Source organism: Pelodiscus sinensis, chromosome 6 (genome assembly GCF_049634645.1).
Source record: "Pelodiscus sinensis isolate JC-2024 chromosome 6, ASM4963464v1, whole genome shotgun sequence".
NCBI lineage: Eukaryota > Metazoa > Chordata > Testudines > Trionychidae > Pelodiscus > Pelodiscus sinensis.
Window position 1 is genome coordinate 101,134,959 of NC_134716.1, and position 288,358 is coordinate 101,423,316.

At 41.6% G+C, this 288,358-nt stretch overlaps 1 protein-coding gene and 1 long non-coding RNA gene across 3 annotated transcripts; one reads left to right on the plus strand and one right to left on the minus strand.

Moving 5' to 3' along the window:
* Window positions 1-56,795: 56,795 nt before the first annotated feature.
* LOC102449997 (uncharacterized) lies at window positions 56,796-84,160 on the minus strand. Of its 2 annotated transcripts, XR_012904926.1 has the most exons (6): window positions 84,023-84,160; window positions 79,425-79,459; window positions 76,923-78,172; window positions 61,800-62,129; window positions 61,042-61,204; window positions 56,796-59,126 (listed from the first exon to the last, which is right to left on the minus strand). It is a non-coding gene; the product is annotated as an uncharacterized LOC102449997 (long non-coding RNA). The 2 variants fall into 2 exon arrangements; XR_012904925.1 differs by having other exon boundaries at window positions 56,796-61,204.
* Window positions 83,688-171,925, plus strand: FGF10 (fibroblast growth factor 10). The gene is given in 3 exon segments (NM_001286925.1): window positions 83,688-84,305; window positions 163,676-163,779; window positions 171,201-171,925. Coding segments are annotated over 3 exon segments (630 nt in total). The 5' UTR covers window positions 83,688-83,977; the 3' UTR covers window positions 171,399-171,925.
* The last annotated feature ends 116,433 nt before the right edge of the window (window positions 171,926-288,358 follow it).

The window sequence follows — 288,358 nt, forward strand, 5'->3', positions numbered from 1 at the left end:
AAAAGAGAAACAACAACAAATACCTCCTGAAAATGATGTTATCTGCTTAGTTCATTGCTGCTGTTGTGTTGCACCTCCATAAAACAGGTTGAACCTCTATTAAATGGAACTCTCCTTTCTGGACCACAGATGTTCCAGGATCACAGAGTCCTGGAGAGCTGCAGGGAGTGGGGGGCTGGGAGCCCGGTGTACTACATAGAGGTGGGAAATGTGCAGCCCACTTGGGATGCGGAGTGGGGTGAGAATTGGGAAGCCTGCCACACAGTTCAGCTGGGCTGTGGAGGAAGGCAGGAAGCCCAGGAAGTTAAGGCTGGCAGAGAGGGGCAGGGGCAGATTTGGTCTCCCCTGGTCTAGCAAAATTCCTCATCCGGGACCAGTGAGGTTCTAAGGGTGCCAGTTCACAGAGGTCCACCCTGTAGCACTTTAAGACTGATAAGGGAAGATTGTATAATCTCTATATGTATGGCCCTACCAAATTCACCATCCATTAGAGCCAATTTTATAGCCATAAGATTTCAAGATTGGCAAATTTCACTTTTTCAGCTGTTTAAATCTGAAATGTCATGATGTTGTAAACATGGGGTCATGACCCAAAGGGAGACGGGGTCAAAACCTGTTGGGGGGAAGGGTGTCATGGGACTGCTATCTTCACTTCTGTGCTACCTTCAGAGTTGGTCTCTGATGATAGCAACCACAGAGTTTCCTGAAACTGCAGGAATTTCTAAGAGGTAGAGGTGGTTCCAGTCTGGTTCCCCACTACCACCCCCAGAACTGTTTGCAAGGGAGGGTCAACACTTGTGGGCAGGGATCTTGTTTCTCTGATGGCTTTCCTAGCAGAACAATACATTACTTTTGACTCTGCCCTCGAATCTTACTTTCAGGAAATAATATGAGCTCATTGAGAGGTAGAGTGATTTCCTCACTTGTTTGAGACACTACAGAGATATTTTGTCAATTCAAGGATTTCAAACAAATTATAAAAAAAAAAACCCCAAAGAAAGCTCTGATACAAAGAGTCTTGACAAAGGAAGCCAGAAAATAATTAGCTGACATAATACTGTGTTATTTATATGTAATAAAAGTGATTGTTACTTGCTGTTCTTAATTCAGCCCTGATTTAAAAAACCCCACAGGATCCTTTTTAATACTAGCCCAATGAGTTTACAGGTTACCATAGATTTGGCAGAGCCTGTCCTCAGTGAAAGGAATATTCCTTTATTTGTCCTGGCTATGGCACAACCTTTCTGTGTGGAGAGACAGTAGCTCCAAGAATTAGAACAGGAGGAAAGCATTGGTTTCAGCTTTGGTGTCCCACTGCTTCTAGGAAAATTTTGTTAAGTTGGATTCTGCCAAACGTGAAAGCTGAATGTCTAATTACCAATATGGATGTTTTCTTATTCTTATTGTATCTTACTGGTATAAACCAGTCATTAATGATTGTCAATAAAAACTAGCCTTCTAGGGTGTCCAACTGCCAGAGATAATACATGTTTTCTTATGGCTTTAAAATATCTCATTTTCCTTTTCCGTGAATTTTACAGATAGACACACAGGTAAACATTTTCAGATATTCCCCCTATTTCTTGCAAATTCACTACATTTATCAATCTCTTTATATTTTTTAATTTGGAATATGCGCAATTGCAGTATGTATATCTTCTTCACTTGCCGTTGTAACAAGGTAGGGATGCTATACACTCTTCCAGAAGACTATCATTTGAGTTGGAATTCTTGTTAACTTGGTGGGAAAGCAGGTTGCTGATAATGATCAGAACCTAGTTCCACACCTGGGTCTTATTGACAGGTCCTTTCCTTCAGTGGTCCATATTCACACAGTTGTGTCCCAGGATACTCTATTGTGTTGATGAAAAATGTCAAGACTTCAAATTAAATATAACCCACAGAAGTCAGATAAAGGGGAAGACCTTTAGTCTTTCTTGAACAATCCTGCTGCAAATACAAGATTGTTCCATATGGTGTATCTTTGATTGCTTTTCCATTCCTTTTTAAAAGGAATTGCTACCAAGATGTTTCCACCGCTACCCTAGGTGCACTATTCTTCATCCATTAGATCTCCCACTCAGAGAGCTGTTCCTTCTAGTCAGTCTAAATTTTCCTTTGCTCACTTTCATCCCATTACACCAGTACCATTTTATCTAGGTTAAAAAATTCTGATAATATTCTCATATGTTACAAGTATGAAGTCAGAATTAGGACCAACAACACTCTATACTCCTAGGAAAAAGTAAAATAAAAACAGATGCAACTCTACCATTCTTCATCATGTTAGATTGTGCATGGTATTCACTAAATAACAGGCTGCAATGTGGTTTGAATTATTTGTGACTTGGCTCCTTTATATTTCCATGCCGTATTTTGCATTTTATTTATCACCCAATGTGTTATGCAATTTTTACTCAGTTAAAATAATACATTAGGAAATGTGAGTTAATACTAGAAAAAAGTCTGATTCTATACCCACTGAAGCCAATGGCACAATATCCTTTGGCTACAATCTTGGTCCCAGTTTTGTCTAAAGAAAGGCAGACTGCACTTAGGGTTTCAAAATATAGCTCTGTGCACCCTTTTTTACTCCAAGTAAATTGATAGATACTGGAGGAGGGGTCCCATTTGAAACTGCTTTCTAATTTATTAGTTAATCATTCCAAAAGAGTAGAATCCTGAGGAAGCTTTTCAATAAACATGACATTGAACAGGAAATAGTACATGAATTTATGTACTAAACATAACTAAGCATTATGTTTGAGTCCTATAACACCATAAGAGAATCTCAGAAAAATCAGAAAATACTGATCTGGAGACCTACTTCCAATAAAGCCCTTTGATGTGACAGTAATCCAGCCAGAAGGTGTACCTATATATATTTCAAAATGGGAAAAGATTAAATAAAAATAATAATAGAATTTGTGCAAGCAACATGCTTTGATTTATGCTGGACATAATTGAAACCTGTGTTCCATGAAGAACAAATATTACAATTACTATATAAAATAAGAATACCACGTGTTTTCTCATTCTGCCAACCTTCCTTTTTTCTCTTCTCCTCCATTCTGTCCATGTTCTGCTGTGGAAACACTTTACCAATTTAAAAATAGTTTGCAGTATAAGGAAGTAGGAATGGTAGCCTAGAAGAAAAAATAGCAGCTATGAGGTTCTTTTCATTTGAGTTGTTTTGTAATAATCAGCTATAAGGAATCTTGGGTTTGTTCTGAGATGTTTGGGATGAACAGGACATTGGAGCTGTGTCACCTGATATGCTTTACAATTAGGAGAAAAACTCAAAAATATAGGAGTGTTTGCCAGATTAAAATTTGAGACAGGCCCAATACACACTAGAAAAAAATTATAATATGGAGACAGCTTTCTCCACCCCTTTCCACATTGGTGACCATGTCCTGCTTCTACTATCCCCAACCTACTCTAAATTAATAGTCTGATGGCAGGGCCATTTGAAGTGGACAGGCAGGTTAGGCTAGTAGACAATAAGATAAGTTTACCAGGTAGGAGAACAAAAACTAAGATCTATTGTGTGAATCTTCTTAAATCTTGGAAGATGCCAGAGGACCTGCTGATAACTCCTTTTCATTGGAATCTGAATTGAGACCTACCATAAACAGTACCGAAGCCCCACAAAAATTGGGGGATGGGAGTGAGGGGTGGCAAGGAAGCACAAAGGAAGCAGCTCATTCAATTGATTGAGGAGTTTGCATCAGTATTATCCACCTGCCCATGGAGAACACAGCTGGTCCATCATCATCTGGAGATCACCCTGGGCCAGCTAGTCAGAGAAAGCTCTGCATCATTGCTATGGAGAATGCAGGATACAGTCTAAGAGGAAGTTTTAGCAACTCTGAATATGGGGCTAATTGTGGAATTCAAAAGTGAATGGACAAGCTCCATATTTCTCATCCCCAAACTGGTTCATGTGGTTTGGTTGTGCATTGACTTTAGGATGGCTAATTCAATTTCAGGAGTGCCTTGTTGGTGCTGAACAAGGACAGAGGATGCCAATGAAAAAATAATTACTTTAGAGCATCTGGGGTCAGTAAAACACCTGAGCACTATCTGTTTAAGATCCTACCAAAGCATTTTTATCCCTTTCCTTACAGAGTAAAACAGCTTTTTCCACTCCTTTCAGGCACTTCCATTTTTGACCTCCATGAAGCTGCTGTGACTTTCCAACAGTTTATGAACAGGGTTCTCAGCCCCCACCATGAGTATGCTACAGCCTACACAGACAATATCATCATCTATAGTCCTGCCTGGAAAGACCACCTACAACTCTTTAAGGAGATGTTAAAACCCTACAGGATACAGGACCACAGCCAAGCAACCTCCTCTCACTCACCCATATGTTTTGAATAGAACCAAAGTTAAATTGGCCTTGTTTTGTCTGCCTTTCTGTACCAGATCTATATTCTCAGGCTCAGTAATGCATCTTTGTGAACCAGAATCTTACTGTTGTCAGCAAATCACTATGAATAGCAATTTATTAGCTGCTGCTAGAAAGCCAAGAGAGGGAGAGCTCAACATTGTTTCTGTGGGACTTAAAAGACTATAGCTAATATTTATTTTGTTTTGAATTTGAGTTGATGATCGAGTCACACAGATAGAAAATAGAAACTTGATTGAATCCAAAGGACTTCTCCAAGTGATAGTCTAACGTACCAAAATTTAGACTTAAAAATGTGGAGTCTAAGTCATGTAATGTTTTTCATTTCCTTGTAGACCACACGTTTAATCAGAATATGCATGTATTTGCTACTGAAAAGGATAAAAACAAATGTAGAATACTCTGAAATGCATGATGAAAATTTGAATGTAATAGTAAGCTGAGGGTGGGGGTAAATGTGACTTTTTAAAATCTAGAGTATAGGGCAAGTACAATTAATGAAATGAATAAGATCTAATGTGAATAATGCAACATTAAGGCTGAGAAATAAAACACTCAAAAATCAGGAAATTCCAGTTATTAAGCTTTAATTCTCCCACATTGTGTATCCTGCATATTTTATGGTAGCTCATTAATATCACTATTATATATTCAGATTTACATTTAATGATGAAAAAAATGTGTGTGCAACTTGGCCAAGTTAACACTTTTGGAGAAATCTTAAATTTTAATGTTTCCTGAGTATGGATTGATTCAGAATGTTTTAGATACACATCTGGACTCAAATAATGTTATTCAGACCCCCTCTTGGACTTAACTCTACACAATAAACTATTTTTTACACTCACATAACTCAAAATGCTCAACTGATTTTACTCAAACTTCCACCTTTGGGCTGAGATCAGTGATGGCAAATTCAAGCCCCAAAGTAATATTTGATAAAGTTATAATCAGATGAAAGAAGGAATGAGGGACTTAAGAAAGAAGCTGGAACTCAGCCTGAATACAGTGCATACTATGCATGTGCCAGTGGTGTAGCTAGGATAGGGAAAATGGGAAGCACCAGCTTTCAGGCAGGCAGCCAGGCAATGATACAGGCAGAGTAGAGGGATGGACAGCCAGCCAGGGGGGAGGGTGGGGAGGAGGGCAGGAAGCATCAGGTGTGCAGGAGGGATCCAGCACCAGGGGAAGGGGATGAGAGTGATTCGGTGCTCGGGGAGGGACCGGAAAGGAAGGAATCAGGAGCGATCCAGTTCCCTGAGGAGAGCGGCAGGAAAGGAAGGGGACACCGAAGGAATCCAGAGCCCTGGCAAGAGGGGTTAGTAGGTATGGAAGATCTGCCTCTCTTCACCCCTTTCTTACTGGTCAGCAGGCACCCAGGACACACAGGCTGCAGGCAGACCCCACTGGAGCCTGAACTCCATCCACCACTCCCAACTGCAGTTTGTTTTCAACTGTCAATCCTGCCACATTGCTCTCCTGCCAGCATGCCACACTCTGCTACCCTAGTTTCCAGCCCCAGTACTAGCCCCACCCAGACCTTCCCCCATGGCAAGAGGGGGCAGAAGGAAGGAGGAGAGGGGCAGGAAGAGGAGAGATGCAGAACAGATCTGGGGCTTTGTCGAGGCCTTCCTCCACATGCTTAGCGCTGGGTCCGGGGTCAGGGCAGAAGCACCTGGCACTGCCAGAAGAGTGATGCAGCCAGGCTGATGGACACCCAGTGGGGATCAAGAGTGCCAATTTGTGAATCTGGGTTGGCTCCAGTCCTGATTTGGGTAGGTCTGGATGCTAAGTCCTTTAGCCACAGGCCACTCAGGCCCACCCGTAGCTATGCCCCTGCCTTGTGCCTGCTATCATATACATATACACAAAAGGGAAATTGTAGAAGCTTTGTAGCCTTAGTGCCTGATTTTGGTCTCACTTGTATAATGTTACATCAATGTAGTTACATTCACTTCAAGTGAATTACTCCTGATTTTACACTACCCTAATGGAGATCAAAATCAGGCCTTTAGACAATGTTTGGTATGCAAGACCAATCCCTCCAAACATCCCAGCTTGTCTTTTTGACAAGAAACGTCTGCAGTGCTGTTCTCAATAATCACAGCAACAGGCTACTGTAGTAAGCTCCAATTTTCTTTTTATCTATACAAAATGACATTATCTGTTCTGGGGCTTTATTGGTGTTTGTGGAATGTGTACCTCCCATTTGGTTTAGAGCTGTAATTTTGAAATTATCTAGAGTCACACTTAGAGTCACTCCTAGAATTCTGTTGATATGCCCGTGTGTGAATGGATGCCTGTAGACTGACACCTTATCTTTAGATGCCCATGACTGAGATGTTCCAATACGGCGATAAAATCTGTCATGCAATCAACAAAATACCTTTATATTGACCAGGTAAGAAATATGCTGTAAGAGCTGCAGACCTAGAAAATTGAAAAAATCTATTTCCAGCCACAGAATACTTAGTTAGATATTATTGGTGCTGGGTGACTATGACTATGGTCTTGAAAAGAAACAAGTTACCATGCTCATGTCATATTTTTGCCTTTCCTTACTTTTACTAGTGTAAAGTAGTAAAAGTAATTATCCTCAAGAATAATCTATTTCTTCTACATAAGTGGGACCCGAAGGAAAGTCAGCATAACTGTCCATGGCACATTTTTATAATTCGTTGTTCTATGAATTCTGTCAGTGCTGGCTCCCAGCTCAGCACTCTGTACAAAACAGCAGCGGAAGTGAATTGAAAGTCAGAAAATTTAAAATTTCCTTTTCCCTGCTGCACACACAAGTAGTAGAGTAGCCAAGTCTGGAACCAGTTACAAGACAAGGTGGGAGGTTAAATGGGCAAAGTTTCTGCACCCAATCTGCTGTCTCTTAATGTTCTCTTGCATCATTCTAGTGGGGAGGGAAGATGCTGGAGCAGTAGTGGCTGACACACTATATCTTAGCACTGTAGTCTTTCCAATTCCAACAATTTACATATAAAATACCATATCACTCGTGGATGAAAATGTTTCACAAAACAGTTGCTCAATATCTGACCTCTCAATCCTTGTCCTGTAAGTAAACCTGTCACAGTTACGAAGCTTAAATTCATAACTTTTGTTAGGCACTAAAAATCATGGGCACAAAGACACTGGATTTATAGCTCATTACAACAATCTATAGTTCAACTAACTTGCCTTTGTCCTAGACTGCCAAGGTGTTAACTGCCCACTTCAGCTTCAATAGTCTCTAACTTGTTAACTCCTTATACTTAAGAATATGTTTCACCTTGTATTTGAGAAGAAACCTGAATAACCCTGAAAGCTTGTCTCACTCACCAACAAAAATTTGTAAAATAAAAGATACAACCTCACCTATCTTGTCTTTCTAACCTCCTGGGATCCGCACAGCTGTAGCACTGCACTGTTGCATGTGGCAGAACAATTTTAGTATTCATAAAGAAGGAATAACCCTTGAATTCCTTACTGATCAGGGGTAATCCAGGCGTTGTCCTTCCACATCCCAAACCCTAGCAAATATTGAAGTACTTATTGTATCAAAGTCAAATATAAATAAATAATCTTCTCAGTCCCTGGAATCTCCAACTTTTCTCTTTAGCATCATAGCTTTCCATCCCAATTGATTGGCTAACTCTCGGGCTATGTCTACATTGGCGCAATCTTGCGCCACAATGGCCGCTTTTGTACAAAAACATGTTGCCTGTCTACACTGGCAGGGAGTTCTTGCTCAAGAACACTGACGTTCTAATGTGTGAAATCCGTGCTTCTTGCACAAGAACTAAGCTGCTTCCACTCAGGAATAAGCCCTCTTGCGCAACTGTTCTTGCACAAGAGGCCAGTGTAGACAGGCAACATTAATTTCTTGTGCAAGAAAGCCCCGTGGCTAAAATGGCCATCTGAGCTTTCTTGCGCAAGAAAGTGACTACACTGGCACGGATGCTCTTGCGCAAAAGCACATCTCTTGCGCAAAGGCACATGCCAGTGTAGATGCTCTCTTGCGGAAATACTTTAAGGCAAGAACTCTTGCGTTAAAAGGTATTTGCGCAAGATCATGCCAATGTAGACGTAGCCTCAGATTATCCACCAGTAAAATAATATAACTCTCTACTTACCATTGTGCTTATTTTGCCCACAGTTCCTGACCAAAGCCTTTTTTGTTCCCTCTACACAGTAAGGGTGAGTCTAGACCGGCATGATTTTGCGCAAGTAAAATCTTGCCGCTTGTCTACACTGGTCGTGAGTATTTGCGCAAGAACACTGACTTCGTAAGTGGTTCTTACAAAGTGGTTCTTGCGCAAATACTCTGATGCTCCCACTCAGGGATAAGCCCTCTTGCGCAAGTATTCTTGCGCAAGAGGGCCAGTGTAGACAGCCAAGTTAATGTATTGCTCAAGAAAGCCCGATGGCTAAAATGGTCATCGGAGCTTTCTTGAGCAAGAGAGCGTCTATACTGGCATGGATGCTTTTATGCAAAAGCAAATCTTTTGCACAAAGGCACATGCCAGTATAGATGCTCTCTTGTGCAAATACTTTTAACAGAAAAACTTTTCCGTTAAAAGTATTTGCACAAAATCATGCCAGTCTAGAGACAGCCTGAGAGTGATATAATCAAAATCTTGCAACCTTCATACAACAGTCATTATGTAAGGGCCAACAATGTCTTACAAAAAAATCTTTGTTTAACTAAGAGGAAACTCAGATATCAAATGGAAACTGAGTCACTTTCTTTGGTTTCATAGACTGGAGTAGAATTCAGCATAGAATGTATCAATAATTATTAACTTCTCTGTCACTTTTGAGTCCAGAAATCCATAATTAATGAGTCATTACTGAACTTCATGGCTGCTGTTATTGTGTTTTGTTTTCTGTTATTTTCTTTTGTGGGGAAGATAACTTTAATGAACGAATCAAATTAAAAGCTCTGAATTGTTTTTCTTAGCATGTTCTGTTACTATAAATCTTTGGAAAACACCATAAGCTCTTTTACTGTAGGAAACTAATACCATTGATTTAATAGTCTTACATTTTGCATACTACACTTCGGCCTATCCAATCAAGCTGTATCTACACCTGACCATAATTGTTGAGGCGAGGAGAAAAGGTTTCTTTATTCTATTTCCCCAACTCTGAGTAGGCTGATATTAAAATGGTGTCCAGTGGCAGTTGGAGCAGCCATAAGGGCTGCTCTGAGTTATACCAGATTTAATAGTATCTTGGGACCACATCACCAGTCAAGGGTTAGGTGGATGTGATTTGTTCTGCCCGTCTAGCCTTCTAGGATTAATTAGCTACTTTTTTGCTTGGATAATAGGAAATGCTATATAAATGACAAGTAACTTTATTTGATGCCCCACAGAAATAGGCATACTGGTTCATGCCAAGGAGAGGATGCTATATTTTAAAATTCCCAAACTTGGGTGTCTAATTTAAGGCACTTGGCCCTTAATTTGCCCTTCAAACACCTGTGATTGTAAAAGATAAATGATTTTTTTAAGATGTCCTGACCAACTGCTGGTTTAGGTAGCTGCAAGTGTTAGAGTTGCAAAGACCCAAGAGGATTTAGTGTACAGGCTTTTCATCTCAAAGTCCATTTAGAGCTTGTTTTTGTGTAGAAGTGAAATGTTAGAGTGCCCCATTAAAAACCTCTACTAATTAAATGAACAGATTTTACCACATCTGTCCCTCTGAGATAACTCCATTCACATTAGAGGGCCAAAGATGTTCCTCATGAACACATATGCACACACAACTCTCTTCCCACACAATAGCCTCAGAGATTAATGGGAAACTATAAACTTTCATACAACTTTAGCAAATGGGCACATCCACTCTCCTCCCCCTCCCCTTTTTGTAAACAAACTTCTGTATCTTTTCTCTTCTTACTTTTTCCAGTTCTAACCAGATTTCCCTGGCAGCTATTTTCCCCAACTCATACGCACACACATTGTTACAAGTTGCCAACTTGTCCTTTTGTACTTTCCAAGCATTTGCCTGGTTATGGTTTATTGTTATATTTTTATTTAAATTCATTTTGCAGACAGATACTTCCAGGTGTTTTTGTTTTTAAACAGAATAGCCATATGAAAATATTACCATAGTCATGTTACCAAGGCCAGCGAGACTGAATTTGTAAGTGGCCACATAATCTAAGGTTTCTTAAGTGCACCTTTAACATAACCCAACTGCAAACATTTTAACCAAGATTTCATAATGTTTTGGAGAATGAAATATTGCTATTGGATCAATTCACCTATCTTCCCTTACTTTTTTGCCCTTTCTTTGAAAGTGTGTACAGTACCTGTAGTCATCTTCCTCATCTTCTGGCATAGTTCCCAAAATAAAAACAAAAGTAGAAGTGCAAATAAGTGTACCTAGAAATCTAAGCATTTCTTTTTCTTCTTCTTCGAAAAATCTAAATTGCCAGAGTAGAAGCAAAAGTTAAGAGTCCTGGGTTTTCTCTTATTGTTACATGTTGTCATCACATTGTAAATAATATTCTGCTCTAACATAAATTTGTGATAGTACATAATTTAACTCTTTTCTTTTAAAAAAAGTATTTTATGGTAGTGATAAAAACAAGAAGAATTTCATATATTGAAAATGATTTGTTTATTAATATACATACATTCCTGAAACCACTTAACACACAGCTAATTTTTTTAGACTAGGCCATATTGTTGTAGCCACATTAGTCTGAGGGGATTTGAGCGACAAGGTAGGATAACATCTTTTGGTGGAAACAATGAGTAGTCCCTATGGCACATTAGAGATTAACAAATATATTAGTTCATGAGCTTTTGTGAATAAAACCCACTTCATCAGATGAATTTGAGTGGAAAATACAGAATCTAATAATTTTTCACTCCAACTCATCTGATGAAGTGGGTTTTATCCACAAAAGCTCATGATCTAATATATTTGTTAGTCTCTAAGCCCTATTATATGTTAGGAAGTTATTTTGAAATAATTCCTCTTATTTCAAAAAAATGAGAGAAGCAGCCACACTACCAAGACCATTATTTCAAAATAAGGGGTTAGTTATTTTGAAATAATAACTCCTGCTTTCCTTGAGAAATAACCCTTATTTTGAAATAATTATTTCAGCAGCTCCACTGCTGCTATTTTGAAATTACTACTCTCCAGAATCATTCAAAGTAATTACTCTCCAGTACTTCCTGGGGCTCTAAGTCAAAGTAGCATGTCCACATTAAGGGAGCCAGCCTTGGAAGTACTATGTCCACATTAAGGGACCCTGCCTTGGAATAATTTCAAGGATTCCCGGTACTGTGGACACACGATTTCAAAATAGTTATTTTAGGAGTTATTATTTTGAAATAAGTTATTTTGAAATAATTCCCTAGTGTAGACTTGCTCTAAGGTGCCACAGGACTACTCATTAAAGATACAGCCTAACATGGCTACCCCATGACATCTTTTAGCAAGAGTGATAAGCTTTTCAGCTATATACAGCTTTTCTTCAGACCTGAAGAAGAATAATTCTGGTAAGTATATCAATGCAATATATAATTACAATCTCTCTCCTGCCTTTGTCTCAGAAAGAGTCTGAGAATAGAAGGCTCCCTATTCTATTTCTTATAAAAAATATGTAGTTTTCCCACACACTATATGAGGACACACCAATAGGAGTCTGATAACAATTAAGTAGATGCCCTCAAGACCTTCTCAGAACAGATTTTTTGTAAGTAATTTACAGCTTGTTTTAAACTTTCTCTTTCAAACCTAGCAAAATGTAGGTTATATGCAGATTTTACATTTTAAACCAACTGAAAAGTTTGATGTATATATACATTGAATTTTCCTTTCATATATGTATAAATATACATAAGTAAGTATATGTATAAATAAAGGGAAATTGTCCCTCTTCCCACTACCCCAAGGCTACGTCTAGACTGGCCACAAATTCCGGAAAAGGGATGCAAATTAGGTAAGTCAGCATAGGGAAATCCGCGGGGGATTTAAATATCTCCCGCGGATTTAAATAAACATGTCCGCCGCTTTTTTTCCGGCTTGGGGAAAAAAAAGCATCTAGACTGGCGCGATCCTCCGGAATAAAGCCCTTTTCCGGAGGATCTCTTATTCTTACATTTCAAAATGTAACTGATTTCAGTTGACAGCTTGACCTAAAAAGTCATGGCACAATATAGTGTATTCCTATCAGTGCAGCAGTTACCTGAACTAGAAATACTTTAATTAAGAAAAAAGTTACAATAAAAGTTTAAATATATTTTATTTGTGAAACACAAGTGATTGCTAAACCTGATACATTTTGTAATAATTTGATGATTAAACAATGGACTGGAGTTGTTAAACTCAATTTTTATTATCCCTTTGTTTTTTCAGTAACTTATTCCAATGCCTCAAGTATAGATCTAACCAAATCAATGCGTGAAGATCTGTCCAGTATGAGTTTTAGTTCTTTCTACTCACTTTTTGTTCCATTCCTAATCCATCATGATTATGAAGGCAGATACTGAGTTCTATAAAAAAAACAGTTTCATATCTCTTGGGTTCTTTTTTAATTATATATGGTTGATGGCAAATGTAGTAGTTGGCATTTTCCCAAAAATGTCACTATTCACTCAACTGTCCATCCTCAATGAATAGAACAAAAGTTTCCAGTTTTTAATATTTGCATTACTTTCAAGATAAACAGTTCAGTGTTTTCATGGTAACAAAGACTATATGCAGTTAAGATTGGACCAGGAAACCCTGAAGGACTTATCTAGTAATCAAGTAATAATGAAGAATATAAAAAACACACCTAATTCTTACTTAGCAGATTTTCAATTTGAGATGTGGTTGTGAGAAGAGATATAGCTACTAGTGTCAGGAAAGGTTGTAAATATTGTTTATGAATTACAAATTCTTATGATGTGGATTCTGCTTTGGCTCTTCTCTAAGGGTATGTCTACACTACAGCATTATTTCAAAATGTCTAATTTTGAAATAGTTATTTCAAAATAGTTGAAATAGTTATTTCAAAATAAGATATTTCAAAATAACATGTCTACATACAAAATACATTTCAAAATAGCGTTTGGCTATTTCAAAATAGCGCATCCATACTGAGTGGATGCTGAATCACATTTAAGGGCAGCCTGAACCCGGTCCAGCAGGACTTCAGGTCAGGAGTTACTTTGTGTGGCTGCTGCCTGAGGTTATTTGAGGCTTGTGCTTAAAGGGACCGCCCACCCCACCGGACAGCTGGTTCTCAGGTTTCCCTGCTTGCTTGCCTACCTTGTTGAGGGACAGTAAAGCATTTTGATTCTGCATGCTATGGTTGCCCTCACTCAGGACACCACAGCACTCTGCAACATGGAGCCAGAGCTGCCCCTGGGTACTCTGGTGCTTCTCATGGATGCATGGCTGTGAGCCTGGCTGCACTTTCTTCAGGCTGCCATCCAGGAGGTCAATTGGGGGTGGGGGGGTGGGGGGGGTTATCAGTATCCAGGAGGCCCTGTGGGAGAGCTTCCACCCTGAAGATTACTAAGAGCCTCCCTGGTCTTCCCCACTGGGGGCTTCTGCCTCATTCCTCTCTCACATCCTTCCATTTACCCCTTCCTAACCCTCCTTCCTGATGTCAAATAAAATACATGTATTTTCATGAACACAAACTCTCTTTATTTAACAAAACTGGGGGGGGGGGAATGAAACTCTGGTGAGACTAGGGAAAGGAGGCGGGAGAGGGGAAGAGAGAGGGTGGGAGAGAGGAGTGGGAAACCTGGGAGGAAGTAACTGGAAGGGGGAAACAAGGAAAAGAAGGGGAAGGGGAAGCTCAGGGTTCAGGGTTGGGGGGTCTCGCCAGACCAACTTGATTGTCATGCAAACCTGCTTCTGGGTTCACATGTGGCCTTTGGTGGCCAGGCTGGCAGCTATCCTACCATAGACAGTCATGTTCCCCCATCTAGTGTGGAAATCATGGACATTGGGGGGCGTCCCTCCCATACCTGAATAAGGTCCATGATCTCCGCCCCGGACCAGGAATGTGCCCACCTTCTCTGGGCCTTGGCAGACTCCTGGGAGATGGCAGACTGCTCCCGAGGAGCAGTGGCAGAATGGCTGCCAGTGGCTTGCTGGCTCATGTTTTGGGGCCACTGGGTCAGGGGCAGTGACTGCTGGCTCTGGGGTGGCAGTCTTGGAGCTGGCACAGACACTGTGGCCAGAGTCTACCCCTTTAAGGGCTCTGGGGGGAGGGAGGGAGAGAAGTGTTCTTGGTTGAGGCTGGAGTGGCCACCAGGGCTCCCTGGGAAGAGCTGGAGGTCCCCTATTTCGAAATAAGTGTCTACACAGCACTTATTTCAAAATAGCAATTTTGAAAATGGTGTTAGGAAGGAGGTTTACCAATTCTGAAATAAGCCCTCTGCTATTTCAATTTAAATAGAGGTTGGCTTGTGTAGATGCTAGGAAAGTTATTTCGAAATAACAGCTGTTATTTCAAAATAAGTTTGATGTGTAAACATTCCCTAAGTAAAAGTTGATGAACTTTAAAAAAAAAAAAAAAGTCTGGTAGCACTTCAAAGTCTAAGAAAACATATTAGTCTTTAAATTTCATCATATAACCTACATGTTTTTTTAGTCTTTAAAGTGCTACCAGACAGCTTGTTGGTTTTTTTAAGTTTATCCTGTACAGACTAACTCGGCTATCTCCTAAAGCTTCTAAAAGTTGATGCACAGATGTACTGTCCTGGGGAGGAGAGTGGCAGGTCTGTGGCATCATGAGGTAATTGTAACATAGGACGGGTCTACATTTTAAAAATCTGTATTACTGTTGTGCTTCAGCGAAGATGCTACAACACTGACGGGAGAGCTTCTCTGATCAGCATAGTTAATCTATTTTCAGAAGAAGTGGTAGAAATGTTGAGAAGAGACACTCTCTCTTTAACATATCACTGTCTACACCAGGGGGCTAGATCAGTACAGTGGCATCACTCAACCCTGAGTGACATAGATATTCCAATGTAAGTTTGTGGTGTAGACATGACCATTGTCACAATTGCTCTGTTGTTCCCCTTCTTGCTCTGGGGAGAATGGGCAGCACTAAGTTCCTTCCCCTCCTTTTCTGGATATAAGTAACTCCCCTCCAGAGGCACTGACAGGCTCCACAGGCCCCAGGGCAAGGTGCAGCAAGAGGCTCTGCACTTATGGAAGGGGAGCAGCCTCAGGCAGAAGAAGCGGGACAGGGGAAGCCAGCCTGGACTGCAGCCTAGAGTGCAGCGCATTCCGCCCTCAGAGCTGGCCAGAGCATACAGAGTAGTGCTTCAGGTGGCGATTTAAAGGGCCCAGGGCTCTGGCCGCTGCCACAGTAGCAGTGGCAGTGGCTAGGAGCTCTGGTCCCCTTTGAATTGCTGGGCCCCAAGGCAAGAGGCCCCTTTGTCCCCTCTGTCAGCAGGCCTGCTCCCCTTCTCATACCTAGTCAACTGTCCAGGTCAGTATGTTGGGGGAGGAGTTATAACTTTGCCTTTTCTACTTGCCCGTGGGCATCTCTTTCTCTCCCTCTTCCCCTTCTCTTCCCATCCCCACCCCAATTAAGCTGCAATCTAGGCAACCCTAACATGGCCACACAAGGGTTTGGTGTCCTTATATTGTAGCTACAGAAAATCCAGCCCCAATTCGTTTAGGATCTGGCTATATGAGATATCATCTCACTCCTTTTTGAGATATCATTCCAGATGTGATTTGCTGATGTGCTCAAACAAGGATTAAAAATACATGGGCCAGATGATAGGACATTTTCTATGAACGAGCTGCCTATATTTGCTGATTTGCAGAGCACATTGTATATTTAATCTATATTTTTAGGCTTCTCAAGATGTGTGGGAGGGGGATTGAAGGTCACTATTTGAAGGAGTCTTTTTATAGGAGATTGTTAAATGAGGGATTTGCATTTAAACAGGGCTGGTCTTGAATAGGCAAGCAAGTCTTTTGTACTTTGGCTATTAAGCCTGGTATTTTTTAATATTGGTGCTTTCTAAATACATTTACATAACAGGGTTTTGTAAACTGAAAATCATTTTATTTTAACTTTTTAAATTGCTATTGCTTCATAAACTAAACTTTTGGTAGCAATTTACACTTTAAGTCATGATGTGTTTACATGCACTGAAAGTGAACATGTGTTTGCAGTTTTATGGGTGTGAGTTTAATGGATGCCCTTACAGCGCAGTTTGGAATTCATATTTATAAAAAGTGCTCTTTACTGGAACAGCTCTTAATAGGCACAACCACACTTGTTATTCTTTGTAGCATTTACTTAGTGCCACTAACAACATACAGTGGGATACACTGGAATGTAAGCGAATTGTATGTTTCTTTCTTCTCTCTCTGTACTTGTACTACTTTGGAATTTGGAAGCTGGCCTCTGTGTATACTGTTCCATTATCCAAACCATACATTAGACCTTCATAAAATAAGATCTACACTAGACTGAGATTCATTTCTCCAGTGGTTCACATTTCTTTCTGGCGTCTAGAGCTATTCTTTTTGACACAATTAAATAAATAAACCAAATCAGTTTTTGCCTCGAGTGCCTGCTAAAACTTAAAATATATACAGAAGAAAGTCAATGGAGCTGTACCCATTCATACCAGCTCAGGATCTATTCTCCTGAACTTAGCTGCTCAGACTAGTTCAAAAGATAGGGAAGGAGTAAAACTGCTTATAGAAATAAAAAACTTAAACTGATACAGTAAATAGCAATGATCACTCTTGCACAAGAATGAAAGGGGTTGTTCTGATCAGCTCCAGAAGTGAAACAGGCCACTAGCATATCTGTAGGAGTTTCTAGGGTACAAAGATGTTTTTGGATAGCCAAGTTTGTGGATGACACTAAGCTAGAAGGACAAGTAAATATGTTGGAGGTTAGGGGTAGGGTCCAGAGTGACCTAGACAAATTGGAGGATTGGGCCAAAAGAAATCTGATGAGATTAAACAAGGACGAGTGCAAAATCCTGCACTTGGGATGGAAGAATCCTAAGCACTGTTACAAGCTGGGGACTGACTGGCAAAGTAGCAGTTCAGCAGAAAAGGACCCGAGGATTACAGTGGACAAGAACCTGGATATGAGTCAAAAGTGTGCCCTTGTAGCCAAGAAGGCTAATGGAATATTGAGGTGCATTAGGAGGAACATTTCCAGCAGATCTAGAGAAGTTGTTAATCCCTTTTATTCAGCATTGGTGAGGGCACATCTGGAGGACTGCATCCAGTTCTGGGCCCCCCACTTTAGAAAGGATGTGGCTGCATTGGAGAGGGTTCAGCGGAAGGCAAGTAGAAGTACTGGAAAGGGTTACCTAGGGAGGTAGTGGAATCTCCATTCCTAGAGATTTTTAAGTCTCGGCTTGACAAAGCCCTGGCTGGGATGTTTTAGTTGGGGTTGGTCCTGCTTTGGGCAGGGGGCTGGATTTGATGACCTTCTGAGGTCTCCTCCAGCCCTAGGATTCTATGATTCTCATTAGAGCTACTTGTGAATTTTCCATTGGAATGACTTTTTCTGGCAGAAAACCCTCTTTTCACAAAAATCAAACTTTTCCACACAAAAACTTTAATTTTTCTAGAGAATTTTGATTTTCCACTGGAAAATCATTCCCAGTTCTGTAGTTCCCCATGTTCACTATAGTCTGGCTGGTGGGCAGTAGGGATTATATTCCATTTTGAAAACACTAAAAAATAACATATTTGAGCTTGAGCTGGGCTCTGAGAACTACCCTTCTCCCTGGGCTTCAGAACCCAGGCTCTTGTCTGAGCCCAAATGTCTTCATTGTAATTTTTAGCCCTGCAGCCTCAGCTCTACAAGCCTGAGTCAGCTGATCCTGGCCAGCTACAGCTATACTGCAGTGTAGATGCACTCCAATTGTCAAAGATGCTGGTACCTTCATTTAGCGAACTACAGGGCAGTTACAGAATACCTACTAAATAAACCCTGAATGCTGGCTGATGATGCTTTCAGTATTGTATTTCATATGATTTCATAGACAAAGTAGCCCAGCTGTAACTTTCACTCGAACTGACATGTGGGTCAAAATACCTCTCATTTTAAAAAATGGGAAAAACTGGACCAGAGCAATTTCACCCAGTATTACTGTTCTTAGAGTTTTAATTTAAATCCAATCACGGTTTCTATAACAGCTCTTAGAATCACGACAGAAAATAATGATTTAAATGAATAAACAAAAATTTAATATTTGCTTATTTTGTTACTTTCTTGTATTTTGTTTTTTAGACTCTATCTCTAGACCCCTTTGATGAAGTAGTGATACAGTAAATTATCTCAGAACCTAAATTCAACAGCATGCCATGCAAAATGTTACTACTTACCATGTCTAGAAGCAGAGCAAATGTCTAGTTTATTAGTCAAAACTGATTTTATCAGTAGCCCTCAGCATCTTAAGCCATGACAGATAAACTGTCAGGATGTACTTAGCTCATCTGAAGTAGCAATGTAGTTAGCAGCCAAGTTATTTTTAACTTATCTAGATGATATAATATATACGAGCTTTGTCACCAGTAAAAAAAGAAAGCTTATCTAAAAACATCATTAGTGGCAACAGTCCCAGGACTCGTTCTGCTAGCCACTAATCTAATAGTTTGGTATGTGTATTTGTGGCAGTAAAATAATTAAAAGTATCCAGCCTCTTTTCTAGACTTATTGCATGTTCCTGCATTTTAGACAGCAATTCCTGTTTTCTGTCAAAGAATTACCCAGGGGTCATGAACTCCTTATATCTGAAATCAAGTAGTGTAACTGGGATAAAGCAGGTGTCAAGAACACTTGTGTAAAATCTCACTGAAGTTGGCCTGTGAGAATTGTGATTTCCACAAAATAATGTTGTTTACTGAAGTTAAGTCCTTCCAGACTGAAGTTGTGATACATGTTAGGGAAATCTTAGGGAGACAGATGAGTAGTGAGATCAGATTTCTTGATACTCTTTAAAGAAGATGAGTTAAAACGTGGCAAATGTGAAAATGGCAGACTTTGGCTCTGGGAATGTGAAGTAAGCCACTTTCTAAATTAGCCAGGTTACATACAAAAATCATGTACAAAACAAGTTGTCAGATTTTTAGAAAAATTTGAACCATTTAGTGGGACCAATGGAGAAGTAAATGAAAAAACTGACGTTAGGATAGCTGAGAAGATTCCACTAGTAAAACAAAAAATGTGCTGCACAGAAACATTGGATTTAATACAGGGTAGTTCATTGTCTATAAATATTGGACATAAAGAAATGAAGATATAGGCATCAGTTGTGGGGCAACTGCCTACACCTATTTCCCTTTTGTGAGAGGACAGCTGCTAAATAAAGGACATTTTTATGAGAAAGAATGCCGAAGACACATGTCAGAGGAAAAACAGGATCAAATCAAAATGAAAAATTGCAAGTCTTAAAGATTACAATTTGGATTGATGAGATTCTCTTTCCTGAATGACAACATGCAGATTAAAGAGCTTTTAACTGTTCTTGATGCAATCATAAGGTTATGGTCTTTTGCTAAAAACTGAGTTTCAGCCATAGTTTATGCAAGTTGTTCACATTACTCACACTATAATGATGTACTTGGATTCATTGTTTGTGGTCTGGTTCTCATTTGTTTGGCATTACATTCCAAGTTTGCAATGACTCATAAATTTCCTTTAGTTTTACAATAAAAACTAGTATGTATTCCATGAAACATCACAAGTTTAATCACTTGTATGAGGTGCTGTCTTGCAAGCAGGTGTATAAAGGTGAATAGTTCTACATGGAGAGTTAGAGAAATAGAAGCCAACAGATTCATTTCTTACACAATTTCTTTGTGGGGTTACTGAATATAATAATAATATTTAATACACACATTTTCCTGAGTAATAATTTAATCACACACCATTGTTAAAAGTAAAGCTAGAAATATATGAAAATAGATAAGTAAAATTTAATGAACAGCCTGAAATACATTTATTTATTCTTACACTTTATTTTAAAGTGGGAAGGAGGAGAGAAATATCTAGTTACCAATGAAGAAAAACTATATATAATCTATGAGAGAGCTATTTCCAGGTCACCTTAGTTAGTTATTACTCAGGCAAAACACCCACTGAAGTTCACAGGTCTTTTACCTGAGTGAGAACTGTAGTAACTGGCCTTTGTGTGTTACAGTATTTTTCTTTTTTTACTTTAAACAAGTGATTGATACACATTGTACTTGACTTTAAGTCAAACATTTTTTACCCTGTAAGTAGTCCAAAGGACCCTTCAGAACTGTAGTTCTCAAAGTTAAATTGCATCAAAAATTTTAGTAGGTTAGGGCATTGGTCTGTTAGAGGTGGCTACAGACTGAGCTAAATGGCATCACAAGACCCAGAAGGAATTTTGGTTGACTCAGAATTCAGCCTGGAGAGTGTACATTGTAACAGCATCTGACACACTTTGAAAGGGTGCATCCACCATGGGTAGGCCAATTTTCTGGCAATCGGGGCCAAGATTTCTCTCACCTCCCCCCATACCCTGCTGCTTTAGAGAGTGTTAATCTAGTCGGCTTTGCTACTTGTGTTCAGCAATCAGGTTTCATTGTGACTAGTGAGGGTGATTCCTTGTACACCTGTGTAGGCATGTTCACATAGTGGTCCTGAAGCTGTTCTGTAATGATCTTGGGGTTCATTAAACAAATCAGTGAATGAGAAAATAATATTTTTTATTAAAAAAAACAAGATTTTCTGTGGCATACTGTAGTACATGGCTACCATGGGTTCTGCTTCAAAGGCACATCTAAAAATTGCTATATTTATAATACTGTCTCTTATGAAGGAGTCTCTGTAAATTATATTCTTGCACAAACATATCTCTACAGTTCTACAGAAGCCAATTAGTCATTGTTATTGTACTCAAAGTACTAGATAGTTATGACTGTCTGAAGTTCTCAAGTCCACTTTACAGATACAAAATAAAACCCACTGCTAAATGTCTGACAGACATATCAAGATTTTTTCTGGGACTACCGGAGCTATAGCATGCACCACTACAACCAGAGCTAAAGAGTCAACATTCTGTAATAAGACTCAAATCCACTACAGACTGGCTGGAACAAACACTCAGCAGCAAGTTATAAATATACACGCACGCTTCACAAATAATTCTGTTTGGATAATTTGCTAAACTGCTGCTGTTATTTATGGTTACACATGTGGGCATGTTTGTCGTATCTTAACAGCAATGAGTAGATAACAACGTATTAGATCTCCCAGTCCAAAGATGGCAAATTCAAAACAAGAAACTACTTTTTCTCACCCATCTGGCAACTTTGATGGCTTGTGTAAGTGTTTTCTGAATCATTCAAAAAATGGAAGGTGTGTTGTCATTGTTCACCAACCAAACCATTAACTAGAGAAGGATAATTCTCAATATTATTTGAAAGCTTTGCACATGTATATGTAACCCTTCTGCCAGGTGAAGCCAGCAGCAGCCATTACCTAGTTCAATATCTCGGGATTTCTTTCCATTGATCCAAAACAGAACCATCTTGAACCCACATCCGATAATTTAGGAAAATCACACATCACCTTGGGCACCTCCCAGAGACAATACTTCCCCACGTTCAGGCACAGAGTCTGAACACAGAAAAGAAACATTTAATAAAAGGAGGGAAGTAACTTGCTTTTGATTTGGGAAAATACCACAGAGTTCATAAAAAACATGAGTAAATATCCCACCTGCATGTCCAACCCTTCTCTGTACCCCACTCATGGTTGCTGTCCTGCAAGAAACTTTCAAGTAGGAATAAGGGATCCTCTGGAAAAGGGCTTATTTTCCGGAGAATTGCGTCTACACTGGCGCTTTTCTCCGGCAAAAATCCCGAGCCGGAAAAAAGGGGCAGCCATGTAAATGCAAATGCCGCGGGGGATATTTAAATCCCCCGCGGATTTGCAATTCTGACTCATCTCATTAGAATCCCTTTTCCAGAAAGGGATGCCAATGTAGACGTAGCCCTATAGTTTGGCTTTATTTTGTTATCTTTCTTTTGCTTGTTAATAAAGTGCAGTCCAAGCCTTCTTCCTTAGGCTTGCATTATTCTAGAGTTCCAAGCTGCTCAACCCACCCTTTCGGTTAGCTTTGTCTGTTAGCTATTTATTTTCAGAACTATCTTTACAGGAATATTATAGCTTCAGGAAGAGCTATAAAAGTAAAAATGCATATTACATAATGCATTGTAAAGAACTTGTAGAGATTAGCTGGAGATGAAATACACTCAGACTGTCGTGTCTCCGATTCAGAAAGATCACTCTTAAGACTCAGATTTCATTTGATCCAAAGCCTACCCTCCTGTGTAGCGGGTGGCTCTCGTCGCCACGTCGCCCTTTTGGTCACTGCCCTTCGGCAGTGACAACCATAGCCTCTAAGCTGTCCCCTTCTGGGGGATAGTTCGTTGTAGGCCGGCAGGCCTTTAGGAGGCGGGTCCTCCGCCCTGGTACAGTGGATGGCTAGTCCGTCCTATGGCTCCACCGTGCCTTACAGTAGTCCGAGTCCTGGCCCTTTAAAGGTCCGATCCGGATCGTGGCCGGGTGCAAAAACCCTCATACGGACGCCCAGGCCCTCGAGCAGGGCAGGGCAGCAACTGGCGGCCAGGCCCCAATGCAAGGCGGGCCGCAAACAAACCCACAGGTCTGTAGGAGCTCCTAGTTCACGAGCGGGGCAGGCAGTGCAGCTGCAGCAGTGGCAAGGGGGTGGGAGACTGCCACCCGGTTAATGGGTGGCAGGGGGCGCAGGCCCACCCACTCCACTGCGCCCCAGCCCAGGGGCCCTGGATGCAGCCGTTCAGCTGCTACGGGCTCAGCAGGGGCTCCAGCCCGCAACTTGCTGGCCTAGGGCTGTTCTCAGCCCATGCTACACCCTGGGCCGCTTCTTGTCTCCCCCTTTCCCCTTCCCCAGTACCTGTAGCCCCAATGGCCTGTCGGGGAGTTGAAGCCCGCGTCGTCTCCGCAGGGGCCGGCGGCCCAATCCAGGGGTCAAGAGGTCGGGGCTCTGTAGTGTCCCGCGGGGGTTGTCCGACCCGGCGTTCCCGTACCCACCGGGGGTCCAGCTGGTCCAGCGGCTCGGTCCCGTCCTCTGGGTCCGCGAGTGGTTCAGCTGGCGGGCCAGACCAGGCCCTAGTAGCCCGGGCAGGGAGGCCCTGGCCGGCCTCTGAGAAGGTGGCTGAGGGCGGCCTAGCCCGGGTCTTAGCCTCCCCAGGCAGGAGTTCCAGCCGGGCCTCCGGCTCCTTCGGAGGCTGGGCCCTGACTGAGCTCCCAGGCAGCCTTCTTATATTCCTAGTCCCGCCCCTTGACTTCCGGTCAGGTGAGGGGGCGGGGCTAGGCCGGGCCCAAAATGGCCGCCCGAGGGGTTCCTCCGCCTCCGGCTCAGTGGGGGCCATTCCACCCCACTCCACTTGTGAGAAGGAGGAGAGGCAGCAGGGTGCAGGGGCTGCCCTCTTCCTTCTCCCCCCACCCCGCTGGTTCCTGGTTCCTGCTTCTGCACCAGCCGGAGCCCTCCCCACCCAGCTGCCTACCCGCCCGCCCGCTGAGACCTGCTCCCCGGACGTCACTGCACCCCACCACCACCGCTACCACCACCACCACCACCACCACTGCTACCACCACCTGCTGCTGTTGCTGCCTGGGGGGAGAGGGGGGGCCTGCCAGCTGCCCTCCCTCTCCCCTCCACCACTGCTCCAGAGAAGGAGGACCACCCCACCAGCACCTACCACCCGGAGCCCTTCCACTGCCGCCTGCCTGCTGCTGCTGCTGCACCCCGCTGAGGGGGAGAAGAGGAGGTCATCACCACTGAGAACTGTGGAGGGGGTTTGTTCACAAACTGAGCTTTTTCAATCTGCTCCGGGGTGGTGGTGAATTGAACTGTTAAAAGGGGGGCTGGGGGAGAGGCTCGGAGCCCTCCCCCCAGTCCAGCTGCCCCCCCCACCCGCTGCCACCACCCCTAAGGCCCCCTCCACTACCCTTTGCCACCTGGACTGCCTCTTCTCCCCCTGGTGGGGTTTGCTGCCCTGCCTGCCACCTGGGACTCTGCTGCAGCGGTGGGCGAGGTTGAGCCCCACACAGCGCTCGTGGGTGTGCTCCCTCCCCCCTCTTCTGGACTTGGCCCCCCTCCCTCAGCTACATCTGGCTGGGGGGCCACCCTTACCCCCGGTCACCCACCCTACCCCAGCAGCTTGGTTTTTCCCCCACTGCCTGCCCCTCCCTGTTAGCTTAGTTTGGTTCCTTCCCTCCCTTCCCAAATCCACTTACCCACCACACCTGCTCCCAAAGTCATCTGCCACGCCCCTGCCCCAGCCAGCCCAAGAGTGTGTGCCCCGCCCCACCCAGCTGTTGTTTGCCTCCATTTTATCCCTCCCCACCCCCCCAGCCCTTGAGCACCACCTGATTTGCCTCGCCCCCTCCCTGCCCTGAGCGCTTGTGCCCCCCCTTTTTAGTTAGCCCCCTTGTTCACTGCACCTCCCTAACGGCCCCACAACCCCCCCCCCCCCGTATCCCAGTGCAGCCGGAGGAGCCGGCCCCCGCCCTGTACCCGTTACCTTGCCCCCTGCCTGCCCTGCCGGCACCCTCCTCCTCCGCTCCAGCCTTGCGGGGAGGAGTGGTTGCTGGCCCCTCGGTTCCCCTGCTCTATCCGCCCCTTTTGGTTCTCTCCCTCCCAGCAACCAGTCGGCGGGAGGGAGTAGTTGCCCCCCCTTTTTTCCCCTTCTCCCCTTCCCTCCCAATTATACGCCCCCCCCACCCTTCCCTTCCCTTGCGTGCCCCCGCCCCCGTATTAGCGCCCTCCTCCTCTGCTACAGCCTCAGCAGGGAGGTGAGGCTGCTAACTCCCCCCCCCATATCTTCAGTTGCCCTCCCCAAAACCAACACCCTCCCTCTCCATTTCAGACACCCTCCTCCCTCGCCTGCTGTCTGGTAGGGAGGAGCGGTAAACCCCTCCTCCCCTTCCTGCTATCTGTGCCTCCTTCCTACCCCCCCCCCTTCCATGATGGAGGCAGTCCCTACCGCGGCCCCCTCACTACCACCAGGCCCGACAACCGCTGCGGCTGACCTCCCGACCCCAGGCCCGAGCTCCGCCGCCGCCACGGCCACCGCTCCCTCAGACACGGGAGCAACCATCACCTCGGCCGGAAAAAAGGGCGGGGGGAAGAAAAAGGGCAAAAGCCCGGCCCCGAAGGCCAAATCCATCATGGCCAAAGCCGCCCCGCCCTCCGCAGCCCCTCCTTCCCCTGCTATCCCCTCCACCAGCTCTGGGGGTGACACAACTAAGGCCCCCAGAGCGTACGCCCAGGTGGCCGCTGCTACCCCCTCACCTGCCCCGTCATCAGCCCCGACTGCCGCCTCCAGCTCCATCCCTGGCGGCCGCGGCCCCTTTCCCACCATGACCAGGAGGCACGGCGTCCGCTGCCTCCTGGTTGCCGCCTCGCCCCACATGGAAACCTACGTGCGGGCGATGGCGAGGGTGGTGGGGGCCTCGGCCGTGGTGGCGGCCTCCAAAATGTATGGCAAGGCGGTCTTCTTCCTTGCCTCAGAGGCCGCCGCCCAGGAGGCGGTGGAGAGGGGCCTGGCGGTGGGAGGCGTGCACGTGCCCCTCGAACCTTTGGAGGACCTGGGCGTACGGGTGGTGCTCACCTCCGTCCCGCCCTTCCTCCCTAATGCCGCCCTGTTACCTTCCCTCTCCACCCTGGGGAAGCCCATCTCGACCATCAGCCCTCTCCCGCTGGGCTGTAAGGACCCCGCCCTCCGCCACGTTCTATCTTTCCGCCGGCAGGTACAACTGCAGCTGCCGCCGGCGGCGCGTGGCGGGGAGGCGCTCGAGGGGTCCTTCTTGGTGCCCTACCAGGGGGCCCATTATCGGATTCATTACTCCTCGGGGGAGACCCGGTGCTTCCTCTGCCGGGCGATGGGGCACGTCCGGAGGGACTGTCCCTTGGCCCGGTCGGAGGAGGCGTCCGGGCCCCCCGGGGCCCGTAAGGGCGCCGGCCCCACCACCGCCGGCCCCCCTGGTAGTCCGGGATCCGCGGCCGCCCCTCCTCCAACCGACGGCCCTGCTCGGGAGCCAGAGGCGTCCCCCCTGGCGCGCCCGAGCGGGCAGGCGGGCCCCACCTCTAATCGGTCAGTCACCGCGGGGCCCGAGGAGGAGAGGGTGGCGCGGTTGCCGCAGGGCGAGGGAGAGGGCCCTCCCCGGGTGGAGGTATCCCCTTCCTTCCCACCCTTGCCACAACGCCGTCCCCGAACCCCAAAAGTGCCCCCCGGCCTTGCCCTCGCTGACCGGCCCTCCACTTCCACCTTGGAGGGCTGGACGCTCGTCGGGGGCAAGCGCAAAGCCCGCCGGCTGCGGGCTCAATCTCCCCCCTCCGATGAGGAGGGCGGGAAGGCCCCCCTCCGAAAGATCCCGAGGGGGGCCGGCGCTGCCCAGAGCGCCCCCGACGAGCATCAGCGGGAGGCGCCGGCCGAGGAAGCCGCGGCGGCGAGGGGGGACGACGCCGCCCCCCCTGCGGAGCTTCTCCACGAGGAGGCCTCGGGTGGAGCCCCCCCGACCCCGGTTCCAACTGAGCCCCCCTCCGTTCCCGCTGAGGTAATTGTTGCCTCGGCGGCCGGAGGGGAAGGCTCCGGGGCCGAGGGGATGGAGCTTAGCTCCATCTTCGAGGAGATCGAGGCCCTGGGTCTGACCCCGCTCACCCAGGGGGAGGACGACCCTCCGCCAGCGGGCCTCGGTCTGGGCGGCGACTCTATGGCGCCGCCCCCTCCTCTCCCCGATCCCGTGTCCCAGGTGGCTGACCCCGTCCTCACACTTGGGGCGCCCCTGATACTGCCCACTGGCCCGGCCGACTCGAGCGCCGGAACGGATGCCGCCGAGCCCTCCGGGGCGACGGCTGGCGCCGAGCGGCCGGGTCCCGGGGTTGGGGGTGCCCCCTCTCCAGCTACCGAGGCGGGACAGTCATCCCCCTTTCCCGTTGGGGGCCCAGCAGAAAATGCCATCCAGGCCGACGCCGTGGCATTAATACCTGCCTCTCCACCTGAGCCCGGCGTCGGCGCGGGCCCCCTTCCTGTTCCCGACCCCCCACTTTCCATTCGGGAGGCGCCGCAGCCCGGTGGGATTGCCACACGGGACCCTTTCCCAGACCCCGTCCAGGATCCCGATTCCCTCCCACGTCCCGATCCTCCCCCTACTCCCGCTTCCGCCCTTTACGAACCCATCTCCAGCCCCGAGTCCTCCCCTGTTCCCGATCCCTTTCCTACCCCGACCTCTGCCCCATTCCCTGCCCCCGACCCACTGTCCGGCCCTGAACCTACCCCTCCCCCCGGCTCTGCCGTGGAGGTAACCCCTCCCTTGCCGTCCCCCCCTTCTTTTCCCATCCTGGTCCCCGTCATGTTGCCCGATCCGTCCCTACCGCCCCCCCAAACATCCGCCAGTGCCACCCCCGCGAGGGCCGTCTCGTTCCCGCTAGCTGCGGGCGGCCCTTCGGGGGTCGTTTTTGTATCCCCGGTCCCCAACCCGTTGGGGGCTGCCTTGTTCCCTCCGCCGCCTCCTTCCCTGCCGGGGTCGGGGGCGGGCAGCGCGGCGCCAGCAGCAACGGCGCCGCGTCGGGGATCGGATCCCTGTTTGCCCGTCTCCGTGGCCCGTGAGCTTCATCCGGGGGCCCGGACGGAGGAGAATCCTGGTTCCCCCTCGGTGCTGAGGGGCGAGCTGCGCCAATTCCTCGCGGATAACCGCGGGGCGAAGGGAAAGGTGCAGCTCGCCCTCCAGCGCTGGGGGGACTTCCACTCCATCCTCCGGGCCACTAGAGCCTTGTTGCAGGAGGGGAGAGGGACCAGTAGGCAGGACGACGCGGCCTACCGTCAGACCCGCAGGTTTCGGGACGCTCTCCTGACCTTCGGGTCGGGGAGCGGTCTGCTGCGGGGCCTGCGTGAGGCCGCCGACTCGCCTGTCCGCGAGGATCTACCCCAGCCCTCACTATGAATTCTACCATCTTCGCAACATTGAATGCCCGGGGCTGTAGGGCGGGTCTCCGCAGGAGCCGGGTGCTCTCCTTCCTTCGGGAGGGGGGGTACTCGGTGGTTTTCCTGCAGGAGACCCACACGACTCCAGCCGTCGAGGCTGGCTGGCGGCTGGAGTGGGGGGACGGGGTGTATTTTAGCCACCTCGGCGCCCACTCGGCCGGGGTGGCCACCCTGTTCTCCCCTGCCCTACGGCCCGAGGTGCTGGGGACCGCCGAGGTTGTCCCGGGCCGCCTGCTGCACGTCCGGGCCCGCGTGGAGGGGCGGACGTTGAACCTGGTCAACGTCTATGCCCCGAACGCGGGCCCGGACCAGGTCACCTTTTATCGGCAGGCGGCCACCTTCCTCGGCACTCTGGATCCTCGCGAGGGCCTGGTCCTGGGCGGGGACTTCAACACCACCCTCGATGACCGGGACCGTGTAGGACTCGCGAACTGCCAGGCCGCGGCGGACGTCCTCAGGGAGATAGTGGAACATCACTCCCTGGTGGACGTCTGGCGAGACCACCACCCGGACGACAGTACCACCTTCACTTACGTCCGGGTGGGGAAAACACGGTCGAGCCACTCCCGGTTGGATCGCATTTACCTGTCGCGATTCCATCTGGCACGAGCCCACTCCTCCGGCATCCGGCCGGCCCCGTTCACGGACCACCATTTGGTGTCCGTGAAGGCCTCTCTGACTTCGGAGAGGCTGGGGCCGGCCTATTGGCATTTTAACAATAGCTTGCTGGAGGACGTGGGCTTCGTGGCGTCCTTCCGGGAGTTCTGGCAGGCCTGGCGGGGGCAGCGGCCCGCCTTTCCCTCGGCGCGGCGATGGTGGGATGTGGGGAAGGTGCGCGCCCGGCTCTTCTGCCGTGACTACTCCCGGGGCGCCAGCCGGCGGAGGGATGCGGCGATAGGGCAGCTGGAGCGGGAGGTCTTGAAGCTTGAGAGGCGCCTGGCGTCCGCCCCCGAGGATCCACTCCTCCGCGAGGCGTGCCGGGAGAAGCGGGAGGAGCTCCGAGCCCTGGAAGATCACAGGGCCCGGGGCGCTTTTGTTCGATCCCGCATCCACCTCCTTCGGGAGATGGATCGCGGCTCCCGCTTCTTCTATGCCCTGGAGAAAAGGAGGGGGGCAAAAAAGCACGTCACCTGCCTCTTGGCGGAGGACGGCACCCCCCTCACGGATCCGGTGGAGATGCGTGGAAGGGCCAGGGCCTTCTACGCCAGTTTGTTCTCCCCGGATCCGACCGAAGCCGACGCCTGCAGGGCGCTCTGGACCGAGCTCCCGACGGTCAGCGCGGGCGACCGAGACCGGCTGGAGCTGCCTCTCACTCTGGCCGAGTTCTCGGAAGCCCTCCGTCTCATGCCCAACAACAAAACCCCGGGCATGGACGGGCTGACCGTGGAGTTCTACCGCGTGTTCTGGGACGTCCTCGGCCCGGACCTCGTCACCGTCTGGGCCGAGTCCCTGGAGAGCGGGGTCCTCCCTCTGTCGTGCAGGCGAGCGGTGCTCGCCTTACTGCCGAAGAAGGGGGACCTCCGCGACCTACGGAATTGGCGTCCCGTCTCGCTCCTCAGCACGGACTACAAGATCGTAGCGAAAACCATCTCGCTGCGACTGCGGTCCGTGCTGGCGGACGTGATCCATCCCGACCAGACCTACACCGTCCCGGGCCGTAGTATATTTGATAACTTGTATTTGGTCCGGGATCTCTTAGAGCTCGGGTGTAGGGACGGCTTGTCGTTCGCCCTCCTGTCCCTGGACCAGGAGAAGGCGTTCGACAGGATGGACCACGGGTATCTCCTGGGCACCCTGCAGGCCTTCGGCTTCGGGCCCCGGTTTGTGGGTTTTCTCCGGGTGCTGTACGCCCTCGCGGAGTGTTTGGTCAGGCTCAACTGGACCCTGACCGAGCCGGTCAGCTTCGGGCGGGGGGTACGTCAGGGGTGTCCGCTGTCGGGCCAGCTGTACGCTCTGGCGATCGAGCCCTTCCTCTGTCTCCTCCGTAGGAGGTTGACGGGGTTGGTGCTTCGGGAGCCGGAGCTGCGGCTGGTCCTGTCGGCGTACGCCGATGACGTGCTCCTCGTGGTCCAGGACCCGGGCGACCTGGCGCGGGTGGAGGCTTGCCAAGCCGTCTACTCGGCAGCCTCCTCCGCCCGGGTCAACTGGGTCAAGAGCTCTGGCCTGGTGGTCGGGGACGGGTGGCGGGCCGGCTCCCTCCCACCCGCGCTTCAGGCCATCAGGTGGAGCGCGGGTCCGCTGCTCTATCTGGGCGTTTATTTATCCGCCACGCATCCTTCTCCGCCGGAAAACTGGCAAGGTTTGGAGGCCAGGGTGGGTGAGCGGCTGCGGAGATGGACGGGACTGCTCCGGTGTCTCTCCCTTCGCGGGAGAGCGCTGGTACTCAATCAGCTGGTCCTGTCCATGCTCTGGCACCGGCTCAACACCCTGCGCCCGGCCCCGGAGGTCCTGGCCAAGCTCCAGAGGGCAGCTTTGGGGTTCTTTTGGCCAGGACTGCACTGGGTCTCTGCAGGGGTCCTGTCCCTCCCCCTGGAGGAGGGGGGTCAGGGCCTGGTCTGCATACGCAGCCAGGTCCGGACCTTCCGCCTCCAGGCCCTGCAGAGACTCCTCTTCAGTGCAGGTAGTCCGGCATGGAGCACCTTGGTGCGCGCTTTCCTCCGCCGCCTCCGAGGGCTCCGATACGACCGGCAGCTCTTTTTTATCCACCCGAGGGGTCTTCCGCGAGACCTCTCAGAGCTGCCGGAATTCTACCAGGACCTCCTCCAGACCTGGAAGCTGTTCTCGGCGACCAGGTCCGTTGTGGCCTCCGAGGGGGCAGACCTCCTCGCGGAGCCCCTGCTCCACAATCCAGCCTTGTGCGTGCAGGTGGCGGAGTCTCCCTCGGTGCGCCGGAGGCTGATCCTGGCAGAAACCACCACGGTCAGAGACCTCCTGGACTACGACAGGGGGGACTGGGTGGATCCCCGAGCGCTCGCTCGGCGCATGGGGCTCTCCACCCCCCGAACCCCTCTGCGCCTACTCCAGGAGGTGAAGGCGGCTTTGCCGCGGCCCGCTCTCGACTTCCTGCAGCGGTCCTTGCGAGAGGGTACACCCCGCCCCTCCCCTCCTGCAAAGCCTCCGTCCCTGATTATTGGGCCCCTGTTCCACGGGCCCCCCCGGCCTCCCCACCCCTGGACCCCCAGCCGGCTGCAAAATCTGCAGCCGGTCTGTTTCCAAGCCGCGCCAAGGCAACATCTGTACACGCTCGTGCTCCACACCCTGCATTTCCCCACCCTCGTGTCCCGCCCTGATACCAAATGGCGGGACTATCTAAGACCCGTAGAGGGTGGGGAACCCCGGTGGGCCAGCGTCTATTCCGATCTAATTCCGCGGCCCATCGGGGACATCAGTTGGCGGCTCCTTCACGGAGCCGTGAGCACGGGCGTGTACTTGGCGCGGTTTACCCCCATCCCAGACACCTGCCCCTTCTGCGGCGTGAGGGAGAACCTGGCGCACGCCTACCTCGAATGCGCCAGGTTGCAGCCCCTATTCCGGCTCCTCCAGAACCTCTTATTGAGGTTCTGGCTGCACTTTTCCCCCCACCTATTCATTTACGCACACCCTATCCGTGGCCCCACAAAGTCGCGAGACCTCCTCGTCAACCTCCTCCTGGCCCTAGCTAAGAGCACCATCTACAATACCAGGAGGAGGATGCTAGACGAGGGGGTTCTCTGCGACTGTGGGGCCTATTTCCGCTCCTCCCTTGTGTCACGAATCCGGGCAGAGTTCCTCTGGGCGGCGTCCACTGGCTCCATCGACAGCTTTGAGGAGCAGTGGGCGCTGTCATGGGTTCTCTGCTCGGTGTCCCCATCCGGCTCCCTTATTTTGAACCTCTAACCCGCACTCCTTGATCCTTTATTCATTATTTGTCCCAAGGAATTAGTTGGACATGGGTCCAGTGTCCCTCCCATAAGGCTGGGGAGGGGCTTTTAGAAGGTGGGCGGGCTTCGCCCGCCCACCATCCCATGTTTTCAAATAGACCCCACTACACCTGGCTCCCATTAGAAGTCCAAACAGAGCCAGAAACCATGGGGATCAGGAGCTGGTACTCCTGATAAAGCAAGGTGACAAAAAAAGACAAGCTGCTGATTTTCAAATCCTAATCTATTTCTTATCAGAGATGGCCTGAGACCCAGAACTGAGAGCTAGAGTTTGAGGGTATATCTAGACTGCATCCTTCTGTCGGCAGAGGGATGCAGATTAGGGAGGTCAACATTGAAAATGAAGCAGGGATTTAAATATCCCGTGCTTAATTTGCATCAAAAATGGCTGCTATTTTTGACGACTCAGCACTTTGTCGGCAAAAAGCATCAGTTTAGAGGGGGATCTATTGAGAAAGAAAGCCTTTTTTGACAGATCCCTTATGCCTCCTGCAATGAGGTTACAGATCCCTTATGCCTCCTGCAAGAAAGGCTTTCTTTCTCGACAGATCCCCCTCTAGACAAAATACTGAGTCGGCAAAAACGGTGGCCATTTTTTATGCAAATTAAGCACGGGATATTTAAATCCCTGCTTCATTTTCAATGTCAACCTGCATAATCTGCATCCCTCTGCCGACAGAAGGATGCAGTCTAGACATACCCTGAATGCCCCACAGTAATTAAGAGTCCAACTTCGAGCAGCTCTTGGATGGCTGGGGCACGCAAGGAACTTTACCCTTTGTGCTGCTGCCAAAGAGCTATTCACAGGAGCAGTCCCTGCATCCCAGGGGACCTGAATGCTGAAAAGGGAGCAGGGAAGGCCACAGCCAGCTTCACCTTAAAGGATATAGCAGATTGCATGTCCATCAGGACATGCAAGGAACAGCATCAGAAGAGACTGCTAGCCTGAGGAATCAACCCTCTGGTCCTCTTTATGAGTTAGTAAAGCTCTGCAGTCCCCTTTCCTGCCCCAGTCATAGGGTCAAAGCTGTGAGATAAAAGCTGGGCTCTATCCCAGATTATTTATAGGACAGAAGCAACCAGAGGTGGTTCAGGGTCTCGCTGTACTAGGGTAGGCTTTAAGGCCCAAATGAATCTGAATGTTAAGAATGATTTTTCTGAATCAGAGATATTATAGTTGTGAAGGGAAAAAATGACCAGCCTGGGGCATTAGCTGTAATTCCAGCCAGCACCCACATCCACTTCCTTTTGGCTCAGAGGAAGGTCATCAATAGAACCTGGCTAACAAAAGACATCCCCTGTTCAGTGTTTAGCTTGCATTGTCCAGATACTTTTGGTGAACATTTCATATCCCAGAAGAGACTATCGTGATCACCTAGTCTGACCTCCTGTGTCACACAGGCCATAGAACAGGAGTAGGGAAACTTTTTTGTGTCGGGGGCCATTGCCCCTCAGAAAAAACAAAAACAAACCTTTACTGACCCCCAACTGAGAAAGACCCCTCAAACACCAGAGCCTAGACAGGCCCAGGTTAATAGATTGTGTGTGCTCCAGCCCCACAGGAGGATAACAGAGGGAGAGAGGAAGGCTGGAGCACCCTTGTGGGATCCCCAGTGCTGAGCGGGAACCCTGAGCTTTGGAAGCAGTATCCAGGCAAGCTGGGGGGGGGGGCATCTGGCCCCCAGGCCCAGCCCTGCTGTAGAACTTCCCCCAGCATAATTCTTAGCATATTTTATAGAAAAAACATGAAATCTTGATTTAAAAATTGCCTGATGGAGAATCCACCACAATTGTAAACAATGGTTAATTACTCTCACTGTTAAAAACATACAACTTACTTCCATTCTGAACTTGTCTAGCTTCAAGTTCTAGCCATTTGATCATGTTATACCTTTCTCTGCAAGATTGAAGAGCCCATTATTCAATATTTGATCCCAATGTAGATACTTATAGACCAATCAAGCCCACCCCTTCACCTTCTCTTCATTAAGCTAAATATATTGGACTCCTTGAGTCTATCACTCTAAGGCATGTTGCCTACTACTTTAATCACTTTCATAACTCTTCTCTGAACCCTCTCCAACTTATCAGCATCTCTCTTGAATGGTGGACACCAGTATTGAACACTATATTCCAGCAACAGTTACATCAATGCTAAATAGAAAGATTAAATAACCACTTTACTCCTGCTCAAGATTCCCCTGCCCTAATTAGAATCAGAAGTTCACTGTGCTTGGTGGTGTACAAAGCCCAGCCACGATTTCTATTATTTCATAATTTTGACAGGATCTTAACCACACAACTCCCACTAAATTCAGTGGCAATCGTATAACTAAAACACTGTGAAAGGAATTGAACATTTAGCAGAGTATTCAGTAAACAGATCCAGATGAGCCAAACTCAGTTCTGGTATAGATGGGCACAATTCCATTGAAATCAGTTCAATTGCAACATTAGAGCTGAATTTGACCTTATATTTTTTTACATGGTGCCAAATAACTGCAAAAAAAAGTCATTTGTACTGAAGTTCAAACAAATGCAGTGGTTTCAGTCTAGATCCTAGAGGGAATTTAGTTATTCAGAGCACAAACACATCACACAGTTTGGCACAGCTTCCTACCACTGTTCCATAGAATTCCAGAACTAGCGCATTCAGGTCAGGGCAGTCCAGGTCAAGAGTAGAGGTGAAGTGAGACAGCTACAAGAAAAAGGCAGTGTGACACTTTTCTAGATCGCTCACCTCTCGCCAGCACTCAGTTCCTCATTTTCATAATTTATTTTGATGTTTTAACAACAATGATTATGAATGGCGTTTGAAATCCCAATGGCACTGTGTTGACCCTCAGCATGGGCAATGGAAGTCAGTCCTATTACTCTGGATTACACTGATGCAACTTAGAGCAGACTTTATCTTAGCATAACTGCTAACACTTTGGCTGTGTCTACACTGCCATGAATTTCCAGAACTGCTTAAAACGGAATACTATTCCGTTTTCAGTTTTTCCAGAAAAGGAGCGTCTACATTGGCAGGCTGCTTTTCTGGAAAAGCCCTTTTTCCGAAAAAGCGTCTATGGCCAATATAGACGCGCTTTTCCAGAAAAGACTACTGGGCTGTCTACACTGGCCCTTTTCCAGAACAGTGTTCCGGAATAAGGACTTATGCCCGAGCGGGAGCAGAATAGATTTTCCGGAATAGTGGCTGATTTTGTACAGTAGAGCGTCGTTGCTTTTCTGGAAATTCAAGGGCCAGTGTAGACAGCTCGCAGCTTATTCCGGAAAAGCGGCTGATTTTCCGGAATAAGTGGCCCAGTGTAGACACCGTGACACTGATTTTCCGGAATAAGCTGCGAGCTGTCTACACTGGCCCTTGAATTTCCGGAAAAGCAACGACGCTCTACTGTACAAAATCAGCTGCTATTCTGGAAAAACTATTCTGCTCCCGCTCGGGCATAAGTCTTTATTCCGGAACACTGTTCCGGAAAAGGGCCAGTGTAGACAGCCCAGTAGTCTTTTCCGGAAAAAAGCCCCGATCGCAAAAATGGCAATCGGGGCTCTTTTCTGGAAAAGCGCATCTACATTGGCCACAGACGCTTTTCCGGGAAAAGGGCTTTTCCGGAAAAGCAGCCTGCCAATGTAGATGCTCCTTTTCCGGAAAAACTGAAAACGGAATAGTATTCCGTTTTAAGCATTTCCGGAAATTCATGCAAGTGTAGACACAGCCCCTTTGTTTTTAAAGCATCTTTCCTCCCAGGTTCTCAAAGGTACTTACCATATAAGGGAAATACCATTATCAACCTTGTTTTATGTAGGGGCAAATCTGAAGCACAGAAATGATTAAGATCCACATTTTCAGACATGTGCATTTATAACCGTATTTATACACCTTCAGAAAATTGGAGCTAGATCCAGAAAAGGACTTAAATACCAAACTGCCACTTTACATGACTAAGTTAAACATTGAGGCACCACTAAGGCTACATTTTCACGGCAACATTATTTTGAAAGAACTAACGTTATTTCAAAATAACTTAGTCCGCATCTACACAGCAGGCAGTTATTTCAAAAAAATATCAAAATACTATCAAGCTGGAGGACTTCTTACTTCAACTCCTGTAACCCTCATTATACAAGAAGGGAAGTTGGAGGAAGTCTGCTCTATTTTGAAATAGGAGCGACGTAGACACTCCCAATTTTGAAATAAGCTATTTTGAAATAAGCTATGCTATTGATGTAGCTCAATTTGTGTAGCTTACTTTGAGTTAAACCATGCTGTGTAGATGCACCCTGAGACGATAAAGCCCCTGGGTGTCTACATTTCCACTGTTAAAAACCTATAGAAGCCTACAAAAGCCTTCTAGCAGGCATGACACTGTAGTGTTAATGTTAGCATCCAGCCTCCTGTATTCTAGATTCACATGTAATCTTCAGCAGGATCTTCATGCAGTGCGCCCCTGCCTATCTTACCTGTGCTGCCCAATCTGGTAAGCATTCTCAGAGGACACAAAAACAGCTGGAGCAGGAATACAGTATCTCCAGAAAAAGCTTTTCCATTATGTATAAATAATTAAATATTCACAGAAACAGGAATCTGCATCTTCTTCCCAAAGGAGTGCTCTAACCACTAGGTCACATGCCCAAAGCATATTTTAGTGTTTATATCAAGTGGCAACTCTCCCCATCACAAGTTTTTATTGCCCCATCTTGTCTTTTACTCCCATCACTTCCTTCTAACTAATCCCTTTTTTCTTTTCCTCTAATGTATCCTCTTTCATCATGCCTTTGTCAATAGCTTCTCCTCCTTCACTGCTGAAAGAGTCCATTGGCAGGAGTACATGGATGCATACAGCTGCCTTCCGCAAAGCTTTTTAGTGCTCAGCTGATCTCAGCCTGAGAGAGAATTTGTCAGCGAAGACTCAATGTTGCTGAAACAGTCCAACAATTAAAAAATGAATGTAGAAATGGGTGAAGTCAGTCAAGCCACCAATTTAAGTGCCTAAGCTAAGGAACTACAGAGTGCTTATCAAAGGCATGAATAGGAGATGGGCACCTGAATTCTGTGCCTTTGTGCCTTTGAAAATGTTCTCTAAGATTACACACCATTTTGGAAAATGTTGTTCTATTGCTTTTTGGTTGTGCAGTTGGAGATTTTTATTGTTGGTAATAAAAAAGACAATTTTCATAACATTATAAATACTCTGGAAAAGAGTCGCTCTATTCTTCATTAGAGATTCCCATATAATATTATGAACAAATACCTCAACCAACAAGTCATATCACTACAAAGATGTATGTGCATTACATAGATGTATGTAAGTACTTCATACTTATTTAACAGCAGTTGGAGCAGGCATTGACTCTGATCAAGCCCCATTAAACCATGACTGAATTAACCAAAATGCATTTTCAAAAACAGAGCAAACTTTGCTTTTCAACCTCTCCTGAATCCCACCTCTGGCTTATAGCTGGCAGTTCTCCTAGCCTTCTCTACTGTGTACACACCTACAGGCCACATTGGGAGTTAGTCAGAAAATCAGATAGAGATAGGGAGACATTTATTTCTTTATGAATCACAAATCAGATGAGATTTTTAATTTAAAAAGGCATGCAATATAAAATTTGGTTAAAAAAGTTTCAATCATCTTTTTTTTCTAAGCATATTTTTCTTTTTCTTTTTCTTTTTTTTTTAAAGCAGGAACTGGGAAGATTACATTTTCCAGCTAATCAGGTGGTTTGTGAATGTTGGCAAAAGGTTCTAATAAGTGGTTAAAAAATTTCCAGACTCATGAGCTATCAGAACAAATGCAATTAAAGTGTAATTATTACATAATTAGTGAAAGTTAAAATAGAGCCGTTATATATATGTGGGTATCATTTGTGATATTGGTTTGGCACTCACTGCAGACTCCCAATCCCACCCTCCAACCCCCACATTTTTCTTGTCTTGGGGGGATTTCAGCAGAAAATAAATTGTGTCCCCAAAATATGTCAGCCCCCATGGTACCTCCATCTTAAATTGGGATTTTGTCCTCTCACAAGCAAAGTATACCTAAGTCTAATAAAATCTTGGACTGAAGACTTCCAAGGCAAAACTGGGATGCTTCAGAAAGTAGTGCTGCAGATTTGGTAGGCCACACTCTTCCCCCCATCCCCAGTCATCTGGGACTTCTCCCAATCTCCAAGAGTTTTCAAAGATAATGGCCAAAGGCTCTGCAATTACATCTGCCAACTCCCTCAGTACTCTTAGATGCATTAAATCCAGACTCATGGATTTGTGTATGTCTAGCTTTTCTAAATAACCCTTAACCTGTTCTCTCAACTGAAGACTGCCCATCTCCTTCCCATACTGTATTGCCTAGTGCAGTAGTCTGGGAGCTGACCTTGTCCGTGAAGGCAGAGGCAAAGAAAGCATTGGGAACTTCAGCTTTTCCCACATCATCTGTCACTAGGTTACCTCCCTCATCCAGTAAGGGTCCCACTCCCTTCCTGATCACCCTCTTATTGCTAAAATGCCTGTTGAAACCTTTCTTGTTTCCCTTCACATCCCTTGCTAGCTGCAATTCCAATTGCGCTTTCACCTACCTGATTACTGCCCTGCATTCTCAAGCAATATATTTATACTCCTCCTTGGTCATCTGTCCAACTCTAAGGGTGTGTCTAGACTACAGAGTTGTGTCAACAAAAGTGGACTGTAAGTTGACTACATGGCAGTTTTGTTGACGGCGGTAAACCTCATTTTACAAGGAATAAAGCCTTTGTCAACAGAGTTATTTTGACAAAAGGTAAGTGTGGATGTGGGGAAGAATTTATGTCGACAATAAAGGCCTCCAGGAAGAAACCCTGGTGGACACTCCTGCCACAGCTTTCAACTCTATTGTTCCTGCCTGCAGCCATCTTTAAAAGGCACAGGGACCCAGAATTAGCATTCGGGCAGCAAGCCAGCTCCAGCCAGGACCCTGACTGTGCAGCTCTTCCCGGTAGGGCCACTTGGAGCCATGTCCCAGGGACAAGACCCGCAACACCCCCGTGGCCCTTTAGGGATACATCCCTGCAGGAAGACAGGGGCACCAAATGCCGAGCACCCTCCTGGTCTGGGCCCGAGATAAAAGCCCTCTTGGATCTCTGGTCCAAGGAGGAGGCTCTTCAGGCCCCACAGTACAAGCAGAGGAACGCGGACATCTATGCCAGAATGGCTGATGGCCTGGCACGGAAAGACCACCACCCCCTTACCTTAGACCAGGTCAGAGCCAAGGTCAAGGAGCTGCGGCAGGGGTACATTAGGGCCCGTGAGCGTAGCTCCCTCTCTGGGGAAATGGCACACTCCTGTGCCTACTACGAGCACCTGGACCGGATCCTAGGGACAGGGGAACCCCTGCCTCCCAAGAGGGTTGTGGAGTCTGGCTTGGAGACCCCTGTGCAGCAGCGGCTGCAACTCCAGGGTGAGACCCCAGCAGAGGACCAGCAGCTCCAAAAGGAGGAGAAGGAGGAAGACATCACCAGGAGCACAGTGACCCTGACCCAGGAGCCAGACGCTCACACTCAGGAGGCCTCCCAGACAACTTTGGACACTGGGGAGGGAACATCAGGTGAGTACTGTGATGGTCCAACACAAACAGGGCAGGACAGTCGGGAGCAAAGTAGACGGTGCAGTGCTGTGACATGTCATGCTGATCACAGCCTGGGGGGGCACACACATGGCTAACCTCAGGGAGGGCCGTCCTACCCCCGCACCCTCATGGCTGCGAGGTACCACCTGCTCCTGTAGGCAGTGATGCCAAGTGCAGGCATGGGTTGGGGATGCTGGGATTGCCACACAGCTTCAGGCCTCTCAGCAACCTGCAGGAACCCCAACTGTGGCCTGACACTTATCTGTGCTGCTTGGCCATGGGGTGCGTCTGAGGAGGGGCAGGATGGTGGCTTGCACACTTTCTGGGCTCCAGAGAGGCCGTGGCTGCTGGCCAGGCCACACCATGCCTTACTGAGACACACGTGAGCATCCTCTGACCTTAGAGCAGGCACTGACTGCTGAGAAGAAGGAGGGCCTGCCCTCTTGGGGAAAGTGTGAGTATGCATGACTGATGACTTTTCCCTCTTGTCCTCCACAGCCAGACCAGCTGACCAGTAGGGGAGCACCACACCTTCCCCACCACCCAGATAGCTGCAGGGAACCCTCAGCACTGGTGCACATATTTGGACCTGGGGCACCAGCACATCTCGGTCCTGCAAGGGATGCAGGACACAATGAACTGGAGGATGGAGGCAGAAGGGCACAGGCACTTGTTATACAAGTTTGTCCAGCAGCACACTGAGATCTGTGCTGCTATGCAGGAGGCCATGGCCTTGCCCGGTCCTGTGCCTGGTCCTACTCCTCCTGCTCAGCCTCCCCCCGCCAGCCCCAGACATCCCAGACCCAGTTACAGCCCCACCTCCTGCCCAGCCCCCTACTGTCCCAGCACACATGCGTGGCTGTCTGTGAGAAGGCCTCCGCAGCCAAAGTGCCAGGGGCTCGTCGTCAAGGCAGCACCCTCAGCCCTGAGCCTCCCTCCCCCCTTCCAGGTTGACATTCCCCCTTCCAACCTCAGAGTGCCTCCCCTTCACATCAGCCCGTGTCCCCCACACAGGGAGGAAGGCCTCCCCTTTCCTCTCTATTAGTTGTGCAGCACACAGCAACCACATCAGGGATGTTGTGTTCCCCCATGTACAGCCGAGTGAGCAGGCATCTAAATCTGCCCTTCAGATGGCCAAAGTCACACTCCACCTGGAAGTGAGCCCAATTCATTTGGGAGTTAAAGAGTACCCGGCTTGCATCCAAGTGTCCTGTGAAAGGCTTCATGAGCCAGGGCATAAGGGGGTATGCCGCGTCAGCCACGATGCACATAGGCATTTGCACATCCCCGACTGCATAGTTTCTCTCCGGAAAGAATGCCCCAGCCTGCGGTACAGGTATGAGTTCTGGAATATCTGGGCATAGTGTGCATGGCCTGACCACCCGACACAAATGTCTGTGAATTGTCCTCAGTGGTCGACCAGGGCCTGCAGCATCATCAAAAAGTAGCCCTTTCTATTAATATACTGTGCTACTCGATGAGGTGGTGTGCGGATTGGGATGTGAGTCCCGTTGAGTGCTCCACCGCAGTTCAGAAAACCGAGCCCCGCAAATGGTATGCAGGTCTCCGAGGCAGACAGTCCTATGAAGCAGCTCTGAGTTGATGGCTGTCCTAAGTTTTAAAGCTAAAAAAAGCCAAATAAACTTCATTGTGGATAGTTCTCTGAAAACATGGACTCAGTATACAGCGGCAGTCAAAAAAGCAAATTGAATGTTGTGGGTCATTAAAAAAGGGATAGAGAATAAGACAGAAAACATCTTATTGCATCTATAGAAAACCATGGTATGTGCACATCCTGAATACTGCGTACAGATGTGCTCGCCTCATCTGAAAAGTGATATATTGGCATTGAAAAAAGTTTCAGAAAAGGACAACAAAAATGATTAAGGGTTTGGTCCCATATGAAGCGAGATTAAAAAGGCTTGAACTTTTCAGCTTCGGAAGGAGGAGACTAAGGGAGAATATGATAAAGGTCAATAAAATCACGACTGGTATGAGAAAAGTGGATAAGGAAAGTTATTTATTTAGTCCCACAATAAAAAAGCTAGGGGTCACCACATGAAATTAATAGACAGCAGGTTTAAAATAAACAAAAGGAAGTTTTTCTTCACTCAGCGTACAGCCAATCTATGGAACTCCTTGCCAGAGGATGCGGTGAAGGATAGAACTTTAACAGGGTTAAAAAAAAGAGCTAGATAGATTCATGGAGATTAGGTCCATCAATGGCTATTAGCCAGGATAGGTAGGAATGGTGTCCCTAGCCTCTGTTTCACTGGAGGTAGGTGACAGGGGAGGGATCACGTGAGGATTCCCTGTTGTGTTCCCTCTCTCTGGGGTATGCTGTTGGCAGACAGGATACTGGGCTAGATGGACCTTTGGTCTGACCCAGTCTGACCATTCTTATGTTCTGGATATTAAAAATGATACATTCAAAGCACATTTGTAAGCCAGCTAACTAGATGCAAATATAATATGATATTTAGTGAAGAAATGTCCTCAGGTTTGGTGTGTCTTCTTAGTATAATGTTTGCTACAACAGAAAGGTATCAGATTTACCGTGAACATATTTCCTGCAAAGGGCCTCTCTTTTTAATAATACCTGAAATATAACAAAGAGAAAGAGTTCAAAAGCCAGTTTATTATATTATACTCTGCAGGTATTTAACACTCCTCTTAAATTTTTTTCTGTCCTATTCCATTCACTTGAAAAATAATGAGTATAGGTTAGGTAGGCAAGGCAGGCCTTGATATGGTTCAGATAGCAAGAAGGATTACAGGACAATAAGAAACTACAGCCAAGCCTCATCTCAACAACACTGTAGTCTGCAGAACTTTATGCTCCGTTTAAGAGGGCAGGTTATGGCTGGGAGGAGGGGGCATCCCCCAAATGATATATTTTAGCACTTAAGTCAATTTGCAGACATCAAACAGCTCCACAGGATTATTGTACTAACACTATGGCATTTGTTGTACTCTTACACTCTGGAGAAAACTTCTGAGTAGCACTGAGTTTACTTAGTTGAAGAAAGTTTGAGCTGAAATTCACCAGATTGAGGCCTATTAACAGCAGGAAGAGTCCAGCCTACAGCTACAGAGGAGTCAGCGCTGAATGACATTAATAAGATCCAGATCCAAGAGATAGACAGCTGTGATCTCCCATACCTTCTGCCTTGCAGGGTGAGTATGTTAAAGCTTTTCATATCTTTTTATAGTAGTCCCCTTCCCCAGTTCAAAACTCAGGAAAAGGGAAAAATAACAGAAAGAGCAAGCAGTAACTGCTGTTCTAATTTCTCATTAGCAAAAACTTGTAAACAACCACTGGAAAGATAAAAGTTTAGTGGGACTGTTGCAAAGATACCATAATAATTAGCTCACTGATTGTTTAACGGATATATTGACTGGAAATGTAGAAGCAGAAGCTTCAAAAAGAAAATAGGAAAGAAATGTATATGTAAGAAATCTGCCAATTGTTTCTTAGATAAAGTAAGGATTCGGAAAGCACAAAGTATAGCAACAAATGCTAGAGCTGCAGTAAACGTATTTCATTACATATTTCTGTGATGTACTTCATTTTTAGCTTGAAGCATGAATATGTTGAACTGTGTTCCTTAAATATGACATTTAAAATTTACAATAAGAAAGTGATAATGAACCGAGACACATATTGCTGTGATTTTTAATGTTTAGTTTTTAATATAACATTATAAAGTTGCTTAGAAAAGTAGCATTCCTTGATTATTTATTTTCTTTAAAAGTTTTCTCCCAGTCCCAACATCAATGAAACAGTTTGCTGATGGTAAAGTATCATTTACATATGTGCAAGGATTTGAAGGGATTGCATTCCACTGAGCTATTTAAATTAAACTATTCAAATTAAACATTAAACTTTGAGGACTTGATCCTTCAAAGCCTTACTCAGGTGAGTAGTCTCAGTCTACAAGAGAGGTTGTACAAGAGCCGGCCCTAATCATAATCAGTGCACTTGACATTAAGCCTTAAAGGAAAATCCATATATGCAACAGATGTTTATTCTAAACATTAACAATTAAACATATTATCCACATCAGATAAGTTGGAAGAGCCCTTCTGATTTGTATTTCTTATTGTCTGAAAACGTATGCCTTTCATCTCATTTAGCTCTATAATTTTGCTTTCTAAAGCTTGGTTGAACAGGTGAAACAATTCAATCGGCACAGTTATGTCTCCAAAATATGGCAGCTCCCACACCCAAGATAGTGACTTCTGTAACTAACCTTCAGATTCCATTACTCTAGTTTCTTTTTGCTTGGTTTGTTTTTTTAAATGCTGAATATAAGAAATAGGAGCAGGTACTAAAACGAATAAGAAAAAAAGGATTTAAACAATAAACTCTTAGTCCTATCCCATTTTTAAGCAGTATACTTCTCTGGTTTATTATTCAAGTAAAAAATAACAATAACAGCCTTTTTTTATTCAGACATTTATGTTTTCTTCATTTTCATACAAACCTGACTAATGATCTAGTTTCAAAATAAACTCTGTTATTACAAATGAACAGCTGTTAATTCAAAGCTTGATAGATATACAGATTTCAAGGGGACCAAGAGAAATTATTATATAATCTCTGTAATATTTATTTTCCCTTCCCATGATGTTTGTCTTTCTGTAGTTCAGTGTGACTACATGGAAATAACAGCTATATAATTCAAAGTTATTATCCATTTTTTGAGGCACGATAATTACAGGATTGGGCCCTTTAAGGGTTGCTATTCTGTTGATTCTAACTTCAGTAACAATTAATGCTTTCAAAACAAACAATAGATTAGGTTACAATGGTATGAAATATGCAGTAGGAATGAAGTTCAAAGAGTTACAGATGTTTTGTATCAAATGGATGATACTTGGATATAGCTTTATTAGAAAGGTAAATATTTGCAAAAATAATTGCTTTTGGTATTTAAGGTCATTTAATGAAGGGGGGAAACTCTCTCATAAATTAGTAGCAAATGTTTCTAAAAGTTTGATTGTTGTAATTTAGAGTTAGTCAACAGAAAGCTGAATCATGCTTCTCAGATTTTATTCTTAATGCAATAAAAAGTGTCATAAAATAACCTTGGGCCATATCATGGCTCTGAGATTAGGGACAATTTTTATATTAGAGTTAAAAAATAACACCTGGTGAATATCGCTTTAAAATTAGTTTTGAACCATGACTAAATTTGTCCAATTTTAATAAAATAATATAAACAAGGTTATGTTCTAAACTCACTATGTCTTGTATGTATTAATTCAATCACCAGTTGTGTACACCCATAGCTGTTTCATTATTGGTAAGATTTTATATTTTCATCCTGATGGTGAATAGTATCACTATATTTCCCATTAATTTTCATCACAATGTAATTTCGAAACAACTGAAAAATTCTACTCAGATTTACACACTCAGGGATCTCGAATATAGTCAATGAGACTGCATAACGTGGCCCAACACATATCTGTCAAAACACGACATGTTGCAATGTGTCTGTTTGCTATCACGGTACTGCTGTGTTCAACAATAATATTACCGTTATCCCCAAACACCTTTTCAAAGCAAATATTCTTTGAACATTTATGCAGGGGCTACTTCAGAGAAAATGTATTATGAATGTATAGAGTGTTAATTTGATCCCTGTAATTTAGCACCTTTGTAGTACAGCACAGTACAGAACAGATAACTTAGTGGTTTCAGATGTGGACTATAATGAGACAGGATGGGCTTCGTTAGGATGACCCCAGTTAACTTTGTAGTCTATGCTATTTTTATTGTATTGGTTTTGACAAGGATTGTTTTATCTTTATATAATTCTCACTGGATGCTGCTACATAGATGGATGGGCCTACATTGAAATGCTTGTGCATTAGCTAATGTTAGACCCTATATTATTCTATGTGAAATTGAATTAATTAACGTATATGCATAATTACCAGGCTTTCTGCACCAACCTGAGTCGAGTTCTTAGTATTTAGCACTCTACATGGGTGCTTTAGAGCAGTGTTTCTCAGCCAGTGCTATGAGTACCCTTAGGGATACTCGAGAGAAGTCTGGGGGGCTATGTCAACACAACTGAAATGTGGAAAAAACGATTTTTTAAAAAAGTTTCACAGCACTTTATTATTTTTGTCCTTTTTATACCCCAAAATTAAATTTCATCGCCTGCCCAGCTATGATTAAGTTGTTTAAACAAATTGTTGCAATAGTAGAAAAAAAATGTGTGTCTGAAAACTGTAGGTACTGAGGGTACACACACACACATTATATATATATAGGGGTACTTTATAAAAAAAGGTTGAGAAACACTGCTTTAGAGAGTCCAATTAATGAGACCAAAACAAGACTAAATACATCAGTTTCAATCACTGTAGAATCACCTTTGTATCTGTTTATCTGCTGAGATGTGTTTTGGGGGGTATTTTTCAGCTTTCCTTTATAGTGTAATAGTGGAATCTAATATGTGAAGTTTTGCAATTGTTATCTGGAATTTACTGTGCGCATAGGGATCAATCCTGTTCCTGTGAGGTTATCCTTTTGCTACTGCATATATCACAATATCTCCTGAGAATATCCAAATGTAAATATTTCCAGCAACTGAGGCACAATTATCTAGAGACCACTGTACTTTATTTTTTAATATAGTCCATCTATAATAGCATGAAAGCCTTTTGGTCTTCACTTACCACCAAATGTGTCTCATATACTCTTTGTTTGATAGAGAAAGGCCCATTGATATTTAATCAGAAATTATTCATTTATTTTAATCATTGGTAAGATTTAATATGTACCCTGTAGGACTGAAATTACAAGGTAAAGTGGGAGTTTTATCAGTGACTTCAGTAAGGCCAGGATTGCATCCATAGTTCTTAACTCTACTGGCAAGCAAAAGATGCAGCAGTCTCTTAGGCTATGTCCACACAGCAAAGTTATTTCAGAATTACGGCCGTTATTCTGAAATAACTATGTGAGCGTCTACCCATCAATTCCGTTATTTCGAAATAATTTTGAAATAACAAATGGCTTATTCTGACTTCTGTAAACCTCGTTCTATGAAAAATAACACCTATTCCAAAATAGCTATTTCAAAATAAAGCATGTTTCTCATAGAATCACAGAACACTAGAACTGGACCTGAGAAATCATCAAGTCCAGTCCCATGCCCTTATGGCAGGACCCTGTACAATCTAGACCATTCCTGACAGATGTTTATCTAACCTGCTCTTAAATATCTCCAGAGCTGGAGATACCACAACTTCTCTAGGCAATTTATTCCAGTGTTTAACCACCCTGACAGGAAGCTTTTCCTGATGTCCCACCTAAACCTCCCTTGCTGAGGTTTAAGTCCATTGCTTCTTATCCTATCCTCAGGGGCTAAGGAGAACAATTTTTCTCCCTCCTCCTTGTGACACCATTTTAGATACCTGAAAATCACTATCATGTCCCCCTTCAATCTTCTCCTTTCCAAACTAAACAAGCCCAATTTCTTTCAGTCTTCCTTCATAGGTCATGTTCTCTAGATCTTTAATCATTCTAGTTGCTGTTCTCTGGACCTTCTCCAATTTCTCCACATCTGTCTTGAAATGTGGTGCCCAGAACTGGAGAGAATATGCCAACTGAGGCCTAATCAGTGCAGAGTAGAGCGGAAGAATGACTTCTTGTGTCTTGCTCACAGCACACCTGTTAATGCATCCCAGAATCATGTTTGCTTTTTTTGCAACAGTCACACTGCTGACTCATATTCAGCTTGTGGTCCACTATGACCCTGTAAAGGGGTACGCTCACCGTCACAGCACCACCAGACGTCGGTCCTGGGAATTAGGTTGGATGGCTGGTCACAGGGTCCTTTTCGGGACACTGCCCTCCAGCAGTGCCCACAACAGTCGGAGCCCCCCCTCCCTTTTCCAGGGGTTGCTTGTAGGCCGGTAGGCCTCCCAGAGGGGCTCCTCCACCTCTGGGTCAGTGGGCGGTACGCCTGTCCCACTGTGCAGCCCCTGTCATTCGTCCCCCAAGTCTCTAGTCCCACAGTCAGGCCTTGCCCAGGATGGGTAGAAGGGGTCAATAGTTCACGTGCCCGGCCTTGTTTCAGGTCCGGGTCATAGGGAAGGACTCAAGTCTCTCAGCTCACAGTTCCGGGCAGGGGCACAATCCTAGTCCTGCCCCTTTAAGAGGCCTGGCCTGGGTCACAGCTGGGCAGTAACCACCCACAGTAAATAAGCCCGGGCCCTGGAGCAGGGCGGGGCAGCAAACACACAGTTTGAGGAAGCTCCTTGTTCAGGAGCAGGGCAGGTAGTGCACCGGCAGCGAGGGGGAGGGGACTGCCACCCAGTAGGTGGGTGGCAGGGGACACAGGCCCACCCACTCCACTGCGCCCCGGCCCAGGGGCCCTGGATGCAGCAGTGCAGCTGCTACTGGCTCAGCAGGGGCTCCAACCCTCAACGTGTTGGCCTAGGGCTGCTATCAGCCCATGCTACCCCTTGGGCCACTTCCCATCTCCCCCTTTGTGGGTACCTGTGTCTCCAGCAGGTCAGCCAGGGAGTCGAGGGTGGTGTCGTCCCAGCAGGGTTGGGGCAGCCCAATCCAGGCCTCTGCAGCGTCCAGTGGGTTCGCAAGGCCCCAGGGTTCAGGCGGGCATCGGGGTTTAAGCCAGACCCCCAATTCCAGCAAGCTCTCAGGGTCCCTGGGAGTCTGCCGGCATCAGGGCTCGAGCAGGACCTCCGGCTCAGATAGGTCCTCAGAATCGCCAGGCACCAGTAGAGCCCCGGGCTCCTCTGGGTCAGAGGGTAGCTCTGCTGGCCAGCATGGCCAGGACTTGGCGGCCCAGGCAGGGAAGCCTTCGCTGGCCTGAGGGAAGGCGGCTGTGGGAGGCCCGGGTCAGGTCTCAGCCTCATCAGCCAGGAGCTCTGGGCAAGCCTCTGTCTCCCTCCGAGGCTGGGCCCTAATTGAGCTCCCTGGCAGAGTTCTTATAATCCTAGCCACACGCCTTGGCTTCCTGTCAGGTGAGGGGTGGGGCTAGACTGTGCCCAAAATGGCTTCCAGGAGGGTATTTTCTCCCTTGTGGTAGTGGGGGACGTCTCCAACCCATTTCAGACCCCTAGATCCCTTTCTGCAGTACTTCTTCCTATACAGTCGCTTCCCATTCTGTATGTGTTAGACTGATTGCTCCTTCCTAAGTGGAGTACTTTGCATTTGTCCTCATTAAACTTCATCCTATTTACCTCAGACCATTTCAACCTTTTGAAATAAAAAGTTGTCTTCAGTGCAATCCAAGAACTTATGGGATAGTCTGTGCCTCGCTGTGTTAGTTTCCCAACATATGTCTGGATAGTTGAAGTCAATGATACAGTGGACTAGTTCAAGAGTTATCCTGGTGCACTGATTAGAAATAAATAGAGAACAGTAGATTGCTCAGCTTTCTCGCACATGACACTAATCCACACATATATTATTTATTATTGTATACATACATACGCTCCACTTCTGCTATTTCAAAATAGCCCTTCACCAGGGCCATTCTAAGTCATTCCTCCTGGGGCTCTAAATCAAGGTAGCACGTCTACATTTGGGAAGCCTACCTCAAACTAATGTTGAGGCTTCCCTGCAGTGTAGACGTGCTATTTTGAAATAAGCTATTTTGGAATAACTATTCCAGAATAGCTTATTCCAAAATAACTGTGCAGTGTAGACATAGCCTTAGTGCAGTTAATCCCTCTGGCTCTGTTACACTGGAGGAATTTTGAATTCCACTGGCATGAATAGATTTATTCCCAGCATACACTGGTGTGACACAACCAAGTTTGTTCCTTACATTTTGTCCAAGCTCCAACTCCCAGGGATCCCTGTTCTATCCTTATTGAAGTACATTTTACGACTCCTGTTGGGAGTAGGAGCAGATCCCTTCAGCTCTTTAACAGTGGCTAGAGCCTGCTATGTGTCTTTTGGCAGCATAATCACCAGCATCCAGAGACTGGTGATGGGAATTACATGAAAAAAGAGGCCTCTAAGTATGCATAACACTGTACAGTATCCTGAGTAGACCGCTAATATTGTTTTCTTAACCTCTAGCACTTGGCTGTCTTATTCAGTCCCAACAGGCCAGTTGTGTTTTCTTATGGAAAGTCTAACCATCAAGAACATTTCATGGAAAATGCTCACAGAATGTGTGTAAGTGAAACAGGGTCTCTTGTGTGTTCCTTTACCCATCCTGCCATGCACATTTACTTAGCTGTCACCCTTCACTACATGGATTAATAACACAGTCACCCAAGCAGGTAGCATAACACTCATTTTATATCCTCATCAAACTTCTGTACTAGCTGTCCCTTCACTCTAATAAAAATGGCTGAATTCTTCACTTGGACACTTCTTACAAAATGCTAAATCTTGGAATAAAATCATTACTAACACTTTCATATTTAGTTTGAGCTCTGGCTTTGGGGAGAAAAAGGGGAGAGAAAAAGGCTGTATGTTAAATATTGTAAGACTTCCGCAGTTTTATACGTAACATCAGAAAGAGAGAACTGCATAAAGTTGTTCTCATGGTTTTCATTATCACATAGATTTAATCAAAAACACATCAACCTCAGGCAAAGATTACTCTGCAATGAAAGTACTGAAGGTATAAAAACATCATACTCACTTAGGCACTAATTAACCTGGTTAAAAAATGAAACCGTTTTTTTTTTTTAAGCACTGCATATGTCAGGCAGGTCTAGATGTTACCTTGGATTTACTGTGTGCACACATACAAATAAAAACCAACCTGACTCCTATCAAAAATAATGGCAAGATTCCCTTTGACTTCAGCAGAGGCAGGATGCGGCCCACAGCCGGGCTGTGTCTACACTGGGCTACTTATTCCGGAAAATCATCCGCTTTTCCGGAATAAGTTGCGAGCTGTCTACACTGGCCCTTGAATTTCCGGAAAAGCAACGATGCTCTACTGTACAAAATCAGCCGCTATTCCGGAAAAACTATTCTGCTCCCACTCGGGCATAAGTCCTTATTCCGGAACACTGTTCAGGAAAAGGGCCAGTGTAGACAGCCCAGTAGTCTTTTCCGGAAAAAAAGCCCCGATCGCGAAAATGGCAATCTTGGCTCTTTTCCAGAAAAGCGCATCTACATTGGCCACAGACGCTTTTCCAGAAAAAGGGCTTTTCCGGAAAAGCAGCCTGCCAATGTAGATGCTCCTTTTCTGGAAAAACTGAAAACGGAATAGTATTCCGTTTTAACCATTTCCGGAAATTCATGCCAGTGTTGACACAGCCCCGTTGTTTAAGTATAAAGAGAAACAGAATTACTTGTATACAGTTTGCTTTATATTAAAGAAGTCGAAATTGCATGTTGATTCTGAGTTTGACAACCTCAGGAGGGATAACTCAGTGGTTTGAGCATTGGCCTGCTAAACCCATGGTTTGCGAGTTCAAGCCTTGTGGAGGCCATTTGGGGCAAAAATTTGTCAGGGATGATACTTGGTCCTGCTGTGAAGGCAGGGGACTGTACTTGATGACCTTTTAAGGTCCCTTCCAGATCTAGGAGATAGGCAATCTCCAATATTAACCTTATACACTCTGCCCTTAGTTATACAGGCAAACCTCCAATGAATCACAGCATCTTCACTTCAGACTCAGTTGTGTTTTACTGGATGTAGGTGTGGGACTTTTTTTAAAGGGTGGGAGGGGCATAGTTGTATAGAGAAGACAAAGCCCCTAATATTGGGATGATACCAATAATATTGGGGTGGGTGGTCACCCTAATACTGCTAAGCTACAGCCCAGAAGATCCCAGGCCCTCGGAGAGAGAGTAACCCAATGCTACAACTTTTCTGCGATACAACATACTCTCTTTTGCATGCTAGTCCCTTTCCATGAGTCATAACAAAGGTACAGAGAGGCCTTGGCATCTGCCCACCCCTCTTAGTGCAACCTGCATCTACAGGAGAGGCAGCAATCCCTCTGCCCTTCTGAATGCAGAGATTAAACCTCAGTGTGGCCTTTATGTTAGCTATACAAGAGGAGAAGGGCAAAATTCCTTGTGCCCTCTACCTCCACTGTACATCCATGTAAGAATCAGGCCTTGTTTATACTTAGCTGGAATTACGTATCTTAATTCTACCTTCCAGGTATGTTAATTGCGTAGCTGGAGTTGACATACCTTAATTCAACCTTTGGCTCTGTCTCCACAGAGAGAGGTTAAAGGGACCAAACATTCCCATTGACTTCCTTTATTCCACATGAATCAAGGAGTGCCAGCATCAACAAGGGCACCCTCAGCATTTGATTTAGTGGGTCTTTACTAGACCCACTAAATAGAACTACAGAAGATCAAACACTGCAGTGTCGATTTTCCAGGTATCGAAGATGTGGCCACAGTCTTAACCTGGCCCTTTGTAATTTCAGTTGGCCTAGACAAAAGGGGCCAAATGTTGCAGTAGGCAGGCTTCAGGATGAGTTTTTCCTGAAAAAGGAGGAGGTGACATAGTTAGACCTAAGGAGATCAGCTTACAATATGTTCAGTGGTTCCCAATTTAGGCCTCAATCCTATACTGAGAGCAATATGGCTAGACATCAGTGAAATCCCTGAAAAACTGAGAAACTGAACATAGGTGCGGTGAGCTGCCCATGTGATCCCCCATGAAGTGAGGTGACTTAACTTGAAACCTTCCAGTTCTGACAAAGTTAGAACAGTAATATCTGAGTATAGCTAAGTGTACATTTATTAGAGTGTCACACTCACCCTTAATTATTTTTAGACATAAGCTGATTTCAGTGGGCACTTCTCCTTAAAAGCCCAAAGTGCAAATAGTCCTTTAGTTTTTCATTCTTTGTTATTCATGTCCAAGATACAGAGGAATAGTTCGAGAGTTATTCTGTTGCACTGATTAAAAATAAATAGAGAACAGGAGAGTGCTCAGCTTTCTCTCACATGAAACTAATCTACGCATGCATTATTTATTAATAATGTACACCTCTCTAGTTCACAGCACCTAAATTATGCAGAAAAAAGAACTGACAAATTAATTCACAGAAGTATGTTTATCCTAGTGGAGATTACTACATTTGTTGTCGGGGGACTTGACCTACAATTTAGATTAAAGCATAAATTGGTAGATGCTGTTATCACAGCAAAGCTAATGTAATTTTGTTAATTAAAAACTAATATTAAACATCTGTCTCAGCAGAATTCTAACTTTAATCAAATAAACACAAGCCTTAGTAATAAAAATAAATCCTTTGGCTAGATAAAAGGGACCTTTTATTAACTTAAGTATATATGGAAAGTGTAGTTTGAAAGCATAAATGCAATTTAAGTGAGGTTTTTTAGTCAGTCTTGTTAGAAAGTTGAAGGTTTTACATGAGTTTCAGAATAGATATTAACTTGTAGAGCTGTCACAAAATTGCATTATATTGTACATGATTGTTCTGTCCACAATAAACAATATTGTGCTACCATATACACACTCCCCCACTGTTTGTACAAAGCTGTGTTCATTTTAGTGCAGGAATCCCTTAGATAGTGTCAAGGGACATCGGTCTCAACAGTAATTAAATATTTAGTACAATTTTCACCTGAGACAATCACTTAGCGTGGATTTTCTAAGCAATAATCTTTGGGTACATTTGCATTGGATTTCCAATAGAAAGCAAGAGTTTTCCAAATCAAACAACACACCAGTCCAAATTCATCCCATCAGTTTAATGGAGTTATATCTGAAAATATTTTGGCCCATTCTTCACCTAATTGGAAGGAATTAGGTTTATCTACAAATTTATTTGAGATGGAAGCAATTATCTGCAAAAATACACACAAAAGAATGTCCATTGTTAATGCTATAAAATTAAAAAGAAAGATATTTTTGTTGTTTTGCACAGAGTTCATTATACTTTATGCATTCTATCACTCATAATTAAGGTATGCCATTCTTGTGGTCAGCTATTGATGCTTTGCAGTTTTGTTTTGTTTTGGTTTTTTTCGATCACTGTATGAGACTCAAAGCCCTAAAAGCAAGCTATTCTTTGGACACTGAAATCCAAATCCTATTTTATTATGATGCCAATGAACTGCTGAGATTCTCTTCTGCTTGTTAACATGATAGCAGACAGATGAGAAGAAATAAAAAGTAGTGGCCTGTAAAAGCCAAATCAAAAGGGGGGATTGAAGGGATTTCTCGAGTTACTCAGGTGAGTCTTTAAGCCCCCACCAGTGACCCAGCCTATGGTCAGAGTGGATGCAGGTTCCGTTTGGTTGCTCCAAACGCCTAGATATGGTATCCAACTGTCTGCACAAAAGGCTGAGAATTTGCAGTTTCTTTGTAAGCTTACTGCACAATAAACAAGAGAAGGGAATTGGATACTAACTAAACAAAGAATGAACAGTCAATAACATTGTATAAACTTTTTGAAGTCACAAATCTTTGTGTGACAGCAGGGACTTTCCATATTCCTAAAGTCCTTTACTGCAATTTTGTTTTGTTTTTCTTCCCATCTTTAATGTGTACAATTTATTTTTTCTACGTGTTAATCCACACCTAATGATAATAGGATTATGTCATAAATTACTTTGAATTAATGTATTCTGTGGATTCAATTAAATATAAAAGGATGATGAGATAAATTTTATAAAAAGGCCCCCATGAGTAACAAGGCAAAAGAAAATGTTTTGCAAAACTCCTAAAGAATTATGTTCTCTAGTAATATAAGTGGTATTTTTGCAAAACTAAAGATTCCCATAAGAAATGGGTATTATTTTTGTACCATTGGGTCTCAGCTTCCTAAACTGAAACAAAAATGAAGCATTCAAAAATACCTTGATCAAAATGGTCTTTCTATCATAAATCTTGTCATAAGAAATTTGTGTGGAATAATGTGTGCAACTGAAGCACAGGTCTCCAGCATTTATAGGCCTGAACTTGAGTCCTCTTGTAGTAGAAACATTATTATGAGCGCATCAGAATATATTTTTCTCAGAATGCATTAGCTGTCAAGTTTAAATAATATCTTACATGCCCTCTTGTAACTTGGAGAATTAGCTTTATGAAATCCAGCTGTTTAAAATAAAGTCTTGATTAGCAGTGCCATCTAGCATCTTAAAAAAAAATCCACTGCCACCACCATGCAGCTAGGAAATTGGTAGGGTAGTATTTATGAAAACTATCAATCTATGTAACAGATCTGTATAGTACATTGTAGTCAAGTGAACAATAGCACATGTTTTGATAATCAGTGCATTACCAAATATAACATCTGTACACGTCACAAACCATCTGGACAATAAAAGTGTCAGAGTCAGGACTTTGATGTATCCGTTAAGAGAACTGAGATTAGAGAGTGGGAGAAAAGAATTGCATTTAGTTTCATGTTGTGTCATAACAGATTAGTAACAGAACGAAGCTGTGTTAAAAATGGGGAGGAAGGGACAGCAAAAGTTTATCTCCCTAAAGAATTTCTTTACTTTGAATTACAGAAGCATGAATACACATAAAATGCATCAGACTAAAAGAAAAAAATAGAATTTTTGCATGTATAGTCATAGTAAAAATCTGCTTTATATGGCTTGATTATTGAAATTGCCATGCTTTACTTCCCTATTCATACATGTAAGGGGTTTGTGTTCATTTTATGCATTTTCTGTCAAAGATCTAAATTATTAGAAATTACGAAGTATCCCAAAATAGCTACCCCGCATCTTAACAAGCTGCCCATTATTTTGAAATATTTTTAAAAATAATGGGCACACTATTTTAGCATCCCTGTAACTCTCATTCCATGAGAGTTAAGGGATGTCTTGAAATAGTGCATTATTTTTAAATTTGGCACTGTCTAGATGTACTAAATTTCAAAATAATCTATTTTGAGTTTAGGGTGCTATGTAGACGCACCTGTAAAGTGACACCAGATTTATAGGAGTATAAAAACAAGTTGAATTTCATCCATAATATTGTTGTTTGTTAGGCACCAGCAAATCACTTATTGTTTTACAAGACAAAGCGTGAAGACAGTCCCTGCTTGGAAGATCTTACAGTTAATAAGATAGGCACAGAAAAGACATGATGCTCTGGGAAGCCACATGAGATATGTTTACTAATCATCATCATGGTTGGCTCTTTCTTACAGATGTTATGGAAGAAATGAGTCCTTGGGTGGGACCCAAATGCAGACAAGGGTGGTCTGGCAAACCCAAATGGGGGAAAAACAATAAATGGTCTGGTAGCACATTATAGAGTAACATAATGTATAACTCTATAACTCCGGTCATCTGAAGAAGCGGGCTGTTCCCATGAAAGCTCATGATACCATCTACATGTTCTGTTAGTCTATAAAGTGCTACCAGACCATTTGTTGTTTTTTCTGTAACAGACCAACTCGGCTACCCCCTGAAGCTCCCAAATGGGGAAGGTATTCCAAGCATAAGGAGACACATAGAAAAGAGGCAGAGAGATAGAAATGAGAGGAAAATGACATAGCAATTCCCCAAACATCCCTTTGGGTACATCTAGACTGCTTTCCTCTTCTGAAAGAGGAAATGCAAATGAAATGCTGATTAGCATATTCTCATGCTTCATTTGCATATCCTCTTCCAACCCTTTTTGCGGAGGAGGGTTTTACACCAAAAACGCAGTCTAGATGCCGCTGTTTCATGGGGGAAAAAAACCCTTTTTCAAAAGAACCCGTAAATCTCATTTTGAGGAATACGGGTTCTTTTGAAAAAGGGGCAGTTTTTTTCGCAAAACAGCTGTGTCTAGACTGCGTTTTTTGGCAAAAAAAAACTCTTCCACAAGACATGTCAGAAGAGGATATGCAGATGAAGCACGAGAATATGCTAATCAGCGCTTAATTTGCATTGCCTCTTTCAGAAGAGGAAAGCAATCTAAATGTACCCTTTGAGAGTCTCTTGCCCATGCTAAGCTGGGAAGGGTTGCAAGTGCTTTGAATGATAGGATTACAATTCAAAATGATCTGGACAAACTATAGAAATGGTCTGAGGTAAACAGGATGAAAATCAATAAGGACAAATGCAAAGCAATCCATGCAGGGGTCATAGTGGGCCACAAGGTAAATATGAGTCAACAGTGTGATACTGTAGCAAAAAAACCAAACATGATTTTGAGATGTCTTAACAGGACTGTTATAAGCAAAACATGAGAAGTAATTCCTCCACTCTACTTTGTGCTAATTAGGCCTCAACTGGATACTGTGTCCAGTTCTGGGCACTGCATTTCAGAAAAGATGCGGACAAATCAGAGAAGATCCAGAGAAGAGCAAAAAGACTGATTAAAGATCTAGAAAACATGACCTATGAATCAAGATTGAAAAAATTGGATTTGTTTAGTCTGGAAAGGAGAAACTGAGAGGGGACATGATAATAGCTTTCAAGTACCTAAAAGGTTGTTACAAAGAGAAAGGAGAATATTATTCTCCTGAAACTCAAATCATAGGACAAAAGCAGCAATGGGCTTAAATTGCTGGAGGTTTAGTTTGGACATTAGGAAAAATGTCCTAATTGCTAAGGTGTTTGACCACTGGAATAAATTGTGTAGGTTGTGGAATTTCCATCATTGGAGAAGGTTAAGAGAAGATTAGACAAACACTTGTCAGGGACACGATAGATGGTGTTCGGTCCTGCCATGAGCGTAGGGGACTGGACTTGATGACCTCTTAAGGTTCTTTCCAATTCTATGATTCTACAACTATATAGTCATTCAGCCAAAACCTGTTCTGAAGTATGGAGATGGGTTGATCAAGAGAGTGATAATGATCCTTCTGTGTCGCTGCTGGAGTTGGACTAATTTGTTTAAACAATGTTTGCCCCACTTTTCATTCACTTTTGCATTCACTCTTATGAAGGAAAATAGATTCTGGATGGTACATTTTACATAAACACATTAAAATTTCTTTTTCTTAATAAAATAATTTTTCTTGGGGCAGAAGCAGAAATAGTATATGTTTAGGTCAGACAATCAAAGAATGAAATTAATCCCATGTAATTTCAGAGAATAGGCACCAAGTGCCAATATGGACTATTCCCAGGAAACAGTCTGTAAAAATCTGAAGACTGTGACAAATGCAAAGTATTCATCCTAGTTTGAATCTGGCCAAGATCAGGGTTTGGTCTAATTCCCAGTGGCAATTTTGATATGACAAAATTGTTAGCATGCTGGCAGGCTCAGCAAAGAAACAAACAATGATATGGAAGCTATCCTGTTTTCACATACCTAAAGTTTGCCTCCTCAAAGAAATTATCTTTCACAAATATGAAAATCATTTTGTTCTTTTATTTTCTGTTATTGTACTTTGATAATGCCTAGGAGTCCCAGTGCTGGACCAGACCACAACAGTGTACAAACTTTGTCTGATCACTCAGTGTGAATGCTTAGCCCACAGGCCAGTGCATTTCTGTTTCAAACTATCTTTCCCACATGGCAAAAAGCTACTTCCCTAGAGTCTGTATGAATTATTTCAAAAATACTATAAATATGCAGTATTTTCTTGAGTTATGTGTTAACATATAAAAAGGTCACTGTTGAAAAGAGAAACTTATTAGTATTTTATCCTGAGGGTTACGACAAATTTTAGCATCTCTCTACTCATTTTAAAATGTGGCAGTCTCTGTTTCTGAGCTAGAAATGAAGAGATCTTATTAACATCCTCATTCAGGAAAATCTTAAAGAAGATGGTGGGTGGGTATTTTCTACAAAGTTTCTTTTTTTCTAATTATTGCTTACATAACAGTGTGAAAGGGAAACTCCCATCAGATGGATGCACATGTGTCTTTTCATTTCCAGTACTGTAGGGTGCTTAGGTTTTGTACACCTTATATCCCTAGATAAGTGTATAGGTTACTGTTTTCTTTATGTTCCTGTTGATCAATAAATTCCTCTTCTTTTTTCCCTCTTTCATTTTACTGCTATTGGAACAAGTCAGTGGGGATGCAGAACAACACCCAATGAAAGAGACCCAGCCTATAGACAAGGGAAACATGGGTGCCTCTGCAGCACTAACACAGCTATTACCTTTACCGTTAATCCCATTAACCCATTGAATGAGTTTCTTAATACAGTTAAGGTCTTGCCTGCTGTGTTTCTTGTGCCTGATTAGGGAGTTCTCTCATTTGTTGAATGTATCCTCTCCTTTTATGCTTAAAGAATAGGGATGCTCCTGCAGACAGCAAAGGCAGAGTGTAAGATTTCCTACCAAAGGGAGGGGTAAAAATAAAATTCAAACTGCACTCTTTCACACAACAAACCTACTGGCATGAACCTGATTAGCTTCCTAAGGCCAGGGAAAGCACAAGAACAGGATGTTTTCCTTAAGGGAGGAGGGGATAGGCTGACCTTTTAATTTATAAAGGGAAACCACACACCTAGGTGTGTCAGCTTTCCTGACTAGGAGCAATTAGGACAGAACCTAGGTTGTTATTCTGCTGGGCACAGAAGTCTTTGTTGAAAGATGAACAAGGGCTACCAGCCATGCAGAAAGGTTTAATATATTTCATGTATATGCTGTTTTAACTCTTTTGGGGGGTTGATACTATGTATTTTTTTCAGTCTTTGAAAAACTGACTCTAAGAAAGCAAGACAGCTTGGGATAGCCTGCTACCATATAAAATGCTGGCTGCCTCTTCACTCCAGCAGTAGATTTTCAAGGGTCAGGAACTTGAAATGAATCCTGGTCCATATAACAAATTGCACTAATTCAACCCGAGGGGTCTTTCTAGAACTGATTTAGTTTAAACTTGTACAAACTGCTGTGTGAACTCTTAAAATCTATTTTAACCAGTCTTAGTAGGGAATTAAATAAAATTAATCTGATCTAGATAAATTGTTATAAGCCAGGTTTAAATTGATTTAAAGGGGTTGCACTGGTTTAACTAAACCAATTTAAAAACATTTTTATTAAACTAGTGCATCTTATATTACAGACAAAGATTGAAACGCTGGTGGTTACAAGTTGTAATAATACTTTATACCAAATTGTAGTCAGTTTTGGATACCCTCATTCATATTGAAAAAACTTATTGTATGAGTAGCCCTTTCAGTTTTAATTGCTCGTGAAGTTAAGTTGCAGCTAAGCATGAATCTTGCTAAGTATGGCTTGCATCTTAAAGTGATTTACTGTTTATTTAGATTTAAAATGCAATATTTTTAAAAACCTATACTACCGTTCTAGGTGCTCAGTCAGCAGTTAGCTTTGTAATCCCTGGGGCAGAATTAAACATGAAAAGTTAACACACAAATCAGGAAACATAGCAGCAGAGTATACCCTTCCACAGATGGTTTTCATGACGGGTCTGATGGCCTATCATATTCAGTATTGTTGGAGCCCTGTTGGTTCCAGGATATGAGAGACAAGGGTAGAGAAGTAATATCTATAATTGAGCCAACTTCTGTTGGTGGGAGAGAAAAGTTTATGGCTTAAAATTGGTCCAGTAAAATATATTACCCTCACCCTCTTTATCTTTTTGGCCACTGTTGGAAGACAGGATCCTAGGCTAGATGGACCTTTGGACTGACCCAGTATGCTTGTTCTTGTGTTCTTTTTAAATTCAGGGTATTTCGGACCAAAATAAATATGAATTCACAGGCAAGAGGCTTTCATGGAGAACTCTAACCACTTCCCTCTCTTTTATTGAGACCAGGCCTGTGTATCTTTTCATATCTCAACCATGGACACAGGGCAGGGGTAGTATTTCAGGTATACCAGAGCTCTGTTTTAATACCACTGGAAGATGATTATCTCTGTGGTAGAGGAGGGCAGGTAGTGGTGATACAGAGCATCAAAAAGTAGATGGACTTTTTGGCTGAGAGGCCATGACTAGGGTGACTTTATGCACTGGTGATTTTGCACTTCTCCACTGACCCACGAGAGCCATTGCAATAGGGTACAAACTAAGAAAGATCTTAGGGCTGAGCCAAAGGCCAATCCCACCCACAACAATCCTTAATGGGGAACATGCAGGTTTCTCCCTTTATCCCTGATGGTGGTGCAATGATGAATCTGGCATACACATTTTGGTTTCACATTCATTCCAAATGCAGGTGGCACAAAGGAGGTGATTGGAAGAAGAATGTACTTGTAGTGTTATGTCTTTTAGAATGCACACTTGTTCATTTCCCAGCAATCTCCTTTCTGTGGATGCTGTTCAACAGTGGTAGAGGGGACCTCCAGCCAGCAGTAGTCCTGGGGAAGCTGTAGTGTTTCATTGGACCTCTTGAGATCTGTGGATATCTTGAGATCTGTGCAGAAAGTTGTCAGTATGTTAGGTGGATTCATGGAATTCACTATTCCAAGAATACCCCACCCGGGGATAATGAAATCTAAGGTGCCAGTCCTGCAAAGACACGTGTATGTATTTAAGTTTATACTTTGTGAGCTTGATCCAAATACCTCTTAAATTAAAGTAAGTCTTTTCATTGACTTCAGTGAGCTTTGGATAAAACCAAGTGAGCAGACCCATTAACTTCAAAAGATTTATCTGCAGTCTAGAAACCTAATCATGTATGCATGTTGTTGCAGGACTGGAACCTAACATGATAGCAGCACCACAAGATATTTTGGGATCAGGCAGTCAACATACTAAAAGAATGTTAAACTACTAATTGTTTTCAATAGCAATGCAGTCTGTTTTTAAGAATGCTAATTGTTTATTTTATGCCACTAAATTCAAACCACGGTAGACTTCGTGGTGGTTTTGTTTTGAACTTTGGGAATGGCATAGGCATTTTTTAACCTTTCTTTGAAACAGAAAACAAATTTCAAACTTTTGAATGAGATTCTAAAAGTTTTGTAGAACCTACATATTTTTCAGACACTTTTACTTGGAATACTTACGGTGCTTGGAAGATCCATGATTTCACTGATGCGAATAGTCTCACCACCCATGCAGATTGCAACTTTTCCATGCTATCCTGTTTTGTGAGCTTCTCATGTCCATAAAGGATCCACCTAATGGGCTGGAGGCCTTTCTTGTGTTCTTTTTACTTCTCGTGGATACCAATGGAGTATACCAATTGGATACTCTTGTGGATACCAATTGGAGTATACCAATGGAGTGTCCATTTATTGTCTCAATCTCACTACATGACCTGCCCATGTCCATTTCCAATCATACATGACTTGGATGATATCGTTGACACCTCTTTTTGTGCACTAATAACACACCTTTAAGGGAAAAAAATCAAACATTAGAAATTCATTTATTTTCTTTCCAAATGAAACAACGAGTTAATAAATTTGGCACCACAACATCAAATTTACTTCCAGACCAAGTGGAGAAAGGAATATGCTGACTAATCCATAATCCTGTAGAAATGCAAGTCCTTGCTTATACAACATTTAATAAGTTATGCATTTTTTCAAATATTAATCAGTTCTGCCAGTTTAGCCGAAAGGGAGCAAAATTTGTTAACATGAAATAAAATACATGTAAAATAATTTCCTTTTCTTCATAGCTAAGAGTTAATTTGCTGTGAGATAAATTGAATGGGAAAGAAAAGATAATGCTTCATTTTGAATGCATCTGTTTTAAGAACATGAACTAAGCCAATTTATAGGTTTTATCCTATAGTTGGAAGAGTTGTAAGTTCCCCTCCCAAAAATCTAATGAGATTAGCAAATAAAACATGTCTTTGTACAAAAATTGAAATTAGCTAAATATCTTAACTGTAATCCAATATCCTCATTTTAACTTGCTGTAATTGAAATATCTTTATATCATCTAAATTAGGTTCACTGGAGGATAGAGACCTAAGTCCTGAAGTAAATGGAAAAGTGGGATACTGTGAGGAGACACAAAGAAGAGGGTACAATAGGAGAGACTTCCTGATTCATATTAAGAAAGTAAAGCAATCGGCTAGTTATCTTAGGTGTCTGTAGAGAATGGAAAAAGCTTGGGAAACAAGCAGGAAGAATTGGAAGTTCTGGCATAGTTAAGGAACTATGTTGTGATCAGAATAACAGAGACTTGGTGGGGTAACTCACATGACTGCAGCACTGTCATGGTTGGATATAAACTGTTCAGGATGGACAAGCAGAAGAGAACAGGTGGAGCAGTTGCACTGAATGCAAGAGTCTGAAAAACATGTTGAGAGTCTTTGGATTAAGTTTAAAAATGAGACCCACAAAGGTGATGTCATGATAAGCATCTGCTAGAGACCACAAAACCAGGAGGATGAGGTAGATGAGGCTTTTTTCACACAACTAACAGAAGTTTCCAGATCACAGTCCCTAATTATCCTGAGGGTCTTCAGTCACCCTGACATCTGCAGCAGTACTCACACAATCCAAGAAGTTTTTGGAGAGTGTTGGAAACAACTTCTTGGAAAAACAAGTGCTGGAAAAAACCACCATCAAGGGGCCATGCTTCTCTTGAGCGGTTGCTCACAAACAGGTAAGAATTGGTAGTGGAATTAGAAGTGGGTGACAACCAGCGCAGCAGTGGCCATGAGATGGTCAAGTTCAGGATCTTGACAAAAGGAAGAAAAGGAGAGCAGAACAATACAGATTCTGGTCTTCAGAAAAAGCAGATAGCCCCTGAGGAAGTCTATGTCTACACTACGGGGTTTTTCCGGGGGTTTTCCGAGGTATCCCAGAAAAACTCCACCGTGTCCAGGGAATGCATCTGCTCTTCCACTTTTTTTGCAGAAGAGCAGACACACTCTTTCGGAAGCCCTGTCTTCCTCCTTCCACGAGGAAGAAGGGCTCTTCTGAAAGGAGGCTTTTCTGAAATTTGGCCCAGTGTACACTGAGCCAAATTTCAGAAGAGCATCTTCTGACAAAACAATTTGTGTACCTTTTTCCGATAGATCGGTGTAGTCTAGATATAGCCAGGGAAGACTAGTAAGAAAGGGAAAGAAGTACCAGAGATCTGACTGTATTTTAAATTAGTCTTTTTAAGTGGGCAGGAACATACCATCCTGAGGTCCACAAAGAATAGCAAAAATGGCAGGCAACCTGCTTGGTTTAACAGAGAAATTGGTGAACTTAAACACAAAAAGTAAGGTTACAAGAAGTGGAATCTGGGACAGATTACCACGGGGGAGTATAAAAATATTGCTGAAGTATGAATGGGTGTAAATGGGAAGATCAAAGCATAAATTGAGTTGCAGCTAGCAAGGGATGTGACAAGTAACAAGAATGCTAACATACCTATAGAAATCAACAAGATAGTCATGAAAAGTTGGGACCTTTATGGAATGAGAGTGGCAACCTAGTGACAGATTATATGGAAAAAGCTAAAGTACTTTTTTTTCTCTTGTTCTTCACAGACAAGGTCAGCACCCAGACTGATGCACTGGGCAGCACAGTATGGGGAGGAGGTGGGCAGTCCTCAGTGGTGAAAGCTGGGACATGCACAAGTCCATGGGACTGAATGCAATGTGTCTGAGTGGGCTGAAGGAGTTACCTCCATGGAGGAGACCCTCACAAAATCCATATTGAAGCACCTGGAAAAGAGGAAGGTGATCAGGAACAGCCAGCATGGATTCATTCCTGACCAACCTGATTGCCTTCTAGGATGAGATAATCAGCTCTGTGGATATTGGGAAAGCAGTTAAGTATGGCTTTGATGAATGGATGATAAGGTGGAAAGAAAGCTGGCTTAATCATCAGGTTCAACGGGTAGTGATCAGTGGCTTGGGGTGTTTAGTTAGCAACATATGTCAAACAGTGTCCCAGAGTTTGGTCATAGGACCAGTTTTGTTCAACATCTTCATTAATGATGTGGATGATGCACTCTTTGAAAATTTGCAGATGACACTAAACTGGGGGGGGGGGGGAGTAAGGTAGATATCCTGTAGGGTGGGGAAAGGGCCCTGAGTGACCTAGACAATTTGAAGGATTGGGCCAAAATAATTTTTTTTTTTTAACTACAGGCTGGGGACTGACTGGCTTAGCGGAAGTTCTGCAGAAAGGGACCTGAGAATTATAGCAGATAAGAATCTGGATGAGTCAGTGTGCCCTTTTTTCTGAGAAGGCTAATGGCATATTGGGCTACATTAATAGGAGCATTGCCAGCATATCAAGGAAGGTGATTATTCCACTTTGTTTGGCACTGGTGAGGCCACATCTGGAATGTCTCCAGTTTTGGGCTCCCCACTACAGAAAGGATGTGAAGAAATTGAGAGATCAGCTGAATGCAAACAAATTACAGGGCTGGGGCACATGAGTCATGTTGAGATACTGAGGGAACTGATGCATGAGAGAAGAGGGGGAATTTGATAGCAGCCTTCAACTACCTGGAAGGGGATTCCAAAGAGGGTGGAACTAGTTTGCTCTCAGTGGTGACTGATGACAGAAAAATGAGCAATGGTTTCAGGTTGTAATGGGGAGGTCTAGGTTGGATATTAGGGAAATCTATTTTATTGGAAGGGTGGTGAAGCACTGGAATGAGTTACCCAAAGAGGTGGTGGAATTTCCTTCCTTAAAACCATCTAAAGCCCAGCTTGACAAAGCCTTGCCTGGGTTGATTTAGTTGGGGTTGATCCTGCATTAAGCAGGGGGTTGGACTAGGTGATTTTCTGAGGTCTCCTCCTACACTAATCTTTTGATTCTAGTTTTGAATTATTACAGTAAGGCTGTGTCTACACTGGGCCACTTATTCCGGAAAATCAGCCGCTTTTCTGGAATAAGCTGCGAGCTGTCTACACTGGCCCTTGAATTTCTGGAAAAGCAACGACGCTCTACTGTACAAAATCAGCCGCTATTCCAGAAAAACTGTTCCGCTCCCGCTCGGGCATAAGTCCTTATTCCGAAACACTGTTCCGAAAAAGGGCCAGTGTGGACAGCCCAGTAGTCTTTTCCGGAATGTCTTTTGCCAATGTAGACGCTCCTTTTCCAGAAAAACTGAAAACGGAATGGTATTCCATTTTAAGCAGTTCCGGAAATTCTTGCCAGTGTAGACACAGCCCAAGTGTGTTATGAGTTTAGGGCATTTGAGGTTCATAATGAATGTCTTTCTCTGATCTTGTTAGTATCCCTGGTACCTCTGCTTGAAGCCTGAGTTGTGGAAAATGCTGAAAGCTTTTTTTACCACAATTTTTTTGTAGTAGATGTAGGAATCATTAGTTGAAATTCTATAGCCTATTTAACGTGTTCAAGCTAGATCAGCAGTTCTCAAACTGTTGGTTGGGACCTCAAAGTGACTCCATTTTAATGGGCTTGCCAGGGCTGACATTAGTCTTGCTGGGGCCCAGGGTCAAAACCAAAGGGGCCAATAAGCCCACACCCAACTCCCCACCAGTGTCAAAGCCATTGGCCTTTGGCTTTGGTCCCCTGTTCCTTGCGCACCAGGGTTTGGGCAGGCTCAGCCTTCAGTTCTCTTTCCCAGGGTGATGCCACTAATTTTTGTTGTCAGAAAAGGGTTGCAGAGCAATGAAGTTTGGAACGCCTTGGCCTAGATCATAATAATGGTTCCTCTGGCATTAATTATTTCAAAGATTTTGAAGAGGAAACAAAATATTTTCATGTACAGTTGATAGAATTTTGCTTCTTCATCAAAGAAGTTTTGAATATGCATTGAAAAAGAAAACCACACCCACTTTCCTTTCACTACCCATCTGATATTTCAAGAGACAAGTACTTCTCAGCACAAGAATATATTAACATTTTGACTTGTATGTGACCTTTAGCTGCATAAGATAGCAACATTTTGTAAAAAATGTTTTATAGTGTGATGTAAGTGAACATTCCAGTGGGAAATGCTGGCAATATTCTACAAAAGGATATCAGCAAGAAACTGAGAGTTGAACCCATCTTGCCTCATGGACAGAGCACTGGACTGGGACTCAGAAGACATATTTTCTGTTCCCAGCTCTACCACTGGCTGCAGGGTTAGCACCAACAAGTCACTTCACCACTGTAAAATCAGGAAGATGATATACTGCAATTGTGAGACATCATCATCTCTTGACAAAAAGGACTACAGATATCAGACTGACAATTTTCTCCAATATCCTGAATGAACTTTCCTGAATCAAGTTAAACCTATTGAATCAGGCTAATACCTTTGGGGTTCATTGTTTTAAAAACACACTTGTGTGTGTGTTAATGTGGAATGGATGTAATTACATGAGAAGAGTGAATAGGAGATCAACAGCAGTGAGTGGGCATTATTAACTCAGCCCTAGTCTACACTAGGGGGTAATTTTGAATTAAGATACACAACTTCAGTTATGTTAATTGTGTAGCTTAAGTCAAAGTATCTTAACTTGAATTTGGCACCATCCACACTGTGAGAAGTCAAAGGGAACACATTCTCCCGTTGACTTCCCTTACTTCTCATAGAAGCAGGGCTACCGAAATCTACAGGAGCACCCTCTCAGTTTGAATTAGCATATCTTCACTAGACCAGCTAAGTTAAACCCTGGAAGATTGACTGCAGGTGCTTCAATCTTATCTGTAGTGTAGACACGGCCTTGGTTTTAACATCTCCAGAAAAGCCACTGCTCTGGGGAAATGCACTTACACTAAATCAAACTAGATTATCCAGGCTATTCATTGTATTACCTTTAGTTTAAATAGGTAGGGTGTAATTTGGCCATGATATTTGGACAGACAACCACATTGTTAATGTGAAGTGCTGAGGGATCTATAATGCATGGAAAAGATCGATACATTATTTTCATGAATGATCAAAAGACACTACTTACAGGAATCTAGCAACTACTGAGACTGTACTCCTACAGTGACTAAAAAATTACTTCAGCTGGGTACACTGTAACAAATGGATTTTTTTTACTTTTTTATTAATTTTTTTTACAAAAATGCATAAAAAACATTTTCTACATGTAACAAAAAGCAATGCCCAGTAGTCACATAAATGCACAGGCATAGGATATGATTTTCTCAATCCTAGTGAGATAAAGCAACCCAACATTTCCACTTCTGTCTAGTGCCATATTGTTGCTGTCATGGAAACATATTTCTCAAATGTTCAGTTGGGGCACGACAAACTACATCCCTCTTCTGAAAAAGGAATGTATGGCTATGTCTAAACTATATTCCTCTGTTGAAAGAAGGTTGTAAATTAAGCAAATCAAAAGTGCAAATGAAGCAGGGATTTAAATATCCCATGCTTCATTTGCATAATGGCTTCTGAGCACTTTTTCGAAAAAGGGTTTTATGAAAGCAAAATCACCATCTAGGAGTATAGGATCTTTCAAAAAAGGTTTTTTTTCCCTAAAGAACCCCATCTAGACTGCGGTTTCTTTTTCAAAAAACCCTTTTTCGAAAAAGCGCTCTCACACAATTATGCAAATGAAGCGCGAGATTTGTAAATCCGCTCTTCATTTGCATTTTTGATATGGCTCATTTACATTCCTCTTTTGGAAGAGGAATGTAGTTTAGACATAGCCTTGTATAACATCTATTGTCCTCAAGTGGTATTCAGTGAAGGGCTTGTCTAGGAAAAAAATTTTTGTATCCGTATGTGACAGGGTAACCCCACTCCTGGGTCCCAGTACCCTACTCAGTCCCTCCTTGGGTGATCTCAGTCCTGCTCTATTAGCCCTTAGCAGGGTTCCAGCTCTGCTCTCTCAGCCACAAAGGCCTTCGGGCCTGTGCCCCAGGGTTAGCTTGGGCTTCAAAAACCATCCTTTCCAGCTTCCAGCTGGGCTTTCAGGCTGCCAGGAGAAGGGAGGTCTATTGGGGCCAACTGCGCGCGCACGCACACACACACACACACACACACACATCCCCCCCAGCATTCTCTGGCAATGTTGTTGTTGTTGTTGTTACTTTCCCTCATCTCCTCTCCTCGCACTCCACATTCTCTCTCACTCTCCCAATCCTTGCAAGGAGGGCTTTCTTTTAAAAGGTTCCACAGCAGCCTCAGGTGAGATAAGCTAGCTCTGACTGATTTACAGCAGCGCTATCCCCTTTGCTTCTGATTGTCCAGGGCTGTTGCTGCCTTTCTCTCTATCTGCTATAGTCCTCCAGCCTGGCCCTGTCACACCTATAACATGCATACACCACTTAAGGTTTTCTGAATTGTCATCTCTGTTGGCCACTCCCTGTAACACAATCAACATTAGTTACTTTATCTCAACCCCAAGTGTTCTCCTCAAGCATCTCTGGTACAATGTGTTAAGTTTTCTGCAGTGGGATTCTAGAATTTCAGAAGCACATAATGACATTTTATCTTTATCTTGGTTCTGAGTCAATCTTTTCATTTTTCCAAGTATTTTCCCGTCTCCAAAAATCCCATCTTACTTCCTATTTCCATCTCCTGGCCATCAGCACTGATAGGGCTTCCAACATATACAAACTTGTTAACCATACCAAATTCTTCACTATTGATCACCTAGCCATAATCATTGCTGACTCCTCTTTCAACAACCAGGCTTTTCTTTTGGCTGATTCTTAAGCCTATTTTGGCAATTTCATGTTTGATTTTGACAATGATCTTTTAAATGGCAATGTCATCTATGTCCAACAGAACAGAATCATCTACACAGTCAAGATCCTGAAGTTGTCCTCTGCTGCCCAACTCCTGAACTTCCTTTGATTTTACTCTTTGAATCATAAAATCTGTCCCAATGCAGAAAAGATTAGGTGGTAAGATACAGCCTTGCTGCTCTTTAGTTATGATATCAAACTAGTCTCTCCATTTTATCCTTACAAAGCATTTTGATCCTTCTGACAGCAATTTCTAATGACCCCCCATCCTTCCAGGAAACCAAAATTAATACAAATCTTCCATTGTTACTATTCATAGATTTCACCAAGCTTTTCAATTGCATAAAGTTCAAAACTAATCTTTCTGGTAAGTAAGCCTTTTCTCAGTCAACTGTTTCAGAATAAAAAGATGTGGCATACACACAATCCTGTTGGTCTGGAGCCTGCCTGCTCATTACACAGTTTTTCCATATATGACCCATTTGAGTCTAGAAAAACTTTAAAAACAATGAATAGTCTAGCAGCACCTTAAAGACTAATAAAATATGTAGATGGTACTGTGAGCTTTCATGGGAACAACCCACTTCTTCCCATGACATACTGCAGAACACTTTTCCAGGTACTGAAAGTAATTTTATTCCTTGCCAGTTATCACACACCAGCTGGTTGCCTCTATATTAATTTACAGATGGGACTTTTCCTCTAATTCTCTGAGAGGAGTTTTCCCCAAACTGTACTTATGAAGTTATTACGAAGTTAATTATTGAAACAACCCAGATACAAAAGTCTGGCTCAATTAGCCAGCCTGAAGGAAATTACTGAGTTGATAATTACTGAGTTTGAATGGAAATATGATGGTGGTAGACCAAATTCATAAGGGAGTTTATCACCTGAAACTAAATATTCTAATAGCTTGTTATGGAGCATGGCTCCTCACCCCCTGGTCCCTACAGAAACTGCACAAACTCCAGTGGTTGTGCCTTCACCATGTCCTTTTATGTTCTCTTCACCACTTCCAGACAATTCCCACAGCCCTGGGCTGTAGGATTCAGGTTATAAGCCCCCTGCCTAGGTCTTATTTCCTTGAGTTTCAGCTTTGGCTCCCCTGAACATAGTGGTGGGACTCAGGGTATCAGTATATTCAAATCTGTCAAGGAGGATGAACAGAGTCTAGATGAGTCAGGGTCAGACAGTTCAGCTCCTTGCAGAACCAAGACATGTTCTAGTTCAATAGATTTGAGTAGATTAGAGGCACCCGATTCATAGAAAAGATGCTGGCTTGTCTGTTAGGTTATAGTCAACAATATACTTCATAATTAGTGGAATTGACTGGATTATCTTGAATATTTCTTACTACAGGTTGAACCACTCTTGCCTGGCACTTTCTGGTTTGGCAAAATCTGTGGTCTAGCATGATTTTAGTTAGCCGGATATTCACAAATCTTGGGTGAGGCCAAGTTTCCTGTGGTCCCATAAAGTTTATTTACAGCCACCAGTCCTGGCTCTCAGTGTTCTGTACTGTTAGTTAGCTCTAATTTACCCCTAAATGTCTTTTAAGATCCCAGCAAGCAATGGAAGTGTTACTAATGGTGCTAAGTATAAGCATGCTTTTTATGATTTATCTACTTATTTCCTTGTGACAATACAGTAACATTGTGTAACAACACTTACACTTTTTTAAAGAGAGCTGATAAGCCTTGGCTAGGCATAGGCTTATATAGGGCATATCAGCAAAGTCATACATTATGCAGTGATGCAAGCATTGTTCCATTCATTCACCTCAGTGAAATAAAAATAAAGAGATCCACTTGCTACAATATTGACCTCCCATGGTTCAACGAATTCTGTGGTTCGGCATCAGTCAGTTCCAAATGGTGCTGGACTAGAGATATTCAACCTATACTGATCATGCCTATAGTTTCTGCAGTCTCTTTCACTGCCCCCTCCATCTCTTCCAACACAGAGTCCCTGACCTCCCTCTCAGCAAGAGCCCTGTGTGCTCCCATTCTCCCCTCCACCATTCCTGGATCCTGCAATCTTACTCTGCCAACAAAGCATCTGTGTGTTCTACATGTCCTCTCTCTTGCCATACCTGAGTCACCCATTCTCCAACCCCTACCATGCCAGGGTTATGGGCACACTCTTGATCCCACTTTCTTTCCCCACAGAATCTCCCCACATATCCTGCCATAATTGTCTTCTTTCTTTCTGGAAAGAAACTCTGCCCTATTGTGTGTGCGAGAAGGGGGGGGGGGATGACTAGAGATTAAATAGGCTGGGTTTTTTTATGCTAGGAGGTTTTTACAGGTGCCATCAACCACCTGTTTGATCTAAATGAAATTGCATAGGTATTTCAGACTATGCTAATGAGATGGCAAGGGGGTCTATATACTCTCCCACCAATTTTTGGTTTTCTATTTTTCCTCCCAAATCAGGAAAATTCTGGCTATTCATACCTCAAACATTCTCCAAAATTTTGAAATTATTCAGATGCAGCATTCACATTTTATTGCATTACATACAGACAGAAAAATTCTGTTGGGTAGAGTATAAAGCCTTTACAAGTTCAGCCATTTAATAACTGTACTAGAAGAGGCAAATGTTAGCATCTCAGAAAATTCCCTGAGGAATTAATAGAACCATAGAAACATAGGGCAGGAAGAAATCTCAAACAGACATCCAGTCCAGCTCACTGTGCTGAGACATGGCAAATAAACCTAGACTGTCGTTGACTGGTGTTTGCCCAACCCATTCTTAACAGATTCTAATAATGCAAATTCTAGATTCTCCCTTGGAATCTTATTTCAGAGCTTAACTACCTTCATCATTAGAAGTTTTTCCTAATATCTAATCTACATTCCTCTTATTGATTAAGACCATTACTTCTTGTTGTACCTTCAGTGTATGTGGAGAATAATTGATCACCATCTTCTTTTTAATAGGCCTTAAGGTATTTAAAGACTGTTCAAGGTTCTCCCCCTTTCGGTCTTCTTTTCTCAAGTCTAAACATACTTTTTAAAATCCTTTCTTCATAGATCAGGTTTTCTAAACCTTTAATCATTTTTGTTACTCTTCTTTAGAGTCCTTCCAATTTGTCCTAACATGTGGAAACTAGAACTGGCATGGCATGGCATGTCTGGTGAGGCCTCACCAGTGCCGTCTAAAATGGGACAATTGCATACTGTGTCTTATATATGCATACACTGGTAAGACACCACAAAATGTTACTAGAAGGTGTAACTTGATTTAGCTTTTCTACATTCTTCTTTCAGAGTATACTTTTTATAAGTTGTAGGAGTGAATGAAATGATTGCCATTTCTCTGAAGTATCTCTTTGTGTCTGGATGTGACATAGCAGCTCTCTCCCTGTCTAGTAGTTTCTGCCAACTCTGGTCCTCAGCCCTCCAGACAGGCCACAATTTAAATCCATCCTTTCCAGGATGACCAAAAACCCAATACCAAAGCTTTATATTAGTTCTCCAGCCCCAAATCTGGGCCCTGCCTGCTTAGGTAAGACTCCAAGCACTTATACCCTTCTGCTCTGCTTATTCTAGTCTATCAGGACAAACAGCTGCAAAGTTTTGCCATACAGTCCCTTTCTAAGGTGTGTTTCCTCTCTTTCAACTAAACTGATCCTTAGGTAAGCCTGGCTGTCACAGCACATGCAACCAGGTAGCCTTCTTGGCCTTTCAGGGGGGCCCACATTTACCCTTTCAGAGCCAATGCAGGGAATACATCCTGTCACAAATCTATTATCTTTGAATATTCATATGCATAAAACATGAAGGGTCCAATCCTACCAGTCCTTACCCAGGTGAGTCATTGTGTGAATAGAACAATTTAGAGGAGTTAGGTTTGGCAAGATCCTTTATAATGAAAATAATAGACAAATAATAATTAAATGTGACAATGCTGGAGAGCATCACAAGAGCAGGCAGGGAGAAGGAAACTGAGATTTCCGTTTTTCTTTTCTTCTGAGCATGCCTATTTGGATGCGAGCTGCCCTCCAGATTTCTGGAAAATGGTCAGAATTAGCCTGAATTGTAGGAATAGGCCTCAAGTGCTTTTTATGATCAGATACACCACTTGTTGTGTTGCATAGTGGTGGTTGGAAAAATGACTGCAGTGGTTTTATAATATGTAGTGAATACCGAGGGAAGATATTTGTGTCAATTTTTAACATGCAAGAGGTAATGTGGGTTATTTTTGGCATGTAAATTCCCTCTTTTGCAATTGAATGAAGGGTACATCAAATATCAAATGTAGGGAATTTTGCATTCAGATATAATTATCATCAGTGAATTGCAATGTGGATAAATCCTTCAATAATGTAGATCTGTGTGGCCAGTTGTTAGCTGTGCACTATAAAGAAAAAATTATGTCTTTAAGGCTAGCAGGATGGATGACTTCACTTCAGAGAGTTTCCTAAATTTTTAACATGTTGTATACATTTTACATAATCTTAGAAAGAGGATACCATATCATTATCCTTTGCTTATGTATTTTGATCTTAATAGAAACCTAAACAATTTGCTAATAAGCATAAATCATGATTAAATTAAATTTCTAAGAGGTTATTTTAATTTACGTTTAACGAGACATAAGTAACTCACAACTGGAACATACCTTCTAGAAAAACAAAAACATCATAATGAAAGATAATAGTTAAACTATCTGCTTTCTTTGCAGCAGGGACCATGAGTAACTCTGTGCCTTTACAATGGGGAACTGATCAGAGCCTCTGGACACTACCAAAATAGAAGTACTAAATAATAAAAAAAAAATGGTTTATATTTGAGTGGTTGTACTTCAGTTGTGTTTAAGACCCTAGTTGAACCATGGGATGATTGTCAAATAATTGTGGCTTCGTTGCGGATAACACATGGAAAATTGTGGAAAATTAACAATAGATCTTTATTAATTGAGGTAATTTGGAAGAAAAGACCTAATTGTTGTTTAAGAAAATGCACAGGAATAATATAAATCCTCTTATGTTATATTATGCCTGCTAATTCTTTTATAACCAGATATTTTGCTGCATCTATGCTCTTTAAAGGACATATTAAAGTAATAAATTATAATTGTTAATGCACGAGACTACAGTGGGAGCCTGGCTGCCGGCCAGCCATGGCTGACTGTATACAGTAGAGCTCCTGCTATCAGCTGCACAGCTGACAAAATTGTGGAGGAGCCTAATGTTGCAGAATTTGCAATTTCCACACTATCACAAATTAAGTAGGTCCTTAATCTTAGCTTTCTTAATTAAACAGTGGTGCTGTCTTCAGATATACAGAGTAACCAAAACAGAAAACATGTTTCTGAAACCTTGGTGCTGTGCTGGGATGCCAGTGTCCTTCCAAATATAGTAGGTGTGATATACATGATTTCTACCCCAGAAAAAAGATTTGATCAAAAGTTTGAGATGGGGGGATGACTTCAGCCTTGTATGCCGATCCCAGTGGAATCTAACACATCCAGAGCATGTTATGTTTCATATCCTTTAAGGAGTATAGAATCTCTTTAGGGGCCAGATCTGCCTCCACTGAACTCCATATCATAGCACCCTTTGTGAGGAAATAGATGTGCATTGAACTTGGAGCTATCCATTGCTTACCTATTATATTATACGTTTCCCAATTATCATAGGACTCAGTTCTGCAATCCTTCTGCAACCCTTACTCACACCGAGTAGTACAAACTCACTTGAGTTGTCCCATTGACTACTATACATTGCCTTTTCTGGGCAAATTTCTCCTTGCATAGGGATAATTTGGTCCATCAGTGTATAAAATCATATTCATTACTTTGAATCCAAAGAGCTTATACACTGAAGGACCAAATTATCCCTATGCAAAGAAAAATTTCCAGAGGGACCAGGAAATTCCATGGTTCTCATGACACAGAATTTCCATTACAATGTTCCATTTGATGAGTCTGACTTTTGGGAATGATTGGGAGTAAGACCCACCTAACCCCATGGGTATCCCAAGATCTGTGAGAAAATTCCATAGATCTTGAGACATCCATGGAGCGAGTAGAAATTCACACAAAAAATACAGTATCTGAAATGATCAGATTTAGCTATTGTGCGTAAGTATGAGGTTGTGTGTGTGTGTGTGCATGTGTGTGTGTGCGCGCGTGTGGATGATGCTACAAGGTGCAGCCATCACTCACCACTAACATATAGACCCAGACCCTCAGATCTCAAACTCTGCAGACTTGGAGTGGATGGTCTTAAATGAAATTAGATGACAGAAGGGAGCATCTTGCAGAGCCAATACTAGCCTCTTCTACCCATCATATCCAGGATCTGTTAATTTTGCTTCCATTTGTTAGTTTTAGTGGAAGACTTCAGTGGCCTATATTCAAGGGTGGTTGGTTTACAAAGAGGAAAGAAAATACACTCTCTAAGGATGGTAGAAGTCCCTGCAGATTCTTTCTTTTGAAGTAGATTTTGCAGATTGCGGTGTGTAGATCTGGTTGTGGGCATGATTTCTGGAGTCAAAAAGTAGTACAGACATGCTCAGTATTCAACCCATGCGTGTGTCTATTTATGGGACTCTAGTTAACTGTTTTGGGGTCTCCCCTACAGCCTGTTCCCCTGAAACCTACTATAATACATTTCCTACTTGGTACTTCTTTTAAAATAGCATTATTTATTAAGCATGGTTGTCATCTCTATTTGGCATACATATGTTATTCTATAAAGTTTAGCATACTTTCTTTTCCAGATATAAGGTAGCCATAAATTGGGAACATACCAAAATTACCATCTTTTGAAGAATAAACAACCTTTTAAATAATCTGCTTAAAGTGCAGAATCTAAGCATCTTAGACAATACATTTGTGACAAAGAAACATACCAGAAATAGTACATAGGTCAAGTAATTATTACAGTATTATTACATAATGGAATTTGTAACATTAGTAAAGTAAGAGGCTAAACAATGGAGTGACAGCCTCTTCATCATGATCACTAAGTGTGCCACAAAATTCTGCCTTGTGCATACCTCTCACATTTTATTGGAGCATGGCCAGGTGTGGTAGTCATTCCCAGTGAGTAAAACCAGACACGGTAGGGCCAGAGATGGAATTGGAAACCATGAACCAAAGCCAAGGTGCAGGTATAGCACCAAGGTCTGTCATAGCAGCCAGTTCCAGATCCATCTAATTTCCCAGATAAGTCAGGAGGGGATACCAAGAAGTTAAGTAGTCTCCCTTCACCAGTCAGGGACCTTGGAAGCACTACTAGGCCCTCCCTAGGCTGTCACAAATCATGTGGTGTTTGGCCCCACAAGGATCATAACCTATCAATTGCTGCTCTGCTATAGCTGGCAACACAGATCGTGGCTGCTATGCAGGGTCCAGCTGATGCAGGTTCTTGCCCTTTGGCTCTTCATATCTATTCTGCATCATTCTCTAACTCTTGACATCTGGAAGGAATAAAGTGTATGGAATTTAACTCTATTTTGTCTATCACATTTGAAAAACTATTTTTATGGATCAGAACAATCCAGTCACTGATTTTTGCACCAGAAATTTTGAGGGAATTTCACATACCTTCAGAATGCACGCAATGCAGGTGGCTTTATGTCCCACTGGCCTCAAGAGTCAGATAAGTGGCATTTAGCCCAATATCCTTAATAACAATCACCATCATCCCTGGCTCTCAGCATCTCATTCAGATCTCAAAGCACTTTCAAGGGAGGTCAGTTTCATTATCCCCATTTTACTGACAGGAAAATTGAGGAACAGAGCGGTGTAGTCACTTGCCCAAGGTCATCCAGTAGCAGAGTCAGCAATAGAGCTCAGGTATCATGAGTCCCAGTTCAGTGCTTTCGCCACTAGGTAACACCACTTTAAGTGCTATATTTTAAATTTTTCTCTTTTAAAACATGAATAAAACACTAACATAAGCTAGATAATCACTGTATAGGAGGGTCCAGCACTTATTCTCCACTCTCTTCCCCAAGTCCTCTCTAAAACAAAAAATCAGTAATTTTTTCATGCTTTTTGAGAGCTATTACCTTCTCTGTATATACACCCAGCTGGCATCAATGCATGCCTATTGGGATAATAAACCATTTAAAATTGGTTCTATCTCATTCAGTAGCAAAGAAATCTGTTAAGCTTTCTATCCAAACCATTTTCATTTTAGAGAGCGCTTATCACAAATTCAGAAAATCTGTGGTTCAATTAATCTGCACTTTTTGGAAGATGGCATAAAACTAGTGGATGATGATTTAAAGTCAGAGACTGCTATCAGTTCCTGAAATATTTAACAATGCTATCGGAGCCTCTAGCTGAGAATGTAAGGAACAGGAGAAATGGCAATTACAAAATCTAATCTCATAGAACTGTTTTAAAAAACTATTTTTCATTTCAGTAAAGCCGTTTTTGTTTGAATTTAGGCATTCCCTTGCAGTGTTTGCAACTCCCACACTGCAACACTGTGCAAGTGCATGAGAACTGAAAAGCAAATTTGTCACCTGGCCAAACCCTACTCCCACTGAAACTAATGGGAGTTTTACTTTTGACTCTAGTAGGTAAAACCCTGCAAATCCGCAGACATCCACCCGCAGACATCCACTTTATAGCCACGGTATCTGCAGATGTGGATGCGGATATACACGGCTCATTTTTGAGGATGCATAGTTTGTCTTTAGAATCCTGCATATTTGTAGATATCTGCTTTTTATCCACAAGCAACATCTACGGATGTGGATGCGTATATCGGCAGATAATTTTTGCAGATGCAGATGCCAATTTTGTATCCACGCAGGGCTCTACCAGTAAGATCATCACTGGATCTGAGGGATAAATAGAAATAAAAGGAAACCTGAGTCATCTGTTTTCATTATCCTTGCTGAATGAATTGCAAACAGAATCTTGGATTTTTTAAATTCTTTCAGTTTTATCCATCTAAGGTGCTCCTGGCAATACAGATACACAAAATATAAATGATTTTTAAGCTGACAGTCTCCCTTTAATGGTCTGTGTTTTCATTACAATGCCACAGTATGGATCTAGGACAGAGTCCGGCCTGGATTAACTCAATTTTGTTTATTTCAGTCTTGCTGTTTGCGTGTGTTTTCATGACTCAATTAGAAATTCAAGCTCTTTTTGGAAGTTAAATGCAAACACAAGCTGAACTCTGTTAAAACTCTTAATATAGCCCTTGCTCATACACATGGAATTGTGTCAGTTACCCAGTTGAAGATTGAGAGGCCACAACAACTCAAGTATTGCTCAAGTGTTACAAGAGGTAATATTATCCATGCATTCATCTATATTGCAATAGTCAATGTATACGGCAATGAGCCACTACAGTCTACTAGACTGAGAATGAGTCTAGAAATGAAAATACCTATGTTCTTTTCCCATCTCAGTCACTCATTGTCAGGGCTGGCCCGAGCCATTCGTGCGCCCCGGGCCCCAGGAATGTGGTGCATGCGTGGCCCCGCCCCGGGCGCCCAGCACATGCATGGCTCCACCCCCCGGGCACCAGCACATACATGGCCCCACCCTCGCCCGGTCTCGCAACCCCGCGCGGCACCTCCTACAATAAGGCGCCCCAGGGTGGTAGCCTGGTCAGCCCGTAGCTTGGGCTGGCTCTGCTCACTGGATTAGATTGAGGTTCATTATACAGTAGAACCTCAGATTTATGAACAGCAGAGTTACAAACTGATCATCAACCACACAAATCATTTGGACCTGGAAGTTGGCAAGCAAGCAATGACAGAGATACCGCCTCCAAAAAACAGCAAATATAGTACCCTACTGTGTTAAACTGCGAAAAATAAAAGGAAACTTTTAAAATTTAACAAGATATACTGAGCTTGTTTCATTTAAATTAAACAGCATTTTTCTTCTGTATAGTAAAGTTTCAAATCTGTATTGAGCCAGTGTTCAGTTGTAAACTTTTGAAAGAACCACCATAATGTTTTATTCAGAGTGAAGAACATTTCTGAATTACAACCTCAAATCCCAAGGTGTTTATAACTCTGAGTGTCTACTGTACCGCACACTACATGGAAAATGGGAATAATAATGTTTACTCACCTTCTTGCAAAGCACTTGAGATGTACAGAAAAGTGCTATAAAAGGACAGAGAGAATTTTTGTTATACTAAAGCATACCCATAGGAAAACCGTAAAGGTGACATATCATAAACCTTAATTTAACTTACAGAAAATACCACAGCCCACATCTTCCCTAGTTTATGGGACTGCATCCTATGGTGTAAACAATCCAGCATTCAATGCTCTATCTGACAGGCCTGCCTCAGATTAAGACAGAGTATTTATTGCCTACCGGGACTTGGAGATTCTACCTGTCATACCACTTCTGTACAAGCGGAATTGATCATATACCATGCTGCAAAACTCTGCAGCCTCCATTTGGCCTACAGACTGCATTTTTTGCTTCATGACCGTCATACAGCATTCCCTACATCATTTTTGCAGCACTCTAAGAATGACATCGCTGGATCAAATCTTCTTTCCTTGCAGTAGCTGGCAAAATTCCTATCTACTAGAATGGGAGCAGGATTGAATCTAATGATTATAAGGTGAATACACATTTCTAATTATAATGCAGCAAATAGTCTCGATTACTGTCCAGCAGTCCGAAGTCTGCACAAACATCTGGTTGTATTCCAGAGCGACTGGCTAAAATAACTTAAAGATATAAGATAGACAAGGTGGGTGAGGTAGTATCTATTATTGGATCAACTTCTGTTGGTGAAAGAGACAAAATTTCAAACTCCACAGAGCTCTCCCTCTGACAAGTTTATTACCTAAAACAAACTTGAAAGCTTGTTCTTGTCAGCAACTGAAATGGGTCCAGTAAAGACATGGCCTCACCCACTTTGTTTCATATCCTGGGACTCAGATGGTGACAATAACATTGCAGACTTAAAGACAACACCAAGTAAAGATGATAGTTTGAGGGAAATAAAAAATAGGCAAAGCCTGAGTATTCTTTGAATTCAAGAATGAATTTCTGTCTTGCAACAGGAACACTTGCAATTCATATGGTAAAAAAGATCTCTACTGTCAAAAGAAAAATGTGACACAGCCCTCTGAGGCTAGAAAATTGTCATGGATATTTTCAACTTAAATTCCTGCATGTACTTCATTTCTCCCAACATTCTTAGGAAAATTGATCTGCTGAAACAACACCCTGAAAAATGTTTTCTACTATTTTGCTTGTTTCAATGTAGATGAATCGATGTTAATGAATGTTTATAAGAATGCCACAAAATAAACTATGTGAAAATCATAAAGAGCCTGGAGGCAAAAAAAGAAACAGTTTTAGAAGCAGTAGGTACCACTTCTAGTGTAGGACCTGTACTGAAGTTAGTTCCTTTTCAAACTTTGCAGTGGAACAATTAATAAAGGAACCCATTAAGGTCTGATTGTTGCTGCTAAAAAGGAAGGTTGAATTTCAGTCCTTTGAAGTAACTGAGAATGATTCAGGCCTCATTACAGAGATATAATCTACATTCATACATTTATGTTAGTGATTCAAATCTATTGGGACAGATTGAATTCCGTTAAATAGTGCATCTTTCCTGTGGAACTTTTCTCAGGCTTTCTCAGGCTAACCTAAGAGGTGACCTAACAATACAAAGTAGTGGGGTATTTAGGGATTCAACTGTGCTATAAAAGAAAGGCTATACAGAAAGTAGAAAAAGGAATGAGATATAATCTAAAAAGCTATGTCGGCTTTTCATTTGGGCTCTGTTTTGTAAATGCCCTCCCTGTCATCACACAGTATAGAAAAGGACTCTATCTGTTGTAGTGGTTTTAAGTACTGCACTAAGTATTGCACCTGCCAGAACTAGATTAAGTATGAAACTTCTAATGTTTCAATTTTTATTTTTGATTCATGAAACCAAAGAGAAGTTACAAATAGATCTTAGCAGAATTTCTCACATGAGCAAAAAATTCATGTGTGAGGCTTTAAAAATATTTTAAGCTTCTATTGTTACTTTTCTTCCCACTACAGAGAAACTCTTTTTTAAAAAAAAAAATGCTGCTGATTTTGTGATATTTGTTAGAACAAAGTTAATCAAATGTACAATTTATAAGACATGTATTTTAATTACTTGTCATTTTAAATTTTTAGAATCAGCTGAAAATCTGGCTGAAACACAGATCCTTCTGAGGCAACCCAGGTATAAAACTATGAGCTAGAAAACTGAAAATTAACATGGTAGCCACATTTTAATTTGTCAGACATTCATTATAGAATAGAATAGAATAGAATAGAATAGAATAGAGATGTCGCCGTGTTAGTCTTTTTCTTTAAGATTATAAAAAAATCCTAAATCAAAATAAGCCTGAAAATGTTCTGAAGTCTTTATCACAGTAAAATATGAAAAATAAATATTCTGGAGTAACATAAACAACACTATAAAACATATTAATTATAGCATTAAATGGTTCTATTTTAAGGCTGTTTAAATGTCACCCACTAAATCTAACACATAAATTTAAGAACTGACTCTTTTGCAACAGGGTAAACACCATAATTGGAGAAAATCATTTCTAATTTTCTACAGTGATGTTAACAATATACTAAAAAGCCCAGCCTAATTAATCAATCTAATTTTAGAACTATTTGTCTTTTATATATTTTCTGCTGTTCAAGGTAAGATTGATTCCAAATACACAATATAATGGCTGATGCTGTTTTTCCCTTGTAGTCTATTGATCAGCATAATTTCCTTTGCCTATGCCTGTTTCAGCCGAGTTCCATGTTTATGCACAGGATAACCCACTTTGTTTCCACATGTCAGTTCCCGTCTGTAATCTATTCTTTTATTTCATTGTGACTCCTTATCTTGCATTTTATACTAATGATTTTACATCAGTGAATGCTGAGGCACAATTAATATATTGTGCAAGGAATGTTCACGAGCAGAGTTACTCCCTGATCCCCCTTTAAGTAATAAAAATGAGTACATCATAGGGGGTGCCTGTAATTGTTGGTAAAAAGAAACCCACAGAAAACTTTTCAGACAGATTTTATGGGGAAAACTTTGCCATCGCTATAAAAGCCCCCTTTTCTTTGAAGTCCGACGCGTGATCCAGTCAATGACTCATGTTAGTAATTAGAAATGTTAGGTCATTTAGATCCCCGATTTCATTTGAGACAAGGAGGGTGAGCAGAGAAGGAGACACGATAAATCTTGAGAGGCTTTACAGGAAGAGTAGGCTAAAGTGTGAACTTTTTATTTTAGCAACGGAAGCGAGAAATCAGTGATACTTTAAAGCAGGGGAGAGACCTCCCTGGAAGCTGGCAGAGGGGAAGGAAAGGGAGCTAATTATGTCTCTTCCCCTTTACTCTCCTTGACCAGCATAAAATGTAACTTTTCAGGGCTTGCCTCTGCACTATATGCTTCTAACCCGTCTTCCCCCCCCCCCCCCCATCCGTTCTATAGCCCAGAGAGGGAGTGCGGAAAGCAGCAGAGAAACGAGCTCCAGGTGGTTCTTTCAAGCACTTCACTGCCAAAAAAATAAAATAAAATCCCGCGCTAGAAAACAAGTACTTAAAAAAGGAAGGAAAAGAAGGGGGGCTCCCTGGAGGGGATTGGTTCAGCCTGGAAGACAGGGAAATTAGTAAAGCATGAGTCTCCAAGCCATGCTGGTGGCCAGCACTCGGATGAGAACGCTTTCGGAGCAATTAGCGAAGAGCTGAAGGCGGCTGCTGCTGCTGCAGACGGGGAGGAAGCAAGGGCAGTTCCCTCCGGAGGCTCCCTCCACAGCAAGCATTTGCTCACTCCAGCTGCAGAAGGGTTTCAGATGTCCCACCGCTGCTTGACCCCCTGCAAATAAGGGTTGACCACCAGAGGCACATCCCACCTCTTGCTTGTAATCACTGACATGCACTGAGGCTACAGCTTCCAACCTGTTTACAACCAGACGGGGGAAGAGAAGTTAGGAGTTTTCTCTCTGGATTTTTTTTTCTTTTTGGTACTTTCTGGAGGATTCAAAGCAAAACAAAGGAACTGCCTCCTCGGGGCTGTCAGTGAGCAGGGACGAGTTGTACAACTGGCTTGGGCTTTGCCAAGGAAAGGGGGTGGGGAAACCAGAAGGTGCAAAAACCATCAAGTGTGTGGGGAGGGAGGGGGAGAATAGGGGCAAGAAACCCCTTCCAGTGCCCCCCCCCCCGGGTTGTGTTCATGATTTGTTTTTGCTGTCGTTCACTGCTGTCATCTATTTTTCAGACCTTTCTGCATCTAAGATGGTAAAGGAAGGAGGGAGGAAGAGAACGAATTAACCACGGGGAAGCCTCAGACCAGGTTGGGGAGGGGGGTGAGAGAAAAAAGAGAGGATTAACCACCACCACCACCACCAACACACACAAAAACCCCACCAACTTTCTTCTGTGAGGGAGGACTCGGAGGATTAAAAGGCAGCAACTTCTGAGGCGATTTGTCCCCTGAGTTATGGATGTTGGTGTACTCACTTCAGGCCAGATCAGAGCTCAGAGGGCTCTAACCAGAAGCAGCAGCCCCCCGCTCCCCACTTGCCTTTTACCGGGTTTTACCCTTCCAGTATGTTTCTTCTGATGAGACATTTTCCAGCGCCCAGCGTTTCAGTACAATGTGCAAATGGATACTGACAAATGGTGCCTCAGCCTTTTCCCACCTGCCTTGCTGCGGCTGCTGCCTCTTCCTGCTGCTCTTCTTGGTGTCTTCTGGGTCTGTCATCTGCCAGGACATGCGGTCCCCGGAGGCCACCAACGCTTCTTCTTCATCCTCCTCCTCTTCATCCTTCTCCTCTCCTTCCAGCGCGGGGAGGCACGTGCGGAGCTACAATCACCTCCAGGGAGATGTCCGCTGGAGGAAGCTCTACTCTTATAACAAGTACTTTCTCCGGATTGAGAAGAACGGCAAGGTCAGCGGGACCAAGAAGGAGAACTGCCCGTACAGTAAGTACTGACTCCCCACACCCCCTGGGAACTGAACCATCCAGAGGGAGCCAAATCAGTACCCCCTCCTCCCTCCCAAAAAGCCATCCCAGCATCACCTCACTACCAGTGCATCTCGTTTGCTCACATGCCACCCTGCCAGCCAAACCTTTCCTGCTCAAGAGCACTTGCTTGGGAAGGTGACAGAAAGAGGTGGAGTAGAGGTCTCTTTTGACTCTGCTCCCTGCATCCTTCTCATATCGGCACATCTCCTCTCCCTCTAGAAATTTGTTTTGCAAATGGTTTGAGTGAACACAATTGGTTTCCCGGGCTGGCAGAAAAGCAAATTAGAAAGATTTGTAAAGGGGGGCGAGAAGGGGGAGGGAGAGGCTCTTTTCTACTGTGTCTGAAAACAATTATCCCCTGTCATTAGAATGGCTTGATGTAAACTCAAGTTTAAAACAATACATTGATTCCCCACCTCCCTTTAAGCTCCACAAGATTTACTGACACCTCCCCCCTTTCCTCCCGCCATCCTTTCACTCCCCATCCAGTGAAAAGTGTTTTTCTGATTTTGATTTCTGCCCCTACATGTTGTTGGGTTTTGAGCGATTGCAGCCCACGAAGTTAACTTTTAAGGCACCACTGCTGTTATTTTGTGTCTGCCCTGCCTTCTCTCTGGTAATATGATGCTCATGTCTGCGTTGTCAATAGCATATGTGCTGCTTTGTGCTGTCCTGTTGCACTCCTTTCTTTCTTCGGAAAGCTCTCATGTTGCAGCACTGCTATACTGCTATTGCATCGTAAACATCTGGGGCTGGACTAATGCAGACCTCACACTCGTTTCAGTGTCATAGTTTCTTAAAGAAGAAATATTTTCAAAGTAAAAGTCACAAGACTTGTAGTTTACCCCAGACAGTGAACGTTTCTCTAAATGCTAATTAGGCTTCCAATAATAGAACATTCATAACTTTTTGGTAGACTGTCGTGAGAAATGTAATTTTTGTGCAGACAAGGAAATGAATAATCTCAAATTGAAGGGGAGGAACGGTAGTAAAGCATAATATATAGCAGTGTAAGTTTCAATGGCTACATCCCTGTGTTGAAGAAGGTAGGCTCTGCTATACCAATGGTTAAGAAAAGCTACTTTATTTGATCTTACTGGTGAAAAGCAACGGGTTGGGTTTCGGTTGTTTTTGTAAATCCAAATATACCTAGGGATAGAAACGGTGCTAAACTAAAAACAAATGGGTAGATAAATGAGAGCTGCTTGAACAGTAAGTAAAGTACAGAGTGTGGTTTGGCAGGATGAAGTGTTATATATTTAAAAAGATGACAGTTAATCCTCCAGTCCTTGCATTATTTATTTTCACCTCCATAACTGGCATTTTTTTCATTTGCGTTCTTGTATCATTGCTTCCACTTGCTACAGCTAGCAATTTATTTTAATATTTTATATTATCACAGCTGTTAATTCTGTAGTATTAGACCTATGTTAGTAATGCTTTATTTGTCAAAGCAGATTGGCTTTACCATATAGTCTTTTAGTTTTCATAGAAAAGTTTTATTAGATACAATCATATGCTGAAGGCTTCATTTTGTCTGTACCTAGCTGTTACTGTGGACCATGTTTCTTAATAGAAACTACTATGCTTCTAAAGACTACTGTGTTTCTCAGACGTGTTTCTGAATGTTTGTGTACACTTCTATTGTTAAGTAAATAGGTTTTCTCTGAGCATATTGCTTCAGGAAGAACTGGAAGTACTAAGGGACTGTCTGCATACATTTATATATGAAAGTAACTTTTCTTAAGCAGTTCTATTTCAATCACTGCAGCTATTCATTTGAGTAAAGTTACTTATACATGTAAATGCCTGCAAGAAGAGTCCCTGACTGAGGAAAGAACGTAAAGGGAAACACATGTTCAGAGCCCCAATCCTACCCTCCTTAAACCAGAGCAACTCCCCCTTACTCCACTTGGCATTATGCCCAGGTCTTTTTCTTTTTCACCCACCACATAAGAAAATTAAAAGGTAGTTAATATTCTTGTTGACATGACATAGATATTTTCAGAGTTGCAGAATGTTTGTCTGTACTGCCAAAATTAAATAAAACACAGATTTGTTTACCTGTTTTCCCCTCCCTTCCCCGAGCACATAAAATTTCAGAACGACCATACTGGGTTGGACCAAAGGTCTATCTAGCCCAGTAACCTGCCTTCTGACAGTGGCCAATGGCAGGTGCTTCAGAGGGAATGAACAGAACAGGTAATCATCAAGTGATGTAAATCAAGCATTAATTCAGAACTACAAAACTATTATAGTTTGCAGTCAGCTAAGTATACATAAAATAAATGAAGGGCACCGTTTCTTCAAAATTAATAACTTGAGAGTGCTTAAATGAAGTCATTCATTCAAAGTACAGTACTGGATATCTTTAAAAAAGCAAAGTAATCTGGATATATAAGACGTAAGTAACTATTTAAGTCTTTGCTATCAGATCAGAGAGTCAAACATCTACACTGGTGTTAACAGTTTACCAATGCTTATTAAAATGCCTTCATGAAAAAATACAACTGTCTTAAATGATCCCAACCTATTGTTTTGTATTTCAAGACCATCCATATCAAAATATTGTAAGTGAAAAGCATAGGTTCTGTGAATCATAATTTAACCTATGACTATGTAATCAGAACTCCCCCATAATCTCCATATGGATTTACTCAGTGGAAGTATTTCGTATCCTCATTTAGACATTGTCTAAATGTGTAATTAAATGAGACTAAATTCCTGCCATGCCTAAGGGAAAGACAAACAAGCAGCCCATCAAACTGTAGCCTTTTAAATATTATGGTTTTAAAACTCTGAAATAAGTTCCTTATCCAAAATCATATTTCCCTAAACAAATAATTATTACTATTGACATACAAGACTTTATTTTTAAAATATTTTAATTTGTTGATTAATTTATTTCACTCAGATGATAATAGTGTTTAAAATCCAGTTATACTACAATAAAATCTTATCTACAGAGCTGCAAGCTTATGATATGCTGCGTAATTAGACAACAGTTTCAATGTCTTCTTGCTAGTGAAATGCTATCAAGTCAAAGAAAGTCAGGACAAATTGTCAGAAAGTACAATTCAGTTGCCAGTTTCTAAAATGGCTCAAGAAGTATTCATAGCTTTGCTCTATAAATATTATATAGTATGCTCTAAATAAAGATTTACTTTGGCAGATGTTTTCCAACTTGATTATACCAGAACTGTTACCTCAGCCTTTACATACCTTCAGGATAACGGGAACAGGAATGGGTGAATTATGGCTATTCTGTAAGACGTCTGGGGAAACTTGCATAATTTATCATAGCTGGAGTATATCTGTCACTAGATATATAGGATAGTTTAGTTTTTGTTTTATTATTCTTTACATCTAGAACTTTGCCCTTGAAACTCTACCACTCAGCACTAGTTCTTACCTCACTGTTGCAGCTGCAAGGTCCTCTGGCTACAGCTCCTGATAAGTCCATTTCTAGAAGAGAATAAAACAGCTGTGGTGTTCTCCAGTGACTGTGAGCATGTGTGAAACAAAAGCCCTGAGTAATTACAAAAGTATTGCCTATAACTTGACATCTGAAATAGCTAAGAAGAGTTTTGAGCTTTTAGAATATGTAAAGATAGAGGCATTGCTGCGTTTAGCCATATGGCCCAGATTCATCTTTCTGGAACTAGTAAGATTGCACAGGTCTAATGGAGAGTGAATTTTGGCCCAGGTAACTTATGATGACTTGATCGTGTTGTTAACTCTGACTGAAGCTATTCCAGGAGGTTTTTTTCCCCCAGTGTGACACAATGTCATTTTCTTAAAATATCCTGCTAAAAATCTCCAGGGTTGCTTTCAATAGTTTCCAGGAGATTGATGCCAATTTTGGAAGACTCCATGCTAGTCATGAAGATTGGCAACCCTATGAATTGGCTAAAGTAAACATACATTACATTTTTGAGTGTTGCACTGTAAAAAACAATAAAAGGTGACTATACAGGCAACAGTCAAAAGGCCTTGAAATATGCAAAATATGAATGTTCACAGGGGTAGCAGTAATAAGATTACAGGATAAAATATGAACCATATAGCTGTTAAGTTCTGCACCTGACTAAGGATTGCAGATTGGGCCCATTATTTATTAATGTGTTTGATTTATTGACTGAAATTGATGGACCTGACTCAAAGCTCATTGAACTCAACAGAAGAATTGCTATTCATTCCCATGGGCTTTCACTTTCAGTAAGACTCTCTGTGCACAATGCTGTACAAAACACACTGTAGAAGGAGACACAGCTACTACCACAAGGAGCTTGCACTCAAATTAGGAAGGTGTCATAAAGGTAGAATCTGAGCAAGTATGAACGGATGAACCTGTATTTAAATCAATGGAATTACAATGATTTACACCAGATCAGATTGTATCTTGAGCATACCTATTTACTGACTGCAATATAGAGTCCTGCAGATCTGTGGATATCCACTTTATAGTCATGGGTGTCAATGTCCACAGATGTGAATGGTGATATCTGTGCTCATTTTTGTAGATGCAAATTTTGTACCTAGAATGCTTCAAATTCGCAGGTATCTGTGATCATTTTTGTGGATGCAGATACCAATTTTTTATTCATTTAGGGATCTACTTCTGTGGATACTTGTAGTCCTTGCATTGACTTCAGTGAACTCTGGATCAGGTGCATAACTACACACAAAAAATCTACATCTATGTTACCTACATTAACAGTGACATATTAGATACTTTGAACAATTTAAGAAAATCTACTGATTTCCTTGTTTCTTGTAATTATTTACAACCAACAAGCCAATGTTTAAATGTTTCCAGGTGTTGTAAAATAATTTAATTTGATTGTAAATAACAGTGAGATAGCTGCAATACAATCACAAGTACAGCTTTAAATAGAAGACTGGAACATTGAGCAAATTGTGCTATCTTAATACTATTAAAACAGCCTGTATGGGTTCACTTTAATTCTTTCAGAGTTAGTTTTATATATTAAACAATATTTTAAAATGAAATACTATTTTCAGGCTCACGAGTTTTCTTTGTGTCAGTTTTTACAAAGAGTTGTTGACAGCTCTTTTTTTTTTAATTGACCTCAGGACATCATATACTGACTCCTAATAGGTATTTTTGTTTCCTGGGAAGGAAATCTATACATTTTTTTATTACTTAACTGGTATCTCATTTAAGTCTGAGTTGTTCCTGAAGCTCAGTTACATAATTTATAACCAGCAGCCTACAACCTCAGACACCTAGGATTTATGTATATGGAAGGAATTGTATTATTTAATGTCTACTTGACACTCTTCTGTTACTTTGATTGCATTTTCACCATGTGGACCCTCCACAAAGATAGTGTAGCCTTATCATAAAATTCTTAAAATTTACAGTGGTAAGGAGTCTTTTTTTTCCTTGTTGTCTTAATACATCTGATTTATAGCCATTTACAAAAGAAGACTAAGACAGCATTAGGTGGAGATCACCCTGACAACCTAGGAATATGAGGCAAAGGACAAGAAAGCTTACATATCCCACAGTGCTCCTTCAACAAGATGAGTCTGTGGTCTTGATTTGGTAAGGACTATAGAACGTGGCTCAAGACAATATAAAACTTCTCAGGAATGTTCAGCTGTAAGATAAGAACCTCCATCTTGAAATGAGGCATTTAAAATGTTTTTAGATGTTCTTCTTGAGTCTCCAATTTTATGCGCCCCATCCAGCTCCTCTTAAAATCAGTGGGAGTATTGCCACTGTTTTCTGTGCGTGATGGAGAAGGGCCTGTAAAAATAAAGTTTCCTCTTTTCTACAGAGCCTTACATTTAGAAAGAAAGCTTATATTTGCAAGCAATGTCTTTGCTCCCTTTTATCTTCTCAAGATAAAAAGAATTAGGAATGGCCAATGGCTTATCACAGTAAGGATCTGTGAATGTTAAGCACAAATATGGTAGAACCTCCTTCATGTGCATGCTAATGAAAAATTCCTTTCTGAACCACAATACTGTATTTTTGCTCAAAAGTTTTCTATCTGAGGAGGTAGAAATGGTGTCAGCAAAGTCAGCAGAGAGATTAAAGCAGCCACTCTGGGGAGTAATTTCAGGTGCTACCCTTTTTTTTTTCTAAGCTTGACCCAAAGTCTTTAATTACACACAAATCTATCATCAATATTCAGTTGTGCTGCAGTAAGAAGTGTTGAATCATTCCATTTAAGTCTTATTTCTAAAGACTTTTGACCTAATTTGTCTTTAAAATAGTACAAATGTTCCTTACAGTGGTATAATTCCAAAATCTGTCAACATTAATAGGGGATATTAGCTTGTTGGAAATTAAATGAAATATTGGAATCACTCACGCCGAGATATGAAAAAGAAATTCTTTGATGTGCAATGGATGGTGGATTTACAAATGGACTCTGTATAAATCTATTTTAATGTATATGTTGGTGTATCCACTATTGTTACAAGCTAGCAAAGCGATTATCTTTCTCTTACCCCGGAGATTTATTTAAAAGGGTCTCTAGTATTTTAATGTCTGTGCCTCCTTATTATTCAGATGCTTTATTTTTTCTGTTATATCAATGGTATTTATTACTTGGTATTGTGGACTGATAAAATCATTTTCTCACTTCATTAGTTGCCTTTGTTACTAGTGCCAACTCATTGTAATGAGCAAAGATTCTTTACAACATAGAATAAAGAAGAAATCAGACAGAAAAAAATATGCCATCCAAAGCTTTAAAAAGAAATCAACCTGTTTTCTGGAAAGCAGTCTCTGTCTATAAATATCTAAATCGTCAGAGAAAAAGTGTTTACAGTTTAATCATTGAATGGATTAGTTAAACTGATATAATTCTTTGAGGGAGTACAATTTTACACAAATGTGAGTTTCAAATAATTTGTGAGCCAAGTCACATGCAGAACAATAGCTTTAAAGTCACTCTTTGCTTTTAAATCAGGTCACTTTTGTTCTTTCTTTGAACGTTCTGTTCTAATTGGAACAGTAAATCAATGAAAACACTTAAAATATATTCCCATGTAAGGTGGACAACTGGACAATGCCTTTTTACTGCTACTAACACGTGCATCCAATTATTGCTTGATAGATTCATAGTGTAAGCAGTAAAGCATTACCTTATTTTATAGTTACACTAATAACTCTCTAGCTTATCTCCTTGCATGTTTGCCTCTAAATAATCTATCAATATTGTATATCTTCTATGACTGAAGAGGAATTTTCACATAGTGGGGCAAGCATCAAAAAGTTGTTTAATTTCTTCCTAACATTCCACATGGTGTTTCTCTAATTGCTTCTACAATAGATAGTTGTTTGTAGCAACAATCTGTAAAAGCAACTGCTGCTTACCAGCAATATTTCCCCTGCGAACACTTTCCCTAACATGAAGTGTCCACGCAGCAACATAGCCACCACCTAGGAGCAACATTTGTGCATCACGTATTCAGCTTATTTGCATAATTTTGTGTGTGCATTTAAAAATATACAAAATGCCAAAAGTCTCTCACTGAAAGCAAAAATACAGATTATCCAAGTCCGTCCAACTCTGGGGATTAGTCAAACCACATTGCAGTCAAGTTACAATTGAATAGTTCAGTTGCATGTAGAGAATATGGAAGCAGAAAGGTAACTTTTGGCTAAATACAAAGACAGACGGTTGAATAGCTGCCATAAGCACAGGCATGAAGGAAAAGCTCCTTGTTTTGACCAATGAGTGATAGTCTACACTAGACCAGTCTGGTTGATTTTAAGGTATGCAACTCCAACTATGCGAACTGCATAGTTGGATTTGGCTTACCTTAAACCAAGCCATGGCAGTGTCCACACAGTGGGAGGCCAATGGGAATACACACTCCGGTTGATTTCCCTTACCCCTTGCAGAACAAGGAGTACCAGATGCCAACAGAAGCTGCCCTCGGCATTTGATTTTATGGGTCTACATTAGACTTACTAAACTGTACACTAGAAGATCAACCTCCTTAGTGTAGGCATGCCCTTACTGTATATGGTTCAAGAGAGCACAAGGAACACTGCTTGCTGGACCCACAATCAAGGAAAAATCCCTTCATCTTATACCTTTCCTATGATTAAATGATTTTAAGGCAACTAATGGTTTGGAAGAAACAGTTCAATGTGACTTTCAAAAAAGAGCAGGGGGGGGGGATTTAAAAAACAGTCTGCAGACAAACCAACAGGAATGGGAAAAGGTTATTCACATTCTTGAAAAGTTTCCCCCACTGACATCTACATCTGCTGATGAAACAGGACTTTATGTGAAAGGGCTCTGTGACAGAGGATAAGTAGAAAAGCTAAAAAGAAAGTGTCAAAGGACAGAGTAACTGTACTCATCTATGTCAACATCGATGGGAGTGACTAATACCCACTGTTCATGATTGGAAAGGTAAAATGTTGTTGATGCTTTCTGAAGGATTTCTATCAACTGTCCCTCGGTTATGTCAGAACAGCAAATGTGTAGATCACAAGTGAGATTTTCATCAACTGGCTAAAAAAGTGGCATCATCAGCTTTGTTTGCAGACCCCATAAGGGATGCCTCTTACTAGATAAGTACTCTAACCATGCCCAAGAGGTGGTTATTGCTCACAGTCAGCTTGAATTCTTACTCCAAATACTATATCTTTGGTGCAATCTGTGGCTGAAGATGAGATTAAGAACATGAAAGGACATTACTGATCAAAAATTGCAAATTTGTTCTTGATGTAGACACCAATATAAATGTTCAGACAGTACTGAAAATTGTAAATTTGCTTGAGTGCATTAATTTGGCACTGAAGCCTAGCAACATGTTAAAACAATTTTCAGCTGTTTCAGGAAAGGAAAATTTGTTGTGCTAGTGGAAGGTGGAGAAGGATATTGAAGAGTTTGAAGGCTCTGTGAATAGTATTCCACTTCCAGTCAACATGGAAAAAGAAGACTTAATAGTTGCAGTGGTGGTGGATGGGGATTTGCTGATGTTTTGGAGAGCTAACCTATGAAGAATTACTGACTGCTGCTGCTATTGCAAGGCCAGAGTTGCTTGTATTGATATAAACTTATCATAATTGAGAAGATCATCAAAATGTAAGGATGATTTTGATGAAGTACACCTCTGACAAACTCCAAGCTGTTGGAATTCAAACTCTGTAGTCCTGCTTTTCATGAGGAGTAACACTGTTCCCAATCTAGTAAGTCCAAAATAATGTTAGTGCAGATGCTCTGGTGCCACAAATTGGCCTCTGGAAGGTGTCCTGCAGCTCCCCAAAGTGCTTCCTGGGGCTCTGAGTTGGAAGTAAGACATCCACATTAACAGAGCCTGCCTTGGATTAATTTCAATGCTTCCCTGTAGTGAGGACACGGAACTTCACATTTGTAAAATTGGATTCCCAGATGTCGAATTTAGTAAATTCAAAGTAATCTCCTAGTGTAAACATGGCCTAAGATACCACACAACTTCTTGTTTTTGTTATTTAGATTATTACGATATTTTTTGCATAGTAGATGCCTTCATCCAAGGTGACTTAGAGTGCATACAAAGTATTATAGTTAAGTAGAAAAAATGTTTAGAGAGAAAAGCAAGGTGTGGTGTTTATCATCGGTCATGTTTCATCTTAAAACATAAACATAAATCTTGATACTTTGATAAAGTTGTCTCAATTAATACTGCTTTCTTGATGCAATATGGTAGTAGCCGCAAATGCAGAACAGAACATATGGGTAAAATGTACTGAACATATATTACTATAGCATATAATATACATCACATTGTTACCATTATAGATTGTTGATGTATACTGTAGCTGTTTTACATGTTAGAGAGAATAGGCTGCCTTTGATCAGATGACATTCCCCATAACAGCAACAAGCAATATCAAAAGGGCACAGATATCTTGTTATTTACATGTGTCTTGTACTTACATGAGTAACTTTCTCTTTTGCCTTGATGTAGCAGTGTTGAAAATCTGCTGTTGGGTAAAATCCTGTAAAAGGGACTGGAGATGCTTAGTAGGTGCTGGAAAAAAAAGGATGCTGGGGGTGCTACTAGACCCCCTGGTTTGAAGTGGTTTCCATCATGTACAGGGTTTACAGTTTAGTTCAGTGGCTCTCAGCACTTTCACTACACAAGTTGTTTTATCACCCCTGTTGAAATGTATTGTTCCCTACTAATCATCCCACGGAGACTCAGGGGGATGTTGCCATGGAATGATCACACAGTTTCAAGAAGACTGTGGAGAACCAGGGGGGACAATATTTTGGTAGGCCCCCTTGCAAACTTTGAGACTGCAGAGTTTGCATGTATGGAGGGCAAGGGACATATAGCCAGGACAGAGCATGGAATGCTTCATAAGCATTCACAAGGCACGTCTGTTGCAGATAAGGCATGTACCTTTTTTCAACTGCAGAAATACTCAACTCAGTCTGGCCACGTCTAGACTGCAAGCCTCTTTCGAAAGAGGCTTTTTCAAAAGATACTTTTGAAAAAGCCTCTTTCAAAAAAGAGCATCTAGACTACAACCAGTACTTTCAAAAAAGCAAGCCGCTTTTTCTAAAGAAAGCACCCAGGAAGTCTGGATGCTCTCTTTCAAAAAAGCACAGTTTGCATTACATAGCGCCTTTTTTCAAAAGAGCACTTTCGAAAAAAGGTGTTCTTCCTCATAAAACGAGGTTTTCCACGGTCGAAAAACTGCCGAGTCCTTTCGATTTACTTTTGAAAGAATGTGGTGGCAGTCTAGACTCAGGTGAAGTTTTTTTGAAAAAGGCCACTTTTTTCGAAAAAACTCTGTAGTCTAGACACACCCTCTGAGTTTGATGCATACTGGATGTCCTCCAAAGATTAACAGAAACACTAGTATAGTCACTTCTATGCTAAATTAATTGAGCTAAAGCATTATAAGCCAGATGTAAACCAGTGTACGTGTGTTCATATTGGAACTTGGACAGATTTAACTAAATTGATGTAAAAATGATTGTAATTAAACTGGCATATTGTTTGGTTGTAGACAAGGCTGATGTGCTGAAGAGGATTCTGGAGACATTCTAATATTCACTCAGAATGATCTGAGGCTTAACGCAGGAGTTAGTGGAACACCAATAGATGTTGGTTGTTGTTGAGTGGGATCGAACTTGGGATCTCTGGAATCTTAATGCATGAGCTAAGCACTTAGCCAACACTAACAGACTCACCCATCTCTAGCTGATCTAGGTACCCCTAGGGGGGGACAGAGTGTCACACCAAGCAGTAGTTGATTACATAGTTACTCAGACTAATCTAACAGAACTGGTTTCATAAATGTGTGAATTGCTGTGTTAATTAGACACCACCATTACCATGTGAAGTCACAGACCCACAAAGGACATGTGGACAATGTCTTACAGTAAAGGGGCTGAAATTGTTTCACTGCAGCTTCCATATGTGCCACCTGAGTCTAGTCAGTATTTATGTAGCTTCTAGTCCTTCCATACACAGTGGGAAATTGGATTGCTCCCTCCCCAGAATCTGTGACAACATGCACAATTGCCATGCCCTCCACTCTGTAGCTCAGTGTTTCTTAAACTGTGTTCTGGTGTGCCGCGAGGCAGTCGGAGGTGTGCCATGGAGAACAATAGAGTTCAAAATGGCTGCTCTTAAAAGGGCAGATGTCCTTTTTTTCTTTTTGCTCAATAACTCCCCTCCTCCCCTGACCTTTTTTTCTTTTGGTCAATAACTTTTCCCCGCCTCCTCTCCCCCCCCCCCTTTTTTTTGGCTCAACAAAAAAATTCTTGGTGTTCCTCATAAAAATAAATTGGTGTTCCTCGGTCTTAAAAAGTTTAAGGAACACTGCTGTAGCTGATGTCACAACTTCAGTGTCATGAAGAATGGCGAGATAAAGAACTCATACTGAAAGAGAATACTTTATTTTAAACCAGGCATGGGGAACCTATGGCCCAGGACACCCTGTCTTGCCTGGATCTGGCCCCAGATGCTCAGGCCTCCCCTCAGCATTAGGGAGCCCATGCTGGTGCTTTAGTTCCCCCACTGTCCACCTGTGGAGATGGAAAACATAAAATCTACTAGCCTAGTCTCCCCTAGACTCTGGTAGGGGAAGGATATATCTTCCTCCTCAGTCAGGGGCCATGTCAGCAAGGGTGGGGTTTTTTGGTGGTTGTTGTTTTTGTTTTTTTGCTTCTCACTTGTGTGAGGCCCCTGACTGATTTTTCTGTGGGTCAGCAGCTCCTGACACAAAAAAGATTCCCGACCTCAGTACACTGCTCTAGAAGACACCAGCTAGATAGAGCTTTCACAATTAAAAATCTTTGATTGGAGATTTAAGGTTGAATATTTTTCAGTGGAATGAGGCCAGCACACCAAAGATGTTAAACTTTCTTTACAACAATCTACTGATTTTTAGAAAAAATGAACACATTTTGAAATACTGTGTGAAAATGAAGTGTAAATCTTGTTTCCCACAGCCTCAGAACTGATATCCCTCTCTCAACCCAGGCATACAACTTTAACATTGTTCCATTGTTTTTGTCTGTAATGGAAATATTCTGCATACTGTTCAGATTATATAGTGTTTATTAAAGGGTAGTAAAGTTTTCAAGAGAAACACAATCCTTCAGTACACTAACTTATGTCAGAAGTTCCACAAAGTTTCTGACAGGTTAATATGATGGTGGAGTAGAAGAATCTTTTTTATAAACGATCAGTCTAGTGTTTGTTGTATAAGCCTTACTAGTTTCTATATTCTGCTATTTTAACTATAGGTGTACAAATTACGATAAATATATATATACAGAGAGAGGGAGAGAGAGAATGAGTAATGTAGTGGTATGTGCTAGTTTTTTAATGTACGGGAAATTGATAATTTTTAATAGGAAATGGAAGTTTAAGGGGAATTCAGGACTGCTAGAAGTGCCAGAAATAGACTTCAGGACTGAATGCAAGGAGCCTTCCTTTTCTGTGTTTTCAATGACACCCCACTGCCCCTGCCCTACCCTCACTAGGTCTGGGCATCATGAACCAGGTAGCTGTCTGATTCAAATGCAGAGAGCACAGGAGCCAGGTCTGGGGAGAAGGGCCAGCATAGAGTTGGACAAGGAGCTTGGAAGTGGGAGAGGCTGACTGGAAGCCAGCGAAAGAGAGATTTAAACTGGGAACCAGGGGACAGTGGAAAATAAGACTGATTAAGGAAGGGAGACTGGGACTGTGAGCAGGTGGGAGGAGACTTGGACAGGCTGAGTAAAGAGACTAGGGAGGGAAATGGATGGGACTGAAAGTGAGTGGACATGCATGGGAGAAACTGAGATTAGATGGACAAGGAAATTGGGTCTGGACCTACTTAGCTTGGACACTAGCCTATCTCTTTCTGCAAGCTCTATTTCATCCACTACAACCCCTATCAGGTTCTGCACCAAATGAAGCAGTGGGCTTAAAAACCACCAATCTCCTTCACTATACAGCCAGCCTTCATCCTCAGAGTTAGTCCATGTTCTGTTCTGAATGAGGGAGAATCCTGTGGGAAAAGATTGTATATGATGATGTAATTAAAGACTGGGTGATAATGCATGTGCACAAGGGAGTAGAATTAAGATTGCTCAGGGAAACTGAATTTGGGCATTTTCTAACTTCTGAGTGCTTGAATTTGTAACCTAAATTATGTTCTTTTAACATATGTTTTGTGTATGGAATATATAAAGAGAGACCAAAGTAAAGACTTCAATATACTGTTTTATTTCATAATGTGCATTTATTATTTCAGTCCTTCAAACAGTTAATCAAGATTCCCATTTAAGTACACAAACTGCCAAGAGGTTTATTTCTTTCAGATCATTCTAAAGATGAGATGAAGTTAGAGGTCACAAAAGGTGAATAATGGCTTTCAGTGCAATTTCATTTAACTCCAGTCTTCAGTATCATTGACTTCTGAGGAAGTAAACAACAAGGGATTTATTGCCTCATCAAATGACCATTTTTAGGCAATCATGAGCCAAGATTTTCTTTTTTTATGCAACCATAATGTTGATCCTTTAGGTATTTTAGATATAAAAATAATGTTGGGGGAAAGGGAAATAAAGATCTTGGAAAGTGAGGGAAATTGCCATAAAGTACCAAATAAAACTTGGTAACCTCTATAGCTGCTTCTAATTCCGGTGTTCAGCCCAGGGGAAGATTGCAAGCGATTCTTCCTAGAAAATATTGAACTGCTCAGTAATAATCTCTAACACTCTTAAATGCTTTTCATTTAAAACAGCACAAACCCACAGCCCTACAGTTTCACAGCTTCACTCACTCAAATCTTTCAGCACATTGCTATCGCAAACTAACAATACCTGGACTCTCTTTAGTCCAAAGTAATGCAATACGTTGATTTATTGATTATAGGATGTGCATCTTGTAGTAGCTGGACACAAATAACCATATTAAAAATATAATAGCCAGTGACCAAATAGTACAGCTACAATTGGTCTTGTCTTTTTAACAAGCTGAGCCCAAATCTGGTTATATAGTTCAAAGATACTTTCATGACAGACAAGGTGTGCTAAATATCAGAAATGAGTGTACCTTTAAAGACCTGACCTTGGGATGTTTCAAGACTAAATCTTAAATCTATGGGTTGGGCCTTTCTGTAATTATTATAAAACATTTCTATAAAAACAACTTCAGAAACATGTGCTCATGGCATATTTTTCTATTCCCCTCCCCCTACTCCTATATGTTTTAGTCACAGGAAATTGAGCTTGACTTCACTTTTGGCAATGTTGGTCTATTCCAAAGCAATCTGTTCCTCCTTGAAATACTAAAAGTATTTTAGAATTGAGAGAATCCCTTTTTTATATGATCATCATGCCTTTGGCATCCTGGGGCTTTATTTTTATTTCTTTCTTTCTTTATTTTTGGTGAATTTGCCACCATTTAATTTACTTTTACATATACACCTCTGTGTGTGTTCTCATATGGCACTTATGTATAATGGTTCTTTTAAATGCCAATACTCTCATTTATAATCTATTCAACTGCAGTGAAAATATGTACAATGGGATTATTCAGTTTTACACTTGACTAATGTGGCATTAATCTAGTGTACATCACTCTCAGTCATTTCTCCTACTTCTGCTGCAGTCTTCATTAAAATAGACACATCTGCAGCTGGTGAACATGAAAGATCATCTTCTGCTTCTCTTTGGCTTCATGCCTCAGGCCACACACCAGTCCTTCAAAGCATCATCCAGATTTACTCAAAATATACCATGCTTTCTTAATTTCTACAGGCCTGCCACACATTCATTTGTGTTCTCATTTGTTTCTGATTCTTCTTATGAAAAAGGAGATAAGAGGATTCGGAAATAAAGACCTTTGTAAAATGCCTATAATAATCTCCATGAAACTCTCCTCTTTTGACTTCATTGATTTTGTAAGTGCACGCAGTAATAGATCATACAGGTAAGCAGGGGTGTCAGCTTTTTTAATCTGCTATACTATTAGCGTAATAAAATCTGCTTTTGTCTTTTAAGATGTAATTCATCATAGGGGTCCATATGTCCAATAAATCAAGCCACCTTGCATAAGCTTAGAAAGATCTTTAGTGCTGCTTGAAATTAAGTATTACAAAAATCACTGTTTCACTGATTAAGGAAGCATCAGCAGAGATTGTTTATCCCAGAATCCAATCTATATTGCTAGTTTGTGTTATCTGTAGGCTTTCTTCAGGAAAAGGATGAGGACCATGCGCAGATAAAGTCTTGAGTGATATTGACAATCAGGATCAGCTACAAGAACATCCTGTAACTTCCTGTTAGAGTGTAGGCAATATAACGAGTGGTGCCTGGGGTTAAAGTGGCCCAATGATTCAACAAGGCTGGTATTTTCTAAATTTAGAGTGTTTGACTTTGTAACCTAACTGTTCTTCTAATTATTTTTAAAAATTTAACAGATGGAAATGCCCTTAAAACATCACTGCCACTTATTACAATACATTATATCATGAATAGGACTTTGAGCAGTATGTTTTCTGCCTTTCCATAGTCAACCACAGTCAATATACTACGAACTATGTTACTTTTGCTAACTGATGGAAATTGCTTTTTCAGCGAAATTAAGCTAAAGCTTCACAACACAGTGCTTTTCTGTTTATAATACACCTATCATTAGCTAGCCATAGTGTATTCTAAGAAGTCATGTGTGTACCTGTTCACACACAAAAAAGTCAGAAAATGTATACAGCATTTCAAGTTTTTTTCCTTGCAATTTCTTTTCTTTTTTTTTTTCCTGAATTTTTCCTACAAGATGTAATCACATAAACATAGATAGGGATGATTTCTATTCAAGTTATAGTTTATACTGGTAATGAACATTTAACAACAGGTAATACAAGCTACTGTACTTCAGCCTGCTACTATACATTTTATAGGTCTAATCCTGCTTGCCTTACACACACACAATGCCCACTGATCTCCGAGGATGTTTGTATGACTAAGAGAAGCAATATTTGGTTGGAAGCGTGCTTTCCCTGTAATCAGGATGCCACACCCATGCAACAAGATTAATCAAAATGTGTTTAGCTGAACTTGGCAGTATGCAACAATTGACACTAACCACAATCTGCAGCATATTAGCAATGTGGCAAGCATTCTAAAGCAATATGCTTGGGATTTAAAAAATCATAATGTCTAGATGGGGGTTTGAGATAACAATTTGTTATCCTGCTGAGCTAGATCTCAGACTGTATTTGGCTTAGTTCCTTTACATGCTGCCATTTTATGTTATTTCCTAGTATCAAATGCTCAAAAGAGGTTGGAATTTTCCATCACAGAAAGGAAAAAATTATGCTGTATAAGACTAGAGGGATCTCTGTATTATCAGAATAAACTACACCATTGAGCCTTCTAATCTGATCAAGTGTCAAGAATGGTCATCAATGCACAGAAGCGTAGAATGAATAATGGATCAAACCCCAAAGTTGTGCACCTGGGACAAAATGACCCCCACTAACAATATTTTTATGCTCTGAGGCAAGAGAATTGACACATTTGTTTTTCTAGCTTTCCAGTGAAAATTGATCACATTGTAGAATCCCAGTTTGATGAACATCAATTTGGTGCACATCCCGTTATATGAACCATTTTCCTGCTGCCAATGTCTTCTTTCTGTCATGACTTCAGTCCTTCAATGTTCAAACATATAAACAGGTTTGAAAAGACAGAGATTTGTCAGGAAAAAAGGGATGGGGTTACATTTGTTACCATTATACATTATCCTTGAATGAACTTAAACACCATACCTCTTGTTATTCTGAGACTTGTAATGTTATGAACTTTTTGATTTTACGATATAATCAATCTCTGATTAGTTCATAAAATAAAGGTTATACTGTATACTAAATATTATTTGTACAGGAAATGGACTCCCTTGCATGGGAAAGCATGGTGGAGTGAATTTAGCTTTTCTTCTGAAATATATTTATGATAAAAACATTTGAAATATAATATAGTAGTAAAGAAGGAGATAAATTAATGATCTATTAAAGTAATTTATATGTCTGTAATATTTTTCTACCCTATAGAGTAAAATATATTGGCTTCAGTTCTTTTAAATTATAATTTATTTAGTAGATTCCAGAAAGATTTCCTATCACTGCTATGAAGTAGGATTGTTTTCACAGGAAGCTACTTTTCACCTCACTTTTTTGGCTATCGGCAAATCTCCTCTACTTGTATGTAACCAGCAAAAGCCAGAGAGGTGGTCTCAGCATTAGTTTCACATTTCTCAAATTTCTTGGAACTGTAAGTTTTTGTATCTTGTGAAGATCAGTTCAGCCCTTCACACATCCATAGATTATAAGTTCAAAAGGGAACACTGTAATCATCAGGTCTGACATCCTGTGTAACACAGGTCATAGGACTTTCCTGAATTAATTCCCATTTGAAACTAGAGCATATATCTTTAAATAATACATCTTTATCTTCTTGTAGCTACATCAAGTCCCTAGCGGATTTCAGAGAAGAACAAGGTCCAGTCACCTGTGTATGAATTTTCAAGATCTTATGACATTTTTGAGGAAAGTATTGGTGTTTGCCCCAGTGTCCTAGCCAAAAGTATGTCCTTCTCTTCCTCCCACTGGTTGGCTGCAACTCTCCATAAAAGGTGACTAGATCTCAATGGCATCGTATATATTCCAGGTCCAGTGCTACAAGACTTGTGTACATTGAACTCCCATCACATAGTGTCAAATATACAGTGATGTCGCATAGTTAATAGAAGGCATGGGGGATGAGACTTAAGAGAATAGTTATTTAAACATGTTCTTGTATATTTCACAAGTGATCCTTGCACTACTGATATGGGATCAACCTCAAGGCTTTGCAGAATCAGGCTCAGTCTGTAAATCTCAGACTAAAAAGTACAGTATGTTATCTTTCCATTTATTTGAGCCCATGACTGAATTCTTTCAAAGGATGATTTATTGAACATATAGTCTCTTACCATAGGGCACTTCTGCTTTCAGTTGGAACTGCTTGTTGTCAGTTAAAGGCTGACAAATATTTTGGTGATTACAGGATGTCTAATAATATTCCCAGTATTTAGTCAGATAAAGGATTTTCTTCCTTTTTGCATCCCATTAATGAATTCTAGCTAACATGACCTGGTATCAGTGTTTTGGCATTCCTTATACTAAGGCAGATTTGTTTTCTGGTTTTGAAAGAGAACTGATATTCACAAGTCATATGTCACAAGCCACTAAAAATGTCAGAATCCCATAGCAGGCCCTTGGTGGCTTGTTAATCTCTCCTTTTTAAAGGAAACAGACTAATTCACTTAAATATAATGAGTGCCATGCCTGCTATACCCTACTTTCTAAACAGTGTCAGCTATACAAGACCTGCCTTATTTCTTCACCTCTTTTTGGCTCCAGCAATTAAACATTAAGCTAAGAAGTACAGGTTTTCTTTATATCTGAGCTATTACAGATGTCACATATGTGAAAAATGGAGGCTGAAGTTTTTGTAATGGAAAAATATACAAATGTTTTGGGAGGTTTTTCCCACCCTAAATTATTGTCAGCATGGTGTAAAAGATAAACCTGGATGTTAAATGGAGAGACCAGATGTATGTCTAACCTTTTGCCCTCATTATTCTAATTGGCTTCCATTAGGAGAAAAAGAAGTTAAAATAGCTCTAAACAAAAATAACGGATGGTAAAATATACTTTTCAGATGGATTAGAGTCCTTTATAAAAAAAAAGAAAGCATTAGCGTATCCTTCATTAATGGTTCAAAACTCTACATTTTATAATTGTAATACTGTTCTACTTTGATCAATTATGTGAGACTACTCCCTACTTAATTAAACAAGATGGATGGGGCAGCAGGATTCCAAGCAACAGTAAAATAATAATAATAATTAATAATAAAATAAAATAAAAATAAAAGTTCCAATCTTGGTGACTAATTTAAATAAATTGGTACCAAACTATGAATTTAGGAGACTAATTTAGATACTCAGATTGGAAAATATTATAATTCTTTTTACTTTCAAAGTGTCCTGAAAACATTAAAATTAATCCTCACAAGAGCCCTGTATTTCTTTCATTTTAACGGAACGGGGAAACTGAGGCAGAATGTTTAAAGGGATAGATTTTGCCACCCATTTTCCCTACTCTGAAGCACCTTATTTCACAAAAACTCCCAGTGATGAGGATTTGGAAGTGTCTGGATAAAATGTATCACTCCTTTTCCTTTTTTCTAATATCAGAATGAGAGATGATTTCTGGTTACATAAATTCTTACAAATTCTCAACGCTTCATGTAGCACATTTGGTTTGTCTTCCATAATGATATTGTCCTTAACACCTTACAGAGTTAAATATTACTACGCATGGATGGCTGAAATATAGAAACATGAACATACAGGTTGAACCTGGTCTGGCAACATCTATGGTCCAGCATTATTTTAGTTAGCCAGATGTCCACTTATTATGAGTGTGGCCAAGTTTCCTGCAGTCCTATAAAATGTGTTTACAGCCACCAGTCCTGACTGTTCTGTGCTGTTATTTATCTCTAATTTATCACTAAATGTCTTCTAAGAACCTAGTAAGCAGTGGAAGTGATGTAATTCTGCTAGACAGTATTGACCTCCTGGACTAGAGAGGTTCAACTTGTAGAGGGAAAGAGAAATGAGGAGAGAAGGAAACATTTTGAAAACAAATAAAGAGTCAATAAGAGAGAGAAGTATTGGAATTATGGAAGGAGCTGAAGAGAGTGTTTTGAAACTAAATGTGGCAAAGTTATATGAAAAGTACTACAGAGAGTGGACAAGTGCTAGTTGAGAGGAGAACATATCAGTCCATCAGATGTCCTGAGAAAGCCCATAGTAGACCTCAGTTTGTTTTAGCATGAAAGCACAGAATGAGATAAAATAATAAATTAAAATACATTTTAAAGGCTGACAGTGTGCTCAGCACTGGGACAGCCAATGTTCCAGATAATGCACACTCCGGAAGACAAGCATACCTCACACTGGAGTAAGAAGTTTGTTGCCTGCATTGAGGGGGATACCTTGAAAGAAGATTTGAAAATTAAAGATATAAAGTGGGCACTGAGGCAAGGAAAGTAAAGAGCTAGAGGGAAACTTCACATAAGATGATATCCAAGATGTGAATTAAAGAGCATAAGTACAAAGCCTTGAAGATTTTTTTTCCTGACAACTTGAGCTAAGACAATTGTGACATTACTAACATAAGCATTATCTTGGTAGAAGTGTTCACCCATAATCCTTTCTAGTGCTCTTGTCTGAGATCACTTACAGTAGTGGAAGGAGTTGGCTTTGTCTGTGAAATGTCTCTGTGACCCAGAGCTGGAAAAGAGATCAATGGGTAGGAATCTGCTGCTGAGACATTGAAGAAAGCAGGTTTTTATTTTGAACATATGTGTTAATCATATTTCAAAATGAGGACCAGGGAGAAAAATCTTGAGTTGGCATAAATGGGCCAAAAGAAAAAAAGTATTTACATTGTAAACATACTATATGAATTAGTCATGGCTCGAAATGGATGCGGAGTGCATGAGTGCAAGCTTTACATTTGTAAAATTATGCCTAAAAAGCGTGAGATGAGCTTTTCTTTTGAAGAGTAATGTTGAAGGGAAGAGAATGTGTGTGTGTGTGTGTGTGTGTGTGTGTGTGTGTGTTGGGGCTGTTTAGAATGGAGAAAAGATGAATCAGGAGTTCATTATAAAAATACACAAAATAATGAATGGTACAGAGAAATCAAGCATTTCGGTATACTCTGTCTTAATACCAAAACAAAAGGACATGAATTGAAACTGAAAAGTAAAAAATTAAAAACCAATTAAAAATATTCTTTCACAAAATGTACCGTTAGCATGTGGAACTCATTGCCACAAGGTATCACTAGAGTAATACATTTCCTAAGATTTTTTTAAAAGACTGGACATTTACATGGATAATGGGAACATCAAAATTCATAATAAGAAGTTTAAATAAAACTTTGAAGAGATAAAAAAGACTTGTGCATCAGGATGTAAACCAACCTTTAATATATGTGCTTAGGAAGGAACTATCATGATGCAAAGAAAGGATAGGAAGAATAGTAGGAAGTCATTATGGCTCCATGGAGGCTCTTTAAGAAACTAACAATCAAAAAAGGAAGCCTACAAAAAGTGGAAACATGAACACATTTCTAAGGAGAAATGCAAAAGAATAGTACAAGCATGCAAAGAGAAAATTTTAGAAATGCTAAAGTACAAGATGAACTACGCCAGTGATTTTCAACCCATTTATGAACCCCTAAACATTTTAAATGAAGGTGCATAACCCGTTAGCAAATTCAAGCTGTGGTATCTGTACCCCTTGGATAGAAATCTTAGACTGAAAACTGACTGAATAAAAGTCAACTATAAATGTTGCATATGCTTGGTGCCACATTTGACATGAGAACGGGCACTAAAATATGGGCTTCTATGGTAATGACAGCACTTCTGGATTTTGACCTGTACATAGGAATTTGTTGATTGATCTGAAAAACGTAATGCCTTTTCTGGGATCTGAAACTTTATTTTCATAATCATGTTTCTCAGATTCCTTAGGGAGAGAGTCCGTGTACTACAATTTGAAAACTTTTGAATCCTACCTAGCAGGGGACATGGAAGGCAATAAACAGGTGTTATTTAAATATATTAGAAGTAAGAGAAATATAAAGGAAAGCATAGGTCCTCTACTAAGCAGGGAAGGAGAGCTAACATCAAGAAGGCTGAGGTGTTTAATGTCTGTTTGGCTTCAATTTTCAATAGAAAAGGTAATGGTGACCAGAAGAGAAGGAACAAACTCCAAAATATGAAAAGAATAGTTTAAAAAATATATAGATTAATTAGATGTGTACAAACTGGGAGAGCCCGATCAAATTCATACTAGCACGCTTAATGAACAAGCTGAAACCATCTCAGAACTACTAACAACTTTCTTCAAAAACTTCAGAAGGGAAAATAAAATACCTCAGGAGCAAAGAGAACCTCAGGAATTATAGAAAAATCAGACTAAGTTTGATACCTAGAAACCTATTGGGAACAAATTCCTAAGCAATCAATATGAAATCACGTAGGGGATAATATGGTTATGTGGAACAGTCAACATGGATTTGTTAAGAACAACTCAAGTTAATTTCCTTTTTTGCCAGGGTTATTGACTTAATGGTTGGAAGAGTGGTAGACATGCTATGTATTGATTTTAGTAAGGGTTTTGAACCAGACCCACATGATCATCTTACAAATAAACTGCATAAATGTGGTCTAGATGACATTACTCTATGGTGGTTGAAAGATTATATTCAAAGAACAACTGGTTGAAAGATTATACTCAAAGAGCAGTTATCAGTGGCTCACTGTCATACTTGGAGAACATATTTAGTGGGATCCTGCAAGGGTCTGTCCTGGTTCCAGAACTATCCAGTATTTTTATTAATGACTTGGATAACAGAATGGAAGATATGCCTATGAAATTTGTGATTAACACCAAGTTGGAAGCAGTTGAAAATACTTTGGAGGAAAGGATTAGAATGGAAAACAACATTGATAAATTGTCTGAATTTATCTGAAATGAACAAGATGAAATTAAGTTAAAGACAGCTGCAAAGTATTACACAAGGAAGGGGGAAACAAATACACAGCTGCAAAATAGGAAATAATTGGTGAAGTGGTAGTACTGCTGAAAAGGATCTGGGGGATATAATGAATCACAAATTGAAGATAAGTCAACAACATGATGCGATTGTGAAAAAAAGTTAATATATTGTGGTTTGACAACAAGAATTTCATATGTAAGACACAGGAAATAGTTGTACCACGTACTCACTATTGTCCCATGTACTGTTGTCATTTCTGGGCACCATATTTTAGCAAAGATGTGGACAATTGAAGAGAGTTGAGAGACAAGAAATAAAAATGATAACAGATGTAGAAAACTTTAGCTATGAAAAAGGTACATGGTTAATCATGAGAAAAGAAGACTGAGGAGAGAACCTGGTAACAGGCTTCCAAAAAATTAAGATCTGTTCTAAAAAGAATGGTGATCAGTCATTCTCCATGTCTAGTGAAGACACAATAAGAAGTAATGGGCGTAACCTGCAGCAAAGGTTATTTAGGTTCCATAATAAGAAAACTTTATAACAATTATGTTGGCTGTGCTGGGGCCAGACAAAATAATTATAGGTCATCCCAGGCAGCATGTGAAGTATCCCTCTCTTCTCTCCCCCCTGCTCTGAGCATGTGCAGGGGCATGGAAGGCAGGGACCCTGGTTAAGGAACCTGATGGCTGGGAATTACCCAGGTAAGCACCTTCTAGCCAGAGCTTCGCTCTGGAACCCCAGCCTCTTCCTCCCCCCAACCTTCTGCAACTCTTCTCACATCTATACCCTATGTAACCCTCACCCTCCGATCCTCTTCCTGTATCCCTACCCCACATAACCCAAACTCTCTGCATACACACACCCTGCTCCTACACCCATACCCTTCCCAGATCCTGAACTCTTCCTATACCTCTCCTCCAGGTCACAACCTCCTCCCAGACCTTGTTCCCAATCCTCTACTTCTAGTCACAACCCAAATTCCTGCACACCCTCCTCCACTCCTGTACCAGGTCAGAACTCCCTCCCAGACTCTGCACTCCCTCCTGCACCCCTCCTCCAAGACAGAATCCTTTTCTGCACCCATACGCTTTCCCAGGCCCTATACCCCAATTCCCTGTCCCTGGTAACAATCCAAATGCCTGCTGCCCCTCCTGCACCCATGCTCCAGGTCAGACACCTCTCCTGCACCTATACCACCACTCCTGGACCCTGTATTTCCTCCTTTACCCCAGCTCCCTGCCCCAGGCCACAACCCCCTGCTTCAGCCACATTCCCTTCTGGTTCCCCCACCTCCTCCTGCACCCCAATCCCTTACCCCAAGCTCCCTTCTGCACTCAATCTCCATCCTAGATCCCACACCTCCTCCTTTAATATCATGGAAGAGTGTAGCCCTTGACCACTTACCAAATTCTTGGAGTGGCCCCCTATATAAAATTATTGCCAACCGCTGCTTTATTAGAATGACTCACCATTCTTTAAAAATTAACATTGGACCAGATCATCTCCTCTTATGTTAAAATCCATGGAAGGAGGCTTTTGGAGATGCAAACATCCCCACTTATGGAGTGGTGTTTGTCCCCACACTGAAAAGGTTGCAGAACTAGTTCCCAAATCTGGCAGATCCCCAGGTTCCTGATAGCTGTTTGGGACCCTGTCCTCTTTTCCACTGCTAGTCCCCAGGAATCACATAAGACCCCATATAAGTGGCAATGATAGCCATGTGATACATTTCAGAATCATTTAGAAAATTTCATCCCAGAAACCTTTTTTACTGTCTCTGTCCACTAATTCATCTCCTCCAGGACTACATCTAACACTTCCAACTTCTCCAAATTTAGAAAAGGAAAATAATAGAACTTGCTAGGGAAACCATCATCACAGAATTTCCATATAATGACCCTTGTACCTGAATGAGCAGTACTGACGTTTGGACCATTGCAAATCCACAGATACCTGCTTTATATCCTCAAATGTCCACATCTGCACACATGGATGCAAATATCCACAGCTGATTTTTGTGGATACAGATATGGATACAAATTTTGTATTTGTGTGGGGAACTATTTAAAGCTTACTGCCCTGTTACTCTTCTGGGATAGAAACTGAAGCATTATAGTATTGGAAATGGGATTGGGAATTTGATAATTTATGCTTCAAGTACACACCACTTGCTGCTAGCCTGGGAATATCCCACCCCATCAGACCTTACAGTTACAACATTACAATGCATGGAAATAATTTTTCAAAGTTTTTTAAATTTATTTTTGTAGTTTTCTTAACGGTTTAAAACTTGATAAATTGGATGCACTGTGACTATTATAAGATTGCTGCAGAAATGTATTGGTTGAGGTTCTGTTTTGATAATTGGACCTACAAATTCACACCAGGCGTGAGCTCAATAGTAAAAAGTGTGCATAAGTTCAGAAGATGTCACAATTACCTATAACCGTGGTCCCCAACACGGTGCCCACGGGCGCCATGGCGCCCACGGGGGCATTTCTCTGCGCCCGCCAAGTGCTCAGGGCTGGCCTGGCCCCGGGCACGTGGCGCATGCGCGGTGCTGGAGCTGGCCCCGGGCGCATGGCGCACGGTGAGCGCCGGCCCCGGGGGCGCCGCGGATTCACCCCCTGCGGCGCATGGGGGGGGGAGAAAGCGCTAGTGCCGTCCCCGGGCACGCGGCGCTTGGGGGAGAGAGCACCAGCGCCAGCGCCGTCCCCGGGCGCGCGGCGCTTGAGGGGAGAGCGCCGGCCCCGGAATGCGGCTATGGGGGGGCCCCGCACCCCCGGGCGCCCGGCGGGCGAACGGCCACGCCCCCTGGCACCCAGCAACCCCAAATGGTTGGGGACCACCTACCTATAACAACAAATTTTGATGGGAAAAGTTACAAAAGGAAGACAGACTCAGTGAATCTAAACAAAACAGCCTACTCCCAAACTCAAGGCTATGTCAAATTCATGTTTGGTAAAAATAAAAGACATGGAATTGGAAATTAATTAACCAAAATTGTTATGTCAGATTGTAGGAGTATTTGGTGGACAAAATAATGAGGAATTGGGTGATTTCACCCATAAATTCTTTGCGTCCTTCAGGAAAAAATTATTTGGTGGCAAAATAAGAACAGATGGAGGCTACTGAAACAAGCTTCATCATCATTGCTGCCACCCCTGCTACACTGCTCTACAGCCAAAATGCTTCTGAAATAAATGTAGACAAACTTTACTAATTCTGGGTCACTGAGAACGAAAATGATGCTTAAAATTGTTGATTGGCTCTAGTTTTCAAGATATGCTATTGGGTCAGTATGTACGACCCTTGACTTGCAAATGGCAGAGGATAAGTAAATTATAAAGGGAAGGGATCTCAATTTAAATCAGAAATGACTAAAATACATTTTTGACTGGATCTATGAATAAATCTATGACTGGGTTTGGACAGTACTTGCTTTTTAGGCAAAACAATGAATGATGCAATCTGAAGCTGGTATTGCGTCATACATGATATGAATTGCATCATGTTATTCCTAGAAGTCATGGATGATGCAATCATAACGAAGCTTACATCACTCTGCTGAACAAATTGCCCTATATCAGCTCTAGAAATCATACATCTTATTTTTCAGTGTTTGATTTTGCAAAGGGACACATTTCTGTTTAGCCAAAGTGAGCAGAGATGTCTCGTACATGTGTTAACAGGGCAGATAACTTCTGCCATGTTTGTGGTGAAGTGACTTTTGCATCACAAAAGTGCAGTATAACCACTATGGTTAAGAAAGCCTATCATCTTTATTTTGGATGCAAAATTGGATATCAGGAGAAGGGGTGGGCCCCACACATATGCTGCAACACTTGTGCAACAAATCTTCTCCAGTGGTTGAACAGGAAAAGGAAATCTATGCCTTTTGCAGTGATTTGGAGAGAGTCAACAGATCATACCAGCAATTGTTACTTGTGTATGGTGCCTCCAGTTGGGAAAGATGTGTCAAAGAAGAAAAAGTGGACTGTGCATTATCCAAACATTCCATCAGCTATACGCCCAGTACCCCACGGAGAAGGACTGCCAGTTCCTGATGCACCAGAATCATTCTCACTTGAGTCAGATGAGGAAGAGGAACAGGATGAAACTTCTGGTCCTGAACCATCAATGTCACAGGACCCACATTTTCTCCCATCCTCCTCCTCTGAACCACACCTCATAACACAAGGTGAACTGAATGACCTTGTCAGGGATTTGGAACTACCCAAGAGTAAGGCAGAGCTGTTGGGCTCCAGACTACAGCAGAGGAATCTCCTGGCAGGTGATGTTAGGGTTTTCATGTTCCGTGACCATCAAAAGGATCTTGTCCCATTCTTGTTCATGTAGCCTGCAACAACATCGATGGTGTGATGGCAGCCCTCAACATCGTTCACGATCTAGATGAGTGGAGACTGTTCATTGATTCACCAAAGATGAGTCTTAAAGCTGTTTTTCTGCATAATGGCAATGTTTTGCCATCAATTCCAGTTGGTCATGCAGTCCAGATGAAGGAAACCTATGACAACATGAAACAACTTTTGAGGTGCATAAACTATGACCAACATCAGTGGCAGCTTTGTGGCGATTTGAAGGTTGTTGCTCTCTTGCTTGGTCTGCAGACTGGATACACAAAGTACTGCTGTTTTCTCTGCGAATGGGATAGTCGTGCAAGAGATTCCCGCTACATCAAGATAGACTGGCCACTCAGACAGTCATTGGAGCCTGGAAGGAAAAGTGTTCAGCATCCACCACTTGTTGAATCAAGAAAGATTTTGTTACCACCCTTACACATCAAGCTGGGACAAGGCCATGGACAAAACACAAGCAGCTTTCATGTACCTCCGTGGAAAATTTCCAAGGTTAAGTGAAGCTAAGATAAAGGAAGGTGTCTTTGTTGGACCTCAGATTCGTGAACTTCTTTGAGATGATGCATTTGACCATGCACTGCATGGCAAGGAAAAGACGGCATGGAAAGCCTTCCAGTTAGTGGCAATAAATTTTCTCGGAAACAACAAGGCAGACAACTACAGGTTGTTGCTGGAAAACCTCCTCAAGGCATACAAAACATGTCTTGGTTACAACATGTCACTAAAGATACATTTTTTGCACTCTCATCTAGATTTTTTTCCACCGAACTACGGAGCAGTGAGTGACGAGCACAGTGAGCAATTTCACCAGGACATTGCAACAATGGAGAAATGCTATCAGGACAAATAGAGCCCATCAATGCTTGCAGACTATTGCTGGACAGTGACAAAAGATGCTCCATTTAATGAATACAAGAGACAAGCCAAGAAGCACCGAGTAGACACTGAATAGTTTTTTGCCTTTTGTTTCATAATAAATTTTATTTATATAACCCTTTTGCTGATTTTTAAAGTTTTACATAAACAGGACAGGTTAAATATTATCATGTAAAGCAACCATAAACACATGAAAAGACCTAGGTTTACAATTTATGATTAAAACTCTACTATCTATACAATATACATAGACGTAAAATGTAAAAACTTAAATATCTTAGAAACAGTAGCCAATCAGTTGTTTTAATTGTCATATTTGAATTCAGCACGTCAAAATACATAATAAATAGCACATTTTATCTCTGAAGCAGACGACTTCTAAAAAATTGTAGACCAGTGCTATCTCCTGTGACCCTGAATTTAGTCATTCTGATCCTAAGAGATGTCCTGACAACACAGGCCAGAAAGAGAGACTCAGATATTATCACCTCTTCTGGCTCCAGCTGAATCCCAAACACCACCCGGGATGAAATGCATTGAGACAATAACAACAGCAGCAACAGTTACAGTTCATCTTAACTAATTTCTTTTTATACCCAAAAGAACATTTATTGCCATCCTTTTGATACCACCTAAGAGATTGTCAAATAAGGGGTTTTTTTCCTTCTAAAACTCTCTTCACCCTCTCTCGAGCAAAAGGGCAAGGGAACAAGAAATGTTGTTAAAATAAAAGTCTTACCAAATCCTTCACATTTCAAATGCTTTACCTCTTTTCCCTTCTTTTCTGTACCTTTAAGAAAAAGTTAAAAGGATTTTTAGTGATGTGCTTGCTGTGGTGCTAAGCAGGCTGAGGTTTTATATACCAAACCTTGGTCTTTGTTTAATATTGTTTTATGTTGGACAGTGTCTGGGATATGTTAACATCTTTTCTCCATATAAATTAACAATTCTGTGGCCGGTGTTATGCAGGAGTTTGGACTAGATGGTCATAAAGGTGGTTGGTTTGTTTTTGGTTTTTTTTTGCCATACTGCTAAGAGTATGGCTATGTTGCAATAAAAGACATACCATGCTAACTATAATCTAGCTAATGCAGCTAAACTTCCTAAATTTCCCCCTAACATCAATCAGTTAAAGGTTGATTTATATCCTTCAGTTTGAGGATCTAGATACCTTCCAAAACTGTTGGGTTGTTTGTGGTATGGTTATTATTTTTAGTTTCCAAGTTGTATACTAAATCTGGGTATTCTTGGTTTCCATATACATTTTCAATCCATTTTTGAATCCTGCTAAGCCCTTAGTCTTAATAATATCATGTGGACTAGTTCCATGGACTAATTGTGCATTGTGTTAAATCCTGTTTTTGTTATCAATTTTGAATGTGCTACCTTTCTATATGAATGCCCCCTTTGTTGAAGCCATAGGAGAATTATTATTCCAAATGAGTGCCAATAAATAGAACACTCATTTGGAATAACATATATTCATCAAAAATTGTGAGCCATTTAAACTGTAACTTTGTTGATTTCAACAAATGTCTCCTTCCAAAAAAAAAAGTGGAAAAAAAGTTTCAAAATTGATTAAATGGGATGTTTCAATGTTTAACAGGGATGTTTTCTAAAGGAAAGATGCAGTCCTTTTATAAGTTCAAAAATTTAGTTATAGTAAAAACAAGTTGAAATGGAAATGAATTTTTTTTAATTATTTACACAAAATGTTTAAATCATCCAAAATTATATATCTCTTTCCTCTCCCCCTCCCCTGATCATCATTTTGTCAATTTTTTTAAGAATTCAAGTTTTCATCCTGAGATGGATTTTTTTTCAAAATGTCAAAGTTTCCAGGATGGGAAAGCCATTTCCCACACAACTTTGATAATAAGCTTATTCCACAGAAATACCATCATGTATTTTGTATATGCCATGGTGGCTTACACAAAGACTATTTTTAAAGTGCGACAGAGTCTTTACAAATTGCCTTGGAACTATTTTGTAAATCCCTTTTTTAGTAAAGCCAAGCTGTCTCAGTGTGCAGCTGCACAGGAAAAATCTCTTAACGTTATATGGAGTTACTTTTGCTGATAAATAAATAGTGTGATTGTGAAGTCCAGAAAACTTGGGACTATCAAGATATAGAAGCAATTTCTATGTATCCTATTGGCAGATTGGGAATGGGCATCCTAGCTGAAGATATACAGCTGTTATAGTCCTCCTGGCTTACCCCCCTTCCCCTGAAAAAATCCAGGCTTTAACCATATCTCTGGGCAAAAATTGGCTATTACCCAACTCCAATTAATATAATATTGAGGGAGAAGGTGCAATATGTGGGATTTAGAATAATTTTTCCAATAGCTCATGTACAATACTAAATTCATTAATGCATGGGGAAGGGATAATTGCTGATGGTGTTGTAATGGTAGAAGTAGTCCAGGTAAAGATAGTTAGAGGGCAAATGAGTCAGTCAAAGGTGTATAAAAAACTAATTTATCATAGTTCTGCTATGTATCACATAGATAGCTCACATAGTCACACACATCACAAATGTGGCACATACAGTATGTTTATATGCTGTCCCCTAAACTTGAAATCACAGCACTGGAAGACTTTTTGGTTTGGGATTTTAATTTGTTTGTTTGTTTGATTTTTCAGTTCATGAATTAAGTTGTTGGGGAAAATGCTTTCCCCATCATACAGAAATTTGAGAAATTGAAAATTTTCACATCCCAAATGGGAACGAAAATCCAAAATCTCAATTTGGAGAAAAATATTGTTTTATGTCAATTTAAATGTTTAATTTTGGTAATTTTGAAATTGATTCTTACTACAAGATTAAATTTTGAAAAAAAAAGTATTTTGAACCAACAGGCATATTTTTGTGTTTAAAAACTGTTGAAACAAAATATTTGACCAATTTAACAGTGTTTTCCATACAATTTTAGAGTAAAAAAATATTGAAATGGATCCTCTCCTTTAAACACCATTTTCCAATGAAAAAATATTTTGGGGGAATGCCTAGGCAGCTTTATGTGTGGTTTACTAAATTCAAAGTACAAAGGAACCTGGAAATGGAACTCTTGTCAGTGGTATTTGGTATTTGTCCCAAGCATAACCAGGCACCTAGTGGATTACTGTACCCAGTGCAAGGTGACCACCAGAATTGGCATTAATAGACAGTTTGGTGCCCTTGTTGACAGTCTTACTGAAGAATTCAAGGAATGCATTAGTACGGTGATTGAAGTACACTCACTCTTGAGAGCTGTGAAGAGACACATTGGAAGGACATTGTGGGGAAGCTTGCATTACCCTAACTCAGACAGTATAACCTATGCCCTCAAGATTTCAGTTTCCAGGACTGCCCAACCAACACATTTCACAAGCACTCATATTCCATTTCCATTGTGGAGTTGGTTGCATGTTGAGGCTCAAAAATGTTAACATGAATCCATGCAGCAATATCTGCACAAATATAAATCCATAACTTTAGGTTTGCACATTTGGCTTCTTTGTACATACAACTCAGCCATGTGCAAAAGTAAACATGCTTCCTAAAATGTAGGCCTTTATACCTGTTTTGTATATGATCGTTATGCATATGTATATGATTTATATGTATTCTTTCCTTTATTTATAATCTAAAAGAGAGAATCCTTATCATAAAATGTCTGCCTCCTACAATGTGACCATTTTTCTAACCAGTTTAGGGTCAGGTTGCAACACAAGGGGAGAAAAAGGGAGAAAAGGGGCATAAGGCATTTGCTCACCCCTTTTTTTCCCAGTGCATGGGGCAAAAAAGCTCCACAGAGCTGCTACATCCCTAACTCACACATGTAGGTGGAAGGGATGTGGCTTGCTCCAAACCCATACCATACCCAATGGTGAAGTTATATTGGTGCACTGAGGAGTGAATCCACCACCAGGTATAGACTTTACGCATTTATTCACAAACACACAAACCCAGAAGAGCAAGGCAATCCCGGGTTGGTTCAGCAACAGCACAATACTACACTGCCCCTTACTCTGGGCAGATAGCAAATGAGCCTTGCATATTATCAAACTGCATATTTTTTCATGGAGACTGAAGAACCTAACATATTTTCACCAATAGCAACAATGGTTTGAACAAATGTTTTCTCCCTGTTCCCATCTATTTGCATTTGATATGATCTATACATGTATATAATTTCTGTTGGGGGAGAGAGAGGAAGAGAACACCCTGTTAACAAAGCTTTTTTCCTGTTGTGAACAATCTCTTCTTTATAGTATTCCCTGGGGCCAATAGGTGCAATTTAATTTCTTCATGGCTTTTTGCAATAGATATATCAACCAAAGATATTCTGAGCGTGCTGACTTTTAAAGATGTCAGTTAGAGTGTGGGCCATTACAACTGTTGTGTGTAGTTAATAGACACTACATGTTTTTCTTTGGTGGGGAGGAGAAGAAAAGGAGGGTTTCTACTGTCTATACATCTGGCTTTAATCATTAACTTCTTCATGAAATGTTGCAACTATGGTTTGAGATTCAGTATGGGACTGTGGATTATAGGTGAAACTGCAGTGGAAAGCTACAAAGGTGAATTAATCCTGAAAGTTTCCAATACTAGTCACATCAGTAGACATTCCTAGTATTGAACAAATGATCTGAGAGAAGCTATCATTAGCAAAGCAGGAGAGCAGACAGTCATTTGTACCCTGCACTATCTCTTTGGTTTTTTATGCTTATTTCTCACACAGCCTTCTACTACAGAGGAGTTAGAGTGTATTCACATGAGTATGTCAGTCAGCTGTGACTCTCTCTGACACTGTAATAGGATCTCTTTTGTATGTACAGGTAATAAGAATCTCAAACATCCATCAAAACATTTAACACCTTTAAAGTTCTACTCTATCAGTCCCCCAGCCTGAATTAAAAGGACATTGCCAATTTGTAATCTAATGAATTTTTTTAATAGTGCAAAGTGGCTACACTTACACTAGAGCCCTTTTGACAATTGTTGAGGTTAAATAATCACATTTTTCTGTTTTATAAAATAATTTTCTCTCCTTGGCAGCAGTGTATAAGCCACACAAACAGGAAAACTGTCTATATGAGGGGGAATACTTAAAGTGACTATATAAAAACTCTGAGGGTGTCTCTGCACAGGACCCAGATTTCGAAATAAGGTATGCAATTTGAGCTACACAAATTGTGTAGCTTATTTTGAGTTAATTTTGAAATGGCTTATTTCAAAATATGGCACTGTCTACACCGTGACAAATTTCAAAATTGAGCGCTATTCCAAAATGTCCCTTACTCCTCGTGAAACAAGGTTTACAAGGACATTGGAATAGTGGACCCTTTATATTTTGAATTAATGGGCTTGCTCAAAAGACGTGGAATAGCTATTTCGGGATACTTCCGATATCTCAAAATAGCTCCATAGTGTAGATGTAGCATTAGTGTGCACAGTAAATAAATTGATAATTAAAAACTTATAAGTGAAAGATCAGTGAAAACAAAGCTAGAAGTTAGTCAGCCCTAGACGAGCTGCTGGCAACTGGCACCCTATGCGAAACGCACTATCGGCGCCCCCATCTCCAAAGCCCTCAACGGCTGTTTATCTTGGCACCTTAGGCGACTGCCTAGTTCTCCTGTATTGATGGGCCACCACTGAAGTTAGTTGTAACAACAGAAAGTACAACATTTTCAGATAGAAAAGCAGTTTTTAAAATGATGGTGTCCTTTTAAGGCTATTTTAATCCCAAACTCCATTGAAATCCACTATTATCTCTGTTTAACACAGAGATAAATCTGTATTTATCCCCCTTCCACAGATTTTACCCCATCTCTTTTATCACTCATTTTCTTGCAAACTAACAGTTTTCTTTTTTCAATAGAGTGGGGGCAGTTTTACACTTCTGAGAGCAGAAGTACAAGTTGGGGAAGGGCTTGCAAGGTCAGCCAGAGAGTTTAAAGTGTGGCAATTCACTCCTGTCTCACCTCATTCCTGCTCCTTCAGAGCAGCAACCCAATAATCTTTTAAATCTGTTTGATTTGGCTCACATGCTTGAACCAACTTGGATATTGTTTGCATAGAAGCCACTTCGAAATAGCCTACATAAGAGCACAGTGAAAAGAATCATAGAACACTCAACAATTCTCCAGCTTTCGATAATTAACTAATAACATTTCCAAAGAATTCCTTTACAAAAAAAATAATGGATCCATTGAGTTAAAAAAATAGAAATAACAAAATAATGTAAAATGCTCATTATGCTGAGATATGATGTGGGACATTTTTAGCTGTCAAAATGTGCTTAGAAATGTATAACAAATGCCAGCGTGATACTGTGAATTATGAAAAGGAAAAAGACACAAGTTCTGCTGTGCACTGCTGCCAGTAAATGTCTACTTTTGTTTATACATTATTACTACAAAAAACAAGATAAGATAGTCATTAGCCAAATGTTGTTCTGTGCTGTCCAACTTTGGTTCCTGAATTACAATCCACAAATGCCAAAAAATGATGTTTACATCTAATATGCTGTGTAATAAAGAAGTGGTAGGTAGTGCAGCTAATGACATTATTAAACTTAATGATCTGGCAGTATTGTATTAAACCAAGTTTAATACTGATCTCATGGAAAAGGTCCTATTTCATAATAACTAAAACAGACTCAAACCACTGTTGACATTATAATGCTCAGGATTAAGAATTAGAAGTACCCCTTTTTAATTGTTGAATTTGCTGAGACGACCAATTGCTTTATAACAGAGTTGTCCAAAAGTGCAGCTGTCTGAAATACTACTCTTGATCACCTTGTTTTAGTGCAGTGGGGAGAACTGTGGCAAATATTGGTCCCATCATGCAAAAGCAGCTCAAATCCAGAGAGCAGGGATTCATAGATCACACTACATAGTTAAGTTTGAGGGCCAGATGTTCAATGGTGTAAAATGGATAAACTCCACTGAAGTTAGTGGAGCTATGTTGATTCACACCAACAAAGGCTTTGGCCCTGATAGTGTCTGCTGTTTGTTCTAGGTCTGGGCTCTTTGCTTGCTGCCAAGTAATCCCCTCCGTTGAACAGTCTGGACACCCCAATTTTCATGATATATGTGGTGTCTTATTTTCCCATTATCAAGATGGCTAGGCAAATGTTTCATAAGTACTACTAGATTAAGGCTATGTCTACACTGCAGAGCTTTTCCGGGATACATCCCGGAATAGCTATGCCGCATCCAAGAAATGCGCCCGCTTTTTCGGAACGGTTTTGAAAAAGCAGACGTGTTCTTTCGGCATCCCTATATTCCTCATTGTATGAGGAAGAAGGGATGTTCTGAAAGAGGAGTTTTTTTCTGAAATTTGTCCCCGTGTAGACAGGTCACATTTTGGAAAATCCTCTTCCAAAAAAAAGCAGAAAAAGATACACAAATTGTGGTTCGCAATTTGCGTATCTTTTTCTGATATAACTCAGCAGTATAGACATAGCCTAAGAGTGTGGCAAACAAACTCCATTCCTTCTCTTATTGATATGACATCTTATTGGATGTGGCTTCTTATATTTATGTATTTGTTTATTTTATTATCATGATAGAGAATCTGTCTGAACTCAACTTTGTACATGGAGCCATACTTTGTAGGTCAGAATGATCTCTAGAAAAAAAAACTAGATCTGTGTCCAACCTCTCAAAACCAAACTCTCTCAAGGTTTTATGCCCAAACCAGGAATTTGACATGATTTCCAGATAAAAATATCAGCATGGGTTCACCTTAAGTTTTTATGAACTTCTGAAACTTGGTCTGAGAGTTGAGTTTTAATAAAACTAAAAAGTTAGACAAATTTCACAGTTTTTTGTTTTATTCAGAATATCTCCAACAGCTTTAGCTCCAAACAAATGGATTGATTTTTTTTCTGTTATTTACTGTTGCAAGCATTGTCATATCCAAAAGCAAGAAAGCAGATGAAGAACAGCATCCTAACCTTAAATGCATTCCTTGGTTTTGAACAATTCACACCAGATCTTGGTATGAAATCTTATTTCTATGAGTTTTAATACAAAGGACTTGATGGAGAAGACCAACTTTTTTTTTAAATCTTGTATTATTTTTACAGTGTCCAAATGTGAGTGGGTATTTCCAGATTTTAAAAAAGGACATGTTCCCTGCCCCAAAGAACTCAGAATCTAATTTCAGACACAACAAACCAGTAGGGTGTGGATGTGATAGGAAGACTCAGACCAACACAGTACAGTAAGGCATGTGTGCAAACTAGTTATTGTTTAATACCAATAAACAAAATTAAACGTCATGATTAACTCACTTTTCATAGACTAAAGGCCTGGCAGACTAGTTCTGGGAAGATGTTACTGTGTTAAATACATACAGAATGGCACATGTAAGATGACAGCCATGGTGTTGGGAGATGGGTGGTTATGTTCATGAGAAAAATAAGTAAAGTGATAAACATAACCCTCTTAACCAAGGTGGCATTGCTACTGAATATTTTTTATTTTGCCTAATATCCATTTGCCCTCTGTTATCTAGCTGCATGCTTTGCTCCAGTATTAACGGTTGTTTTGCTTATGTATACCCAGACATGCTGCAATAGTTTTGGAACAAAGACTCATAATAATGTACAGAACCTGGCCACATCAAATAAAAGCAAGGACATTCCTGTTAGAAACCTGACTTCAGCAAGTGTCTGCCTAAGCACTGTTGGCGCTAATTGAATAGCAATGGAGACTCTATTCCAAAGTGCAGCAAACCATCAAAGGTAATTGAGATTAAGATTAGACCTAAGCAGCATCTGGGAGTGAAGTTTTAAGTAGCAGACAGGAATGTGTACTAATTACTGGATTTTTAATATGTTACATGTGTTGGATGAGAGGAGATTGGTGTTAGTAAGGGCAGGCAGTAGCAGAGCCAGTAGTCCTGGACTTTATCCATCACAGATTCTGTATTAAATCTCCAACTGCTTTATAACATATTCACATGCAAAACCTGTCTGTGGGACAAACCACAACACTTCTTTCAGATGTCACCAAACTTATGTAAGTGCCTAGAACCATTTGGCTTCCCACTGAGGAGGATGGACAGCTTAAATGAGACAGCTGTACGCTGTTTTCCTGCTCATAAAATATTGGCACATTCTTACACTGTGGGGAACTCGAGTTCCTCTGTGTGTTTTGATAGCCTTGTTCCTATGTAGCCAGGAGGGGTATTTTGTTGAAATGATATGGCATCATTGCCTACTTTTGACCCTGAATAAAACTGTCAGACTGAGCTTCATGTTCTGTGGATACCAAAAGCATCAGGTGCAGTTGGGTAACAGTTGCTTTTTCTAGACAGTTTGCAGTGTCATGTTGTCAGGAGCAATTACATTTGTCTGAAGAAAAAGCACTCTTCACCCTAGACTTTTTTCTCTTTATTACAAATGTATCTTTATTCTAAGCACCCAGCTGTAAGACTAAATGCCATTCTAATGCAGCCTGTTGAACAATATATCATTTTGCACTTGCATTTTATATTGTCTAAAATTGCAAAAACAAACTAATCAATGTTCCAGAAGCAGAGAAAGCAATAAAAGTGTAGTAAGGCTTAGCATGATGTTGAACAATATAATTTTAGTCAGTTTATATTGTAGAAGCAAAGGCCTCACTCAGTTTAGACGGCTTATTGATCAATAAAACAAAGTGAGACAAATGTGGTCCCAGCAGAGCCGGGCCCAGTAAGGTTCACTTTGTTTTATTGATCAAGAAAGCTGTCTGTTTAGCCTCCTAAACTGAGTGAGGCCTTTGCTTCAACAATATGCATGGGCGAGAAATAAAATGGAAGAATAGTTGCACTAATGGTATACTGAGTGAATTGGTCACTTTTTTATGGAAAGTTCCATGACTCAAGTTTCTGCTGACACTAGTAATTTTACTGCCTTTAAAGCACAGAAGAAAATTCAACTAAATAGGGTTATTATCGTATGCTCTATTCTTAGTTCATATTCTGTTCTCCTACTAGGATTGCTTAGCATAAAATAATTTCATTTACTCCATGGAAGTATTTGGGATTACACCTGATAATTGAAAGGAGAATATGCCTTTGGTGCAGTAGTGATCAGTTTAAGGAAAAATTCCTGTGGAACTATAGCATATTCTCTCAGTAAATATGGCAACAGATTTCTAGACTCACTAAAGGAAGCAAAGGAAACACAACACTCAATACTGGCCTATACTGTGTGTGAGGGCAATATGAAAAGTGTTTGTGTATGGAATGGAGAACACATGGGTATTAATTCCACCACCTCCACTACTACCAATAGCAACAAAAATGTCTTGGAATAGAGCTCAGTTGCTTATGGGGATCTAGATTCCCAAGTATCAGTGAAAGGTGTAAGTGTGCTCTTGCTCTCTCTCGCTCTCCCTCTAAGCATTTTAGGGCTGGGATGGTCTTTTTGTTCTGTGTTTGTATGTCTAGTACAATGGCTGGTCCATGACTGCAGCTGCTAGGTGCTACAGTGTTACATACTACATAGATAGTCCTGGGTTTGGGAGGTAGCAATTAAATGCAGCATTCAGATTCAGGTGAGAAATATGCCAGCTATACCTTAAGGAAGAGAAATGTTTGGAGCCTTCCCGTGCTCACTGGTTTTTAGTTTTCATTATTTTTATTTCTCTAATTTAACCTATGGAATTGTTCCATGAAGAGCAGTCACTAAGATGCAGTATCACAGGTTTACTGCTGTCCAAGTAACGTGGGCTTCAACTCTACAATGGCAGTATCCTATGAACCCTACCACTTTAAAAAGAAGCATGGTGGAACTTGTCAGTGATTCACAGGGTTTTCTCATCCTGCTTTCAGTCAGATACAGCATCAGTCTGATATGCTATCACAGATTGGCTCTGATTCATTTTTTACTCCCTTTTGAATGCTACCAGCCTCCAGGAGCATGTAGGCCTAGAAGATAATTAAGAATAAGGAAAAATTATTTACTTTCCCATAATAAAAGAAACTAATAGGTAGCAGGTTTAAAACAAAGAGCAGCTCACAGTCAACCTGTGGAACTCCTTGCCAGAGGAGGTTGTGAAGACCAGGACTTTAACAGGGTTCAAAAAAGAACTAGATACATGCATGGAAGTTAGGTCCATCAATGGCTATTAGCCAGGATTGGTGGGAATGGTGTCCCTTGCCTCTGTTTGTCGCAGGCTAGAAATGGATGACAGGAGAGGTATCATATGATGATTCCCTGTTGTGTTTACTCCCTCTAGGGCATCTGGCATTGACCATTGTTGGAAGACAGGATACTGGGCTGGATGGACCTTTGGTCTGAGCCAGTATGGCCATTCTTATGTTCTTATGTAAGAAAGCCTATTCGCGTGGGGCCAAATCATCCCCTATATGTGGGGTTATATAACATACTTTTATTTGGCTATATATACCCACCCACTGGGTTGGTTCAGCTCCCAGCCTCAATGGAACAACTTCAAAAGGCCATTCTACAAAGTTAGCTACCACCCTCGCTGTGTCATAGACCCTGTCATAGTTGGTGAGGGAACACAAGAAGTCTCCTCCCACTGCCAGAGGCTTGGGTGCTTAGTGGGAAGGGGGGGCAAAGGGGCTCTCCCACCCCCAGACCAATCATGGTCTGGGGTGGGGAAGCCCGGAAGCATGATGACCATGCATTCCTTTTTAAACGTGAGCCCTTAATTGTTTTTTTAAGCCAAACTTTCTTGCCCCTTTATGCTACTTTGACAGACTAGGGTCTGGTCCACAGTGTAGACATACAACTCCAAAGTGAGGCCTTATGCCAGCACTAAAGGCTATGACATTTGTGCCTGAAAATATCGGAGCTGAATTTAGCCTATATGCTGTAATGTGGTGCATACATTGGAATCAAGGAGTCTTAACAGAATTCAGGAGGAAAGCCCCTGTCTCTGAAACTGGCTGTCCCCTACATCCTGGGATGCCTGAGATTTCTCAGAGACCAAAGTGTTATCCACAAAACCTACTGTAACAAAACTATGTTTGAAGCCAACCTTTCCTATATATATCACATACCTACAGACACAGCTGGACCTAGCATCCTAAGAGTTGTATTCAAGAACACAGGCCTTCTGCCAGCTAAAAGAGAGTTCCTATAGCTGCTGTTAGTAGTAGGTCTCATGCCTTCTCTGTGGGTCAGACTGAAGAATGCACATCATTCATTCACACATATACCCAAAGCCAGTATTTAATCACTTTGGATGTGTCTAGACTACAGGGTTGTTGTTTTTTTTAAAAAAAAAAGACTTTTTTTGAAAAAACTTCACCTGTGTCTAGACTACAGCTGAGTTCCTTCGAAAGTAAATCGAAAGAACGCAGCAGGTTTTTCGATCATGGTAAACCTCATTTTACGAGGCATATTGCCTTTTTTCAAAAGTACTCTTTTGAAAAAGGCCACTATTGAACGCAAACTGTGCTTTTTCGAAAGAGTGTTTTTTCGAAAGAGAGCAGCTTGCTTTTTCAAAAAATCTGCTTGTAGTCTAGACACTCTCTTTCAAAAGTAGCTTTTTCGAAAGATTCTTTCTTACTTCCATGCTGCCTTCCAAATCCAACCTCTATCCCCTCCAGCTCCTGAGTGCATCCAAGTCTTGGAGGAACCACTTTAGTTACTGTCAGTGTCCTTTTGTTCCACCATTCTTGAGGGCAAATGGCATACACTGCATAGTAGGCAATGGTGTCTGAATTAATGTTGACCAGGTTAGCAGTAGCATACCTTTGGAATCCCCATATAACTGAGTGGGTGACAATGCCCAGCCCGTAACCATGACAGGAGTTCTCATCAGTGCTGATTCATTCCACTTTCACTTTACAAAATTTTCATTCTTAATCACTACTAAAATTAGGCCTGATATATTTACTTTTCAGACTGAACCTCATAGCTTAGTGTGGGCAAAAGGGCCTCCGTAGGTTGGATGCAGCCCACCAAGTGGGTTGATCTGGCCCGCAGAGGCTCTGCTGCTCCTGGGAGCAGGGGAAAGTGCACAAAGTTTCCTCTGCCCTGCCATGAGCCGTTGCGTGCTCCCGGAAGGGTGGGAGGAGACTTTGTGTGCTCCCCGCCCCTAAACGCTGATTGGCCTTGGCGTGGGAGGAGTGCACAGTTTCCTCCGCCCTACCCCCGCCCTGAGAGGATAATGCGACACTTAGAAGCACCGTGCACTCTTGGCAGGGTGGGAGGAGACTTTGACTGCTCCCCCGCCCCCAGATCCTGATTGGCCTGGGGGTAGGAGAGCATGGGAAGTCTCCTCTTACCACCATGGGCATGGGTGCTTAGTGGGAAGGAAGGGTCAAAGAGGCTTCAAAAAAAAATTTTAAGTGGTCCCTGGGAAAAAATTATTGACCACCCCATCATAGCTCACTGGGTACCATCTATTACTAATTGTTTTGTCAGTTTTATCATCCTGACAAGCCAGATTTGATTGAATGAAACTTGTATTACAAACCCCAACCTTGAGGAAAATTCAGTACATCTCTGAGATTTGCAAACCTCATTCTAGCGGGAGGAAGTGAAGAGTCAGGAAAACCAGGATTGCCCAGATGACTATGTAGAACAGAATGTTGCTGTAGCTCATACCAGTCAACATTTGTCAACTTCACCTGCTAAATCCATCTCTACTGCCCCCAGGAGTTCATGGTCCAAAAGAGTGACAGAAACTGGGTCATGCTGGCCGGTAAATGCAGTCTGAAAATTTTCTGAGATGGTATTTGGCATGTTTGGAAAACACTAAAGGCTGGATTATTCCCTACGCAGCATGGAACTCAGAGCGAGTTGTACAAGAAACTTCACCCCGTCTCATGAAAGGTCAGGGTACAGTTGCAATTCCTATGATTGGGAGCATGAAAAGTGTTTCACCTTTGGTGCATGCTATAGAAAATGAGGTCAGACAGGAGCAGAGATTGAAAAGGACAGTGAGGAGAGCCAGCTGTGCTGTCCAAACAGATAGTGCTATGTGTACACTCCCCTTGTAATCCAAAAATCTTGATGAGGATTGTATCTTCTGAGATTCAATCCCTCCCAGTTGCAATACACACCTTGGGTCATTGCAGCTCCTAACACAGGCCTGAGTGTTAATTGCATGCTTAAAACACAGGCATGTATGTATCTATTCAACAGCCTCAAAATAGCACTGTAGTCTCTCTATATGTTCTGACTCAGCCTGATAAATTCTTTAAACATTGTTAAATGGATTTTTGTTTTAAATATGTAAAAAATAGTCATAGCTGTGGCCAGCACCTTCAGGCGGACCTAAACATTGGGAAGATGCAGAATTGATCCAACCATATATTATGTAAGTCATACCAGTGGCTTTTGTAGTGCATCACTGTAGTGAAAACAAACTGCAGGAAAGATTAAGAGAATCTAGATAGTTCACTCACACTACATGGAATTATTCACCTAGACTACGTCTACACTACAAGCTTCTTGCACAAGAAGCCTTTTGCGCTAGAGTTTTTGCACAAAAACGTCTTGCGCAAGAGCACGTCCACACCTCAAAGCACATCGCAAAAGCTGCTGGACGCTCTTCCACAAGAAAGCTCTGATTACCATTCACAGAATGGCCATCAGAGCACCTGTGCTTTTTCCCATAGGGGTTTCTTGTGCAAGAAACCCCTCTGGAGCATCCACACTGGCCTTTTTGCGCAATAGCTGTAGCGCTAAAAGCTGTTATGCCTCAGAAAAGGAGGTTTACCTACGACGGAAAAAGCCCTCTCTTCTGCCATTTAACTGCCCATTTAATTGCGCAAGAGCTCATTTAAAGTGTGGACGGTCCCCAGGTGCTTGCGCAAAAGCAGCTGGTTTTGCACAAAAACCTTGTAGTGTAGATGTAGCCCTGGTATAGCTGCACTATCAGGGAAAAAACTAATAATAAGGCCAATCACAAAGGAGCAGCAAAATAACTAAACTCACACTTCCTGTTATTTCAGAGTAACACTGTAAAATGGCCACACACAAAAAATTGCAGTGGAATAACAAAGGGTGTAATTAAGACAAAAGTAGCTAGTTCGATGCAAACTTGTGTGTAGACAAGCCCATTTTGCATGAAATTCTTCCTCCACTCAGAAAGCTTCCCTGAAGGCTGCTTGGGTTAGCACTGGTGAAATTGTATGGCAGATTTGTCTCCATATATTTTGTTTTGCTTTTGAAAGTTAAGGGTTTCCCTGATATGTCCTCATATAGCTAACCTGAGGTGGTCAGCTTTAGAAAAACAGCTGATAGGGTGTTAACATCTTGAAGGTTCCATCTACTGTTTACATATATTTTCTTTTGATGATTTGCATTTTAGTCAAGCACAAAAGGCCCCATTAGACTAGGGCAAACACATTAGAAGGCACTGTCCCAGCGCCAAAGAGTTGTACACACACCCTAAAATTACAAAAGGCTGAAATTCACACTAAGACAAAAGTTCTGCAAAAAGTTCTGTGTACTACATATGCCATTAACTTTAATGGGGATTAAGTACTCCATAGGCTCTGGAACAATTTTCATCCAGAGTGTATTTACTGAGTAGGAAGAGGCAGATGACTTTAGTCACAACTCATGGCATTAGACTGCATTGAGCAGCATTTATGATAGCTCTAGAAAGAACTATCTACTTGCCTCTTCAGTTACAAGTATAGCTTAATTATAATGTCTGCCAAAAATAATTCAGAGGGGTCAAAATCTTCAGAGGGGTAGCCGAGAGAGTCTGTAACTGGAAAAACTTAAAAAACAACGAATTTTAAAAAAGCTTAAAAAAACCAACTAACAAAACATGTAGATGGTATCATGGACTTTTGTGGGTACAACCCACTTCTTCAGACGAATACAGTCAGTTAGGAGCTAAAACAAGTACTTCTCCCCATTTTAAAAGGTAAAAACTGTAGGTCTACTTATCTAATCTTTTAAGAGGAAAATTATGAGATCTGTACATTAGTAATGAGAGAGACGTTAGAAAAGTCAATCTTAAAAGAAGAAAAAGAAAAGGTTTCCTTGATGCTACTTCAGACAATCAAATTCTTCTAATGTTTCCTTTTTGCATTGGAAAGCCAGTAAACTGCCCTGCCAAAAACCAGGGTAAATGGGCTTTTAATCCAGTAAATTAACTTTTAACTGTCTGACCTTCCACTAGCACAGAGCATCTTGTCACAATCACTTATCAGTGACAGGTGCATGTTAACAAAATGTTATTTTTCATTTTCTTTCCAGCAATGGGGTAGTGGCTAACGCTAATCTTACTGAGATAAAATCAGCATCATGTGCTCAAGGGATTTTGTGCATTTTTTTTTAGTATGTTACACCATAATAATAAAAGAGGAGCTAAAATTTTAGGAACTAATGTTATCCTTGAAGTCAGTGGTAGTTTTACCATTGATGTCACTGGAATAGGGCCAGGAATATGGTTTGTATTTCATTGGAATATTACCTTTTGTTTTCTAAGCAAAAGGGTCATTTCTAAATAAACCACTGAAGAGTTTTCACAGTCCTTGAGAGTTATAAATGACACACAGATTTAATTCAAATTGTTTCTCCATTAAAAAAAAAAGCTGTTGAAAAAATTATTTACTAGAGTTCACTTAGGCCAGATCATATACTAGAGGGGAAGGTCGGCTTAAGGTACACAATTCCAGCTATCTAAATAACATAACTGGAGTCAATGTATATTAAGCCAAACTTTGGCGCCATTCCCACAGCGGTAGATTGATTGGAGAAACTCTCCTGTCAACTTCTCTTACTCTTCATGACAGTGAGGAGTCCCACAGTCAATGGTGGTACCCTCAACATCCAATTTAGTGGGTCTTTACTATAACGCCCAGCGTTGATCTTCCTGGTAGTATCAACATGGCCTGAGTGCCTCAGGGACTATATCTCCTCCTATTTATGACAATGCAAAGCTCACACTCATATGGATGCTGCAGCAACCACAGTAGCTATATGGGAAAGTATTACTACAGATAAGTCTACATATGGAGCTGTGGATATGGTTCTCGGTTTGAGGAAACATATTCGTGCGATTGCTCATCAAGCTAGCACATTAAAAATAGACTACCACGGCAGCAATATGAGTGGCAGGACTGGCAAGTTGCCTCAAGATTGTACTAGGGTCTCTGGATGTAGTTTGGTGGCTAGCCCATCCCATGGCTTGATATTCTAATTTTAGTGGATGAGAGCTAATGCCAGTAAGTCTCCTCAAGCTGGGAATCACACCCATACCTCCAAGTGTAGACGTACCACTATAAAGTATTAAAGCCAGACCTCAGCTGGTGTAAATTTGAATATCTTCAGTGGATCTAGCTTGTATGTATTTTAGTATCTTTTTAATGCAGTTTCACAGCTGGAAATAAGGAGAAGATGCCAGCAGCATATCACTAGCCATTTCTTTGCAGCCAACCAGCTGCAAGTGATCAATTCTCTGCAGACCACCAGCCACAAGTGGATCCTATTTTGATAACCACTGAACTAACAGAATTCCAGAAAAAAAAAAACTTCAGTTCAAACACCAGGTGATGTTCCTAAGTGGCAACAGGGAATTTACAAAACCCACACACTTAATAATGAAGAAACGAATGAGAAAATTATACCCTACCCAAATAATACATATACATATTGGGCCATGTTATCAGCTGGTGTCAATCAGCATATTTCTACTGACCGTAGCTGAGGATCTGGACCAGCATTCTTAGCAAGTACAAAAAAAACCCCGTAAATCATCACAACACACGTAACTCTGACCCCTGACTTTTGCTTGTCTGTTTTTTGTTCTATGTATTTTTCTTGTCTTCGTTGTGGTATCAAAATAGTTCGAAATATTTCCTTTAAAGAGTTACTGCCAATTGAGAAATATCATCTAAATATATTTATCAATTGAGATTCTTTTGGTAAAATGCTGCTTATCATTACTTTTAGAGAATAATGTTCTATATTAACAGGAAAAGTGAATAAAATTGTTGATTCCCAGTAAAACAATATATGGCATGTAGGTGGCTGATCAATACGAGTGACTAATGTATAATTTTGGCATGTTTTACTTCCCAAAAGATTTTGTGTTTTGTGTGTATAATTTGTGAGTATGATGAAATATTATTATTTATTCTGGGTCAGAGTTGGGGTTGTGCTGTGATGAAATTGAGTTTATTGGAATAAGAACAATTAAAGGAGTTGTCCAAAGTTCATAGAATTTAATATCAATGTTTCCATTGACTTCAATGAGCTTTGAATCAGGCCCAAAAGAAATGGCATATAAGGCACCCTGCTGTCTTACAAGTATTCATGAACCTTAGAATCATGGCTGTAGAGTAACTTCAATTAATTTCAGCTTAAGAGTTTCAATTTCCATATGCAGATTACTCCTTCATAAATTGGGCTCTAAATTGTAATAATGTAGCATCTACAATGGTATATCATAAATATAGGTATTTATATCCAAATGATTGTTATAATGAAATATCCTGCTAAATGATACTAATGACACTCAGCACCATCTCAGTGACTGTGAAGTGGTGTAGCTCTAGTCAAGAAAATGTACACATTTATGTAAAAAAAAACCCCACACCTGAGAACTCAATGGCACAACTGGTTAATTCACTGGCTTCCTCCCTCCACCGCCTCCCCTCAGCTAACGACCTGGGATAAAATCTGGTTTGAAGTAAACCTTGATAGTTTCAGCGTTGAGCTATTCTGGGAGATTTTTTTCCCAACATAATGTAATGTCATTTTCTTATAACAATCTATTGAAATCTCCAGGATTTATTTCAACAGCCACCCTTGGTATGTCTAGAATACAAGCCTTTTTTTAAAGAGGCTTTTTCGAAAGAATTTTGAAAAAACCTCTTTCAAAAGAGAGTGTCTAGACAGCAACCAGTATTTTCGAAAAAAGAGCCGCTGTTTGAAAAGAGAACACACAGGCAGTCTGGATGCTCTCTTTCGAAAAAGCACTGTTTGTGTTCAATAACGCCTTTTTTCGAAAGAGCACTTTCGAAAAAAGGAGTTATTCCTCGTAAAATGAGGTTTTCCGTGGTCAAAAAAACTTCTGTGTTCTTTCGATTTAATTTCAAAAGAACATGGCAGCAGTCTAGATGCAGGTGAAGTTTTTTTTTTAAAAAAAAGGCCACTTTTTTCGAAAAAAACCTTTAGTCTAGATACACCCTGTGAGAGAGATGCCAAATCTGGGAGACTCCAGGCCAATCCTGGAGGGTTGGCAATACTAACGATTTGATTTCCACAGTGCAAAGTACTTCCATATTAATTACATCCAGGAATAGTAAATAACAGTGGAGCAGGTCAATATTGATGAGCATTGGGCAGTGTATATGCTTGGACGACTTCAAAGTTATCCTTGACCACACTGTGCACTGAACACAACTTTGTTTCAAAAGCATATATTGGTGACATGGATGGCATAGATTCAGGTCTCACTGACATATGTACTTGATTTCATTGTGTTGCCTCTTTCCTCTCATCTCCCAACAGTTCCCACTCACAAAACAACTTCTTACTCATCTCTCCCACAGAATCAATAAATCACGTCCAGAATTCATCCATAGGTAACATTTGTTATCTGCTCAGAGAAACACTAGATGGTGCCTGAACACAGTGCTTCTTAGCATGATGCAATGGCTTGTATAAGACAACCCCAGCAACTAGAATGTTGTAAGCACAGGGGCCTGTGCTCTGACAGCAATGTCAGCCTTTATTGCCCATGAGTTCAATATTCTTGAAAATGACTTTGCATCTTCTCTTATTCTGCCTCTTACACATAGGAGTTCTGTGGAAAAAAATCTGCAAAGGCACCATGTTGTCCTCTTTCAATAGCTACTTAAAACTCGCCTATCATGATGCGTACACTGCTGTCTGTGATAGTCACTAATTATACTAGTTGTAATAGCCACATTGTTTACTTTGTGCTGGCTCACACTATTTGCTGTTTTCACCTGTTGCATTTCATCATATGATTATAAATCTTTGGAAAAAAGGTGTGTACACAGATTCCAGCACAATGGAGCTTTAATCTCTGAATGAGGCCTGGAGATGCTACCACAATATACAAATATTATTAATACTTCTAATAAAATATTTTAAAAGAACTCTATTGAACAACTTAGTTTTTAATTTTTCATTTAAAAAAAATAGTGGTGCCCTCAGCTCCCTAACATGCATGCAATTAGCTTTCCAGTGTGGGATGTAGCAGACCATAATGGTAAATCAGAAAAACACATGCCAGAATTTATACAAACATATGAAAACACATACAGATTTATGGAGGCTGTCGGCAAGTATGCATAAATATGCAGCTCAAATCTTGCAGTTATGTTACATTTTTTTCCATACTAATGTCTAGTTTTCTCTCCGATATCACTCACTAGTACCTTTCAGCAGTACTTCAGATTGTTCCTTCCACTATGTGAATTTCACCCCCATAAGTAAAACCCTCTAAGATCTGCCAGCTAAAACCAATTTAAGCTCTATTTTAAATCTATTTCCCAGTTTTCCATAGATTCATTAAGTCTCCCTACTGCTCCATTTCTGCATTCAGTAGAATGTGTAGTAGTGCTTAAAGAGAATGACTGATTTTACTTAGCTGTTGTGACCATGTTCCTTGTATATTTCCTTGCTTTTGTGTGCATGTTTCCGTGCATACCAAAGGATTGATTAAATCAGGAACATCTGTCTGAGCCACTGATTCACAATGTGGCCTTGGCTAAATCTTCTGTGACCTATTTATGCCTTCCATAAAATGTGGCAGGAGAGTGGTGTGTTATTTCCTATGTTTTGCATCATTTGGCATCATTACTAACAGTCACAGCAGGTCATCAACAGAGCTAGAATCTTTGGATCCAGAGAACTTTTCCACAAGAACGAATAGAGAAACTAACAGTTATGGGGTGCCATCCAATCAATCAGCATTAGAAGGGGATGGGACACTTTGCCAATGTGTGTCTCAGATATTTGCTGACAGCAGAGGCATGGTGAAATTCGGGAATTGTCTTCCATTCTTGGCTCTGGAGAGGAATGTGATCTATAGGGCACAGAGGAATGTGATCTATAGGGCAGAGTCTTGCTCTTCATTCCTCTCAAAATTAATTCATTTAGCAAGGTCTGCTCCAACCTGTCCCTGCCACTCAGACTTCCTCCCAAACCTCTATTCACAGCACCAGGCTCCTTGCCCAGTCAGTTCATTTTCCCCCATCCCAGCTCTTATTCAGATCTGTCTTCCTCCTCTGTCCCCCTGCCTCCTTTGCCTCCCTGACCTCCCAGACCTCCCAGACCCAATATTCCCCCAACCAGCTCTCAGTCCCAAGTTTCTCCTCTCTACCACCTGATAAACTTCCTGTACCAGTCTTGTGTGCCTCCCTCCCTTCCATCCCCCGACTCTTTGTCCCTTTCAACTTTTCCTGGTCTGGAATTTGTCCCCTCACTATTTGAATAGGCCAGCAGACAGGCCACTGAGAACACAGGAGAGAGCTCCCCTGATCCCCAGATATCAGTTCTGATACCCAGTCCCAGTACCACACGTACCAGCTCAGAGCTGCAAGTACAATGAAAGTCTTGCTCAGCAGAAGCGTGCTCAGTATAGATGAACGTTTTATGGAAATTAGCTCCAAAGTGCTAGCAAATCTCTAGTGCTTATCTTTGGACTGTGATTTTTTTTCTCAAAAGCTTATAACTTGGCCAAATTTGGGTGGATTTTCAGGGGGAATGTCAAAAATCTCATCTCTGCTACAAAGGCCATGGACACTATGGCTGTGTCTACACTGCACCCCTTTTCCGGAAAAGGGATGCAGATTAGACACTTTGGAATAGCAAAATCCGCAGGGGATTTAAATATCCCCCACGGTATTTGCATTAACATGGCTGCCGCTTTTTTCCGGCTTGGGGATAAGCCGGAGAAAAGCGGCAGTCTAGACGTGATTCTCCGGAAAATAAACCCTTTTCCGGAGGATCTTTTATTCCTTGAAAAGTAGGAATAAAAGATCCTCCGGAAAAGGGTTTATTTTCCGAAGAATCACGTCTAGACTGCCGCTTTTCTCCGGCTTATCCCCAAGCCGGAAAAAAGTGGCAGCCATGTTAATGCAAATACCGTGGGGGATATTTAAATCCCCCGTGGATTTTGCTATTCCAAAGTGTCTAATCTGCATCCCTTTTCCGGAAAAGGGGTGCAGTGTAGACACAGCCTACCAGTAACCACCCTTGGCCAAATCTAAAATCCTTGCTTCAAAGACTCCTTGTGCCAGAGCTTCTCAAATAAAAGCTCAACAGAATTTTTTAACACAAGCAAAACAAAGTATTTTCAATTTGCTTTGTTTGCAGAAATGCCTAAACCATGTTGAATGAGATTTCCCCAGAAATCCAGCCTGAAGCAGACACTTTGCATGGAAAATTCAGCTTAAGTTTGGCAAAGTTGTAAGCAACTGAAAATAGGGTCTTATACTGAGCTGTGTTGGGCAACCTAATATGCAGTGCTACCAGTCCTGCCTTGAATAACATGAGCCTTATTATTATCTGCTGATTTTTTCCCCCGATTTATCATTTTTATTTATCTATAGTAGAATTATTGCACTTTGATTTACACAGTTAACATGGTTCAAAAGACAATATTGGCCTGGTGTACTTGTATACATTTTCTCCTGAAGTCAGTGGGAGATCCAATCACTCTGCCAGGACCAAATCCTCAGTGGGTGCAAATTGGCATAGCTGATGTAAACCCTGGGTATAAATTGGCGTAATCCATGAGTGGGATTCTTAAAAGGAACTCAATGTTGCTTTAACATTTCTTTTAGGCTACATCTAGGCTACAATTCTCTTTCGAAAGAGGCTTTTCTGAAGGAATTTTTTGAAAAAGCCTCTTTCAAAAGAGAGTGTCTAGACTGCAACCCCTTCTTTTGAAAAAGCGATCTGCTTTTTCAAAAGAGAGCACCCAGGCAGTCTGGATGCTCTCTTTCGAAAAAGCCTTCTTTGCATTCAAGAATGCCTTTATTTCAAAAGAGCACTTTCAAAAAAAGGTGTTCTTCCTCGTAAAATGAGGTTTATCGTGGTCGAAAAAACCGCCACATTCTTTCGATTTAATTTCAAAAGAACACAGCGGCAGTCTAGACACAGGGGAAGTTTTTTTGAAAAAAGGCCACTTTTTTTGGAAAAACCTTGTAGTCTAGACACACCCTTATTGAAGTGAATAGTAAAGTTGTTCAGCTTTAGGCCATTATTGATGGCTTTTGAGAGTATGTGTAGCTATGTCTTATTTGCATGCTTTTCTCACACACAAAAGGACGAGACAGTGCTATAGTTTATACTACGAAAACAATCCCCTTATGGAAGAATGTGCTGGAATTTAATTGGCCTTGTATACCATCAACATCCGCTGAGCTCTGATCTTTATTACTCAGGATGGTTAAAGAGAACTGAGCTTGTTTTTCAGATCATTCGTTGTTTGCAGTGCCGTCAATTAAGGAAAAAAACAACTTGTAAACTGAATCCATATGATGTGGAAGACTTGTAGGGGGCCAAACTGAGGCTGAGCATAAAGCTGGCACATTTCCATGGAAGTCAATTAAATCATCCTTACTTTTGCCAGGCCTGAATGTGGCTTTGAGAGAGAATAGTGATGAGAGCCCGTTACTTCACCTTCACAAAGTCACCTTTCAAGCACTTATATCTGAGTAGAATTTATAGTGAACAAATTATCTGACAAATGTATCTCTCTTTCCTGGTTGAGACATATCCCGGAGCAGGCTCTTCCTTATAATGCATCTATCATGTATTTAGTCACTCTATGAGTATGTCTACACTTGCACCCTCTTTCGAGAGAGGGATGCAAATGAAGGCATTCAAAATTGTAAATGAAGCTGGGATTTAAATATCCAACGCTTCATTTACATAATCGCGTGATGGCGCTATTTTGAAATAGCACTCTTTCGAAATAACAGACGCTCTTAATACACGGTTATTTCAAGAGAAAATCCTTCTCTCGAAATAACCCTTATTCCTCATACAACGAGGTTATTTTGAAATAGGTCCATAATACAATTATGCAAATGAAGCATGGGATATTTAAATCCCGGCTTCATTTGCAATTTCGAATGTCTTTATTTGCATCCCTCTCTCAAAAGAGGGTGCAAATGTAGACATACTCTATGAGCATATTTCAAAACAAAAGTTATTTTCAATTTGCTTGCTTCTGCTATGGCCAACTAGTCCTTTTGTTGTTGTTGTTCATTGATTATCTAAATCACATGGTAGTATTTCTGCTTACTGATTGGATGGCTGAAAATTTACAAATGGGAGTGTTGTTGCCAAGTCTTCTGGCATGAATAGTGGTCTGAATACCTTTATTAATGCATGGATACCCTTATGAACAGGTGAGTATGGATAGTCATACAAAGCAGCCATTAGCCAGCGTTCTTGCAAACAAAGCCAGCCTGCAGAGATGTTGGCTAAAAAGTGAAGAAAAAGGGGCGTGAACATAGCTGAATGGAAAATGCATTCATGGTACTGAAAACATGCCAGTAATTTTTCTCACTAGTCACTAACCTCTATTGACAGCACTTATTTGCTTCCCCTGACCTGCTTCTGCTTCCAGTTTAGAAAAAGCTTAAGCTAGATATGTCTGTTAGACAACATGACAGCTGTCTTATGGGCAGAAATATGAAAGGGGAAGATGAGTGGTGCTTCATGTTTATGTTGAATTACACGTAATTTTAGGCATATTCAACCTACATCTCTGAAACACAAGAAATATTTAAAGGAGCCTGTCATTATTCTACCTATATAGCATGATTGTATCATCATAGCTTTTATGTTTCTTGGCACCAAGCAGTACCAGAAGTACAGCACTTCAAATGTCCCCCAGCTGGGGGACAAACACACAGAGAGACAGACAGACAAACTCTCAGAAATATATGATAGATAGCTGTCCCTTTCTCCACCCCTGCCCCTTGCGGGCCCAATGGAATTATTGCTGTCCCACTCTCATCTCCTTTCTGCCTTCTGCCTTCTGCCTTCATGTGGTCATTATAACTCTTTCCCACATTATAACTCTCTCCCTCCCTTTCCATTTTGTGAGAAACAGTTACATTCCAGGCACATCCCATTGTCCTGGCACAACCAAGTCCTGACCTTGCTTTAAGAGGAAGCTGCATACCGAATTTAGTGGTCCTAGCCCTTATCATTTAGGAGGAGTTTTTGAACAAATGGACTCATAAATGGAGTAACAGCCCACTGCACATTTCTAAAATATATAGTAAGATTTAATCCATCCATAACACCTGAGAGTAGTGTTTTCCATGTGGAAATCATGCTGCATATATGGCCATCTCTTTGGTTATATTTCCCAGACATTCTGCAAGTGTCTCTCAACTTTTGTATTTCTGAGCCACTGTGGCATGTCAGGAGATATTCTTCTATTGGCACTGGTGATCCACCTCCCTGAGGGGCAGTAGCTAGTTCAGATGGATTCTTCCATCAACCTAGTACTGTCTATATGGGGATTTAGGCTGTTTTATTTATGTTATTCTGGGGCGTGGATTATTCACACCCTTAAGCAATGTAGCTAGATTGACCAAATTTTCAAGATCAGCTAGAAAGACAGACAGACAGACTGACTGACTGACTGACTGACTGACTGACTGTGAGGGAGAAGTTCCAGGGAGTATTTTGACTTGATTTTCATAATAGCAGCTAAAACTAAGTGAATAAATTCCCAGCCAATGATTTACTCAATTAATTGAGCCTCCTTTTTTGCTTATAAATTGTACACAAACAGATTGTGATTTCCTCAAATTTATTTGCTATGCTAATATAGCTGATCACTAGCTTTTCGGGCTTTTTACTCCATGGCTTCATCTATACTGCAGGGTTTTTGTGGCAAACGCCTTTTGCACAAGAGTTTTTGCACAAAAATGTCTTGCGCAAAAGTGCATCCAGACCTCAAAGCACATCACAAAAGCAGTGTTCTTTTGTGCAGGAAAACATCCACACTGCATGGATGCTCTTGCACAAGAATGGCCATCAGAGCACCTGTGCTTTAACTCCTTTTTTGTGCAAGAGCTATAGCGCAAAAAGGAGCTATTCCTTGTGGGGAGAGGAATAACTCTACTGGCAAAAGCCCTCTGTTTTGTTGATTTTCTTACGCAAAAGCGTGCTTGAGGTTTGGACACTCTGCTGGGTTTTGTGCACAGACCTTGTAGTGTAGACGTAGCCCCAGTGTATTGATCATGAATGTTCAAAATCTGAGCTGTGTTACTTTAGTTGCAACTGATGAGATAAATCACATAAGAAAAGTTTCTCTTCACATGTACGCTGATGAATGCCACTGATTCACTTAATTTACACGTTGGTACTTTTGCTCCTTTTGTTGGATTAGTTTGTAAACACTTCTAGCACCAATACATGCATGTGCATATTTTGTGTGTTTCCTAAAATTGCTAATACATGCAACTTTGAAATACACTTCCTTTGACTATTTGTGCCTGTAAAACACTATCTCTTGTATGTTTGTAGAAAATAAATAGTAAAGTGGCATGATATTGCAAATGTGAATTGTCTGAGCTGGCTTTTCATGATTACTGGGAGAGTTGTGTGTGTGTGTGTGTGTGTGTGTGTGTGTTTCACCCAGCACTAACTGTAATCCAGCTATTTTGCCAGTTTAAAATATAGCACCAATTGACCTTGTAGTCCCAGCCTCTACCACCCAATTGGATCCTATGGGGTGTTTTGTCTAAGCACAGATGACAAAACTGGCTCATTCTCAAGAGTCAAACACATTTGCCAACATAATTAACTGTTTTAAATTAAAGTGAACAAAACAACTAACTATTGTATTGTTAAATTTGGAAAAAAATAGCAATATGAGCCTTCTCTAAAGTAGTCAAGAAAAGCTGTTGAGAGACTTTGTTTAATGTCTTTGTTTCTTGAACTGTGGAAGACATATTCCATATATGACCATCCCTTGGTTATATTTTACAAATATTTTGCAAGTGTCTCTCAATTTTTGTCTTTCTCTTGCTCAAGGGATTGATCTGATGACTTCACTCACATTTAGAAATACCTTCATTCATATCAGAATCTTGTTCTAAATAGCAGAATGATTTTTCTCTTATGACAAAAATTTTTGAAACTGCATCAACAAAAAGGAGAGGTTTGATGGTTTTTCTCATCTCCCAACAGCTAACTTTGCTAGTTTCACTTCACTTACAAAGATACAGCTGAATTTTCCACAGGTATTTTATTATTCTATTAAGCAGCTGAGCACATAGTCTCAGTATATATTGCTCTCTTGTAGACATCAAACTTCCAAGTTAAATATTTCCACCTTCTTTAAAATAAATAACTAAATAAATCCTCATTTATTTTGTCTCTGATAGATGAAACAGAATACTCTAATCAAATTAATAAGGTACTTTTGACCCAGATGTTTGGGCATATTTGATAAATAAAGTTGTACTGAAGCTATGTCTCACAGTTCAAAGCTAGAAGGAAGCTTTTGTTACAATTTAGCCTTTTTGTTATATATGTTTCTTTGAACTCACACCACAATGGGAGAAGATGAGGAAAGGACTCCAGTGATATTTTGAACACATCAAAGGCTTATGAAACTAAACATGCAGGACAGATGCTTTTGTCAACCTGAACTGTATCTGATTTCCCAATCTTTAACACTACATATAGCATTGTCCTTTCTAAAAGTTCATATATCATAGGGAATTCTATGAAGTTTCTCTAGCTTCTCATGCAATTTTTTTATTTCCCTTTCCTTCCACCTTTGATCAATACAATATTTTAAAAGATAAATGTATCTCACAAGTTTATAATCATCTTGTTTGAAAGAAAAATTCAGGAAAAGATACATCTCCCAACCAGATAGTGATGGATTCTTACCATTTCTGTCAGCAAGTTTCTGTCTTGCTCCCTCACTTTTAGGTGTCTGTTGCATTATTTTCACAACTAAAAGAATGTTTCTTTTTTTCCCCAAGGTACAATTCCTATTTGAATCCTGTCCTTTTCAATGTATCCTGTCCTTTTCAATAGGTTTTTGTGTGGGGTTCCCTTCCCCTAATGAAGTCAAATCTCCATTGACTAACATGACTCACCTGGTATTTGAAAGAATGTGGGTTAATTAGACAGAGAGGATAATCTTGCAGTGAAGGCACAATATTAGGTGGTTGGACAGCAGAGTTCCACAATTCTTTCACAAACTCCCAGAGTAACCTTGAGTGATTCACTTACCCTCCCTGGTCTCTGTTATATGATGAGAAGGATACTTACACTCTTGGGGTATGTCTACACTAGTCCCCTAGTTCAAACTAGGGAGGCTAATGTAGGCATTCGAAGTTGCAAATGAAGCCCAGGATTTAAACACCTCGTGGAATGAAGTGTAACAGTTAACTTGAACTAAGGACTTAGTGTGAGTTAACATTTGACTGCTACGTGTAGGTGTAGGCAGTTAGTTCGGACTAAGGGGATTTAAAAATGACACCCAGACAGGAAGATGCAAATGAAGCCCGGGATATTTAAATCCCAGGCTTCATTTGCAACTTCCAATGCCTATATTAGCCTTCCTAGTTCGAACTAGGGGGCTAGTGTAGACATATCCTTGTACAGTGGTTTGGGATCCTCTGATAAAAATTATTTCTAAAGACCTGTGGCTGCATCTACATAATATGATGCTTCCCCTATTACTCTTATTTCCAGTTTTCTGGTCATTACACAGTAAGTCACTGTTGAACTAAATGAAGAGATATGCAGAGCTTGCCATGTGAGCAGAACTAATCTTTCCCTTTTATTGAATCTGTTATTGTACAATGCATAGTTTCCTAACTGGGATACATGAACATTTTCTAATAAATTATCTCCCAAGAGACTGACAGACAGCCAGTGACACACTGTCTGTGCTTGTCACAGATCTAGTCAACAGACTGCTCTGAGGGGATCCAAAACTTGAATCCCTCAGGCCATTAGCTTCTTGTTCCTCCAAAGGACTTCTCCTTTGTTTCTCCTGGGAGTCCCTTTTAAGACCGTTTTTGTCACCTTTGTCCCTGTGTCCGGTTAAAAATTTTTCCCTCTACACTTTACCAGCACCACACCGAAACTTGGCCAAAATGGCTCTCTCATTCAGGCAACCCATTGTTCAGTCTAGAGTACAGTGATTAATTGAGGTTAGTGACCATTGTATCTGGTCTAGGAGAAACATTCTATAACCCCTGTCAGCAAATGGTGGATTCCACATGCTCACAGAAACATCCCATAATATGATAATTTCATTGTAACTTAATTACCTCAGCCACAATTCATAAGCTGTACATCGGCAGATACCCAAACATTATCACAGGCATAGATGTTTCAGACTTATTTTTTCCAATTTTCTTCCTGTTATACTGAAAGTACCTAGCTGTGGTGAATTGACATAAAATGTGACTAGATAACATAAAAGGTAAGACTAGCAATTTTAGCAGAAGGTAACCGGTGTTTGTAAATCCTTCTATAGGGCAGGAGTTGTAGAAAGGGGGCTTGCCACCCCCATGGAATGTCCCTCCTTTCCTCTTCTCCACATAGTGGCTCAGATTTTGAAGGTTGGCAGAGGGTGGATTAGGAGATTAATAGGTTTCCTTTGGGTTTCACCACACTCTCCTACGGCAAATGCTGGCATGTTGCTCTCTGGTGTGGAAAACCTTCCCAAGTAATTTTTGGCCACAATTAGCTATACAGAAAACCTCTGGCAATGTAGCTCATTACAGGGATGAGAAGAGTGAAACCCCTAAGCTGTGTCTAGACTGCATCCCTTTTCCGTAAAAGGGATGCAAATTAGACACATCGCAATTGCAAATGAAGCGGAGATATAAATCCCCCCTGCTTTATTTACATAAAAATGGCTGACGCTTTTTTCCGGCTCGGAGCTTTGCCAGAAAAAAGCGCCAGTCTAGACACGGATCTTTTGGAAAATAAAGCCTTTTCCAAAAGATCCCTTATTCCTTATTTGCAATTGATATGTGTCTAATTTGCATCCCTTTTACGGAAAAGGGACGCAGTTTAGACACAGCCCTGATGTCTTTCATGTCCAAAAAGTGCTTTTGCTGATATAAACTGCATCTACATGAGGAGGTTTTGCTAAAATAGCTATAAAAGCATACCCCTTTTAGCACACACCTATTCATGGTGATGGAAGACTCATTTGTACCTTTGTCTGGAAATACAATTACAAATGGGAATGCACACCAGTCACTAACCAGTATTTCCCTTGAAGAGAAACAATAATGATGGTCATCTGAAGAAGTGGGCTGTGCCCATGAAAGCTCATGATACCATCTACATGTTGTGTTAGTCTATAAAGTGCTACCAGACTTTCGTTGTTATTTTTTAAGTTAATAATGATGGTGTTCATGACCTCATGAATTGTCTAATATGTTCTGCCCTCTATTGTTCAGATTCCAGTGTACACAGAGTTTCTAACCTACTTACACCAAAAGAATATTATCCTTTAATTGGAATATCGGGGGAGGAGGGAGCTCTGCAGGTGGAATAGGAGAATCTAGGGTCTATTCCCACTTTTGCAGTGCAACCACAAATTTGTACAGTACAGATTGAAACTCTCTTAACTGGGACTTTCTGGTCTGGACCACAGATGTTCCTGGACCAGAGAGTCACAGTGGAGGGCCAGTGCCAGGGAGCGCTGCAACATGGCAGGGCAGTGGGAGCGCTATGTACAACAGCAGGAGCCCGGCTGCAGGCCTCCCTGGAGCAGCAGCAGGAGCCAGGCTCTGCAGCAGGAATCCAGGACACAGAGGCAGTGTGGCTGCACAGCCCAGCACTGAGAGCCTGGTGCCCAAAAGCATGGGCTGCCAGCTACTGCAGCAAGAGTCTGGTGTGCTCACAGGCAGCGGGGCTGTCTGACATGGCAATGGGATCCCTGTGAGTAGAGGCAGTGGGGCTGCCTGGCACAGCAGCAGGAGCTGGGCATGAACAGCAGCAGCCAGGTGCACAAAGACGGCAGGGCTGCCCAGTAGGGCAGCAGGGGCTAACAGGGCCTGTGAAAGGGGGGAGCCAGCTGGGAGGGCAGTGGTCAGGCCAGGGCTGTAGGAGGCTGGTGGCAAGAGGGCCAGAAATGACCACCCCTGGTCCAGCAAAATCTCTCATCCAGGCCAGGTCACATCCTGAGGGTGCCGGACCAGAGAGGGCCAACTCATACTTTACACATACTACTTTCTGTTTATAATGCTCATTGAAAATTCTCTTTTCTGAGTATCCCCATCTTTTTTTTTCTCTTTCTCTTTCATTAGAATTTGATATACCCCTTCACATTTCCGTATCTTGTTTTGGCTAAAAAATGGGCAGGGACTAAGACTGTCAACTTTGCGTTATTCTATTATAATAAAAGCAGCAGTCTTTAATCATTACCAACAATATTAGTGGCACACCAGTTTTTACATCTCAAATATGCTTCTAATTTTCCCAGTCAAAGGCAAATTGTTGGTGATATCTTAATTTTATTTTCTCTTAGGCAGTTAATGCCAAAATGCAAGGTTATGATCTTGAACTGAATATTTCCCAGATGTGTGGCAAGGTGAAAGGTGGAACAGCTAACAGAACCTGACTTCCTATTCATGTTAGTCTAACTTAGGTGATTTTTAAGTCAGGCTTAATTAGCCAGTCAAACTCCCCACAAGCCTTCACCTTCCCAACTGCCCGAGATGAAAGCTTAGAACTTGTGTAGATGTAACATATTCCACATGTTGGAAGATAAATCAGAATCAGCTGTTACTGTCTCCTTACACATGGTTTATGGTGCCCCGTTAACCACCTTCTTGCCAAAAGTCAGTGATCTTCTAAGAGTTAACTGCTTCGAATACATTTACAGATTTAGGGTCTGTTCCTGCTTCCACTCATGTCAATTGTACAATTCCCCTGAGCTTCATTTAGAACACGATTGACCCAATGTTTTGAGGTATTGAGCATCCTTAACTTTCATTACCCTCAACACTCACAGAAGTCACTTGGCACCTTGCAGGAGCAGCTTAATGAAAGACAAATGAATATTGGAAAAAATCAAGATCTGGAAATATGGCTTTTAATAAAACCACAGCAACACTGGAATTGTGAAGATGGAAATCAAAGATTAACCTTAGCTGTTTTAAAGTATAAATGAGTGAAGACCACCATTAGTACTAAGCAGCATGATCTAGTAGATAGAATAATAGGTGAGGATGTGGTAAATCTGGCTTGTATCTCTAATTTTGCCCTATCCTTCTTGGTAATGTTAGGTGTGTTCCTTCATCACTCTGTACTTCATTTTCTCCATCAGTAAATAAGGTCAAATATACTGACCTCTTTTGGCAATATTTTGAGATCAATGATGAAAAGTAAAACTTAAGAGCTAGGCCGTAGAAGATGCCACTGTAGAATTCTCAGCTTCTAAAGCTTTGTGATTTATCAGAAGGCAATTTTGCTAAGACCCATACTTCCCAGAATGACACCAGCAGGAGATCCTGCTCCCTTCCAGGCAATATTGTTGTATGTGGTTTGTGGTCAGAGAAAGAAAACACCAGTAAGTTTTCTTTTAACAGTCTTAGAACCTCTTGCAGTGCTAATTGATCAGGTTTGAGGGATTTAGAATGGCATTGCAAGGAGAAGCTATGGTTTACCCAACAATCATCTCCTGTGCAGATGTTTTGTGGACAGAGATTTTAATTTCTATTTCAGGTGCTATGAATCAAGTGCAGTAGTAACCTCCTCAGTTCAGTTATTAGGGTTAGGTGCTATAACGTAGCAATAATCCCTGTAATAAACTTTGTGGGAACTAAAGAATTTCCATATATCACTCAGCAATTGGGAAGGATAATTGAGCCTTAATGTGCTGGGATCAATAGCTGATGGAAGTTGTTACCATTTCCTTTTCTGACAGTAGTATGCCAGATACTTTTTAAGGAGGCTCTGAACAGCAACTCCATCAACAAATCACTTGTTGCTGATAATCTTATCATTAAAGACCAGAATCACATCTCCCATTTGGAGGAATACATTAAAAAGGTAGCAGCCAAACAGAGATGCCAATATGTAAAAGCTTCCAATTTTCTTGAATCTGGTCAATTTCACTTCAAATCTAGGTTTAGAACTGAAATTGCTCTAAGAATGTTATTTTGGGATCTTGCGAGTGTCTTCTCTCCTATTTTTACATTGAAGAGCCTAGACAGTGATTTTGGGTGAATGTATGTCTATCTCTAGGGCAATATTATGATTGATTTTGCAAGATCTCTTCTTCAGTGTATGTAAGAGGCCTCGAGGAGGGCTATGCAAAGGAATTTGCTCCTAACTATTAACGAGTTTTATGGCCTATATTATATAGAGAGAGCTGCCAGAAATGTGCTCTTCACAAGGGTCCCTTCCTGTTCTAGGGAGTGGGGGCAGATTTGTTACTTATTTTTTCATTGGCACTTGACAAGGAAACAGCTGAGTGTAGAGCAGAGTGGCAAGGGAGTTTGTTAACTGTGATATAATGGAGTAGGAGCAACGCACAATTATACAAATGTATTATAGTGGATTTTCACAGTTTGTTGTAATTGTTCATTATTATGTTGTTTTAAATGTTGGAAGGGCATCCCAGAAGAGACACATGTGTCTTAAAAGATCAAAATAAATAAAGTAAATAAAAATAATTTTACTACTTAAAGGCAACCACTGTAATTTTAGTCACATTTTAACTTATACTTTTTCTGTCCAACCTAATTTGTTGACTGATGACTACCACAAGAAAGGAGATTGTGTTGTTGGCTTGAGGGAAAGAAATATTAACTCATTGGTCATTTAGATGACTGCATGGAAAGAACATAACACATCACAAAAATGAGGGTTGGGGGAATATGTGAGCATTGTGGCTCATATTTTAAAAAATGGCTACTGATTTTGGGTGTCTTCGTTTATTGAAGATCACATAACAACCTAGAACATGGTTTTCAGAGGAACTGGACATTTCATAACATCAGTAGGAATTACAAGTTCCCTGACCAGCTGAAAAGCAGACCCCATAGAGTATTGATTAGTTAAGGTTTTTTTTAAGTATCAGCCATTTCTAATTTATAAAACCAGCCCTTCCCTATGATTAATCACATAAGTTGCAATTTATGAGCACAGATACCCCATCTAAGTAAAAGAGTTCTCAGGCGGGAATTCATAATAGTGGAGGAAGGAATATAATTAAATTCACAACATGGAGGCCAAAAGTAGAGCAGCCCCATAGGTTATACACATCTCAAGGCATACCGTGTAGGTCTTGAGGCCTCTGAAGTTACATGACTGCCATTCCAACTGGCATGCCCCAGCTTTAACTTTATCTCCACCATGGTTGCCTATGTCTACAAATCATTTGTCCTGGCTTTAATATACAGAGAAAGGTGTTGCGTCTCTCTGTGTGGTCATTCTACATGGGCCCATTCTTATACAGTGATTCAGTCCTGGAGAGTCTGCCTCAGCCCCAACATCACTGCATGAAGTTGGCCCACTGTAACTATTACTTGGGCTAGGTCTTACACTAGGGGAAAAAAGTCAAGCTACATGAAAAGCTTAGCGGGAGTCAACATACCTTAGTTCAAATTTCTGTGGCATCCCCACTGCAGAAGGTGAATGGGAGAAACTCCAATAGACTTCCCTTACTCCTCACAACCTGGTGGAGTACTGAAGTTGACAAGGACACAATCAGTAGTTCAGTGGTCCCCAAAGCAGTGCCTGCAGGTACCATGGCGCCCCCCCCCCCCCCCCGGGGCATATATGTGCACCCACCTAGTGACCAGGGCCGGCCCGAGCCATTCTCATGCCCCGGGCCCTCGTGCATGCGTGGTCCCCTCCCTGGGCACGCGGCAGCCCCAAAAGGTTGGGGACCACTGCAGTAGTTGATTTAGTGGGTCTAATATGGACCTGCTAAATCGAACACTGGGAGATCAATCTCCGCAATATTGATCTCCCAGTGAGTGGAGACAAGGCCTAGGTTGACTTTTTTGCTATCAGATTCCAGTGAGCAAAGGCCTCACACTGAATGTGGCTGCCAACATTTTTGATAGGTTGAATGAAAGAGATGGAAAGAATTCATGAGGGCTGTGCCCACGAAAGCTCATGATTCCATCTACATGTTTTGTTAGTCTTAAAGTGCTACCAGACTATTTGTTGTTTTTTAAGTTTATCCTATACTGACTAACTCGGCTACCCCTCTGAAGTCCGAGTAGTGTCATTTAACTGGGTTGCAGGCACACTGTAAATATATATGCAGCAGGGTACATATTTGAAGTAAAGAAAAGTGTCTTCATCAGCTTAACTATGGAAATAGAATTGGTATAAATGGAGAAGACATGAGGCACAAGCATGTGCAATTAGATCACGTAGTCCAGTGCACAACACAGAATAACTGGCTGCTATCTGAGAATGTCAGCAAGCAAGATGGGGAAACAATAAAAAAGTAGACTTGAAGATAATGAGAACAGAAGGGTGTGAAGTGATCGTGCTCTTCAGATCAGCCTTTTAAGTTTCAGTGTAAGATTGACGACTTTGTCATCCTGTTTTTTGATGAGGTGTTGAATGAATGTTTAAGATGACAGCATTTATCACTGTTCTTCAGAGTTTAAAAAAAAGTGTTTGTACTAGGAGACGGAAGATACCAGATCTGGCCAGGTTAGGAGGCAGTCAAGTATTAAAGATGAAAATGCTGTGAAAGATATATGTCAGATGTTTGTATTATACCAGGCAATTGTTTGCATATGTGTGAAAGCATGCAAACCTTGTTATTTGCTTTAACATTGCTGCATACCTTTGATGATGAAAAGAGCATATTAAACAAGATACAAATCTCTGTAATTAGTTTTTTATTTTCTAATAAACAGCAATATAATGAAAGCATTCTATTATAGAATGCTGTATTTTTTATTCATTCTAATTTAGGATGAAATAAGTACACAGAATAATTTGTATAAGAGAGGGTTAGGAATGGAGAGAGGGATAGATCTGAACTAATAATGGGATATTCTAATCAAACAACATAAAGAGCTAGTTGAACAATTTACAATTAAATAGTTTATTCAGCTAAATTTGCCTATTTCTCTGTTTTCACATGATCCAATATTCATTTGCTATGTATGATTGTTGGACAACTTGAGTGAACAGATTTGATCCTATAGATCTTTTCAGAAGTGCTCACTGTGGCTGTGACTAGACTGCAGGGTTTTTTCGAAAAAAGTAGCCTTTTTTCGAAAAAACTTCACCTGCGTCTAGACTACAGCTGTGTTCTTTCGAAATTAAATCAAAAGAATGCAAACAGGGCTTTTTCGAAACAGAGCATCCAGACTGCCTGAGTGTTGTCTTTCAAAAAAGCAGCTCACTTTTTTGAAAGAAGAGGTTGCAGTCTAGACGCTCTCTTTCAAAAGAGGCTTGTAGTCTAGACGTACCCTGTGAGTATTAGCTGTTCTCACTTCATGATTAGTCCCGAGTTGGTTTTTTTGTATTGATCCCTTGATGGATAACCCAGCCTTCATAAACAGGAATGTCTCAAAAAAGCATGTGGCTTTGAATCAATCAGGGACTAGGTGGATTGAGAAAGAGGGCATTTTAAGGAAAGAGAACAGCCAGGAAATAAGCAAGAAGATGGAATTTTAGGGTTTACTTAAACAGACATTTTTGTCATTTTCCTTGTAGTATCTCTTAACCAAACAGGACATTCCATTGATTGTCTTACTACAGCACTGATCTGCACCTGGCTCTGGGTTGCAAAATTAATTCTGCCCCTTGTATCTATTATGAAGTTCCCATTAGCCACTAAGTGATCAAGCAATACCAGCAAAATGCTGAAGAAGGTGTAGTATTACCAGAAAAATAATGCTGTGAGTGCTGATGGATAACTGCCAACTAAGATAATGGGCCAACTGAAATAATTATGTGAACAAGAGTAATTATTGTGGGGCTGTAGTGGTAGAAAGTGTTGTGAACATGTGATCCCCAGATTTTAAACTGTCATGGGTTCCTTCTTCCAATGTGAGGTACAGAGAGACTATGAGAAACTATTTCATGTAGTGACTTAGTGCATTTGGATGGTCCCTGAACCACATGGTAAGCAGTGTCACACTTCTTGGAGAGAAATGCAGCAGTAGCAGGGCAGCAGTGGGCGTAAAGTGGCCACAATCCTTTGGAGACAGCCTGTAAAGCAATGGAATTGTGTGAGTTTCCCTGAGCTCCTTGAAATCAGGAATAAGAGATCCTCCGGAAAAGAGCGTATTTTCCGGAGGATCGCGTCCAGACTGGCGCTTTTCTCCGGCTTATCTACAAGCCGGAAAAAAGCAGCAGCCATGAAAATGCAAATCCCGCGGGGTATATTTAAATCCCCAGCGGATTTTCCTATTCCAAAGTGGTACATTAGCATCCCTATTACGGAATAGGGGCCAATATAGACACAACCCATTTGACTTCAGTAAGTTAATTACTATGATTCTCATGGAAACAACTGTTAGAACTGGTCTATATTTTAATTGCAAAGGAATTCAGCAAGCCATCTACAGAGAAAGCATGGTCCCACAATATGCCAACATTTTTATGGCTGACCTCAAACGTTTCTTCAGCTCTCGCCTCCTAGCACCCTTACTCTACTTTACACTCCATTGATGACATCTTCATCATATGGACCTACAGGAAGGAAGCCCTTGAAGAATTCCACAGGGATTTCAACAAATTCCACCCCACCATCAACCTTAACCTGGACCAGTCCACACAAGAGATTCACTTCCTTGACACTACTGTATGACCACATTAAATGACGACCACATTTCCACCCCTTTTATTGGAAACCTACCGACAGTTACCCTTAACGACATGCCTCTGGCTTCCATCCTAGACACATTTCCCACTCAATTATTTACAGGCCCTAAGATACAACCAGATTTGCTCCAATCCTAGCAGGGACACACGTGTGTCTTAAAACATCAAAATAAATAAAGTAAATAAATAGAATTTTACTGCTTAAAGGCAACCACTGTAATTATAGTCACGTGTTGACTTACTCTTTTTCTGTCCAAGCTAATTTGTTGACTAATGACTATCACAAGAAAAGAAAAAAAATTGTGGTGTTTGCTCAAGGGAAAGAAGTAGTAACTCATTGGCCATTTAGATAACTGCATGGAAAGAACATAACACATCACAAAAATGAGGATTTGGGGGAAATGTGAGCATTGTGGCTCATTAAATGTTTTGGGGGGTGGAAGAAATGCATGAGGGGATGGGAGGCTCACAAATTAAGTGATCAAAGTGCTGGGTTAGTTAGTGGCTTTTAGCACTCGGTCATAGCCTGATGAACTCTGGGTTCCCACTGAGTTTGTTACTTTGTGACCATATTGTCTTCTGACATTTTATTTGACTTAATTTTAGATTATTCTTTTAGAATTTCAGTTTGCTAGTGTACCTTGGTACAAAGGTATATTCCAATTTAGTATTTTTAATGATCATTTGTAAAGAGTTTCTAAAACAGTCAATTGAATGCAAAACAGGAGCTGCCACATTTGCTTGACTGGACTGGAAATATTATATGTGGTTGTATACAGTAGAAAAGGCCCTCTTCTTTTGTTCCTATATTATTTTGCTGAGATGGTATCCTAAGTGGGTGTCTCTATCATGATCCTTTGGGATATAAGTACACAAGATTCCTGGCTAGTCTTTGTGAGATTATAGTTTAGAAAGGCTCCTTCGTAAAGGACAGTATTACATACAGGAATTTTTAGATGAGCTGTGGAAGTAGGGTGTATGGATCACAACAGAGGCTCTCAAGGGCAGTGTTTCTTAAACTGTGTTCCGCGGCACACCAGTATTCCGCGAGGCAATCGGAGGTGTGCCATGGAAAACAAAGTTCAAAATGGCCACTCTTAAAGGGGCAGGCGACTTTTTTATTTTTTTTATTTTTTTTAACTCAATAACTTTCCCCTCGACCCTTTCTTTTTGCTCAACAAAAAATCCTTGGTGTTCCTCATTAAAAAAAATTGTTTGGTGTTTCTTGGTCTTAAAAAGTTTAAGAAACACTGCTCTAGGAGAATAACAATTTTATTAATTTCTGATACACTGGTTTGCTATTTACTGAACCCCAAGATCTTTACATGGTGTCAGAAAAGATGAATGAGAAAGAAACTTCAATCATTCTGAGATTAATTTGTGTGTTTGAAACTGAAAGCAGAGGAAAGGGGAGTATGTGAAGCAGCAAGCAAAGTACAAAGGCTTTTGTATATACTTTATCAGCACGATAGTAGTTTGACTATCTTATGAAGCCAGAAGTGGATGTGCTGCAACCTCCATCCAGTTTGCAATTGCCAGGCAATGTTTCAGAGAAGTGCGGAAAAAAATCTGACAGAGATTTGAACTGTATCTAGCAACCAAGTGGGCAGAGAAGAAAAATGATGAAATAAAATCATTAGTCTTTCTGTCATGTTGTTGGAGTGAAAGCAAATTTAAGTTGAAGAAAATGAAAATATGAAGTTAAGTAAAGTGTATCCGTGTATATAAAAATATTTTTCTTGACGGGTGACAGAATAACGTCATCATGCTCTCACACTCGTGCCCAGAGAGAGGAGGGTAGGCAAGTGTAGCAAGCCAGGGATGCAGTCCACGAGTACTAATTAAATTTGAGGAACATTGCACGCCAAAAAGAAATGAAACTTTTGAGAGAGACAAATTTTGACATGCAAGAAAAAATAATTACAGTATTGCTCTACGACTAGTCTGTGGCCTAGTGCTGGTTCCTGAGATCTCCCTGACACAGTTTAGGAAGAAAGCAAGCTGGTCTGTACTATCAAAAAGGTTGTTATAGAGCAATATGCCATAGAATTAAGGAAACTCAGTAAAACCCATGACTTTAGGAAGGTGACAGACCCTCTGATCGAAGACAGAATGTGTTGTGGAATTGAAGATGTTTCAAGAGAGAGACTGCTCTGTGAAGGAGATTTAACTTTAGAAAAAGCTCTCCAGATGTTCAGGGCAGCAGAAACTGTGGAAGCAGAATCCAAAAGGCCGAATTCACCAGCAGCGGTTAACTTCATGCAGGTACAAAAGAACGTATCCATTAAAAGGTCAATTCAAAAAGTGGACCCACATTCTGTGAAAACTACTGCTTGTGGAGAAAGAGGGTACAAATGAGGCCATCATCTAGAAGATGTGCATCTCAGGAAAGCCCAAAACAATGTTTTGCTTTTGAGAAACTCTCTCATTAATGTGGAGAAAATAATCATTTTGAAAAATGATGCCATATGCAGAAGATTCAAATGGCTACTATTGGAGAGTACCTGGTGGAGGAGTTTCGCTGGGATGTAGCACATCTCATGAAAGATATGTCTAAAAAAAGCAAATGAAACAATTGTTTCACTCAAACTGGACCTAGAAGATCAAAATAATATTCTGTCTAAACAGGGTTATGAGACTGAATGTAAGACTAAAACAGATCTTGAAAGATCCATAGAGACTATACAACCTACCTACACTACAGTGTTAATTCAAGTTATCTCAATTTGAAATTAATCTAATTTGAATTAACACATCTACACACAAAATGCAGCTTGAATTAGCATTTTGCTAATTCGAAATACTGCATCCACACTGACTGGACACAGAATTGGATTTACGACCAGCCAGAACCGGGTCAGGCAGAGCATCAGGTCATGAGTGTCTGTGTGTGGCTGCTACTTGATGCCTGTGCTTAAAGGGACACCAACCCCTCCACCCCCGGGCAGCCGGTTCTCAGGTGTCCCTGCTTGCTTGCCTGCCTCGATGAGGGACAGCAAAGCATTTGTGTGTCTGTGTGCTCTGGTTGCCCTCACTCGGGACACCACAGCACTCTGCAACATGGAACCAGAGCTGCCCTTGGGCACTCTGGTGCTTCTCGTGGACATGTTGCTGTGAGCCTGGCTGCACTTTCTGCAGGCTGCCATCCCGGAGGTCCATCGGGAGGCTATCAGTATCCAGGAGGCACTGCAGAAGAGCTTCCACCCTGAAGAGCACTAAGAGCATCCCTGGTGTGCCCCACTGGGGGCTTGTGCCTCATTCCTCCCTCACATCCTTCCACTTACTCCTCCCTAACCCCCCTTCCTGATGTCAAATAAAAACACATTTCTTGCCAAAAACAAACGCTCTTTAGTGACCGAAACTGGGGTAGGAATTAGGGTGGGAGAGGGGAAGGGAAAACCTGGGAGAAGGGAGCTGGAAGGCGGAAGCAAGGGGAGGAAGGTGGAGTAGAAGCTCAGGGTAGGGGGTCTTGCCAGACCAACTTGATTTTCATTCAAACCTGCTCACATGTGGCCTTTGGTGGCCAGACTGGCAGCTTTCCTGCCATAGATGGCTGCGTTCCTCTGTCTAGTGTGGAGATCATGGACATTGGGGGCATCCCCCCAAACCTGAGTATGGTCCACCCTGATCTCCACCCTGGACCAGGAAGGTGCCCACCTTCTCCGGGCCTGGCAGGCTCCTGGGAGCTGGCAGACTGCTCCTGGACACAGTGGAGGGGTGGCTGCCAGTAGCTTGCTGGCTCATGTTTTGGAGCCATTGGGTCGGGGCAGTGAGTGCTGGCTGCGGGCCAACAGGCTTGGAGCTGGCACAGGCACTGTGGCCAGAATCTGCCCCTTTAAGGGCTTCGGGGTTGGGCGGTGGGAGAAGAGTTTTCCTGGCTTGGCCCAGAGTGGCCACCAGGGGAAACTGGGAAGGCTGCAAGCCAGCTAATTCAGACTAAGCGTCTACACAGCGCTTATTCTGAAATTAGCTATTTCGAGTTTGGCATTACTCCTCATAGAATGAGCTTTACCAAACTCAAATTAAGTGCCCTACTATTTCAAATTTAATTTGAAATAGCGGTTTGCTTGTGTAGATGCTATGGAAGTTAATTCGGAATAACGGCTGTTATTCCAAATTAACTTTGCAGTGTAGACATACCCCTGGAGAATGAGGTATTTGAGGATAGCGAGTGGCAAAGACTCACTCCAGAGTCATGTGCTAGTAAACCTCTCCTCTCTAGACAGTTGACACATTGAGTATATGCATTGTAGTTTAAATTCTCATTCCAACTAGTACATTTCCATAATGTATGTGTTATTAGATAGTAGTTAGCTGTTTATAATGAGCTAGTTGGCTTTTTAGGAGGGAAGTTGTAAAGATATGATTGTACAAGACTATAAATTATAGAGGCTCCCTCATAAGGGACAGTATTATGAATACAGGAATTTTGAGACATGTCCTGGAAATTGGGGAATAAACATTTTATTCCTTTCTCATTCACTGGTTTATTGTGTAATGAACCCCCAAAACAGGGATGCAATGCCCGTGGGAAGAGAACAGATAGAAAGCAAAAGAAATCATAATCAAAAGGGTAGGTGGAAGGCTTAGAATTGAGGGGCAGGCAATGGAAAGTGGAATTATTTTGAAATTCCAGGTTTACAGACACATAAACTGCAGTTTTAGATATTTCACAGATGCTTCTTATACAAAAGACAACAGAAGAAACGTTAGTTGTCTTACACTACAAGGAAAGATCCTTAGAGTTTTATGACTAGAACTTTCATAGCTGTATTGAATTCGTGCAGTAATGTATCAAATAATTCATTAATCACAAATACTGAAATATCTAAGAAACTGTGTGATTAAATTCCATACTAGCCCCAAAATGTTCTGTAAATGTTTTCAGTTCAGACTCCCAGCACTTTCATAAGAATGCAAGAAGAATAGCAACACAAAGGGCTATTTTTACAATTCCTCTGGGTAATGTGAGATGACCAACCATTCTTCTCTTGCCTTGTAATTTGTATAATGAACACTTGTATAAATTATAACAATACAGTTTATTTAAGATAAATATATTTGGTTCCTATGGGGAATATATTTCTAGCCTTCAAGTACTATGAAGTGAACACATGCATGGCTATTAGGCACATCTCAAATTGATACTGAGAATGTTTCTCATTAAAATAAGTTGGAAATGATTTGGATATTGAAAACCATGTTTTTACCGTGGATGTGATCAAATGGGATTAGTTGTAATTGTTGCAGTTTACAGAGTTATGACTGTAAAATAATAGTGTGCTATCTGTTTTAAACCCATAAAGGAGGGCACAAAGATTTTTTTGCTTTCCAAATTCCTGCAAGACATAAAATTGAATTAAGCAACTACTGAGATTCCCCAAAATAGTTTCCACTTTACATATTTTGTAGAAATTAAAAGACTAGGCCATTAAAATGCTAGGCCATTAAAATGCCAGTCTGTTTATCTGCCATGCTGAAGTATATTGTTCTTGTGGAATATAAACCTTCTCCATCATATACAGCCTGATCCTGCAAGCCCAGGGTAGTTTCTTTATGTATTATTTATATCATAGTAGCACTTGCAAGTCATGAACCAGAAGTCCATTGTGCTGGGCATTATAATACATGGAATGGTGGCTGACCTCAATGGGAAGTTAACTCATAATGTATTTTGCCAGATGCTTAACATATTTTGCCACAAATATTTCTCTTTTCAGTTTCAAAAAAAGTTATTTCAATTAGATGGTGAAAGAACTTTAAATGCAATTTTGGAATGTTCTACTGCAGGGTTGGGGAACCTCAGGGCCAGGGACTGGATGCAGCCCCCAGCTTGCCTAGATCTGACCCCTGAGGCTCAGGACTCCCTCAGTATCGGGAAGCCTGGAATGGTGCTACAGCCTTTCCACCATAAGGCTGGAGCACACAAAATCTACTAACCTGGGGCCCCCAAGTCTCTGCTGTGGAGGAGAATGTGAGGAGTGTCTTTCTTCTTCTCAGTCAGGGGCCATGTCAGTGAGCGTTTGTTTTGGATTTTTTTGCTTCTCACTTGTGTGTGGCCCCTGACTGATTTTTCTGTGGGTCAGTGGCCCCCAACCCCCAAAAGGTTCCCCATCCCTGTTCTACTGTTCTGCTTCTTTCTTACCTGGGCCAGCTTATGATGTAAGTGTATGCAGGTGTTTTTATATTTTTATCAAAATATAAAAATCCATTCCAACTCATCCATTTAATGGTTTATATCCATTCCAGCTCATCATTTCTGAAAGTCAGTATGTTTGTGACCAATGTCGAAAAAACTGGTGGTGGCATCTAAATTTTATTATGCCTCTTGTGGTGTCACAGAATAGGTGGGAAGACTCCGTTGCCTTAAATGGACTTCCATCAGAGCCCTGGGACAACTTACATTACTAAGAGGCTATAAATTAGTCCAAATAGTCTAGGAGAGAGGCAGTGTGCACTAGTAGAGCCAAATTCTCTACAGACCTGGTGTACAGCTCTGTTTAAGTTTCCAGGGTTGCATGGGGGGAGGAAGAGGCAGGAGTAAGCACAGAATTTGGTTGATATTACCCACCTGAGAGTAAATTGAGAGCATAGGATTCATTTAAAATGTGAACCTCCACTGATGTCTTCAGAAAGACACCAGAGGTGAGAAATTAAGACATTATAATTTAGGATATAAATAATGTTTTTTTAATCCACACTTCCAAGTATTTAAATCATACTTACTGAGAATAAATTCAGTAGCAATGGTAACGAGAACAAAGTGACAATAGTTCAGAAGAACCCAATCACATTTTAGGCAAGCGTTACTGGGTACAGTCAAATTAATTCCAGTGCAATAACATAGAGCTAGTTTCAGCTTTCTCAATGAGGATATAATGTAGCAGGAGAGTGTGACCACAGTTTACTAGAAAAATCTGTTGTATTTGATATTATACTGAGTATGGTTCATTGCACTGTATGGATTAAAGTATTCCATCAAAGTACAATATATTTATGCATCATTCAACTGCAAAACAGGACTGGCTAATTCAATTTCATTTTTGAACTTGAGTAACATACTATCCTGTTCCAAACTGCACTTGAAAATTTCACAAATATGCTATGCTGAAAAGTGATACTACATTAGTCAATAGAATGATATTTTATTTTAACATGTTGCAATCTTTACAAGTATAATATGACAAAATATAATTCAGTTTAATCAATATTGCCATAAAGTTTATTAATGAAATCCTTTGAAATGCTAACAGTTGTTAGAAATCTATCCAACTTGGTTTTAATGCGACCACACTAGGAATTACAGCAAATTAAAATTTCCTTATAAATAAAAATCTGTGTTCTTCCCAGCACTGTCAGGCATGGAAAGAGAAAAAACATATAAATCACACAGAAAAAGAGAACACCTTGCAGGGCATGGAGTATTCACCCCACCAAGGAATTGCCATCTATAGTCACTCCACTTAGTGATGCTTGCTTTTGAGCTGAAGTACTTTGAGGGAAGAGGATGGCCAACAGGGGGATGAAACTCAAGAGCAGCCATTCTTCATAGAATGCTACTGTAGGAAATCCAAAGACAAACTCTGAAGCTGTCTGGGCGGGACTGGTGAATGTGGCAATAAATCTCAAAGTTGTGAAAGACCACATCTTCAGCTGGTATAAATTACCTTAACTCCACTAAAATCAATGGGATTACACTTGTTTTGACTGTCTGCGGATTTGGCCCTAATTAAGTCATTCTCAAAACTCTGTGGTTAGAAAATAAATATTATTGCCCCATCCCATAGGCAGGGAATCTAGGCTACTGAAAGATTAAATGACTCAATGTGGCCCTCACTGTAATTTGGTAGCAGAGCTAGAATTAGGATTGAGGAGCTCCTCACTCTTTGTCCTGACCTCTTCCCTTTGGCTCTGCTGCCTAGAAGTACATCTAGAGTACAATAGAGTTAAGCCATGTTTACACCATGAGCACTAGAGTAGCACAGGCTAATCCTGTAATTAAGACAGACTAGAGAAGAAGAAGGGTTTTTCCATTACTTTAAGAACATCCCTGAAGGATGGCAGCTAGGTAGATGGATTCATTCTTCCATTGACATAGCTGCATCTATACGCATGGTTAGGTTCACATAGCTATATCAGTTAGGAGTGTAGATTTTTCACATTCATGAGTGCTGCAGCCTTGTCAGTTTAAATTTTAAGCATAGACCATGCCTTGAGTTAACACCTCTCATTAGCCTCGCTTGAGGGGAGTGGCAAAACAGAAAACAATACTAATGATTGGGTTGCTAGCACAGAGTAGCTACATCCTCATTCCATCACCATCTCAAACATCAACAGCATCCTGATAGGCCAGCTAGCTGGAGTTTAAAATACCACCTAATTCAAGCTAGAGATTTGTCTGTGTGGCAGGGAATCTAGTTGGGGTAACACTCAAATTATACATCAAGCAAACAGTCCCTAATGCCTGTATGTGTTGACCGAGATATCATAAGGTTTCTCTGATCTGACTGACTATGTTATTTCCTGACTGGAGCTAGTTCCCCCAGCTTCCCAAGGCCCCCCTACTGTTACTGGTTTTGCAGTCCTTGAAACTTAAAGAGCTGAGTTCTGGATATTATCATAAACTTCTCTCCCTACTCCTCACTGTCTGTGGATCTGCACCACTCTTTATTGCACCTTCACTCAGTGGTTATTCAAACTGTGTTTTTAGGTCCTCACTGGAGATTAGCATAGACCTCAGTAGATAACCAGGCACATCTCACCATAATGGAGTTCTTTTGATTACAGAAATAAGTGAATATGATGACAATGTATCTTATTGAAGATGAGAATATGAATTCACGGGTCTTACGGTAGAAGGAAAGAGCTGTTTCAAAGTTTCAATTAATGTGGATCACTTCAATCGTTCATGTCTCTTAGGATTTATATTTTATTATAGATATAGAATTGAGTCACACATACCTGTTATCTTAATAAATGTGTAATAAGAGATTTGACAAACAGAGTAATTTAAATAAACAAAAGTAATCCTTTGGGCTCTGTTTTAACTCTCAGCATGGGCAAGACATAAAAGTTGGAAAACTGCTCATTCAGCTTTCTGCTTTAAAATGGCCCTTTGTTTTCAAAGGGAAAATGAAGGGCCATTGTTTCCTCCTTGTGGCTATTGTTTAAGTCAATTAGACTTTTGTGCAGGCAGGGTCAGTAAGATCAGGCTAGTTGTGGGAAGCTGTTATTATAGGTTGAACCTCTCTAGTCCAGCATCCTCGGACTGGACCAGTGCTGAACCAAAGAATTTGCTGAAATACAGGAAGTCACTATTATCTATATAAGAACACAAGAACGGCCATACTGAGTCAGACCAAAGGTCCATGTCTGCCAACAGTGGTCAATACCCGATACTCCGGAGGGAGGGAACACAACAGGTAATCATCACATAATCCCTCTCCTGTCATCCATTCCAGACAAACAGAGGCTAGGGACACCATTCCTACCCATCCTGGCTAATAGCCATTGATGGAGCTAACCTCTGTGAATCTATCTAGAACTTTCTTGATCCCTGTTAAAGTCCTTGGGTGTGTCTACATAGCAGGGCTTAATTCAAAATAAGCTGTGCAAAATGAGCAACGTCAATTGCGTAGCTCATTTCAAAATAGCTTATTTTGAAATTGGGAGCATCTGCACAGCATTTAGTTTGAAATAGAGCACTCGTCCTCTGACTTCCCTTACTCCTCGTACAATGAAGGTTACAGGAGTTGGAGTATGAAGTCCACCAGCTTGACAGTATTTCGACATTATTTTGAAATAACTGCCTGTTGCGTAGACGCAGACTAAGTTATTTCAAAATAACGCTAGTGGTTTCAAAATAATGTTGCTGTGCAGACGTACTCCCAGTCTTCACAACAGTCTCCAACAAGGAGTTTCACAGGTTGACTGTGAGCTGAGTAAAGAAAAACTTCCTTTTGTTTGTTTTAAAGCCGCTATTAATTTCATTTGTGACCCCTAGTTCTTATATTGTGGGAATACATAAATAACTTTTCCTTTATCACTTTTTCCACACCAGTCATGACTTTATAGACCTCTTTCACACATTCCCCCCCACCTTAGTCTCCTCTTTTCTAAGCAGAAAAGTCCAAGTCTTCTTAATCTCTCTTCATATGGGACCCATTCCAAAACCCTAATCATTTTTGTTGCCCTTTTCTGAACCTTTTCCAATGCCAATTTTTTTTTTAGATGAAGCCACCACATCTGTACACAGTATTGGAGATATGGGCATACCATGGTTTTATATAGAAGCAATAGGATATTCTCTGTCTTATTGTCTATCCCTTTTTTAAATGATTCCTAACATTCTATTTGCTTTTTTGACCGCTGCTGCACACTGCGTGGATGTTTTCAGAGAACTATCCACAATGACTCCAAAATCTCTAACCTTGAGTAGTTGTAGCTAAATTAGTTCCATCACATTGTATGTACAGTTGGGATTCTTTTTTTCCAATGTACATTACTTTACATTTGTCAGTATTAAATTTCATTTGCCATTTTGTTGTCCAATCACTTAGTTTGGTGAGATCTTTTTGAAGCTCTTCAGTCTACTTTAGTCTTAAGTATATTGACCAATTTGGTATCATCTGCAAATTTTGCCACCTCATTTTCTCTAGATCATTTATAAATAAGTTGAATAGGACTGGTCCCAGGACAGACCCTTGGGGGAAGCCACTAGCTACCTCTCTACTCTGAAAACTTATCATTTATTCCTACCCTCTGTTTCCAGTCTTTTAACCAGTTATCAATCCATGATAGGACCTTCCCTCTTATCTCATGACAACTTACTTTACTTAAGAGCCTTTGGTGATGGATTTTGTCAAAGGCTTTCTGGAAATCTAAGTAAACTATATCCACTGGATCCCCCTTGTCCACATGTTTGCTGATCTCCTAAAAGAACTCTAGTAGATTAGCAAGGCATGGCTTCCCTTTACAGAAAGCATGTTGACTTTCCCCCAACAAATTATGTTCCTCTGTGTGTCTGACAATTTTATTCTTTACTATAGTTTCTACTAATTTGCTCGGTACTGACGTTATACTTACCCACCTGTAATTGTCAGCATCACCTCTAGAGCCCTTTTTAAAGCATTACCAACTCTTCCAATACTTACTGGGCTCTTAGAATACATTTAGAGGTAAATGAGACCTAAATAATAGCACAGAACACTGGCACCAAGGACTGGTGGCTGAAAACAACCTTTATGGGACCCTGGGAACGTTGGCCACACCCATTATATGTGACCATCCAGCTAACTAAATTGATGCTGGACCACAGATGTTGCTGGACCAGAGAGTGCTGGACTAGAGAGGTTCAACCTGTATTATAAAACCCAACTCCTAACAGATCAAAGGAAAGCTTCCATTCACTTCAGTGGCTGCTGGATGCACCAGTGAAGCCACTTATTCTTCAGTAAGAAAAAGCAATCCATAAAATTGACTGGAAACATGTTTTTCTTTATTTTTGGTAAATATTAATTACCACACCAGCTTGTTCATCATTAAAAATTACCTGATAGCTCTGTCACACATAGATTCACAATGCTTATAATATGCATTACCCAAACAACAGATTTCTTCCCAAAGCCCTCCATGCTAGAGATAGAATTCCTTTACTACAAACCAAAAAACATTGCTGCAAGTTTCCAAGCATCACACCACCAATGTCCCTACACTAAGAGCTTAATGGGCTAACTCAGTCTCCACTTACAATGGGCTTTTTCCTGTATATAGTGTAATTATCAAAGAAAGACCCAGGAATGGATATTCCTCACATAAGGTCTTCACCATAAGTCCCACTTCGGTCCAAGGTAAACTAGATTCTAGAGTACTAATGTCCTCACTGAATTCCAAGTTATGTTGTTTTCTCCCCTAATTGTGATTATAATATGGAATTTTTAGATGAGTGGGAAAACAAATGGATTCCCCAGCCCCTTCCACCTCTTATTTCTGAAAGCACTTGCATCCTGGAACACGATTTATCACAGGTGTGAAGGGAAATTGTTGTGAGCCCATTGCTTCAAATGTTGGCAGCTCATCACTGTAGAAAACTTGCTGAAACCCAGTTCCAACTAAATTTGCTCCTAAGATTGCTTAGCCAGTATAGAAGGCCTATGATTTGTTTTTCCTAAAATTTCCCACCATTGCTACCACTCACACAATTTCTCTGGTAGTATCAACTTGGTGAGGAATGGTATAAGCAGGCCACTATTTTAACATGTTGTACAGATCTGTTCTGTTTATACGTTGGGGAGAATGGTTTGGTTACACCAACACTGGCTGCATAAACCATGTCAGAAACCTTAACCTGAATTTAAATATGATTTCTAAACAAGATATTAATACCAATATGGACATGGACAGTTTTAGTGTCATCTTCATACCCACTGAGCTGCCACTGACACTGCAGGATGATTTTTTGTTTGGTTGGTTTTTGTTGTTGATGTTTTGTCTAAAATTAGCAGGAACCACTAATATCACTGATGGTGCAATGACTTGTTGCACCCTGTATCCCATTACTGGTCCCTTGAGCCATTCAGTATCCCAGAAAGCTTATTTGAACAAAACAATGCTAACCACATTTATTACAAACAGGGCACAGTATTTCTCTGTTATCCTAAAATAATGTGGACTAATAATGTGGTTAGTCTTACTGTATCCCAGAATGCCAACATACATTTCCCAAAACTGATCAGTGCAGCTGAGAGATTTAGTTTATCTAAATGTCCTATGAGGAATAAATAGTTTATCACTCTTTTTGAAGATTGGGGTTAAATCTGACATTTTATTGACATGTGCTATAGATTTAATTTAATGCTGTGGTTCAGATCTCTCTTCTGATAAATTGTAGTGAAATCTGTGCTAAGAGTGAAGCTGTTTAAGTATTTTATGGGGGGGTTAAATGCAGGGTTAGCAAAGGAAACATGATAATTGAAACAATGTTTGGGTATTCTCATGCAGTGATTTGGAGAGGAATGTTGCTAACGCTTGTTGGCCAGTTGGTTCAGAATATTAACTGGATTTTAGCATGATTTGAAGGGATTTATTTTAAATTTGATATCCTTTTTCTGCAACAGGCAGATCTCTTTCTTTAAAGACTTTCCTTAAATGTCTTTGAGCTAAGCCTCTTATTTATTTATTTTGTTTTATTTTTGTATTTTAGGCATATTGGAGATAACATCTGTGGAAATTGGAGTTGTGGCTGTTAAATCCATTAACAGCAACTATTATTTAGCCATGAATAAGAAAGGAAAAGTCTATGGCTCTGTAAGTATGTTGCTTTTGTTCTTAAATGGACTGCAGGATTCATAACCACAGATCCCACACGTGCACACTGACCAGCTTCGTTAGCTGTAGTTTTCTAGTAGAGCTTCAATGAGTTGCTCATGAAAATGTTAGGCTCATAAACCAGCTCCTACCCCTGTAATCTCATTGTTGTTAGTTCATTAGGCTAATGTCTGGCAGTGACTGCTGGCATTTGTCAGGGAAATTACCTGTGTTGGTAAGGGAGTTTTCCCACTGTAATCAATATAGCATGGAAACTACAGACAATTTAGGGAGAGTCTAAAATAATTTAAAATATTAATGGTATTTTATTTTTTCATGTCCATGGTGTAATCCTGTTTGTCAATAATTGGGGGGGGAATACTTTGAAACACCATAAACAGGGGGGGTTAGATGACGGATCAGCAGCTTAGCATTTAAAGGCTATACCCCAGCTCTTGAGTGCACAGTTAGCTTCACTGGCTTTAAAGGAGTCATGATGATGATCACTCAAGAGTACAGTAGTGAGAGGAATAATCACACCCTCAGAAACATAAGCAAATTTTGGTTAATCAGAGTTAGGTACACATATATTTACCTAGAAAAGATAGAATATGTGTTTGTGGAGTATGTGAATTATCACCAATCGTTTTCACAGAATGAACATAATGTAACCCATAAATGGCTGCACTAAGCTCATGTTAACACACATACCAAGTCTACCTATAGGCTACGTCTACATTACATGCTTCTTGCGCAAGAAGCCTTTTGTGCAAGAGTTTTTGCATAAAAACTTCTTGCGCAAGAGCACATCCACACCTCAAAGCACATTGCAAAATCCATGTGCTTTTGCGCAAGAGAGCGTCCATACTGCATGGATGCTCTTACGTAAGAAAGCTCTGATGGCCATTCACAGAATGGCCATTAAAGCACCTGTGCGTTTTCCCACAGGGGTTTCTTGTACAAGAAACCTTTCTGGAGTGTGCACACTTGCCTTCTTGTGCAATAGCTGTAGTGCTAAAAGCAGTTATGCCTCAGAAAAGGAGGTTTACCTACAGCAGAAAAGCACTCTGTTCTGCCGTTTAACTGCCCATTTAATTGTGCAAGAGCTCATTTAAAGTATAGACGCTCCACAGGTTTTTGCGCAAAAACAACTGCTTTTCGCCAAAACCTTGTCGTGTAGTCGTAGCCGAGGGCTGTGTCTAGACTGGCAAGCTTTTCCGCAAAAGCAGCTGCTTTTGCAGAAAAACTTGCCAGCTATCTACACTGGCCACTTGAATTTCTGCAAGAACACTGACAATCTCATATAAGAAATCAGTGCTTCTTGTGGAAATACTATGCTGCTCCCATTCAGGCAAAAGTCCTTTTGCGCAAAGCTTTTGCACAAAAGGGCCAGTGTAGACAGCTCAGATTTGTTTTGCGCAAAAAAGCCCCGCCATTTTCGTGATCGATCGGGGCTTTTTTGGGGAAAAGCGTGTCTAGATTGGCACGGACGCTTTTCCACAATAAGTGCTTTTGCGAAAAGCGTCTGTGCCAACCTAGATGCTCTTTTCCGCAAATGCTTTTAACAGAAAACTTTTCCATTACAAGCATTTGCGGAAAATCATGCCAGTCTAGACGTAGCCATAGTGCATATGTCAGGACCCTAGTCACAAATTCTAGTCTTCAACCCAGGCCCAGTGGGTTCTCAGAAAGCAGTAACGGTCATCACATTGCATCAACTCATCGAATTACTTGAGAATTCAGACTTGGGTAGGCGAATTTCCAGGGTTCCTCAGTCAGCTAGATCCCTGAGGGTATGTCTACACTACAAAGTTAGTTCGAACTAACTTTAATAGGCGCTACACTATCACTCCGCTAGTTCGAATTTAATTTGAACTAGCGGAGCGCTTAGTTCGAACTAGGAAAACCTCATTTTACGAGGATTAAGCCTAGTTCAAACTAGCTAGTTCGAATTAAGGGGTGTGTAGCCCCTTAATTTGAACTAGTGGGAGGCTAGCCCTCCCCAGGTTTCCCTGGTGGCCACTCTGGCCAACACCAGGGAAACTCGTCTGCCTCCCTCCCGGCCCCGGACCTCTTAAAGGGGCACGGGCTGGCTACGGTGCCCGTGACAGGTGCAAGCCTGCCAGCACCCAGCCAGCAGACCCTGCACCTGGCACAGATCGAGCCACCCACCTGATGCCCCCCAGCCCTCTCCCTCTTCCCGGGACCAGGCTGGCGGCTCCCGGGAGCTTGCCCGGGACCGCAAGAGGCGGGCACCTGCCTGGGCTAGTGCGGACATCATGGACCTTGTCCACGACCTCCACACTAGGCACAGGAAAGTGGCCGGCTAGGGCAGGAGAGCTGCCAGCCTGGCCACCCAGGAGCAGGTTTGCATGAAAATCAAGGTGGTCCACTGAGACCCCTGACCCTGAGCCCTGAGCTTACAATGGCCGTCCTGGGTCAGACCAAAGGTCCATCTAGCCCAGTAGCCTGTCTGCCGACAGCGGCCAACCCTAGGGACTCTGGAGGGGATGGACCGAAGACAGTGACCAAGCCATTTGTCTCGTGCCATCCCTCTCCAGCCTTCCACAAACCTTGGGCTGGGACACCACTCCTACCCCCTGGCTAATACCACTCCATGGACCCAACCTCCATGACTTGATCTCACTTCCCTTTAAACTCTGTTCTAGTTCTAGCCTTCACAGCCTCCTACAGCAAGGAGTTCCACATGTTGACTCTTTGCTTTGTGAAGAACAACTTTCTGTTATTAGTTTGAAGCCTGCTACCCATTCCTTTCCTTTGGTGTCCTCTAGTCCTTCTTTATGGGAACTAATGAAGAACTTTTCTGTATGCACCCTCTCCACCCAACTCCTGCTTTTAGAGACCTCTATCCTGTCCCCCCTCCATCTCCTCTTTTCTAAGCTGAAAAGTCCCAGTCTCTTTAGCCTCTCTTCATATGGGACCTGTTCCCAACCCCTGATCATTTTAGTTGCCCTCCCCTCTCCCACCCTCTCTCTTCCCCTCTCCCACCTCCTTTTCCCAGTCTCCCCCAGTTTTGTTCAATAAAGACAGATTCCATTTTTGAACACAATTGTCCTTTATTTTGTACATCAAGAAGAGGGGCTAGGGAAGGGTAAGTGGAAGGAGGTGAGGGAGGAATGGGGTACGCACCCCCAATGGGGAGGACTGGGCTGGCTCTGCAGGCTTCTGGGGATGGAAGCTCTCCTGCAGCCCCCCAATTGCCCCCTCTCCCCAGATGGCAGCCTGCGGCAAGTGCAGCCGGTCTGATGGCCGAGTGCTGTGATGTGCCCAGTGTGGGTACTCCGGGCAATCCTAGCCAGGACTGCTTTGCAAGCGGGGCACCCCTGAGAACTGTCTGTCCGGGGTGGGGGTCGGGACGCTTTAAGCACAGCCCTCGGCTAGCCTGAGACAGCATCTCCACGCTCTAAGTCTTCCTCTGATGCCCTGCCGGCACTGCTTCCGGCCATCCTTAAGCCTGGTTCAGGGTCCACTTAATGTGGACATGCTAGTTCGAATTAGCAAAACGCTAATTTGAACTAGTTTTTTAGTCTGGATCCGTTAGTTCGAATTAGCTTAGTTCAAATTAACTAATTCGAACTAAGTTAGTTCGAATTAACGTTGTAGTGTAGACGTACCCTGAGTAACTATATGATCTTGACCTTGATTAGCTGGTGATCATATATAAACTTCCTGTTTCCTTTCTGGATTTGTCTAAGCAATAGGCTATTGGCACCTAGTTGCTTCTTGGACTGTGCTTGACCCGGCCTTGCTGCCTCATCTGATTCCTTCATCTACCTCGCATGGATTGGAACTTGGACCTTTTACATCAACTCTAATCTGGAATACACTTTGACCTGCTTGGGCACTGGCCATGTGTTAGATCATCCCTGACAGGTGTTTGTCTAACCTGCTCTTAAAAAAGTCTACAGTGATGGAGATTCCATCAGCCTCTCTGGCTGTGTCTACATTGGCCCCTATTCCATAATAGGGATGCCAATGTAGCACTTTGGAATAGGCAAATCCGCGGGGGATATTTGCATTTTCATGGCTGCCACTTTTTTCCAGCTTGTAGATAAGCCAGAGAAAAGCGCCAGTCTGGATGCAATCCTCCAGAAAATAAGCTCTTTTCCGGAGGATCTCTTGAGAGTGAAAGTAGGAATAAGAGATCCTCCGGAAAAGAGCTTATTTTCCAGAGGATTGCGTCCAGACTGGCGCTTTTCTCCGGCTTATCTACAAGCCGGAAAAAAGCGGCAGCCATGAAAATGCAAATCCCATGGGGGATATTTAAATCCCCCACGGATTTGCCTATTCCCAAGTGCTACATTAGCATCCCTATTACAGAATAGGGGCCAATATAGACGTAGCCTCTAGGTTTAATCATCCTGAAATGTAGGAAGTTTTTCCTATTGTCCAACTTAAATTTCGATGTTGAAATTTAAGCCATTGCTTCTCATCCTATTATCAAAAGTTACGGAGAAGAATTTTTCTGTCTCCTCCTTGTAACAACCTTTTAGGTATTTGAAAGCTGTAATCATGTTCCCTCTCAGTCTTCCCTTTTCCAGACTAAACAAATCCAGTTCTTTAAATCTTCCCTCATAGGTCACATTTTCTAGACCTTTAATCATTTTTGTAGCTCTTCTCTGGACTTTTTCCAATTCTCCACTTCTTTTCTGAAATATGTGATGCCCAGAATTTGACACAATACTCCTTTTTAGGCCTAATCACCACAGAGTAGAGCAGAAGAATTACTTCTCATGCCTTGTTTACAACACTTCTGCTATTTCAATAGCTTTGAGGTTCTGGGCCTCTCTCCCAGAAAGTTCTACTTGCCAAAAATCATAATGGTCACTATAAAGTTCTGAGTTGGAGATCCGATAATCCATTATCCAGTATTGACAGGGGACTATCAACTTTTTTTTTCTTTTTCTTTTCTTCCCTAGCCGAAGTCCTTTGCAATATTGGTACTATTAAGTCACAAAATTGCCTAATAGAAAAAATATTTAATGATATTTTGAGGTTTCCCAAAATGCATACAAAATATTTTTAAAACACTCTGAAACATTTCCATAAAATGTGAGCAGAATATATGCAGGTAAAGCATGATGCTGGCATTTGTTTAGAGTGGCCTACATAATTTACTAATGGGCTTAATGTCCAAACTTGTGCCAGTAAAATTTCTATGCCACCTGATTCTATCATGTAGTCTATTTATATCTTCTGTGAAGTGGGATGAAAGTTTGGATTAGAATAGAACTCTGTATCAGGGAAAACAGAAGTCAAATTAATTATTTTTTATCGAAAATCTGTCAGCTGTTTGATTGGTATTTTGCAGCTAGTATGAGCATGCTACCTCCCCACTTCTCTTGTGGAAAAGGATTGTGGAGTTTATTCTCTGTTTTACTATACACTGGCCAATAATGAAAGGAGCTCAACAAACAGCAAACTAAAGCCCTAAGTGTGGTGCCTAAAACCGTGGGCTGCTATGAGCCTCTGTGTCAAGAAGAATCCGCCAGGAAGCACAGGACTCACCAAGTTTTCATAGGAGCTTTGTCACAGTAGGAATTACAGAACTATATACTGCTTTGTGTCTTACTGAACATTTCAATGTGCAGGGTTTCAAATGACCTACTTGTAAAAGACTTCCAATTTGTATTTAAGTGGCTTTATTGAAATGGCTTCCTTTTTTCCAATGTGGAAGCTATTTGTCTATTAAAGACATTTCTGTCATCACTCCTGAAAAGCAGATCTGTGTATGGTAAATATTACAGAAACAATTAGCCCCCCCATGACAACATACATGCCTTTTATGTTTTACATCCTCTCCAATCAAACTGATACCACTTTTCTTGAAAAATGGAAAACATTCATCCTTTGCAGCATGTATAAAAAAGTTTGTTAGGTTCACTGTGAGAATTCTTACAATATGGATAGTGGGCCAGGCACTGAAGTCTTTCAGGGCCTGATCCTCATTCATGCTAAGGCCCTTTATACTATTCCGTCATGTTAAAGGTGCCTCCCATCCAGTTTAAGCTCCATTTACACTGACAGAATGATTTATACCCACCTAAAATCTCCCTTTGAATGACACAGTGGTGTGAATGCACTTTAGTTAAAATGAGCTTAAAGTTTATCATTTAATGATTCATTTAACCTATGTTACCAATAACCTGGATCAAGCAACTGCAATGATTGCATTTGTTTAGACATGCAACATGGAGGATTGGGCCAAAAGAAATCTGATGAGGTTCAACAAGGAAAAGTGCAGAGTCCTACACTTAGGATGAAAGAATCCCAAGCATTATTACAGGCTGGGGACTGACTGGCTAAGCAGTAGTTCTGCAGGAAAGGGCCCAGGGATTAGAGTAGATGAGAAGTTGGCTATGAGTCAAAAGTGTGACCTTGCTGCAAAAAGACTAACGGCACAGTAGGAGCACTGCCAACAGATTGAAGGAAATGATTATTCCCCTCTCTTCAGCACTGGTGAGGCTATATCTGGAGTACTGAATTCAGCTTTGGGTCCCCACTACAGAAAGAATCTTGCCAAATTGGAGAGTCCAGTGGAGGACAACAAAAATTATTAGGGGACTGGAGCACATGACATATGAAGAGAAACTGAGGGAATTGAGCTTATTTTGTCTGAAGAGAATAATGAGGGGGAATATGATAATACCCTTGAACTACCTGAAGGGGGATTCCAAAGAGGAAGGAGCCAGGCTATTCTCAGAGGTGGCAGATGACAGAACAAGAAGCAATGGTCTCAAGTTGCAGTGCGGGAGATCTAGGTTGGATATTAGGAAAAACTCTTTCACTAGGAGGCTGGTGAAGCACTGGAATGGGTTACCTAAGGAGGTGGTGGAATCTCCATCCTTAGAAGTTTTCAAAGTCCAAATTTGACAAAGCCATGGCTGTCATATGGAATAATTTAGTTGGGATTGGTCCTGCTTTGAGAAGGGGGTTGGACCAGATGACCTCCTGAGGTCTCTTCCAACCCTAATCTTCTATGATTCTTCTCTGGTGAATGAGTCCATGAATGCTACACAGGGAATGAGTCCATGGAAGCTACACAGGGAAACCTTATAACTAAGAAACTACTGGAGGATTGCTGACATGTTCCTTCCCAGAGATAGCTGCATTTCACCAGTGGGTGAATTATATATTTTTATTACTATATATAATTATTTATTGACCAATTGGTTACATTTTTGTTCTGTACCCTAAGTGATGTGTTATGTGCACACAGTTAAATATTTCAATAAGCAAATTGTATAATTTTATAATAATCATCTAGATTATGTAGAAAAGTTGCAAAACACCTTGGAATTCTTCAGGATATTGTTTTATATTATTTTATCCTTCATATACTGTACTGTTTAAAAGTCTCTGTGTTCTGAACTTTCTTATTCATTTTTCTCTTTTAACAGAAAGAGTTTAACAGTGATTGTAAATTGAAGGAAAGAATAGAAGAAAATGGATACAACACATATGCATCCTTAAATTGGAAACACAATGGAAGACAAATGTTTGTGGCCTTGAATGGAAGAGGTGCTACAAAGAGAGGACAGAAAACAAGGAGGAAAAACACCTCCGCTCACTTTCTTCCAATGGTAGTAATGTCATAGATGGAGGAACTGTTTTATTGATGCAGTTGGACCAAAGGCTCTTTTGTCAAGGATACTTGGTAATCCTCTTGAAGAGAAAAAAGGCAAAGAAACAGTGCAGACGTCTGCTTGTTTGAAAAGGGAGAGAAGCCTTTGAAGGTTTTGTGCTCATTGCTGGCACATGAAGGACTTGTAATTAGTTCTGTGTCATATCTTATAATCAAGATACAAGCTGGATCAAATGGGATGGGAACTATTCCCAGTGTGAATAATGTTTTTTTTTATCTCTGCGACAGAACTTGCAGGACGTGAGACAATCTGTTGAATGATCTTCGGGGAAAGTTATTTATGGAATACTAACTCATATCAAAGACCTTCATTGCTCATTCAAGCCTAATGAGCCAATGAACAGTTAGACACACAAGCATTTACTGGAAGCACTTGGGTCATATGCACAAATAAAGAAGTTTCTGGAACAGTCTCATGGAAGAATGGATAGGATTAAGAAATATAAGCATATTAGCATTAAACTGTTCTAACATAATGAATAGTATGGTTCCTTGTATATTCTAATTTCATACCTTCTTATTTCTCTCTAAATTATTTATTTAATAGGATGTTAAATATCTTTTTGTTTTTGTTTTAAATGATTTCCTCAGTTGCTTCCTTATTTTTTCCCTTTCTTCAACTTTTCTCTCAGAGGTTGATAGAGTAAACTTTCAAAGCTTCACTGACAGCCTGAGAATAGGAAACATGTCTGTAAGTTAAAGTTAGCATTGCAGTGAATATGTTAAATCTGTTTTCTTCTAAACTGTTTTGCACTTAAGCAAAAACAAAAACAAAAAAACAACAAACAAACTTCAAGAAATACTTTGTCAGGATGGTGTTGTTGCTTGTATGAAAAGGATGGAGAGGGTCAAATCTTTTTCTCAGGTGCGTTCATGTTTGGGATGTGTATGTGTATGCAAGTGAGATCCCACTGGTTTTGTATTTGGAACTAAATGTGGCTTATCTCCACTGATTTGAATGAGATTGTGATATCCCATACATTTAAAGACAAGCCAAATTATCTCATGGAGTTGGAAGCACCTGAAGGCAGAATTTAGCTCCCAAAAAGTGAGTCCAAAAACAGCACACTCCTGCAGCCCTTGCTCAGTTAACCTCCATACTCAAGATGTCCTCATTAACAACTTCAAGTGTCACAGATATATACTGGTGCATTTCCTGAATAAAGAGTCTAGGACAGTCATGATCGTGCATTTATCAAAGACTGCTTCCTCATGTATATAACACAGAGCACCAGCTAAAAACAGCATCACTATTCAGAGTTAAAATATCTTATCCATCACAGTAAATGAAGGTTCAACAAAATACATCAGGCACTTTTAATGAAAGGTCACTATTCCCACATCTTAATTTGAGCAAATACGTTTAATTCTAAAAATAAGTCTGGTCAACCTAAAAGAATGTAAGGTTTGTTTTTTGCTATACTTTTTTCTGTAAATTTAGAGAGCTCTGGATAACTCATCAATGCAACCATATTGAGATTCATTTTGTTAGAGCAGTTAAATAGAAAAAAGTACACCAGCCAACCTGTACCTCTGTCCTCACATTGTATTCCACTAAATAAAAGCCTAAACCTTCTCTGCAGTGTCTGTAGTGAGAAATAAAAGTAGTATAATAATATTTTTTCTAAATACTTTAAGTAATAACTATGAGATTATATTGATGTGCAGTTCTATCTTCAGTATTTCTTGCTGGGAAAAAGTTGGTTTTATTTTTATTGTTTGCAAACTGTATTTTGATACAAAGGAGAGTCTTGCTAATGTGTCTTTTTTACTAAAGTTTTACCTATAGAAAGGCTGTTGTTATTGTGATCTTCTATAACTTATTTGAGTAAATGTTTAACCAGCACTTCCAATGTTAATCTGTTATTTAAGTATTAGCTATGTATTATTAAAAAAAAAAGTCAGCAGCAGTTTTCCCATAACATGTAAAACATACAGACCGGTCAGATTGTATTTCCTATTCCTTAAAAAGTTAGTTATTTTAAAAACAAAAAAGAACATTTAATTGCATGGTATTTGGTTTCCAATCTATTTGTTGATGAATGAGATTTTAAAAAAAATTTAAACAAGAAAACTCCTTCTTAATTTGACAAGTTTTGATATTCAGTCTCAATTACAAATTCTACTGTAGGAATATTTTTTAAAGTAATAATTGCATCTGACAGTGTAGAATGGACCACCCACAACAGAAATTAAATGTTTGGTTGAGCAAGTATAGTATTAAATAACCAAGTTAACAACATCTAAGGTAAAAACTAGGTTCTCATTTCACAGAACCATTTAGATGACTTAGGCGAATGTATATGTAAACATTCATAATTAAAGGATTTCAAAATACTAGAACAGCTTCTAGCAAAACATATCACTACTCACAGAGGCCAAGAATAGAAAATATCACTTTTCTAAAGTGAATAGAGATGGGAACAGGACCCATTCTGTGGAACAAAAGTTTGGTTCCTGATGGTTAACAAAAATAAAAAATTCTTGAAGGAAAATGATGGGCTGCCCTACAAGCATGCTCTGGTATTTACTGTGGTAGGATTGTGCTGCAGATCATCTTCCCAGAGTATTATGGTTCCTTGACTTGTAAGAGGGGACTCCTGATCGAGATAAAAGAGGGTGGGTTTTCTTGTTTTGGTTTTTTTAAGGCAGATAAACAATGTACAGTATGTTATATTTAAATAAAAATAATAAAAAGCTGGGAATAGAGAATAAAAGTATTGTCCTTGATTGTTTTATTAGCCTGAGCTCATACTGCACAATAAAAACAAAAAAGAGAAAAGAGTCATGTATACTACAGGATGTGGTTTGGTGCTCTATAGCCCCAAAACAAAACAAAAAAAATCATTAGAATATTTATAAGATTTCTTTAATTTTTTTCATGTGTGAGTTAGCTATCTTCACTCTAACAACAACCAAATGCTTTAGATTTTTCCTGTAAGTATCCAGGTCCACCTAGTTTATACAATGGAAAAGAAAAACCCAATGAATTTAAAACAAACATGTTTGCTGAAAGAATGAAGGGCTTTAGGAGGAAGAACATGAAGTCACATGTCTAAGTAAATATTAGATAAAGAAAAACACGTTGTATTTTGAAGTCTTTACCCAAGATTCTATAGTGTGTAAAGTTCAAGTCAGATTAGTAAGACACAGTAGTGCAAAAAAATTTTGCATGAAGGTAGACTCCAAGTTCATGTCAGTTATGTAGGGAAAGGTCTATATTAAATGAAGCACAGCAAAGTTAGGGCCTGTTTCTGAAGTCAGTCAAATGTGAGGCTACCCCATACTTCAAAGTATCAGATGTCATTATTTTGCTTTCTTTAATTGATTGTCAGGAATTATTCCCTCGCAGCCCATTTCTTATTACATTTTAGAAGGAAAAGAGTAAGTCATGCTGCATGCAAACATACACATTTTTCTGCTGAAATTCTGTTGAATATGAACACTTGTAATGTGTTCAAGGAGACTGCTTCATGGACACCATTTCAAAGCAATTGGCAATGATCACATTGAACACATAAAAGAAGCTATCTGTTTCATATTACATTATGGCCAACATGTTCTACATGAAGAATGCATTGTTTTTTATTAGAAATTATGGGTTTATGTTTGTATATATCAACTCAAAAGATATTGGCACCAGCTCTTTGGGACTGTCTTTTGGAGCTTAGAGATTGTCATTTTCTACTTGCCACTATAGCACTTAGTATATTGGCACCCAGATCCCTGATTGGGGCTTCTATAGTCTATTATAATATGCACAATAAAAAGGAAATAGACTGCAGTTTATCATCAGTATAAAAGGAAATTACATATTGCTTTCACAAATATATTTCATGTGATAAACAAACTGATATGCTGGTGAAATAAAAATCCATGGGTTTGGCTATTTCATTCAGTGTGAAACAGTATCCTGAAGGAAAATACATCCAATACTTAAACATCCAGGGCACCTGGCATGTATTGCTATAGACAACATGTTGCAAGGTAACAGAACAGCGTATGTTCATATTGGATCTTAGAGTCTAGGATTCTCTTGGATAAACTCGTACATGAAGAATCAAAATATTCTATGTTCTTTGTTGCTGTTGTAAATTGAACATATGAATTTGTGCAGCATAGCCCATGACCTCAGCTGCAGACATTCTATTTTATGACCTGAATCATTCTGCTTGGTTTTAATGATCTTGTATACATTTTAGATGGCTAATTCATCATTTTACTAATTTCTAAATCATTTTGCCAGAGCTGAAAGGACTACTGAAATGATGGCTATCTGCACAGAGGGTCCTTCCCTGAAGACAAAATTAATGCCAGCATTACACTTTACATGAAGTAGATCTAACATATTGTTCATATGTATGTCAGAAAAATCTTTTAAAAACTATTAAATTTGCATACAGAATTAATTTTTCAGGAAAGAGGAACATTCCAGTGCAAGTTGAGTAATCAGTCTACTAATTTCAACTCAATTTACTGTTAATATAAATATTCTGCATCAAATAGTTTAAACTGTTAAGTTTAAGCATAGACAATGCTAACCCAGACCAAAGTGGTTGGAGAGTATTGGCAAGTTTCACAAAAATGTTCTTGGATTACCAAGTTATTAACTGTGCTCTTCAAATGTGGGGATTGAATGTTTAGTACTCAGATTCATTTTTTACCCCTCCAAACTATGGTCTGAAGTAAGGCTAAATGAACAATTGTATCAACAACATTCTCCACAACTAGTATTACATGAACAGAAGAAGGGGGAATAAACTCTGAATGGCCCATATAGTATTCCATGTGATCCATCAGGTACATATTAGATAAGTTGCCAGTAGGACAATTTCTCTCAGCTACAATGTGGAAATGCAGATATTCAAGCTACTTCCAAAATAGAAATAAGGGTTTCTCCAACCTGCCCAATGTGCCCACACTGGCTTGGGCCTATCTTTAAGAGGGGCCACAGGTTGGCCAAAAAGATCTGTTTTTATCTCACTAAACTACTAACACAAATTCTACCATCTCATTAAAAGCAAAGTGAAAAGATCATCAGACAGATTAACTAGTCTTCAGCAGCTTCCAGTGATGTCAAGACACTAGGCAGTTAAGTACTCATGCATCTATAAAACTATATTGATGAAGTAATATCAAGGTCACAATATAAATATGAGCTATTATAAGGGCATCAAGTTGATTAAAATTTCTATACGATTTATCTCAAGAGCATATATAATAGTTTTCAAAGGAAGCATTCCTGCTCCTCTATGTCACATACTAAATTAGAAGGAAAAGTAATAGAGGTTGTCTACACTACAGAGAAGATTGAAGGTGCTGCTGTCGATCTTCCAGGGTTCAAATTAGCCGGTCTAGTGAAGTCAATTTGAACTGAGAGGGGCACGCTGGTAGTCCTGCTTCCATGAGGAGTAAGGGAAGTTGAAGGAAGAGTGCTCACCTTTCTGCAGTGTGGACAATGCAAAAATTTGAGTTAAGCTACTTCAATGTCAGCTACGCAACTTCAGCTACATTGGTTGCATGTTTTAATTCAACTTTATCCCATAGTATAGACAGACCCATAGATGCATTCTACAACTCACCTCTCAGCATGAAGACACTTAAAAAGATGAAAAGATCAATAAAAAAATCCCACATCTGCTATGTGAACTGCTAGACCACATTAAAAAGCATGACAGATTAAACCCTAAAATATGGAATAGACCTTCATCCACGTATGACTGGTGTGAATTTAATTCTGACTAGATAGAGGACTAGACCAAAGCCCCCAGACTCAAAACTCTTTGAACTTTTGGGCAAGGGGGCAGATAGGGAAGGGTGAATTAGCACTTGATAAGAATTTTACAGCCAGCACTTTTTTTAGAATAGGAAAAAAACATAACCCGAGAGTTGAATATCCCCATATTTGGAGCAAAGATAAAATTCAGTTCCAGATCCAGACCTAAAGTTTATAGTATTAAGAGGTATTTATATCAGTGAGGGTACGTCTTATACAAGAGGTATCCTGAAAAAATTCCACAGCTTCCAGGGAATGCGTTTGTGCTTCCACTTTTTTGCAGAAGAGCCAAACACGCTCTTTTGGAAACCCCTGTATTCCTCATTCCACAAGGAAGAAGGGGTCTTCTGAAAGAGGGTTTTTTCCAAAATTTGGCCCAGTCTAGATAGGCCAAATTTCTGAAAAGCATTTTCCAACAAAAGTATCAGAAAAAGATACACAAAATGCGGAGTGCATTTTACATATCTTTTCCTATTAGATCCTCGCAGTCTAGACGTACCCTGAATGGAAAGAACTTTGACAAATCCCAAGAGAGGGACTTTTCAAGACATCTAGCCCCTTCAGCTAATGTGCACACATCTTTTATAAAGGTATTTTTAATGTGTCATATTCCTTCCACTCTGCTGTCATGTGTGTTACAAACTACAAAATACTGCAGTCCTGCAGGGTTGTTGTTTTTAACCTTATCATATATATAGTAGCCCAGTGTCTGAGAGTCTGTAATGCTGAAATGCTGGCTGTTCCCTCTGGGGGGCGCTGTTGCCTGAAATGCTGGCTGTTCCCTCTGGGGGGCCCGTGCTGCATGGGGAGTGCGGGGTCCAAACGGCTGCTTGCGCCACTTGCTCCCCCGCAGTGGCCTGGCTAAGTGGCGCAGAAGTCAGCCGAGTGCCATGGTGGGAGGCAAAGAGGGTCGGGGCGGTGATGTGCGGCATGACAGTGGCTCCAGGCCCCGCCCCCTGGCCGTGAACGTCACCGCCCTGCCCCCCCCCTTCGCCTCCTGCCGTGGTGCTCGGCTGACTTCTGTGCTGCTCAGCCAGGCTGCCGCGAGTGACCGTTTGGGCTCCACACCCCCCATGCAGCATGGGGAGTGCGTAGCCCAAACGGCCATTTGGGCTCTGCGGTCCCCCGAGTGAGAGGCAGGAGAAGTGAAAGAGAGAGAGAGAGAGAGAGGCAGGAGGTGGAGGAGAGCTGGGGAGGGGGGAGGCAGTAGGAGGAGGAGGAGAGAGAGAGAGACCGGAGGCTCAGGAGAGAAGACTGACATGGAGGAGAGACCTGAAAATCCCGTCTTATGACAGGCTAATTGGCTAGTTTCTTAAATAAGCTTTGATGGAGTTTAAAAAGAAGTTACATAATTACTGACCTTTGTATAAAATGTGTCTTTTTTTTCAAATTGCATCTGGAACCCCACATAATCAAATTAAATGTTGTAACCTTGGTCTTCTAAAACACACATAAATATGACTCAGACATTATTAGCCTCTTGAGAATACTGGCCTGCACGTACTCAGTTAGAGGAAATGATAGAGTAAGAACAGTGGAATCTTGAAGCAACAGCACACACATAATTCTACCATTATGGCTTGTTGAAAATTTTTAGAAATTCAACAGTGCTAAAAAAAGTTGTCAATTTCAAATTTTGATTAAAAAAAACCTGGGACAATTGACACATTTTTCTCTGTGGGGAGTTTTTTCGGTCATGGAAATAATGTGGCACTATTCATTAAAATTTTGCATTTGAGAGAGAAAAAAATGTGAAAATATTTCCTAATTTTTAACCAGCTCTACCAAGTGCATTATTTTTCAACATTACTTTGAAAATGTAGCTTTCTATTTACTTTTACATTAGTCTTTATAGTCACATATTTCTTTTGTGTTGGTTGCATAGTATTTTTATCATTGTCTTTTGTGCATGTAAATATACAATATAAAATAACTGCAACCCTAAAACACATAGTAGTCCATTGGACAAAGCGTCAGAATAGGAACTGAGAGTCCTGCTGTGTACTTTTCTCAGCTCTGCCGAAGGCACCCCTCATGTAACCCAAGCCAAGTCACATAGGCTGTTTTTGAAAATTTGACCCTGCATTCTGGTGTTCAAGTTTAGATTACTCTGGCCTGATTTTTAAAGTTGCTGATCACCCACATCTCCATTGATTCTAGCATGTCTGAACATCAATCATCCATATTCTCATCCAATGCTCACTGAACTCAATGAATCAAAGCCCTTTTACTGACTTCACTGAGCTGTAGCTCAATCTTGTGTCTAAAATTGGGCAATCAAAATAGGGGTAGAGGCACCCAAAATTAGTGGGCAGTTTTCAAACTCCAGATTTTAACATCTTGGGACTTCAGTTTCCTCTGCTTTGTAAAACAGAAGTAATGATGCCCACTCTAGCTTAGTTAGGAAATCTTCAATGATCTGAAAAACAAAAAAGAGTTCTACAAAAAGTGAAGTTATGAAGTTTGTGGATAATACCAATCTGGGAGATGCTGCAAGAGCTTTGGAGGATAGGATTGTAATTCAAAATGATCTGGACAAAGTGGAGAAATGGTCTGAGGTAAATAGGATGAAATTCAATAAGGACAAATGCAAAATACTCCACTTATAAAGAACAATCAGTTGCACGCATACAAAATGGAAAATGATTTCCTACTAAGGAGAACAGTGGAAAGGGATCTAGGGGGTCATCATAGACCACAAGTTAACTATAATTCAACAGCGTAACACCATTGCAAAAAAGTAAATATCATACTGGGATGTATTAGCAACCATTCTGTAAGCAAGATAGAAGTCATGATTCTTCCTCTCTACTTCATGCTGATTAGGCCTGAATACTATGTCCAGTTCTTCGTGCCCACTATTTAGAAAAGATGTGGAGAAATTGGAGAAAGTCCAGAGAAGAGCAATAAAAGTTATTAAAGATCTAGAAAATATTACCTATGAGGGAAAATTGAAAAAAAAATGTTCTGTTTAGTGTGGAGAAGAAAAGATTGGAGGGGGGAAGTACTAAAAGGTTGTTACAAGGAGAAGGGAGAAAAATTGTTCTTCTGAATACCTGAGGATGGGACAAGAAGCAATGGGCTTAAGTTGCAACAAGGGTGGTTTAGATTTGACATTAGTAAAAACTTCCTAATTGTCAGAGGCTGTGTCTACACTGGCCACTTATTCTGGAAAATCAGCCGCTTTTCCGGAATAACTTGCCAGCTGTCTACACTGGCCCCTTGAATTTCCGGAAAAGCACTGACGATCTACTGTAAAATCATCAGTGCTTTTCCGGAAAAACTATTCTGCTCCCATTCGGGCAAAAGTCCTTTTCTGGAAAACTGTTCCAGAAAAGGGCCAGTGTAGACAGCACAGATTTCTTTTCCGCAAAAAAGCCCCGATTGTGAAAATGACGATCGGGGTTTTTTTGCGGAAAAGCGCGTCTACATTGGCATGGACACTTTTCTGGAAAAAGTGCTTTTCCAGAAAAGCATCCTGACAATGTAGGTGCACTTTTTCCGGAAATACTTATAACGGAAAACTGTTCCGTTTTAAGCATTTCCGGAAAAGAGTGCCAGTGTAGACGTAGCCAGAGTGTTTAAACACTGGAAAAAATTGCCTAAGGAAGTTTTGGAATCTCCATCATAGGACATTTTTAAAACAGGTTAGATAAATATCAGTCAGAGATGGTCTAGAAACAATACTTCATCTGCCTGAGTGCAGAGGACTGGACTCAGGCAGATGAAGGGTATTTCGAAAGTGAAACTGCCATCCAGACACGGTTCTTTTATAAAAAAAGTTTTTTGAAAGATCCTGTACTCATTTTAGTACTAAAATGAGTACAGGATCTTTCAAAAAAGGTTGTTGTTTTTAAAGAACTGCATCTAGGCAGCAGTTTCACTTTCAAAATACCCTTTTTTGAAAGAACGCTGTGATGCAATTATGCAAATGAAGCACAGGATATTTAAATCCCCACTTCATTTGCACTTTTGATCTGCCTAATTTACATCTCTCTTTCGAAAGACATGCCCACAGATAAATGTTTGCAGTATGAAAGCCTACATTTGGATTGTAATAATAATTATGCTGTTGTTACAACTACAAGATTTGCTAGAGGTTATTTAGAAATCAGATAGCCATCTAGAATCTTCTTTTAGTGCAGAGAAAGAACATGAGTTTGTTTCTGTTGCTCAAGATTCTGGCTGTTTTTCTCCACAGGGAGCCAGCACTGGCATAATACTTTTCTAAAGATGTTTTCTTTTGCTACAGAATGTTCTAGTAACACTAGAGAAACCCGCCATCACAGCAGCAGAAGAGGCAGCATCTCTCTTGAGTTCAGCTTATTAAAATGTACTGGATAATGTGTTTGGTAATTATGAACTGAGCAGTCATAAAAGAATCCAGGTGTAGCTGCAAAGAGGTAGACAGCTTCCCCTGTTTGCCCCATGTAAAATAGCCTCTATCTAGCAAGGATTTGTGAAACAATGAATTTATCTAGTTAACTAATTGTTCATTAAATGCTTTGACATTCAAAAATAAAAGGTACAAAGATGAAGTTTTGTTTGGTTTTTTGTTTGTTTGTTTGTTTGTTTGTTTGTTTGTTTGTTTGTTTGTTTGTGTGAGAGAGAAAATTCAGTGAGTGAGGGGGAATGAGTAAACTCTTTACTCAGAATTGAAACAACATTTGGCCTTCTAAAGTAGTTATTTACATTAGTCTCTTGTGTTTATTTCCATCTCTCTTGCTACGTTTTTCCCTGAGCTTCTTGTGTGGAAGCACAAATCTCCTTATCTAGCACAGTCCTCTATTTTTACATTTGAGAGGCATTATATATTTAGATTTCTAATGCTAAGTTCCATGATTAAATTTCACATGAAGAAATAGCATGCAATGAGATTGGATATTATAAAGCCTGCAGCCAAATGTCACTGAAACATCTCATGCTATAGAAGGCAATGAAAAGATTGTGCTTTTTTTCCCCCCATTGAAAGAAAACAAAACAAAAAATCCACACAGTGTAACTTGTATATGCCAGTTTTCTTCAACATCTGACTCACTGGCATCTGCCATACAGAGTAATCTATTGGTTCTGAACCATTCCATTTTCAGAGTTTTTGTGGTGTAAGGTTGATATCCTGACATTTTTCATGCTCTTGAGGCCCATTCATCTTTTTCCATCTTGAGTTCCTTTTGGTTGACAAAAAACTACCATCCTCTTATAGCCATAACAGTTACATATGTGAATAGAATTCTTCACGTATTTCCATAAGTATTGCCTCATTAACTACATTGTTCCCTTCTTTCTCCAGCACTGCAGTAATGTATCTGTTTCTTGCATTACATTCTGTCTGCCTGCTTTCAAATGCTTCTCCTTTAGCCCACACAATCAGTTCAGTATTAGACAGCCTGCTTTTCTTTCCTAGCTCAGGCTGAACTTTTTAAAGAGCTTTGGGGAATTTCTTTAGTAGATAAGCACATAACTTCATAGGATTTCGTAAAAATTCAAGTTTGGGTTCTCACATAGTTGTCACAAATATAAATACTTTCTTTCTGGCATATAGCATCTCACTTTTAAAGAGCAATCTGCTAGGCCATGTTGACACTACAAATAAGCTCAAAGCAGTCAATCTTCAGGGGTTCAAATTAGCAGGTCTAGTGAAGACATGCTAACATGAACTGAGAAGGTGCTCACGTCAATGCCAGTAGTCCTGCTCCTATTTGTTTGTATGACAGTGTGCTCCCTTCGACTTCCTGCAGTGTGGATAGTGACAAAGATACAAAAAGGTAGATAATTTCATGGAGGTTAGGTCCATAAAAGGCTATTAGCCAGGGGATAAAATGGTGTCCTTGGCCTCTGTTTATCAGAGGCTGGAGAGAGTGGCCAGGAGACAAATGGCAGGAGACAAATCACTTGATCATTGTCTTCGGTCCATCCTCTCTGGGGCACCTGATGCTGGCCACTGTCGGCAGACAGGCTACTGGGCTAGATGGACCTTTGGTCTGACCCAGTACGGCCGTTCTTATGTTCTTATGTTCTTATGTAATTAACGTAGCTAAAGTTGTGCATCTTAATTCAGATTTATACTCTAGGTAGACCAGGGGCTAGAGACCTGAAGTAACAAGTTATGTTTTCCTTAAAAAAGGAAAAGTTTTATTACCCATGGACTGACAACCACAGGGTTTCTCTATTGGCTCTAAACAATACATTAGAAAGACAAGGTTGGCAAAGTAATATCTTTTATTGGACCATCTTCTGTAGGTGAAAGGTTGTTATAACCTACCCACTTTGTCCCTTTAATATCCTGAGGCCAACATGACCTACAACAACATAGTGTACCACACATTTGCCATGGATGCCCTTTCAAAAAGCAAAAAAAAAAATTGTCAAGCATCATTCAATAAAAGTGACATTTTTCTATATCACCTCTCCATCTCCCAGGAAATAGAACCTGGGAGCCATATAAAAAATTTAGGCCTTTATTATTTCAGGTAAAGGAGTAAATGTATTAGAGCACACTAATAGCCTCTTATTTTTTATTTGCATCAGACTCTATAGTGGGATATAACACACTAATCCAACACAATTATAATTTTTTTACAAACAATTAACATTCTTTTGACTGAAAACATTTATATTATTTCACCAAACTTCAAAGAATTAGGTCCTTTATTTGTAAATCATTATATGAATTCTTGAAGCATGAACCTAGAATGACAACCCTGGAAATTGAACATATAAACTTCAGGTAGCAGGTTTCCTGCACTACTCCTTGCTTATATACATCAGCTGTCCTAGAAGTACAAACAGAGTGAAGGACTAGTTCAGTTTCCAGTCCCATTTAGTCTTGGGCATCTGTTGAGACTGCCAGTCAAGACTGATGGTGTTGATATGGATAGTTGTCCACTGGGAACTAGACGGAGACCACCAACTTATTCTATATAGAATATTATCCTGTCAGTTTTGGTACTAAGTTTAATCAGTACCAACTGGGGTCAAATTCAGACCAGGAACCTATAGAGGCAGTTCACCATATCCTATTACAAATCTCGAGTCCTTCTGTCCCCCAGAATTAGCTATACCAGAAAGGACAGAAAGGAAATGTAAGTAGTTAAAAGCTCAGTAACCAAAGGAAGTTGAAACAGCTTAAAACAGAAGACACTGCAGATTTTTCAGCACAACACCTTCCCTGCTGAGAAACTTCAGTGAACTACATAACAGACATGAAAGCTGTGTCTGATTCCAGCTGCTTTTGCATATTGATTGCAGGAAACAAGAATGACCTAGTCAGTTATAACATGGAAAGGTCATATGACAATCTTCTTGTGAAAGTAACTTGCATGAAAAACAACAGATAATTTCTATTGATAGTTGCTATCTTTTTTGGGAGACCTCAAATGGAAACGACACAACAAAAACTTCTCAAGTAATCCACTTCCCCTCAAAAATGTGCTATCCCATTGTATCTGATGACTAGCAGATACTGTCCAAGAATCTTCACTCATTTCAATTACTTTTACTAACAACATTATGAATTATCCAGTAGATCAGTTTACTCCAATTAAAATTAGTCTTTGATCTGATGGCAACTTAATAAGCCCTTGTGCTCATATCCTATTTTGTTCTTTTCATTTTAAAAGTGAGTGCAGAGCTTGATAAGGGTGACAAAGTGACCTTGGATAGTAAAGTCTTCTACTGATCCACAAAACAGAGACAGCACAGGTTTATCCCATATAACACTGCCAACATGTATCAACTCTGATCTGAAGGACCCACTAACAGAGTAGGAAGGGCTGCTTTTTTTTAATGCTCATTCAATGGCTGCTGAAATTCTCAGCAAGCCAAGGATTCAGGAGACTTTAAATGGAGACATGATAGCAGGACCCGATGGATACCACATTTTATTCTGTTGATTCATTACAATCAAGCTATTCAATGTGTTGGCTACAAAGGTAAGCTTACATATTTAAAAACCCCGCTTTCTTCAATTAAATCAGTTTTAACATTTTACATATAATTTACATATGTAGCTCCTATCAAACTTGTTACATTGTTTCTGGGGTATTATCACAGTACTGAAGCATAAACGTGACATCCTCTTATTTCTTTTTGTGTGACTTAAATAGGAAAAGCTAGCATAATTATCTCGTATGAAAGATACTATTAACTCTAAAGTCAACAGTTCTTATGAATCTATATTACTACTACAGGTGCCTCAAAATACACAAGACAGATTTAACTCTGGCATTCTATAGTTTGTAGTCCTAGTAGAAGAAGATAGTACTTAGTTTCACATAATGACACTATCAAAGATACGGGCTCCATTGTGCTAAACACCATATAGACAAGTAAGAAATAAGACAATTTGGACAGATAGGAAAGTCTGAGTCTCTGAAATATTATGTAGGGAAAGCTTTCATACAGCTTGGATTAGTGGGTCTAAATAGAGAGCTGAGTTCATTGTTTTAATCTTTTTCACTTTACAAACAATATGCTTGCTTACAGAGCTGACTATCTTAGAAGTGGTCGTGTCCAGATATGACAGGCAAGTATTCTTAAAACAGCCAATATAAAATAACCAAGATCCTTTATCATCAAGGATAAAGGATCTTTTAATTTCTGATGACTTCTTAACCCCTTGGAATCTATCATTCTCATAGAAAGACCATTTAGTTCGGTCCAAAGATAACCATTCCTCTAGCTTGCAGGGAAATAAAACCAGACTAGAATATGACCACAGATAACATTGTATTGGTAATATGGCTGAAATAGTGTTCAATCCAGACTCACTTAAGATTAACTGTACAAGCCTCAAGGATTTCAGCAATACTTAATAACTGTAGTATTTCTGAAATATGTTTACCATGATTTCAACATTTTCTTCCAAAGTGAACTCACGTGACTTTAGAATAGTTGAAAGATTCATGCATTTGTTCTATGTATTAAAAAGTATGTATGCAGACACTAGGTATCCATCAAATGTTAAAAATATAACAAAGCATAGCATGCATAATCAATATTATGAATATCTATTTAACAATTAAGAATGAACAGCTCAGAATACTCTGTAACACACCAAATACTCAAGCCCCCCTTCCCAGAAAAGTTTAAGATTAACCTTGCAATGTGCCATGATGAACAGTAAATCCATGTTCTCCCAAACCAAAACAGAGCAAGAGAAAGTGAGTCAAGGACCTTTCCAGGAAAAGCCTTACCACCAGTTATCTCCCATTTGACAAAAGAAGGCTGAATACAAATTGTCCTGAAATCAGGAAGTATTCTGTTCTAAAACTTGTTCTAAACAAAACCTTCAGTGACAGAAATTCCACAACTTCTCTTGGTAACCAATTCCAGTATTTAATTAGCCTTATAGATAAGAAGTTTTTCTTAATATCTAATATAAGTATGCCTGCTGCAGATTATACCTTTACTTCAGTGTACATGGAGAATAATTGATCACCATCCTCTTTATAACATCCCTAAGACTACGTCTACACTGGAGGCTTCTTGTGCAAGAAAGGCCATTCTTGCACAAAAACTTGCAGAGCGTCTATACTGCACACGCGTTCTTGCACAAGTAAATTTACAGTAAGGTGTCAGAACAGAGGGCTTCTTGCACAAGAGTTATTCCTCTACCCATGAGGAATAAGCCCTCTTGCTCAAGAAGGCAGTGTTGATGGGCATCAGAGCTTTCTTGTGCAAAAGCGTGTCCACACTGCCATGGATGCTCTTGTGCAAAAGCACATCTCTTGCACAAAAGCACATGGAAGTGTGGATGCACTCTTGTGCAAAACAATTCTTGCGCAAGAAGCCTGCAGTGTAGACATAGCCTAAATATGCTAATAGTCCCCCTCAGATTTTTCCCACAGAACTAAACATGTCCAGGCTGGTTTTTTAAATTTTTTTCCTTGCAAGTCATATTTTCTAAACCCTTTATCATTCCATTTTTCTCCTCTAGATTATCTCCAATTTGCCCACATTTTTCCTGTGTGTGTAGGGGAGCCTGGATGGCCCTGCCTTGAAAACAATGTCTGCCTTGACTATAGTATGGATCCCTAACAATGCAAACCCAGGCCTGTCTCAAGTCTGGCACACGTAAGCATGAAGGGAAGGCTGGGGGAGGAGGAGCTCTGGCAGGAAGAAATGTTTTTGCGCAATCATGCAGATAAAGCATGGTACAGCGAGACCACGTCAAGAACACACGACATGCAAACTTGTACTGGTACTTCTATTTCTGATAAGCAAAAATACAAGATAAAGCCATAAAACTGTTAACCACTCACATCGTTTTTGCAACATCCTGAGTAGCAGGATATACCCCAAAAATGGGCATCATAGGTTTCTTACACAATAGGTAATCGATTGGTAGATATGATTAGAATGACGAAATAGAGTATAAATATAGGCGTAGAAAACAATCAGTGGAAGGGACTGGGTAAGGGGATCCCATTACCTTACTCACCTCAATTAGAAGTTGGTGCCTATTCCTACTGGCAAATGCATAGTGAACAGCTCTGCACGTGGGGAAAGAAAGAGGCCACAACCTTCCGTCTGACAACTGTAAGTTGCTAACGGTGGAACTGTGTGTGAGTTATAGAAATAAGTACATGTTAAAGTTAAAGATCTTGTGCATTGTCCTAGGTTTAGGTGTTATTATATTGCCTGTGCTATCTATCCCATTTATTGGAATGGATTTATTTAACTCTGAATTTCTTTCCTTTACTATTCTGTGGTTTCTGCAGGAAACTGTTCCTAATACTTATATAAGCAGGGCCTGAACTGCTGCTTGCTATCAGCCAGCTAAAAGGAGGGGTGGGGATGCCCACTACAATTGTTTAGCTCTGCAAGGTAATTAACTGTTAACTGCTGATATTTAAATACAGCTGAGGAGAGAATACAAAGTGTGGCTATGTAAATCCCATTCAGCCAGGGCTGATGGAAGGTCAGTGTTGGAATGGAATGTGGGGAATTGTAAATAATTTGGGGCTGTTGTGGGGGTCACTAATCATGCTACCCCTAAATGTGGGAACTGTAAAACATGCCACCAGTGCTTGCAGGAGAGACACCACCATCATGGTAAGAGGTCTTGGAGGAACAAGCCTCCCCCCCTCCAGAGTTGAGTAAACTGAGCTGGGGGGGGGGGGGAGAGGGAAGGATTAAAGGGCTTAGAATCATAAAATTGGAAGAGACCTCAGAAGGTCATCAAGTCCAGCCCCCTGCTCTAGGCAGGACCAATTCCAACTGTAAGAGGTCTTGAGTCAGCCTGCTTCACACCTGCCAGGTGTGAGCTATAAGACTGGCCCAACCTTCCCCTTTCCCCCTTTGTTTTAAGGACAGACCTAAAGCAGACTCCCTGAGGCGTCTTTTCTTTTGCTAGTCCAGTGGAAGCTGGATTCCTTTGCCAGTCCAGCTGGTGACTAAAGAGTTGAAATCACGGAAAGCTGAAATCACTGGTTTGGCTGAGCGCCAGACTCATTGCAGCCAGTGGAGTGGCAGCGACCAGCAGAGCGGCTGGTGGGAATCAGTGGCTGGTGGCGTAACATGGCGCAGAGTGGCGGCAGGCGAGGAGCGACGACCAGCGGCGTGGAGCGGTGACCAGCGGCATGGCACGGCGACCAGTGGCGTGGTGCAGAGTGGCAGCAGATGAGGAGCAGCGACCAGCAGCAGGTGAGGAGCAGCAGCAGCAGGTGAGGAGCAGTGGCAGGCGACCAGTGGAGCATCCGGTGGCATGGGATGAGACAGCTGGTGGAGCATGGCAGAGTGTCGAAAGATGCCCCCTATCTATCCCACCACCCCCATTTCTACCTAGGTTGGGAGGTGAAACCCTGCGGGTGAAATTTGGGACCAGGGACAGAGACTTTCGGGGTGTCGGACTCTTTCGATTTCAGGTGATTCTTTGTTGGGGGGGAGGGAGGGCTTAGTTCATTTTTGGGTTATGAACTCTGTTTGTGGTGTTTTCCCCAAGTTAATGCCATATGACTTCTCTCTCTGTTTCATTAAATGTTTCTTTCCTACACTCAGACTCAGTGCTTGCAAGTGGGGAGCATTGCCTCTCAGAGACACCCAGAGGTGTGTGAATTTCCCAGATTACTGGGTGGGGGCTCGAGCCGGTTCTGTGTGAGATGGACCCCAAGATATTGAACCCAGCCCTGGTTACTGCCAGGCTTACCCGGCAGAAGGGCTACACTTACATAGCTTATACCACAAAAAATAACCTTTCTTGAAGTATAACAGTATTCCTGTCTCAAGACTTGGATAGAAGCAGAAGTGCCAACGAATGTAGAGAAGGAGTTAAATGATCGTAGCTGAACCACCAAAAACAAAAACAAAAAACACAACACCAGAAGATTTCTTTCCACTTTGGGGCAAAGCATTAAGTGGAAAGGAGTTCTTATTTCTCCCAAACCATTTCTCTCATCCCTAGAAGCAAGTGCCTATTTGGTTTCAATTATTTATGTTGTCTTTAGTCCCTCCAAGATTCTCCATGTTAACATTTCACTGGTAACATTGTTGCACTCCATGTAAATAAGGAAAATGTTCTTAACTTGAGCCAGATCATATTTAATACTCCACTGTATAACTAGGGCCACCCTAATTAATAGAGCACAGATGGCAGTCCTTTCGGAATACATAGAAATCATGGGAGGTTTCTTTTTTATTATTATTGAGCATGAAATACGTAACAGATTTCTTGCCACCTAGGTAGAATTGAATGAGATACAATTCTCCTCCTCTCCCCTTCCTTCAAATTTGTATAGCTGTACACACTTGGAAAATCCATGGGGGAAGAAGATTTTCCCTTTTCTAATATGGCATAATGATAGCTATTCTGGAAGAATCACCACATCAGGACAGAATAAAGCTATTTTGCAAGGCACATTAGGGTGAGGGATATCTTATATAACCAGCACCTTCTATGACATTTATAGTGTGAGGGAATCCTTACTGAAATGCTTTTCCTGCATATTCATTATCAGGAAAAAGGAGAGTGAAGGAACAAAAAAAAATGAAGGAAGGTAAGACAGACTAGGAGAAATAGCAGAAGGAGGGATTGGTGGAAAGAGGTTACAGAGTGGCCAGGCAGATCTATCATGATGCAATTTTAGATGGTTCAGTACTGAAAATCCTCTCTACACTATCCAAGAAAACTATCAGCCCTAGAAATGGCTGAATTCTTCATAGCAGACAACTCCTTTCTCTAGTATTGTCCCCATACCAGTCATAATTGTTAGGCCTTTATTTATTTGTAATTGTTGGATTAATAGTGTTTTAAAGAGATGGGCTTATAGTTTATTATTAACTGCAAGTTCATGCCGTGCTAAATCAAACAACAGAATCATATTACTGGAAGGAAACACGAGAGATCAAGTCCAATCCCTTGCACTCAGAGCAAGGCCAAGCACCATTTAGACTATCCCTGGCAGGTGTTGGTCTAACCTGCTTTTAAAAATCTTCACTGATGGAGATTCCACAACTTCCTTGGCCAATTTATTCCCCTGTTTAACCACCTTGACAGGAATTTTTTTCCTGATGACCAATCTAAACTTCCCTTGCTGCAATTTAAACCCATTGCTTCTTGTCCTGTCTTCAGAGGTTAAGGAGAATAATTTTCTCCCTCCTCCTTCTACCACAGTTTTAGATAGTTGAACACTTTTATATTGTCCCCTCAGTCTTCTCTTTTCTAACTCAGAAAACCCAGTTCTTTCAAATTTCCCTCACAGATCATGTTTTCTAGACCTTTAATAATTTTTGTTGCATTTCTCTGAACCTTCTCCAATTTTCCCACATCTTTCCTGAAATGTGGTGCCCAGAACTGGACACAGAACTCCAGTCAAGGACTAATAAGCATGGAGTAGAGTGGAAGAATTAATTCTAGTGTCTTGCTTACAACACTCTTGTTAGTACATCTCAGAATGATGCTTGATTACTTTGCAAGTGTAACACTGTTGACTCATATTTACCTATTTACCTGAGACCATTTCTCTAGTTTGGCCAGATGATTTTGAATTATAATCTTATTTTAGAAAGCTTCGTATCACCTGCAAATTTTATAAGTCTGTGTATAAATACCTTACAAAAATCTGAATTACATCTGTGCAGTTAGTATCTCTACCAAAACAGTTGTCAAAAAATAAAGTCAAGTTTTTTGTAATGATTTTCCATAAAATTATGTTGATTGGCATTAATTATAATTCAGTAGTTTCATTCTTTATTAACCCAATCCTGTTTCAGATTTTAAATGATTTTGCCTGGGATAGATATCAAATTAATTGACCTACAGTTAGGTTACTTCAGTCATCCCCTTTGCCTCTGATACTTGGAATTTCATATTTGATGTGACAGACAGATTATCCTAGTTCAGGGGTGGACATTAAATGGCCAACTGCGGTTCACCAGGATTAGCCTCTGGTGAACCACCAAATGTTTTAATTACCTGCACATCCACAGCTCCTGTTGGCCCAGGTTTGCTACTCCTAGCCACTGGAAACTGTGGGAAGTGGTGCAGACCAAGGCACGACTTCCTGCAGTTCCTATTGGCTGAGAATGGCAATCCATGGCCAACAGGAGCTACAAGCAGCCATACCTGTGGATGCATAGGTAAATAAAGTATCCAGTGGCCCATCATTGGTTCACCCTGGTGAACCACATCCAGCCCGTCATCTGTTATTGCCCACCACTGTCCTAGCCACATAGTAATGTATGCTTCCTGTATGAATTAATTATTAGAACCACAGTTTGCTTGGCCCCCGGTACACAAGATCATTAAAAGCTTTTAGTCACAAAAATTGCATGTATCCCAAACTTACTATTCAATAAAGACCATCCATTCTGTTTTTCTTGTTCATAAATTAATAAATCTTTTTATAAAATGTTTCAAGATTACCAGAAAATCTGCTAAATGATGCATTTAACTAATTTAAGACAGTAGTAAGTCAGTGTTCTTGCGGAAATTCAAGCGGCCAGTGTAGACAGCTGGCAAGTTTTTCCGCAAAAGCAGCTGCTTTTGTGGAAAAACTTGCCAGTCTAGACACAGCCCCTTTGTTTTAAGGACAGACCTAAAGCAGACTTCCTGAGGAGCCTTTTCTTTTGCTAGTCCAGTGGAAGCTGGATTCCTTTGCCAGTCCAGCTGGTGGCTAAAGAGTTGAAATCATGGAGAGCTGAAATCACTGGTTTGGCTGGGAGCCAGACCCATTGCAGCCAGTGGAGTGGCGGCGACCAGCAGAGTGGCTGGTGGGAATCACTGGCTGGTGACATAACGTGGCACAGAGTGGAGTGGCGGCAGGCGAGGAGCGGTGACCAGTGGTGTGGTGTGGAGCAGCAGCAGGCGAGGAGGAGTGACTAGTGGTGGCAGCAGGCGAGGAGCAGCGGCAGGTGACCAGCGGCGCGTCCGGTGGCATGGGACGAGACAGCTGGTGGAGCGTTGCGGAGTGTCGTAAGATGCCCCCTATCTATCCTGCCACCCCCATTTCTACCTAGGTTGGGAGGTGAAACCCTGTGGGTGAACTTTGGGACTCTGGGTGGCACGGACCAGGGACAGAGATTTTTGGGGTGTCGGACTCTTTGGACTTCAGGTGATTCTTGGCTGGGGGGAGGGAGGTGCTTAGCTCATTTTTGGGTTATGAACTCTGTTTGTGGTGTTTCCCCCAAGTTAATGCCATATGACTTCTCTCTCTGTTTCATTAAATGTTTCTTTCCTACACTCAGACTCAGTGCTTGCGAGTGGGGAAGCATTGCCTCTCAGAGACACCCAGAGGTGTGTGAATTTCCCAGATTACTGGGTGGGGGCTTGAGCCGGTTCTGTGTGAGATGGAACCCAAGATATTGAACCCAGCCCTGGTTACTGCCAGGCCTACCCAGCAGAAGGGTTACATTTATAACAATCCCACATATCCCAAACATTGTATTTTAAATAGATGGGTAATAACTATTTCTTTAAAAATAGTCTCACTGGGACCACCCAGGGTTATTTCCACTAGGTAAAAGTAAAGAGGAGAAAGCAGCCGCCAAAGGTTTAAGCTAAAGAAGATTTCCTGCTGTTGTAGGGTCTGTTTGCTCATCATGGCTGGGGAAGCTGGTCAGGAGGGACACTGAAGACAAGCTTCTCAGGAGCAGGGGAAGGAAAAAGAGAGAGTCTCACATGTGCTCCTTCTCTTTATATAGTGTCTAAATGGCTCCTGTGACTCATTCACCTCGTCATCAGGGAGCATGCCCAGACTTCCCTTTATCCAGCAAGTGGCATGCCCATACTGTGATGACTCATTGAAATGTGCTCCACTGTTCCCAGTCTTCTTCAAACTCATTCTCACACTCACACTCTCCATATATCCTTTGGTATATATGGTTGTGACTATTTTCTTCCACTATTTGATCTGATGAAGTGGGTCTGGCCCACGAAAGCTCATCATCTAATAAACCATCTTGTTAGTCTTTAAAGTGCTACATAGTCCTGTATTTTGCTTCAGCCACACCAGACTAACACGGCTACATTTCTATTACTATCTCTCCATTCACTCAGGGGAGAATGCAGCTTAGGAAAAGTTACAAGCAAGGTGGCTGCATGTTACAAAGATTACAAAGTTGCAGTTTACAGTAAATTTGAGAGTTACACAGATTGCAAAGATTGACAAGGATCATAATAAGTTAGTTTAAAACCTTAGACCTTACAGTTTGGTGTAGCTTTAGAAAATCCACGTATATAAATCTAGTGAGCTCAGGTGGAGGCTTTTTTATGCAACAATAACTAGCTTAGATGTCTTTTGTAATAGGCCTTTCTGATAATTACCTTCAAACTTTTTTAATTAATCTTTAAAAAAGCAGGAACATCTGTTAAAATTATAAGCAACTTGTTAACTCAGTTTAGCCTCAGGAAGTCAATAACTTTTTGCTTCTGAAAGCCTGATGGTCAGAATGCAGTTCATAAGACAATTGTGTTTCTACAATCCACCAACAATTGCTCTTAACATTAAGACAGAAATGTGTAATACAGAGACTTGAGGCCCCAGAACTGTCTACCTTGATCTCTGCAGAGGCCAGTCAACTCCAGATGGAACACAATGTATTAAAAGGTTTATTTCATCTAAGCTATTTCTTCTTATGAAAGATGAGAATTTTTGTAATCTGTGTGATGCTTGTCAAAATGTAAATGCCTTAAGACTTTGCAAAACATACTTAGTAAAGCATGAGCCTACATTTTGAAAGTAGAAGGTATCCACAATTTGAGAAACAAGTTAAGAAAGTGTATATTCTCTTTAAAAAGAGACATGGGTGTATATGGGAGCCTCAACATGCTAAAGTTGAACTTAGCTGTGCATTCTTTCCAATGGCCTTATTACTTGCTGCGAGGCAAAAGTAACTTAATGGCTGCTCACTAGCTAATTCATTAATGACAGATCCAGAAACTTTGTACAGCTTGATTCTCTCTAGTACAGTACCCTCAGGACATGACCAGTGCCGAACCAGAGAATTTGCTGAACCACAGGAGGTAAATGTTGTCTACCAGCATTACCAACACTTCCATTGCTTACTGGGCTCTTAGAAGACATTTATGGGTATATTAGAGCTAAACAACAGAACACTGAAAGCCAGGACTTTATGTGACTGCGGGAAACTTGGCTACATCCATGATAAGAGGACATCCAGCTTATTACAATCAGGCTGGACCACAGATGTTGCTGGACCAGAGAGTGCTGGACTAGAAAGGTTCAACCTGTAATTCAGTTAATCACTTTTTAGCTATCTGCTTATAAAAACACCACCCTATATACCAGTGCTATGTAGGATCATCTATCCCACTGTACAGAGAATTAAAATTTGGTTGTCTGTATATATCATTTACAGAAGGTATAAAAGACATTTTAAAATATGACTACCAATAATGTTCAAGAGTGTGGGAAGTGAAATAATTTATAGGACCAATTTCTGCTAATGAGACACACAAGAGCTCTGTATAGCTTAAAAAGCTATTTTTAGGCTTGGCAGTTAATAGTCTTCCACCTCTAAGCTCTACACATTAGTTATGAAAGAAAAAAATGCCTGAGTCCAGCAACTAATTGCTTGAGTACTAGCACCTCTTTCACTCAGTGTGCAGCAGCAGTGAAAAAAGCAAATAGAATGTTAGGAGTCATTAAAAAAGGGATAGAGAATAAGACAGGAAATATCTTATTGCCTTTATATAAAACCATAGTATGCCCACATCTTGAATACTGCATAGAGATGTGGTCTCCTCATCTCAAAAAAGATATATTGGCATTGAAAAGGTTTCAGAAAAGGTCAACAAAAATGATTAGGGGTTTGGAACAGGTCTCATATGAAGAGAGATTAAAAAGACAGACTTTTCAGCTTAGAAAAGAGGAGACTAAGGAGGATATGATAGAAGTCTATAAAATCATGACCGGTGGGGAAAAGGTGAATAAGGAAAAGTTATTTACTTGTTCCCACAATATAAGAACTAGGGGGTCACCAAATGAAATTAAGGGAACAGATTTAAAAACAAACAAAAGGAAGTTTTTCTTTACTCAGCACACAGTCAACTTGTAGAACTCCTTGTCAGAGGATGTGGTGAAGGCTAGCACTTTAACGGGATTCAAAAGAGAGCTAGATAGCCATTCATGGACCTAGCCTCCATGAATCTATTAGCCAGGATGGGTATGAATGGTGTCCTTAGCCTCTCTTTCTCTGGAAGTGGGAGACAGGGGAGGGATCACATGAGGATTACCCAAGGCTGGATTAAGGCATGGGCTAGCCGAGCAGCTGCCCGGGGCGCCAACCTATAGGGGGGTGCCTGATGGCAACTATAAGGGGTGCGTAGAGCCCCTTATAGCTGCCATCAGGCATCACGCTCCTGGATCGTGGGCTACAGCAGCTCCCAGCGACCACCCTCCAGAGGCCTCCCAGGGCGGGGGCCACATTAACCCCCGCAGTGCCATCCAGCAGCACCCTTCCCCCCACGGCTACGGGGCTCTACACAGCCAGGCTCGGCCTGCCCTGGGCTGCGCGCCAGCAGTGGTAGCCGGGATGGGCCGGGCCGGGCACGTGAGTCCTGTCACCACCAGCTCCGCGTGCCCTTCCCCCAACCTGGGGCGCCATTAACCTCTGTGCCCAGGGCACCAGAATGGCTTGGTCCGGCCCTGGGAGTACCTGTTGTGATCCCTCCCTCTGGGGCACTTGGTATTGGCCAGTGTTGGCAGACAGAATACTGGGTTAGATGGACCTTTGATCTGACCCAGTATAGCCATTCTTATGTTCACTGGGCATGCACTTTCTGACCCTATCACAGGAGGGACTATGCAGTAGACTACACTGTTTGAAAAGGGATATTCAGCTAAATGAGCTTGAAAAGAGAAGGTAATAGAACAAAGAGAGGGACACACACGTTAGATTAGAGATTTTTATTAGAGCCCTTTAAAACAATTAAAAATAGGGTAGTATGTGCATCACAAAGGAACAACCTGTGGATTAGCCAAGCTCTGTGAAGGAAGCTTACACAAGCCAGTAGCCTGCAATGCATTTGTGGCTCATGAGATCTCATTGATGTCTGTATGATTTTGAAATCAATGAAGCTCCATGGGGAACAGCACTCAGGCCATACATAATAAATCCAGGACTTATTTTGGCCAAAATATTCCAAAATGATTAGTTTGAACCTCTAAACTCTGTGACTCTCTGGTCTGACAACATCCATAGTCCGGCAAAATCATGGATATTGCTGGACCAGAGAGCCCGGGCTGACCAAGTTCAGAGGTACAGCTGGGGCTGGATTGGTGGTGGGGACTGTGGCCCCAAGGGGGCAACCTGGCCAGGGCTGGTGGCGGAGAGTGGGGCTGGAGGCAGCAGAGCCAGTGGCTGGACATGTATCCTGAGCTGGCACGGTGGGGGCACAGCTCCAGCCAGGGCTAGCAGCAAGTCTGGTGCAGTGGGAAAAGCATGTAGCCCTGGTCAGAGCTGGCAATGGAGAGTGCAGCCCTAGATGGGCTGGAGGCAGCAGGGCCTGCAGCAGGAAGCGCAGCTGAATGGGGAGCCTTGACCTCCCCTGGTTCTGCAAACTTTGTGATTCATGCACTCAGGTCCAGAGGGTGCTAGAGCAGGGAGTTCTGACCTGTAGTAATTTGGAGTGCCTCCGTATTTTGGTATCCAACTTGAGATACCTTAACCAGGACCAAATTTCAAAGGATGGGTGCTCAGCACTTTCTGAAACTCAGTCTCTTTTAAGATACCTTTATTTGGGTACCAAAAAAAAAATTCAGGACACTGAAAATCACTTTGGAAACTTTAACTGTAAATTTTATTCCTTTTTCCAATATATGTGACTGATACAAATGCCTCCAAAAGAGTGAATTCCTTCCTCTGTCATGATGGTGGGAAATAGAGAAAGACCACTCCCACAGAGGTATGGTACAGAAACATGTTTGAGACCAATGAATAGTATGACAGAACCTTATGTTTCTACCAAGCCAGCAGCAGGAAATCTGTTTTCAGTATTAACCACAGATTAAAACTTTTAGCTGTCTGATATCTCAAATAAGGACAGTCTTTTGGGGGTAAGGCACTGAACTGTAATTCAGAAAATCTGAGGTTAGTGCCCTTTCTCACCTTGGGCAAGTAATATAGAACTATATAATCAAAGAACAGAATACTAGAACTGGAAGAGACCACGAAAGGTCATGGAGTCCAGTCCCTGCCCTCACAGCAGGAATAAGCACTGTATAGATCATCCCTGATAGATGTCTATCGAACCTGCTCTTAAATATTTCCAGTGATGGAGATTCCTATTGTTTCTTGTGCTGTCATCAGAGGCCAAGGAGAACAATTTTTCTCCCTCCTCCTTGTAACACCCTTTTAGATACTTGAAAACAGCTATCATGTCCCCTCGGTCTTCTCTTTTCTAAACTAAACAAGCCCAGTTCTTTCCGTCTTCCCTCAGAGGTCAGGTTTTCTAGACCTTTAATCATTTTTTTTACTTTTCTCTGAACTTTCTCCACATATTTCTTGAAATGTAGCACCCAGAGCTGAACACAATACTCCACTTGAGGCATAATCAGTGCAGAGTAGAGCAGAAGAATGATTTCTTGTGTTTTACTCACAATACACCTGTTAATGCATCCCTGAATCAGGTTTGCTTTTTTTTGCAAGTGTCACACTCTAGACCCATGTTTAAAATTTGTGGTCCACTATGACTCCTACGTCCCTTTCAGCAGTACTCCTTCCTAGACATTCACTTCCCATTTTGTATGTGTGAAACTGATAGTTCCTTCCTAAGTAGAGTACTTGGCATTTGTTCTTATTAAGGGTCATCCTACTTATCTCAGACCCTTTCTCTAGTTTGTCAAAATCATTTTGAATTTTGACCCTATCTTCCAAAGCACTTGCAGTCCCTCCCAGCTTGGTATCATCTGCAACCTTAATAAGCATACTCTCTCTCTGCCATCATCCAAATCATTGATGAAACTATTGAACAGAACCAGTCCCAAAACAAACCTCTGCAGAACCCCACTTGTTATGCCTCTCCAGCATGATTGTGAACTATTAATAACTACTCTTTGAGAATGCTTCGGGGGTAGCCGAGTTAGTCTGTACAGGATAAAAATTTTAAAAATAACAAATGGTCTGTTAGGAATAAGGGATCTTCTGGAAAAGGGTTTATTTTCCACAAGATCCCGTCTAGACTGGCGCTTTTCTCCGGCAAAACCCCGAGCCAGAAAAAAGCGGCATCCATGTTCATGCAAATGCCGCGGGGGATATTTAAATCCCCCATGGCATTTGCAATTCCGAAGTGTGTCATTAGCATCCCTTTTCCGGAAAAGGGTGCCAATGTAGACACAGCCCTAAAGACAGGATAGTCAAAAGAGGCAGAGAAGAACCACTAGTAGGATAGAGAAGAAGAGTATTAACACCAGATACTATTCAGACAAAGAATCATTGGCACCTTCATTGTTTGGTAGATTAATAATGTCCTAGCCATCCAGTATCTTTATTTAATCAATTAGCAGCATGAGTATCAAACTTGTGAATGAACTGTAGTTCCAGTCTTTCCCTGTGCATTTGGCTTGTGGAATTGGTCTGTAACAAAAACAGCCACTTGAAGATCTGTTAATGAATGCCCTGGTAGATTGAAGTGTTCTCCAACAGGTTTTTGTATGTTCCCTTTACGGATATCTGATTTGTGTCCATTATATATTTCCCTATGGGAAAGAATTAATATTTCCTTACTCACCTTCTCCATATCTGTCATGATTTTATAGACCTCTATCATATCCCTCTTTTCCAAACTGAAAAGTCCCAGTCTTTTTAATCTCTCTTCATATGGTAACAGTTCCAAACCCTTAATCATATACTATATGGTCTACCATAATATTTAATCTCTGTTGCTGCATTTTCAGTTTCATTTGTCTGTGGAAACTTAACTTCAGTTTTCAACTTTAAATCAACTCTGATCTCTCAAAATAAGACATAACACACTGAAAATGTGTAAATCACAATTGTTACCCAAAATGGCAAGTGTTGACAGACCTTGGTAATTTGAAAACAACGGACAGAAACAAATTTCTTTCTTCTTTCCCAGACCTTGCATAGCAGAAGGAACATCTATTTCACTGAAACAATGGAAAAGAAAAGACAGACCTACAGTTTATTTTCAACAATGTCTGGTATATTGTTGTGGGTTAGCATGGTATTTGACAAAAGACTTAAAAATGTAGGTGGAATTACATATTCAACACATATTCCTTTAACATTGAATGGTTTGTGGTTAAAAAGATTGTAAAATATTGTAACTAAATATTTTTCTGGTTGAGTGTTGGGCCAGATGAAGTAACTTTAAGCCTTAATCAGATCTTATAAAACTGTTTTGGTGTGTGGTAATATTAAATGTCAATTACTCTCGCTAGTGTTTGCCTGCATGTAGAAATGCATTATTAGAATTACTGTATTTAGAGAATTTCTTTTGATAGAAATGTCAACAGATTTTTGCATACTTCTATCTTGTAATCTTGATCTTTTGTTGCAATTATTCCCAGACCTTACTGTGGTTTCCTGCACAAAATTACATCCTGAAGCATACCAGTCCAGCATTTACTACAGACACAGGACAATAAAAAGTCAACAGCAGGAGACAATATGTTTTATATGTCCAGTTAACTTTACACAGAGCTGGAAAATATTGGCAGCCTCTGGTTTCTTAAAACATCTCAAAGAACACAAAGCATCTATTTTCTGTAGTTACTTTAAAGACTGATTTTCAGGTTTTGTTTTTTAGGTTACAATTTCAAGATGTTGTTCACATTTCACTAATACAATTATTCTTCCTTGTTTATTTTAAATCATTTCCAATTAATAATTGGATAGAAAGTGCTTTCATTTGAGACAAAAAAAATAATTCCAGACAGACGTAATTTGCCATGTTGGTTTTGGGTTCGTAAGTTTTAAACAACACCAAAGTTGGAGCGTTTCCTGCTGGTCTGAAGAATATCTAGTTCTGGAATGGAAAAACACTGATGGAAAGGAACTGTATAAACACGAACGACCACTAGAAGGATGTTAACAGTAGGACATTTCAGCTAATGCACAGTGGCACAAATTCCTGGTCTACACTAAAAGGGAAAGTCAACTTAAGATACATAAATCCAGCTAAGTTAATTATGTAGCTGTTACTAATGCATCTTAAATTGTGGTTTTGGGCCAACCACACAGCACTTTGCTCCCATTGACTTCTCTTACTCCTCGTGATAAGCAGGAGTACCAGCATCAATGGGAGCACCCTCTGTTTGAATTAGCAGGTCTTCACTAGACCTGCTAATTAGAACTCTAGAAGCTCGACCTTCCCTATGTAGACAAGCCCCAACTGTAACTAGTCATATTTAAAAATAGAAATTAGATGCCATTGACCTTGTTAATATCCCAGGACTACTACCTGTCTGTGCTGGGCAAATCCTTCTGTTTTCTACAAAGGGTACATCTAAACTACACTAATCTTTCGAAAGAGGATATGCCAATTCCTGTGGAATTTGCATATCTTCTTCTGATCCCATTTTTGAAAGATGATCTTTCAAAAATGAAAGTAGTCTAGATGCAGTTTTTTTTAAAAAAAAAAACCCTTTTTTGAAAGAACCACATAAACTTTACGAAAAGCTTTTTTTTTTTTTTTCAAAAAAGGGTGGGGTTTTTTTGTAGTTTAGACAAACCCCCCAGTGACATACCTTTTTCCTCTCCTGATTTATCCCTCCAGCCCAGTATTTTTCTGGCAGATAATGAAGCCCATTTCTTCATGCACCAGAAAAATGTACTAAGAGAAATAGAACACTAACTTTGCACAGGTGATCATGGCTTCTATTAGCGGGACCTTGAAAGACTAAAAGCCTACTACTTGCCTGTGGGTACTACGGTAGCTTATATCATAGAGGCATATCCTGGATTTAGTCCCTAATGATGATCATATAGTCTATGTGTATTAGCTCAGTTTATCATTTTAGCACCTTTTGTAGATTATATATAAAGAAAATATATAGAAAACACACACACACACACACACACACTGGCCTCTTGAGCAGTAATTTGACTGGCAGTCTGCTACACTATTTCCTGATCCAAAACTCATTGAAGCCAGAAGAAAGGATTCCACTGATATTAATCTCCCCCCAAAAAATTAGAGTGGTAAAAATATCATTTTCAGAACTGAATTAAATTACCTGACTAAATAATATGTCCTATATAAAATTATATTTTGTTTGAACACCAATTATGTAAATTATATCATGAGATGACTGACATTTTATTGGAAAAGCAAATCCAAACTGTGCTACTCCTATGTGGATTATATAAAAGTTAATACTTTTGAACTTTCATGTGTATCAGTGTATATTAAAGCTATTCACTTTACATTCAGCGAATACTATAAAAGCATTACAAGTACACTCTTAATTCTAGAGCCCTGAACAGATACAAAATTGGTATTCACATCTGCAAAAATGATCCACAGGCATCCAGATCCTGCCTGCAAATATAAAGTGGATATCTGCAAATTTGCAGGGCTGTAGATATAAAATTTGTATCTGTATCCACAAAAATGAGCCACGGATATCCACATTTGAGTATGCGGATAGCCTTGGCTATAAAGCAGATATCCATGGATTTGCAAGGTTCTAGTTACTGTATTGTGTGGCTGCTGTGGGAAGAATGTGTTATTAAGTTATTATTACATTAAATATAGTTGACTTAAGTCACAGTTGGAGGAAGAATCCAAATGCAATGTACTAGTGAGTTTTTCCTAACCTCCTAATTCAGAACTCTAAAAACAGACTTTCATTCATAATTTATTCAATTAACAATTTTTTTGCCAGCTTGGTTTTGAGATAACTGAAAACTGTATCTGAGAACACGTTGGGAAGTCACCTGTTCTGACCATTTTATTAATAATTTTCTTTTTATGAACCAAATTTAAAAAATTAAAATATATTGCATTTTGTTAAAGACATGGATTTTGCAACACAATGTATATACACTCTGTGCCAAAGCTTCATCTGGTGTAGCTCCAACATCTATACACTTCAGTGATACATAGCCATTCTGATTTGCACCAACTGAAAATCTAACTCTCAGCCTAAACCAGAGATGGGCAATAAAATGGAGGTAGCTTGCCAGGGTTAGCCTTTGTAGGTATGGATAACCCTGCTGGCCGCGGATTGTTGTTCCTGGCCAATGGGAGCTGTGAGAAGTGGTGCAGATTGGGATAGGTACTTTAGAGAGAATTGGTGGTTAGGCTAGGAGCTGAATCTTCCTTTGTTTTCTAAAGATTAACTTATTGTCTAACTTTGCATAGAATGAATAATATCTTCACAACAGATTTATTCTTTTCTTTAACCTGGAAAACTATCATAGAACCACCAATTAACTGAATTTTATATGGAAAGTAGGATATAGATATCAGTTCTCCCCATGTGGGGTGATGTGTCAGTCTGTAGTCTTGAGAATCAAACAGAACTCTCAGTCTTTATAAGACTGATATATTCCAGTTAGAGAATGACACATGGTACAGTTCCATTTTACTTACGTTACAATGGATATAAATTATAATTTGCTTTGATCCTATCTCATTCAGCAGATCCACTTCCTTTTCAGAGAATGTAACAAAATTGTATATTATTTTTTCTACAAATACAATTATTAGAAATGGACTTAGATATGAAACCCTGTTGGCAGCTGATTTTTTTTTCTTAGCTTAAATGTTAGGTTGTACCAGTAACTTGATAACCTTAGCAGCTATAAAAATAATAAAATTATAGATAGGATACATGTTGAGCTCCTTTGGACAAACCACTAGGCTATGTCTACACTGCAGGCTTCTTGCACAAGAATTGTATCCTTTGGTATATATGGTTGTGACAATTTTCTTCCACTATTTGATCTGAGGAAGTGGGTCTGGCCCACGAAAGCTCATCATCTAATAAACCATCTTGTTAGTCTTTAAAGTGCTACATAGTCCTATTTTTTGTTTCTTGCACAAGAAGTGTTTTGTATAAGAGTTCTTGTGCAAAAGGTCTTGTGCAAGAGGGCGTCCACACTGCCATGTGCTTTTGCACAAGAGCGTCCATGGCAGTGTGAATACGCTCTTGTGCAAGAAACCTCTGATGGACACTTTAGCCACAGGGGTTTCTTGTGCAAGAAACCCCTGTTACCTGTCCACACTGCCTTCTTGTGCAAGAGCTCTTGCACAAGAGGGCTTATTCTTTGTGGGGAGAGGAATAACTCTTGTGCAAGAAGCCCTCTGTTCCGACGCCTTACTGTAAATTTATTTGTGCAAGAACGCACATGCAGTGTAGGCGCTCCGCAAGTTTTTGCTCAGGAACGGCCGTTCTTGCGCAAGAAGCCTGCAGTGTAGACGTAGTCCTGCTATGTAACCATACAAAACCATAGAGTCCTAGGGCTGGAAAAGACCTCAGAGGGTCAGAGTCCAGCCCCCTGCTCAAATCAGGACCAATCCCAACTAAATTGTCCCAGCCAGGGCTTTGTCAAGCTGAGACTTAAAAACCTCTAGGGATGGAGATTCCACCACCTCCTAGGTAACCCATTCCTCTTTTGGTGTATTAAAGGTTCCTGTCACATCCATGAGGACTACAAATGTATTGGGCTTTGTAATGAAAGCAAAATTCTGATACAATCACATGAATCTGAGAGAGAGGCTCCAGGCCCAACCCTATACAACCTGTGTCTCTGACTAGCTCTACAGACAATGGAGAACTAGATCTGAAATTTATTCCATACACCCATATTTAACTGCCCAAACTAGTAGCCCGATTTCCAAAAGGGCTGACCACTCCGCTATTCCCAGTAATTTCAATGTGAGCTTCAACTTTGAAAAGCAGAGCACAAACAGCAAACAGCTAATGAGAAAAATAAAGATCTTTCTTCTTCCTGTATTGTATGTGTCAATCATGCATAGGCTTTATCTGCAAACATTTACAAGGTTTAGCATGAACAGAGGGACATGATATTTCAAAAGAAATACCATTTTAAATTGCCTTCCCCAGTGTCATGGTGACCTTTCAGCAGGAATTTGTGGACATCCAGCATCTTCTAAAAGGAATCCTATTGTGAAATACTAACATTCTACAACTACTTATGCACATGTTTAACTTTGTGAGTAGATACAAGGAGTTCAATGAAAATTAAAGCTATGCCCATGTGAGTCACAAGATCGGGGCAGAAATCAAAGCTCTTCTATATTCCAAAACAGTTTATACTGAAAGTAGCTGCCAGAAACTGCTACTGAAAGAAGAGCCCAGAATCTGAGGGTATGTCTACACTACCCTCCTAGTTCGAACTAGCGGGGTAATGTAGGCATACCACACTTGCAAATGAAGCCCGGTATTTGAATTTCCCGGGCTTCATTTGCATAAGCGGGGAGCCGCCATTTTTAAAACCCCACTGGTTCGAACCCCGTGCAGCGCGGCTACACGGGGCTCGAACTAGGTAGTTCGGACTAGGCTTCCTATTCCGAAGTACCGGTACACCTCGTGGAACGTGGAAGCCTAGTCCGAACTACCTAGTTCGAGCCCCGTGTAGCCGCGCTGCACGGGGTTCGAACCAGCGGGGTTTTAAAAATGGTGGCTCCCCCCTTATGCAAATGAAGCCCGGGAAATTCAAATCCCGGGCTTCATTAGCAAGTGCGGTATGCCTACATTACCCCGCTAGTTCGAACTAGCGGGGTAGTGTAGACATACCCTGGGAGAGGAATAGGGTGAGTCAGATAAGGCCCATATAGTACAGGGAAGGTTTGACAAAGAAGAGTGTCAGAAAAAAAGAGAAAATCTTTTCTGTTATTCTTTGCTAGTAACTATTTTGGATAGTGAAAGGATACATTATATCTCATAAAAATGTTTTACATTTGTAGAAGAAGTATTATTAGCAAACCAAGTACTAGGTACAATTAGTCATGCTAAGATGTACAATAGAATGCTATTAGTACACTTCTAGGATGAGTAAGGCATAAGGATCTACAAGTCTAGAAGCTGGGCCTGCTGGCCCTGAGCAACTGCTGCATCCACGTCACCACACAAGAGCTCTGGCAAAGCGCTCATGGGCCCAAGCTCCACAGTCTCTGCTGCCCACAAAGGACCTGATTGGCATTCCTCCTGGGACCCTGGTTGAGATGCATTATTGAAACTTGAAGGGGACATCAACAAGTTCTCTGTGGCAACTACGTGGATCCTTAACTGGCTGTTATAACAGACCCTGCTCTGGTGCCCAGCTCTGTTCTAGCTCCTGACTCTGAACTATGTCTTTAAACTATAGCTTGGGGTTCTGACTACATGTGATAGACATGACTTCCTATAACCCAGCCATTACAGAAGTCATTCTACAATTGAGCTAAAGCCTCCGAGAACACCCAGAGAATATATCAGGAGTGTGGTAATATGCACCCTTGTTGTGGCTTATTGTATATATCAGTGCAACTTCCACCTGTTGCAGTTTTAAAACTGATATTTGGTTGAACAGTCTGTAGCTCTATATTTGCAGGACCTAGTCATCCCAAATGATCTGCCCAGTTATTCTGATGTTTACTTTCCAAAGTAGCCAAAAGTGTTAGCACACACCCAACACATTATGAACAGGGGAAAGGGGGCTGCAAAATTTCACTTTGAAAAACAAAGCAATGTTTGAGTTACAGAAGTGTGGAGGAACATCTGAAAGCAGTAAGTGTGTGTGTGTGTGTGTGTGTGTGTGTGCACGCGTGCGCACGCACATGCTCCTAAATTTTAAAAAAAAAAGTTGAGTTTCTCTTGTCAAATACTGTACTATGAAAATAAATGTGCTGCTGGTTTGAATGCTTGCGTACTGTCAGCTTGGGACTACATTTTTACAACTGTATTATACTTCCCTGAAAGTAGGGGTTTATAGTGGAAATAATGACACAACATTATAGACAAACTCCAAAACTTAAAAAAAAGAATACAAATACAAGGAGCTGAAGTAACTAAAACAAGGCCATTAAGTTTGAAGGACAAGTGAAGACCACCCATGCCTGAAAACCAAAATCTGTTTTGAATTACACCAGGGTGAATCAAGGGTATTCCCCATTAACTTCAGTTAAAATACTTTTATCCCCAATTATTGAAATAGTTAGTTGGCTAGTTTCTTCCAGACAGCATGATAGAAGTGAGGCTTCAAGATAGCATACAAATGTAGCATGACAGACTAGCTTAGGAAGGTCATTCCATAAGTTGGGAAAGCAAGAAAAAAGCATTGGAGAAGTTGTACGTTAGATAAACTGTGTGTTGAGTCTGGAACAAATGGTGGGACAGAGAAGGCTATTAATCAGTCAAAGCAAGGAATTTGTTCCTCTGTGAATACTACAAAGTATGAAAAGTCATTAGGAGTTGGATTTTTTTAAAGTTTAATCTAAACCAGTTTTGAATTGTTCAAGTGCTTTTCAAAAAAATAGACTAAACCCAGGATTTGTTTCTTTGTTCCATTAAATCACTAAAAGTATTGAATGGATTTTCCTCACATAATAAAATTGTTCAGGAAAAAATGTTCTAAAGATACTGAATAAGAAGTTTGAAGGAAAGTTCCATCCCACTTGTGGGGCATATCCTCAGCTGGTACAAATTATTATGGAGCTGTGACAATTTGCACCAGCTATGAATTTGCTCTCAGAACTTCAGCTTTACTGGTGCAATAGCGCAATTTTTGAGAATACCAGGTTTGATCCTGCTTCCACAGAAGTCAGTGGAAGTTTTCCAATGATTTTAATGGGAAGCTGGACAGAACTAATCTTATTTGTCTTAGGCTCATGTAATTTTTTTCACTACCTAGCCATAAAATATTTTAATGTTACTCATAAAGTGCAGAATGAAGTTAAGAGATTTGTGTTTAGTTTCTCTTTCTTTTTCACCTGCTTTTTTCTTCATCCTTCAATAGATTTTTCTTGGTCATCCATTTTGGCTCTTCCTATCTAGAGGTTCAGTTATCACTAATCACAAATCCAGCAGATCCCTTGGACATTCAATAAATGCCCTCCTAAAATGCTGCCATGCATCCATTCCCAATTTGTGTCCTTTCCCTCTTCGCTCTCAACCCCATAACTATTTAATTCTATCCTGTTCTTTTCTCATTCTTCCAAAATGTTATTTGCTCTTACTCAAAGATCCCCATTTTCTTCTACTTGATCTCATCTTACTTACAATTATAATCACTTTTGATTATGGTTACGCATTCCCCACTTACTCTTTACTCTTTTACATTGCTCAGAAGTAGACAATATTAGGTCAGTCCTCAGTTTGTGTTCATCAGTCTAGTTCTACTGACATCAGTGGAGCCACACTGTCATAACAGCTGAGGATTTGGCTCACTTACTCCCCTTCTAATTTTCTCTTTTACATATTGCAAAAGGAGAGCATTTGAGGGGATGGATGGCAGGGAGTAAAACAAGCCCACCTGCTCCACTGTGCCCCAGCCCAGTGCCCTGACAGTGGCAGTGTGGCAGCCACTGTGCTGGCAGGGATCTGGACCGCAACACGCAGACCAGGTCTGTGGGTCAGCAGGGATCCAAGCCACAACATGCTACCCAACTGACCTCCATCTCCTCAGCTGCCCTGGGGTTGGCTATCCCTGGGCCACTTCCCAGTTCCCTGGCTCAGGTGACAATCCTTGGGGTCAGCTGGGGACAGAAGTGCTGGTCATATGTCCATAGGTTCCAGCACTGGCAGGGGCCCAGGTGGGCCAGTCCAGTTGTCAGGGCCCGGCAAGGGTCCTGGAGGTCTTGGGGAATCTGGGATGTGGCAGCAGTCCAGACCAGTTGTTGGGTGTTGGCAGGGATCCTGGTGGCCCAATCCAGTCCTCCTGTTGGGCACAGCATAGTGGGCCCTTCGTCGTGGGAGCATCTGGCCTGTTTGGCAGCCCAGCTCCAAATGAGCTCTGAGCTCTTATACTCCTGGTCCCACCTTCCTGCTTCCTGTGGACGGACCTGGGTGAGCGTGGACCTGCCCACCAAGGGGTCTTAGAGGGCCCTTCCTCTTCCGGGTCAGAGGGAGGCCATGTTGCTTTCCTTAACTCATCAAAGAGAAACATCAGAGCCACAATTAATTTGCAAATTCAACAGTCAAATTAGGGCTGAATAAGGATTTGGAATGGTTCTCGCTACAAAGGCAATTTTCCCTCTTGGTATTCACATGACCACACCAACATTCACCCTGACTGAAGTGGCCTCATTAACACTGGTCCTACACTTGACAAATAACTCCCTTCTTTTGATATGCTTGTACTTATCTATATCCCTGCCTCTGTGATTTCCACTCCATGAATCTGACAAAGTGCTTTTTGCCCACGAAAGCAAATAATGTGAATCAAACTGTTAGATTTTTAGGTGCCACAGGACTCGTTGTTTTTACTACTTTGCACCATTTTTTGGGAATAATGGCCATTATTCCAGAACAACAATACTAGTATCCACACAGCAATTGCATTCTTTTGAAAAAAAATTGAAATAACGGAGGGCTTTTCCAATGTTGGTAAACCTCATTCCACAAGGAATAACGCCTTTTCCAAAAAACCTTTTTTGGAAGAGGGTGTGTATGGACCCTCCACTGCTATGTCAAAATAGCTCCTCATCAGGGCCATTCTAAAGTTACTCCTCCCCAGTGCCTCCTGAGGCTCTAAATCAAGATAACATGTCCATATTAGAATCATAGGGCTCAGGAGGTCATCAAGTCCAGCCCCCTGCCCAAAAGGGGAGGGGAACCTACCTCAAACTAATTGAGGCTACTAGGGCTGCAGAGGCAGCCATGGTAGGCAAAAGCAGCAGGTCCACACTCCTTCGCCCGTGAGGAGTGGCCATTATAGACTGCAGTTTGCCTCTGAGGCAGGGGCTAGATAAGGTAAGGTGGATACAGGGGAAAGCGGTGTTCCCTGTGAGGAGAAATGGGTGCCCCTTGGTGTTTTTCCAGCTTTGCACTCCCTACCCCTGGGAGGGGGCTCAGACACTGGAGTGGGCACTGTGGAGAGCCATGTCCTGAAGAGGACCCCATTGTCCAAGAATAACACATCTCTGGTCTAGAGAGGGAAACGAGAACATGGGGAGCCACCAGCTAGAGGGAGGTGTCCAGTGAGTCGACAAGCTAATTCCCAGGGTTATGTGCTGGAGGTGCCATGATGGTAAGTCTGCCCCATGACTGAGTATTATAGAAATTACACTTAAAGACTACGGAGTTTAGTTTTTCTGTGGGTTTTAAAACAATTCAGTAGGATTCTGTAAAAGTAATATAACTTTCTATTAAATTCTGATAACAGCTCCAAAAATCTATTCACAATAATTTTCTATTAAATTCTATGGGAATTTTCCATAAATTATTCAGGGATTTCATAAATATTTGGTCCATTCTGCACACATTATTTTATTTAGGGTACTTCTTTCCAGATGCTACACTGGGATTGCCATATCTGTTGTAGACTATCTGATTTCAGTTTACATAGCCTTAATCATAGTTCCAAGAAGTTTTGCTACCTCCTGCTGATGTCTGGCCTTTAGTATTTTGACCCTCTTCTTAAGAAAATAAGCTGATTATTTTCCAGTTGCTTTGGAAAAGAAAAAATTAGACCAAATGTTGCCTTTTAAGCAATGATTCATTTCAAGCATTTAGGCACAGCTAATGCACTACATCAATAAACAGCTTTGCTACTTATGTGCTTCTTACATTTAATTTCTCTAAAACAAATGTAATATTTCCCTTTAAAATATTTTCTTACAAATGCTATATTACAATGCTGACTTCAAGGTTGCTCTTTAAAATGAATTATGATATAAAGTATATAACATTTGCCCCTTCCCTGTTGAGACAGAATCAAAATGGGATGTATGACAAGGAAACTCACACTGAGAACAAAGGCAGTTTTAAGCCTTTTAATTTGATAAGTGGAACAGTAATAGAATAGTAATTAAATACTAATTAATCAATCAGTTACAAAAAATGATACTGCTCTAGCAGTACATGTGATATTATATATTATAGAGGTTTCTTGATTAATATCTACATGTTCTTCCTTGATACTCTAGTCCTAGTGATAAGAGACAACCTGCATTGCCTCTAGGGCGTGCCAAGTAAGTTTGATGCTCCAAGTTCCTCATGTCTTGACTGTGAGGTAAAGAACTTTTCTATAGCTATAGCTAGAAGCTATAGAAAAGACACAGAAGCAACTTAGAATGTATTTAAAACTACTAAGTAAAAACTAAAAATAACAAACTAACACTGAATAAGTTAAAGCTGAACCTCACCAAGCATGGTGGGTTGTCCCTATTATATGGCGTTGTGATAAGTGCCCTCCTTCCATGTCCAAACTTGACTTCCTCGTCCTCAAAATGTGAAAGGTAATGTATACATTTGTGACATGCTTTAGCTCATCACCACCATTCTAAGGTAAAGGTCTCAATTTAACTTGCTTAGCTTAACATACAAAATTTTGCCTGTAAGTTCACAGATAAAATACTCTGTTGGGATAAATCTTAGAGGGGTAGCTATCTGAGGGTACATCTACACTGCAAGCTTTTTGGGGAGATGCCTTCTGGAAAAGCTTATTTCAAAATAGAGCATCCACACTACAAGGAAGCCTCAAAATTAGTGAACTCGTCCCTACTGTTTGCCCTTCTTTAAAGGGAGAAATTAATATTTTGGAACTAGATTATCAATAGTGTCTTTATTAGAATCTTTGATATGGAGAAGTGGTAGAGTCTTCATTCACAAGGTTGCAAACAGTTTTTATTATAAAACCCTCCTTGATCACTTTTTCCCCCTAAGTTCCCTAATATCTGAATTTCCAAAGACTAGCTTCATCTGAATATGCATATTTTCTCTGTTACAGGCCAGTAAAGTTGTATCAATTTGAAAAACTGACTTTTGTCTACTATTTCTCTGCCCCTGTAGTTCAAAAATCACTACCTTTCAAGCTTTCTATGAAGCTAATTATCATTAACTCATGCAATAACTATAAATTTAATCGAAATTATTTTTGTTATGTATTGTTTAGGGCTCAGTCCTGTTCCCATCAAGTACAACAGGTTTTTTGTTTGGTTGGTTAGTTGGTTTTTTGCCAGTTACTTCACTGAGTGAAAGATTCATCACAAATGGGTCCAATTGTGCAACTATTACTCACATTGCTGATCATTTCCTGATATGAATAGGCTCTATCTGAAAAAAAAAATTGCAAACAGAGATAAACTAAAGCCCTACCAAGTATTAAACAGAGTGATCAGTCAGCAATACAATATTCTTCCTCTGGAAACTTATAGATAATTCTCTCGGTGATTTTTACCAACACCAAAGAGATGAGCCATAACCACAAACTTGAGTAAAATCTGATTGGTTAATAATATGGGTATAATATCCAGTTTTCCAGTGTTGAATCTTAAATCTTTCATTAGACCCAAAGTGTATCCAACTATATATGACTCAATTATTTCTTATTGCTCGGATTTTTCTCGAGGGTGATAATCAGGATTTTTACACATGGTTCATCACTATATAGGGCATAACTTTGGACTTCTTATTGTATGATGTTATAACCTTTTAAATTGTTGGAGACATATCTTTTCTTTATGAAAGTTCTCACTGCCACTGTCATACATCTCTTTCAAGGGAAATTTTAATAAGCCATGTTACAATGGGAGTGTAGGCAACTGTCTAGCACTCACAGCAAAATAGTAAGATGTCCTCATTAAAAGTGGGCTCAAGCACCCATGTAATACATTGTGTTAGAGCCGGTTGGAAATTGGGGAGTTCAAAGACTTTTCAGAGAAAAATCAAAACCCAGAAATTTCTACTCAATCTTTGGCAGAAAACTGAAAATTGTAACTTAGGATGCTGCTGAAATACATTCTGAGAGTTGTAATCTGAGTGGTTCATGCCCCCAGTTTCTTCTATGGGCCAGGCTCCTTACAGGGTGGTATAGATATCCCCTGTTGGTCAGCTAGCATTGTTGAATGTTGGAGCCCCTGGCTGCGCAGCATCATGGGAAAACTTTCAAAACTAGTTTTTAAATCAATTTTGTGAAGGAGGTAAGATTCAGGGTAGTATGTTCTCTTAGGATATGTCTATACTGCAGGCTTCTTTCGAAAGAGGCTCTTTCGAAAGCATCTTTCGAAAGAGCCTCTTTCGAAAGCATCTTTTGAAAGAGCCTCTTTCGAAAGAGAGCGTCTAGACTGCACGGAGAAATTTCGAAAAAGCGGCTTGCTTTTTCGAAAGAAAGCATCCAGTGAGTCTGGATGCTCTCTTTCGAAGACGCCCTATTTACATTGAAGAACGCCTTCTTTCGAAAGAGGAACTTTCGAAAGAAGGCGTTCTTCCTCGTAAATTGAGGTTTACCGCCATCGAAAGAAAAGCCGCGTTCTTTCGAATTAATTTCGAAAGAACGCGGCTTGAGTCTGGACACAGGGGAAGTTTTTTCGGGAAAAGGCTACTTTTCCCGAAAAAACCCCTGAGTCTGGACACAGCCCTAGTTCTTTGGCAAAAGGAGAGCCAAAAATACTATCTTGCCTTCCCAGCAATCATCTCATCCCTGACACACATTTCCAGTGTGGAAATCCATTAAATCTTGAGGCCAAGTCTGTAGGCAGCTTTCACATTCCAGCCACACTTTGTTTGTGACTGTTGAGCTGAGTGGCTAATAGAATCACTGGATACACCACCACAGAACTGTACGGGCACCTGGCTGCAATGATTGATCCAGCTGTGCTATTTAAGCTAGAAAGAGACACAGGAAGTTCCACTAAGTGAATTCTTGGCTGGCTGATTTTTTGCTGACACCTAAGTAGTGTGACCAGATAGCAAGTGTAAAAAAAATAATCAGGATGTGGGTAGGGTGGTAATGAGTAGTTATATGAGATAAAGCCCTGAATATCAAAATCAGGACATCTGGGCACTGTCTTCCTGGACATACTTTCCAAACTGGTTTCTGATTTCAGTCCTGGTGTCTCACTCCTGTTCTGGTTCCTGTCTATTGTCTCTGACTGCTGCTCCAACCAGTAGGTGTGACCACCCAAACCCCAGTCATGACACAAGAATGACACCCTACTTCCTTACTCTTAGTCCTGTGCTTTAGTCATAAGACCTTCCATACACTGCTCAATTTACCATCTCCAGCTGAACACTTGGTCTGCACCTACGGTGATGTTTGCTACATCATTTGTAAAACAGGAATAATAAAATTTATAAATGTATAAATTAATGGTCCTAATTTAGGATTTATAAATCAATGGTCCTAATCCTCTGTGATAAGTTTTAGTGGTTCCACTAAACTTAATAGTGCTATAGGGATTTACACCAGTCAAAGACTGAGATCAATATTTTAAAGATTATTCTGTATGTGAATTGCTAAGTATTATCAGAGTTGTATTCCACCAATTAGTTCTACAACAAGGCCTGCTAACTAAAATTCTATTATAGTCATTAATAAAAACCAATAAGACTTGTATGATGATTTCTATATACATCTCCTTAATATACACATTTGATTAATCCACAATGTGGTAAGTCTTGTTTTTCCCAGAGTGCAATGCCCAATATAACTTCTGAAGGATTAGATTCTAGCTGTAATTCCTTTTTTTCCTGTGTTCTTTATATTGATGGATAGCTTTCTTATTTAGCTGGAAAGCTGAAAAGGGAGTTTTCCTGTGAGGCCCAAATGAGAACCAGCAATAATCTACTTTAGAAAAGCCAATGCAACAGAAAGAAAAGATGAAAGGAGTAGTAAGACAGTGACAATTTATAGTATAGGATGAGGTCTTTTTCCTTTCTCCCTTCAGAAGTAAGGCTATAAATATTCACCTCATAGTATTATTTAATAATTTGTTCACTATGTTAACATACAAAGATGGGAGGGGGGAGGCGGAAAGGATTAGAAATAGATAAGAACTGATCTTGTTTTAAATTTTACCGGTTCAAATCAGCTATAAATCCATTGTACTTGATGGAGCTACACCAGCATAAAACATGAAAGTGAGGTCAGAATCTGGACATTATAGTCTATCAGTGTCTGAATCAACTTTAGACACAGTCATTAAGTAAGCTGTAACAACATGCCCCAGTAAAAAAAATAGGTTATAATAAACTAAGGGCTGGATCCTGCACTTTGGGAGGACAAAGTACCCACTAAACTCACAAATCCTGACACTTTAAGATACACACTGGCCTGAAAGAATCTGCTGGTGTTACAGAGAGGCTATAGCAAACAATTAACAGTAATATACATAATTTTACACACAAACTACATCAATTGCAAACCATGTGATAGTAAGTTGGAGTACTTGCCTTAATAAATAAAATCCTGCTCACCTTCTTAGATATGATGCAATACTTTTACTCTAAAACTAGGATCATGGGACAAAGAGGATTTCTGGGCTAGATCAAACTAAAATGCATATTTTCAAGTTTATCTCCAAAATCTGGGTATCTAACCCATGCTTTTTTGATGCCTGGAGGTGGTAATAAGGTATGCATCGTGCATAGTTTAATATTACAATCTTCTTTGAAAGGAAGCTAAATAAAGACAGACATATTTGAGGGGAACAGCAGCAATTTTCTGCTTACTCATAACACGTTACTCCTTTTGAAACCACCACAGAAAAATGTTTTTTTCCAGAGTCCAGGATCTGTCCACTTTTACCTACCTGTATAACTGGGTCTTATTCCAAATTGCCTTTTCAGAGAAAATCTCGCAAGGGACTAAACTGGAATGCCAAATATCAGCCAAAGGCAATTTACTTTTTACAAGTTTTAAGGAAAAATACTTGTACATCTTTTTAAAATAGTACGAAAGAGAAATTTACCAGTTTCATATGCAATTCAAAACTGAATTTTGCAGGCCATTAGTGCATATGGGACCATATTCTCAGATGGCATAAACTGGCGAGGCTCTGTCAATTTCAGTGAAATCATGCTGATTTATAGCAGCTGAAGACCTGCATTGTTCTGACTTTTAAAAACAATAGAAAGTAGAGGTTTAGAGAGCTGATATTACAATAAATACTTTTCATATTTTACTGGAAATTGGTAAGCTTCAGAAGGCTTCAAAAGTTAGGCTGTGATAAGTATTCATTATGCTTTGTCCAAACTTTCTGAATCTACAGTACTGGATCAGAAAAACAGGCTGCCTTGTGGGGGGTATTTGTGCAGTTTTGTTTCCAAGCAATTCCAGTTCCAGAAAATTGTAAATTGCATTTTTTCTTACACTTGAACAATTTTCAGTTCAGGTTCTATCAAGTTTCTTTCAATGATCATTCATCCCTGATGTTGAGGATCATATATATAGTAAAACTAGCCAATTAGCCCGTCATAAGACGGGATTTTCAGGTCTCTCCTCCACGTCGGTTTTCTCTCCTGAGCCTCCGGTCTCTCGCCGTCTCTCTCTCTCTCTCCTCCTCCTACTACTGCCTCCCCCTCTCTCTCTCAGCTCTCCTCCACCTCCTGCCTCTCTCTCCATCTCTCTCTTTCTCTTCTCCTCCCCCTCCTGCCTCTCACTTGGGGGACCGCCGAGTCCAAACGGTCACTTGCACTACTCACTCCCATGCGGCAGCCTGGCTGAGCGGTTCAGAACTCAGCCGAGCATCACACGGGAGGCGAAGGGGGAGTGATGTACATGGCCAGGGAGCGGGGCCTGGAGCCACTGTCATGCCACACATCACCGCCCTGCCCCCTTTCTCCTCGCGCCGTGGCGCTCGGCTGACTTCCGTGTCACTCAGCCGGGCCACCTCAGGGCAGCAAGCAGCCATTTGGGCTTCCCCATGGCAGCCCGGCTGAGTGGTGCAGAAGTCAGCCGAGCACCACGGCAGGAGGCGAAGTGGGGTGAGGTGGTGACGTACATGGCCAGGCCCCAGCCCCTGGGCATGTACGTCACCGCCCTGCCCCCCTTCCCCTTCCACCGTGGCACTCGGCTGACTTCTGCGCTGCTCAGCCAGGCCACTGCGGGGGAGCAAGCGGCCCAAGCAGCACTTGGGCCCCACACTCCCCATGCGGCATGGGCCGCCCAAAGGGAACAGCCAGCATTTCAGCAACAGTGCCACCCAGAGGGAATAGCCAGCATTTCAGGGAACAGCCAGCATTCCGGCGTTACAGACTCACAGACACTGTGCTCCTATATATATGATTAGAATTAGCTGCTTCACATGAATATATAATACATGTTGAAAGGGACATGTTTTGTTAGTCTATAAAGTGCTGCCAGACCATGTGTTGTTTTTTTTAGGAAAAATCATTTTCCATTGGACAGATTCAGAAGATCTGGGTTCAAATCCTATTTCTGGCTTTTTGTAAAACCATGGGTAATTCATTTGCCCTACCTGTGTCTCAATTCCCCATTTCTAACATGGCAATAAAACTGAGGCCCAGAAGGAGATCAGAGGCAGACAAGGTTAAAGTTTATGGGTGAATATAAAGGAGGGAAAAAAGAGGCAACATCATTCTAAGGGCCTGTTATATGCCACAAAATCGGAAGGAAAAGAATGAGACTGTTTGAGAACGTAACAGAAATATCCAAAACACAAAGGCTACGTCTAGACTGGCATGATTTTCTGCAAATGCTTTTAACAGAAAAGTTTTCCATTAAAAGCATTTGTGGAAAAAAGCATCTAGATTGGCACAGACGCTTTTCCGCTTAAGCACTTTTGGTGGAAAAGCGTCCGTGCCGATCTAGATGCGGTTTTGCGCAAGAAAGCCCCAATCGCCATTTTCACAATCAGGGCTTTTTTGCGCAAAACAAATCTGAGCTGTCTACACTGGCTCTTTTACGCAAAAGCATTTCCGGAAAAAGGCTTTTGCCTGAACGGGAGCAGCATAGCATTTCTGCAAGAAGCACTGATTTCAGACAGTAGGAAGTCAGTGTTCTTGCGGAAATTCAAGTGGCCAGTGTAGACAGCTGGCAAGTTTTTCCTGCGGAAAAACTTGCCAGTCTAGACGCAGCCAAAGCTTGGTAGTAATGGGGAGACTTAGCTAACCAGACACCTCTTGGAAAAATATGGCAAAATAGAAAATCTCCAATCATTCCTTCAATGTGTTGGAAACAATTTTTTGCTTTAGGAGATGAAGGAAGTAACCAGGAGGACAGCCATTTTAGCCTTGATTCTGACTACAGGAAGGGACTGGGGGGTTGTGAATCTGAAGGTAGAAGTCAATTTGACAACAGTGATGATGGAATGATTGTAATTCTAAGGAAAGGGGGGAATGAAAGCACGAGAATAAAAAATAAGGGACTTCAAAACGAATACTTTAGCAAACTCAAAACTGCAAGGTAATGTCCCTCCCAGCCATTTATTTCTCTGATTCTATATAAGCAACTAGATAGACAGCAAACTTGCTTTAAAGCAACCATTATGGTGAAACATTGGATAATTATGGCTACACTATCCAAGTTAGAGTGGTGTTCAAAAGTCTTCTCTAGGCTCAAGTCACTATATGATAATGAAACATCAGCTAGGCTATGTCTACACTGGTGGCTTCTTGTGCAAGAAAGCGTCCGCACTGCCATGTGTGCTCTGTGCTTTTGCAGTGTGGATGCTCTCTTGCACAAGAAAGCACTGATGACCATTTTAGCCGTAGGGCTCTCTTGCGCAAGAAATCCCTGCCAAGTGTCCATACTGCACAAGAGGGCTTACGCCTGATAAAAAAGAGCATAACTCTTGCGCAAGGAGCACTCTCTTACTACGCCATACTGTAAATTTCCTTGCACAAGAGTAGGCGGGCAGTGTGGACGCTCTGCAGATTCTTGCGGAAGAACGACCATACTTGTGCAATAACCCACCAGTGTAGACATAGCCCTAGTGGTCAACACATCATAGAGATGTGCTGTTACTTGCTTCTGGCCACTCCCCTAAATCCATAGAAGGGAGGGGATAAAATAGGAACCTCTGTAGTGGTAATATTCTAGCTGTCACAAAAGGATCTCCTTGCTCCAAAAAAAAAATTTAGAATCAAATGAAGTAAAAATCCTAAATGAATCAACATGTTTCACAGAATTGCTATGGATAGTAATTCCCTGTTCTAATAAGAATATAGAAGTAGGGATCTATTATCAACCACCTGACCAGGATAATAATAGTGACTATGAAATGCTAAGGGAGATTAGAGAGGCTATCAAAATAAAGAACTCAATAATAGTGGGGGATTTCAACTATCCCCATATTCACTGGGTACATGTCACCTCAGGACAGGATGCAGAGACAAAATTTCTTGAAACCTTAAACGACAGCTTCTTGGAGAAGCTTGTACACGAACTCACACGGGGAGAGGCAATTCTCGATTTAGTACTGAGTGGTGTGCAGTATCTGGTCCAAGAGGACCGCTTGGAAATAGTGACCACGAGATAATAACATTTAACATCAGCCCAACACTGTGGCATTTAATTTCAAAAAGGGAAACTATGCAAACATGAGGAGGTTAGTTAAACAGAAATTAAAAGGTACAATGTATAAAGTAAAATCCCTGCAAGCTGCATGGACACTTTTCAAAGATACCATAATAGAGGCTCAACTTAAATGAATACCCCAAATTAAAAAACATAGTAGAAGAACTAAAAAAGAGCCACCATGGCTTAACCACCATGTAAAAGAAGCAGTGAGAGATAAAAAGACATCTTGTAAAAAGTGAAAGTCAAAGCCTAGTGAGGTAAATAGAAAGGAGCATAAACACTGCCAAATTAAGTGTAAAAATGTAATAAAAAAGCCAAAAAGGAGTTTGAAGAACAGCTAGCCAAAAACTCATAAGATAATAACAAAATGGTTTTTAAGTACATCAGAAGCAGGAAGCCTACTAAGCAACTAGTGGTGCACCTGGACGATCGAGATACAAAGGAGCACTTAAAGACGATGAAGTCATTGCGGAGAAACTATATGAATTCTTTGCTTCAGTCTTTACGGCTGATAATGTTAGGGAGATTCCCACACCTGACCCGTCCTTTGTAGGTGACAATTTGAGGACTTGTCACAGATTGAAGTTTCATTAGAGGAGGTTTTGGATTAATTGATAAACTTAACAGTAACAAGTCACCGGCAGCAGATGTCATTCACCCAAGAATTCTGAAAGAACTCAAATGTGAAATTGTGGAACTATTAACTTTGGTTTGTAACCTATTCTTTAAATCAGCTTCTGTACCCAGTGACTGGAAAATAGCTAATGTAATGCCAATATTTAAAAAGGGCTCTAGAGGTGATCCCAGCAATTACAGACCGGTAAGTCTAATGTCAGTACCGGGCAAATTAGTCAAAACAATGGTAAAGAATAAAATTGTCAGACACTTAGAAGAATATAATTTGTTGGGCAAAAGTCAGCATGGTTTCTGTAAAGGGAAATCATATCTTACTAATCTATTAGAGTTCTTTGAAGAGGTCAATGAACATATGGACAAGGGGGATCCAGCAGATATAGTGTACTTAGATTTCCAGAAAGTCTTTGACAACGTCCCTCACCAAAGGCTCTTACGTAAATTAAATTGTCATGGGATAAGAGGCAGCGGCGGATTTAGGGCAGGGCGAGCGGTGCGGCTGCCCCGGACCCCACGCTTCCCGAGGCCCCGCACATGCGCGTGTCAAAGGAGGGGCCCTGCAAAATTTCACTGCCCAGGGCCCCGTGGTGCTGCCCGGGGCCCCGTGGCACTCTCATCCGCCCCTGATAAGAGGGAAGATCCTTTCATGGATTGAGAACTGGTTAAAAGACAGGAAGCAAAGAGTAGGAATAAATGGTAAATTTTCAGAATGGAGAGGGGTAATTAGTGGTTTTCCCCAAGGGTCAGTCCTAGGACCAATCCTATTTAACTTATTCATAAATGATCTGGAGAAAGGGGTACAATGTGAGGTGGCAAAGTTTGCAGACGATACTAAACTGCTCAAGATAGTTAAGACCAAAGCAGACTGTGAAGAACTTCAAAAAGATCTCACCAAACTAAGTGACTGGGCAACAAAATGGCAAATGAAGTTTAATGTGGATAAATGTAAAGTAATGCACATTGGAAAAAATAGCCCTAGCTATACATATAATATGATGGGGGCTAATTTAGCTACAACTAATCAGGAAAGAGATCAGGAGTCATCGTGGATAATTCTCTGAAGACATCCAAGCAGTGTGCAGCAGCAGTCAAAAAAGAAAACAGGAGTTAGGAATTATTAAAAAAGGGATAGAGAATAAGACGGAGAATATCCTATTGCCCTTATATAAATCCATGGTATGCCCATGTCTTGAATACTGCATACAGATGTGGTCTTCTCATCTCAAAAAAGATATATTGGCATTAGAAAAGGTTCAGAGAAGGGCAACTAAAATTATTAGGGGTTTGGAACGGGTCCCATGTGAGGAGAGATTAAAGAGATTGGTACTTTTCAGCTTGGAAAAGAGGAGACCGGGGGGGATATGATAGAGGTCTATAAAATCATGAGTGGTGTGGAGAAAATGAATAGGGAAAAGTTATTTACTTGTTCCCATAATATAAGAACTAGGGGCCACCAATGAAACTAATGGGCAGCAGGTTAAAAACAAATAAAAGGAAATTCTTCTTCACACAGCGAATAGTCAATCTGTGGAACTCCTTGATGAGGAGGTTGTGAAGGCTAGGACTACCAGGGTTTAAAAGAGAACTAGATAAATTCATGGAGGTTAAGTCCATAAATGGCTATTAACCAGTATGGGTAAGGAATGGATTCCCTAGCTTTTGTTTGTCAGAGGGTGGAGATGGATGGCAGGAGAGAGATTGCTTGATCATTACCTGTTCGATTCACTCCCTTTAGGACACCTGGCATTGGCCACTGTTGGCAGACAGGGTATTGGGGTGGCTGGACCTTTGGTCTGATCCAGTATGGCCATTCTTATGTTCTTATCCTTTCAAAATCAGGCACATCAACTTAACAGACTCCATCCTTGCAATGGAGCAGAAAAGCCGTATTTATGAGTATGTATGGAACTTTATTAAGTCTAGTACAAACACAGAGCAAAACTTTGAAGATACTGTTGAAGTAGCTATTCCATGGAAATTATATCTGTTGAAGTAAATCTCACACTCTGTGACATTTTAGTAACAAGTTTCGCTGCACTCTTGCACATATCCTCAAAACAAAACAAAAAAATACATAAAATAGTTTCTGGAGAAAAATAATTGGTTTTTCTACCACACAAAGTTGAAAGCCACATAATGCATCCCTTCGATGCAAAGTTAACAATACAAGCTTGAGTCTCCTCTCACTTCCATCTCAGGTAAATCAGGACTATTGCTCTTGAAATCAAAGCAGTTTCACTGGCGTAAGTGAGAGGAGAATCAGGTCCAATGTGTTTTTTTCTGAATGTTACTACTTTGAATTTGAGCCTAGACAGTCATGTTCATTTTTCTTGGCTAGATGCCTCTGTAAACTTTGCAGGAATATCTTGCATATTGTGTAGGTACCAGTAGTTCTGCATGCTAGAGTTGCTTCTAATTTCTAATTACACAGCACTGTGCATTGCACTGATTTGATTTCTCTGTTCCATTGCAAACCACACTAACTTTACTCACATTTCCTCTTATGTAAAGGAAAGCCAAAATATTTCTATATATATTACATTATTGAATGCATTGGCTGGAACATCCAGTACAATGCAATAAATGCTGAAGCTTACTATAGCAGAAGGTAGCTTAGAATACTTCATTCTGTTGTCCACTGGATAAAGTGTCATAGTTCATGGTCTTCAGGGAAAGTGAAATAAATGTTGATGTTCTTTAAAAGCTGAGATGATCACAATATTTCTGTTTGTGGCAGGACTCCAAAACATCTGTCATATCACAACAGCATCATACAATAGAGAAACTCCCTACAGAATCTTGCTGTCTTTGTGGGGTTTTATATATATATATATATATATATATATATATATGTATATATATATATATATATATATATATATTCTATATGAGTAAAGTCTTATCTTGCCATTTCCTCTGCCAATGGGTACAACTCATTCTTAGTCATAATGAAATCCGTAAAATAAGCATATTTTGAAAACTAGATACTTGTCCACTTCTATGGGTCCCTTTCTCATATGCATGAATTCTGTCCCTTGTGACACTTAAAGAACAAAATCAGCTAAACAGAACTGCATAGATTAAAGTATGTGCTACAGAAGCTTCCCAAACAACAGAAGTCTGCCTACGTTGGCAGGCACAAGATTGGAAATATAAATGTTATCATAACCCCCACCTACTGGAATCTGGTTGTCAGTTTAATTAACATCCCCTAGTCATTTGAACTGGTCACTCGAGAAGTCAACAGAAAGTCAAGCAGTCATGCATTCCTATTAGTCATTCTCCCCCCAACAGCTGGCTCCTCTGCATTCATGTTTACAAATTAGCTGAAGTCTTGTTTGTGCATAAAGGATGGACTGAAGACACCAGCAAATAGGATAGACAATCCTTGTAAATTCTGCAAACATGCCATTGTATGTAAGCAGTTCCTGTGCTCCCTGAAGTATGTAAATCACAGCAATTTGACCGTTCCTAGAAATATTGCTCTTGCTGACTTCCGTGGATATGTCTACATGATTGCTCTACACGATTGTACCCCTCTGGCATATAAGATGACTAGAGCAATAGTTTGGTTGAGGGGGGGAAACACTTGTACTGGTTTGCATAGCTTTTCTTTGAGGTTCATTAAAAGAGAAGGTACATTTGTCCATAGAAAGAATGATTTTTTAGGGTACATGTGACCAGGGGTGACAGGGAGGAGGTATGGGGGGGAACAAGTGCCCCACCAACACCATGGGAATGAGGGGCAAGGGAGCAGCCATCAGCTGGCACAGGGACTAGTGCAGGCCTGGTGCCCACAGTAGGGGTCTGGCCACCCTGCACTCACTAGCAGCAGCAGGGAAAGTGGAGTAACGGTGCCCCAGCTTGCTCTGCTCTCCTGGCCACATCACTCAAGGGACGGACTGGATTGCCCCCACACTCACTAGCAAGAAGCAGAGTGAACTGGAGCAGGTGAGTGTGGGGGAGCTAGACCCCCACTGGACCCACCACCCCACTATTCTTCTGGGCTACTTCAGTTGGTTGATGAGGCAGAGAGGGGTGCAGGAAGGATGGGGAAGAGGTAGGGTGAGAGCAGATCAGGGAGGGGTGGAGAGGGTTGTCCAATAGCTTCCACAGGCTGCAGGGAGTATGCAGTTGGTATTTCTGCCCCATTTATTCCCTCATCAGTTGCCCCAGTATGTGACTCTCCTTGTCCTCTTACAACACTTATTCTTGGGAAATGTTTCCAGTTATGTAGGCATTTGCTGAGTTTGTTTAAGTCACCAAGCGGTTACACAAGTCTTTTGCCAGTCACCGCAGCTGCTTGCATTTGCTGGTTTTCACAAAAAAAGGACTAAAATTCTATCTTTAGGCCATCTTTCCTCTCATTAGCTGTAGAGCCTGTGGTTTCTGAAGTCAGTCAGAATGGCCAAGACACAAAAGAGGAATTTTACAAGTTCTATCCAAACTCTAGCTGCCTGATAAAGTCAGCACATCTGTAACCTAGTGCTGAGCACCTCATATCAAAATCTTTTCACAGTCAGGGCCGGCTCTAGGCACCAGCAAATCAAGCACGTGCTTGGGGCGGCACATTTCCAGGGGCAGCATTTCCAGGTAAGCATCTGTCCCCGGCAATGCCCGGCCTCACCCCACCAATTTTAAAGGGCCGCGGGAGACACCACCGGCATGCACAGGAGCTGCCCAGGGTGCTGGGATTGCGGGGCCCACCCAAGAGGTGGCTCCCTAGCCAGGCATTGGCTCTGTAATTTAGGGCACAAGCCCACCCATAGGAAGGGTGCGGTGGTCTGGGATGACTCCCTGATTGGGACTGAGCAGAGCCCAGCAGGGCACAGTTGGCCACATGGCTCCAGGCCTGGGCTGAAGCTGTAACCCCACAGAAGGCCTGACTTACGCCATCAGGCTGAAGCCCTGACATCCAGCTGAGAAAAAAAACTTCCCCTGGCTCCGGCCTGGGGCGGGGGAAGTCACATTGTACAGGACCCTGGGACTGTCCGGGGAGGGCATTTACCCTTCCCCCTGCAGCTCCCACCTGCGGCACCCATGCAGGTCATTTGCCCAGCCAGGGGCTGTGGCTCGCAATGCTGGGAAGTCAGAACCGGGGCCAGTGGCTGGGGCCTGCTCCCACCACGCTGCGGGGGGCTGGAGAACACCCTCTGAGGGACGGGGAAGGGAATAAGGGAGGAAGGGACATACGCACGGGGCCAGGCTGTGGCACGGGGCCAAGGTGGCAGCTCAGGCAGCTGTAGAGATTTGGCTGCGGAGTCTGGGGGGCTGCCCGGGAGTAGCAATGGTTTCTCCCTCAGGGAGAGCTAGGAGCAGTGGACTAGCCTGGTGCTACGGTTGTTGGTCAGTATCTGAAGTTGTGTCCGGCAGGGATGGGGCTATGTCTGTAACTCACCGTGTCTCAAAATCATTTGTAAGGACTCACATTAAGTTCAATTGAAAGTACCATTGCAAAAAAATTTCGATTTTACTGAATTATTAAAAGGCTAGGCAAGTATAAAAACCGGAAAAATTCAGTTCATATAAATTCTTTTAATTTATGAGAAACTGGGCACAGTGGAAGACACTAACATTTTTCATTACAGTGTATAGTTGAACCCAAATTGTTCGTAATTGTGATTGTTAAAATTAACTGAGTACACTAGCAGAAAATTGTTTTATTTCACTAACTACAAATTTTCTATTTTCATTTTAAACAGTCAAAAACAAAACAAAACCATTGCAAAGTGCAAACATGTAAAAGCCAACAAAAAGGGGCAGCGGGGCACGGCCCAAACTTTTTTTTGCTTGGGGCAGCAAAAAACCTAGAGCCAGCCCTGCTCACACTGTTCTGTTTTAAAAACAATGTTGCACCTTCTCTTCCATCCTAACATATATCTTAGCATATCTCTACTCTGCAAATTATGCCAGCTTCATCAGCCTGTTTCTTAGTTTCTTGCACAAATATCCATCTCCTGCTTACACATGGAATGCTTCCCTTCTATTCACCTATATCTTGATGCCCAGAAGAAATCAGCCCTTAAGGATGACTTTAAGGGATTGAGTCAGTATTTACTTATATAAACAGAATTACAAGTGTATATGCTGTGTCAAAGCTCCTACTTGAATTTGGTGGGTCCTGCCCTTCATGGTGGATTGCTTGCCTCAGAGGCTCACAGCAACCCTCAATTTAGGCACCATTCCTAGGGGGCTCAGCTCGCTGTTTGTTGAGCTCCTCTCATCAATGGTCAGCATAAGGAACAGAGGGAAACTGAACTCCACTGTCTCCACAACCCTCCATATGTTACAGGGCTCAGTAAATCCCCCTTTTTTTCCCCCCTCAGCCAGACTTTTCCCTGAGTAGAAATGGGGAGAGGGTGGTGGGGGCAACCCGGGCCCACCCTCTACTCTGGGTTCAAGCCCAGGGCCTTGTAAAAGCAAGTGTCTAGGTCTCCAACACCTGCTGCATAACAGCTACAAACCCATGGGCTACTGCTCCACACCTTTCCCAGCACCTTCCTGACCATAGGCTCTTCCTCTGGGTACTAGCCTAGATCCTCCATAGCTTCTTCTGTCTCCTCATGTGCTAAAATAACTGCAGAGGAGCTCTTTTTATCCAATCTCAACTGGTTCTTAATTGGTCCCATGTGTTCCTACTAGCCTGGCTCACTTGGCTCTGGAAACCCTCTTAATTGGCTACAGGTGCTTAACTGCCCTGATTGATTCTGGCAAGTTCCTGCTGGTTCTGGACTAGGTCTTGCTAGTTTACCCTGAGAACAGACACTTACTCAGTCCAAGGCTATTCCCTTCTATCACCCTTTTGTACCCCTCTGGCCTGACCCTGTCACAATATGTAGTGTATCAAAAAAACCCACACGCACATTAAAAGGACATTAAAATTGCAAAGACAAGTGCTCAAACATTCAGAAATTTCATGAGAGAGGTTTCCCATGAAACCTTAATTTAGCCCATTTTGTGTTTGTATTATGATATAGTCAATAATTATATGATCACATACTACTTTATTCACAGGACCCCTGCCACATTCAGTGCATACAAGGGATCGTACTCATTATTTAAGCAGTCTCAGGCTACGTCTACACTGAACAATTATTTTGGAATAAGTTATTCCGGAATAGTTATTCCAAAATAGCTTATTCTGAAATAGCATGTGCAGGGAAGCCTCAAAATTAGTCCGAGGCAGGCTTCCCTAATGTAGACGTGCTATCTTGATTTAGAGCCTCAGGAGGAATAATTTAGAATGGACCTGGTGAGGGGGTATTTCAAAATAGCAGAAGTGGAGCGTCTACACGTGCCTTATTTCTAAATAGCAATTTTGGAATAGGCATTATTTTTCATAGAATGAGGTTTACAGAAGTTGGAATAAGCCATCCATTATTTTGAAATAATTTGCTGTGTAGACACTCACATAGTTATTTCGGAATAACAACCGTTATTCCGAAATAACTTTGCAGTGTAGACACACCCACAGTGGAGTAGCCAAGTTAGTCTGTGACTTTGAAAACTCAATGAGTTGCACCTTAGAGACTAAGGTGTTAGTGTTAGTCTCTAACTACTCATTATTTAAGCAGGTGTTCAAGCATTTGGTTTCTCCTCATTCAGTGTGTGACTGTAGGCTTTAGTTACTCCTCACTATTCACTATTGAAGAGAGCACTGTTAATTTGCTAAATGACTTTTCTACGGTATTCATGGCTGTAGCTGAGAGCTTTATAAACATGAATATATTTTCAGAACAGCTATGAGAGATGAGTGGGTATTATTACCATTTTATAAATAGGCAACTAAGGTGCAGGGAGATTAGAATTGTAGATCTGGAAGGGACCTTGAGAGATCATCTAGTCCAGTCCTCTTCACTTGTGGAAGGAATAAGTATTTGTGCATGTGTACAGAGAGAACTAAATTTTGCAAAACTATCTGATTTCACCATGGAAATTGTATAAAGTTTAAATGAGAATTTTCACACAGCTTTAATAAGAGACTGCAGCGGAAGACAGCTATTTCTTTTTGAAAGCTCATTTCATAGCAGCCCATTTTTCAATTCCAGATGTATTAATGAGGCTTGCCTTGAACCAATCAAATGTACATTATACAGATATTCTTCCATCAGTATGAAGATAGATTAACTGCTTGACATTGAATGTTTGGTTGTGCAATTGTTGCCAGTAACTGAAGGTTACAGCAGAAGCATCTGTCTTCTGGTACCAAACAATTTACTACCTTGACAGCAGAGGTCCATGCTTATACACAAAATGCTAATGTTGTCCACATCCTTGGTTGTGCTATTTATTATACACTTCTCATGTTGCTATGCTTAACAGCTATGCCAGTTACCTTTTCTATGGTTCATTGCACTCTTAAGCTTATTTCCAGTAACTAATGCAGACTGAGTCACAGGATGTACTTGGCCAGCACATGGAAATAAGCAGAAAGAGGAGGAAGATATGGCTTCCAATATTTGGTTTATGAGAACATCCTTCCTGTCATCTATATCCGCATTGCATTAACGTATGGTTTCAATTCTGCCTTTGCAGTGTGTCTCAGGAAGTGTAGTCAAAGAATACACATTCCAGTCAAATAAATTTCAGTTTACATTTATTCAAGCAAGAAAGGGCACTTGAAAAGTTACTCTTCAATTGTTAAATATTTATTAACATACACCCTGACCTGCTGACAGGCGGGGTGGGCAAGGAGAGCAGCTGCACCAGGGCTTGACAAATTAAAAGGGCCCAGGGCTCCTAACCGCATCCACTACCACTGCAACAGCAGCAGCAGCCGGATCTGTGAGCATTTAAATCACCACCAAAGCCCCAGGCAGTGCTAAAGGGCTGGCTGTGGGAGGCTAACCACACTGTCCCTTCAGCCCAAGGACCCGCTCTTTCTGAAGGTGTGGAGCCAGGACACCCCATCTTGCCCGGGGGCCCAGCAAGTGTATTGACTGCCCAGCATACTCCTCTCAAACATTTTAGATGGTACTGGAAAGCATTTGTCCTTTACGTTAGTGAAAAGGCAACTTATGACAGCGTATGACAATTAATATATTTGCAGTATAAGTTCTCTAAAACAGTTGGGATTTTAGCTCTTTATCTAGCTCTTTGAAATTACCATAATTTAAATTGGCATTTTGTACAAAAGTTGGTCAAAAGACAGAGCAAGAACTGAGAAAGAAGACTTGAAAGAACTTTAAAAAAAAGGACTTGGGGCTCAAAAGGTCTTGCAGAAACTGAAAAAGTCTAGACACAGACTGAGATTCCTCTTAATAAAGTGGAAACTTGAACAGTGTGGTGCTACATTGTCTTAATTTCTTGACACCAGATTGTCTCCTTACTTGGCCTCAAGAAATTAAGATTCTGAGGGACTTATTTTCTTTTCATTTGTTTCAATGGGTGACTCCTTTTATGTCAGGGTAACAACAAACAAACCCCACTGAAAATGAGAGGAGAATTAGGAACAGAGACTAGAAGTGTTGGAACTTTACTGTGGTAGCCAAAGAAGCTTATGACACCAGCACAATATCTGGCAACAAAATAAAACTCTTGATCTGAAGTTCTAACAGTAATTTTTACTTGCAACTCTTCTGTAAATATTTTAAAAGTTCTCATTTTATGTGAAACTTCTTGTAGGCTTTTATTAATTACTTTTATTAACCAAAGGTCTGTGTCTGCTACTACAAACACTAAGCCTATATGATATGCAATGGGGGAAATTGCCATTGAGGTTATATGGCTTAGTAGGATTCAAAAACGTCAATATGGCAATGAGAATTACTACAGTAACATTAGATAGGAGCTTTTACATTTAGAAGGAATGTAAACTCTTCTAAACTGCAGTAGATGCCAACTGCTAACTGATGAGAGTTAAGAAGAAGCTTCCACCATGGGCAGGTATGTAGCACAACCAAGGTCAGAGACAGCTTATAAAACTGGGTAGACCACTGATCTGAGGCTGGTATTGCAACCTTTATGTCTCATACTAGAAAAAAGTAAGATGGGAAATCCAGCTGGCTGCTTTGACTAAATACAGGCATCCTAATCAATGAGAACAAATCTCTTTGACAGGACTTATTGGAGTGATGCTCATGACCATCTGCTATGCTTTTAAATATGATAAATTAGGGGCAATATGCTGTTTAAAATTTGGTTTGGTAACTAATCACAAATTCAAAAATGTAACCCTATTAGCCTAGCCTACAAATGGACTTACACTCATTTTACACACTATTGGCTTGTGTAAACCACTCCTGATTTATGCCAGTGAAAGTGAGATAAAAATCAGGTCCATTGCCTACAGGGGAGAGAATCCATACCATTGCAATTTGTATGTTTTCAAAAACAAAATAGAAAAGTAGAATAGCTATATTGATATGGACAAATAGAGCAAAAAATTGGGTTTCCATTTACTGAGTTCAATTGTTCAAGAGATTCAGAGTATTTTAGAATACAGCCCAAACTGGTTTAAATAAGTATGTCATCTTTTGAAAGTATCCTGTGGGCAAAATAGCTATCATTTTCTGGAGGGCAGCCTAACTTCATTCTAATAAAAATGACTCCAAATGTATGAGAAGGAACTTGAGGCTGGGAATTATGAAAACAAACATTTGACCACATTTCAATTTTGTGGTGAAGGATGCGATGGAAACACACAAAATTATATGAAAACCTGCCAAGGCTTACAGAAAATCTGTTAGTTCCTAAAGAACAGGGTGTGTCTCAAAACCATATGCATTATAGTGCCATTACCAAACAATGGACTTCAATCATATGAACAAGGTATTCAGAAGGGGAAGTTTCCACAGATTAACTTCTTGATAGGATACTGAATTCCTATTTCTGGAAGCATATATGTTACATGTTGGAATTTGTAACTAAGAAGTTCTTGATGGCCCTTAACTGTTTTTTTAGCAGATACTAGAGTGCTCTTGGTGTCATGGGATCCTGGCAAAGTTTGCTCTCACCCTCCCAGCAGTACACATAAAAAGTGACAAACATTTCTTGTTTCACACGGTATGTCTATTATCCTTGCCTTGACCCTTGTACCTGTTATATATCTAATGGCATGTTTTTTGTTTTTGCCACTCTGGTTCTTCAAGACATTAAGTTTAACTAAAAGGCACACTAAAATTCCCAATTAAACTAAAAAACTGATTTTTTTAAGATTCCAGCACATGACGGGATCTGCATGCCTGAACTGGACTGCAGGACTTGGCTTTGGGAGTCCAGGGGTAGACTTAAACAATACAAATAGACAACTTCAGGATAAATTGAAAAGTATTTTACCTGCCATGACCTGAATCTAGAAAGTGATACTTTATGCATACTAATAATTTAATTGGAACAAATTCTGACTCTGACTCTGTAAAAGGCTTTAACTGAAATGGAACTAAATTATTAATTATTCTGGAGTTAGAAAATACATAATTCTTCTGAAGTTAGAAAATACACACATTAATTTTTATGGAATTAGAAAATACATACGTTACTTACTATATGATTATTAATGTTTTTAGTAGCTTCAGGGGGTAGCCTAGTTAGTCTGTTAGGGTATGTCTAGACTGCATCCCTCTGTCAGCAGAGGCATGCAGATTAGGCTGGTCGACATTGCAAATGAGGAAAGGATCTAAATATCCTGTGCCTAATTTGTATAAAAATGGCTGCCGCGTTTTGCCAACTCAACACTTTGTTGGCAAAAAGCGGCAGTCTAGAGAGGGATCTGTCGAGAAAGAAAGCCTTTTTCGACATATCCTGTAAACCTCCTTGCAGGAGGCATAAGGGATATATCAAAAAAGGCTTTCTTTCTCGACAGATCCCCCAGTAGACTGCCGCTTTTTGCCGACAAAGTGCTGAGTTGACAAAACGTGGTGGCCATTTTTATGCAAATTAGGCATGGAATATTTAAATCCCTGCCTCATTTGCAATGTTGACCTGCCTAATCTGCATCCCTCTGCTAACAGAGAGATGCAGTCTAGACATACCCTTACAGAAAAAACCAATAAATGGTCTAGTAGCACTTTACAGACTAAAAAAATACGTAGATGAGATCATGAGCTTTCGTGGGCACAGCCCACTTCTTCAGATGTGATTTATGTTGAACTCTACTTAGAAATTTGAATTAAATGAATAATCACAAAAAATAGCATCCTTGCTTATTTTAATTGTATTTGTTAAATCAAACTACCTTAATATGTTGAATATGAAGGGCAAAATAATTACAAAAACTGATTTAATACACAAAAGTATTACCTACAGTTAGGCCATGTCTACACTAGGAAATTTAGGAAAAGAAAAGCTTATAAGAAGTGGAAACTTGGACAGATGACTAGAGAGGAGTATAAATATATTGCTCAAGAATGCAGGGGAGTAATCAGAAAGGCAAACGTGTAACTGGAATTGCAGCTAGAAAGAGATATGAAGGGTAACAAGAAAGGTTTCTACAAGCATGTTAGCAATAAGAGGGTGTGGGGCCCTTACTGAATGAGGGAAGTAACATAGTGACAGATGATGTGGGAAAAGCTGAAGTACTCAATACTTTTTTTGCCTCTGTCTGCACAGACAAGGTCAGCTCCCAGACTTCCACACTAGGCCTCATGGTATGGGAAGGAGGTGGGCAGCCCTGAGTGGAGAAAGAACAGGTTATGAACTATTTAGAAAAGCTATATATACACAAATCCATGGGTCTGGATTTAATGCAGCCGAGGGTACTGAGGGAGTTGGCAAATGTCATTGCAGAGCCTTTGGCCATTATCTTTGAAAACTCATGGAGATCAAGAGAGATCCCGGGTGATTAGAAAAAGGCAAATGTAGTGCCTATCTTTAAAAAAGGGAAGAAGGACAATCCAGGGAACTACAAACCAGTCAGCTTTACCTCAGTCCCCAGTAGAGGGGAAAGTGATCAGGAATAATCAACATGGATTCACCAAGGGCAAGTTATGCCTGACCAATCTGATTAGCTTCTATGATGAGGTAACTGGCTCAGTAGACATGGGGAAGTCAGTGGATAGCATATATCTTGATTTTAGCAAAGCTTTTGATACAGTCTCCCACAATATTCTTGACAGCAAGTTAAGGAAATATGGATTGGATAAATGGACTGTAAGGTAAATAGGAAGCTTGCTAGATTGTCGGGCCCAACGGGTAGTGATCAATGGCTTGATGTGGGGTTGGTGGTTGGTTTTAAGTGGAGTACCCCAAGGATCTGTTCTAGAGTCAGTTTGGTTCAACATCTTTATTAATCACCTAGATGAGGGGATGGATTGCACTCTCAGCAAGTTTGCAGATGACACTAAGCTAGGGGGAGAGGTAGATACATTGGAAGGTAGGAATAGAGTCCAGAGTGACCTAGACAGATTAGAGAATTGGGCCAAAATAAATCTGATGAGGTTCAACAAGGACAAGTGTAGAGTCCTGCACTTGGGACAGAAGAATCCCAAGCATAGTTACAAGCTGGGGACCGACAGGCTAAGTAGCAGTTCGGCAGAAAAGGCCCTGGTGATTACAGTGGATGAGAAGCTGGATTTGAGTCAACGGTGTGTTCTTGTAGGCAAGAAGGCGAATGGAATATTAGGTTACATTAGGAGGAGCATTGCCAGCAGATCTAGAGAAGCGATTATTTCCTTTTGTTCAGTACTGGTGAGGCCACATCTGGATTATTGCATCCAGTTCTAGACCCCCACTACAGAAAGGATGTGGACGCATTGGAGAGGGCAAACAAAATGATTAAGGAGCTGGAGCACATGACCTATGAAGAGAGGCTGAGAGATATGGGCTTATTTAGTCTGCAGAAGAGAAGAGTGAGGGGGGATTTGATAGCAGCCTTCAATTTTCTGAAGAAAGGTTCCAAAGGCAAAGAGGATGGAGAGAGGCTGTTCTCAGTAGTGATGGATGGCAGAACAAGGAGAAATGGTCTCAAGTTACAGTGAGGGAGGTCTAGGTTGGATATTAGGAAAACTAGTTCACTAGGAGGGTGGTGAAGTACTGGAATGGGTTATCTAGGGAAGCAGTGGAATCTCCATCCTGGGAGTTTTTAAGTCTTGGCTTGACAAAGCCCTGGCTGGGATGAATTAGTTGGGATTGGTCCTGCTTTGGGCAGGGGGTTGGACTCAACCTCCTGAGGTCCCTTCAACCCTATGATTCTATGAAATGATTTCAGATTTACTAAATTCAACTTATGAATTCCTGATTTAACAAATTTGAACTCTTGTGTCTTCATTACGGGGAAGCATCCAAATGAGTCCAAGGTAGATTCCATTAATGTGAACTTGCTACCTCAGGCTCAAAGCCCCAGGAAGCTCTCTGGGAGGCCTCATGGGGGCCAATTAGTTTCAATTAGTGGCACCAAAACATCCACACTAACATTATTTTGGTCCTACAAATCTGGAATTAGTATTATTCCTCACGAAAAGCAGGACTACAGAGTTTGAATTCCACAGCACCTTATTCCAGAATAAAAGACTTGGTAGTGTGGACACATTGCTTACAAAATCAACCTTGGAGTGGTTATTTAGGACAAAGGTCTCAGTGAATTAAACTAATTGTCCCCGATGCGGCAGAGGAAGAATGTCCCAAGCGGCCTTTCGTCTGAGAAAAACAGAAAATACCGGACATTTCTGGGGTATTTTACCGGACAGAGGCCGCAAATACCGGGCCAATACCAAACACCTGGCAACTCAACTGCAATCTGTTTCAGCAATTGAACGAGAAGGACAGCCTAGTGAAAGAGGCACTGAACTGGGAATCAAGAGAGCTGGGTTAAATTCTTATCTCAGCTGCAGACTTCTTGTGTGTCCTTGGGTAAATCACTGGACCTAAGCTTTGCAGGTGCAGGAGCTCAGGCACAATGGGGATGAACCTTCAGAACCTCACCAGGCTGTTGTGGGGATAGACTCTATTAATGATTGTACGGTGCTCAGCTAACACAGGAATGAGAACAATATGAGTATCTAACTAACTCTGCTTGTTGGAGAGGAGGTGCAGGGGACTGATGGCCGATTAAAAAGTATCCCCTCCTTAACTTCTCATCCTGGCCTTGAACCTTAGAATGCAGGACAGAAGTAAACTGATCTCCAGTGTAGAGTGATCTGCATAAAGAGGAAGAACCTTGAGCCACATAATGAAACACAGATCAGGGATTAGAAAGCAGGAATTTGTATTTCATGCCTTTTTAAGTTAAAACACTGATTCAGTGACTAGGTTACAGACAACATTTAAACTAACCTGCAGAAAGCTAACTGATGTTCTTTACCTAACTGTGGAATTCTCCTCTAGATACACATGGGCAGATCTCTTATGTGTGCAGTGTGTATCAGAAAACTAAAGAATGTGTAGGACCAGGTTTGTCAGAGAAGACGACATTTTTATTAAATACACAAGATCAGCTGACTCTAAGCTTCTTTAGGCTTCTGGAAACTTTGAATTCACACAAAGCATGCTTTGAGTTTTCCCACACATATTAGAATACTCACTTCCTTATTAATTAGTGGTATACACAAGAACTAGCATCAAACCACCACCTTCAGACCTTTTGTTATGGCATGAAAATGTAAGTGAATGAGCAGATAGCTATTACAGAATAAACATCATATTTCTAATTGCCATAAATATGGTTGGTTATTAAGGGGCACGTCTGTGTGTACAGTAGTGCTTAAATTACATCATCTTATTTGCACAGTCACTACCAAACTAATAAGCTTTCTACATGACCCTGCAGCTACAACCTGGGGAATAGAAATGTGAGTAAGATACTGCAAAACTGTTGCACTGTTGTGCAGTAATCATTAGAATAGCAATGAGGGAGAAAAGCAAAGCAAATGATTTGTTCTCACTTAAGGAGGATTAGATACCCTCATAGCCCCATACAAGCGACCTTTGACCTAATCTCCAACTTATTGTGTGTGGCTCACTACAGGTTTCTTTGTAACGTTTTGACAGCTCAGACATAGTGCATGTAGCGCCCCTCTCCACCCGATTACCTTCTTTAATGCCAATCTGTCCACAGGTTTTGGTGGATAGGTCTGGGTTCTTCTGGATCCAGCCACCCACTCAGCAGGGTGTATCTTCTTTATTTTTTCCTATGAATTTATTTGGCCATGCCTCCACCCCCCTCACTCCTTCCTGGCAGGGTCACCATGGCAGTTTGGGAGGAAAATTCTAACCACAGGGTAATCCCCACTTACTTGCCAGATAGTTGGAGACTTCAAAAAATAACACAAACACATACAATATATTCAACACAATAATTAAACAGAAACAATTATAACATAACAGGGTAAAACATTATTTTTAGGGTCACTGGTGCCCACGCTGCTAATACCTGTGACTTTCCCCAGTCACGTGACTTGATGTAGCAAATGTAAGATTAGTGTCCGGTTGGTACGCATACTTTGTCATGTCCCTTGATGACCTATGACCACAAAATTCTTCTCTGCAGTGGTTTAGCAGTGGGGCTGACTGGGTTCAGTACAGCCCAAAGGACTCACAAGCGGGAGAAGGTGGTAAATCCCTCCACAGGTTTAATATGCAACAGGTTATAAAATCCCCAAACCCTTACTGCATGGCTTGAGGACACAGTTCAGGGAGTAGGGGGTCCCCAAAACAAATTCCCTGACTGACTAACTAAAAGGTGGTGCACTCTCAAACTCCATGAATGATCCTCCAGTGCAGAGATGACTCTGGACTCCTCAGTCACTGGAGAGGGCTGATCTTTGCTAGCAGGAATCCTATTCAGGCAGGAATCAGGCTGCTTCAGTTCCAGGATTTCCCCTCACCACAAAGGAGTGCAGGGTTCAAGGTGCAGATTACACAACTGCAAAGTGTAGTCTCCTAGCCCAGTGCCCACAGCAGGCAGCGGCCCTGAACTAGCAGGCAGAGCAGAGCTGACCATGTGGTGACTGGTCTCACCTAGGGAGCTGGAGGGCTAACTCAGCCTGGCTGGGGAAGTTTCCCAGCAAACTCTACAAACTGGGAATCATCAGTGGAGAAGGAAAACCCAGCTGAGGGATCCTGCTTTCAGGTCCCTAGAGGCCAGTTCTCAGGGGGGACCCTGCATGCAGGCCTGGGGTTTACCAGCTCCCCGCACAGCCAGTCCTGCCCTTGCCCGGCTCCAGACGGTTTCATAAAAAACAATGGCTTCTCCCCTTTCCTGAACTCCCTGGGAGGGGCACCTCACTCCCTATTTATTGCTGGGCAGACTCTGAGTTTGCTTTGGCTCCCCATCCTTACCAAGGTCAGTGTGCCTCTCCCTGAGCTGCCAGCAGACAGAGCCCCCGGAATCTAGATAATCTCCTTGGAGGTTACATGCATAGAGAGAGAAAATTCTGCAATGTACCTCTTTGTGTAATTCATAGGCTGGTGTTAGTTTCCTAAGAAATAATTGTAGAATAAACTCCTATACAGGAAATTCTTTATTAGTTAATTGGGATGACATCAGTAAGGTTGTAGAGGAATGAAATTGGTCTCTGTAGGCATTATTTTAAAAATCTATAGATAGAGCCCTGCAAATCTGCAGTTATCCACAAGTATCTATTTCAGGGGATGTGGAAGTGGATATTCGCAGTTCTTTTATGGATATGGACGCAGATGTGGATACAAATTTTGTGTCTAGAACTCTGCAAATTTGTAGATATCCGCAGGTCTCCATATCTGTGGATGCCAATGCAGATATCTGTGGCTCATTTTTGTGGATACAGATGCAAATGCAGATACTAATTTTGTATCCATGCATGGCTCTTCCTATAGGGTGAAGTCCTGGCTTTATTGACGTTGATGGGAGTTTTTCCATTGACTTCAGCAGGAGTAGGATTTCACCAACAGAGAGTAAAGATAAATTAGATCTTCGTCACTGTATTTTTAAACCACCGCTTCAGACTTTAAAGGAGAAAGATATCTCTGTAGTAGAATTTTATATGTTACTTTAATATTCTACTATTTTGCCATTTACCAGACTGAGTTCACAGGCAGATTGCTACAGGGTAGAGGTGTTATTAATTCAACGAACAAAAAGCACAGCAAGTTTCTGTGAATTCTTCTTAGATGCAAATGTTTCTTAAATAGCATCTCAAATAACTAAACAAACTGTAATTAACTCTCATAGCCTCCTGTAAAATGTAGATTAAACCATTTAAAGCAGAAATTACTAAAGCCTAGTTTTTTGTTGCTATTTATTTCTCAGTTTTTAAAAAATGTGGAACAAGATGAGGACATTTTATTATGCATATTGCTACTCTGTTTAGCCACACAGCTTTTTCCTGTTGTCCTGGTCTTCTTTTTTTCCTATCGCCCTTCATTTGCTTGTTAAACTCACTTCTTGCATGCAAATGTAATCTCTTTGGGGCAGAGACAATGTCTTCTTCTATGTTAGTATAGCACTCATCAGAATGGCAGAAAAATGAAATCCACCAAGCAAAAGAAAGGTAATTTACCTTATTTGTTTAATTTCAAAATGTATTTTCTGTATCACATGGTGACCTTTTCTAGCTGCCAGCAATTAGCAAGCACATGTTGACTTGGAGTTTATTATTTATGTAAGGGAAAGTGTGTGGTGGTTTGACTCTTGTCTGGAAATTGGCTGACCTACAAGATTTCTCCTTATGTTTCTACTCACAATGAGCTGGCCTCTCCACCACATCATGGTGACCCCAAAGGGCAACTATATAATCTGCTGCATAAACAATGTTTTCAGGATAAACATACTGGTAGATCAAAACATAACTAGTTTTCCAAGAAGAGGCACTGTCCTTTCACATCTGTTAAGCAACTGCACAGAGGTTGCTGCTTCATTGAGCTTCTTTCCCTTACACAGTAGTTTACACCTTTATCTTTCATGTATTGATTTTTAAAATGTTTGCTGTTTTCTAGAAAATATATAAAATTGGCATGACCTGACTCCCGGTCATATAGTTACTTTTCTCAAATCAAAAATACTGACAATCACAAATCCCAAACCAGCCAAGTCACTTGATTTCTGCACTGTGTACGTCCATGCAAAGATTGAATCTGAAGACAGCCTTGAGTTAAACACACCCAAGATCAGGGAGGCTTGGTCACTTTACAGAAAGGTAATAATGGATAAGAGCCAGGTGCCTTGTTCTCAGGATAAGACAAACTTATCCAACATCTATGTCGGTAGGTGGGGAGGAGAAGTGTGCAGCAGCCATGGGGGAAACTAGTAAAACTTGCTGGAGGTAAATGTATCAGTAAACTAGTGGAGTTTTCACCTTGCTGTAAACTGAGGACACACACACGGGATTGAGGCCTAACTTATACCCTTTGAGGATGTGCCTTTATTGTTAATTTAAACAACAGCAAAAGAAATTATGCTGTAGTCAAACAAATTTCTAGGCTCAGTGCAGGGTAACTAGGTAAAGTTTCATCACCTGTGATTATAGGTGACAGGGCAGTTTCCTGCCTTATCTCTGAGAGACTTTTGGAATTAAGTTTAGGTTCATTGTACAGTTTGTTTTATTAAGAGACAAAATTGTATGTACCTTCTTGAGAGGGCATTGAATGCAAATTCCTACCTCCAAGAACCTTTTGAAGTTATTCTTGGTCTCCTGTTTACTTGGTCCCAGAATCTGAGGATCAAAGGGCCAAGTTGTAAAGAGGAAAGATGGAATTATTTGTGATTGTGCTGGCTCTGAGCTATGGTTATTATGAATTTGTAAATTACACAAAAACCCCATGGTGGGGCTTAAAGGACTGACTCCAACCAGAGCTTTTGCTGGAGTTGGGGTAGTGTTGTCTGGTAAGCTTATTAGCATCTGGGGTGGGGTCTTTAATCATTTTTCATGTTCTCTGTAATTCTTTCACGGTAAGAATATATGTGCTTACTTATACAGGGCTGTGCGGTAACTTGTCGCTGCTGCCAATTACAACCTTTAAAGAGAAAGCAATGTGGACACACTGGCTTGTTTAGACAGTCTGACTTGCAGGGGATATCATAATGTAGTCAGGAAACTGTGCATCCTGAAAAAAATTCCATTCATGAGGGAGACAATAGAGGTTATTGCCAAAGAAGCTCTGGATGTTCTCCCAGAACTTCAGAGGAGGACAGAGTTGCAATAGCCTTGAACTGTGAAATACAGAAGGTCAGATTAGATGATCTAATGATCCCTTCTGGATTTAACCTCTATGAATACATTAGCTTAAGCTTTCTCCCCAGACTTGGTTCTAATGAGCATTTTCCCTACAGTATCTCTTCTGCCGAGGGTTCTAGTGCTATCTTGCTGAAAGACACTCTAATACCTCTGGGTATGTCTACACTAGCCACCCTAGTTCAAACTAGGGTGGCTAATGTAGTCATTCGAACTTGCAAATGAAGCCCAGGATTAAAATATCCCGGGCTTTATTTGCATGTTCCTGGGCGCTGCCATTTTTAAATGCCCGATAGTTCCTGCAATGAGGAGTAATGGTAGTTTGAATTACGAGCTTTAATTCGAACTACCTAGCCCGTGCCACATGTAGCCGCGGGCAGGGAGTCTGTTGCCAGACAGAGGCCCCCCCCCCGTCACATCCATCTTGCTTGCCCCTCTGACGTGCTTGGAGCATGCAGGGCAAAGGGAGAAATAAAATCAGCATAGTCTTTGAAGCCTTGACAGAGGCCTGGATATGCTGGCTCATCTGACCCTGGATAACTGTAAACATAGATATGAGAGGGTGATCAAGCCAATAAGCTGACCTAGAGGCTGCAAGAACTGACTTTGGTTGGCAACTATATTGATACGATCACACACAGCAGTCCCTGGGAGAGGAATCTCCCACTGAGAAAAGAATGCCCAGTGCTCCCAATTTAGTTATCTTTTTTACAAGTGTAAATTAAGTTCACAACTCCCTTGTAAGAACTGGCATCACAAAGATGACCCAGCACCATTTGGCATCATAAATAAGAAAGAGAAATACGTGACCCCATGGGTATAAAGATGGGTCCAGCAGCACTCTCATTCTGAGTGTCAATCTACCCTCTGCCTGCTGGTTGGGTTAGGTACATTGCCTCCCGAGGTTCCACGGGGACGCCCACCTCATATTCGTCTTTCTGAGGAATTGAGAGACCGATCCTGGCCTGACACGCTGGAATCGAGAGATGCAGAAGGGGCTAAAAATTGTACCCGTATGTGTCCTTTTGTTTTAGTGCATGCATAGAATAGAGCTCTTTAAAGATTAAGCTGTCTGGTACCATTATTTTCTATCTCCTTTTTTTCCCCCTCTGTAACCATTTTAAGATCTGTATTTGCTAACAGTTAAGAAATAGAGCAATAGCCGCTGTAAGAATATGCTTTAGAAGTCTCTTTAATAATCCTGTAACTGGTTAAGTTTTAATCTGACTCCTTCAGTTGCTGTAACAGAACCAAACACAATTTAAAAGAACTCCAGCTGATCATAGGGGCAGACGTAGGCAGAGCTGGGCATTTGGATCGTGTCACCTCCACGGGACAGATCCTTTGGGGCATCCATCAGCCTTCCCTACGCAGTCCGCTGCAAAGGGACCCCGATCCTAGCAGCTAAAGACATGGGTGTTATAGGCTCTGCTGGCAAACTTTGGAGCATCTGTCAGCCTGCTTCCTGCTACAAAGGGACCTCGGTCCTAGCAGCTAAAGACACAGATGGCAAACTTTGGGGCATCTGTCAGCCTGTTGGCTGCCTGCTGCAAAGGGACCTCGGGCCTAGCAGCTAAAGACATGGATATAAAACTTTGGGTCACCCGTTGGCCTTCCCCAGGCTGCCCGCTGTGGAGGAACCTTGCATTCTAGCAGTTGAAGACTCGGGTGTATAACACACACACACCACGCACTGCCCTGACCATCGGCTGACAGAGTCCGAACTATCGGGCATTTAAAAATGGCGGCGCCCGAGAACATGCAAAAAAAGCCCAGGATATTTTATTCCCAGGCTTCGTTTGAAAGTTCAAATGACTACATTAGCCACCCTAGTTCGAACTAGGGTGGCAGTGTAGACATACCCTCTAATATCCTGTCCGGATTTAATAATGATAAAAGTTCAAGCACCTGACCTCAGATTGCATCAATAGAATAACTTTACTTCCTTGTACAGGGTCCTAGAATCTGCCATCCTTTTATAGTACCCCAATGCTAAAAGGAAGGTTAAAAACACAAGACAAAAATGTGATAGAAGAATACTCTGTGAGGAAAAACAGTAGCAAGAAGTCAAGTACATTGGAAGCTCCTAGGCATAAGCTCCACAGTAAAGCAAAGAGAAGCATGTATTCTGGGACCAGGTTACACCAGTGCTACAGCACAAAGTGACCTCACCACATCAGAAGAACTCGCCTTTTTGTGTGACTTTGTTGAAATTAAGGTTTCCAAGTACCTAGGCTGATTGACTGTAGCGTGCAGAAAAGTCAAAGACACAATGAGCCAAATTCACTCCTTAGGGTGCAACTATAGTGAATTCAATGGCATTTCCATAGGGAAAGATTACACCCTCTGCCAGATCTAGTAGTTCCGTATAGTTATGCAAATGGAAGACTAAAATAATGTAATAGTGCATTGTTTAAAAAAAAAAGGGGGGGGGCTTTCTATTTCAGTTCAAATTAAATAATTTTAGCACACTTTGGGATATTTGCTTTCCTTGATGAAAGGCATAAGAAATTAATATAGTATTCCTTTCCGCTGTAATAAATTATTTATGAAATATAAATTTTCAGCAAAGTAACATCCATTTTGCCTCCAGTGCTCACTGCTTTAGGTAAAATAGATTATGTAACTTCTAAAGCCAACTTCACCCTAGTATTTCACATATGTTTCATGCCTGTTCATTGCCAAGCAAGAGAGAATGGATCTCTGGGCTGTCACATCAAAAGTGAAATAAGAATTACGAAGTGCCAAAATGAGGAAATGTCCCAACTGTAAACAGTAAATACCTGAAACAGAGAGTAAAAATGTGTGTGACTTCCAGTAGAATGTGTTTTGAATTACTGCTCATGATTCAAATGTTTTGTGAACCATTATAAGTAAGTGGAAGAGACTTGGGAAATAAAACAATATAATCTAGTACAGTAAAAACATGCATACCCTAAGGCAAAAGTACTTTTAGTTTTCTGTGTCATACCACAGCAGAAATGTTTGTTGTTCTGGTGTGTGTTTGTGGAATAAAATGAGGGACATTAGGGAATCACAGAGGTGATGAGAGTTGTATAATATCTTTGGAAGTGTTTCTTGTGCTCGAGTGTATGTCCCCTTTTCGTTACAAGGCCACAACTAGTTTTTTCTGTAACATCTTGAAAAAATTACCTGTACTCCCACAGGAAACTCCCCCACTTCTCATTTGTATTCATATCAGGGAACCTTTCCCATTCAGGAGGATACTGCAAATTACTTTCCTGCCTTTTTCATCATTCCAATATAATACAGATTCAAAGTCTCTGGGTTTAAAATTGTTTAGAGCTGCATGCTCCCAATTTAATAGCTACTTATTTCTTCTTTATTGCCATATAGTGTTCCTAAACCTTCAACTGACAGATTCTGATTCTGGGACAGACTGACAAAGATAGATTATTTGAAATTCTCCTGTTCTGTTCATTACCTGTGAAGCCTCAACCTCTGAGCACTCTCCCCTCAACTCTGGTTTCCACCAGCATGAGAAGACTAAGTAGGGTCAACAGGAGAACTGCCTCTGCCAGTCTTATCACATGAAAGACACCAGAGTAAGTATGTCAACTTCAGCAATTCTGAAGGCATACGTGTAGCGTAGACGAGGCTTAACTCACATACTTAGCCCCCTTAGAATAAACAGGAGTTGCAATTATTCACCATTTCATAAGATCAGGCTCCAAGAGAGAAGACAAGTGCTTCTATCACATTTGTGAACCCGATGGCCATTGACTCTGACTTTCAAAAAGTTCAGTCATTCACTACATAAAAGTGCCATCATGAGAAGAATTACTTTCAATTAAACCTTCAGTCCCTATCTTTGTGGTTTTGGATTACTCATCCATGCAATTGTTCATCTCTGTGGTTCATTACAGGTTCATAAATTGTCTATTACTCTAGTTACCAGTAGAAAAATGAACAGCCACATCTGTGTCTCGAGGAGGGCATCTAAATTCACTGCTCATTGTGGTATTGTTAAAAGCAAGGTCAGTTCATTCTAACCCTCATTTTTGGTTAATCATAACTTCCCCTAAAAGATGTTTTTTAAGATGATTGGTCTCAGTCTAAGGTGAAATTCTTCTGATAAAGCTATTCTATCATTTTCTTCGGCTATGATTTTATTAGTAATAATATTACTATATAGACTAGGTTTTTAAAAAAAAATACCTCAATTATTTTTGCTTAGTCAATGTTTAGTGTAAATTTGCATGCCAACCAATAGTGTCTCATTTTTTCTTTGTGCTGCCCTGTCCTTCTATCTGTTTCCATCTACTGTCTTTTGTCTTATACTGAGATTGTATGCACGGTAGGGCAAGGATTGCTTTTATTTTATTCTGGGTTTGTACAGCACCTAGCACAATGGGGTCCTGATCCATAACTGGGATTCCTAGGTGCTACAATAATTCTAATGATAAAGTATTTCACTGAGAAAACATGATGAATGTGTTATAAATGTCTGCTGAGCACCCACCGGCAATCATAGAATCATAGAATAATAGGACTGGAAGGGACCTCAAGAGGTCATCGAGTCCAGCCCCCCGCCCCCAAGGCAGGACCAAGCTCCGTCTACACCATCCCTGACAGATGTCTATCTAACCTGTTCTTAAATATCTCCAGAGAGGGAGATTCCACCACCTCCCTTGGCAATTTATTCCAATATTTGACCACCCTGACAGTTAGGAATTTTTTCCTAATGTCCAATCTAAACCTCCCCTGCTGCACTTTAAGCCCATTACTCCTTGTCCTGTCCTCAGTAACCAAGAGGAACAAATTTTCTCCTTCCTCCTTGTGACACCCTTTTAGATATTTGAAAACCGCTATCATGTCCCCCCTTAATTTTCTTTTTTCCAAACTAAACAAGCCCAGTTCATGAAGCCTGGCTTCATAGGTCATGTTCTCTAAACCTTTAATCATTCTTGTCGCTCTTCTCTGTACCCTTTCCAATTTCTCCACATCTTTCTTGAAATGTGGCGCCCAGAACTGGACACAGTACTCCAGCTGAGGCCTAACTAGTGCAGAGTAGAGCGGCAGAATGACTTCACGAGTTTTGCTTACAACACACCTGTTGATACAACCTAGAATCATATTTGCTTTTTTTGCAACAGCATCACACTGTTGACTCATATTCAACTTGTGGTCCACTATGACCCCTAGATCCCTTTCCGCCATGCTCCTTCCTAGACAGTCGCTTCCCATCTTGTATGTATGGAACTGATTGTTCCTTCCTAAGTGGAGCACTTTGCATTTCTCTTTATTAAACCTCATCCTGTTTACCTCTGACCATTTCTCTAACTTGCTAAGGTAATTTTGAATTATGTCCCTATCCTCCAAAGAAGTTGCAACCCCACCCAGTTTGGTATCAGCTGCAAACTTAATAATCCCCTGTTTCCTATCAAGAGCCTTTTTCCAACCAATCCCTGTAAATTAGCACCTCCCCCTTCCTCCCTGCATCTCCTGCCTGCCATGATCAGCTGTTTCATAGAAGCTCAGGGAGGAAGGGTCAGGAGCAAGGATGTGGCATGCTTAGATGAGGGGTAGAACTAGGTGGGAAGAGGTGGGGCAGGAGTGAGAACAGGTGAGGGGGTTGAGGATGGGACTTTGGGGTAGAGCTGAGGGTCAAGCACACACACCCCCCAGCACCTTTGAAAGTTGGCCCTTCTGAATGTCTGGATAGATTAACTGATTAAAATATGCTTTTTAGTATATTTGTTTATTAAAATATTTCCTACTATACATGTAGGGAAATAGAAATGTTTCCCCCTGATTAGATCAAATGAAAGCACTTATCCATGTCATTCCATCCATATCTCAGTACTGTGCCGCAGGCAAGCTATCCAGTATTTCCTTGTTCCCTGAAGGGTGGATATGAGGCTTGCCTACTGTTCATTTGCACTTTGTACACTTCTGGAAACCATTTTCCCCTCAACAGTAAAGCAAGATTATAAATGAAATGTCCTGGTATGTGCTTGACAGACTCCCATGCAGGATTCCTCTCTTATCCTCACCTCTGTTGACCAGAAGTGAATTGTTTCCCTTTTGCTGTGCATGTTTTTCTTGTGAATATATAGCACTTTATATACTGCCTTGGGCCCTCTACGCACTTCAGTGTGCTTCTTCTTAAGGACAGTTATCTTTGATCTACCACAACTCTGTCTTTCAGTGATGTATATTTTTAGCACATGTGGAAGTAAGTCATTCCTTTGCAGACAACAAACGACCTTTCCTGTGTGGTTTACTCTCCTACATCACTGTAAGCTATGCTGGATTGTTCTTGCTCCCCCAACAGGAACATGTTGTTCATGTGCACTCATTCCCCTTCTTGTGTTTGTAAAGCCCAATTTTCTCTAACTGCATCATGCCACGCACTATAAATCACATTTGTGTCCCATTTAAAATATAAACCACAACAGACACAGAAGAACAAAAGGAACCACACGCCCAGCTTTTCTGACGAAACTCCCACACATCGATAATTAGAAGCACATAAAACCATACACAGACTGGAAGAACTCAAGCGCCTGCCATCCCTCATGCTGTCTGTCTCAGCCTCTCCACTTTCAGTTCTGCCACAAAATAGCCGAGAACTGTAAAAAGTACAGGAGAAGATTAACAAACAATCTGTGAAACAACAGGGATTAAAGTAATGAAGATTGCCTGACAAACATCCTTTTATGAATCTTTCAGAAGTCTTTGTTTCAATTAATTATCTACCTTTGTCTGTGTGATAATAACTTTCCCTGCTTAGTGTGAAATCTTTCTGAAGCACAAACTCTAAAATGACTAAAACCCCATCTTAAAAAATTGGTAATATTAAGAATAGTTGTGAGTCTTCTTTAGCACCTTTGGGATGTACACAATGCATATAGAGGACTCATAGGCACTTTGCAGTACAAAATAGAAATATTTAACATTCTAAAGCCCTGCAAGCATTCATGACCAACCCAGGGAGCTACTTGTGCATAAAGCTTTTCATGTGAGTTAAAAGTTTTAAGGGCTAGGTGATTACAGGCCCAATCTCACCAACACTACCAAGTGCAATGCTCAGAATCATGAACAATGCTAGTTACTCACATTATTATTTTTAGAGAACATAGTAGTTTTGTTTGGACCCAGAGGCTGCAATGACAATTTAGGCTCAGTTCTGCAAAGAATTATGCAAAATATGATGAGCAATAGATCTGTCCCAAAGAGTTTATAAGCTGTATAAATAGTCCAGGCTGAGAAGTGAAACAAAGGCACAGATAAGGCAAATGACTCTTCCCCATTTCAACAACTTCCACAGAAAGACTATTTCCAGTCCAATACTATTTATGCAAGCACTTAGTGGGTGCTTTGTTTGTCCCTTTGCATTTCATTTTTTATCTTTTATAATACATGGGCTCCACAATTCTCAGCATCTTCTCAGAGCTAATGTCTGCCACAGTTATTCAGGAGAGGAGTACCTTGCTCGTAAAAAGGATTCATTTAGTCTACACCCAGAGTAAAGTTCTACTATAGAATCTAGCCCACCGTGAGCATAAATTATTTCCAGTACAGATTTATCCCCTTAAATATCTGAATAGCCAGAAACAACTAATTATTTCCTTTGACAGTCTAAACTAGTGCCCATGTTCAAATAGTTTCATAGCAAGGTTAAAGTTAATTAGCTATGTTGGTCAAGTTTTTGAATGCTTGTGAACAGTCATCTTATGGCAGTGGTTACCAACGTGCATGTGCAGCCCCGCTCCCGGGCGGCCCGGCATCCCAATGTGGCACCCACCACCCAAAAAGGTTGGGGACCACTGTCTTAAGGTGATTAATTGCCTTTTGGCCATTCAAGCTGTTCATGATTCAAAGTCTAAAAGTGCTTGTTACGCTTTCATTAAAACAAATCAGTCTTATAAAATACTAAAACATCATACCAGTGAGCCACCAGGAAATTCAGACAGTGCCTAGTTCAGAAGTCAGACAAGCTACTGAAAATGCAAAGAAATGGGATTTTTGCATGTGAATTTGTAGGAAGTAACAGCCTTGTGAAACAAACTGCATCAAGAAAGATTGTAGAAGAAATTAGAAAACCAGGGACCTATGGATTTAGTTCCAAAAAATAGTCAGGGATGAAATTCAGGTACTACTCACGTCAGTGTAGTTCTGCCATTAAGTTTCATGGAGTATGTCTACACTAGCCACCCTAGTTCGAACTAGGGGGCTAGTGTTCACATACCCATGGAGATTTAATTTCCCCATAATGGTGGGGTTCCCCCACTCCTCACTTGAGTACCTTAAGGGGTGTAAAAGGAGAGGCAGGCATGAAATACTGACAAATCTGCTCAAAATCTTGCATAATTAAATAGATTTTATTATAAATGTTTTACTTTTTTCCCCAACGAAAAAAAGGTTTGAAAACTTTTTCAAAGTGAAAAAAAAAATCATTGTGATTTTCAAGAGATTTTCTTCTCTCATTTTAACTACTTTTGAGGGTTATATTTTAAAAAATATATATAGAAGAAAAGGGGGGAATATCATGATGTAAGGTTTAAGCAAACTAGGAAATTTTTGTACGAAAATGTTTAACTTAACTGCATTTATGAAAATAATAGCCTAAAAAAGTTCAGCTAGCCCTTCTTAAAACACTAGTTTTGCTTTGCCTTCCAACACTGATTAAGTATGATCTGTCTCCATTTTGACTTCAACTTTTCTTTCCATGAACACTATTGTGTACGTATGCATCAGACTGTGAGCTAAAGGAACAGATATATGACTTTTTTTAGTTTATTGCACAGCACTTCTTATATTATGGCATGATCCATAAGGTGTTCAGTAAACAAGAGTGATATACAAGGAACTAAATTGTGCCTGCAAGGCCTAATCCTTCAAGGTACTAAATTCTTCAACCTGCATCCATAAAAGTATTTAGTTCCTAACTTCTGTTGAAATCAAAGTTCTTGCTAAGTGCTGGGAGTTCTCAGTTTAATTTGTATGGGAGTCTTCTATGCAACTCTAGGTTCTTTCATCTTCACCTGAACAACTTAAATATATATAGTGCTATTTTAGTTATTTTCCTCTTATTTTGAAATTCTCTTAATTAAACAGTGCGAGGGTTTTTTTCACATTAATAGTTTTAATTTGTGAATCCTATTCAATTGAATGTGTCAAATTCTTCCAAAAATCTTTAAAAATACTTGAGCACTCCAAACCATGAAAAGAACTTGTAAAAAAAAACTTTCCCAGGACATGGTAATCTCAGCGAAAATATGTGCATTTTTAGCACTGTTATTTATATAAGATACTAAAAATGTGGTAATTCAAAATGCTTTCATTAATTCCTTTTGTATAAATATTTCTATAAACGGGATTTTCTAAGAAGTTTGTCGGTGGTGGAATTGAGAACTAGAATAGATCTGGCCATGTCTAGCTTCACAACCCTAACTTAAGGAATGGAGCTTTGGAAGTTTCCCATTATGTGGCCAGTCAATGGTTTATGGAAGGAGAATTCAAAGGCATTTAAATTACATGTAAGACGGATGTCTCTAACCACTAAAATTGTTCAGTGAAGCCATGTGCACATACACATAAATGTACAAGTTAGCTACATCCGGCCTAAAAGTCAATCTGAAAATAAAGATGCTATACTAAAATTCTTCTGTAAAGGTGTATTTGCATTTAATAAAAAAATTGAGCTAAGATATTTGGACCCATATTTTTAAAAAGTATATGTACAGAGGCCAGGAAGGAAGAGGGTATGTCTACACTACCCCGCTAGTTGGAACTAGCGGGAGTAATGTAGTCATCCGCAATTGCAAATGAAGCCCGGGATTCATTTGCATAAAGCCGGCCGGTGCCATTTTTAAATGCCGGCTAGTTTGAACCCCGTGCTGCGCGGCTACACGCGGCACGAAGTAGCTAGTTCAGATTAGGCTTCTAATCCAAACTAGCTGTACTACTCGTGGAATGAGGAGTACAACTAGTTCGGATTAGGAAGCCTAATCCGAACTAGCTACTCCGTGCCGCGTGTAGCCGCGCGGCACGGGGTTCGAACTAGCCGGCTTTTAAAAATGGCGCCGGCCGGCTTTATGCAAATGAAGCCCGGGAAATTCAAATCCCGGGCTTCATTTGCAATTGCGGATGACTACATTACCCCCCGCTAGTTCGAACTAGCGGGGTAGTGTAGACATACCCAGAGAGATTGTGTGACATTTATTGTACTTTTTACTTAAAAATGATATGGAGAAAAAATTAAAGCCTAGAGAAATGGAGGTTATATACACTTAAAACAGAACCATTCATGTTTACTGGCCCACTGACAACTAACAACCTTGAGACAACCTGAAGCCTTTAAAACTTATTTTCAACTTTAATGAATTCCTGTTATTCATGTTCAGAAAAGCAGCATCCTCGGTATCTCTTTTGCTATACACTTTCAAGTCAAGGTTATAATGTATTATAAGTGCTCTGGATGTTTATTTTTAGGTGTATTTGTTTGGTACATTATTCTAGATACATTGTGGGTAGCTCATAGCCAGTTCAACAACAGACATACTCTGTTACTATGTTGTGTTGATGAGAATTAGCCCTACTCAGGCCCTTTGACTTGAAGGGAAATTATGCAACTTCATGAGGAAATAATTGAAAAAGTTGGTGTATTTTTAATTTGTAACACATCTTTCTCAAAAAAAGGGGGAGGGTTTGTTTTTGTTTCATCATTTACTTGTTTTTGTTATGATGAGAAGCCATGTTGGTTAGGAATTAATTAGCACCATCTCCCAAATTCAAAAGTAATTGACTTTTTGAAACAGTTGAAAATGCTTTTCCACTAGAGGAACCCTGTTTCAATTTAAGTGTTTCTCATCCTCCCAAGAACAAGGACCACATGAGGTGATGGAAAGCTTTGGCACATGTTTCAGAGCCTTGCCAAATTGTTCAGCTGAAAATTAGTAATACTTGTAACTATTTTTGGCCAGTTAATCAGAGGCCTCATGCAAACTGTCAAAACTTTATTAGTATTCAGCCTAGATAACCAGCAGAGACTCATTTCCTTAACCAGTACTTTCCTTCTCCCAGTACTATATATTGAACTAATTGTTTCATTTTAACAAAACAAACTGCTCTTTTCCTTAAGTCTCTTAAAACCACTGTCATGTTTTACAGATAGATTTAGATGTTTCTGGATATGACTGGTGCTCTGATCCTCATTAACAAATGTCAAACGATCTACCTGCACCATTCCTATGTGACTAGGTTCAGTGGGAGCCAAACAAGTACTGTAGATGGATTGATTTCATTTGAGCCAAGGAGCATATTTAGATAGACAGGTTAACTAATTCTACAGTTCAAATGCCATCTTTTTTGCGAGTGTCCAAAACCTCTCATTTTGGCACATCAGTCATTGCTAGGATTCATGCCAGTTACAAACAAGCCAAGCAAATGGTAGCCAAAACACAAATTGTGTGTTTCATCGGTAGATGCTGGCAACCAACTGCAGCTACATAACAACTAATTAAGAACAGGATGCATGGTGCCCTTTAATGTGGAGTGTTTGTTCTCTCTACATATTTGTTTACATATGAAACTCCCTGGCAGTGGGGCTGACAGCCACACTGGGCCCTTGGCCCAGCAGGGGACGGGGGATTACCAGCTCTGCACTCCTAGAGGGGGCGGAACATTAAGTGGAAGGAGCAGGGCGAGGGCATCCAGCCCCCAGCACTGTCCAGAGCAGACTGCACCCACCCCCAGCCTTCAATGCTGCCCAGAGCATGCCACATGGGACTCCACAAGCAGTGTAAAGGGCTCAGGACTCTGCCCGCCACCACTACTGCAATAGCAACTGAGAGCCCCAGACCCTTTTGTATCACCATGCCTCAGTGAAGTTGCCTGCCCACCCTCCCCATCCCCAGCCATCATCAAGTCTGTCTTCTCATTCTGTGGCGTGTTGACAAGGAGACTGAGTGTAGTAAAATAGATCATTTGACTCCTGCTCAATTTTCCCCCGGGCTATGTCTAGACTGCCAGCTTCTTTTGGAAGAAGCTTTTCCAGAAGAGATCTATCTTCCAGAAGTGATGTTATCTCACATTTAAGTTGTGATTACTATGGACAGAGTGCACGTGTGCTTTTCCTCTTTCGGAAAAAGGCTTCTTCCTCATAGAAAGAGGTTTGCCAATGTTGGAAAAATCCCTCTGTTCTTTCCATTTTTTCCCCCCGAAAGAACGCAATTGCAGTGTCGATGTAAGTGAAGGCTTTTTTTGGAAAAATGGCCATTTTTCAAAAAAAATCTCTGTAGTGTAGATGTAGCCCTGCAGAGGAAAGAAGATTTGCATAGCTGAGTGTAACACCAGAGACGCAAAGCCTACAAAATGTACTTAATCACAGCCAATGTGTGTGTTTTGAGTGTTTTAGCTGACACAATGAAGCCATCTCCCACAAGGCTCCCATAATTTATATTCTGCGTCCCATGAACCATTATGAATGCTAGGAAGCAGAAAATTGGTGTAAGATAGACTACACCAGTCACACTCCTGATCCCCCTGACACAAGCTGCTAGGCAGGCTTTATATCAGATATATACCAGACAAGAAAGTTATCTACATGCACATACATTTTCACCCACTTTAAGACCTCAATGGGTGTTGAGGGAAACAGAAACGGGCACTGAAAACAGGCTGATGGTATCTACCAAGGTTATCCTCTCAGAATGAATTCAGTAGAGTTCTCATGCACCAAGAGATGATATAGGGTGCATCTACACAGCAGGGCTTAACTCAAAATAAGCTATGCAAATTGAGCTACATCAATTACGTATCTTATTTCAAAATAGCTTATTTCGAAATAGGGAGTGTCTACACAGCACTTATTTTGAAATAGAGCACTTTTCCTCTGACTTCCCTTACTCTTCGTACAATGAAGCTTACAGGAATTGAAGTAAGAAGTCCTCCAGCTTGACGGTATTTTGACACTATTTCAAAATAAGTGCCTGCTGTATAGACTCAGACTAATTTATTTTGGAATAGCGCAAGTTATTTCGAAATAGTGTTGCAGTATTGATGCACCCTATATACTCTATAAGGGTATGTCTACACTACAACGTTAATTCAAACTAACTTAGTTCGAATTGGTTAATTCGAACTAAGCTAATTCAAACTAACGGATCCAGACTAAAAAACTAGTTCGAATTAGCGTTTTGCTAATTCGAATTAGCATGTCCACATTAAGTGGACCCTGAACCAGGCTTAAGGATGGCTGGAAACAGTGCAGGCAGGGCACCAGAGAAGGACTTAGAGTATGGAGCTGCTGTCTCAAGCTAGCCGAGGGCTGTGCTTAAAGGGTCCCAACCCCCACCCCGGACAGACAGTTCTCAAGGGTGCCCCGCTTGCAAAGCAGTCCTGGCTTGGATTGCCCGGAGTACCCACACTGGGCACATCACAGCACTCGGCCATCAGACCGGCTGCACTTGCCGCAGGCTGCCATCTGGGGAGAGGGGGCAATTGGGGGGCTGCAGGAGAGCTTCCACCCCCAGAAGCCTGCAGAGCCAGCCCAGTCCTCCTCATCGGGGGCACGTACCCCATTCCTCCCTCACCTCCTTCCACTTACCCTTCCCTAGCCCCTCTTCTTGATGTACAAAATAAAGGACAATTGTGTTCAAAAATGGAATCTGTCTTTATTGAACAAAACTGGGGGAGACTGGGAAAAGGAGGTGGGAGAGGGGAAGAGAGAGGCTGGGAGAGGGGAGGGCAACTAAAATGATCAGGGGTTGGGAACAAGTCCCATATGAAGAGAAGCTAAAGAGACTGGGACTTTTCAGCTTAGAAAAGAGGAGACAGAGGGGGGACAGGATAGAGGTCTCTAAAAGCAGGAGTTGGGTGGAGAGGGTGCATACAGAAAAATTCTTCATTAGTTCCCATAAAGAAGGACTAGAGGACACCAAAGGAAAGGAATGGGTAGCAGGCTTCAAACTAGTAACAGAAAGTTGTTCTTCACAAAGCAAAGAGTCAACCTGTGGAACTCCTTGCTGCAGGAGGCTGTGAAGGCTAGAACTAGAACAGAGTTTAAAGGGAAGTGAGATCAAGTCATGAAGGTTGGGTCCATGGAGTGGTATTAGCCAGGGGGTAGGAGTGGTGTCCCTGCCCAAGGTTTGTGGAAGGCTGGAGAGGGATGGCACGAGACAAATGGCTTGGTCACTGTCTTCGGTCCATCCCCTCCAGGGTCCCTAGGGTTGGCCGCTGTTGGCAGACAGGCTACTGGGCTAGATGGACCTTTGGTCTGATGCAGTACGGCCATTGTAAGCTCAGGACTCAGGGTCGGTGGTCTCAGTGGACCACCTTGATTTTCATGCACACCTGCTACTGGGTGGCCAGGCTGGCAGCTCTCCTGCCCTAGCCGGCCACTTTCCTGTGCCTAGTGCGGAGGTCGTGGACGAGGTCCACGATGTCCGCACTAGCCCAGGCGGGTGCCCACCTCTTGCGGTCCCGGGCAAGCTCCCAGGAGCCGCCAGCCTGGTCCCGGGAAGAGGGGGAGGGCTGGGGGGCATCGGGTGGGTGGCTCGATCTGTGCCGGTGCAGGGTCTGCTGGCTGGGTGCTGGCAGGCTTGCACCTGGCATGGGCACCATAGCCAGCCCGTGCCCCTTTAAGGGGTCCGGGGCCGGGAGGGGGGCAGACGAGTTTCCCTGGTGTTGGCCAGAGTGGCCACCAAGGAAACCTGGGGAGGGCTAGCCTCCCACTAGTTCGAATTAAGGGGCTACACACCCCTTCATTCGAATTAGCTAGTTCGAACTAGGCTTAATCCTCGTAAAATGAGGTTTTCCTAGTTCGAACTAAGCGCCTATGAAAGTTAGTTCGAACTAACATCCGTTAGTTCGAACTAACTTTGTAGTGTAGACATACCCTAAGGGTATGTCTACACAGCATAGTTATTTCGAAATAACTTTGCTAGTGTCTAGATAGCCAAACCGCTATTTCGATATTAAATCGAAATAGCGGAGCGCTTAATTCAAATTTGGTAAAACTCATTCCATTAGGAACAATGTCAAATTTGAAATAGCTAAATCGAAATAAGTGCAGTGTAGAAGCTTATTTCGAAATAGGGGGCCTCTAGCCCTTCCCAGGTGCCCTGGTGGCCACTCTGGGCACAACCAGGAAAACTCGTCTGCTCCCCCAGTCCCAGCTCCAGAGCCCTTAAAGAGGTAGACTCTGGCCACAGTGCCTGTGCCAGCTGCAAGCCTGCTAGCGCAGAGCCAGCAGTCCATGCACCTGGCCCAGCATGAGCCAGCAACACAGTCGCACCCAGCCCTCCACCACTCCCCAGGAGCAGGCTGACAGCTCCCAGGAGCCTGTCAGGGGCTGCAAAAGATGAGTGCCTTCCTGGTCTAGTGCGGAGAACGTGGACCTCATTGAGGTTTGGGGGGAGGTCTCCAATGTCCACAATCTCTGCATTAGACAAAGGAACATGGCTGTCTACAGGCGAATGGCTGACAGCCTGGCCACCAAAGGCTACATGTTCACCCAGGATCAGGTGATCATGAAAATCAAAGAGCTGTGGCAGGCCTATGCAAGGGCCTCAGGAGGCAGCTCCCAACCAGGGGCTGACCCGGACCCCTACCCCTATTACGATGCCCTGGACTGCATCCTGGGGGGGTCAGACGGTCCGTGCCCCCCAGGTGGTCATCGACCCTGGAGCAGAGGGCCCTGCCCATGACACCCAGGAGAAGGAGTAGGATGGCCAGGAGCCACAGGAGCCTGGAGGGAGTGTGCCCTGCACCCAGAACACCCAAGCCATCCCAGCAAGCCTGTCACTGGTGTCATCCGAGGCCAGGGAGGTCTTGACATGTGAGTGCCATCACTGTCCCCTTAGGCGGGGTAGGGAGGGGAGAGGGAGGCTAGGGACCACACCTGTGGGCCTTGCTGACCACAGAGCATGCAGCAACCTGTGCATGTGCCGTGCCACCCTGGGCATGTGGCCCCAGCTGGCTGCCACACAAGGGCCCTGGCCTGTTACAGGCACGCATGTATGTATGAAAGCATATGACATGCTTCTGACCCTGGGGAGGGATGCCCTCCCTCCACAAGCCCCCTCTATGCAGAGGCAGGGCACATCTCCCTCCACCCCCCCCCCCCCCCCCACACACACACACACACTATACACAGCACAGGGGCCAGCTCACACTCTGGGGATAGCAGGACATGATGGTGCAGAGACCTGCCATCCTCACCTTGCAGAGGGAGGCTGGGCATCACCCACTGTATCCCTAGGGAAAACTGACCACTTCTTGTGTTTCTCCACAGCCACAGCAGCTATGAATGCAGGGTGCACCATCCTGCCCAGGACATCCTCCCACACCCGGGACCTCAGCAGGCTGACCCGGAACCAGGAGGAGTATACCAGCGGCAGCACCTGGGACTCCTGTGAAGGCAGGTCCACTGCCAGGAGCACTGGGTGCAGGAAGACCTGCAGCTGTGATGGGAGAGCTTGTGGGAGCTGTTTGACCAGGGGCGTGCCATCCGTGACCACCTGCAGACCCTAGTGCAGAGATTGGTACCTGCTGCCGTTCCAGCCCCTGTGGCCGCCCCAGGTATCGCTCCTCCTCCTACTCCTGCTACCCCTCCCACTTCTTCCTCTCCCCTCCCCACCCACCCTACCTTCCCTACCCACTCTCCTCCGGGGGCACCGAGGCCCCTGCACCTGCAGTGCTGGGAGACAGGTGGACCAGCAAGACCCCCAACCCTGAGCTTCTCCTCCCCCTTCCTCCCCTTTCCTCCCCCTTCCAGCTCCCTCCAGGTTTCCCCCTCCCCTTTCCCACCCTCATTCTCTCCTCACCCCAGTTATTGTCAATAAAGAGAGTTTGTTTTTGGCAACACACTTGTTTTTATTTTACATCAGGAAGGAGGGTTAGGGAGGGGAAAGTGGAAGGCCATGAGGGTGGAATAAGGAACAAGGCCCCAGTGGAGCATGCCAGGGAGACTTCACTCCTCCTCTGGGTGGAAGTTCTCCCGCAGGGCCTTCTGGATATTGACAGCCCCCTGATGGGCCTCCCAGCTGCCAGCCATGCAAGGCTGCACATACAGACCAGCCAAGTGGTTGGCCTCTGCCATCCCAGGCTGGCAGGAAGGCCTCCCCCTTCCTCTTGCACAAATTATGCAGCACACAACATGCTGCCACCACATGTGGAATATTCCGCTCAGAGAGGTCCAGGCAGGTGAGAAGGCATCTAAAATGGGCTTTCAACCGGCCAAATGCCTTCTCCACCACGATGCAGGCCCTGCTGAGCTTGGCATTAAAGGCCTGTCGAGAGGGGTTAAGACATCCCGTGTAGGGATTCATGAGCCAGGGTTGTAGTGGGTAAACCGCATTCCCTCACTAGGCACACAGGCACGTCCACGTCCACGTCCCTGACCCTGATGTGGTGGTCAGGGAAGAAAGTCCCGGTGTGCAGCCTCTGGCACACAGAGGAGTTGCGGTACACCTGTGCGTCATGTGCTTTGTCGGACCAGCCCATGTTGATGTCCACGAACTGGCCCCAATGGTCAGGCACAGCCTGCAGGATGACTGAGAAGGATCCCTTCTGGTTGATGTAGAGGGAGGCCTGGTGTTCCTGGGCATGGATGGGGATGTGCATCCCATCAATTGCCCCCTCTTCAGTTGGGGAAGCCCAAGGCGCCACACCCCTCGATCACCGTGTCCAAATCGGTGAGGCGGATGACTCTGTGGAGCAGCACTCTATTGATGGCCTTGACCACCTGCAGAGGGACACAGAAAACCACCAAGAGTCACTGGGGTGCCAGGGTGGCTGGAAGTGCTCCTTCTCTGCCACTGCCCCATGTCCCCACTCCCAGGAGCAACCCCCCTGCAATCCTGGCCACTGCGGGCAGTCTGTAGTGCAGCTGGGATGGACCAAACTCTCCCAGGGAGGGGACTTTCACCACCTCCCCCCCTTTTCCCTAGGGCAGCCCATCCTCTCCTCACACCTCCCGCCCCATCCTGGCACAGTGACCGGAGATTGCCATACCGGCATGAGCACCGCTCCAGCGGTGGATCTCCCTATGCCGAACTGGTTCACCACGGATCGGTAGCTATCCGGCGTGGAGCGCTTCCAGAGGGCGATGGCCACAAGCTTGTGAAGGAGAATGGTGGGCCTCATGTGTGTGTGGCCTGTCACCGGACAGCAGGGGTGAGCCACTCACAGACCTCGAGGAAGGTGTCCTTCTTCATCCTGAAGTTCTGGGTCCATTGCTGATCTCCCTAGCACTCCAGGATGATGTGGTCCCACCAGTCGCTGCTGGTGTCCAGATGCCAGATGCGGCGGGGCAGACTGGCATCCGGGTGCTGCTGCTGCTCCTCCCCAGCCCCCAGGGGGGTCGGGAAGCGGACCTGGGGGTCAGGCTGCAGCAAATGCTGCCAGGCAGTCTCCAGCTATTGCAGCCAGGCTTACAGCAATATGTCCAAAATGAGCACCAGAGTGCCCAGGGGCGGCTCTGGCTCCATGGTGCCGAGTGCTGTGGTGTCCCAAGTCAGGGCAACCAAAGCAGGCAGAGAGAAAAATGCTTTGCTGCCCCTCAGCGAGGTAGGCAAGCAAGCAGGAAATCTGAGAACCAGCTGTCCAGGGGTCCCTTTAAGCACAAGCCTCAGATAGCCTCAGGCAACAGCCACACAAAGCAACTACTGACCTGATGCCCTGCTGGAACCGGTTTCAGCTGCCCTTAAATGCGATTCAGCATCCAATCAGTGTGGACGTGCTATTTCAAAATAGCAAAATGCTATTTTGAAATGCATTTTGTGTGTAGATGCGTTATTTTGAAATAACTTATTTCGAAGTAATTATTTCAAAATAAGATATTTCGAAATAACGCTGTAGTGTAGACATACCCTAAAAGAGTAATATTACTTCAAAAGATCCCTTATTTCAAAGTTTTGAATGTCCAGTTTGGACATTTATGTGTTCTAGTAACTCAGGTGACACACATTTTAAGAGCGTTTTGTAAAGGTTTAAAATCTGGAATATAAAAATACACTCTCTCAAATGTATACACACACAGCAAGAGCAAGCAGCACCTGAGCACACAGCTAATTTATAATAATCATTGCTTCTTTCCCTACTTAGTAAGTTTTAGTATAGTCTGTGCTACCTGATATTCTGCCAACTAACAATACTTTTTGTGGGATTTATAGTAGGTTTCTTTTTAAGAAAAAAACGGATTCCTGTTAACACTTTGGTATATATGGTCGTGCTTATTTTCTTCCACAAATTGATCTGAGGAAGTGGGTCTGGCCCATGAATGCCCTCACCTAATAAACCATCCTGTTAGTCTTTAAAGAGCTGCATAGTCCTGTCTTTTGTTTCAGCTAGACCAGACTAACATGGCTGCATCTCTATCCCTGTTAACAGTAATGAGTGTTAGTTTGGCATTAAATAGCCAACTCAATGCCAAGAGACAACCCTTCCTCTTTGCCAGCGAGAGCCAACCTTCCCTCGTGTTGAGAAAAATGTTTTTCTTGGCAAAAGCTTTGAAAAATGGATGGAACCACTGAAGATACAGAAGATAATAAAGTCACTTCCTTCCCATTATGCAACTGTGCTGCCATTTCTGGAAAGTAGCCATTGTCAACTCTCCTAGAAGATTCAACATGGGAATTTCCAGTCTGGATCAGAACCAAGAGTCTAAGTTGGGCCAGCACAGATGCTTCAGAGGAAGGTGTGAGAACCCTGCAGGGGTAGATCTGTACCTCACTTCAGGTCTCAGCCTCACCTCTAATCATTACAGATTTACTAAAGTCCTCAAGCATCAGGCTTAATATATGTTCCAATATTTGTTAGCATTAATTATGAGGACTTTGGAAAGTCTTATTATCCATATTAACATCCAGTCCTTTTTGATTCTTGGCTTCGTTGCCTTCCTGTGCCATGAGGTCCAGGTTTTTGGTAGGGATTTGTGCTATTTGGTTTTCTGGAACTCTTTATCCCAAATAAATGTTTAAGTTCCACATAAAGTAGTGCTTAAGTGAAAGGGCTTGTGCTGACTTTGTGCAAAGAGATAAGTTTCACTCTACTTTCAGTAGTTTTGTTTAATAAGAAGATGCCAAAAAAATCCAAACACTTTCACTTATAAAATGTGATTCTGAAATACAGGCCCATGGATATTTTACCATCCAATACTCTTTTTTTTTTATACAACACCATAATGATCAAGAGATAAATACACTATTCAAGCAGCAGGTATTTTATATAGACCAAATCGTCAGTAGCTTTATATTCTGATAACTTGGTTGTTAAGCAGTCTGAGAGTCATTAATTATCCATGAATGACTGGAGCCTAGTTAAAAACATCCCAGAAAGTTAAACCAGAGAAGAGTGCTTTTCATTAAACTCCCAGCAGGAGTGAAAGACTATGAATTCAATTAAGCCACCTCATAACATCTGCCTGAAACCAAGAAGGGGGATATGGAAGGCTGGTCCATACACATATTTTGTATTTCTATTGGAGGTGGGGGGGGAAGGTTAACTAATTATAGTGATACAACCTCTAGCGTGGATGCAATGACATTGGTATAAAGATGCCTTATGCTATTTTGTCATATTCCCTTTCAGGTAATGTAATAAGCTACATAGATATATTTGCTTTTAGAACTGTAAAACTGAATTCATATTTGGGGACCTGGGTTGCCTTCATTATATTAGCCTAGTCAAAGCAGTAAAACTTTTGTATCTAGACAAGGCTAACTAAAATTGCTTCATCTTAAACTCATCCATTGAGAAAGCAGATAGAGGGTCACTTGACTTTTGTGAATTCCCAAGAAAACTATGTCCTTTCAGTCAGACCCCAACTCAGGAAAGCATTTATGTATTGAAATCAGTGGGACTTAAGCATAAGCTAAACTGCCTTTCCTAACTCGAGACATTTTCCTGCATCAGGACCTTAGACAAGTTCAGGACTTCGTTCTGTAACCGGATATTCTCTGTTCATTACCATGGGGCTAGCCCTTAGTAGTTAGATGTGATTATTCCACATGGCATTTCAACAGTCAACATTCTTCCAGTTAGTACTAGTCCTTTATATTTCCAAAATTGGGTGGTCCCATTGGCAGTGCCCCAGTGTTAAATAAGGCAAAGGTGTTCTGAACAGCAGCCCTCGGGGAGAAAGACATTTCTATTTTACCCACTTGTATTGCTTTTAAAAGTAGCTTTCCTTCCAGGAACAACAGCATTAGTAAGCAACTGGAATTGTTTTGTTTTGGGGGCAGTGGTAAATGCAAAGAAAGGAGTTTTTTGCTCTCAGACAGGGGAGAACATTCCTTTAAAGTTTAACAAAAAGTAAAATTGGCAACGTACATTGAACAGAACAAATCCAATCCAACAAGAACATGCAGAAGTCTTGTAGGAATCTATTATTTGTATCTAATTACCTTGGCTTCATGAGTCTCAACAACAGCTCCATTTTAGCTCTTCTTTGACATCCCCGTGGCTGTTACAGAAAGGTCAGTGAGCCACTCTATATTCCAGAAGAGGAGAACTGAATTAGCACTTCTGTAAAATGGTCTGGTCAGTTCCAGTTGGACTTCTTTGTTCTAAGAAAAACTGCAGCATCAACTCTTACCACAGCATATAGACAAACAAGGAGCATGAAGCACTGTAGCTGCATATTTCTTGTAGCTGGGCTTCTATCTGGTATGTGGTTCCCCTCCCCTTCCCTCATCCCAATATTAGCTTAAAAATGGGATTTTAAAGAAGAATTTTAAAGATGATGTTGGTGCTAATGAAGAAAGGGAAAGGCAAAATTATGAGTGAGGAATGGAGACAAAGGAACCAAAGCTTGTTTGGAGCAAGAAGCCACTCTCCATTTCCCTCCTTCCCCTTTGAGCTGTAATATGATTTCTCTTTTTGGAAGCTATCATTAGGCAGTCTCTGTTCTCCATTTTTTGGCACAGGCTTTTGTGCTGCTCAAGAGAGTAACAGTCTTCATAAGTTTCAATCACATCATTATGAGTTGTTCTTATTGTGGGAAAGCAAGGATTCGGGCCCTGTCAACAATGCAAATGAATGTGAATGTAGACATGGGACCCAAACCAAAACCTCAGGTCTAAACATCACTAACTGGAGGACAACAATGGGAGACAGACTAAACCAAAACTTGGGATCCAAACATTCCGTAGTTTTGTGGAGCAGAAGAGTTGGACTCTGGTTCCAAACTTAACTTGGTGAATTGATCCCATTTCTATGTGGACTGTGAATGAGCCATGATTGCACTAAGTGGTAACAGAGCTCTTCCACTGCTCTGTGCCTGGCTTAAGAATAAGAGAATTCATTGTTGCATTCTTGATAACTTAAATATTAAATACAGATTGAGCTAGTAAATTTCAAGGTCTGCGATTTGAGCAATATGGGAGGTATATGAATCCAACACTGAATAAGGCCTGAGGCTCCCTCAGTTAAGCCAAAGCGCTAATTCTGCCCACTATACATTTCCATATTCAGTACATAACCATCCCCTCCATTTCACATGTGGCTATAACAATTGGAGATAGGTTCCGATAAAGGCCCCAAATGTTACAATTCTTTTCATTTGCCTTGTTTTATTCCTTTTGTATTTTTCCTCCACTTTCTGTTTTGTCTTTTTCTTTATAGTGTCTTTATCCTCTCTCTCTCTCTCCTTTTCTATTTGACACCAGGCAGAATGGAAAAAAAATAATTCTGGGCACAAATTATAGTGAAGAGAGCAGGCAGCAACCACACCTGGCGGAAGGAGGCTGAACACACAGACCAAGACAAAAACTGAATGAAACTAGTCAAAAGCTAGTCTGGGATCCTGAGTACAACAAAGGAGTGTGATGCTGAACTTAGGATAAAATCAAAATTGTGGATACATTTTTAATGTATTTTCAGTCTATTTTTAAAAACAAATCACCAATGGTGATCTTTGTTCAACTTAGGATCTTGATGGCTATGTCTACATGAGAAATCAGGTCCCTGAGACTGACAGTCCCCAGGGACAATGGGAAGGGGCCAACACAGGCCAATGAGGGAATTAGAAGGTCAGGTCCCATCCTCCATGTGAGCTGGGATTTTCTGGATCTCTTTGACAAAGGAGGAGAGTTAAGAAGAGCAGCAAGGGGTCCAAGCTGTGTTGAGAAGCAGACCTGCAGTGACAGAGCCAGAGACTCATACAGCCAAAGAGAAGATCCTGTGCTGAAAAGCGGGCTTGCAGTGACCAGAGCCAAAGGGGTCAGAGAAGCAACGCAAGGAGCTGGAGGCTGGCAAAGCAACATAGTCTGAAGCTGGGTTTGGTGGGCAGCTGGGACCAGCAAAGTGGGGCGAAGAGGCTCTGGGCAGGGAGACGCCACCAGCCAAGAGGCCTTGCAGGCCAGACTTGAAGAGGGATTGTAACTCCAACTGGGAGAAGTGTCCTGCCTCCTAGAGCCTGGAGTTGTGTGATCACTGCCAGAGCAAGCATGTCCAACATTCAGCTCCTCTGCAGCGCAGCCAGGGCTTGAGAGAGCCCTGGGACCTATGAGGAACAGACTGTGAACTGTCCTTACACTCTGCAGACTGCTGTTTGTGATGTCCCCGTGCCACAGAGTGGGGCTATGTGTTCTCTTTTAACCTCTCATTTTTCCTTATTGTTTTCTTTTTAATCAGTTGCTGTTTAATAAATTGTATTCACTTTGAACTATATGTAGTGATCAGTGGGTCAGGAAAGTATCCAGTGCAAAGAAAGCACCCTGGAGTGGGGACACACTAGCCACTGCCCTAAGTGACTTCAAGGTCAAGGATTAAGGCCCAGCCTTGTTGGGATTTTGAAGACTGTGCTACTCAGGAGAGTGGAAGGAGAGCCCTCAGGGTCAGGGAGGACTTTGTGTAAAGGAAGTGGGAGCAGGGACTCAGATCCTCTCACTGGCCCATTTCACTGTGGTGGTGTAGAAGCCTGGAAAGTTCCCCACAATAGCGGGACCATTCCCCTGCTTACAGTAGCCAGCCTCTGACACAGGCGACTCATAGAATGTCTAGATACTTTTCACCCAAAGGTGCAACAAACACCAATTCACCAGTTTTACTGTACCTCCCTGCTGCTAGAAACCACACAGCACTTGTGAGCACTTATAATAAAACAAAATTAGTTTTATCTAAAACAAGAATGAAGATTTAAGTAGAAACAAGAGATTACAATACAGAACAAAGTCATAAAAAGTGAACCTGGCTCCACACTCATCAATAGTTCCCTTTCCTATGGAAGTCAATTTTCTCAAAAGTGTTGTCTATTGCAGAGCTGGCTGGTTTCTCAAGAACAAGGATCCAAACATTCATGAAAGCACCCCATCCACCAGAGTTCCTTTTCTCAGTGACTGGATCCAGAGTGCCTTTCCTTACACAGCCTTTTGTTCCTCTTCAGAGGCAGGATGAATCCTTCCTTGCTTGCAGTGTTTCTTTTCTGTCTTTACGTGGCTTCAATTGTTCATCATGCTTGCTGATGGTTTTCCATTCACTGTGGCAAGGGTAGACAATAGAACAGCGGCGGGCAATAATTTTGGAAGGGGAGCCACTTCACAAATTTCAGAAATGCCTGCAGACCAACCCGGAAGGGTGTGGCCTCGGGCGGAAGGGGTGGGCCTGAGAACTACCCTGCTGAGTACGGTGACCTTATTTTCTGAACCTCCTGTGGCTAGTAAGAACAGTTTAATTTAAATTATAAAATGGGTTAAGTGTTTTCACTTTCTCATGTTAGCTTATCAAACTTCATTTTAAATAAAGTAAAATATTATGTCCAACCCAAAAGGTTTCAATGTTTTCTTTATGGGAAGGGTGGGGAACCCTTTTTGGGTCTGGGGTTACTGACCCACAAAAAAATCAATTGGGGACCACACAGGTGAGAAGCAAAAAAAACCCTCCAAACCCCCCCAATGCTCAATGATGATGCCCCAACTGAGACACCTCACTCTTCTAATGCCACCTCACAGAGTGAGGGGAATGAAAGGGGGAAACTGAGGTTCAGGGCCTCCTGTAAATCAGATTTACTTTTCTGGGGTTCTGGAATCTGTGGATTTTATGGTCCTCCTTAGGCTCTGGGGTAGGGATAAAAATGAGGGGTATAGTGCATGAGACAGGATTGCCAGCAAGTAGGATAGAAATAGGGTGCAGGATGTGGGAGGGAGCTGGGGTGCAGAAGCAGGCTGGGAGTAGGGTGTCTGGCAAGGTGGAGGGAGCAGGAACAAGGGAAGGTGCAGTGCATGGCCAGGATAGAGGGTGCAAGAACAAGGAAGGGTTTCAGAGCAAGCAGAGGGTGCTGAGTCTTGGTGGGGGAGGGAAGTGACAGGATTGGGGTCGGGTGGGGAGGGTGTCTGGACTTAAGGGGGAACCTGGCTTCGTGCTCCCTTGCAGCAATGGCTGCAGCCATGAAGTCCTGGCTACCCCAGAGGGAGACCCTGTTGCCACGGCCACATGGTTCCGGAGGCCGGAGATGCTGCTGCCATGGCCACACCATCCAGGGCTGGCCCAGTGGCACTGTGGCCACAGGCTGCTCTGGCGGCCAGAGGCACCGCTGCAGCAGCCACACAGCCAACCCCAAGGCACCATGGCCACAGGCCACGTGGGAGGCTGGAGGTGCCTCTGCCATGGCCTGGAGCTAGCGTCCGGGGCCAGCGGCCACAGGTTGCCCTGCCCCAGAGGCACTGCAGCCCTGGAGGTGACACTGCCATGGCTACATGGCTTGGGGCCACCCTCAAAGGTGCTGTGGTCCCACAGGCGTCGCTAGCACGCAGCCTGGGGCCAGCCCCGGAGGCTGCATGGCAGCAGCACCTCCAGCCTTCGGGGCTAGCCCCAGACCATGTGAGAAGCGGCCCCTTCAGGCTGGCCCTGTTAAGGAGCCTCAGCCCTAGTGCTGCCTCTTCTCCAGCGGCAATGTGGGGGCGGGTGAAGGAGCTGGGCTGAGCTCCTTCCTCCCCAGCGGGGCCTGTAATTAGGAGGCGGGACCTGTAATTGCCTTGCGGGCTGGATCAAAGCCCAAGGTGGACCAGATCCGGCCCGCTGAGAGGCTTTTGCCCTCCCCTGCAATAGAACCTTGCATTACCTTGCTGGCTGACTAGGGAGGGTTTGAAACTCTCTTTCACTTGAGTGGGCCATCATCCAGGCACATTACCTCCTAATGAGGAATTTCTATTCCAAGGTCATAAAGAATACTTTCAGTAGAAATAAATTATTCCTTAACTAATGTCCATACGCATATCTCCCAATGGTTCTGAGTCCTCACAAGTTACAAGCTTTCTGTAGATGTCTTACATGTTACTCTTTATGGAGGGATGCTGTAGTCATGCTTAGTTCTGAGAGTTTATCAGGCCAGAGGTGAGAACTTTTCACAGAAAACAGTGGGCCCTTTGCCACAGGGTCTGTGCATCACCTACAGTTCTGTGTTTATTTTCTCATTCATGTTATGTTCAGTTTACTGGTAAAATAAAATCAGATTGTGACCACTACAATTCAATTGGTGAATGGTCACGCATAGGTCATCCCATGGACTTCATAAGAGGATTGCAATCTGTCCCACTATGGTTTTATTTTTCTATCATAATATTTTTCCTGAAAATACTCTTTCTGGGGATTTTGTATTTAGTGATCATCCCCACAAAATGTGACCATTCCACAGGTAGACTAGATCTGCATACAAGGCTTCACAGTCTTCTCTCTTCTCTATTCATTAAAGGCTCTTGGGCTGAGCACACAGAGTTCTTTCCTTCTTGATAGATCACACTGAAACACCTATAACATTCTGCCTTCCATCATATCTAGGCAATCCCACTCTTCTCGCCTCAGCATACTTCAGTTACATTTGTGGCACCCCTATCATCTTCACATCGTGCTCTCGTTTATACCTGTACAATTCTACTGCTCTCAAGTTGCTGAACAGGTGGAGCTTAGTAAATAATTCAAAAGTCATATGCTGTTCAAATTAAGAGGATAAACTAGCTATCTTTGTGCTTAAATTAACTGTTTACGCTATAATTTCTAAGCTAGGTATTAGCCGCATATAGAAGCAGACGTATAGATGGTATATGCGCATGTAATCCACATACCTACTGTGTGTGGTTCACTGTCCCGTGTAGTGGCATTTAGACCACTTACAGAGTTTCCTCTACAGCCTTAACTGAGAACTAGCAGGCTTTACACGCACGCACACAGACAATAAAGTACACTTTTGGTTTGGAAACAAACTCTTTTTTTTTTATTGGAATGAATGTAACTGAAGAGGGACTGGAGAAAGAACCTCGGAGTGGGGGAGGGTAGAGAGGTGGAAAGGGGAGGACAGGGGGAGGAGAGGCTCAGGGCTGGGAGTGGTACCTGCATTGGAAGGTTCTACCATCTCTTGGGGAGGGCCCTCAGTGGCCACTAAGGGAGATGGAGAAGAAGCTGGAGGGACCACCAGAAAGTTGGGGACCGTGTGGAAGGCTGCACAGATGGATCAGCCCTGCTGAAGCAGCTCCCGCCAGGTGTCACAGCACAGCTTGAAGTCCTCCACAAGTCCCTGATCCTGCTATCCATGGAGCACTGCAGGGCTCTCAGGCTAGCAGTATGCTTTCTCTGGAGGTCCTTGTGGGCTCTCTTGCTCTGGTAAGTCATTAGAGTTGGGAGGATGGCATGGAAGGTGTCAACCACTCCCCTCTCGCAGCTGGTCCAGCTGTGTAGAACAAAGAGAAGGGCAGTCATCCCAGGAGACACCATGCATGAAGCCTAACCCTCATCTCTGAGCCAAAACCGAAAGGTCTCGGGTCAAACAAAGGTGATGTGCTTCAAGCAAGGCCATCTGTGGCTAAGACAGCAGGCCCTTTCCTGCAGGAATGCAGATGTCCCAAGGAGAAGCCTCACTACCCCCCACATCCCGGGGACAAGCAAGCGTGGGAAAGTGTCGGCCAGACCCAGGGCCTGCAGGTGAGAGGGGGGGCCCGGAGAGGTTGGGCTTCCCTCCGTGCCACGCACACACCAGGTCCAGCAGTGGTAGCATTCCACAGGGTGAGGAGTTGTATCCCTGGCCACTGGAAGAGAAGGGGGCAAGTTGTTGAGGGGAGATGTGTGTTAGTGGCAGATGCTCCTGTGCCTCGCTGCACTGTCCCCAGGAGAAGATGCTATCTCAAGAGTGCAGGCATGTCCGTGTACCATGTGCAGCACTCCTGAGTGTGTGTAGGTGCGTGAGAGTGTTTGCATGTCCCCAGCCTCCTTCTATGGTGGCTTGTGGTGGCTTGTGGTGGAAGGGGCTTCTATCTCCCACCCCAGTGTCAGAAGTAAGGCAGACCTCTCCAGACACTCTGTGCTCCTCTGTTACTGCCTCTTGGGGCTGTGTGCCTCTGACCGGTGCTGCACATGCACAGGCTGCTGCGTGATCCCCAGGGTGAGAAGGCCAAGTGAGGAGAGTGCAGCAGCCCCTCGCCGCCCACAGCCTCTACCCGTGTGTGTTAGGGAAAATAGTGGCATTCCCAGAAGGACCTTCCCTGGCTTCCCTGGAAGCGGGGGGGGTACTGGTTCCTGGCTGGAAGGCATCAGGCTGGTGCTGCCCTCATCCGGCTCCTCCTCCTTCTTGTCACTAGTTCTGCCCCCTGGTAGGGCAATGACAGGTATCTCCAGCCCTGAGTCTGCAATGGGGGGGAAGGGACTGACCCACCTCCCAGGATGTGGTGGAGCTGCTCATAACATGGACAGGTCTGCGGTGCCATCCTAGAGCAGGAACTGCGCTCCCTGTCCTTGGCATAGGCCTGCCTAAGTTCTTAAACTTTCATGTGCACCAAGGAGCAGATGCTCATGTGGCACTTGGTGGCCAGATTATCAGCTATCCGGCCATAGACATCTGCATTCCTGCATCTGGTGCAGAGATCCTGGAGGTTTGCCTCCTCTCCTCAGAACTCTAAGCAGTGGGAGGTCCAGGATCTCCACACCAGACCAGGAACCCACATGCCTCTTTCGTCCTCAGGTAGGGTTCTGGGAGCTGGCTGCTGGCTCCCTTGCAGCCATGGAGAGTTCAGTGGGAGCAATGGGGTCACTCATGGTGGCAGAAAGCACTGGTCTAGCAGCTGCTGTGTGGCTCAGAGCTGTCAGGACCTGCAGTGTGCCACAAACTGTTTTCCCTCTAGCTACAGCTTTAAGTGCATCAGGGGAAAGGAAGCTATAGAGTACTGATGATTGTGGACAGAGTGGCCAGCAGGGCACATGTGGGATTTCCCGGAGGCCTCTTATTTAAAAATAACTCCAGCTGCCCTGTCTACACATGCCGTGCTCTGAAATAGCTATTTTGCAATAGGTATTATTCCTCTTACGATGAGGGTTACAGAATCTGGAAAAAAGGGTGCCCTTTATTTTGATACTATTTTGAAATAATGGAATTGCTGTATAGACGCTCACATAGCTATTTTGGAATAATGGACTTTATTCGAGAATATTACTGCTGTGTAGACGTGTCCCAAGCAGTGCTCCTATCCCTATGGTATGTTTTATGGTAAGTAGGAGAGTGCTAATATTGTAAAAAGAAGCTTTCACTAGTGTTCAGTATACCAAAATCAGAGACTATATACATTACTGGGTTAAGAAAAATTAAAAATACTGACCTTGGTTCCCTGCAAAATACCAAGGGGCAATTTTTCAAAGCCAGTACACATGAAGTACACACACAAATCCCATTTTTTGTTAAGGGGATTTACATGAATACCTCCTGCCCACTGCTATGAAAACTTATTCTGAGAATCTTCAGAATCTCCCTCACCCCATCCCCTCAGGTGACTAGAAAAATCTTTAGGAGCTCCTCCCCCTCTGATCTGCTGCCAGCCCTAATAAATCTATTCATTGTATTCTTTTCTAAAGGAAGCTGTTCTTTACTGAATTCAGTCATGAATCTGAACTTTATTACTTTGCCAATATTCTCTGTATAGTCTCAAAGAAGTAGAGACACTTCCTATAATCTTTATATTAAATTAAGAAATTGAAAACGACAGCTCTCATTTGGGTAAAACTCCTCAGAGTTCTATTTAGTTTTAGTGTTATTTAAATGATCCCATCTTTTTGTTTGAAAGTGTGATAGTATGGATATCATGGCTTTAGCATAAAGCAGTTTGTCAGCAGCCATCATCTGAGAATTAATACTTTTCCTACAAGTTCTGTTCCTCACTCACAGTTGCAGAAAGGTAGCAATATATAGGGTTTCTGTAGCAGTTTGGGATATAGTTTTCTCTTAACAGTAGGCTACTCATCTTTTTAACTACACTTTGACCATAATAAGATTGTATTCCTTCTGGTTATTTATGTACATTTCCTCTGCTAATGTTTATCTCTCTTTTTTACCAATATAGTTAGTTAGGTGCACAAGTCTAGCTAGCGTTCATGGTAATTGTGTGTGTACATGGTACTACACCACAAAGGAAACTGAAAGGAAAAATAGTGATGGTATACCATACATGACTTGCTAAGTTCAAGAAATCGTAAGATTATGGCCCTCATGGAGTTATGATAGGACAAAATTTGTCCTAATGACCACATGCACCTCCACTGGGGTTATGCAAAACTACAGAAGTCAGTAGGATTAATCAAAGTGTAAAAAAGTATAACACTTGGCTTAATATCCAACATATGCCAATATGGGTATGTCTACACTACCCCGCTAGTTCAAATTAGCGGGGTAATGTATGCATACCAAACTTGCTAATGAAGCCCGGGATTTGAATTTCCCGGGCTTCATTAGCATAAAGCCGGCGCCGCCATTTTTAAAAGCCGGCTAGTGCGAACCCCGTGCCGCGCGGCTACACGCGGCACGGGCTAGATAGTTCGAACTACGTTCCACGAGGAGTACAGATAGTTCGGAATGGCTACGTAGTTCGAACTATCTAGCCCGTGCCGCGTGTAGCCGTGCGGCACGGGGTTCGCACTAGCCGGCTTTTAAAAATGGCGGCGCTGGCTTTATGCTAATGAAGCCCAGGAAATTCAAATCCTGGGCGTCATTAGCAAGTTCGGTATGCATACATTACCCTGCTAGTTCGAACTAGCGGGGTAGTGTAGACATACCTTATGTTGCCTTTATTAAATAGGTCTTTCTTGTCTAGGAAGATGAGAAAAGATAATTGTATACTCATCACATGACCCATTAATATCAAATTAGATTTATACTGGAAAGAAAGCGTACCAGACATAAACACTAATACAGCCACCGTGTCTTGTAATTTAAATAAACTAGCACCTTTGGTAATATATACATCACCCATACGAACATGTGTTAAAAATAAATACATACAAATGCCTGACAATTTTTTTCCAAGTGTAAATCTTGTATTCATAAGTAACTGAGGTTTTCAAAAAAGACAAACAGCCTGGAAAATGAAAAATAAATGAGTTCTGTAACTAATTGGAGTCAGAGACTTGAGGTCAATCTCAATGCTACAGCTGACCCCGTTGACCAGGAAAAAAAATAGTCCACCTAAGCTCATGGTACAAGATTTTTACTTTAAAAGTTGTTTACAGTAAAGGAATTCTGAAAGTGTACATTAGAAAACTTCCTATAACAAATTTAAAACACATGCTGATTCATAGGCAAGTAATAAACTTGTAAAGTGCCATGTTGACAGTTTCAAAGCCTTTTGGTGGGACCCTACTACTTAAGTTTGGAAACATAATAATAAACATTTCAGCTTTTAAATCTTGCTGCCTGTCCTAAGATGACTGAAAATGTATCAGCTTTCTCTCCCCCACTTTCTTTTGCCTCGTAACATTACGTTTTTTTGCACGTCAAAGTGCATCATGTCCTGCTTAAAGAAAGTTATGCAGGAGTAAAATTAGTATAAGCAAACTCAGAATCAGGCCTGTTATTTTTAGGCCTGTTATTTTTAACATTCAGAAAAACATGATATTAATTTATTCCACTGTCTTAGGCCTGTAATTTCTGATGTAGTGCATCATGTTATACAAAGTATCCTGTTGTCTTCAAATGTGTTAAAATTGTTTATAAAACACATCTGTTGCCTTGTATCCTGTAATCATTACACATAATCTCTGTTTATAAACGACTACACATAGAACAGGTTATAACATCTCTCAAAACTGTGATGAGAACGGAACTTTGTAATTAAAAAAAATTCAAGTTTTTCATGCACGCATAACATGTTTTTAAAAGTCCATTTATTGCCACAGTAGAGTAAACCATCTCCCAATGGATATGTTCTGTCTGATTCACACGAGGCCAAATGCTGCACCATCACCAATCTGTCCAAAACCCAAATAAACAAGCTTTGTGCAGGCTTGTGAAAGGAGTATTTAGGGGAAATGGATCCTCCCGCACAATCTTGCAATTTGACACACAATCTAAAGCAGTAGCTGGTGCTTCTGCACATGGGTGAATCCACTGTTTGATTGATTTGCTGCTCCCCTATTTGGACATCCAAAGCTCTCACCCCTCCTCTTCTCAGTCCAAGAAAAGCATGGCATTTATATCTTGGTATGCCCATAGAAGGGGAGGTAGCATTTGGCTTCCAGTTTCTGTACTGTTCAAGAGCTTTTTAAAAGCACTGTTTATAAATTCTCATTATTCCCAACCCTGGTGTACAATAAAGATTTGGATACATTTGCTGGTCTTGCCTCCAAATGATTCTCTTAGTGCTGTGTATTATGTTTCAAAGTCAACCATATCGTGAAAATAGTCATCCAGAAATTCTCTCTTCAAGTGCTGAAAGTCAATTTTTTCCATGACTAATACAACCCATGTCTGTTTAATATATTTGAATTATACTGATGCTTCCTATTTTCCCCTCCCATTATACAACTTGATGCTACCAGTGTGATTAATTGAGCACTTCTGTCCCTGTTTGCCTTCAACTTATGAATGTCAAATATATTTTCTTTGACTATTTGGCTACAAGCTAATGCAAGCAACTGCCTCCGCTGAGAATCTCACTGGTTTACTCATCCCAGACAATATCACAGAAATCATAAAAGAAGGTTTCAACATAAAACACAACTATTTATCAACCACTCCCTTGGCTAAGTGACTGGTCAGCCTCTGGGTGACCTCTGGCAATGATATCAAATGAAAAAGACTCTTGGCATGACGATAAAACACCACACACCGTGTATAAAGGAAGGAAACCAATTCTTCTAGAGAAGCATTTTGGGTGAACGTGTAAAGCCAGGTTGGCTGGGTTTCCTATGCAGCTGCATGCAGGGATTATGGGGCACAAAAGAGCACGCAGCATAACTTTGGACACTGTCCTGGTGTGGAAATTTGTGTTCGTTCTGCTGTAGCTCACTGAAGTGCCAATGTCAAAAAGAAGCCAACTCTGCTTCAGAGTAGTTTCTTAAAACTTCCCAGAACTACACGAACCTACCCAAAGTTCTCTCACCGCTAGTTTTATCAGTAAGATGGAGAAGAAAATGTGTATGACAGACACTAGAGAAAACTGAGGCTATGTCTAGATTACAGGCTTCTTTCAGAAGAAGCTTTTCCGGAAGAGATCTTCCAAAAAAACTTCTTCGGAAGGAGAGCGTCCACACTGCCAAAGCGCATCGAAAAAGTGATCTGCTTTTTCGAAAGATAGTGTCCACACTGAATGGATGCTATCTTGCATTTAAGCTGTAATTACTATGGATGGACTGGCCCCCAGTGCACCTGTGCTTTTTCCTCTTTCCTCTCCTTTTGAAAGAACTCCCTCTTCCCTGTTCTCACACACCTTTTTCTGAAAGAGTTCTTTCGGAAAAAGGCTTCTTCATCAGAGAAAGAGATTTACCAATGTCAGAAAAAACCCTCTGTTCTTTCGATTTTTTTGAAAGAACATGACTGCAGTGTGGACATAAGTGAAGTTTTTTTTTTTCAGAAAACATCTGTTTTTCCAAAAAAAAACTCTGCAGTGAGGACATACCCTGAGATACTTAATGCCAGGCAAATGGGCAGATGTATGCCAGATGAAATTCAGTGGATATTGGAAGGAATAATTGGAATTATTTGTACACATGCACAGGGCCTAAATTGCCTGCAACAACTTGGGCATTTCAATGTGCCATAACTGTCAAAAGAATAAGCAAAACCTAAGGATGTGTAAAAGACTGGAATCCGCAGGCACAACCACAACAGCAGATGCAAGGAGAAGTTCCCTCCTACATCCTCCACTAGTGTCACTAAGAGCATAGAGGGGAATCCTTGAAGTTCCCTCCCACAGACCTCCTGCTTTAAGCAGCAGATGGGGATGGAGATGAGGCAGAGGAAAGAGGGGGAGGAGATCCCTCCGTTGAATGAACAAGATAAGGGTACTCACCTTGGTGTAAGTGAGTTTGCTAGACTGTTTGTGTCTCTATCAGGCTATTTCATCAACCTCAATCACCCTCCCCCGTGTGATTAATGAGGGGGTAGGGCACATCCTAGCTCCCATCCCACCCTCCTAGGAACTAAGGCCTTAAAAAGCCAAAGGCTAAGCAACCAGGAGACCATAAATACAGGCATTTGAGAGTGTGTTTGTAGGAGGGAATCAGTAAAAATATAGCCATTATTTTTTTGAACAGTTCCTGTCCCCTCCATCAAAATAGGCAACCCGATTATGGTTGCTTGATCCTGGTGTGGTTTTGCAGAGACTGTGGCCAGCATTCCCACTCACACAAAGACAGGCAGGGAGAGGGGGGATTGAGTATGAAAGGTGCCTTCTAGTGGAATGTCCCAGGAAGCAGTGGAAGACCTATAAGACAAGGTGGGTAGTCAGCTGCGGGGAAAAAATTCCGTTTTTAGTTGTCTCGCTATAAGTCCAAGTGTTTTGGAATGTATCTTGGACTTATAGTGAGGATGGCCTGTACTCAAATTCTTATGGCTATTTTATAGGTTTAGCTAGTGTGACAGGGTGGTATTACCCTGTCCAGTGCAGAGCCTACCAACCAAAGTCAATGAAGCAGTCCTCGGTATCAGGGCCTTAAGGCCTAGTGGCCACAGAAGGTATGTCTACACAGCAAAGTTATTTTGAAATAACAGCTGTTATTTCTAAATAACTTTACTAGTGTCTACACAGCCAAACCGCTATTTCAAAATTAATTCAAACTAGCAGAGTGCTTATTTCAAATTTGGTAAAACTCATTCCACAAGGAATCATTCCAAATTCGAAATAGCTATTTCAAAATAAGTGCTGTGTAGACACATATCAAAATAGGGAGCCTCCAGCCTTCCCAAGGTGCCCTGGTGGCCACTCCAGCCTCAACCAAGAACACTCCTCTCCCTCCCCCTCCCTGGAGCCCTTAAAGGGGTTGAGTCTGGCCACAGTGCCTGTGCCAGCTCCAAGCCTGCCAGCCCAGAGCCAGCAGTCACTGCCCCGACCCAATGACCCCAAAACAAGAGCCAGCAAGCCACTGGCAGCCAGCCCTCTACCGCTCCCCAGGAGCAGTCTGCCAGCTCCCAGGAGCCTGCCAGAGCCCAGAGAAGGCAGGCGCCTTCCTGGTCCAGGGTGAAGATCATGGACCTTATTCAGGTTTGCGGGGGATGCCCCCAACGTCCATGATCTCCGCACTAGATGGAGGAATGCGGCCATCTATGACAGGATAGTTGCCAACCTGGCCACCAAAGGCCACCCAGAAGCAGGTTGGCATGACAATTAAGTTGGTCCACCGAGATCCCCAACCCTGAGCCCTGAGCTTCCCCTCCCCCTTCTTCCCCTTGCTTCCCCCTTCCAGCTCCCTCCTCCCCTCTCCCACCCTCTCTTCTCCCCTCTTCCGCCTCCTTTCCCCAGTCTCACCAGAGTTTCATTCCCTCCCCCCCCCCCCCCAGTTTTGTTAAATGAAGAGAGTTTGTGTTCATGAAAATACATGTATTTTATTTGACATCAGGAAGAGGGGTTAGGGAGGGATAAGGGGAAGGATGTGACAGAGGAATGAGGCACAAGCCCCCAGTGGGGCAGACTAGGGAGGCTCTTAGTGCTCCTCAGGATGGTAGCTCTTCTGCAGGGCCTCCTGGATACTGACAGCCCCCCTGATGGACCTCCCAAATGGCAGCCTGCAGAAAGTGCAGCCAGGCTCACAGCAACGTGTCCACGAGAAGCACCAGAGTGCTCAGGGGAAGCTCTGGCTCCATGTTGCAGAGTGCTGTGGTGTCCCGAGTGAAGGCAATCAGAGCACGCAGAGACAAAATGCTTTGCTGTCCTTCATCAAGGTAGGCAAGCAAGCAGGGAAACCTGAGAACCAGCTGTCCAGGGAGGGTCCCTTTAAGCACAGGCCTCAGATAGCCTCAGGCAGCAGCCACACAAAGTAACTCCTGACCTGATGCCCTGCTGGACCTGTTTCTGGCTGGCCTTAAACGCGATTCAGCATCCACTCAGTGTGGATGCGCTATTTTGAAATAGCAAAACACTATTTCAAAATGCATTTTGTGTGTAGACACCTTATTTCGAAACAGCTTATTTCGAATTAACTATTTCGAAATAATGCTGTAGTGTAGACATACCCAGAATCAATGATATTGCCCTTGCTCTCAGGGCTATAAGGGCTAGTGGCCAAATCAATATGACTGCTCCCTCTCTCTGGGCATAGAGGATCAGCAATAAGTCAAGGAACCCCACTTAGGGGTGGGTGACTGCCAGAATTGGGCCCTAACAGTGACAAAGGTCTATGTCACTGAGTCAGGGGAGATCCAGACCAAAACACACTGTTCCTAGCCATGTGGCTGCTGCCTCTCCTGAACCAGCAGTACTTTCTACCTTGTCCCTTGTAGTCAAGCACCAGGTCTCTCTCGGGTTATCAGGCTATTTTGCATGGATAGCTCTCAGCAACCCTAGGTTCTCACAGACCTCTGCCAATTTCTGGGTCTCCAGCTCAGCTTCAACATCCTTGGTTCCTACTGTCAGAACCTCTGGCACTTTCCAGACTGGCATCCATGGCAAATATCCTTCCTCCTTGGCTTTTAGCCCAGACCGAACTTCTGCTCCCTTTCATATTCCAGCTCCAATTGGAGCATACCCAAGAGGGTTGAGAAGTTGTGGTTTCCTCAGCATTAAATGCAAAATTAATCCTTCCCTCTCCAATGCAGGATGAGCACGCCCCATCACAAACAGTAACAAAAAAGTTAATAAAAACTGAATTTCTTTTAAAAGATCAATACTAATAGGTGTTCGGATATCTTGGGAGCAGGCATTTGAGATGCACCCTTTCTATTGTAAATATTATTAGGAGACAGATTATGTAGTTTTATGCCAAATGAGAGTAAAAACAAAAGGATAATGAAAAAAACATTGTTCAAGTTTGCATGAATAAATTGCCAAACATGTGACCCTCAGAACGCCAACAATTCAATATGCCCCCATTGCATGTTTGTCATGTCTCAGGCAGAAACAAAGGCAATAATTGGGCTCCACTATCTTAGCCAGACCAGAAACAGATTAATGACTGCTCTGATTACATATTTATCAGATACAAAAATATATTTGACTCACTCACTGGGAACAGAGAGTTCTTAAAATATTGTAAGTAAAGAAATTGATGGATTTCTTCATCAGTGTGTCATTGGTTTAACGGGTTAACTATATTCCCTGGGCATTATGTTATTCTGGTTTGGGAAAACTACAGCCAAAGTTGTTCAGCTGGTGAACCTGCATTTTCAGACAGTTTTTCTTGTATAAGCCAATCCCTAAGCATTTTTTTCACATACCTTTTCATGAACTAGTAGGAAAAACTAACCTCAGGGTTAAATAACACAATCATTCACAGGTGGGATTGACTGGTGTTTTGTAAGTTTCTGTGCGGAGATTTACATACAGCCAAAAGAAGCCACTGCATAAAAAATCTGGGGAGTAGAGCAGGGAGTTTTTAATGAAGCAATAAAATAACTGCGTCTGTTTGTAGTTACTGGGCTATGGTGCTCTTTGTTTAGTAGGTCAATACACTGTCGTCTTATTAATTTGTGTCTGAACCTATCACGCAAAGGCTGTTGCTCCACAGACGGTTTCAATCAGAGCAACCAAACCAGCAAATAGGACATCCTGGTCAGAATTACTTTCTAAACCTCACTTTGAGCTGTTGCTTTTTCAATCTGTCTTGGCAGATTTCATTATAAGCCATTTATTGCAGCATACACATTTAACAAGACATAGTTATTTTTATATAAGAAAAGAGTTACCTGTTGTCAGAGAATTCAGCACAATACAAAACACAAATATGAAAAACAATGGTCTCTGCTTTGTAACAAAACTAGTTATCAGGATAGAATTTTGCTTGTTTTTCTGCTATAGATAATCTTAGTATCCATTCCAGACATTTTGTAAACTGTGCTCTCCCACTTTTTCACTTGTCCTGACCAAAGCTACTCCTCAAGCCTCAAAATCCCCAAGGAAAGGGTGAGTCTGCAGAGATTTAAGGATTTTGTTTGACTGTCTTTTAAAATGATAAAAATCAAACTTTTGTGTCATGAAAAACCTGAAGTTAATGAAACTGCTAAAGTTGCTTAGGTTTCCTTTTAACTAATGTAACAATTATTAGCAGCAATATTTTCAATACCATACATAAGCATTTTTAAAGTAGGCATGCTCATGTATGTGCTAGTTTGAGCTCAGATGTGAGTACAAAGAAGGCTGGTAGTAAATGAGGCGGCTTCTAGTTCTCTATGGTATTGTCTTGATTGATATTTTTAATTGTTGTTTAACAAGATTGCTTAGCCTTATAATTTAAAGATAAACATATGACATATAAGATGCCTGTGGCATTGTTGCATAGTATCCCTTTGAAGATAGGATCCAGTTACAATATAATACAATATGTAATGAGCATTTAGACACACTTTCTACCGGGCTGTTCATATCAGTATGGATAGAATCATAGACATGGAAGAGACCTCAGGAGGTCATTGAGTCCAACCCCCTGCTAACCGCAAGACCAATCCCAACTAAATCATCCCAGCCAGGGCTTTGTCAAGCTAGGACTTAAAAACCTCTAGGGACTGAGATTCCACCACCTCCTAAGGTAACTCTTTCCACTGTTTCACTCCCCCCCTTATTTTTCCTAATATCCAAACTAAACTTCTCCCACCAGAACTTGTGGGGGATGCCTGTGAGGAATTTATCACAGGATAGATATTAAATATATTCTATTTCTATAAAAGCAGTAATATTACAGTTTAATTTAAGGAACCAAAAGATTAAGATTAACCATAGTCTGTTAAATGTATGGAATTAGAATTTAAACATGCCCAACTATTTTAACATCCTGAAGTTCAAAAACTTCATGCTTTCAATCTTCCATATTTTCTCATATAAAATGGGAACATCATTGTAAAATGGTTCATGGAATATATGAAATTCCATAAATATACTGAATAAATTATGGATAACAAGGTATTTCATAGCTCAAATATGTCTATTTGTCTCCTATTTCAGGTCAACAGCCAATCAAAGTCCATCAGCACATTATTTTGACAACTTGAACCAAGGCCGCCTTACTGATATTGTCTTGGTTGCTAGCTACTGTGGAGACTGTGGTTACATAATTGGTATCATTTAAATCGTTAGCTACTGTGGTTACATTTAATGACGTTGTCCTGGTTGCTAGCTACAGGGCAGTTTTGGTGCCTTCTCAAATTACTATGGAGAGTTATAGCTTCTGTTGCACATTTTAGTTGCTATGCTACTGATGACACCACAGTAAGAAAATGCATTATATATCTGTGGGACATCTTGGAGTTCTTGCTCAGTCTGAATTTCATTTGTTGCAATGGGAGTTTTACCTGATTAAGGACTTCAGAGTTAGGCTCAAATCTAAGAAAGGATTTATATGCCTAACTCCCACTTTAAGTACCTAAATCAAGAATTGAGGTGGCCCTGAAATCCTTAAAAGCCTTGCTAACATGCTGCATAATCCTGGATGCCTAAAGTCCCATACCAGTGACTAAATCAGTATTGCTATTATAGTCTATAAGAAGCCTAAGTTTCTATCTTTGGCCAGGGGCATTTTTGCCTGGGTCCTGGCAGCTGGCATCTTTTTCTCAACTAAGCCCTAGTGGGATCCACAAATGTTACCCTACCTGCCCCAATTTGGAAGGCATGCTTTTAGTGCAACTAACTCAACACAAACCAACAGCTACAGTAGAAGAAGAAAGAGAATTGAGGAAATGAGCTCAGCACCCAGGTGAGTCTATATACCTTGACTGCCCATTTATTGATAGAATGCCAAGCTGCTCCCTATGTTCGAAGCTGAGCCACCAGAATTACCCCTTCATTATTTATTTTTTAAAGGCATCTTACTGTATGCCTTGAAGACAAAGAAAATCGAGTTACCCTAATTAGGCCAGAAGTAATCCAAGCGGCAGATTGCTCTTCCACTGTGGGGCTCACTCCTATTGTATTTGATACTACTAAAGATTCCACTTCCCGGCTTAAACTGGCACTAGAAGACTTCCCACTTGTAGTCTTCCATGTGTCCTTCATTCCTTCCTGTATGGCCTCTGTTCTCCTGTGCCTCTGTGTGTTTGGTTTAATCCAATCACTCATTTGCTGAATGTTTTTACTTTCCCCCTAAAAATTTCACATTTGCCAGAGATTGAAACTTTAAAGGAAATTGGGTGACTCCCTCCTTTGACCCACATTTCACGGTAGCTGAATTGCCAAATACCAGTTGTCTGTCCTGTAATTCATGTCACAGATACTTGTTCTTATATTTCCCTTTTGCTTCCCATTTTAAATTGAATTTGAGGTTTCAAACATTGTTGGCAATGGGTTTCTCAGCAACTTTGTGTTACTCTTTACCCTGACAAAAGAGCTCTAGGGGAAGGGAGCTGCTCTTGGTTTCCTTTTAAGGAGTAAGGTCAAAATTAGCAGGTAAAAAATATGATTGATAGTATCCTTAAAACACCGCACCTGTTCCAACCACATGGTGATTTTCTATGTGGGTTTAAAATAGAAACTGCAGCCTTTTTAAAAATAATTAGCATCAAAATAAATTGTCATTATATACTTGATTCCAACCCCACAGTAACAAACCAGCTTCTCTTTATAGTTGTAAATATGCCCCTCTGACATTAGTAAGTGGGTACATACTTTTTCCTATTTACAGGCTGATTACTGAAATGTTCAAGAAGTCACCTCTGGGAGCATTTAAGTGTGCAGGAGTCATGCAAAGGTGACAGAGACAGCAGATGAGAAAGCACCATGCATTGTACATACATGCTTTCAATTAAGAGTACAGTTATCAAACCTCCAGCATTCACAGTGTCTCACACTCGTTAACTGCCTCCTTACAAAGAAGGAAACCATTTTTTTCATGCAATCATGTATGGTAAAATGAAATAGAGGAATTCCCCTATGTTATGTTTCCTTGTGTAATGTAAAATGGAAAGAAAGAGACAGAGGAGCAGCACACAAGCCTGGTGTGAACTTAATTATCCAATACAATTACTACATACAAACAAAAATGAATCAAAACATCAAACGGGGCAGAGGCCAGAACACACTAACACAGGACTCCATAATTGCCCCTTGACCAGCATCCCTTCTGCTGAACAAAGGGTGCTAATGGGCTATCTTCCATGGTGGATATTTTCCCACCCAAACACAGCACTCATCCAGGGCAGAGAAAAGCTGGGCACAGGAATAGTGTATAGCAAGTCGGCAAAAAGCAGAAAGGAAGAGTAGAGATGCAGCCAATAGTGCAGTGGAGTATGAAGCCACTGTCTAGCCTGTCCTCACTGAAATTAAAAAGGAAAATAGTGAAGGGAGAAAAGGTGGAAGAGAAGCAAAACCTTTACCCCAGGTTCTAGAGTTAGGGCATTCTAGGTCTCTCCTATCACAAGGCAGAGCCGGCCCAAGGTATAGGCTGACCGGGCTACCGCCCGAGGTGCTACATTGTAGGGGGTGCCACGCGGGACTGCTGGACTGTGCGGGGGTGGGACCGCACATGCGCCGTGCACCCACGGGCAGGGCCGCACATGCACCGCACTCCCGGGGCCTGGGATGCACGAATGGCTTGGGCCGGCCCTGTCACAAGGGTACTTTCACAAGTTTGTTTAGCAGTTAACCTAATCATATTTAAAGCAATGTGGGCTCAGCCTTCTTACGTCCTAGGAGCTATATCTCTCACTTACTGGTGAGCTAGTGATTTATAGGAGATCAGCTGCAGGAGATGAGAACATTACTGAAATGGACCTGAGAAAAACGCAAAGAAAGGAGACTCAGGAGAGAATCAAGGTTAAAAAGACTCCATGGGAGCAGGTAGGCTCCTGCTGGGGAAACCTTGAATTAGGGCTGGTACGGGATCAGGAAGATCCTTGGGTAAATTGCCATACTTCCAGGGGAAAGGGAAATCCTGCTGCAGGAGAAGCAACATCAGCAGCAGTGTAGGAGGGACCAGGGATAGGAGCAAAGCAGAGCACTTTGGTGGAGACTGAGAAGGACTAAGAAATTGTTATTTTATATGTTAACTTTCAAGCTTTCTGATACTCCACAAGGGAGCTGAACTTTATGTAGACATGGCCAGAAGGCCTGGCCACAGAAGGTCCAGACAAAGACAAGCCATCACAATGCTGAGGCAGTGGCCACTAAGGGTGAGTCTGCACTGAACCTTTATTTCAAGATAACTTGTGTTATTTTGAAATAATGTGAGTGTCTACACAGCCATTCCGTTATTTTGAAATAACGGACAGCTTATTCCGAAATCTATAAACCTCATTCTTGAGTAATAACGCCTATTCTGAAATAGCTATTTTGAAATAAGGCATATGTAGATGCACCAGTGTTGCTATTTCAAAATAGCCCCTCAACAGATCCACTCTAAGTTATTCCTCCCAAGTGGCTCTGGGGGCTCTAAATCGAGATAGTACATCTACATTAGGGAAGCCTGCCTCAGACTAATTTTGAGACTTCCCTGCAGTATAGCTCATCTAGACTACAGGGAATGGACGAAAGAAGATATGCAAATTCCACAGGAATTAGTTAAAATAGTTAAGACATGGCTTTTTCAGCGAACCACTTCCTTCATCGAAAAGCTTCTCTTCCTCAAGAGCAATCGGAATAAGATATGCAAATTCCCTTTTGACTATTCCCTGTAGTCTAGATGAGCCCTAGATGAGCCCTAGATGTTCTATTTCAAAATAAGCTATTTCAGAATCACTATTCCGGAATAGCTTATTTCAAAATAAGTGTGCAGTGTAGACGTACCCAAGGAGCTGTCAGAGGTGAGGGCCTTTTGTAATACTGCATCCTATCTTGAAAGGGTATTAATGATGTAGAGACAAACTCTTATCCAAATTCATAGAATCATAGAATACTAGGTATGGAAGGGCCCTCGAAAGATCATCAAATCCAGTCCCTGCCCTCACAGCAGGACCAAGCACCATCTAGATAATTTCTGATGAATGTTTATCTAATCATCTCTTAAATATTTCCAGTGATGAAGATTCCACAACCTCTCCAGGCAATTTATTCCAGTGTTTAACCACAGTTAGGAAGTTTTACCTAATGTCCGCCCTAAACCTCCCTTGCTGCAATTTAAGCCCATTGCTTCTTGACCTATCATCAGAGGTCAAGAACAATTTTTCTCCTTCCTCCTTGTAACACCCTTTTGGATACTTAAAAACTGTTATATTCCCTTCTCAGTCTTCTCTTTTCCAAACTAAACAAACCCAATTTTTTCAATCTTGCCTTACAGGTTATGTTTTCTAGACCTTTAATCATTTTTTGTTGCTCTTCTCTAGACCCTCTTCACTTTCTTCACATCTTTCTTGAAATGTGATGCCCAGAACTGCACACAGTACTCCACTTAAGGACTTAGAGAAACAGGGACTATGAACTCAGGTTCCCCATATCCCACATGAGTGCCCTAACCACTGAGCTACAGAGTCAGTCTGATGCCCCCACTTTGACTGACCACCCTCCTCCTTTTCTATTTTGTACATGGCCCAATCCAGCATGGCCCATGCTCTAAAATGGTTGTAGAATACTGGTACTGGACTGGACCCAGTGGGAAATGCCTTGTTTGTGAAAGCTGCCACGGTTTAGGTGTGAGCTAGGCACCAAGTGCAAAGACTTAGGCAGCTGTGTGTATGCTTACCCACAGATTTTTAGGAATGTAGGGGATTTTATCTATAGAAACATAGGTACCCAGGGATTGAGACACTTACAGAAGTAGATGACAGATGAATTGTGATACTGATCATCTAAATTTTTTATGTAGGCATGCAGTTAAGACCCTATATTCATTTTGAAAAATGGGACTGCTAAATCATGTACTTGCTTTTGAAAGTTTACCATGCATCTCCTCTCACTTGCTCCAGTGTATGTCAGAAGTAACTCTGCTGAAGTCTGTGGAGTTCAGAAAATGCAAAGGTAGGGTAAGTGAGAGGAAAAGAGAGCCAAATTAGATCTGTCTAGGATTCTCATCCTTCTGAATTTAACTTAGGGAGCAGGGTTATTGTTTGATTTAACTCTAGTAAAGCGAGTTGGTCTTCTATGTCCAGTCTAATGTTGCTACTAAGGTAATTATTTACCAAGCTCTCTGTTTAGAAGAATGAGGATTTGCATAATTCTAGCTGGGTCTCCTTAAGCAATTTAATGCTAGACTTGCTCACAATCTTTCTCCACTGTGCAATGTAATACAGAACCAATCCCAACTAAAACATCTCAGCCAGGGTTCTGTCAAGCTGGGACTTAAAAACTAATAGGAACAGAGATTCTATTAAACAGTAAGCTGCTTAATATTAATATCTAATATTCAAGAGCCAAATCTTTCCTTGGCCATGCCTGAAAGAAGAGCTGAGGGCCACTGTATATTGATCTCCATAAATCTTGCTGTCTTGTTGAGGTCCAGGCCAGAAGTGTGCTTTCTGGGATGTGGACTGCTGCTGCTTTAGAAAAGAGCAGAGTGCGCTCGCTCTGGTGATCTGTGCCACAGATGTCAGGGTATGACTTAGCCAGCTGGAGGATGTCCATTTTTCCAGAATGGCAGTACAGTTGAGGTAATGTAGCTCTAGGATACAAGAGGGTAAATACACATCTCTGATGTTCCAGCAAAGCACTTAAACACATGTATAGCTTTTAACTATGGTCCCAATTCAAATCCCACTGAATTTGATAAGACTCATTCCATTGATTTCAATGAGTTTTGGATTAGGCCTTTTATTCCCATGGTCTTCAGTGAGATCGTAGCCAAGTTTGTTGGAAAACTGCAAGAAAAATCCCCACCTTTGGGCAAGAAACTTCTTGAGGCAACAGTTTACCTACTAAGTTCAGATTCTAGAAAGCAATTTTGATTATGATTGTTTTATTTGTAACCTTTTATTTCCAGTATCCTTATTCGTTATCATTTGAATAAACTTATTCTTGTGATTACTATAATATATCCATGTGCTGTGAGATTAAGCAAAGTGCTGATTCTGCATTGACTCTTGCAAGTTTGTGTGCATATACTGTTCTTTTGGGGGCGGCAGACCTGGAATTTCTGTGCATAGACGGTACCCAGGCTGAATATTGCAGGGGAGTTTCTAAGGGACTTATGCTAGGGTATACCTATTGTTAACCTTCAAGGCATAGTAAAGCCTGCCTGGCATAGCCCAGAAAAATGACTGAGTGGCTAGAAGGCTGGTTGTATTAGGAAACTGAACCCCAGTGAAGCAAAAGCAAAGCTTTCCATGCTGAGGGCAGATTACAAGGTGACTCTCAATCCTGGGTACCCTGAGAACCACCACAATGGCCCCAAACACTTGGAAAACATTCACATCTCAGTAATTTATTCTCTTGCTTTGTGTTGCTCAATACAAAAACATTTGTGATCCTACACCATCTGAATTCCAAAACACTGAGGGAAAAAATAGAATACTGAAATAATGGCATAAAATGTTTTATGCTACTAAGACCTCCCAATCAAATTAAAAACACATGTGTTGTTTTAAATAAATCTTTTTAAAATTGGAAATTATTCAGTTCATCACTTAATTTTTGCCAAACTGAAAATAATTATACCAGATATAGAGCTTTGATGAATGAACAGGTGATGTCATTTCAAAAGTTCAGAGACAATTAAAGAGGGAAAACAATCTATGATTTCATCACTGAATGAGAACAGTCTGCTGTTTGTTCCGACTTGGTGCCTAAAAACAATACTAAACTTCCCCACAGAAAATGGGATAATTTTATTTATTTCAACAAAAGAACTGTTTATACCTAAACAAAGCTTCAATATTTTTCCCTTTCATATTGACTATGAAATACGCAAATATCCTTTTAGCAACACCCTGAACCATCCTCTCTAAACCACTACAACATTTTGCTTTTACATTAGTGTTCTGAACCTCCTCAATAATATGCCAACTATTTATATATATGTGGAACAAAATTCCCACATATAGAAGGAAAGCAGAACGTCATAGTGGGCATCTGCTAAGCCAATCTGATATCAGAATTATGTTCCAGTAGGATAAATTAAAAATGAACAAGCAATGGGCAAAACAATAATTGTCTCTCTTACTGTTGACCCTAGTGGTTATGCATCCCAGTTGTACTCTGTTAGAATGGCCCACAAAGAAGTTTATAAGGATCAGACATTCTTTTCCATGTTCCTAAATACCTATTGGTTTTTAAAGCAATTATGCACCACAAGTGTGCTTTGCTGTGGTATTGTGAAATGTCTGGCATATTTGCTGTCCTGTGAATCAAGTATGGAGTAGTTATCAGGCTTGATGTTGTACTCTTCACTCAAGCAAAATTCCACCACTGTAAGTAGCCCATTGTCTAAACAATGTCAGGAGTGCAGAGCAGGGCATCTCTGAAAATAGTCTAAAACTGTAAAATACATTGTGGCATAGAGTGAAACTAAATTTAATGTAGCTAGAACTGAACTTGTGATAGTTCCTCAGAGCACATTGTTTTGTCAACAATACCTCCAACTTCTAGAACTTTTCCAGCATACAGATATCTTGAACTCTACCTTTACCTGCCTTTGAACTCCACCCTTACATTTCCCAGATAAGTCCTCTTCCTTCTGTCCAAACAGCTAAAGCTGTCAACCAGACCCTCCTGATCTCCAGCTTGATTGCTTTAACCTCCTGCTTTCCAGTTTCCCCAATACCACTTTGTTGCTTCAGTCTATTCAAAGTACAGTAACTAATCCTTTTCCTTGTCCATCACTGACCACATCTGAATATTGAATCTCTCTCTGCTTCACCACGTCAACTTCAAACTTCTTCCCCTCAGTGTTCTTCATCACCCTGTCCTTGCCTGCTAATTGCATCATCCTGACCCCTACTACTCTTTCAGTGGTGCCACCCTCTTCTCACAGATGTGTAGTTTTTAAGGCCAGAAAGGACCATTATGATCATCTAGTCTCACCTTCTGCAGATCGCAAGAGAGAGAGCCTCACCCACTCACTCCTGTAATATGCCCCTAATCTCTGGGTGAGTTACTAATGTCCTTGGCTCATGATTTAAAAACTTCAAGCTACAGAAAATACACAATTTACTGTAGCTCAAATTCTGGTTCTGCTTAGTTGTCAGCTTATCTCACAAACATCTTCAAGCCTTCTTCCACACTGCGCCTTATGTATGGAATACCTCTGTGAATTTCAACATGAGACCACTATCCTCTTTCAAATCTCTTAAGACCTACCTCTGCCATGGTAAAAAATGAGCAGGTAGCAATATACCTACTCATATATACAATATACCTGCACATATATGAGCAGGAGCAAATAGCATTATTTGTACATACTTCATCTATTTATCTACTTACAGTTATAAGTAAATTACAACTGCACATGTATTTATTCATTATACAAAATTATATGTACGTAACTGCCTGACTGTTGCCCTCTCTCTAATCTTTATCTTTTTAGATTATGTATCTATGTTTGTATAGTGCCTGGCACAATGGAGCCCCTGCTAATGGGGACATCTGGCAATACTGCAATATCAATGACAAACAATAGGAATTTAAATGGTTTCCTTTATTATTTCTATTGGGACAATCTGCAATTTTCAACATTTTCGTACATCTTTTGAATTCTTTCCTGATAGCTACAGGAAAGAAGAGCTGGCAAAGGGTGTTATGGGTCCACAGTGTCTACAGTGACGTGTAGATATACTTCAACAACAAAGAGCATGCTGGTGAAATGGTGACTACATTCTGCATCTTCTATAATCCTGCAGAGGGCACAGAGTGAAAATTGCATTTATTGATTTATTAAAGTTACACCCCCCCCCTTCCTGATTTAAAGTTATGACATTTTAATTAATCTCTTGTTGTATTTTAATTAATAATGACCTGTTAACACTAATCTAAATATGTATTGGTTGTTTAGTGATTACAACTGGTACTTTTGAATTAGACCCATTGCATAGATTAGCTCAGGTTTATTCCTGGAGACTCCTAAGGCATGCCAATGAGTGTGTACAGGATCCAGACAGATAAAGGCACCACAGCTTGAACCTCTCTAGTCTGGCACTCTCTGGTCAGGCAACATCCATGATCCAGCATGATTTTAGTTAGCCAGATGTCCACATATCATAGATGTGGCTAAGTTTCCCAGGGTCCCATAAAATTTGTTTACAGCCATCAGTCCTGGCTCTGTGTTCTATACTTCTATTTAGCTCTAATTTACCCCTAAATGTCTTCTCAAAGCCCACTAAGCACTGACTGTGTTGGTAATGCTGCT